Source organism: Drosophila albomicans, chromosome 2L (assembly GCF_009650485.2).
Source record: "Drosophila albomicans strain 15112-1751.03 chromosome 2L, ASM965048v2, whole genome shotgun sequence".
NCBI classification, from domain to species: domain Eukaryota; kingdom Metazoa; phylum Arthropoda; class Insecta; order Diptera; family Drosophilidae; genus Drosophila; species Drosophila albomicans.
In genome coordinates, this window is record NC_047628.2 from 6,748,130 (window position 1) to 7,013,949 (window position 265,820).

Consider the following 265,820-nt stretch of genomic DNA (forward strand, 5'->3'; position numbering starts at 1 on the left):
TATTTATAAAGCACTGCATTCAAAAAATACCATAGAGTGCAAAATATACCAGACTGTAAGGCAAAGCATCTAAGACCAGTAGTAACTAGGCGATTTTGCCCATGCAAAAGTATTTAAATTGTTAACTAATGGCAACCAAATTTACAGGAATCGTTAAAATTATTGTTTGTATTATTCGATTTTAGCTTAAAAATTAAGCTTGCTTTTCAATTTTTATCGACTTGCTGGGGCGGAAGTAGGCGTGGCAAATATTTGAAACAAATTGAATCTGCGTGCAAATATTACAAGTGCTGTCGAAAAAAATTATATCTTTATCTATTTTAGTCTCTGAGATCTAGGTGTTCATATGGACGGACAGACGGACATGGCTGTATTGTTTCGGCTGTTGAAGCTGATTAAGAATATATGTATATACATACTTTAGAGGGTCGGAGATGCCTCTTTATGCTTTTTACATACAAAGTTATACCCTTCTATCCTATGTTTAGCGGTTATAATAAAGATACCATACTAATAATTCAATTAACTTTGTTATATATTTAAAATTCCAAATGTTCTTACGTAATTAATAAAGCTATTTCAATTTGGTAGTCTATTTTTCTCCTTACTAAAAGTAGGGTATTCCCCTGTAAGTGTATTTATTCAGTGAACTGCTGTATTCCATAAGTGTTGAATGAAGTTTTGCTGGCGACTGAAAATCTAATAACAGACAACAAACATACACATCCGTAAATACAATAAGAGTCTGTTGTTCTTTTGTGTCTTTTTGTAGCGACGCTCTGTGTGGAGCACGGTTTTAATTTGTGTGTGGCATTGCATATTAAATAGATGGCTCATAGACACATCAACACCCCGCACGACCCCCGAGTCACAGCTGATAATCCGCAGTTCGCAGTCCACAGTCCACGGCTGGTGATTGAATTGGGGGGGTGGGTAAGTTGGATACTTTCCCATTCGATCAGCAAATGTATCCAAAATTGGCTTTCAATTGCCAAGAGTGGAAAGCAGTGTCTGTTTGCGGGGAGTGTCGATGTGCGATATAACTGATTAAGTCGCCTGAGCTCATAAAAAAAACATTAAATGGAAATTAGTTGATATTGTGGGCACATGCCGGTTAACCTGTCAGGACATTAGGACATTTCCCCTCTGGGCAGACACAAATTGACCAGCTCTATTTGGTATTAATTGACATCACCTACCTTATGGGAACGACGTTGCCATGAATGTAATGGTGAAGCATTTGAATTTGTAGATGATGTCATTACTTGTCAGTCCATGTTTCTTATATTTTCTATGAAGCATGCAAAATTTAATCAATTTAATTTATTTGAATAAAAATCAATCAGACAATGGATATTCTGCACCTTATATTTGAGCCGCATCTCTCTTTTTTTTCTAAACAAGCAGTTGGATATAAAGTTTTTCTAGATTTTAAAAGCTAATTACAAATCATTAATATATTGTCTCCTTTAATATTTATGAATATACATATATATTTAGAAATGTAATTAAAAGCTAAGTTAAAAATTTCAAACAGTCAACATTAAAGTATATTAAAAATGGCATCTCCTACAATTTAAAATGAATAATAATTATTTTGTATTTAGTAGTTATATATTCTTATTATTAATTTCATTTTCAGTTAAAATTCAATATAAAGTATACGCATTGTGTCTGCAACACCACCGAATTCAATTCTCTTCAAAATTTATCAAATACGAAGATGGCAATAAATTCAAGGTGTGGAAACTGATTAAGGATATTTAGAGCAGATATTCACCACTTACCATAATACTGACACATAGTGATTTATATTATATTACGTGGAAGTCTTCGAGAATTTGTGAATATTTATGACAAATAGATATATATATTGAGTCTTTGTAGAAAATATATCAACTTAATTAATATTACTTCAATTCATTAGTGTATAAATTTAATTCAATTTTTATTTTTGTAGTCTACATGAAAATAATATTATACAAGTAAGGAATTTGAATTATTTATTTCAGTTTATTGTCAACACAGTACATTTTTGTTCTTAATTCGATATTGGCCTAATCATCATTTGTGCGAATTTCATGGGTAAACGTTTCCACTTCCTCCACTCAACGCTATCAGATTCCTCGTCTGTTTTGAAAAATGCATATTTTCCATTAAGATTACTAAAATTTAACGCTTTTAAGTATAATTCCAAATTAGCAATATTTTCCAATTTTTACCAATAATAGCAAGATGCAAACCACCATCCAGATTGAAACATTTTAGCGCAAATGCCTGGTACATGTTTTATTTTATCTGCTGTTGAAAACATTTCATTTTTGTGATATTTCAATGCATCGCCAGCATTACCGAAATATATTCCTAGTTCTTTCAACCTATAAAACTCTTTCTCATTACCAATGACAAAGTTATTGTACCTGGCATATCGTGTTTCATTTGCAAAGTCCTCAAGGAGTATATACAATTCATGAGGTTGAGATTGTGTCAGCAAGTGAAGCTTTTCAAGCCCAAGGAAGAATTCGCCACTTAGATCTCCAAAACCTTCCTTGTACTCAGCCCACGTTCGATTGAAGTCCACACTGCCATCTTTACGCCGCTGAATCACAGTCCACCCAGTTCCAGCTTCAGTCAAATTCGATTGACATGAAACTATGAATGGTTTAGCTTTGGGGATTGTGATCATATGAAAGCCAGTTAATCTGCCGAGACAGCTAGATGATTGTTCGCTCTGTAGTTCCTTGGTTTTAACATTTTCAGTTTGCAAATTCGTTATTTGTTTATCTTTCGACTCGATTTGTAAATTCAGATAAGTTAATTCCAACTTATACTGATCAATTAGTTTCTGTTGAGTTTCACTTTGAATTTCCCAAGATTTATTTAATTTTGATGTAAGTTCGGATTGCATCTTATATTGATCAATTAGATTCTGTTGATTATGATTGTGGTTATCACAAGATTCACTCAATTTAATTTGCTGTAATAATTGCACATTCAAGCTCTTTATTATTTCTGCTTGCACCTTAATGGTTTGATGCAACTCGTTCTGTTCCTGTGTCATTGTTCTGATCGTATTTACATATTGTAGAAGCGGCTTTACGACTTGATAGCAATAGGTACACTGAGAGCTCAATATTAATATTTCAAAGTCATTTCAATATACATATAATATATTGTAATTAAGACTCTTACCGAGCTATTCACTTCAAATGCCATTAACAATAATAAAAATATATTCGCATGAATAATATTCATTTTTGCTTTGCACTCTGATTTGTTTTAAAAGAAAACACTAACTGAAGGCATCTGCTTGAAAGCATTTGTCGAGACTCATCATTTGTATACCCTGGCTCTATTAAATATTGGAAATGTGGTATATTGGGATAATCAAAAGCAATACCATTCCTGTAATTGCGTTGTTCTCAGAGGGTTTAAAAGAGTTGTGCAACATTTTTATGCGTAAGTTTTAGCAGAAAATTATCGTACTTGTTTCATATAAAATTATCATGTAAATTATACCTATAACTATATAAATTATAACTATAAAACGCCATGCAAGAAATGAAAGAACAATAAGAAGTGATATGTCTAGAACTAGAAAATCTTAATTTTTAATTTTGGAGATCAACATTTTCAACCGATCAAATAGATACGACAGTCATATGTATTTTCGGTTGCTGCAAAATTATAACAAGCTTCTTTCTACCTCTTAAATACGTTGTCTAATTTTTGAACTGCTCTCAGAAGATTTATTTAAACAAAGAGATATTTAAACAAAAGTAATCAGAATGCAACAAGTTATACGTGTATGTACATATGTATAGTGAGTTGAGGCGATAAGAAAGATTTTAAATTGTTCTCTCTCATCGCCGTCGCTCTCAAAACGCTTTCTTTCTCTTATCAATATTTTGGCATCGTTCAAACTTCTCAATAGCACTCTGACTCATCCAGTTGGTTTTTTTTTTTGTAACTCTGACCTTGAGGCAGTAATACTATGCTGCTCAGGAAATTTTGGTATTACCTATGTATATAGTGTGGCCCTTAAATAGAAATACCGCTAAGTAGGAAATAGGTTAACGTCAAGTATACGCATGGTTAGCCTCTCTCTAATTTTTGTCGCATTTTGACTTTCCTGACTGGTAAACATTGGACACATTAGTGATTTTGCCGTTAAATGATGTGCTGGAGCTAAATGTTTTGAATATATTTACATAAGTTTTGTCTGCTTCAGCACATCTAAGGGTAAGGTCTGCTTCAGCACATCTAACACTTTCCGCGCATAGTGGCGAATTTACCTTAAAATAAAAACAACAAATATTTAAATTGAATTACAGAATCAACTATTTATATTTGCATTTTTTTTTAAATCATCTTTTTGGAGTTTTATAACAAAACAAACTATATCAAATAATTAGGTTACCCTTCACTATGTTAGTAAGAGAAAAATATATGATTTTATTTGAAATGCAAGGTGTTCGAAAAGTAGAAATTTGTCTTTTTGATATAAGCAAAGCAAAAAAATTGTAATTACTTAACTAATAGGAGTATGGTCTAATCATCATTTGAACAAATTTTAATGGTCGAAATGTCCAATATCTCCATTCAATACTTTTTACATTCTCGCCTTCATCGGAATAGGCATATCGTCCATTAAGATTACTGAAAATAAAAGCTCATAAGTACTTTTCCTTTCGTGAATTAATACTAAATTATCACCAAAGATAGCATCCACCATTTTTAAACCACCAGCCAGAACTATAGATTTTGGAGCAAGTTTCAGACGTATGATCATTTCCACTTGCTGAAAACTTTTCGTTTATGTGGCGTTCCATTGCATCACCAGCATTACCAGAATACGATCCCAGCTCTTTCAATTCATAGAACTCAGTCTCATTTCCAATGATAAAGTGGTTGTATCTGGCGTATCGAGTCTCATTGTTAAAGTCCGTTAGGGATATAAACAACTCATGAGGTTGCGATTGTGTCAGCAAATAAATCTTCTCAAGCCCAAGAAAGAATTCGCCACGTTCATCTCCAAAGCCTTCTTTGTACTCAGACCATGATCGATTGAAGTCCACGCTGCCATCTTTACGTCGTTGGATGACGGTCCATCCAACATTATGCGTAATCATATCCACAAGTTCTTTGTTATTTACTTTATCTGATTGTATTTTTTTGTCCTTAATCTTGACTGAGGCATTGAGATCATATACTTTTAGCTCATAATTATCAACAAGATTGACAAGTTCACCCAATTTTAATTTAAGAACCGATTGCATTCTGTATTTATCAATAAGTTTTTGCTCTGTACGGTTACGACCTTCGCATGATTCAAATAGTTTTGACTTAATAAGTGTTTTTTGATTAAGAATTTGTCGTTCGAACTTTTCACTCAATTTGATCTGCTGCATAAGTTGCGTGTCCTTAGACTTGATCAATTCATTTAAAGTAGTGATATTTTCAGCTTGCAGCTTGATTGTATTCTGGAGCTCGGTATTTTCTGTAGCCATTACTTTGCTCGTATCTACAAATTGTAGAAGCGGTTTCACCAACCTGATAGCAGTAGCTACTGCATTGATCATCCAATTGCTCTGAGTCTATGGAATACTGAATATAATATAGTTTTAGTATGCATATTATCATGTTTAATTTTATTGAAATACTTACCGAGCTTCTCAGTTGCAATGCAATGAATAATATTGTAAATACACTCGAAGAGGTAAGAATATTCATTTTAATTTTTTAATCCAATTCGTCTCAAGACTCAACAGACAGTAAATTTTAATGATTAAGAAACTTAGAATGAAAGCATTTCAACTGCGTATTTCCCAAGCTCAATCTGTTATTAAATTTGTTGACCTAAAGCTCAAAATTTAATCTGCAAGTTGGTGAGCGACTAAATCATAAAAAAAGCTGTGTTTATTTTGTATGATGACAACATTCGATGAGATTACCGGTTTTTAATATAAGAGCTTTTATATTTCTTTTTGTCTTTCTTATTTTGTTTATAAGGTCATCGGCTTGTGAAATTTAAAGAATCTAAAATAATTTGATTCTTTCATTATCACTACTATAATTATTCGTTATTAACCGTCTAAACGCCTCTGCTCTATGCTAAATACTCACTCTGATTACCTGACTTCTGCTCTCAGTATTTGCGCCATCTCACGCACGCTTCTCATCGAATCTAAGTTGCATTACGCTCCTCTCTTTGCAGCGCACAGTGGCTCGTTTTCGAAAAACTCGTTGAAAAAAAAAAAAATAAATTTCGTATTGCCGAATTCGACGAAGAAGTTTAAACAGTTAATTAAAGCAGTCATCAAGTCTTTTAAAAATATATGTTTTGTTGTTTTAGTTTTTTACCGGATATTTGAACTATTTTTCTTTGTTCTGCAAGTGAAAACAAAAATCCCTAACAGCAGAAACTTTAAAACGTGTCAACAAACGCATTTCAAGCTTTTTGACTCCACCATTTTTGGTGAAAATAAGTTTTGGTGAACCACTAAGCGACATGTCAGTTCATGTCTCATCGGGACATTGTCCACTAAATTGTCTACCGCTCACTCCCTCTTAGGCGTAATAATGTTATACCTTTAGGAGGATGCTGTTTCCGAAGAAGAAACCAAGAACATTGCGCGGATTTTTGTTATCGATTATGCGGGAATTTCCCAGATTCAGGCTTTTCACTTAAGCAACGCAATCTTCGAAATCATACTGACACAACCTTGACGACAACAGCCATATGGGTCATATTTGGACGGGATTATCTTTAGAATAGATAAATTTAAATAATATTATCTAATATAAAAGTAATATTATGATTAAAATTTATAAATTTAGGTAACACTTTGAATGTTTAAGTTAAATGAATTTAAATTTTAAAGAAAAGTCGTATTTAGGTCTTATAGTTATGAACGTCTTTTTATTTCTCATATTTCAAATTTTGATTAGAATGTTTGGAAAGTTTAGCTGAACAAGGCCCAAGATTATTATAATTAAATAGCAAGAGAATGTCTGTTTGGCATGTCTAGTAGAAATGCCCCCATCGCAATTCTATGAAAATGTCAGCTGCATTGGAAAAAATATAATCGCTAAATCCTTCAAGGATATTTGAAAATTAAATCGCTAAGTCCTTAAGTTAAGCAATGTGCTATACATTCTTCTTCATCCTCAAATAAATTCTTCGTTCCTTTGCATCCACCATATAGGAAGGATTCACACTGTCGTGTAGCCTTTATAAAACGCCACATTGGAAACGCCGCCTTACACGGTCCTGTTTCACTGGGTTTAGCATCGCACTTCTCTAATATATTATGATAGTAAAATAAAAGTTAATACAAAACTATATAGTCACTTACTAGCATTATAAGCGTAGCTGGTCATCAGATATACTAAAAGTAAAGCAAACACTGGCAGCAGAGAAGTCTTCATTTTGGAAAACAGGAGAACGATTTATGGAAGAAACAATTAGATTTATACAAATTTTAAGAATCTGGCAGTTTAAAGGAAAACTACTTTGTTGGAATTATAAACATGCATAAATTCGGAGTCATTTTCTTGTGCTGAAATCTTTAAAATAAATTTATTCACATACCAGTTGTTGTCAAATGGCTAATATCGTGGGCATTTGCTAATAGAAAGCTAAATCCCCAAAAAAAATACACAATGATAGATATTTGGCTGTCTGCAAAGTTATTGTTGGCGGACAATGGATTTAAACACATTTCAATTGTCATTTAAAATGCCATCAATTACATGGCAACATACAAGTCCACATATGCTTACACTTCTTTAAGTGTGAGTGTGTATTCCCTTGTGGGGGTGGATGAGCTGATTATACTGCGAGTTATTGCGATAGCGCAAATCCCCAGAAATTAAACCACAAACACTCGGCACGGCACCACAAAAGCCACACACCCATCCATTCTTACAAAAAGCCACACAGACGGACGCACACATATACAGAGAAAAACTAGCTGTTGTGATATTTATCGATTCGCTATTATCGCATCGAAAACTGTTTTTAATGCTCGAAATCCATTTGCCCATATCGACGGCTTTTCCGGATTCATGCTGCGTATACGCAATTTTATAGCGTATGTTCATTAAGCTGCTTTTCGATTGTGAATGCCACAGTGGCGGAAAAGTATTCCCTTATTGTTGTTCATGTGTGTATGGTCCTTTGACAATTTCTTGAGTTTTTCTTGCCGCAAACAGTAGTACTTTGTTATTTTCCACCATTCTATTTAGATCATTTTAGTATTAAGTTTGTGAAGCAGGATAAATAAAACCAAATAAACAATATTATCTTGAAATAATTCATGCTACTGTCAGAATGTGAAGTCGATTGTCTTTAAATAACCTGGTTTATTGTGGAAAATTATTTTTAGCTACAGCTGTTCGTGATCTACGCCAAATTGGTCCATTAATGGCTTGTGAAATATTCAAAAAGTATTTTATTCATGCAGTTTGACAGTGACTTCAAATACGGCTCACACACGTTTCGTTTTTGGCATTTTCAGTTGCTAAGCTCATAAATACGCGGCGCATTGGTTTTCAATTTGAACACATGTTTGGGCCAAGTAAGTAAGCCGTTTGTATACAGGAACGGGTATTGCCTGCTCCTGTCTCATGTTTGCCAATAAGCCATTGATACTTTAATGTATGCACTGTTGGGTGACGGTTTACGTTGGCTCACTTCAGGATTTGTATTGGTTCCGATTATGTGAGTGTGAGTCGGTCTCGGCTTTATGATTGCGAGTACACATGACATACATACATATATTATTGGCGGTCCTATAAAGCCACTCGTCGCGTGTGTACGTTTATTTATTCGAATATTATTCAAACAATGGCGAGAGTGAGTGGGATGCAGCAAATATGCTCTCTTAAAATGCAATCGATTATCTTTTACTTCCTTATACGTACATATTATGTATATTTGTACTAATAGATGCCCCTATAAACGTGAAATTGAATCAATGTTAATTCGATCTAAAACACATTGCGAAGCAGAATCAAATCTATTTACAATGTAATTAATGAGTACCAAGTAAAGTGACAACAGTCGATGCCTCAATAAACAACACGAGGACGAGGGCTTTCAAATGACAGCCAGTGTGTAGATGAATAAATAAGCCATGACCACGCCCACAACACATACTACGCATACATGCACATAGGATACGCGTATCCGTATGTACGAGTAAGCATGCATATATTGGTTATCGGTAAGCCAAAACCCTAATACAAAGCAAATATTTATATTTGACATTTTAGACACAGATGCGATATACGAGCAGTAATATCGTATGAATGTGGAACGCCCATGGGAGGAATAAAGAACTCGTACTCGTATATTCGTCACCATTTGGTTACGCTAGCTCTGGGATCAAATCGAAAATGGTAATGAGCCCTCCAGCCTTTTGGCATTCCGATGAATAGAGCTGAGCCCCACAAGAATACCGTATACGCTTATACACATACATATCCACGTTTATAGGTATTTACATACAGACATTCGCATTCTCTCATACTAAATTTATGTATTGAATTTCAACCGCTACTGTCAGTAAGCGTCGAGAACACACATGAATAATAGCTGTTCTGGTTTCCTGATTGTCAGACCAAGCTCTAACCTCATAATGCTAATTGCGATTATAATTATAGCGACGTGATCTCATTCTCGATGATATATTACTTGCTTGCACTTGTAATAGAAAATTATCATGTGACTATTTAAGGGGGAAATATCGTTAAAACTTATAAAATATTAAAAACTAAATGAATACTTACGAATATTAAATGCGATATGAAAATGTCTTCAAAAGATAGATTATTTAGAATAAGTTGTATTTTATGCAAAACCAAAACCACAAGTGTAACAAATAGCTTACCAGCGAACAGTTGAAATCCTAATACCAACAACCTTAACTTTTGAGACTGTCAAAGCTGAAACTCTCAAGTTTTTGGCCAATGGCGGTAAATTTTTGTTTCATCAACGAAATCAAGACAAAAGTTTTGAAACCGCGCAACTTTCTTAACTTTTTGCCACAGCAGCCACAACAAAAACAATATCAACGGCAACAACAACAATGGAACTCAAGTGAAATGACAGCAGCAGCAATCGATGCGCATAAACATGAAAAGTTATGTATTAATGCACATCAAAAAATAATCAATATCGTTGCTAGTGAAGCGCTAGCTTTATTTATGATACGAATTATTATTATTTTAGCTATATTTCACAAGCATCGACCAGATGTGGTTTAAGCTCTTTTAATAAATCATCTTAATATTCAATGAAAACTAACTAACTTTTCATTCTTGTATTCAATCATGCTTTTCACTTGTCTATCACGTACAGGACATGCAAAGTCAAGATAAAAGTTTGACGTCCGTGGTAAACCCTATTTTAATCTATCGGATTTCAGGCACACAGTTTCTTATTTGTATAATTTATTCATATTTATGTATAGATTCAATTTTAAGCTTTGCGACTGAGTTTTATATACTTATCTCACCTAATATCACACATGCTTAGCAAACCAAAGATTACGTCTTCGAGATCTATTAGTAAATAGATTTTGTTTTGGGACACGTCAGTGTATTCAAAAGCAAATATATTCAAATACAAAGACAGATTAGATATAAGATGATAAGGATAGCTCTTTATATATATTTCAAATACACAGTGCAAACCATTTTAGTCGCAAAAGTCATTTCAACGATTCGTTACCTACACATAAAAAGAAAAAAGATCAATTAAATTTAAATATCATCAATATTGTAATAGTTGTGTTGCATATTAATTGATAAAGTAAAAATTAAAAATATTAAATTTCTTACAATGGTGAAAACTAAACAAAGTGATAAAACGGAAGATGAAAGGTGATTAATTTGATAAAAAAAAGTGGAATTAACGATTCCTTACAATATTTTCCTTTTGCTCCGAAGTTCGAACTATTTGCCTTTGTTCATGCAAAAGGATTATCACAATCAAAATAGTACCGAACAAGACGATGAAGAAGTGTCTGACTTTCGACGCGCCCTTCCGCAGATTATAGCTGTTAACATACAGAATTTGCTGCAATTCGGTAAAATTTGTATATAAATATCTAGTGAGTAAATTCTTGAAATTATCATTTTAATATTTAGGATATGGCATGACGCAGGGGTTTCCCACAATTGCAATTCCCGCTATACAAAGCAGCTTGGATAGCAGTGCAATTAAATTAGACAAAGAAGCAATTTCCTGGCTTAGTAAGAAATCAAATGTGCATGTTAACTGAGCAAATATATATTTTTCATATAATTTCATTAAATATTTCAGGTTCCATAAACTTAATTTGTATGCCGCTTGGTTGTCTATTCTCTGGCATGTTTGCACAGTATCTGGGCAAACGGCGAGCTATGCAGGTGTGTAATTAATTGCTCCAATATATTATTTCGATAATAATAATCAATCAATTATTTCACACATTATAGTTAATCAATCTACCCATGCTTGCTGCCTGGCTTCTCTTTCACTATGCGTCCTGCACCGAGCACATGTATGTGGCTTTGTGTTTCGTTGGCATTGGTGGAGGTTTGATGGAAGCTGCGGTTAGTTTGGTAATATCTGAAGTGTTCTGAGGAATATTCAATTATTTTGCTTCAGGTTATAACATATGTGGCTGAAATTACGGATCCGAAGTACAGGGGAATGTTCTCAGCCTTGGCAACCACTTGTGTTAGCTTGGGTGTATTTACGGAGTTCCTGCTAGGATCTCTTTTGAACTGGAGGACCGTGGCAATTGTGAGCACAGTAATTCCACTATTTTCCATGGCTATGTTATGCTTTGTGCCCGAGAGTCCAGTTTGGCTGATCAGAGAGCGTCGGTTCTTTGATGCTGTGAAGGCATTACAATGGCTACGTGGCTGGGTGCCAGAGCAGAAAGTTGAAGCGGAATTCAAACAACTTTATGATGAATTGATCACCCAAAAATCAGCTAGAAAATCGAATGACGTTCAAGAGTCTAGGCATCATGCTGAAAAAGAAATTGCATATGTGGCGCAAACGAAGTTTTATAATGCCATTTCTGCTGGTCCTACTGACATTTTTCATCTGCCACTTTTCCGGAAAAACTCCAATTCGATCCTACGCTGTTCTCATCTTTGCGACACTGAAGGCTCCCATTGATGAAAACAATGCGACCATATTGTTAGGCATCTCAGAACTCATTGCCACCATTCTAGGTGCACTATTCATTCATTCGACGGGCAAAAGACCATTGGTATTCATTAGTATGCTGGGTACAGGTGTTTGCATACTCGGCGTTGCGATTTATGCTCACTCAATGAACATACTCGAGATGACTGTCATTGGTGTGAAGAATGAAGCTATAAATTCCTCAATGAATGTGCTGGAGAAGAATATGTCGCAACTTCTGAATAGTTCGGCACTTTTGGAAGGAGAGGTTCTAAGAGCAGAGATCGCAACCACAGAAATAAATGTTGTATCTGAGATAGCTCTCGGGTTCAGTTACCTGGAATGGATACCATTAATCCTTGTGCTTTTTGCCGCATTCTTTGCAAATCTGGGAATTCGCATGATACCTTGGGTTTTGATTGGTGAGGTATTCCCAGCAGATATTCGTAGCAGCGCCTCGGGGTTTGCTGGCTGCATGGGTTACCTTTTTGGATTTATGGCGAACAAGCTGTTTTTGGTGATGATCACTGCGATGACGTTGCCGGTTACCTTCACCTTCTTTGCCAGTGTTTCCTTCATTGGAATAATCATTTTATACTTTACACTTCCGGAGACAGAGGGACGCACTTTGGGAGTAAGTTTTGGACATGATTTTCCAGTTGTACTTAATCAAATTATAATATTATTCTCTCTCAGGAAATTGAGGCACATTTTTCCAAGAAGACTGACGCTAACCTCTTTCGAAAGAGAAAGAACGAAAATGTCTCACAAGATGATTCTGAACTCATAAATATTGTCCAAATCAACTGAAAAATCGATTTGTCTATTATTAATACTTTACTAATGAATCTTAGAATAGTACGATCCAAGTTTATTATTGAAGAATTCTGAACATATTAATGTAAAACAGATTTTAAAAATATCTCCGAATAATATAGGGCATATTTAAGTTCCACGTATCGTATTCCATTATTGTATTTTCATTATACTGAATAAACTTAATACAAAATTGTCAAATATGTCAAACGTAGACTTTTAAAAGCTTTTATACTTAATCAGTTGAAAAATGTTAATCCAAACAATATTTTTCTACAACAGAATACATAAGGGTAATTCTCATTCATTCATTCATTACCAAAACATTATTTTATTTTGAGTAAAGATGAATCTTTTAGCTCTTGATTAGCACTTTAATTAAAATTATAATAATTATAATTATAATTGTATGAGTTATATAAGAAGTATATTTTGTATGGGGAAAACACCTACTTACTACGGGTCTAAGTTGCTTTGGCTATCGATCTCGTATATTTTTCACTCTGTGGTATATTTTGCATGTGGTACCATATCATAAACCAAATATAGACATTGGTATATTTCTCGCATTTTTGTGGTATATTGATTCGGTATATTTTAAATTTAATACCGCACTGTTTTGCTTATATTTAAAATGAGCAGCGAATATCTCACAGTCGAACACACTGTATTGTAGCTTTTTTACTTGTTTTTAAAATTGTTTAAGTTTGTGTTTGTCTTCCTGTAAATAATGTTAATCTAATTGAAATTCTGATTCTTCATAAATGGCTTTAAAATAAGCTTCCGAATTATCATTAAATTTGCCTATTGTAATGATACACATCAGTTTATGTTACAAGCAAGTGAAGCATAACAAAAATGAAGATAAGATATGAGATGATAACAGGCTTTTTCATCTGAAAAAATTAACTGCAGTTATAAAAGTAACGACACGATAACTTTGCTTTAAAATTCAAATAAAAATCCGTAATTAATTTTATTTAACAAGACTTAGTCTAGCAAGAGAAATTCAAATTTAATTTCGAGTGTCAATTTATTCATTCCACAAAGTGCTGAGAGACCTTTTAATTGGTTGATTGGTCCTGTAACAAGATGAACATTTGTTTATTTCGACCATGTCTAGTGAAGTGTGAAATCGACCCGAAACAAAACAATTGCACGATTTGCCAGAATGGAACTCAATCAATCAACTTTGAGCTCTAGTCTGTTTGGCTGTGACATGCCCAAGTTCAATGGTCTTAGTTGTAGTCAACAATCGTTTGTACACGTTGTTGATCAGCACAAAAACGCAAACAATTAATATTGCGTATACGACATGGAGCGCATTACTTGGAAAATGGATGACATAAAGGAGAATCGATATCCATTTTCCTAATTGTTGTCATGGAATCAATCAGTATTGATGTAGTTGTTTATGGCCTGGAAAATCATAGCAAATAAAATGTATTCAATGCTGGTTTGTAAGTCATTTTTTGACCTTCTGAACTCCTAAATTTAGCTCTTCACTTTTATTAGATTTCAAGTTGTCATTGTTTATTAATTAAAATATTTTACAAAATATATTTTTATGCATAGAACTGCAATATCCGTTCCATGCAATTTTCCACTCTCAACAAAATATTTCAACTGACCCTGTCTTCAGCTTGTTTGTGTCCATGCAAAACGCATTACACAAATTGTCTTGTCATTTTTGTCATCAGGTGCCAACTACAAGAAAAAAAGTGCTAGAAAATTGCACTTGTAGCGAGTTTTACGGGAATAAGTGGCTGCTTCACAGATCTCTACCGAAATGACAATCGCAAAGCGTCCACATTTTTTTTTTCAATAGTCGCATCTGCGAGTTGCATTCAGGAAGAATTTTTAGGATGACAAAGTGTGTGTTTGGCTCCGCCAAAGTTTCTAAACTATGACTGTTTAGATACATCCCGTTTTCCCGACCATTCCATGATACAGTTTCAATTGTTCCGCTGCTAAAATTGACATGAAAAGGCGCATTCGAAACTAGTTGAAATACAAGTACCACTTTGGCTTGCATATGCTGACATTTCAAACTTTTAAAGCATTCTATCTGATAGCCACTTTCACAAGTCATGACTGCACGTTATCCCTAAAAGAGTAAGCACTGATTTAAGTGGTAGTCTGCTTGCAAAAACTCTTCAAGGGATGAACTCAGTGCTTGGATTTAGTTGTCACAACTCATTATGAACTTATTTCTTTCCTTAATTTTCCTTAAAATACCACGCTGGACTGCACTTGAAAAAGTGAAATCGATTTATCTTATATATGCATTTTTAAATCGAATCATCCAATTGTCGTCGTTTACCCTGCATTTAAAGTAAATGTAGCCTGTTGAGTCCACTTATAACAATAATTTTAAAATTCCAATTGTTCTTTTTCTTTTTATTTTGTGTACGTGCTATGCCAATATGTCAATCTTATAGAGCCTGAGTGCTGCTAAAACAAAAACTTCAAAGTAGCCTGAAGGCCAATCAACATTAGGCAGCACCAACAAACCATGAAGCAGATGCCAAAAGAAGCAAACACATTAGCCCAGCTAGAGCCAAACTGGACTTGGCATTAAAGTTGTTTTTGGTCAACGATTTGAGTGAAAATAAATTTAAAATTACGATTCTAGGACTAAACGCAAAGCAAATGTAACAAAATTTTCTACGGCCAACCATTTAGTACCGCATAATATAACTTTCCCTAAGATACTCGCTAAGTTGGGCATCGATCCATGATATAAAAGAGGATAAATTATTGCTTGTAATGCCCATGTACTATAAGTAACTTCCCTCTTGATGGCAAATTAAATTAAATACTCCCCAGAGAATTCACAAATCGTTTACATGCAATTGTTAAGCTTGCCAGATTCTAGATTTATAGTTTCGCAAGTATTCAATTGTGGTCAACCATTGTCATTTTGTGGATTCTAAAAAAAAGAATATGTAATTTATTAACAAACAGATATTGATAGTACAAATTGTAGTTGATTTATAAATTGACTTCAGTATATATATTTACCACCGTAAACGCTTACCTTATTAAATACATGCAATTTTGCTATTCCCGCTACCACTACGCTAGAAGTGTATTTTAATTTTGAGCCTCCAGAGAATATATGTATGTATCAGGCAGAAAAAGTCGTAGCCATATTTGTCTGTCCCTATGAGAGCCTACATAGATCATAGAGACTATAAGAAATACCAAATATAATTTGTAACGCACGCAGTTAGTTTCAAATTTTGTCACCGCCCACTGCCGCTTGCCGAAAGTCGAATAACAAGCGTAATTTTGATGCTGTAGTGCGATTTTTTCTTCAGACAATAATAATAACTAGTATTTATGATTCATGTCGAAGTTATTATACCCGCTACCCATAGGGTAGAAGGGTATTATAACTTTGTGCCGGCAGGAAATGTATGTAACAGGCAGAAGGAGGCATCTCCGACCCTATAAAGTATATATATTCTTGATCAGCGTCAACAGCCGAGACGATATAGCCATGTCCGTCTGTCCGTCTGTCCGTCTGTCCGTCCGTCCGTCCGTCCGTATGAACACCTAGATCTCAGAGACTATAAGAGATAGAGCTATAATTTCTTTTCGACAGCATTTGTTATGTTTGCACGCAGATCAAGTTTGTTTCAAATTTTTGCCACGCCCACTTCCGCCCCCGCAAATCAAAAAAATCGAATAACAAGTGTAATTTTAAAGCTAGAGCTACGAATTTTGGTATATACAATAACTACTGTAATAGTTATGATTCCTGAAAATTTGGTTACGATCAGATAAAAATGGTGGAAGTTATTAAGGAAATACTTTTGTATGGGAAAAACGCCTACTTACTAGGGGTCTGAGTTGCTTTGGCCGACAATCTGGCACATTGCGACGTTTATGGTATATTTTGAATGGTGTACTATATCGATATACCAAATATACCATTTGGTATATTTATAGTATTTTTTTTAGTATTTTCGGTATATTTTGAAAATGATACCGCAATATTTTGCCTTTATTAAAAATGGGTAGCGGGTATCTCACAGTCGAGCACACTCGACTGTAACTTTCTTACTTGTTTAAGAAATACTTTTGTGCAGCAGAAAATACCTACATTAATGGGGTGCTAGTTGCTTTTGATGACAATTTGTTATATTTTGTTCTCTACAGTATACCTAGAACTTAAAATTAAATCGATAGACCAAAAATCATCTTTAGTAATTTGAAAAATTAATTTTAAATAATTTAAGAATAATACTGCGCTTTTTAGCTTTTATTTAAAATAGGCAGGGTGTATCTCACAGTCGAGCACACTCAGCTGTAAATCATAACTGACTTCATTGCAGTATTTATACATTTTTCAAAATAAATTTGTTGTTTAAATATTTGCGAATAAGATACAACTCTAGGCTCTGCTATTTCCGAGCTTTTGTTTCCAATTGTGATGACAATTTTATGACTGTGCTTTTTACAACTCAAGTTTCATTTATGACTTTTGTCTTTCGTATAACATCAACTTCCAATGATACTTTTGCATACAATTTAAACTCTGAAATATTTATCGAAAATAATATATTTATAAACACCAAGAGAAGTAGCTGATGAGCACTGTAATAAATTATACAACATTTTACAACTCTGTAATATAAAAAAAACACATCTTCACTTGAAGTTCCCCTACTCCCAATTCGATGCGCTATTATCCGATCCATTTATTTGAAAGTCAACTTGTGAGCTGTGTACTTTTACGACATTTAAGAAAATTTATGGCAACACCTTGTCTGCAGCAGGACGGGCCGGATGTCGACGAGTCGTCGCCAGCTGCAACAGCGATGGCAAGTAACCAGATTCAAGTTGGGGAAATTGCCAAAAGTCATTAAGCTTGCGCATTGGTGCAACAGCAATGAGATTTCCTCACCTGCGCCTCGAGGTTGCCAACGAGGAATGCAATTCTGTTGATGATGATTTTAAGGGCACATATTTTTTGCAATACCATTATGCATAACTATATGTATTCTTAATACTCAAGTCTAAACTAGCTAAACATCATTTACCATAAATATAATTTTAGTTTCATTTCCGCTCTGTCTTGGCAACCATTTGCATACAGCACGTAACTTCTGAGGGATGTGCGAAAGCAAAGCTATGACATGCCAGAGTGAAGTACTATAACTATTATACAACAGTATACAAATATTATACAACCAATTATAGGTTGTTGCTTCTTGGTCGCCTTAACGTTAATAACTACTTCAAAAGAGTAAATGAAAATGAGTTAAATGATTTTCCATGATTATCCAATACACTAACAGACTGCTACAATTTGTATCAGTGAAAATGCAGTTAAGATAGCTGTTGTAATTACTGATGCTGTTATTATTTGTAAACTTCTAAAAATGGCTGAGGCTACAGTTGAAATGCCATGCAGAAGATTAGATAGAAAAATTCAGAATGACGCAGTTGTAACATACTTCAACTTTTAGGCAAAATGATCGCAATAATTAAAGCAAATAAGAAAGCAACGGTCGAGTCTGAGATACTCGCTACATGTTTTAAATAAAAGCAAAACAGTGCAGTATTATTCTTAAAATATACCAATTTAATATACCGCAAAAATCCTAAAATAAACCAAAGGAAATATTTGGTACATTGATATAGTACTAAACATATGTTATACCATAGGGTATACATTATACCAGATCATCAGCCAAACTACTAAGACCCACACTTTTTATACCCGCTACCCATAGGGTAGAAGGGTATTATAACTTTGTGCCGGCAGGAAATGTATGTAACAGGTAGAAGGAGGCATCTCCGACCCTATAAGGAATATATATTCTTGATCAGCGTCAACAGCCGAGACGATATAGCCATGTCCGTCTGTCCGTCCGTCCGTATGAAACACTGGATCTCAAAGACTATAAGAGATAGAGCTATAATTTTTCTTCGACAGCATTTGTTATGTTTGCACGCAGATCAAGTTTGTTTCAAATTTTAGCCATAATCTCGGATATTCAGGTGTTCATACAGCTTGACGCTAATTAAGAGTATTTCCACTTTGTAGGGTCGGAGATCCGTTCTTCTGCTTGTTATATACATATCCTTCTACACTAAGGGTAGCGGGTGTAATATATATAGCAATATCATTATTAGCTGTTTTTGTTTACTTTAAATGCTTAATTTAAACGAACAGAAAACATTAGAAAATGACCATATTAAAAGTAGATATAAAGCGCATATTTATCCATTTAATTAGCGAGTGTTGATGTTAATTAAATTATTATTTTATATTTATTCGCACATTGCGATCACTTCAAATGCTGCTACTCCATTTATTGCAGCAATTTGAAGCCCACGTATGTGCAAATTACCATTGCACAGCATAGAATAGAATAACGCAGCTTCCCAGCATCCAGTTTGCCCTGAGAATTGCAACAAAGCATATTAAAGACACAGCGCCACAATGTTCGACGATGGTTAGTGTTAGTTGGGCTAGAAAGTAAAGCGTCGCCCACGATTATGTTTTCACCATTTCTATTGTTGAACAATTTTTCAAAGCTTTTCTCCTTGATATGATCGCCAGACTGCAAATCATCCATATAATTAAAGGTGGAAAGCAACTGCTCTGGTGTGCAATCCCCTTCATCATCAGACTCGGATAAATGAAAGTTATGCGTAGAAGTTGAAGTCCACAATCCTTCTGCTCTTTGTAACTGATTATTAGAGATAGGCTCATCGTCACTCTTTTTTGACGGTATAGGAATATTATTAGTGGAAATTGTCCGCAATCGTTCTTCTCTTCTTTGGATCTGTTTATTAGAGATGCGTTCTGTGGACACTTCTGCGCTAAGGAAATGTAAATTACTTCGGCTTTCCTCACTTTCACTTAACGAATAGTAATCGGAAGCTGCTTCCACAGAGGCATTCCAATCAATATAATCACTGCTCATGGCTTCAATCGCCCGCACCTGATTCCGAACCTCATTCCGCCATTGTTGCTTTTGTTCGTCTGTTAATTCCAAGTGATCGATTTCACTGCCAACACTTTCAACCATTTCGTCATGCTGTGACAGTGTTTCGGACTCCTCAGAATATTGCCTTAGCTCGTCAATCTGCATGAAAGGATCGACCCCGCCACGAAATCGCTGGAAATTCGGCAAACTAATTGTTTGCCTACGTTCCGAAAAGTTGCGCATTCGCTTTTGGCGATTTGAATTTGGCAGAAGATGCTGCGTTATGCTATCAATTCTATTAACTCCAAGCCAATCATTGAAATCTCTATGTCCCTTCTGGCTTCGTATTCGTTGCATTAAATCATGGGCACGCAGCATGGCGCGCTCTCCAACAATGGCCACATGCAGTCTACGCTCCAACTGTCGTCGAGTGAGGTAAGCGATGTCACGTGGTGCAAACTGATATTTGTTGCACATCAGAAACAGTTCACTATTAGACAGCTGCTGCAGCTGATCCACTGTACTGGGCATATTGGCTGATTCGTTTACTGCTCGTCTACCAGAGAGAAAGGGAGAGAGTTCCTAGACTTTTGCTTTTTTCTTTTTGTTATTTTTTATTTATATTTTCCAATTGACTGAGAGATCTCCTAGTAGTCACTTTCAACTTTGTTTGAGTCAAAGATTATTATCTATTAAATCTTTTTTATGCGATAAATAATGTTTTAACTTTTAATTTTCATTTCTACATATGATTAAATGCGAATGTACTAGGATTGCCAATTTTTATACTGAAAATTTTGATATGAGCCTAGTAGTCATTTTTCACACAAACATTTCAACTTTGTTTGAGTCAAAGATCATATTATCTATTAAATCTCTAGACATTTTATGCGATAAATAATGTTTGCACTAACTTTTAATCCTTCATTTCTACATATGACAGCTAAATGCGAATGTACTAGGATTTATGCCAATTTTTGGTATTGGGATCGTTCAGTTACATATCAAACGGATAGTTTTCCATTATATGTTTTCCACGAAATGTATGTTACAAGCAGATGGAAGCATATCCAATCACTATAAAATATATGTATATATTCTTAATCAGCAATGACCGTCTGTCTGTCTGTCCGTCCGTCCGTATGAACACCTAGATCTCAGAGACTATACGAAATAAATATATCATTTGTGTCGACAACACTTGTAATGTTTACACCCAGATCAAGTTTGTTTCAAATTTTTGCCAACTTTCTTTCATATGAGAAAAAACGCCTACTTTCTATAGGTCTTAGTTGTTTTGGCTAACAATCTGGTATATTTTGTGCTATATGGTATATTTTAGATGTAGTAATATATCAATATACCAAATACAGCCACGTATATCATAGTTTTAGTATTTTTGCGGTTTATTAATTTGGTATGTTTTAAAATGAATATCGCACTGCTTTGCCTTTATTCAAAATTGGTAACGGGTATCTCGACTGTAGATTTCTTACTTATTCTTTTTTTTTTGGAAGAGTCAAGTATAAATATTAAATTTATAACATCCTGCAGCTTTTTAAGAATTGGATAAGATTAATTTCAATTTTATATAAGTACATGTACAGATTGCAAAATTTTATTTGTCAACATTTCGACTGCACACAACTACAAACAATTTCTGTATTTGATTTATTATTCTGCTTTACTTACAATTTGTATATATAAACGCTGATGATTCATCTTAAATATGTTGAACAATATGTAATTTTAATTTTCAAAGTTTGTCTGCAATTTGTATTTGAAAAGGCTTTAAAGTCTAAGTCTTAATTAACAAATATGTAATAAATATATTACTATTATTATTTTCTTCTATTTACGTATAACCATTTCTGACATTTGTTTTGAGCTTTTCCAGCGCGTTATTATTGTCATTTAATATTCGTGTGTTTTTTCCTTTTTTTTGGTTTGATATTTGAAAATTATTACTTATTTTTGTTGTTGTATTTATGCTGACACAATTATGAAATAATTTTTAATTATACTTAAACTATTAAGTATTTACAAAGTTCAACTTCAAACAAGAACTTTAAACGGTAATTAATTTCTGTGTAAAATTTGAGCAAATATTTGTGTTTTCTTTTTTGTTCTTTTAATATTGGTTAAGTCTAATTGTTCTTAAATTGTTGTGTTGTGTTTTGTTGTCTTGGCTAATTTTGTAATTATAATATTTTGCGAAGGTTTGTATCTTTGTTAATGCAGAAACAATACGTATTCCTTTCCCTCAATCTTATATTCGTATTAATGGATATTTGTGTAACAATTCATTGTGTGTTTGGTTCGATTATTTTGTTTAATGCTAAGTATGAAAATGTAACTGAAATTTGAACTCGATCAATTTAATTAATTGTAGTTATAACCAAAATTATTTACATCATGAATTACACTAATTAATTATTCATATTATTTCATGCGTTATCGAATGCCAATCAAAGACAAACGACTCAATAAATTCGTGTTAATGTGCCGACAGCTAACATAGACAGCTAACTGTTGCCAATTACTTGAAAGTGAAATTGCGTCTTGGCCGCTTTTAGCCACAAACCAAATGATGCGGAGAGGCAAACTAACGATGACGAGAGACCACAGGCTCTATCTCCAATTGTATCTCATCGTCATTGTCATTGTGTTCGTCCTGCATCACTCATCGTTTGCGATTATAGGCGCCAAGCATAGACTGCCTTCATTCTTTCATTTCGTGTCCATTGGCCCCAAGCTCGAGCAGCTCATGTGGCTCAGCATTCAACTTAAATACAAAAGGCACATTAGAAAATCTAAAAGAAATAACCAAATTCTCTCTACTTACCCGATCGACACTTGCCAAATCGTTCTTCGAAAGATGATTGACCAAAATAGTACCCAAAGCATCGCACATCACATTGATTGTGGTACGGAATCGATCCCTGAGAGATGCAAAAGTTTAACGAATATCTACGAGTAGTTATCATCAATAATAATTACAGCAGCCAATCAACGGCAATGATCAACGACACGTCCTTTGGTTCCAAGCCCACTGTATCCAACACCATGACCATGGTAACGAGACCTGCTTGAGGAATGCCCGCTGCGCCTATGGAAGCCGCCGTTGCTGTGATGCTTACTGCCACAATGGTGCCGAAGGAGTAGCTCATCTCACGATATTGAGCGATAAAGAGAGCTGCCACAGCCTCGTACAAGGCAGTGCCATCCATGTTGATCGTGGCACCAACCGGAATTACGAAACGCGTGACACGTGGATCGATGCCCATGTTGTCCAGGCATTTGATGGTCAGTGGCATGGTGGCCGAGCTTGAGCCCGTGCCAAAGGCAGTGGCCAGCACCTGACTGAGTTTGGCTATGAAGCGATATGGCATTCGACGTGTGCCCAAAAAGAATATAACCGCAATGGTGCCTGAGAGTGCAAAATAACAAAGACTCTTAGAATAGTGAATACAAAATTCAACTGACTTTCTTACCAAAGCCGTGAAGGAAGAGACCTATCATCACGGTTATGAAATACCATCCTAAAGACTGTATTGTTGCTGCTATGGACTCCATCTCAATAATCTTGGCTGCTATCAAAAAGCCCACGCCAAGAGGTGAAATCCTAGAGAAATCAGTTTAGTCAAACATATTTCGCAATATGAATATTTTCTATGTACTCACCAAATTACCCAAGATGTGATAGTCATCATTGCTTCGCTGAGTGTGGTAAAGAAATCTTGCAGCAGCTGACCCTTCTCCCGCATCCGACCAATAGTTGTGCCCAAGATCACACTGAACATGACCAGACCAAGCACATTGGAGCCCTCTCGTTGTGCCGCCTTGAATTCCCAATTCTCCATTGGCTCTGTAAGGCACGAATGGTAAAGTTGATGAAATACTTAAAACAGCAACTACTTACGTGCCGGGCTGATTGTGGTGTTCTCAAATATCTCCGTACGATGCTGCAAGTGTATTTAAAGTGTTTCAATATCGATATGTATAATCAAATAATAAAGAACAAATAAGAGTATTCCGCTGCCCAACATATACATATTTATACCCGCTACATTGGGGTCGAAGGGTATTATAACTTTGTGCCTGCTGTAAGTGTAAATAACAGGCAGAAGGAGTCATCTACGACCCCGTAAAGTATATATATTCTTGATCATCGTCGTAAGAAAAACTCGAGCTCAGAGACTATAAGAGATAGAGCCATGACTGTTTTGACAATTCAATTGTTGTTGCACGCATATCAAGTTTGTTTCAAATGTTTTCCATAACCACTTCTGCCCCCAGATATCGAAAAATATCGAATTACAAGCCTAATTTTAAAGCTAGAGTCGATTTTTGGTACATACAAAATGAGTACAGTATTTAAGATTGGTTGCTATCAGATAAAAATTGAGAAATACTTTTGTATGGTAAAACACACATTCTGCAATCGGGTCTTAATTGATTTGGCTGACAATCTGGTATATGTATATTGTACTTTATGGTATATGTAGTCTAATATATGAAATATATTTTTTTAAATTTACACTTTGGCTTTTTGTGGGATGAGCTTTACTTTTTCATATGTGCATATAATAATACTATTAATTATATCTTTAAAAGCTTCATGAATTTTTGAATAATCACTCACTCGGATGAACTGATCATTCTGAGAATTGTTGTCAACAATTGAAAATGGTATTAATGTAATTTTGTTAAATTTACTTACATATCGCACATACAAATACATATATACGTATATATATGTATCAACATACATACATTGGTGTGCATTCAGAATTGTACGAGTTGAATACATTGATTCAATTTGTTGCATACTCGCTTTTCGCGACAGTGTCTGTGGTGATAATTGATAATAATTTCAACGTGTACGTAAATTATATATGCATATGCACACAAGCACAAAAGTATGTACACATATATGGATATATAGATGTATCTGTATGTAACAAATGCGAGATCGCAGACAGACAGTCAGTCGGTCGGTCCCCTATAATTTTCAATTTCAATTGAAACGGAAAGAACTTTGCTTTGGAGTATCCTATCATGTCAGTTTTGATTATGTGCCGCGATGTGCTGAGCTTTAATCAAATTATGTAAGCTACAGAACAATTGAATAATTGGCTCAGTTGCAATGATGAATTGAGCGTATGCGTGGACATAAATTTCGCAAGAATAGCTGAGAATACATCTACCATATATCTATAGATAGATGTGGGGGATATCAACATACCTGAAACATGGTCGATTGAATGATGTTGTCCGTGAACATGTTTCTAATTGTGTACAAAAACAAACATCACTTAATATCACATTATCATCATCATTCGAATTACTCAACCTACCTCACTAAATCCATTAAAGTATCGGGCGTCAACACCTTTGAGGCCTTGTCGATGGTCTCTGTGCGTGTTTCCACAATTTTGGCACCCTGGCCGGGTCGTATTGTTGTGACTAGACAAATACCTAATATAACTGCCGAAATTGTGGTAACGAAGTAGTAAGTTATGGCCCTGAAAATAATGCAATTCGTTAATAGAATATAGAATGGCAAAGATCTGTGATCTTACCTTGTTGCAATCTTGCTGGACATACTCAAGTCTAGTCCACCTATGGCACTTGTTATGGAGGACACAAGCAGCGGGACTATGAGACATTTCAACATGCTGTGTAAAAGAATATAGAAGTTAAGAGTGATCTGTTTTATCCACTACTTTCAAATGGGTTCCACTTACCGCAGAAATATTTCACCCGGAAATGATATATACATAATCTCACGCTTAGTCCACTCTCCGGTGCTGTTCTTGATTATAAAGCCCACAAGACCGCCCACAAAGACACCAATCACGGTGGCCATTGTGAGCACATTCTCCTGCATAAAACTTTTAAACTTGCTGGCATCCTGCTTGGGTCGCGTCATTCTGTCTGTCTCTGTGTGAATATTATCCTAGGCCCGTACGCACGGGCGGGGCGGTGTTGCCAAGGGGTGGGTAGTGGTTGACGATGTGGTGGGCAGGACTTCCCCAGGAATGTGGATCCCTTCTTCGAGATTAATACTGTAATTAAATGTAGAAATTGAAATTAGATTTTCAAATTTAAGTTCAAATTGTAAAAATATATTTTTACTATACACAATATCATTTATTTATAGAAAACATCAACGAAATTTAGCATCACCATAAATGTTTAACAAGAAATAAACGGAGATAGATGAGTAGGCACCTACATATTAGCTTAATAGATCTTTATTAAAATTTGAGTACCATTCAGAACACTTTATGTGTGTGTCAACACCTATTTGGTGTAAATTGTATTATAACTGATGTATTTATAGTATCACTTCAGCTCACTATTTATGGAGTGAGATTCGAAAAGCCAATTTGCTAAACATAAGTGAATACTTTCGGTTAGTCACATTTTTCCACTATTCGAACTTGAATGTCGTTTAGCGTCAATTGCGATTTGACACCCATTGCTGTCATTGTTTGTGTCGAAATGCACTTCCTTAGAAATGGGAATGTAGCTCAATTAATGTATCTTTGCTGATTGTAGCATTGAGCGTAATTGAAACACATTTTTTTGTTGCCATAGGCATGCCAAACAAATTAATTTGCATAGGCGTCCGATCACCGGACCACCTAATGAAAAGTAATGTGTTATTTCGCATAAACAAATTGGACATTGGCTAATCATATCCTATTGTGCATATTGAATGCCTCTGATCAATGTCAAATGATAGGGATGATCCCAATTGTCGTTATAGAGGGCACTTAATTAAACATCTAGACAGCTATGGCAATAGTATTTAATATGTAAATTGATGAATATCAATGTTTTGTAGCACTTGAATGAAATTTGAGTCAATGCATTCACAATTGAACTTAACTGCTCATAAGTATCTTGAAATCAAGACTTTATCTGAATTATGGAGATCGTTTGAAAGTATATTAAATGGCTAACTAAATATTTATTATCGTTTTGTATAATGATAATGATCAATTTGCGTAGATTAAAAAGGGTCATTCTATTCTGGTGTGTGACGGCATTTTAATTAATTCTTTCATCTCATTGAGAAAACAACCGAGTTTATCCGCCTCCGCCTACTTGATGTTATTGTTGTTTTTGTTGTTGCAATGCAAATTAATTTGCTCAAAGCATTCACTATGAGTTATTTGCATCTAGCGCTGTGATTTAAGGCAAACTACAAGTTGCATAGTATATGTTCGATGTATATGTTAATAGCTACCCGATCAACATTCAGAATACGTTATATAAGACCGTGTCTAGCAATACAATTATCATGTTCTACACAACTATTTGTCAGACATTGTTTTGTCAACGTAAATGTCCAGCGATCCAATAAAAAGAAAATGGGATCTGCAACACCTTTAGTGAATAAAATTTATTTAATGACTGTACTAATTCAATTAGAATCGTAATATTGCCATTTCATATATGCATTTTATAGCTGCTTAATCTAATGTGTCTCTGTCATAGGTCACTACTGCGAGAGAAGGTTTGCAAGATTAAATGATGATGATACAATCTAATTACAAATTTGACTCTAATAATAAATAAATGCAGAGACTAAGACGAGGAAGCAGTGAATTGTAAATGTACAAAATAATGCATTTTTGTGGATATAGTAGATACTAGAATACCAATGAGAAGAAATCGTATATTGACTATATAAAAGAGTAGGGGTATTGTCTATAATATTGCATTGTTGTGTTCCACCATTCCACCATGCAATATTAAATAATATTTGTGATGCAGACGAACTTGTCCTAGTCTATTTTTGCAGAGCATGGCAACAAAAATAGTAAACCCTACTATAAATAAAACTGCATGTAAATAAGAAAATAAACAAAACAAACTGTGAGATGCTTGCAATATGCGATGCTGCCAACCCTTAAGAAGAGTAAAGAGCCTTGGCCCTACGATATGCAGGCAAATTGCTTATCAGCAGCAGCTATCAAAATTTGCTGCGCGCTCTCTCTTAATGCAGTAAGCGAAAATCGATGCATTAACCAATTAGAGCACATTCACAGGATGTAATTAACTATGGAATACCTCGTTCAAAGGAAAGGATATGCTCAAATGATTGTTTTTTTTTATATTAGACTATCTTCTCCACTGAAGTACATATCTCGAGTTACAAGGAAACTTACCCAGTTTAATTATATTCTATATCATAAATATTAATGGCAACAAAATAATTCTAGAAATGTTTTAATAATTATTTGTTCAGATGACAAATTTGATGTTCAATATTGGTTATTCACTCATTTCACGACTACTTGAGAGTACTTTGTTATTGTCAATGAATTGTTATTCATTATTATTCATAGAGACATTTTCATGATACTAGTAATTGATTGTCTCTGCTAAACATTTTTATAGCATTCAAGTCCCATTTTATTACACTTACAAATTAGTGCATGTAACGAACGGCAGCCTCAGTTAAATTTGCATAAATTTAAACCCTTTGGTTCATTTATTTTGACATCGACTCTTTCTTTTTTATGATGCACGATATATGACGCGTTTTATTGTGTCGTATGGTGTGTGGTGTGTTGTCGAGCACGCGACGATGGCACAACTGATCGAGCTCGTGCACAGATCACCGATGGCAGGCCCACAGTTTCCACTGTTTCCACTGGCAAATGACACGAAAGAGAGAAAGAGTGCTGTGAGAACAGACGGCTCAACTTTGCTTGCCTGATTATCAAATAGTACTAAAAACTACATTAAAATCAAATTTGAAACGTAGCCAACGAGCGCGCAAAATGTTCGCGACTGCGAAGCCGACGTCGACCGCACAACGCCATCAGTGTTTATGTGTGCGTGTGTGTGGGCAAGTGTTGGATTATTTTCATTCATCAAATGTGTTTGCTTGATTTGTAGCTGCTGCTGTTGTTATTGTTGTTTCTCAGTCGCCGACACCGTCGCAGTCGCTGCTTTTCACGATACTTATCAATTGCATTCAGCGCTGTCGCACGTTAAGCATACGACGCGTTGACAGCGCCGACGTCAACGTCAACGTCGACAGCTAGGTTGACGCTCTGCCATCAACACAGTCAAATAATTAGCAGCCTTGTTCTCTGCTCAGGCAGCGTTTGCTTAGTTTCGCTTTCTATCGCCAGAGCAAATTGAAGAGAATTCGTTATTAAGCTCTTTCGCTTTTCACACATTTCCGTACACCATTCTCAAAAGTAGTTCAGTGTCGTCGTTTTCGCCCACTTCCTTGCGCCTTCTTCTCATTAGGTTCGTCATTGTAAAAGTTGCTCTGATCAGCCAGATATTGTTTGTTGTAAGTTCGAATGGACAACATGTTGCAATTAATGGAGGTTTAAGAATCTGAATGCAACTTGAGGCTTTATATATATATTATTTGGGTAATCCTATAAAAACGTAGTTGTTATTTCATCCTTAAATGCATTACAAATTTAAATTTCTGCTGGCAGAACATATGCTTACATATTTGGATTATGCTTTATAGTAATGACGTTTATATTGAGATAATGACTCTAGAGTAGTATTCGCATATTATAAATAAATATAGTTAAATAATACTCTAATAATTCATACAATAAATTTGGAAGTTCCGCAAGACATTGCCTCAACTTAAACTTAATTTTGCTCTCTTAAGAGTCACATCCGAAGACCCAACGAAACATGTAATTAGGCATTTCCGGCTTTCCTCATACTATTGGACAATATATGTATAGTAAAATAAATCAGCGAAGCTCTGCGCATCACAGCTGCTCTAGTGTCACAGCTGCCTTTGATCTGTTTCTATTCGATTTGCCTTGGGGGCCAGTTCTGGCATTCTGGTGTTCAGCTGACCGTTTGGTTGGCGACACCAACAACGGCATCAACGCACGCTGGTGGGAAAACAAAAACAAAATCGTATCAGGGTTTTGTCGCTATTTTATAACTATGGATAAGTGGCAGGGCCTAACTGCAAGTAAATACCCGTTGTTGACAGCGTTTTGTCATAGTCTCTTCCCTTGGGTGGTGAATTCATAACTAGCAGTTACCCTTGCATCAAGCAATAACATTGCCATCTCTTTTCTTCGTCCATAAACAGTGGCATGCAAAAGTTGTTTGACAAATTTTGAATTAAAATAGTTTCCGGTTTAAGTTTTGAAGTTTGTAAAAATGTTTTAAGACTGCTCTATTAATTTAAGTGCAACTGATGTACATGAAAATAATAGTTTTTATTCTAGATTTCATGACTAATAACATTAAGCCATTTAAAATATTCATACAAAGGGATTGAAATATATCATATGGTAATCACTATATTATTTTAGGATAAGTAAATCAAGTAAATGACAGCAAAGAAATTAAAAAAAAAAACTATTACTGTATTATTATTAGCTGGCATGTTTTCAAAGCTGATGCAATACTTATGGATATGACTGTGAATACAAGTGCGAGTATGTACGAATATAAATAAAGCATTTCTACCGGAACTGTCGATCTTCATTTTTGAAATTGGAAAATATAACTATATAGACACACATTCCATCTATCACACAAAACAAATGCATAGCTGAAGCGCTTGCTTTTATACCCTTCATCAAATAAATATACATAAGAAATAGTATGGTTATGTTCTGACTTGAATCGAATCAATTAATAAATGTATGAACTACGGAAAATAGAAACTTAAGCAAATATTTGATAAGATTTAATACAAAACAAAGAATTTAAATTTACTTGTGCTTCGCCTAAACAATGTATTTGATTACCATTATAATAACTATAAATATCAGCAGAATATACGCTTCATATTAGGCATTATAAAATAAGCATAACCGATTAATTTAATATTTTCATATTGTTTCTTTTTCCAGTATTTTCGTTCAATTTTTACAGAAATTTTTGTTTATTGGTAGAAACCGATCTGGAAGTAGAGAATTGTTATTGAAAAACACCATGACAATAAAACTAGTTGAGTTTGAATATTGAAAAACTTCAAGCAATCTATGCTGAAATTTTCCACATGTATTATTAGTATTTTAACTTTATATTATGTTTAAAAACATGCATTATGTATTGATAATAAATTTTCAAGATCACAAATCATATTTTCTATAACATTAATTGAAAATGTGCTGGCAATTTTCATATCGCGATGTGAGTTTGTAGTTAACATACTAAAATAATATTTGAACTTAAACTATGGCGGCATTTCAATATTGAATATATCATATGTACTAAATGGTATGCAAAACGAATGTAATTTAAAAAGATTTCTAAAATCCAAATGGCCACTAGTTAGTTGATTCATTTAAGACTATGGCAACTCTTTTTTCATATTCTTCCTTTAACAAGCTTATATTTCAATTTATTAATATATAAATCAGCTTCATTAATCCATAGAAGCAATAGTTGCTGTTGCTGGTTGTTTTATACAAAAACAAGTGTTTTGAAAAATAATATTTGAATGGAAGCAATTGTATGAGAAAGGTGTACATGAATATGTGTGTGAGTGTAGTGTGTGGTGTGTGTTTAGGAATTTCGCATCAACGCCGCCGCAACAGTTGTGCTGCTACCACCACTAGTGCGTAGTAGCAGCAGCAGCAGCAGCTGCCCCGCAAGTCAGCTGTCTCTGATCGCTTCTATGTGTGTGTATGCATGTTGAATTATGTGTATGTATAAGTGTGCAAGTGTGAATATGTGAAAGTATTTGAGAGTTAACAGTTGTTCGATCTCCTACTCCTCCGTTTTCGGACGTCGAAATAGCAAAATGTGGGGCTCCGGCTTGTGAATCATATAGTGTATCCATCCACGCGATTGCTGTACACCAATTGATCTCCACTCATTTTCCGTCATCAGATGTGTCTTTGGCACCAGCTTGACCAGCTCTTTAGGTAAGACCACATGTCTACAACAGAGAGAGCATAAAATGATCTCAATTATTGCAATTTGGGTTACAATTCGCATTACTTACCTATACTCGAATTTCTCATCATAGTATTTATCAGAGTAATAAATGTCTTTGCTCATTTTGTAATGTCAAATTCACTATCTGCGGTGATATAAATCCAAGGATGCGATAGAATGCTTCGCTAATTTATATGTTTGGCGTCGGCGTCCTTTTTTGCACGTTTATTTTGTGATCCGCTTTCTACGATTTTCAAGAGAGTTGCGCACACGATCAAAAGAATTCGGTGTTTCCTTCTTTAGTCACTACGATTTTCACTATTATTTGATTTCACGCAACTATTTATACTTCGAAATTTAAGTTATTTTAAAATACAAAAAAAGTGACGCGGCTAATGAGCTTGTTCTACTAGAGATGAAAATATCGATGAATCGATATCGTTTTAAAAATCTTAAATATCGATATGTTTTATTAATTGGAAGCATTAATGCACTTTGAAGCTAAATAAATAGCTTACTTGCAATAAATTAATTTCTTTATAATAAATTAAATTATATGCAAATCAATTTATTTAAAAATTCATACATTTTCAAATAAATAGTATGCTGTATTCTTTAACATATGTCTTGTGGTGTGACCAGAGGTCATTTATCAAATAATCTTTTTAACGCAGAGAAAATATACCAACATATTCCCGATAATATTACCTGGTTACACTTAAAAACGCCCAATTTCAAATATTTTATTGTAATATCACTAACCATAACACTTCTTCAAGCTGAAACGTATCATACGCAACAGCATTATTACGACCCCAGAAGAGCCGAACGCTGCGATTAGAAGCCCACAGTCTCTTCGGCTAATTTTGAATTTCGAAGTACGAACGCAACGCACAGCGTACGTCACCAGTGTTGCCAACTCTTGGTAGACATTTAAAGCAGAGAAGGCCAAAAGAAAATAGCCAAAAATAGCTAGATTTCTATAAAAAATATTAATTTAAAATAGCCGTTAGTTTTTAATAAAAAAAATATTATAGTTTTGTAAATCAATTGCACAGTACTTTCGAATTGTGCCAATCTCGGTAAGATACTTTTTTGGGAAGTCTTACCTAAAGCAGCATTTCTTCAGCGCGATATAAGTTGGTTAAATCTTTTTTAATGCAGTGCTTAAATTGGGAATCTTCCAACCCAGCATCGTACAAACAAACGCACCAAAAATCAGTTCAGTTGAATGTAATGATGGTATTATAGCATTGCAATAGCGAAACGATGTTGAGGAAATTTACAAATACTACAAAGGGTAAATAGTATTTTCGTATTAAAAATACACAGTTCCGTCTTGCTGGGCGATACACGTGGTATGTTTGAATTGATAGCTACACAGCTACATAGCTACATTTCTCTATTGCCAATATACGAATTGTTTGAGCATTAAATTTTAAGGTCGACTGTTGTTTGTCGAAAATATACAAAATATGTTACTTAATATACGTTTGATCGAAACAAATATGTCATCTAGTTGGTATTGAAATTAATAAAAAAAAAACTGTTCCGTCAGAGCAAAAAAGTGGCATAACGTTTCCTGAATTCTTTAGTTGTTTTTTTTTTTAAGGACTGGTAATAATTTTATAACATGATGCTCAAATAGTACCTAGAATCGCTAATCGCAGTTTTTATACCATAGAGTATACGTTAAGCCATTTTTGTGGTGTTTATTTTTATTTTTTAATATATTAATTGTAAAGCATAAAAGTATTTTTTTTTTTAATTGATTGAAATATTAATATTATTATTAAGCCTTCCCTTTGATACAGTGTAAACATCACAAATTGAAAAAATTTATCGTATGAAGTAAGTTTTCTACGCTGCTACTCCGCTATTACAATATTATTCAACTGTTACAGTTTTCACCACCCGGTAATTGTAAAAACACCCAAGTTGTTTATGCCTCAGTTATAAAGGGCGTCAGTAACATTTAAATAATGAAATGAAAGTTATTTTCCCCAAAAATATATATTTAAAAACATTAGAATTTTGAGTGATTTGAGATTGAATTTTAATAAATAAAATGAAGTCCAAGCTACTATTGTAAATCTTCATCATAACGCAATTTTTTGTTTATTTGGAATTACTTAATTCCATATCAACATAATATTTTTATTGAATTCAGTAAAATTTTTCAAACAGTTTCTCGTTTTTGTTACTCATACATGACATTATCTGTGTTTATGAAGCATTCTGTTGTTGTTGTTTTTTGTTGTTGTTCTTGTTGATGTTCAGTTGCTTTCTTTTGTAAGTTCATCGTATGCTTATTTTCCTTTTTAATTTATATTTAATCTTTGTCATTGATTTATAGTTAAACTTAAACAATACAAAAGCAGTATTTGTTTTTCTTCATTTTGTTACACATAAATATATATATTTTTATATATATATATATTTTTATTTTACCATGCTTTTATGAAGATTTTTTTATCTATAAATTATTTTCTTTTATTTTTGTTTTTCTTTTTTAAATCTAAATTAAAGCAATTCTGTTTGGTTTCACTTCATTTTATTTTCACTTGAAATAAATGTCAAAACTAGAGCAAATGAAATGTGTCTTTATTGATTCGTTTTTTTACTTAATGCAACTACCTTGCTGCAGTACGCATGCAATGAAAATTGTATCTTGAACTACAATTACAATTCGCACCAGCATATTATCATTTTGAAAAGCAACTGCAGCTCAATGGTATTTTGTGAACAAAATTAGTAATACATAATTTATGTTTGTTCAACATTTTTGGTTTATTATTGTAAATTAAAATGTTGCAGTAATCGTACTTAGATATAAATTACATGCTGCATTTGTTTTAAATCTTTATTTTTATATTTGTATTTATTTTTTTTTACCATTTATATAACATATTTATGTATACATGTTTGTATACCATAATGTTACCTGTCTTATTTCTATACATTTACCATTATATAAATAATATTATTTTATTCATTGTAATTTAGTTGTTTCAACCAAATGGGATTGCAAATTAGGCCAACAAATTTTGCAAGCTATTTTCTTTTTTACTCATTTATTTTTTTTTTTTATATATTTTTGTTTTTTTTTTTTTTTTTTTAGTTTTTCTAAAACATTGTTTTATTTTTCTATTAGTCGCTGCAATGTGCACGTGTTGTGAGAGAAGTCTCGGGCAAATAAAGATCCAAAAATTGCATACTTCACGCTCTTCACGCATTGGAAATCTTTCGAATACTTGCCAAATTTTTTAGCGTGGCAGTGTCTTTCTGTGTATTGTGAATACTCAGTCGTGCGTTTGCCACGCTTGAGTAGATTTTGCTCGGTATTAATTGATACAAACTGAATTAACCAAATACATTTTCTTATTCCATTAACATTTCATAATTCACTTTCCATTTCGAAGCTTTGAAATAGGTAATTAAATTCGTCAAATAACTTGAAATTAACATCTGCCACAATTTTGATACGAATTTGATTTGGCCAGCTTTATAAAGCCGGACATAGAAATAGCAGCAGCATCACCGTCCAGAGTGTCTCCAAAGCTGCAAACATATGATAAGTAATTGTTTGTTTTGTTGTTGGTGAAATTGTTAAATAAAGGAAAAGTTGCGTTTTGAGAATGGTTGAACATTTATTGTAGTTGCCTTGTGCTCATTACGTAAGTTGTCTGTTTACACACAAAAGAGTCACGTGAATCGTGTTTCATTTTTTTTGTTGTTGTTGTTTTGTTTTGTATTTTTTTTTTTTTTGTTTTTTTGTTTCCATACACTTGGTGTAAAAAATGGCAGTTTATACATATATATTCTTGTTAAATATGTTTTTAAGTGTGTTCTAGTAGTTGCCGCATGCTAGTAATTGTGCTACAAAGTATGCAACATTTTGGATCCGCAAGCATTTGGTGCAAATACATTTTTGTCTCATTTGCCGATACCTAATGAATCATATTGAAATTGAAAAATTCAAAATAAAAAATTTTAATACACGCGCTAGAGGGTCAAACATTTACTTGGCAGTTTTTATTTTTATATAATTATACGTTATTTACTTTTTAATTGTTATATTTTTTTTATAGCTTTTGTTACCCTATATAAACTACTAATATTTATCGGCGGTTTTGGGAACACACTTTGCCCGGTTTAAAAATAAAGATTATTTGGGTGAAATTTTGTGCGTAGTAATTCGGTTTCGGGTTGGAAATAACAAAAACAATTTAATTGAAAATAATCAACAAATATCTATGGGATTTATTTTAAATATTTGCATTTTTATAGTTTTACGGCTGCCCGCGACTGCTTGAAAAAAATTGAGTGTTCTCACAACTCGTGTTTACATAATTTGCTTATTGCAAACTGCAGCATTTTATTTTCACTACTTAACTATTTGCTTAGTTTTGCTTTTTGTAATTTCTTTTAATTTATAGGAAAACATGCACTAGAAATTTATTTGTTCGAAAACTATTTTGCATACAAGTTTATGGTTGCATGTCGAATTTATTATTACACATTTTGAAAGTCTTTAAAGTGCTAAATTTTCGGGAAACTATTTGATACTTTTGGACTAGCAACGTACTATTATTATTGACTCCAACAAATATTGAGAAATAAAACAGTTTATCTTGTTTAAATCATTTGAATTGAATTAAAGGAAAGGGTTTATAAACAACGTTGCTTTTTGCCATCCAAAAGTCCAAGTTCCTCACAAAAGAGTTATCCCGTTTTTATGGGGAAAATTCAACCAGATTTTGCCTATGACTTGATACTTTTAAATTATTTAATAAAAGTATTTTTTTAATTATAATTTTATAATATATATATTTAAGTATAACATTTTCCTTTAAACTATTATTTAGAGACTTTGCTTCATCTGTAGCAAAACTTTATAACATTTTATGTTTAATTTTATAATCATTTTGGTTTGGGTTTTCATTTGTTTCTTATACTTTAGACTAGCACTAGTTAATTGGATGGTAAAAGGGGGTAGTTATAAAGCTTAGTATGCCAGTTAAGAGATGTAGCTTTTTATTTGTTTTTTTTTTTATTATTTTTAATTTTTTTTTTTTATTTTATTTACTTTTTATGGGGTGGGGTGTCTCAATAGAGCGAGAAAGTTATTAAGTTAGTTGAGGCGTAAATATGAATTTTGCTTTACTAAGAATCAAAGTAAATTGTAACTTAAGGAAATCTGTTTTCGAAACGAATATTCAAAATATATAATAGAAAATAATTTTTCAACACACATTTCAAAAAGTTGCCTAAGCAGTGGATGGATGGGAAGGTGTATCTGTATCTGTTGTGGTGCTGCCCTCACATTCTTTCGCTGGAAGGTCGGTTATTTGGATCGCCCCTGGTTTCTGGTTCTACGTCTGCTAAGAGATGGCTGTTAAAAATGTTATATCGAAACGGTAGGGTTTTTTTTGTTGTTTAGTTAAATTAAGTTCGTTTTATTATTATTAATCTTTCTTTGGGATTCCTTGTATACATAATATATTTTAATTTTATATACTCTTTTTGTTTTATTGTAACCAGTTACTCTGTACTTTACTTTCAGCTATATTTATCGGTTTTGCCTCAATTATTATTATGTTTTATAGTTTTTTTTTTTTTTTTTTGCTTTTTTCTGTATATTTCTTTTTATTTTCATGCAATTTTCACATTAATGATCTTGTTTATTTTACTTTTACTTTTATTTATTTTTATTTTGTTTTTTTGGTTTTTCATAATAAGTGAAGAGTATTAATTTTAAATGTGTTTGTTGTGGGTTTTCCTTTTGCATTTATATGCGTTTGTTTATTTTGTGTTTATCAAATATTCTGCGTCTTAGTTTTCTTTACTTTTCTTTACTATGCTTTGCAGTTAATTTCTTATTCATTTGTTTCGGTTTCGGTTTTGTTTTGTATTTTTTAAATCTACAGTTATATTGTTTGCTTTAGAAATTTGCTGTTATACATTTCTTTATGATTTGCTCTTGCTGTTCATGGGAGTAATGCCGACAGTTTAAATTTTTCACAAATTTAAACAAATTATATACTTGATTTTTTTTTGTTTTTTTTTTTGGTTTTTTTTTTTGGGTTGGTTGGATCATGTTTCTAATGTATGCAATTATGTATGTATACATATGTTGTGTTTATATATGCGTTCCAATTTTCCATTTATTTTTTACTTTTGTTTCTTCATATATAAGTATTTATTTAAATATTATAAATATAAATAATTGTTTTTTGTTTTTATTTTTTATTTAACACGTTTCTCATTGAATTAAGAACAGTTGCTGCATTCATTTGTTTATAATTTGTTTCGCTGCGCTGTTAGTCGTTTATATCTTTATTAAATTACACCAAAAACAAAGTAGAATTTGTTAACAACAATTGGTTTTTATTAATTCATTTCTTTTCTTTTATTAATATCATATTTGCGCTAAATTATGTGTTTTGCCAATTTTAACCATTTGCTATTTTTGCCTAAATTGTTAACTAAATAAAATTCTCCTAACAAATTAAGTTATATGGTTTTGTCTGTAGGTGTGCGTGTGTCTGTGTAGATGTGTGTATGCATGTGTATGGAGCGTATTGATAGCGTTGGGTAGTTTTAGCTTTTTAGCGCTAGAGTTAATAATATTATTTTAATTTATTCGTTTTTTTGTTTTGCTTTCCTTTTGCTTTTGCTTTTCTTTTATTCTTGTAGCTCTGTTTTAGATTTTTCTTTGGTTGTTGCTGTATTTATTTCTCATTATTATTACTTTAGCTTTTTTGTTCAATTTTGTTTTTGCTTGCTGCTACTTTTTGTGTGTGTTTGTCACTGTCTTTTTTTTATTTTTTATATTTTTGTTTAACGTGACTCTGCTTTATTTTCATCTTTATCTGCTTGTTTTGTAGGCCTATTTGATGTCACGTCACTCCTGTCCGTTAGCGGATCCTTCTCACTTCTGTCACGCCCACCACTCTTCCATCCGTAACCTTCCAGTTCCTCCTGCTGCTGTTCTTCAAGCTTGTAGCCTTTTTGTGATACTATCCCATTGCGATTTGCTTAATCGACCATTAACTCAAAGTGGACGGATCCTCTCCTATCCGAGCGATCGTGATGGATGTTATGAGCCCAGGCTTTGCACTCAATGTTGATCAATACGCCAGCTAAGAAAGCAGAGAAAAAATAATCGTTATAAGATTTGTAATTTAAGACAAACATACAAGGAACTTATATTAATGTTGTGACTATTAAAACTTGTTAAGTCTCTGTCAAGTGATCCAGATATGAATTCATTTGTAAATGGAACACGATAATTTATGTTGTGAGTTAACCCATTTTGCCATTCTAAACGCTTGAAAATGCGAAATAATAACTTAGAAAACGTGCATAGCTCAGTGAATGAAATTCATCCGTTTTGAAAGCTTTATTGCGTCCCTATTATAATGCTCCTTCTCCTTTAACTTCATCCTCCTTGACGCACTCAATGCCCTGGAGCTCTCTATTAATGTTTATTGTGGCGTAAAATTGGGTCTGTTGATATTTTCCTTTGTCTTTTCACATTTCTCTTTGTTTGCATTTCTTTTGTATGGCTAAAGGAAGCTAACATATTTGAGGTAGAGTTATCATTTGGCATTTGGGATGAGTTTGATTGAAATGCTGGACACTCTTATTTCATTTATCATGCTTTACGTTTTTCTTCACATTATGATAGTAATCTATCATTAATATACAGGCTACTTTGGTAGAAGGGTATTATAACTTTGTGCGTTCAGGATCAGCGTCAATAACCGAGACGTCTAGAAATGTCCGTCTGTCCGTCCGTCCACATGAAGCTAGATCTCAAAGACTGTAAGACTGTAAGGGATATAAATTTGTTTCGACAGCATTTGTCAGATGTCTTAGATGAAGTTTGTTTCAAATTTGTGACACGCCCACTTCCACCTCCGCAAATCGAATACTATGTGTAATAATCTAGCACACACATACATATATCTGGTATATAGTATTATTTGAAAGTAGTACTATATTAATATACCAAATATAGTCTTTGGTGTATTTTAATATATTTGCTGTATATTAACACGGTATATTTTAAGAATAATACCGCACTCTTTTGCTCTTATTCAAAAATGGGTAGCAGGCATATTCTTTCTTGTGAAATCTTGATATTAACAGTATCTTCTAGCTGGCATTTACAAAGTATTTAACATAAAGCATTGTAAAAATGCAAAATTGTAATAATTTTGAGTACTTACTTTCGACGGTGAATTGAACAGCAACAATTGGCGGAATGTAGCCCTCAATATTTTTGAATGGGAAGTAGTAATGGGGGAAACCCATGCGAGGATAATAATCGCGGGCCTTAATGTTCTCAACATCAGCAGGATTTTCACCCTCACACGATACCCAAACAACACCAGTCTAAGTTAAAAGATAATAATTATTATTACACTATAATAATGCTCGATTGAATGAGTCGAGTTTACCTCATTTGGTCGAAGGCTCTGCTTTTCCTTGATGTGCTGTTTCAACTCCTCGGGCATGTCATTGGGCAAAGCTTTTGAATCGTTGTAAATTGCTGGCATCCAATTGTATATCTATATAATTACACAATTATTTATAAATGCTTTTGAATAATGCATAAGCTTTCTACGAGGTTACCTTGTTCAACTTAAGGAATATGCAGGGTCGGGCCACATGATAACCAAAGTTATTATCAGCAGTGCAGGGCGAAAAGCTTTGAATATCAATACCGCACACTTTGCCTTCAACGGGGGGATTCTCGAATGAGCAGTTCACTTGATTCTTCTTGGGCAAATCGTCGTAAGCTATGAATGTTATATTGTATGAATATTATTATTTAGTATTGTTGAAAACTTTCATCTTTCAATCACTTCACTTGGACTCCAAAATTAAATCTAGCAATCAGTTTTAGCAATAAGTACTCAGGTGTTTGTGTTTTACAAAAAAAATTGTTTCACTTACTGTGAGCTGTGTTTATTGTTTATTGACAAAAAACAAATGTGAGTATGTAAAAAATTCACAAAAATTAAAAACAAAAAACAATTCAAAAATATGCACACTGCATCTCATTGCAAAATCAGTCAAAACTCTTTGCTGTACTTACCTTTCAGAAATGATGAAGTTTCATCAACCCAATACTTATAGTTGTCCTGCTTCGATGATTCGTACCAGACAAGAGTGCTCTCAACATTCGCCTCTGGGGGCATTGGTCGGAAGCCAAGTCCTGCAAAGGCAATCAACCAGACAAAAACAAAAGTCACAAAGATCTATACAATTCTTTTTTCATATTCATATCCAATTAGTTAATTAAATTGTTATGGTTTTTTGCATATATTTTCGATTGGTTTTCGGCGTGCGTGTTTATATGCGTGACGCATTTATGAGTTACGCCTGCTCTTATATACTATATACTATACTCATTAATACTCGAAATATGCAAATTATTAGTCAACTGAATGATAATGCCATAATCATACTTAATATTCGTTCTAATTACCTGGATTCGATCCAATCAATCCATTGTCAAGCATCCATTTAGGTTTATCAGCCTCCAATGTCTGATAAAACACCGCGAATATGGCAGCAAAGAATCCGGTTAACGCCGCGTAGAATATAATATAGAAAAGTAGAATTTTTGCTGAAAGGGAAGAAGAAGGGGAAATCAATATTACGTTTTGCTTGCACATAACCAATCAGGTCAAAGCATTTAATTAAGTTGACAGCAATTAAGTCATTTTAATTTTTACCACAATGTGGCATAAATACTTCAAGGTGCCACATAATTAAACGTTGTGGCTTTAGGGCAACCCCACATTTGGACACCTCATCGATTTTAGCGTATGCATTATATATACTTTTAAAGTGCATGCATATTAAATGTATGATGCTTTTGATTATTGAGTCTTAAATGTCAAATTTCAAATACGAAGTATCAGACTCTATATGTACATTGTGCCCTTGGCTAATTGGCAGTTGCGCTATTTCTGGCACCAGCTTTCAGCTTGTCACACTTCTCCTATATTTCCTCACTCCACTCCAAGCTCGTTACACAATGCACGACTTTTGACATTTTCTTGGTTCTGGCTGCAAGTTGGGCTGGGGGATTGCAAGGGCAAGGAACTAACTTTTTTCATCGTTTTTTTTTATTAAGGGAGTGGGTGGTGGAATGTGCAAAGTAAACCCTTGTCCGTAGAGTTGACTGGCTTGTCATTCTGGCATTTGTGTTTTATAATTAAGAGTGATTAAAAGGTCGCTAAGTTCTATGTAACTGAAAGTGACTTTTCTTTCAAGATTTCATTTCCATTATATTTAATTGGAATGTATTTCAGTACTAAATAGTTAATTCTAAAGCATTATAGGTTTACAAAGATGCCTCTAGATAGCTTAAATAAATTATGTATACGCCATGCAATGCTAAACACTCGACAATTCATAAAGATAAATGTACGATTGTGTCGGAATTGACATTGGCGTTGTCGTAATTTGTAAACCCATTAATCATCAGTTGTTATCCAAGATATGTGCAAATCGTGGGAACTTAGAAACACAATATGACAAGGAGAAAAGCTTTAAGAAAATGTGTAAAGAATTTTCGAAAATTTGAATTTATAATTTACTACAAAAATATATTTTCATTTTAAATAACTGCCTAAGAGACATGAGAGGTTAGTCATCAATCAATCATCATGATAAACATATTTAAGCGAATGCAACTCGTTAATTTTCAAGTCATCTTCAAAACACTGGCAACATTAATTCTTCTCATGGTCAATTAGTTGGCAAGTTGGAAAGTATTGGCAATACAAAAAGACGCATGCGCATTGTTAATTCGACCCAACAAGCTATTTGAGATGCACTCTTCCTTTCTCTCTTTCTCTCTCTCTCTCTCTCTCTGGCAAAGCTTTCTCATGGCCATACACAAACATACTCACACATATACTCGCACTAATACCAACACACTTGCATGGACATAAGTACGCTCGTATGATACTTACAAACATGGATAGAAAGAGCCCATAACTTGCGTTACTTTATGGCATGGCAAGACAGTTAGCACAGTTATTGTCAAAAACAGGGTTACACTTCGATTTTCTATACTCTATATAGTATGCGCATACATTTCTCAGTGACAGTATTCCAAGAGCGGCAATTTTCTCTATTTGTTTTATCGCCTATCCAAAATCTTAGAATCGTTTAAGAAAATAAAAAGCATACGCAAGTTTGCAGTTAATGTTTCTCATAATTGGCAACTTAATTAAAGATGTTCAGTTCCCATGTCAATTGAGGCGTTCAAATTGAAAGCGAAGCGGAAAACAGAGCGAGACAGGGAAAATGCTTGCATAGCCTTACGTAATTTACTAACGTTATATGTAGGCAGTTAAATAAAAATCAGGTTTGCATGGCAACACTGAAGCTAACTTCGAGCACTTCTGTGCTTCATACAGAGAGCGAGAGAGAGAGAGAGAGAGAGAGAGAAAGAGTGATGAGGCGTACACAAGGAGAGAAGGAGGAACAAGGAGTTCCTTTTTGCAGTTGGTTGTGCTTTTTATTCTACATTTTCTTATTGTTGTTCCAAGTGGTATATAATATGTAGTCGTATATGTGTATGTATGTCAGCGTGTGCTTACACATCTCTATGTATATGTGTGTGTGTGTATGCTTAAGTGTATTTCTGTACTTAACGAGCTGGTTGCTCTGGTTTCTCTGGTTTCAGCGGTCGCAGTGGCTTTTGGTTCTATGATGCTCGGTTTGAGGTTTTTTGGGAGATGGAAAAGGCAATAATACTAAGAGGGAATTAGAGGATGTGCACAGTTGTTAAGTTGCTCAAATTTGTTGTTCGTCTTGGTACACAAAACAGCTGTTTAGTTTAAACAGCAGAGTACACATATCTCTGACAATATGTGTGTGTAAGTCTATCTCATCATAAATTACAAAATATTTTTGTATGAAATCAAAAATGAGTTTTATTCTGTGCTCAATTCTCATAGCAATCATTATTACAAAATTAATATTAGAAAAACTATGTTAATGTTCCTGTTTAATTAATATTTAAAATGATATACGATTTATGAAAATTATCCATGATAATTATAATCAGAGCGGCATGCTTAAAAAATTGTGCTATTTTGTTTGATTTATTTTGGTTACCAAGCGACGGATTGACGCTGCCTTCTCCAGTTTCGGTTTAGTTATGCAGGGTCTGTGTTAAAATCCGATTGATTTACCCGAGATTCTCCTTCTCTTTTCCACTCTATGCATATGACTGAGTGTGTGTGTGTGTGTGTGTATATATGTTTGTGTGCTATTGTGCCAGTGAGCACCTGGCAGGTCTCAGTGGAACATTAAGTATACGCAGCATTGTGCGCGGACTCTCTGACAGCGACAACATTTCTCTCGCTCATTTTGCCTCTCTGCCTCTGTTCCTCTCTGTCGTCCTCTATCTATCTTGTTATATCTCTTTTTCTCGTTCCTTTTGGCTTTGCAGGTCTCTCGCCTGAACTTTGGCATTTGCACAGCTGCCGCAAAATTGTAACGAGCTGGACTGGTATTGGTGAGTATCTGATTGTGAGAGACTGTTTCTGTGTGTGGGTGTGTGCGTGTGAATGCATTGCTTGCTGCACACACCATTTACATACACACGCATAGGCATACAAATGAATTGCGGCCATTTCTTCCTCTTCCCTTTTTTAATTTCAGTTTCAATTTTACCTTTCTGTGGCTGCAACGAGTGTGAAATTGGGAGCTCGGCCAGTGAGTGCTCTCCTTGGGTTCTCTGCAAATTTTGACAGTTGCAGAAAAATACAAAAATTACATGCACATTTACACACCCACGTTCATACTCACACCCACACATACACATACACTTACACCCACACAAATAATGGTAGAAAACAGCAGCTGTCACATAAAAAGAAGGGAAAAATGACCAGTAAAATGAAGCAGAAAATACAACTGTCAACATCAGGATTCACAGCACCCCGGGTTATGTTGCACAAAAGCACTTACACAAGCTTCCACATCATATAAACATAGACACTATATATGTATAACATACATACAATATACTTTGCCCTCAACTTGCGCAATAATATAAAACCCAACAAATAAATAACGGAATGATATATTGAAAAATTCTTTCTTCTTTTTTGTGTGCTAGATAAGAATGAATATAAAAGTGATTTATATTTCAAAAATGTTCAATTTTAATAATTTCTGTTTCTTAATTTTCGTAAAAAACTTTAAATGCAAACAAGACTTTCAGACTTTTAGTTCAGTTTTCAATTTAAAGTATTCAGCATGGTAGTTTTCATCATTTTCATTTACATTTTACATTTACTTTACACTTTTGAAATTTAGTTTACTCACTCAATGGAAAATATTTAAATTATTTGTTCGATTACGTAGTACTTTCATAAAATTTACTTATTATCATTTAGATAGATTGTAAGTAAACAGAATATATATAAAAAAAAGATTACGTAGATTATTAATAATTAATAATAATTACTAATATTAATATGCATAATTTGGGAAAGGAGTTTCAATTATGAATAGCTAATAAGTTTTCCCAAGGTATTCACATGTTGCGCCTTCGTAAATAAATTCCACAAGGCATTAAATAATTAATTTATATCACCCTTAAAGGGTCTATTAACATTTGTGAAAATACAATGACTGAGAATGGATTAATTTAAGCTCGTTTTATGTAATTTTCTCTGTAAATGAGAAAATAGATTGTAATAGAGCATTCCCTAGCCGGTAGCCTACAAAAGTTGTTCTTAATTGCTTTTCAATTAAGAGCATTGAATGTTTTTCAATTTGAAGCATGCAACTTTGATTGTTGCAAATTCTTTTGTATCTTCTGGTCGATGGAAAAGATGTCTGCGATTGGACAAAGAAAATCTTTAGCTCATTATAATGCACTTACGCAATCGACTTGCGAACCTCATGCTAATTGGAGTGTCGATTGAATAATAGGTTATCCAGTGCAAACTATTTAACAGACTGACAGTTTGTGGAGGTCAACCACTTCATTGAAATGGTTTGTAGTCGCATCTGTTCAATTCGTATGACTTGGATTTTGGCACATTATTTAGCACTCGGCTCAAATTGATGGGTTAGTGCAAATTGCAAGACCTCGATACAAAAGAAAAGAAACAAAAAGATGTCTAACGTCTCGAATTGAGCATATTGATGTCATGACAAATTGTCTCTCGAAATGATTGCTTTTCAATTGGTCTGCTGTCAGACAATTGAAACAGTTTTATTGAGATGTTTTCTGATTTGTTTTTTTTTTTGCATTTAAAGTCAGCATTTGTTAGCATAATCAAAGCATTGTATTAAATGGATAACATAAGAGAGATGACACCTCTCTTTCTTGAAATTTAAATTTACATATAGAAATTTGAATTTAGTTATTCTTGAAAGTAATCTTGTTATAACGATACCAAATGTATTGTTTTAGTTCTTTTGTATTCATTAGCCTCAGTTGTATTCATTAACCATTAAAAGAATATGAGGGTATTTGAAAATAATCTTATTTCTTAATTATTTTAATCAACTTCTTAGATATTTCATATTTTTAACTACTAAAATAATAATTAAAACTTGAAAATATAGAAAGCATGAAGAGAGCCACAAAACTAGCTTCTATTATATAAACGTATTTACCAACACTTGTCTGAGGCAAATACGAAAGAGAGAGAGAGTGAGAGAGAGAGAGTTCGCTGTTGATGGGGTGCTAAGTGTTTAACTGAAGAAGCAACACGCAAGTTGCAACTAAGTAGGTTAGAGACAAAGCAATCATGCAACAGCCACTGTAAATGCAACTACACAGCAGCTAAAGACGAGACACACTGTTTCGTGCCTCAGCCAGCAGGCAAAATTGTTTTTAGTCCACGCCCACATTTTGGCGCTAAGCTGATTGCGCTGCCAGCTACCAGATGCCAGTTGCCAGTGTGTACAACACGCTTTGGAATGAGGTTAGAATTGATTTTTTGTCGAGTTGCTTTTCCTTGCAGCGAATGATGATAGTGCAGGTTTCAGTTCCCACTCTTGACTCAAAACTGGGTTATAGACAATTCACAAAGAACTCTATGCTACAGCTAGACTAATAGTCAAAGGTTTATTGACACAAGCGGCTTAGCTACTAAAAGAGAGATGAGATAGTTTAACTTGTTATGTTATTTAACTAGTTACTGAAGCCCATATAGAAGCTTACCATGTATTTTATTTTTAGATTATCAAAGCACCTTTTGCAATATGATTTCGTAATTACTTCGGGCGAGGCGGTTGCGTCAAGCGAACCAACGTTTAGCAACTGACCTTTGCAATCTATCTCGGACATCGATTGACACACAGCAGAATCCATGGCATCAATATTTCAATATTGTCAAGCGATGCGACAGCATCACAAATTGAATTCCATTAAAAATTACTAACCTCCCTCCTCGCAGGAAAGTGCTAAAAATAACCGACCAACAAACAACCAGCACGTGCCTGAATCGAGCTGAGTTGAGCTGAGAGAGATTGAGTTGAGCTAAACTGATGTGAGGTAAAGCTGAGACAGCTCAAATTGACAGATGGAATAGGGATGGTCATGCTATCTACTATGTTGTGTGTATATCTCGCATCAATAAAAAGTCAAATAACACGTATGATAGAAATTGATGAAAACCGCTTAGTTTGATCGCAAAATCACAGTTATATAGTTTGAACGTGTTCGTTTTTCAGATTCGAAGAGAGGTTTAAGATTACATTGATTTGTCTTCTCTACTTCTCTTCTTTCATACTAGTTTTCTCTATACAATATCAAATTGTCTGACGTATTACAGCAGTACTATAAAAATATCTAGTATTGGAAAGAGAACTCCCAAATTTAAAGACTTCACATATTTGGGTTTCCCTGTGTCTATTTCCCTATTGTCTTTTGTCATTGACAATTTACGACTTTTTCGACATTTTGTGGTCATGGCGTTTACACACGACATCAAATGATTAGTCATGTTTGCTTGCTGCCAGTTCAGTTAGTGGCCACTTAGAATACAGTCTCAACTCTTAAAACACTCTCTTTCTCTCTTACTTCACTCGTCTGCTGAAATTGTTATGTAATTGTTAGAAGTAACTTTTAGTATTGAAAATTTGACTATTTCTGAATTGATTGACTGACTTGTTTGATTGACTGACTAACTGACCGAATGAGTAACTGATGAATTACTGACTGAGCGCATGTGCTTTAAATGTTTCCTCTAGAATATTAGCTTCTATATTTAGTGCTGGCAGCCAATTTGCTGGCCCAAAGTACGTGACTTTTTATTGTGCATGGCATACGAAATGAGCCCACTGGATCGATACGCATTAAGAGGGTAAACACGAAGGTTGAAATTAAATATATGTGTACGTATGTACATATGTATATGGTTGCATGAGCTGACAATTGTAGTAACAACAGAGCTCTCTTTTGCCTCTGCATTATCTCTAGTATCTGAATTTACACACAGATTTTAAAATATTTAAAAAGCGATCGAAACAAATCATTTAACAAATACAAATAAAATATGGGTATCAAATTACTAGTTGCCTTTAGTCTAGTCTATGTCAGTCAGCAACATGCTAGACGTGCCCTTGGATGTCCCCCAAATATATGTATATCAACTACTATGTACACCCGGGCGTATACGTCATTTGATTGATTCGATGACAGGTGACAGCAAACGCACTTGTTTAGAAGATATAAAAGTAGTGCTGAAGCTCATTTACTTACTGTTAGTAATGCTCTAGTATAGATATAGATTTTTGATGTGTACTCACCCCAACTGGATCCGGTACGTCCGAGGCATTGGCTAGTTTCACTGTTCCATAGGAATTTTTTGAAACCCTCCCATTTGCCCATCTTTGGCGGTGGGGAATAGTATTCACCAATCTTCTTGTCGGCCATTTTAGAGCTTGTTGTTTTTTTTTTTTCTTTTGGTTTTTAGTTTTTGGTTTAAGAACTGTTCGGTTTCAGTTGCACCAGGTCAAAGAAGGGTGTCTCTGTCTGTCAGTTAGACTAGTTTTAAACTATTAATGCTTAGGCTTTAATCGCTTATCGTTATAAATACTTTTGTTTTATTTTAATTTATTTTATTTGGTGTTGGTTTTTGGTTATGTATATTTATTATATTTTTGGTTTCTTGGTTTTATTTTTTTATTTTTTGTGTGTTTGTCTTAATCAACTGCGTTGGTACAACATTTTTTTATGGGTTTTTTGAATGTTCGTAGCAGTATTGTGTTAAGATTTGCGCTAAATTTATTTGGTTACTGAAATAGAAATAAGGTTAAAGGTTATGAGTAAATGATTTCAGATTTTGCATGCCTTACCACCTGTTGGGAGGTGTTAAGGTAAGCGAAAATGTATAGGTTAGGCACTTTTGTTTGTTTCTAGATTAATGAGGTGCACACATTCAATTGCATTTATTGACATAACATAATAATCATTTTTGATAAATCTTCTTAAGTATCCATAAATCCTGTTTCACACTCTGTATTTAATTAATTCTCTTTTGATTTATTTGTATTATTAGTTGATTTTATTTCCTCATCAATATTTCCATCAGTTAATTCGTGTGAGCCTTTATTTGAAACTGCATAAAGCTTAATGTTGTCGTAATTGAACTATTTTGTTTGGTGCTTATATAAACATTACAAATACATTTGGGCTTTGCGCTAATGGAAAAAATTGTTATGTGTCCTTATATGCCTGCTGTGTGTGTAAGTGTTATTGCTGTTGCGTTTTCTTTTCTTTTTCCACAAGGACACACTGGGAAAAATGCGAATAAGCTCGCTTTAGAGTCAAGTCTAACAATTGGAAAACAGTTTAACACACTTGCTGGTAATTCTTGTGAATATTTTATGAATTTTTCTTAATTAATTGTGCTAATTTGGTCAACTCTTTTGCCATTTGCGTGAAAACAAATTGCAGTCGCCTACCGATTATAGCCACACACTCTGCCAACTGTTATGTAATCTCGAACGAGGAGCGTGGAAAAGCATCCAAAGTTACCAAAGCCAAAGTGAGTTTGCGCAATGAGACTCCCCAGAGAGACAGAGAGACAAAGAGAAGAGAGAGAGAGAGAGAGAGAGAGACCAAGCGCAAGAATGCTGCGAAAGGGCAAATATAAATGCGAGAGCGAGAAATAGAGGGAGAGAGAGAGTGAGAGCTGCGAGCGCCTGGAAAGACGTTGGAAGGTTTTTTGGTGCAGCTTTGGAATTGTACAGAATAACATTTTGAGATGGGCTATGGCATAAAAGTTGACAGCTGGGCGCCAGTCCTAATGACAACCAGAACAGCCCTTAGGAGCCCTCCTCCGAAGCACTGATGCTTGTGTCAGTTGCAGATCTGGATTAACTATGCTATGATATGCTAGCTCAGCTGCTCAAATACCAATCCTCGCAGCAGGCATTGAAGTGCAACGGTTTTTATAAACGATGATGACTGGTCAAGGCGCTGTGGAATATGCAAATGTAAAATATAATTTACGCTTATCGTTGAATATGTTCACTCAGATTTCTTTAATGTTTCCTTTCTTTTCCCATTTCCGAATTTTCCTAGTCTCGTTTCATTTTCTTTTCTTTGTGCTAACACAGCTACGCAGACAGACACAGACATAGCGACGCTCTCACGCACTCGCATTGCTTGACTTACTTTTAATGCTGCCGCCGGCGACGTCGCTGCCATTTGGCAGCGAACATTGCGCAACGCGTCCGAGAAAGCGCAAAGAAGGCATGGCCTCGGCTACGTTTGCGGCTTCAGCAACAACGGCTATTATAGCTATAGCTATAGCTATAGCTAAATTTTCAACTGAATCTAGCTCTGTGCCTGTGGCTATTTGGCTATAAGACTGCTGGCCGTATGAAGATGGCGGGCAAAAAAAAAAAGGCTGGGCAAATATCTAGCAGAAGGCTGGCGCTCAAAAGTAGGCAATACAATTTAGCCCAGCAGTCGTGTGCTTGAGTGTGTGTGTGTGTGTGTGTGTGTGTGTGTGAAAGAGAGTTTAATGCAATTTTGGAATTTTTATGCTAAAACTGAAATGTTGGCATTGTGTTAGCAAAGAGGGTGGGTCAAAGCTCGAACTTGCAACGCTATTACTTGGTTTATATAAGCATATTGATTACACAAGTGGATTGCACTAGAGTTAGCTGCTTGAATAGAATTCACATTTATTCGATATTCTAATATGTAACGTCAGTATTAAGGCGTTGTCCGCTCTACAAAATGGCTTATTGTATCATTAGGTAAGTCCTTGTTACTTTTAGCGTTGTCATTTATGTAATATTTGAAACATTTTATTTTGTTAATGCATTATTATCGAAAATTTTTTTCGTGATTGTTTTATGTATTGTTCAATTTAAGAATCAAGTTATTTGGGTTTCCCTTTTTTTTTAATGGACAGCAGCAAGAAAAAAATCGAAATTCGGTATGTATATAAGTTTTACAAGGATATATTTTTGCTGCTGGTGCTGTCACAGTGTCCTCGACGCGTCGCCTTTGGCGTCGCCGTTGCCAACGCTGTTCATATAATCACAAATTAAAACAGTCTTTTATTTTATTTGCTTTTGATTTGCATATCGACGATTATGTGGAAACCAAACGAAAACTTTGCATAATCGGTTTTTTTGTTTTCCTTTACTCGTTGTGTTTTTATGTTAACATTATTATTTTATTTTTTTGTGGGTAGATAGATTTTTTTCTTTTGACACTTTTGCATCATCACCTCGAGAATTTTTCTTTTTTTATGTAACCAACGTTTTGTGCAAATACATGAAAATTTGTTGTATTTTTCGCAGCGGCGCACCAACAACAACACACATACAGATGGATTTTCTTGAACGCTGCTTTTCAGCCTCCTTTTTTCTACGCAGACATGTACATAATAACTCTCTATATATGTATATATAAATATATATATATTTGAGATATATATATATAGATATATATCTGTTTATTTCTATGTGCCGTTAATCCGCCAGCGAGTGCGAGTAGCAACCGTTCACAGTTAAAACGCCAATGATAGTGCCAGCGTTCAGCGTAAACTTCGCTAGCGCCAAAGCTGCAGCTGTGAGCGAATTGCTCGGCTTCACTTCGGCTTTGTGTTCGTCTTCTTGTCGCCGTCGTCGATTCGCATTGAGTTGCGACTCAGTGGAAGAGGTATAGAAGAGCGGGGTTAGGCAGGGATGGGCAGACAATTGCGCATGGGAAGACAGAGGCAAAGCTTTTTTTTTTTTGCCGCCGCGTAGCTTTTTCTCAGCTGGGTGCCGACACGGCCGTTGTCGTTGTCGCCGTGACTGGAACCTCAAACGAAGTCGTTTAGTCGCTTAGCTTGCTGGACTTTGTGGCTTGTGGGTGGCGTCAATGGACGAGATTTGAGCCGGTCGCTCGGGTGGCTGAAGAGCATCAAACAGTTGGGCTGCAAGCTTTCAAGGTTTCAGGCGTTCCTGCTGCTCCGATTGCTTCTTGTGCGACTAACGCTGTCGATGCCGATGCCGATGCCGCTGCTGCGGCTGAGCTGATGATGATGCTGCTGCTGCCGCTGCGATTTGTACAGTTACTGTCAAACTGTGTGCGTGCGCTGCATATCAAGTGGTTTCAGATGTTAAAACTGTATAATGACTCCTAAACTGTATTATTAAGGCACGCACAATGAACTAATCGAATTATTTTATATAAAACTTTCTTATCAAAGTTAATTTTTTTTAATTTTATTTATTCATTCAAATTCAAATAACTAACATTTTAATAAGTCCCACTGTAAAATTCGAGCGAGCCTTCCAAGGCGAATACACCAATAACTTCCAGGCAATTTGCCGCAAGCTTGCGCAATAGACTATGGCGAATGCGAGTATGAGAGTGAAGTGGGGTGAAGAGAGAGACAGAGAGAGAGAGGGAGAGAGAGAACGAGACAGGTAGAAAGAGAGTGAGAGTAAAATGAAAGATTCCTGCAGAGTTTAGTAATATAATATTTATTGATTACTTGCTGCGAAAAGTTTTCCACCGAAGAGTTAAACTCCGAGTTGCTAAAATAGAAGCCCCGCTATATTGGCAAATTACATAAAGCAAAAAAATTACCCCATTCCGACGTCATCGCCAATGCTCTGCCTAATCTCGATTGGGATTTGAGGAAAGAGAGAGGAGATGACTGCTAGTCATTATTCGTTTATTGTTTGGCCAACATTCAATTACGTCATATCTCAGCTGTTTTGAATGCGTAGCGTGCATTATACAACTGACTGTAAAAGCCGCACATCTCTCTGCGATGTCCTCTCAAATCTCACACAATCCCGTTGGCCAAGCCCTACTAGTGCTCTAGTTGTTTGTGGGGTTATTAATATACGAGGATACCTGTTTATAGGGCTGACATTTATTTAAGCTCTTGGCAACTGCTTGCCTTGTGTGTATTGCGGCTTATTGCCTTCTTATTTTAGCTTCTGCTAACTGCCATTTTTGTGTGCGCTTAATTCTTGTGGCATTCCATTGCATCCCACTACATTTAGGAAGCATAGAAAAGAATAAATGACTTCGTTTATGTGTATCATGACCACGTTGAAACTATATTTACAAATACTTCGTTGGTAGTTAATTGTTAAATTAAACTATTAGCTGTTTTATATTAAAAATTGATTCAAAGAATCTACTTGTGACATTTAAATTATAAAATCGGAAATAATTCTTATACTTTATGTAATATGTTCTGTTTGTCATTCTTTTGAACTCTTTAAATACTATGAAATACTATATACTCATATTTATATTTTATTGTATTATTTTAGATGTTTGCCTGTAATTTACACAGATTTAATTATTTTTTTTCATATGTATGTAGTAATTATAATTTAATTTATTTTTAAAAATATATAGATTAATATAAAAATAGGTTCTATTTCTATTTTTTTCATTTGATTTATTTTCAAGTTTTGCTCTTTTTCGATTATTGATACATAGTTGATGCTGAAAAGTAATATACTTAACTAAGAACACACCACCAGTAGTAAATCAGATTAAAAAAAGATGAACCCAATCTATATAAATCACACTTAACTATTACATACTGCAAACACAGAGAACAAACTCTTCAAAATGAATGTTGCATAAATTCCAGCAACTTACAACATGAAGGAAACATGTACAAGAATCGTGTTAGTGAAGGAGAGATGGCAAGTTGTGAAACAATATGAGAAAACAGACTCTTGGAGCTAAAGGGCGAAGGCGATGTAAATATGGCTGGCAAATTTGTAAGTTAAACACAGTTTCGTAGAATGTTTTTAAGTCGCAAATATATTGCGTAGACGACAAGTTGACGCCTTGGCCTCGAATTACCGAGTTAATGCAAAAGTCTTGCGACACTTTATCACATATACGCTAGAGAAATTTCAATAAATCTTTAAAGTCAATGGTTAAATCATTCACAGGCATTTAACTTACAATCCGTCGAGTTTGTAGCTTCCAGAATGTTGACCCACATTGGCTGTCAAAAGTTTTGCTTTCAAAGTTTGGTGAATAAAAAAACAAGAGGTGTCTGTATTGCTCGCGGGGATTGCGATTCTGCATGCATATTTCCTTTTGACGCTAGCGTGCAATTGCTAGACAGAATCGTGGAAAAGAACTGTTACGCTTTAAGCCAAAGCATCGAAAATTGCACTGCATTCATCATGCAAATTTCAATCATGGATTTATAGGACAAAAGGGAATTCCTTTCGCATGGCACAATAATATTTGAAAATTAATCCTAATCTTAAATATTGAATGTGGGGCATAGTCAACATTGAATAAAATTAAGCATACGTTTTTAATAGTGAGCTTATACAAAATCATTATGAATATTTTATTACGTACAGAAAATTTTCAATGAATCTTCTAATTAATTTTGTAATCATCTCAGTCTCTCTGCAAAACATCTTTGCCATCTACAATTTGTTAAACTAGTAATTTGCCAAATAAAATGTAAGCCGACCTAATGTCCGCAACAAATTTCGAACTTAATACTCAACAGTGACACACTTAGTCTTAAGATACTCATTGAGCGCCTCCTGACCCAAATCTTTGCCAAAACCACTCTGCTTGAATCCTCCAAATGGAGCGGCGACATCTGTTTTGTTATACACATTCACAAAGACTGTGCCAGCTTCAATGCGATCAGCGAAGCTCAAGGCCTTGCTAATGTCCTTAGTGAAGACACCGCTAGCTAATCCATATTCTGTGCGATTGGCTCGCTCCATTACCGAGTCCACGTCGCTTCCATTGAATTTAGATATAATCATAATAGGTCCAAAGGATTCTTCCTGTGCAATAAACATTTCATCCTTGACATCAGTAAACACAGTTGGCGCAAAGAAAAACCCCTTCATATCAGAAATGCGACATCCTCCATAAAGCAAAGTAGCTCCTTCCTCAACGCCACGTTTGCAGAAGCTTACCAGCTTATCAAGATGCGCCTTGTGATTCTGTGGTCCATGAGCCGTAGATCTGTTGAGAGGATCTCCAATAGTCATTGTGCGAAGATCTTTAAGAACCCGACGGACGAACTCATCATGAATGCGATCTTCCACGAAGAGCCGACCTGCGGCTATACAGTTTTCTCCCTTGTTGAAAAAGACTGAGGAAACGCCCTAAAACAGAAAGACACTTCGGTAGTAGGAGGATTAGCTTTTCTAGAAGATACTCACTTGCTTCACAGCCTTGTCAAGATCACAATCAGCAAATATTATCAAGGGACTCTTGCCTCCCAATTCTAATGAGCATTTTTTCAGATTTGACACTGCGCAAGATTTCATCACTTGTTTGCCAACAGCAGTCGATCCAGTAAATCCCAATTTTCTTACTTTTGGATGATCTACCACAGCTTGACCAGCCTCCGGACCATTTCCAGGCAGCACATTTATAACACCAGGAGGGAAGCCAGCCTGAACAGTGAGCTCTGCAAACTTCAATGCGGTTAACGGGCAAGTTTGAGCTGGCTTGATCAGGCAAGTGTTGCCAGCAGCGATGCAAGCTGCCATCTTCCAGGAGAGCATCATCAAGGGGTAGTTCCAAGGTGTCACCAGCCCACAGACTCCAATAGGCTCTTTCCGCGTGAAAGTGAGTACATTGTTTGGTCTAGCTGGATTCACCGGAATGGTATTTCCTTGGATCTTATCACACCAGCCGGCAAAGTAGCGCCAAGCATCGATGGACATGCCAATGTGTGTTTTCAATGCCAATGTGTAGACAGCTCCCGAGTCCACAGACTCTATGGTGGCCAAGTCCTCCTTGTGCTGCTCCATGAGATCGGCAAGCTTCAACATCAGCTGACCACGCTGTCTGGCAGAAACTTGTTTCCACGACCCGTAGAATGCCTTGTGTGCTGCCTGAACTGCCTTGTCCACATCTGCAGCACTGGCACAAGCCACCTGGCAGAGGATCTCCTCATCCGTGGGATTCACAATATCGAGAGTGCGCTTTTGCTCGGCGTCAACGAAGGCTCCATTGATGAAGAGCTGTGTCGGTACGTTAATCTTTCGCTTATTGGCCTGCAAAACGAATCCATCGTAATCCAACTTCTGAGCTCCAGAATCGCCACTGCCTTGACGCAGTGCCTTGACAAGGAGGCCAAAGAACTCTTCGAAAACAGGGGCCATAAAGACGTGCTCATTCTCAAAGGGCACATCAAAGGCATCCTTCACTTCCTCGACCAATCGGACAACGTCCATTGATCCAGCACCAGCTGCAAAGAAGTCTGTGAAATCTTCTATCGACTCCTTGAGTATGGCCTGCCAAATGGAAGCAAGCTGTGCCTTCTTGGCAAGTTCATCTTCGGTAAAGTCCGTGATGGGTTTTTGCTCTGCCTGCTTAAACCAATCGGAGGCATTGATCATCTTGGAGCCCCGTTTAATGCGCTTAATGTTCACAAATGCTCCATCTGTACCCTCAATCAGCAATCCTCCCTCATGCACCCAGGCGGGTTTTGCGAGGCCCTTTAGTTTAAGTGGCTGTCCATCCTTCACAGGTCCAGCGGAATATAAGTGAGCACCGAAGAAACGAACCTGTTCCTCACATTCTTCTGAATGAACGACAGTGGCGAGTGCTCCGGGAACTGAGTCAAGGCCTCTGATAAAGTTCCAGATTCTCTCCGCTGACTGCTGAAGGTTTAAGAATTGATTCTCTTCATTATTTAAATCTGCCTCATAAGTAGCACCTTCAACCGGTTGGGGGATCTTCAGAGCTGTGCCTTTAGTGATCATGTCGACTGCAACTCCCATCGCTTTGACTCCCTCGGGATACAGGAATCTCTTATAAATGGTGTCCAAAGTGTCGGTTGGTTCTAGATTGGTCTGCCTAGTAAGCAGTAATGGGCCAGTGTCAATACCGTCATCTGGCCAAAAAATGCTAAATGCGGCAATCTCATCGGCCTAAAAGAGACGCAGAAATTTATTTCACTAGAAAAGCTCATTGTAATATTCAAACCTCGATGAGTGTCCAAGAAATAGCACTTATACCCCGATGTCTTGGTAGAATTGATGGATGGTAACAAATGCTGCCCAGGGCGGGAGCACAAAGCACTTCCTGGGGTATAAGTTGCGAACAATAAGGCATGACATTGAGAGTAGCTCCGACTGACTCGTATTGTTCGATCACCTCTGGAATGGGTATTTTGCGGCAACGCCATGTGGGAAACTTGAAGAGGGGAATGTCGTATCTAGCCGCGGCTGTAGCCAAAGCATCTTCGCGAATTCCCTTGTCGGGAATGGTGAAAACACCAACGATTTTGACATTCGATCGTTCCATAAGCAGTTCCATGACATCGGCAGCAAAGATGCTTTGACCAATGATCGCAACTCGCAGTGTGTTCTGTAACATAAAATTGCATGAATTTAAAATTACATTTTACTTAATATTGTTTCATGCATTATTACTTGAGCGGTGCTTAAAAAACGACATTTATTCATTGTGCCGTACTTTTCTTTAATTTAGGGTACGAACCAGCGTTCGTAACAAAAACAAAAACGGAAAAAGAAATTCTAGGCCCATTTTTTACAATCTAAAAATATACATGCGAGGACTTAAAAAACGACGCATTCTTAAATTAATATACTAAAAATGTGTTTTAAAAAAACTAAGTTTTAAGAAATCTATTTAGTCCCATTTATACAAGACCTATATACAATATATAAAAGTATAATAATCGTGAGCAATAATGTGTACACAAATTTAAAGCTATATTCTAAAGCAAGATTAATGGACTTAAGAGATTTCGTCTCTATAGCACACATATTTATAACCATTAAATTTGAGTTAACCGTTTTCAAATCATACATATAGTTAGAACAACTAATGCTGTAATTTGAAAATTCTTAATAAACTTTAAGAATGAATGCAGTAATTTAACAATGAGCTATCAAATTCAAATTTGATGAACGAGTCAGAGAAAAATGAAAAACTCGAGTAACAGATCATACTTGGTAAATTTGTTTTACAATGTATAAGTTATAAATCCGCCATTGCTACGCTCTGAATTTTCATTTTCAAGGTCAAATTATCAACTGGATCAAAATGTTTAATCTTTGGCACTTCTGCCGTAAATCTACCTAAACTCAGCTTAAGGACAGACCGTCTTGAGTAGGTAGCTAATTATGGGTTGTGACCTGTAACAATTTTCGCACTATATGCGCATGATTTAAAGCCGATGCCATATGCAGTGTCATAAAATAATAAACATAACATATGCTCGGATAATTGACGCATTGAAGAATTATCCTTAGATAAAGATTTTGCTTTAAATAGCCTTGCAAAACCAAATCGCAAAAGAGAAAACGAAACACCTTCACGGGCATATGACGTGTGTCGGTTGGCAAAATTTCTAAAGTAATGAAATCTTGGTTTAAAATTGTTAACTAAAGAAACATAGTGAAAGTGGAAACATAGACTTGACAACACAGCAACGTGTAAGGTCGTGACACCTTGGTGTGTTAAGAAACCAAATAACAGAAAATGAGTAGTTATGATAATAACAGTTGTAGTGGACCACGACCACCTGTATTGGGTGAAGAGAGCCGAGCTAAAAAAATGACCGAAGAAGTTATAAACACATTGAAGAACTCACCCCCATCTTATCTAAATTGGGCCCGGACACTTAACCATCTGCTCGAGGATCGCGATGGCATGGAGTTGTTCAAGAAGTATGTCGAAGAGGACGCGCCAGCCTACAAGGATCATTTGAATTTCTACTTTGCATGCGAGGGTCTGAAGCAGCAAACCGATGGGGAAAAGGTTAAGCAAATCATCGGAGCCATATATCGATTCTTGCGCAAAAGCCAGCTGCCCGTGCCCGATGATTTGCGTACTCAAATCAAGGCCATCAAGTCCAATGAGATTCCGCTGAATTCCCACATCTACGATTCCATGCAACAGAATGTAAAATCCACCATACGCGACAATATTTATCCCAGCTTTCTCTGCTCCGAGATGTACATACAGTACATTCAGAAAATGTCAGCGATGAAGGAGCACCTCAGCAGCAGCGTCACCACTTTGGACAGCACTGATGGTGGCCCCGCCTCGTTTGCCAGTTCAGGTAATTCAGCAAGTGCTGCCAACACACTGCCACGCAGCTCAACGTTGCCAACGCTGCATGAGGACTCGACGCTTTCGCTTTGCGATAATTTAGACAATGTAAAAGCAGACAATGAACGTGCCCAAAACGATGTTCCTATGCGCCTCACGCGCGATCTTCTGATGGCCACTCAGAAAAGAAGACTGGAAATTAGACCACCTGGAGCACATGGTTATGTGTATACTGCGACCACGAACACATCCTTTGTGCCCAATTCCCGCATCGATTCGGAAAGGGCAAGTGTTAGCTCTGGCGGTTACACCGACTCTGATACCATGTCATTGTCCAGTTGTTCAATGGATGGCCGACCTTACAGTGAACGCAGAAACAAATTGCATGCTAGTAAGGCCATACGTCAGAGCGTCATAGCGAATAAGGAAACCAACTCGCTTCAGGTTATACCGCGCACGCAACGATTACATTCAAACGAGCACAGACCACTGAAGGAAACAGAGCTTGTAGCCTTGTTGATTCCCAAACTGGAGGAGGTGAAACGCAAACGTGATTTTGAGGAACGTGCGCGCATGGATCGAATGCCCGCAGCTACAAAAGATACTGATAATACATTTGCGGAGGCGTTGCGGGAGAAGCTCGCAGCCGATGAAGACAACGACCAAGACATACTGGACCAGCATGTGTCGCGAGTGTGGAATGACCAGACACCCCGTCGCTCACCTGGCACAATGTCACCCTGCCCGCCTATACCTTCGAGAAGACGCACGGTGACCCATGATTCGAGTGTGGTCAGTGATTGTGCCATAAGTCTGAGTGGTCACTCAACAAAGTCCTTGCCCGATTCCAATTCCTGTTCTAGGAAGCTAATGAACAAATGGCCTTCAATGAACACAGATAGCGGCATCAGCATGCTCTCAGCTGATGCGGCTCTAAAATGCACCGAGAGCACTCGCTCTGCTGCAAGCACAAGCTTAAAATTGGAGGACGCAAAACGGAAACTAGAAGATGAGACGCGCTCTGCTCGTCGTTCTGTTCAACAACAACCCACTCTGCATCAGCCGGCAGTCGTCAATCCACCTTCGCTACCAATAAAACCATCGGGAACCGTTGTTGTATTCCAATTTTGCGAGGAGCCAGTTCCTTACAGAATAAAAATACCATGCGCTCAGCCGACGTTGCGCCAATTTAAGGAGTACCTACCCAGAAGGGGACATTTTAGATACTTTTTCAAGACGCATTGTGATGATCCAGACAGTCCAGTGATTCAGGAAGAGATTGTTGATGACTTTCACATTCTTCCTTTGTTTGGAGATAAAGTAATGGGCCTCGTAAAACCATTTGAATAATTATTAAGCATTGTGGATATTATGTATTAAGCTATATTATGAATTAGAAATGCAATTTCAGAAGAATAAATAATAAACTCACTATGTATAATCTACCTATCTAAGGCTGTTTTTCCTTACTAATTGACTATTTCAGTAATTTTTTCTATCTGAACTATCAAGGAACAGCCCAAGGGATAAGAGCTATGAGGCTGAAATTTGTAACATACACAAGGTTATTTTAAAAATAATATGGGCAATTCTCTGATGTCGAATGCGACATTTATACGCATTCAAACTAAAAAATAAAACATGTGCCAATACATTATTTTATTTTTCTAAAACTTAGCACTATAATTGGTGATAAGATTGATTTTGGCCAATTGTTTGTTTTCAAGAAAATTACAAAAATGTTGCGCATTCCCACGCGTCACAGAAAGAATTCGCTTTTCAAAAACCAGTTCAAGCACTGATTTCAGCGAATCGTGATGAAAGAATGCAATTAATTAATTACATTCAATAATGCCAAAAATAATTTTTGTAATGAAAATGCTGTTCTAGCAGCCAAACCAATGCATCCGTCTTATACCAGGTATGCTGTGCACATCCTATCATGTGTCATCGAACTTATAATATAATATAATGTCGAACTCTCAAATAGCGCAGATGACATGCAATTTATCTTGTTTTCTGCATATAAAACGAGAATGCATGATCTACATTAAATAAAAACTATTTAACGAAAAACAAGCAAAAAACATTTTTCCTACCATGTCGCACGCTTATATTGTGCTTATATTCAACGAAATTTTATTTTATTAAATCTGGTAGTTTTTACTACCACTGCATGTTTGGGCACAATTTTGCATGATCGTTGGACAAAAACTTTAGATGTACTCATAACAAATGCTCTTTTTCAATGTCGCACGCGACAGAAGTAGAAACTGATGAACTGTTAAGAAATTTACTGTTATTAGATATTGCATCATTTCTTTTGTATATATATTTTTTATATTCTTTGGATATAAAACGATATTTAAAACAGCGAGTATCAATGCTCACTGACTCTCTTTAAGAAAATCAATCAAAACTTGCATAAGAAAAGATCAAAACATAACTTTTGCTTATCTTCGACTTTGTATTAAAATATTTCAAAATATGTTATGAGTAAATGTAAAAAACGCTTATATTAGTTAAATTTAATATTTACTGTATAAACAAATATGAAGAATACATACATATTTTTAGAGACTTTGAATTTTTTGGCGGCGGTTGCAGTTTTTTGAAGAATTACCCATATAAAAAAAACTTTGATAACCTTTATTCGATACTAATTGGTCAACATTGGCAGTTATGAAAGCACATTGCTTGCATGTCATTCTCTTGCTTTCGCATTTCAATTAGGGTGTCACATTTAATGGTGGTGGGACATCATTGGAATTTTTCTCCTATTTGTGCTTCTTTTCATCGTGTCTCATAATCTTAAAATCTATCCATCAGTAATGGTGGCGTTGATTTTGATTTTCTGATTTCCATTGATGATGATGGACTTTCATCCCTTAAAGAATATTTTAATTCGACGCTAATACCTAAGGCATTTTCTCGTTTTCAACTTGGGCTTGGGTAGCTAAAAAAAAAGTTTAAAAAGAATACCTGAAATTATAGAAATGCATTTTAGAGTATTTTAAATTGTCTAATGTTGTTTGGGCAATTCTTTTGTGACTGATCTTTATTAGCACTTGAAATTTTAAGCAACTTGAAGACTTTTTCACATCCAATTAAAAGTTTGAACCAATCCAGCTTTCTTAATGATCATCTGCCAACTTCTTAAACAACATAAAAGTTAGAGCTTGATTGTGCGACCCGTATTAGGTTTGAAGTGGAGTCCTCTATAAACTTAAACTTCAATGAAAAAATTGAAATTATGAATATGTAATTTACACAATTCAATTAAAATTCAATGAATAAAATGATATATATGAAATGCACAATATAATCTAATACAGTTTGCTTTGCCTATTGGTTGATATTTTAAATTATTAAAATATATAAAATACACCTAATTATATTAAATTTCTGTAGCCTAAACAGACCATAGGCACTTACCTATATACTAGATTATATATAAGAGATTAAATTTTCCTAAATGTTGTCAAGCCAAAGTATGTAGTCTGATAATTTAAAATAAGCACAAGAATTATCCTTATCAATGCAATAAAATGAGTCTCCTTTCTTCTCACCTCTTGTGTGTCTCTTTGTGAGTCTCTTTTTTCTTACCTCTTTTGAGTGTCAGCCTGACACTGTTACTCAGCACAAATCAAATTAAGCAATATTGATTGATTTGCGAACTAGATACTGAAATTGCAGAATGATTAAATATATACTATATACTTCATTATTAATATATTTCTCCGCAGCTGCACCGATTGAGTTGTTTTTTCGACAAGACGATAATTTCCGGTTATATAATGCTCTATCGTATTAAATTTAATTAATTAATTTAACATATTTCAGGTATATCTTAGCGGTCCAGACACATTCCCTCTTATGATTACGTATATATTATGTCTTTTTTAAAAAATTGGTAGCAAGTCTCTTACAGTCCACATCACGTTTTAATTATGTTCTCACTGAACACGTAACATATGTATGTACATCTATAATCGCAAAATGTATCAACATCCAACAAAACGATTTGTACGTCTTTTTTAGTTGTATTTTGTTTGGGTTTGTTTAATAAAAACATTTTTAAAATTGATTTAAAATTGTAATTTTTGTTTATATATTTGTTTTTACGATTTTTAGTATACCAATATTTTATTACAGTGTGAGTAGTTTTTTTAGAGAATTATTTTAATAATCTGCATATATAGTATTCAGAAACATTTCTACACTAAATGAGAATTACTTAAGTTTAATTAACAATGCAAATTGAATACGCACTAAGTCTTTTGTTTTCTATGGCTATGAAGACGCATCTAATCTACTTAATATTCAATGGTAACACATTTTGTCTTGAGATACTCATTAAGCGCCTCCTGACCCAAATCCTTGCCATATCCACTCTGCTTGAATCCTCCAAATGGAGCGGCGACATCTGTTTTGTTATACACATTCACAAAGACTGTACCAGCTTCAATGCGATCAGCGAAGCTCAAGGCCTTGCTAATGTCCTTAGTGAAGACACCGCTAGCTAATCCATATTCTGTGCGATTGGCTCGCTCCATTACCGAGTCCACGTCGCTTCCATTGAATTTGGATATAATCATAATAGGTCCAAAGGATTCTTCCTGTGCAATGTACATATCATCCTCGACATTTGTGAAGACTGTGGGAGTGAAGAAGTAGCCCTTCATGTTAGGTACTCGACAACCACCATAGACAAGAGTTGCGCCATCTTTCACACCCCGTTGGCAGAACTCTAATAGCTTATCGAAGTGTGCCTTGTGATTTTGGGGTCCATGCGCCGTGGACCTGTTCAGTGGATCGCCAATGGTCATTGTGCGGAGATCCTTTAGAACTCGACGAACGAACTCATCATGAATGCGATCTTCCACGAAGAGTCGACCCGCGGCTATGCAGTTTTCTCCCTTGTTGAAAAAGACCGAAGACATGCCCTAATAGGAAAATAAATATGATGTCAAAATGATTATATTTACATTTTCGATTAAAAATACTCACATGCTTCACAGCCTTGTCAAGATCACAATCGGCAAATATTATCAATGGACTCTTGCCTCCTAACTCCAAGGAGACTTTCTTAATATTCGCTTCAGCACAGGATTTCATGATGTGTTTGCCGATGGGTGTGGAGCCAGTGAATCCCAGCTTGCGCACCAATTTATGATCAGCCACTGCCTGGCCGGCATCTGAACCCTTTCCGGGCAGTACATTTATAACACCAGGAGGGAAGCCAGCCTGAACAGTGAGCTCTGCAAACTTCAATGCGGTTAACGGGCAAGTTTGAGCTGGCTTGATCAGGCAAGTGTTGCCAGCAGCGATGCAAGCTGCCATCTTCCAGGAGAGCATCATCAAGGGGTAGTTCCAAGGTGTCACCAGCCCACAGACTCCAATAGGCTCTTTCCGCGTGAAAGTGAGTACATTGTTTGGTCTAGCTGGATTCACCGGAATGGTATTTCCTTGGATCTTATCACACCAGCCGGCAAAGTAGCGCCAAGCATCGATGGACATGCCAATGTGTGTTTTCAATGCCAATGTGTAGACAGCTCCCGAGTCCACAGACTCTATGGTGGCCAAGTCCTCCTTGTGGTGCTCCATGAGATCGGCAAGCTTCAACATTAGCTGACCACGCTGTCTAGCAGAAACCTGTTTCCACGACCCATAGAAAGCCTTGTGTGCCGCCTGAACTGCCTTGTCAACATCTGCAGCACTGGCACAGGCCACCTGGCAGAGGATCTCCTCATCCGTGGGATTCACAATATCGAGAGTGCGCTTTTGCTCGGCGTCAACGAAGGCTCCATTGATAAAGAGCTGTGTCGGTACGTTAATCTTTCGCTTATTGGCCTGCAAAACGAATCCATCGTAATCCAACTTTTGAGCTCCAGAATCGCCGCTGCCTTGACGCAGTGCCTTGACCAGGAGTCCAAAGAACTCCTCGAAAACAGGGGCCATAAAGACGTGCTCATTCTCAAAGGGCACATCAAAGGCATCCTTCACTTCTTCGACCAATCGGACAACGTCCATTGATCCAGCACCAGCTGCAAAGAAATCTGTGGAGGCTTCTATCGACTCCTTGAGTATAGCCTGCCAAATGGAAGCAAGCTGTGCCTTCTTGGCAAGTTCATCTTCGGTAAAGTCTGTGATGGGTTTTTGCTCTGCCTGCTTAAACCAATCGGAGGCATTAATCATCTTGGAGCCCCGTTTAATGCGCTTAATGTTCACAAATGCTCCATCTGTACCCTCAATCAGCAGTCCTCCTTCATGCACCCAGGCGGGTTTTGCGAGGCCCTTTAGTTTAAGTGGCTGTCCATCCTTCACAGGTCCAGCGGAATACAAATGAGCACCGAAGAAACGAACCTGTTCCTCACTTCCATCTGGAAGAAGGACTGTAGCAATTGCTCCGGGCACTGAGTCGAGTCCTCTGACAAAGTTCCAAATTCTCTCAGCCGACTGCTGAAGATTCAGCAATTGATTTTCCGCCTTGAACATTGCTGCATCATATGTGGCACCAACAGTTGTTTGGGTGATTTTAGGAGCTGTGCCATTAGCTACCAAGTCGACGGCAACTCCCATCGCTTTGACTCCCTCGGGATACAGGAATCTCTTATAAATAGTGTCCAAGGTATCGGTAGGTTCCAGGTTGGTCTGGCGAGTAAGAAGAAGTGGGCCCGTGTCCAGACCATCGTCAGCCCAAAATATACTGAATCCAGCTATCTCGTCACCCTGAATGAAATATAATATAAATTAAGAGTCTAATATTAAGATTCTTCCTTCAGGTATACCTCGATGAGAGTCCAAGAAATGGCGCTGGCACCGCGATGTCTGGGCAAAATAGAAGGATGATAGCAAATGCTGCCCAAGGGAGCGCCATCGATTACTTCCATGGGTATAAACTGGGAACAGTAGGGCAGCACATTGAGCGTAGCTCCAACCGATTTGTACTGCTCGATCACCTCGGGAATGGCCACACCCTTGCGACGCCATCCGGAGAATTTAAAGACGGGTATTTTGTGATTGGCAGCAGTAGTGGCCAAAACATCCTCGCGGCTGCCCTTATCGGGAATGGTGAAGACACCAACGACCTTAATGTTGGAGCGCTCTAATAAAAGTTCCAGCACATCAGCCGCAAAATTGCTCTGGCCAATAACCGCAATTTTCAGATCAATCTATAAGAGTTCAATTTATAATAATTAGTATTCGTACTATTTGAAATCATAACTAGTTACTTCATTAAAGCAAAAATATACTAATGAATATATCTATATATATATTTGCGTTCATGCTTTTATTTTTAACACTTGAAAGAAAACATTTTAAAATTTATAAATCAAATAAACAACAACTTTTTCCATTCCAAGCAATTGGTAAACATTTCATTCGTAAATTGACGCTGGAACCAAATGTGATAATTGAGTGATAACAAAAATAAAACTTGTATGCATAAATATATTTTTTTTATTTACTAAGCGATTGTGCAGATTTGAAGCACGTAATTAACGATAATTGAATTTCATTTTAATCATTTGAGCTTGCACGCGAGGTATATTGTATTTAAGCGAGTGAATTCGTGTTATGTTTTTAAAACATTGGTAATAAAAGTGTTGGTCTACATGTTTCAAATATTGTTACTGTATGGCTTTGAGAAAGCAGTTCAGGGCGTGCCTGGAACACCCTGTGACGTTTATAAGCAGTGCAAATCAAGCAGTCGCACGCATTAAATTATCTATTTGAATTTCCTTGCACTGCTGACATACAAGAATTGATTCAACTGAATTTTGATATTTTGAAAAATTAATTAACAATCATAAAATCATGAAAATTAATCAAAATAAGAGTCTCATTTGATTTCCTCGCATCGCTAGCAAAAGCTTCACTTTTTAATTAATATTTTTCAAAAATTCGAAAACATTTCATTTCACAATCATTTTAATTTTTCACTCACTTAAATTATGAAATATTATTAAAGCTTAGTAAAAAAGTAAAATAAAATTGTTTGAATACTAACAGACATAATTATTTAGTTTGATCACTTTTGTTCACTGTCAAGACAAATTTCACAATTTTATGTAAATAATAATTCTAAGGGATCACTTATCCCTATGTTACTTCTTTGATGAGTTCAAGCAAGGCACTGAAGCAGCTGAACTACTTTTATTAACTGAGTCTTAATGAACGTGCCGCAGACGTATTTATACCTATCGGTTTCACTATTATCAGCTGACGCTCAGCTCGAATCAAAAAAAAAATAAATAAAAACAAACGAAAAAACTAGAAGCAAGAAGGCATCAGCCGGCAGTGTTGCTATTTCAAAACATTCATACATATACTTTTACTTTTCCAATCATTAGGTAAAATAAAAATAAAAAGCCAAGCATGTTATCAGCACAGAAAGCTTGAGCGTGGGGCAAAGCCAAACAAAAATTTTGATAAGCATGATGATTTGGCATGATCATAGAATTGTGGGCCTGTTATTTTGTTAAAACATACAGGGGGCAAATTCGAAATGGAAAATTTGGAATAAATACTATACGCCGAAATGAACTATATGTGTGCGATTCATTAAAGTTATTAAACATGTTGTATTCGGATTAGGTTTCCTTCATTTCGTAGAAGTTCGGAACATATGGTGAGCTGTAGAAACTGACCTACTAATAGATTGTTTATAAACAATGTCTATAAACTATGTCAGGTTTAAACTAGTTATGGACGTAGTAGTCTGATTACAACAAAGTGTCAATCAAGGGCAATTGAACGATAAGAACACTTGTAAATTTAACATTTTTATTCAGTAGTTTTTTATTATATTGTTTGGGGGCCAGTCTAGACATACGCCAAACTCTTAAGCTATTACACAGTACTTTTAGTGCTTCCGTTGGCTTTTTAAACTAAGTCTAGGGCTACACTTTTTTTCGTTATCTTCGCTACACTTAGATTTGTATCGTATTAAATATCCGTTCTTGAATTAAAGCGGAAGGTAAAATGAAGTGCTAAATAGTACATAAGAAAATATTATCACCAATTTCTGTTTAAATATTTAACGGCTTATCTCTTTGGACAATATAAATTAAATTGTTATTTTACAGGTATATGTACAATACTATTTGTAATTGTCGGAATACGATTCATTCTCTATGGAAAATTAACTTAGAAATTTTTACAGTTAATACTTTTCTATTCACTATCAGATTCTAGCCAATTGATTTGAATACAGAACATTTTCTTTTGACCTCGCTACTCATTAGGCTAATTATTGCATTCAATTTGTGTGCACACAATCGAGTTAAGTAATCTTTAAACTGAAGTTCAATTCACTAGTCTCCAGTTGTAATTTGCCGGATTTCGACATGCTTTACGCGTTGCAGCCTTACCTTAAATATTTTGCTGTGCTGGGTCTAGTGCCTTGGACCGAGAGGAGTTTTCAGCAAATGCTACAAAAGATTTACACCACTGCCATAATTTTATTTAATATTGGAGTGGCCTTTTACATTGTGGTTTATTCTCCCCCAGAGGGAGATCTACTGGTATCGTTGCTGGTCAGCTGCATCGTCTTTATATCCCAAATCGTCACCATGACCGGCAAGTTACTGTTTCATTTGCATTGATATTATTATGCTGATTATAATTCGCTCTTTCCGCAATAGTAATTGAACTGCAAGTGATGTGTCAATATGACAGATACTACGAATTTTGTCTTCAATTAAAGTGCTTAAGGCGACAATTTCAATGCGAGCTGCTTCAGCAAGTCCAAAGATTGCCTTGGACTCGGTATATCAAGTACTTTCTATTGGGAGCTCTTAACATTGCGAGCGTTGTACCCGGCGTTTATGTGATTCTACATTACGATTATATTGGCTACTTTTGGTATTCACTAGCCGCAGTCATAATCAATCGCTTTCAATGCCTGCTGCTACTGCTCTACGCCGAGCTTTTGGGTTTCCACGTGGAGCTATTAGGATTGCGTCTAAAAGACGTTCACAATTGTCGTCAACTAGGAGTGCATTCAGTGCTGGATGTAAAGTGCGAACAGATGTGCTCTCTGGATTACTTACTCAGTCTTAAGCGAGCCTATATGGAGCTGTATCGTTTATTTGGGCAGTATAATGGTCTATATGGTTGGTCGATTGTGTGCATATTTGTGGTCATGTTTTTGGATAGCATGATCAATATTTATTGGGCCCTGTTAGTTCTGGCCAAGATCTACAACTTTGTATTCATCTACATGACCTTCTCAACATTTGTACCGCTGCTGATTCTACTCTTCACATTCTGTCGTTGTGGCGAGTACTGCAAGCGACAGGTAAGTCAATTGACTATAGAAGTTTCATGATAACTTACTTAGCTTTACCTGTAAGTTATATTCATTTTTATTAATACTGCAGTTTTTGTTTAATATTTATTATACTGTATTTAACAGCACATGCTCATTGGCAGTCATGTGCGTGGCTTAGCTTGCACCTCTCAGCGTCAACTGGAGCCATCTTCACAGGCTTATACTGCAGTCTTGGCCGAGTTCGCAATGCAGGTGGAACAGGATGCATTAATCATCAGCGCCGAAGGCTTTATGGATATTGACTACAGTCTATTGATGTCAGTAAGTAGACCTCTAACACAACTAAACTCACCGCAATTTATGCCATAAATGTTTGTTCAGATCTTTACAGCAATGGTCACCTATTTGATTGTTCTTATGCAATTCGGCTCGTTGTAGAATGTCTGACGACCCTAAGACTCTAATTGACCGATAAGCTTTTACATCGATAGTTGTTTTTACTAATGACCTACATAAGACCTCACACCCTTTACTGTCGGAACAAAGTTTGACCAACGGAAATCGTGATTTAGATAAGATTGTCGAAAAAAAACAATCAAAATATTGGCGCAAAATATTTATAACATCCATCAAAATATTTTTTTTAACTGGTTAAAACCAGTTTCAATTATGAAAATTTGATAAGCACGTATGCACAAGCTCTACAATTATAATTATAGATTCGATTATCTTGAGCTGCACAAAACTTGGTAAGATCAACACACAAATAACAAAATTGGCATAAACACGAAATTGTTTTCAGCTGATAATTATGCAAGAGCCCCTAGATTACTGTTGTCAGCTGGGAATTATTTTGGATTGCGAATAAAAGTGCAAATACGCATACGTTTGGACCACAGAGGGATTATGCAATGTCATCTAAAGTTGCAATGATCTGAGCACGCTGCTCGCTGGTGATATTTGAGTTCAATTATTAATAAAGCCGGCAATTCTGAACCATTTGGCTGATAAGCGATAACCTGCTCGAGTGCCCCCATCTATGTCAACAAAACAAATAAATGAAACCGGTTTCGGTGATGCACCATAAATGTGGCAAACCGGTTTCAAGCAACCCAGGATGTGCCAATTTTGATAAGGTCTCGAAGTATAGCCGTAGTAACAATCAGCAAGCACATCAAGTCCTACTAATCTTTCAGACATAATTTATTTATAAATAATATATATGGCTTTACTCAAGTGTTTTCATCGTTGCCTTTTTTATTAATTGCTTTGCTTTCTAACTCGAAACACATCCGAATCGAGTTCGAACCGGTTTCGTTTCTGAACTTTGTTATCAACGAGGGGCCAACCGACGATGGCTCTACACGTGGCAAGGTGCGATGTATTATGGATTTTGAAAATGTTCAGCAATTAACTTTGCATATACAAATAAATTAATCACTCAAACTGTTTTGAAATAATTGACTAAATTCGAAATACTAAATATACATATACTATTGAAATTCGTAGGTAACTTGTGCGTTAACATTTATCTCCTTTACGACAGCGTTTCCATCATCGTTGAGGATCTCCAGATTACATTCGATCTCCTCTGTCTTTAGTTCACCAGTGTCATCAAACTCGGCCGATTGCTTATCTGGCTCGACGGCCTCAAAATATTCCAGTCTTATAGTGGGTTTCGCATTAGAAGGTTGCTCCGATTGTGAATTATTTGTTTCCTTGGCGTTGTTTTCATCAGCAGTCTCGGTGCTTACTTTGGGCTTTAATTCTATTGGTAATTGCGGTTCACCTTCGTCTTTGGTCCCCAATTGATCATCCTCAGTAGAAGAATTATTAATAATGGTATTTTGCATAACATCCATGTGTTTACATTCTGTTTCATATTGGGAATTATCCAATTGAGATACACATTCTTCAAAAATATCTTCGTCATATTCGTGTAGAGTGGCCAAGTCTTCAATCAGTTCATCCTCATCGTCGTCATTGCTATCATTGCTATCATCATCAAACTCTTTATCATTCAGCAATTTCATATCATCAGAATCGATAAAACTACTCAATCTCTTCGATATCTTAGCCCACTGTACCTTGGCATTGTGTGCGAGCTCTCCGAAAGCGCCTTCTGTCTCAGTATCTGAATCCGATGGGCTTTGATCATCTTTAGTCTCTGCACACTGTTTATCCGGCATAATGGTCGCTTCATTTGTATTCTGTTTCCCAGTATCAGGCTCTTCTGTAGTCTTGCTCACATTGAGATCTTTTTCTCGAGATGCCCAAGCCCTGAGGGGAAGACTAAAAAGTTCCTTACGTAAAGCCTCCTCGGACTCACGCTCGCGCTTCAAGCCGTCTTCGAATTGTGTGGTAATTAACTCATTCAGAGCACCCTCCGGTAACTTGGGGGGCTCCACGACAGGTATTTCTTCTCCAGATTCATAGTCAGTTGAAGTATCCGAAAGAATATCATCATCAATGCTGGCGCTGAGAAAGTGAGTCGTAATTTCTTCTGAATTACCCTGGGCTTTCTCGTCAGGTTTACCTCCATTTATATCCGCAGTATAATTTTCTTTATTTATTTTGATTTCGTCCTTAACATCAGTTTCTAAATCATTCTTGAGAATGGTTTGCTCTAGAGCTTCACCCTCGTTATCCTCGACCGGCGGATCTTTTATTTGACTTTTGCGTTCGTATAAGGTGCACGATCCTAGTGTTAACTTGATTGGACCCATATCATCTGGATTTGAAAGCTCTCGCAACTGATATTGTCGTTTCTCCTGCTCCCATTTAAGTTCCCTAGAGTCTATCGGGTTCTTATCGACTTCACCACTCAATTCAACATTGGATGCACCTTTCATCTGGGGTTCCTGTGTGTGTTGTCCCATCAATGTCTCAAACTTGGTCAGCAACTGATGTTCCAGTTTGTAGGGTTCATTTAGATCAGACAAATTATTGTCTTCACCTATCTTGAATTTTAGCCTCTTATTCAAATCCGATGCATTCTCCAACTCTTGTAATTTACGCTCCCGTTCCTCTTGCGCCTTTTTGCGATCGATCAAATTTCGCAACATTTCATCCTCTTTTTCTAAAGTCAATGGGGTTTCCCTTAGCGGAGGATCTGACAATTTCTGCATGTTCATGTAATCATTCATTCCTTCCACAGTTATTTCTCCATCGCTTCCAATCACTTTATTTAAATCCAGTTTTTCCAAAAACTCCGAGTCCAATGAATTAAATGCAGACCTAGCTTCGAGGGAGTAAAATTGATCCAAAGATTGCTCAGGCTCATCATCTTTTGCATCTTCTACTGAAAATTCACTATTCTCTTCTTGATGTTCCCTTGGCTCAAACAGGCACGGCTTTGCCCAATTTCTTCGAGAATTGGCATCCTCATTCTGACCAATTTGAAGGGGCTCATCGTCAGCAGTATCATAGACGTCCTCATTGTCGGATGCATCACTCTCGGATTCACTGTCGCTGATTAGAGCCGGAGGTGGCGGCAGCTCTTGCATTTCTCCCGTATCCTTCTTCACAATCATTAGGCGATTATCGATAACCTCGAGAGTATCCTCATAGCTGTCACGTTTGGCGTAGCAACGCGATGCCATTTCCGAAACGCGACGCTTTGTTTTCTCCTCCTGTTTCGCGAGGACAGCGTCCAATTCTTCAGGGGTCACATCAGGTAACATCCTCGACTTTAAAAGCTTTTTTGCAGCTTGGACTTTTTCAGAGCTTTGAGTTGCTTTGATATGCTTGCGCTCTTTCACTGAGCTGAGAAAGTCTCCAAATGCGTCTACGCATTCTCTTAAAGATTTGCCAGAGGCCGGATCTTGCAAATCAATCGGTACTATCGGCTCCACTTTGGGATCCGCAGAATAGCTGTACTCCTCATCCGATTCAATAAGTCCAAAATCAATGCATTTGAAATTTTGCCCATTGATTATTTCACGATACTGCAGTTCATCAATTAATTCATCCAGCAGCGCTCGGCAAACTACAGAGTTTTCAGGTTCTGGCAGTTTGGCAAAATTAATGTCATTTCCTAGAGTGTCATCAATATCATGACAAACATCAATCTCATCCTCCAACTGTTCCAGTAGCTCTCGAAGTGATTCTTCATCAGCAGCCAGTTTCTTGGTCATCTCTTCACAAATTCTCTCAGCCTCCTCAGCACTTGTGCGATTGGTTAGAGGTTTTACCTGATAGATATCTTCATCAACCAATTCCGTGTGCACTTCTCTAATTTTCAATTGACGCATACATTCCTCACGTTGCCATTTATAACTTGGCGCATCACAGCCAGCACCAAAGACACGTTTGGGCACATCATCTGAAGCATCATCCAGAGCCTTGGCGAAAGCATAGTCTAGCTCATCTAACTCATTACTAACTTGTTCATTCGATTCTGCAACTTGTTCCAGCTCTTCAGCCCTTGCCTCTTCCATGGCGTATTTTAGCTCCGTGGTGGTTTGATGCTTTTTCTGATCTTCAGAAATTCGCTCTCGACGTACTGAGAACTCTTCGATAATACGTAACGAGCGTACCACAGTTGTCAACTCTACACATTTGTTTGGATCCATCGTCGTCTCCTCCTCTGCTTCTCCACCATCTTCATCATAAATGAACTCCGCTCTCAGGTCTTCATGTTCCGCATGCAATTGTTTTATGGACTGAATTATTTCATTCAAGTCTTCATCTAGATTATCACTTAGCTCTTGCATATCGTGTTCAACCTTTTCATTCGCCTCTGCACACTCTTCCTCATAATCTAATTGTTGTTGTGTTTTAGGAATGATAATATCCTCATCCTCGTCCTCTTCGGTGTTTTTGACCTTCCGTGGCTCCACGCAGCAAACTTTTAGATCCATTTCATAGTCAAATGTTTCCCCTTCCAGCATTTCGTCAATAGATTCAGGTTGATTTACAAATATCTCAGAGCCATAGTGTTCATACATTTGATCAACACATTTTTGTTTGATTTCCATAGGTGTTGGAGAGCCTCTATTATTGACTACATCGGCTAGTGCTTGGGTCGATTGTTCCATATCTGTAGCGTATCCCAATTCAGAGTCAGTATCTTGTTCTGGTAATTGTTTAAGTTGCAAACTTTCATTTGCAGTTTCCTCTCCCTTAATTGTAACCCGCTCTTTCTCATCTAGAATCTTATTCTCTGTCTCTACCACAATCTGCCCACTATCATTTTCAGGAATAAACTCTGGCAACATTTCATGAGGAGATTCTTTTATAGCATCGTCGTTGTTAAATTGTATGTCCTGTTCAATGTCTTGTTCTTGAATTAATTCTGGTAATTCCTTAATTGTAGCGATATTCTTGTCATCCTCGACCTCCTTAAGCTTCTCCTCATTCGATATCAAATCATTGGTTTGTATAACTTCTTGAACAAAGTCCTTACTATCATCATCTTTACTCTGAATGTCCTCATTAATTTCTTTCACTTGAATTAATTCTGGTATTTTCTGAATTACAATCATATTTTTGTCATCTTCGACCTTCGACTGATCATCCATAACGCCAGAAATTACAACATTTTCATGTATAGCCTTCTGCGGACAGTCATTTACCTGCTGTATTTCTTGATCTTTAATTAATTCTGGCAATTTCTTGAAAGAAACCTCCATATCATTGGAAAACACCACATTGCCGGGTTGTAAAGACTCTTCATTCTGGATAAATTTCTTAGAAATAAGTTCTGGTAACTCTTGAAGTAGAGTCTTAGAAACATCGTCTTTAACCTTAAACTCGTCTACTTTATCATTAAGAGTCTCTTCATCTTTATCGTCTGCATTAATTTCCATTTCAACACTCTTTGCTTCAATATTCAGACTTTCTAGCTTCATTTCCTCTATGAGAACCCGCCTGCCTCTCTGTTGATCCAACTCCTTTTCATCTTTCTCTTGATTTTCTGGCAGTTGTGATTCGTCAAGAATTTTGGGACGCCCCTCCAAGGGTCTACGTTTGCTGTTTGGTTTATCTATAGCGTCAGACTGTGGGTCGTCTTCAAGACTGGAGTTACCGGAGCTCTCATTACCCTCCACTTCGCGCCAAACTTCATCGACAGATCCATTCTCTACATCTGCTTTAATTCGCGAAATCTCAGCTCGTTTGTCTGCTTCCTGCTCCGATTCTGAATATGTTGAGGTAATCAGAGCATCCTGCTGGTCTGGTGGGCGATGACGATTACGTAACGCAATTGTGTCTAAATAGAGAATTCAATGTAGGCAAAATGTTGATAACAAAAATTCAAATCAACTTACAGTTAACGCTGTCTCGCATTTTTTTACGCTCTGCGCGAATCCATCGAGTTTGCTCCCGACGCTCGCCTTCGTAACCATCTTTTTTCCTAAAACAAAATATTAACTATAATCATACAGTTTACGTGTTGCATATCTTTAAAGCCTTACCAAGCCTCAGCACAAGCTCGATCTCGTGGAAAAACGGGTCGACTATCCAAATAGGTTAGCAATTTCTGTGGGAAATTGAAATGAAATGCAAACACTAGAATGTTGAGTTATTGATTTAAAAATATCACTCACGCAAGCCAAAATCAAGGTTTTACGATACTGCGGTAAGCGCGAAACTACCGGATTCCCTTGCAATACCAAGACTTTAAGGCAAGGCATCTGCTCGAATATCTTGACCACCAGAATATCTTCTATGCGATTGTTAGACAGATCCAATACAGCCAGAGTCTTGCATTGCACCAAGTGAGCTAGACTATCGCTATCCTTCAAATAGTTTGATGATATATTAAGAGTATTCAACACCGGCAAGATATCCGAACCAATATTCTCAATCTTACGAATATGGTTGGAGCTAAGATTGAGAGTATCCAGCTCCGGGCATGAGCGTAAATTATCAATGCGTTTAACGAGATTATTCTGCAGAAATAGGCATTTAAGCTTCGACTGGTTTTCGAGGCCTTCAATCTCAGATATAGCATTACATTCAAGCCATAGGCACTTGAGTTCCGTATACTCCTCCAAGCACTCAATATATTGATAGCCTAGCAAATTGAACAGCACATATCGTTTAAAATATCTAGACAGTGTTCAAATTTATTAGTTACCTTGATAATGCAAGTAAAGCACATCGTTGAGACGAGGTGTCTGATATAGCTTGTCCTTCTTGCACAGATCTCGCAATCCTTTCTGAGTCATGCGATGCAGTCCAGTCACTTCCTTGCGTGGTTCAGTTGCTCCAACAGTTTGCGCCATTTTCTTCAATTTATATTTGATATAAAATATTTATATGCAAATATATATGTATATCGTACTTTCTTCTTGATATTGAAATATAATTATTGCTGTTGATAGAAATATTCACGTTTCTTATAATTATTTTTATAGGATTTTACGCTGTACTCTAAGTTACTCGATTTCAAATTATTACTACACTAAGTCTATCGAATTGGCTGCCATAGCTGTCGGCGCTTGTTACGTTTGTTTATTATTATTATTATCGAACAAACAAACCAGATATTGTTAGGGACAACCTAACAACACCTGCCAACTGATTCGAATTCTTATATTAAAATCCGCCCTTAAGCATTTCTAAATAAACGAATATACTACTTACATTTTAATTAGTTATATTTGATTCGTGTGGTTAATTCCCCAACTATACCAGTCAAATTCGTTCAATTTTATCTAAATTTATCTTAAGTAACCAGATTACAAATAAACTCCAAAACTTAAAAAAATTATTGGATTCCATTGCCAAACTAAAATGCACTGTTATAATACGTGAAAGTTTCACAAGTTTAACAAGAAATTAAAATAAACAAATTTGTATCTATGTTTTCAATAGTTTATTTATTTATTGTAAGTTTTTTTCAGTGCTGCACAATCGCTTCAACTCAGATCTTAAAAAAGTACAATCTAATTAAAATATACGATTTATTCGTATATGATACAATTAATCGTGCTGAGTCTTGCATTTTAGACATTTAAGTGCTTACTTATTACGTATTTGCGTGTTGCAATTATTAAATCTAACATCGAATAATTAAATGTTGATCTGTGGTCGCATTTATTAGAGCCGAAATATGCAATATGCATGGTCCTAAATTAATTTCCAATTTTCAATTTGAAGTTAATTTAATTGTAGTATTTCGATTTGTTAGAAAACTGTAAATTCGAGTTGCCAAGTAATGTAAAATTCATCCAAATTGATTTACACAATAAATTCTACAGTCACATAAATTTTCATTGTATAAATATGCTTATATATATATAATATTTGTATGTGTGTTACTAAATTATGTACGAGTATTTGTGTAAAATGCAGTTTTCTGATATATAACATATTACCAATCGAATGCTTCTAATCCATAAAGGGATATCTAAAACAAGTATTTGTAGATGGGATATGGTGGGTTTCTTTTGAGGGGCTAAACCGCATACACGCACACACACACACACTGAATCAGTTATATCGACTGTAAACATTCTAAATGCATTTTTAGTACCACATACATTTGTTTGCAAGGCCACTTTTTAAAGCGATGTAAAGCGTGGCATAATATTATCATATGTGTACATTATTATTATTATAATAATTATATTTGATATGCATATGGGAATGTGTGGTGTGGCGAAAAGGGCGAATGTGTTGGCAAATGGGATAGACAAATCAAAATTCAATTAACAATATGCAATTCACTTTTAATGAAAGTACAATGAATGTACACTAGATGCAGAAATAAATTTGAGCAAGTGTACAAAATTTCAAATGTTTAAGAGAAATGTTTGAGTATTTAAGTATGTAAGTATGTAGTAATAGCTTAGGGTGAATACTTTATATGCTGCTCAGCACATCTAAGCTCGGAATAACATTAACAAGTTTTAAAATATCAATAGTAATAACAAATTAAAAGTGGGAATGTTTGGACAACAGTTAGGATTGACAAAATGTAACTTAATGCTTGTTGTTGTGATGATTGTTTCAAGTTTGTTTTCTTCTTGTTTTGAGTATTCCTTCTTACTTATTAACGAGCTTCGTAGAGACGGCAACGAATTAAATCTCATGCATTTGACCAAACTAAAAACTACAAAAAAGGCTCCCTTTAAAATCGGTATGTGGGATCCTCACTACGCATCCTAAACGTGATCGTAGCTCCGGCGAAACGAACGATACAAGCAGCAGGCAAAGAGGATAGTGAGCAGCTGAAATACCAAATTTTGATCAGTTAAATCTGTCCAATTTGAAACAATTCTCAAATAATAGTCACCTGTATACCCGCCACAGCAAGAACGACACCAGCCAATACCAAAGTCTTTGAATCCAGAATGCCCAACAGCTTATTTAAACAACCCTGATCGATGGCATGCAATGTTGTGCACTCCTTAGCCTCGCTTAAATTGATCAGCTTACAGCATGCTGGCGAGAGAGTCTTGTTGGGGAAGATGCCATCCCAATCGTTGGGACCATAAGTGCCACAGCAGTCCAGCTCAGTTTGCAATAGATTCCAGGCATCGCGATAGTCATCTCGTTCTTTGTAATGTTTCATTGTGGTATTAAATTGTGTTTCCATTAACTGCTGCAAGCCCGAATGCTTCACATAGCCAGCAATTCCCAGTCCGATCTCCAAAGCAAATATAACTACAGCCAATATAGCAAAACTGAGAATCATGCAACTATTCTCCTTCAGTGCGCCACAGCAGCCCAGAAAACAGATGAACGCCACGGCTGCGCCCACAATCATCAAGATAATCGGCGCAGTCCAAATGTGATCACTGACAAAGTTTGAATAATGCGCATAGTTCAGTTGCACCATGGCGCCCACCATCAAGATGAGTAGACCACTCAGCTGTTTTGGGAGTTAAATATAAATTAGTATTTCCCAATGTGTTTATTAATTATTTACTTACCGCAAACAGAAGATTGCAGAAAAATGTTATGTATTTGACACATGTCAAGCCTCCGGATGCCATTTTGCGCCAACAAATTGGTTAGAACGTCAAGCACTGAATTCCGTTTCGTTACTGTAAGGATATGAGAAATATTAATGAAATGAACAGGACATACGAGAACAGAACATGGCAGTAACCAGTCATACAATAATCAATAAACGGTCAAACGCAAAAAACGGATAAGCAGAGGGAAAGTTAAGGTGCCAACCCCCAAATCACTGACAGACACGCAACCACTGCGACCCAACGATGTCCGGACGGTGTCTATTTTGCCACCGTACAAACCATGCCACACCTGTCTAACACTGTCTGCCTGCGGATTAACCCCACAACGAACCCCATCCCACTTCTCGTCTGCGTTGAATGTAGTCAAGTCCATATAGAAATGAGCCGTCTGCATTTGACCATTTTCACTTGAGTTCGTTCCATTGTCGATGGCCTAGTTCTGGGGCATTATTATTTGTTATTATATTGAATGGTGGGCCTCCGGTTTGACTAAATGGAAAGTGGTTAGTGCATATTTTTGGTGACAAGGACGTGAGGTCTGTTCCCGATTTTATTGCAAGCGGACGAAGAGTGCAAATGCCATAAAAATCAATACAACTTGATGGAAATGCAGACATTTGTGGGTCGTTGATAGTACATAATGAAAAACGTTACAGTTACAGTGAAAATAAAGAAAACGAACAAAAAAGTAAACACATTTGATTGTTCGGGTCCAATTTACCTAGTCTTAAACTCTTTATTCGTACAAATGCTGATTTGAATTGCCGAAAGAATAAATGCAATTTTGGTGTCAATGATACTTCTGAGATTGGTTTGTCGTGACCAACAATTGAAACAAGTATTTAAGTTAAAGTTTTTTAGTGTGGTTAATTTTATAATGTGGTTGTTAAATGCGATACTCAAAACTAAAGAACATTCTCATGAACTATATTTCTTGATGATCTTTATATTGATTAATTTTGTTTATTGATATTGTTTTAAGACGAAATAACAATATATATATATATGAAAAGTGTTCTTGAAGTAATATAAACCAAATGTTTTTGTATTAACTATACATAAAAATGTTTGAACATCTTTTAGTCTTGTTAGATCTATTTATGTAAATCAAATTATTAGGAAATTAATTTTTTAACTTTATTCTTAGCTTCGATAGCTTTACTTGCTGGGCTTATTTTATAGCTAACAAATTATGAAAGAGAAACCTGATCACTTAAACTCTTCAATTGACAAAGGTCACTGTACCAATTAGATGAGCAGCACATAATTTCCCACTGTGAAACATGAACAAACAACAAGAGCACCAAATATCTAAAATACTCCATGGAACTCGCAATTTACGTATGTAGCAACCCGCCCATAAAATCGATCGTACCACGAATGCGTGTCAGCGGTGGCAAACTGGTTAATAAAGCTCTCCAAATAGATTGATTAAATTAGTTCAAATAAAAAAGAATGTATTGACGTGAAAAGGTTCAGCTGTTCACCTGTCGAACCTGACGCAGGTAAACAGGACAATACATGCAGAAAGAGAGAGGGAGAGAGAGAAAGAGAGACTGCCCTTACCCATTGGAGAGAGAGAAAGAGAGACTGCCCTTACCCATTGGGTATGGTGGCACAGTGGTCTAGATAAGTCAAGAACAAAAGAATTTGCGTAATAGGTGCAATTATGAACATGTGTTTATTAATAAGCCTTTAAGTAAAGCGGATAATTAAAATAATTACTAAAGAAACTTTGACATTTGAGTGAGAGTACGACGTACTATTTATTATTAAGTAGGACAATAAAAATGTTACATCATATTGACACACTGTCCAAAGTATCGTATTTGGTGGCATTCTTGTTGCGCCTGGGCTTCTGTTTGTAGCGGGTTTGAATCGAATTGGACATGATGATGGGGGTCAGTGGGACTCTCATGGAAATGTATGCAGTAGGTTTGTATTTCCATTAATGCATACATGTGTGTGTATATACATATGTACATGTGCAGCAACAACAGAAACTTTGCGTGACAACAACTAATTCCGGAAATTTACCTATAAGCATGGCTAACGGGCATTAACAAGGAGGAGCACGATTGACCGATGTGCTCTGTTTGTATGTGTGCGTACATACACATTTATACAATGCGCCTGTTGGAGTTTCTTTAGAGAGGGTTTTAGTGAGATTTAAAATTGAATCGCAATAGAGGAAAGTGTTAACATGCCAACAAAAAAAGAAGAGAATTGGAGCAGCCAAAATGCAGCGACAGCGTCTACTTAGAGGTTAACAAACTGTAACGAACTCAAGCAGCAAGTGCACGTAACCCATACAAACATATAATCACACAGCCATATGTACATACTATATGCATATGCATGTGTGTTTGTATGTATTTGCGAGACTAGCGGAATTTTCATAGACAAAAAAATGCAGCAAAGTGCAGCGATTGGACGCAATGTTTTTGTTTAATTCGAACAGTTCTAATGTTTCTATACCTATAACTTGTTTTCCACATGAATGCAGTTAAGTGTTCGTGTGTATGTGTGTTAGTTTAGCCCCAAATGATGTTCACACAGCATTCTTGAGAAGAAGAAAAAGAACATCAAACAAAAGACCAGCTAAGTAGAACGGAAGCAGGCAGTGAACCTGAAAAGAGATGCTCACAGACACACATATACACTCATAAATGCACACACACACACTCACAAACATAAAGATAATCTCAGCCGATTCACTTATTTTTTGTTTTGTATCACTACAAATCATTAAATAATTTGTATTCCATCTGTATCTTATTTTTTCTAATACTCACTTTGACTTGCAAATAATTAATAACAATACTGCGGCGATTTACACTTTTCAAACACTTTTCTGCCGCCTTCTCTGGATTCTATTCTATCCGTTGGATTACCTTGTGATGTTTATGTCGCAAGGCGCAAAAACACAATGCAAAGACAAAATCTTGTTTTGGTTCTTGTTGTTGAGAGAAAGCATTGCGCAGGTCCGTTAGTCGGCATTCGTGTGAGAAGTAAGAGAGCGCAACTTTAATACTGTGACGTCACAAATTTGCGGTACAAAATGAAATTAAATGTATAATATTGTCACTAATACATGTACAACAATTATTGTTAAATATTCATTATATTAAAGATTTAATTTTCAAAACCATCTAAAATAAAATCTTAGGGCAAATTGAAAAAATGTTTAAAATCTCACGAGCTAATGAGATGGTTCACTCTTTTCTAACTATGTGGCAACTCTACATCTTTTCGATTGTAGCATTGTGAAATTATAATAATTATGCTAAACATATAATTTTATTCATGATTGATTTTGTGCAAAAATAAATAAAAATAATAAAATGTACAAAGAATTTCAATGATTATTACAATTTAGCTTAATTTGCATCGATATATCGGCATATGAGCAATAATCGAATAGTCTTTAGCGCGAGGTTTGAAATAGGTATCGAAATACAACCAAAATACAACTTTTAAAATATATAGGAAATATAAATTGAACTAATAATATAATATGAATATTAATCCATTTATTAATAAAATCAAATTTTTTTTTTTGTATTTTTTTTTTATTTGCTTTATTCAATCAACTTTGTTTTTCTATTAGTAGATATCATCAATGCTCTATACACTTTTCGTTACATAAATGTTCCAATGTATGGAATACTACAAATGTATATATTTTCTTATATATACAAAAGAGTACTTTCTTTGCTTGTACACACCAAATGCTCATTATGTTTAGACCAGACCTAACTTTATGTACAATGAGACTAGCAGTTTGTATTTTACAATATATAATAATATATTTTAATAGACATGGATTGTATGGATACATACAAGAATAAGAATTAACTATACAACTAAATTACACGCCTATATTGCAATTTTCAAAGATTTTAAGTATGTCGCATAACTGAATATATTGACTAGAATAACTCGTTTTGAGAACTTATCCGTTCCGATCATTGAGAAATTTATTGGATGTGATTTCATTGCATTCTCATTTAAAGTACGACTCTTGCCTAGCAATGGCTAGAAGCTCTAGAATTGTTAACCCCGCCTTAAGTTGCTAAATCTTGACTAATCAAACATAATCAACAAGCTTAAGTTGACACCCACTGCTGGACAAAACCGTCACCCTAACTACTATTTTTCACTTAATTATTGCTAAGACCAATCCACACACACACACACATAATCACACTATCAAGCGACGACGCCACCCAAATGCACACATGCACGCACACTCTTTCTCATACCAACCACCCACTGAGCATCGTTATTTTATTAGTGTTTACCATACACACACACACGCACACACAAACATACAGCACACGTTCCACATTCCACACGTTCAGTTTCTCTTGCTGTCTCTTTTTGCTCAAGAGGAGGAGAGTGACAAAGGTCGATATACATACATAACGGAAGTGTGCCAGTTTCAATGTGCCTTTCAACGGTTTTGTGTGTTAATTGTTTTGTTGCCCTCTCCCCTGACCCCCCCTGCCCCCTTTCGCCTCTTGGACCCCAAAACCCCTGACCAAGTGCTAGCCATTACAACGAGAGTAAATTTCAAGTGCATTAAAAAGATCATGGGTGGTAAATTAACTTAGCGACGCGTCACTTTCTGTTGTTCCTGGTGACGCGTTGGGTCGCCATTTTAGCCATCAGCATCTATACTTAAGTCCTGTACTATTATTTTACGTTAATTGATGCTGCGTCTTTGTTGCTTGCTATTGCTGACAATTGTGTACAAACTACGTTCATAGGTCTAAACAAATTCTCATATACTTAATCGTACTCGTTCTCGTTCTATATTTGTTCGTTTACACCAAGATTTGAATTTCCTGATTATTAGCTTCCTTTTCCTGACTTCATCTCATTAACCACTTGTTACCATTTTCTGATTATATATGAAAAAAAGAATAAGTTTTTGTCAGAATAAAAAATACAAATCTCTTCTTTTTTAAATTAAAAAAAGAAAACCAAATTCAAATTCATTCCAAAATCGAAATGAGGACGTAAGTATAAAAATTATAAAATAAATAATTTCACATATGATTTACCATAAATAAATAAATAAAAAAATTGCAAAAATTATCAAAAGTAAGCAGTAAGAAATAATACAATACAAAATAGATGTGATAATCTTCCCAAATGACAATCTGCTGCTTTCAACTTTGGTATATCTTAATTCGTTAGGATGAGAACATTTCTAAGATTTTCTTAAGATTACGTATAAATATTGATGTATATTAACAACTTTTGGTTAATTGCATACTTTAAATTTGCACCACAATGGTCGGCTTTTGTTTTTTTTTTTTCATTTAATTTACAAGTAATTCATTAAGTTAATTTGGTATTTGGAAGCTAAGCTGTTTTTTTTTTTTTTTGTAATGAGTGTGATATATACATATTTTGGAAATTCGCTTAGATTTTACGTATTAATATTATAATTAAATCTTTCGTTTTCGTATGGAAGTTGAATGCATGATAATGGATTAGTTTTGCTTTCGACAAGTATTTCAATAAAAGTAATTAATATTATGTATATTCCCAATTTGAAGTATAGATCGCACGACAAATGCTATAAATTCTACATATCGATTTACCACAGACCATCAGGGTTGCCCAACGCTTAGAGGAACTCTCGAAAGGGTTCATCGAAATTATCATTGACATCTGGAAAGACACCGCCCCCCACACCTACGCCCACGCCCACGTTAACACCTACGCCCACGCCCACTCCTACAGACACTCCGCCCACTGTGACTGTGGAGCCGCCATTGAGTATCAGCGTTGGTTGCTGTTGCGATTGCTGCTGCTGTTGTTGTTGTTGTTGTTGTTGGGGCAGCAACATTGTGGCGCCCAGGTGTCCGTGTGAATGCAACAGTTGCTGCTGTGAAAGCGGTTGCGCCTGCGATTGAGACTGCGTTTGCTGCTGCTGCTGTTGCTGCTGGTGATGATGATGTGTGAGATGTTGCTGCTGCGACTGTGGTTGCTGCTCCACCTGGGACTGTGGCAACATGTGCATGGCTGGCGCTTGCAAGTTCTGCATTGAAGGCTGTGTTGCCGACACTGTTGCCGTACTCAACAGGCTGCCATCGGTGGCAGCCAACAAAGCACAGTCGTAGGCACCACCACTGGCCAGAGCATCCTCGAAGCAGAGGCCATTGGTGGTGGCGCCACCGTTGGTTGTGCCACCATTGCTGTCGCTGGTCAGGCCGGAGAGTAAGACGCCACCGACGGCGCCACCATTGAGCTCCATGGCGGCTGCCTCCTCGTTGCGCTTCGAGAGTATGATGTGCGTCAGATTGATGATGTAATTCTTGGCCAGCGTCAATGTCTCAATCTTCGACAGACGTCGCTCCATCTCCACGTGCGGAATGACCTCACGCAGCGATTGAAACGCATCATTCAGACTGTGCATCCGCATGCGTTCCCGTTCATTCGACTCCAAACGCCGCAAGTTACGCTCCTTCGCATTCAGAGCGCCCTTGCGTCGTCGATTCGCATTGGAGTTGTTAGCGCTGTTGGGCGTTAAACTCGAGCCACCGCCACCGCCACCGCCATTCTGCTGACGACCACGACTCGACGGTCGCTGACTGCCATGGACGTTGCCCTGTTGGTTGCTATTGTTGTTTGTGCTGCTGCCGCCGCCATTGCTGCTGCCTCCGCCGCCGCTTGTGTCGTCACTCTGCGAACTAGAATCCGTCATTTCCAGGTCGTAGGTGTTATTGCTTAGCTGTAAACAAAGGGAATCGAATCGAAAGGAATGGATATCGTATGGTGAGTGCTGGATAGATGTCCACTCACCTGTGAGGTGCGGCGTGTGGCACGTCGCACTGGCCGAGAGCTTCTTTCAGCCGATTCCGGTGATAGTCCATTGTGACCATCCGTGTTGTAGTTGTTGTTGTTGTGCTGGAGCTGTTGCTGTAGCTGCATGAAATCATGACTCCCCATGAGCTCTGTGAGTTGCGTTGCATCCATATTGCCAAAGGAGTACTGAAAGAATTGAACGAGTAAATCGAGTTTTTATTGGTGCTAAGCAACGAAAGTGTGAAATGCAAAAATTGTTGAAAGTATATTAAAAATATTTCGCAAACAAATGTTCAACCCGAGAACTCAATTTTCAATTTATAAATTTAAGTTTTCACAAATTCAAAATATATATTCAGTGAATGAATCTCTTAGAAAGCATTTCGAATGATACAGAATGCTATTTTTAAAAAGATATTATATCCTTATGCCAATAAAGACCCACACAATCAATATCTAAATGAGTGATGAGAAGAACTTAGTTGTTGACAATACATTTATAATATATATAACAACAATCAGTAATAGCGTATATATGAATATACTGTATATTTTTATCAGTTGGACGATAAGATATCTGGGTACGCAATCAACAAATAAATATTTCGTTGGGAATGCTGCGAGTTTAGCAATTATGAATCTCAAACTATTATATCACATGTCATAAATCAAATGGTTCAACTCAAATACTTTCTGATTTTGTACTCTACATGATATGTTTATATAACAAGCTCACTTTATAATTGTTCCCTTTTATTAATCGAGTATAATTCGCATTCCAATCGTATTCCTTATCAGATATTGAGACTATCTGATTCTAAACGATTTTGAAAATGAATAATTCTGATATGGCTTTTAATTGCGATCAAAATAATCCACAAAAATTCATATTTTGTAAAATAATATAAAATTAGCAGCATCATACAAATTTTTATGTTTTGGAGCTATTCAAACTATTAAATTTCTTAAGTGCATATTTTTCAATATTTCAATAAAAATTATGATTTCATTTTAAATTTGAGTATTCATAAATAAATCATAATTTTAAAATTTTTGGATTCTATTTTTAAATCGTCTGTCAGTAATTGCTTAATAAACACAATTGGAACAATAATACTTGAAGCAGACAGTCCGTTTCCGGTGTTTTATCTGTGAGTTTTATATTGGTATTGGTTTTTCTTTTGTAGATAAACTTGCGTCATATTGGCATTTCGTTATCTCCAATCAATATTAACTGTATTACACGTGACTATATATAGTTAATATCTCCATCAACGGATTAGTCAAATTATTTCAGTCTCTCTAATTCATATCAAGCTCTGCGGAATATTTTTTTTGTTTTCATGACTAAAACAGAATTGAATATTATGAAATAATACTAAAAATTTCATAAGGCAAACTAAAAATTAACAACTAAATACATATTTTTCAGAAAACTTTTGCATCGCTTCGTATTAGTGTCTTTTAATGCAGATATGTTAAGTTATAATTTGTCCAATATAGTCGAGTAAAAAATAATTTCAAAAGTTCTTCATTGTCATTACATTAACAAAAATTTAAGATAATTCACATATTTTACAAGCTGTGATATTAAATACATCAATTGCCAATGGAATATCGAATAGTGCATTATGCATATTATGTTAAACTTCAGCTTCTAAGGAACTCTGAAGACAGCGCGGATAACACACCACTCAATAAGTTCCCGGCCTGAGAGGGAAAAACACATTTTTTTCTAAAAATTTACTTTTATTCATCAATTTAGTTTCCATCTAAGGCTATTTCTTAAAATATTCTTACATCAGAAAATACAAAAATTTAGTGAATGCTTTAATGATATATTTATATACCACCAAAATCAGAATAAATTATATGCTTCTGACTGATAAAGCAATTAAGATCCAACTGAATCAACTGTTTTTTGTCATATTAAAATATTTCTTAAATTAATTTTACAAATTTTCAGATTGGCAGACGGACATGGCCATATCGTCTCGTCTGTTGACCCTGATCAGTAATATATATACCTAATAGGATCGGAGATGCTTCATTCATTTTTAATTGAAAAAGAATATTTATTGAATTGATACTAAATATTTAATCACTCTGTATTTCAGAAATATCTTTTCTTTTGCAATAGTTTTGCATTCGATTCTAGATTGCATTGTTCTTGATTTCTGAATGTGTGTGCGTTGAGAGCAAACAATTTGACCTTTTGAACAGCGTTGAGTCATGATGGCGTTGTTATGGTTATGCCCCACGGCAATGGAACATTTGACCGGAACAGCGTGGAGCATTTAAAGCGTTGACTTGTGGACATGGACATGGATACGAAGACGGACACAGAGACGGATACGGACTTGTTGTAAGTAATACAAAACGCGCACTTTGCGGCGCGTTTCTTTTGTGGCAGCGCCTGCTTGCCGCTGAGCGAAACCAAAGTGTCGCTATTATTTAACTGCATGTTGCGGCAAAGCTCCTTGGACTCAGGCTCTTTAAAAGGAATGCTACGAGGAATTACAACGCATAGCACAAAACATAACACAGCGGCGCCCGTAATGGGAATAAGGTTATACGGTTACACTGATGGCGATAGTGATGATGTTACATAATGGATTTCCGCTTTATTTATTTAAGAATATGAAAAAAAGAGAAACAACCTAACTCAAACTCAAATGCCATTCAACGACTCAAGATCCGTTACGAGTGCAAGTCGAGCTCAGTTTAACGCAACTTGTATGTACTTTGTTCCATTATCCGACAATGAGTGGCAGATTTGTCGGCGACTCTTTGAATGTAGCAACATGTTGCATCTACCAGTTGCTTCTGCTGCTGCTACTGCTGCCTGCCACTGCTGTTGACACTGAAAATCCTGTTCAATTTCTGTGGCTTTGTCTGACAAACGCCTTTAAGAACCATCCAGCCAGCCAGCCACCTGCGCTTGTGCAATATTTATTGCGCTCTCTATTAAATAACTACTGCATACTTCTGTGCGTTTTGTTGACATCAACTTTAACTCAGCTGAAGAATAAAGCTAATGATAATAATAAGATATCTCTCTTTTAAATACATGTCTTTCCTATGCATAAGTCAATTTTTTGTTTCTTTTTTTGCTGGAATTCTCGCTTCGACTTCGACAAAAAAGGCATTTCCTTTTTTTATATAAATAGTCTAAATTCGGTTTCCGTGATCACTTTAATCAAAGATTCAACATGCTTTGTGTCCTTCAAAACTTTAATTTTTGCAAAGAAACCACTTTTGAAGCACTAAATAATCATATATCATTCGCCATTTAAATTGAATTTTAAACAAATTCTTAAAATGACGAAATGTATTTAATAGAAATCTTTTGAAAAACGCAATCGCCATTTCCGAATTTCAAAGTTTTTAGTAGAACTAAAGCTCTGTTTTGATACACATGAAAAACAATGTTGTAGATTAACCAAATGGGAAAAATATTTAGAATATTTTAATTATGGTATGTATCCAAAAAATTTTATATCACCTTCGTTATATTCAAAACAACAGTTTGATCAATTTTAAATTATTTTCGAATTTTGAAGACTGGCTCTGCAAATTTTGAATCAACGTTATATTGTGTAAACTTACATTCGATAGAATTTCAATATTGCTGTTGGTATATGGTTATAATTTATCGCAGCACAGATATTTGTGGAGCATTCACTTTTTTATTAATTATAAGATATATTTTTTATCAAAAATTTGCATTAGCATTTTTGGCATATTCACGAACTTGTTTCACTTGGCACGCAGGCATTTTTTTTTTTAGAATTTTTGTTGGCCAACAAATTGTTGCCGTAATATATGTACTATATACAATATTTATTTTGTAATACCACCAAACCGATATTTCAGATAACGTTTTCAGATCAAAAACAACGAACGACGACGACCAATTTGCGTTGGACCAAGTAACCAAACTGAGCACCGGAAACGCGGTGACTGCGACTGCGACTGCCACTTGTGGAATGGCCGCAACAACGACGACATCGCACAAGCCGAGCAGCGATTGACAGGCCAAAAGGCGAATCACGAGCCTGCCGGACCCGAGCGGCGAAAGCCGAACGAACTTCTTGCAGTCGTGTGCGCTGCGAACTCGTGTGCGTGGGTAAGGGAGACTCCCACACACGATTGCCGATGGCTGGCGAATCGAGAGCTTACAAATACGCTCAAGTTTTGAGCGCAAATTTCGCACTTTGAGTCTCTTTTGGTCTGTGCAATTGAGTGATGGTCGATGGTAAGCTGAGGGTAAACTCAAAGCGCTGGCATGCAGTGCACCCCCTGTTGCTGTGGGTTGTGGGTGCTGCTGCACCCCCCTCTGCATGTGTGGAAGCGTTGCCCTTATCACGTTACTCACCCACACACACACAGATGTTTATTAAGAGAACCCACAGTTACGGAGTAGTTGAGCACACCCAACGGGGTGGCTTATGTTTTGGAGTTGTTGCCGTGCACACCACGTGCTGCCCCAACTCCATTTTGGTTTGAATTAGGGGTCTGTTTCTGGGGTTTCATTTTGGGTTTAACTGTGGAACGCGGAAAGTAGAAAGTGGGGCATTGACGCTCTGATTAGCATCATTGACGTACGAGCTTGCTCATGAGTTGTTCGGCCTGCATTCGACTGACTTCCTCCTTTTAGTCAACTCTTTGCCTTTGTGCCCCAAACTGGCTGACTGACTGAGCGAGTGAGTGACTCGCTTTTACTACTACACTGTTATTATGTATTATTATCGTTTGTTTGTCTCTGCTGTCTTTTTGTTGTCTGTTATTGTTGCTGTTGTTATTGCCTGTTGCTACGAGTTTTGCCGGCGCTTATCACTGTGCTTAAATCCTTATCGCAGGGGTTTTATCGTTGCGCCTGCCCTGATAAACTATTGTGAAGATAATAAGAAAATGGTGCTAGAGTTTTTGAAAATTGAGAGCTTGTCTTTTCATCAAATTATTTTTCATAATTACTGATACTAAATTTGAGGAAATGCAAGAAGTTCTAACTAATCATTTAATTTGATATTATGTAATTCTTGTTTGAAATGCTACAATCATTCTTGATCAAGAAATCAATGTCAATCAGAAAATGTATGTTTTATTAACTAGGAAATGAATGCAATAGGTGGAAGGGGACATCTCCGACCACGTAAAGTATATATATTCATGAACAGCGTCAAAAGTCGAGACGATATAACCATGTCTGCCGCTGTGAACACCTGTCCGTAAGATTTGTCTCATAGCGCGGGTATCTCACAGTCGAGCACTCTCGACTGTCGCTTTCTTACTTGTTTTTGATTGAAAGGAAGAAAAAAAATTTCGATTTACAATAGATTATTAATACCTCTTATAGGCTTGAAAATAATGTCTAATTGTGGATGTTAATGAACAAACTATCTATCTACTAGCATTTACATTACACTCCATTATATTGTCTGTTTTAAGATTTACTTTAGCACAATTCATTAAGCACTCTTTGGTTACAGGGTATTGAGAACCAGCTTTAATATGAAGTGTTCTCTCAGGCCCTTTTTGCGCCCTTGCTCCCTGGCTCGACTTCTACTTGGTAGTTTGGTCTGCTCGCAAATGCCTCTTCAGGCAAGTGTTGCCAAATACAAATTGACAGTTAATATTTTTAAACTAGCGAAGAGCGGGGTAGAGGATGGCAGTCGAGGGGTGATGTTGCTGTCGACAAGGACATTATGTAAATCACATACAGCGGCAATGCGTTGGCGTCTACCATCCCCACCGTCTCCCTCTCTATCGTTATCTGAGCAGCCTCTGCGATGTGGAAATAATAAACAGGAAAAAGATGCTGAGCAAACGAAGGCCAAGCTATGAGCTTTGAGAGAGTCGAGACTCGGGACTTGGAACAGCGTGGGCGTTGCTTTCCCATCCGGGTAGCCGTTTGATTATGCCCCAGCAGTTTGTTGTTGAGGTTGAATGCAGTTGCTGTCTCGCTGCTTTGTTGGTCGTCATCAACTGGTCTAGTCCTTAACATATTAAACCGATCATTGTACTTGACGTCCGTCGCCGCTCTCAAACAAAAGCCAAACAAACAAACAAATACAATAATATTAACTAACAACTATATTTTTCGCCCCCCTTTTTGGATGCATACGAGTTGATGCGAGGCTAGACAGTGTTTGCCAGTTTTGTGGGTTATATAAGGATATTAAATATTGAGTTTCGAGTCAGAATCAGGCACAGATTCTCCGCTCTTTTGACCCAACATCCTAGTAACCGCAACGACCGCCAGTCAATCATCTCGGGGCAGTGCCAAGTCGTCAGTCAGTAGCTGCCTTTAATGCAATCAAAAAGCAGAACGCTCTCTACCCGAGCAGCATATTTAAGCAGGCATCAAACATCATCATTATCGAGCAGACAGCTTAAAAACGCTTAACACACAAATTTAATCATGACAGGACTTCGCAGACTTCCCCTGAATCCTCCATCCTTCTCCACCTACTGCAGCCCGGCGGGATTTCCGTCGCTTAGCTCTGGTAAAAATCACACCCGCGGTTATTTAAAATGCTAAAAAACAAGAGAAAATATTATGAAGCAATAATAGAAAAAAGGCAAGCAGGCAGCACAATAAGAAGACTTACGGCTAGACCTCTCCGCATGCTATGTTCCAACTCACCCAACCATTGCCTCGAGGCATGTAACCCACGCGTCCCTGTCAAATGTCAATAGCAAACGCAAGCGATGATTTTTTGTTGTGCTCCCCTTCTACTACATTTCGTATGCTGCTGCTGATCACCGCAACAAGGCAGTTGACACGCCCACATTTACTTCACGCTCCCTTGGCCCATTTGGGGTCAGGCAATCGGCATATTTACATTTATTACTTACACTTCGACCCACGAACTGATTCCGATTTTATCCCACACATAATCGGTCGATGTAATATTGACTTTACTGACTGAGGGTTGTCCCCGAAGTGTCTGTGTCTCTATCTGAATACTTGAATATTGAGGTCAAATGGATTTTGCATTTTTAGGATTTACATTTGATTTGGAGATTACACACTTTACACTGTTTTGATTGTTTTCTTTTATGATGAATCAATCGCCAAAAAACAGCATATTTCGATAACAATCAAAATAAACTTAAGGAGTTTGACCAATTCAGTATTTAGATTACCTTGGTTTCAATATTTTTATTTATTGTATAAAGGTTTTGAAATGTTAAGTTTAACTTCCTCTTTTGGCGATATATTGAATATTTGGCAGGATTGTGACTTTTCTAACAAGAAGAAGAAAAACTTAACAATCTGTGAACTAATAAATTCAATGTGTTATACATTTCTTTATTCAAAATATCGCTTATCGATAACAAATTAATTCATTTTTTGATTATCTTTAGTTAACAGCTTTAAGCCAAATTACAGTAGTTGAAGTAGTGGATGTGTATTAAGTTTATAAAGTAGTTTTAGCAAAATGAGTTAAGCCATAATTATGAACTAAAAATACAGTACGCTTGAACGCTTTTAATTTTTTCAAATTCAAACAGTCGTTAAATGAATCCAAGAAGTTTTCTTCAAGTATGTAAGCCAAATTCAAGTAGGCCAAGTAATTGTTATATGCTTAAAACTAATTTAAATGTTGATATATCATAGAAACATGTAGAAAGCAGATTGTGTCCATGGCAACGGACTTAACTCTACTTCGGTTTGTATTTCAAAAGCTCGAGTGTCTCTTGGGCCTCCAAATTATATTTTTCGAGAATTTCAATTTCCTTGATAGTCGCTTTATACTTTGCCACGTATTCCTTTTGCTTTGCGATGCGTTTTTGGCGCAACGCTTCGGTATTTTTTTTTAGTTCAAGATGTTTGCGCTGTAGTTGAGCAATGCGATCTTCCAAAACTGCGTGGGGCATCATGGTGAATTCATCAAATTTAGCTTTCGACTCAGTGATCTTGTTTTTCAAAGCCTCGGCGCAGTGTTGGTCATAACCACGCACAGAATCGTCCACCGAGTCAAACAATTTTTTAAATTGCTGCTGAATATCGCCATGGACCTTCTCAATTTGCTGTAGTGTAGTCATTTTTGGGTCAAAATGCGGTTTATTTAAGCCGCACAACAGGCGCATCTTCTCCTCAAGCATCTGCTTGAATTCTTTTTTGTCTTCAGCCACTTCGCTGCTTATGCGACGATTTTGCGTTTCCACCATTTTTAATGTTTGCTCGCCAAATTGTTTCATCAGATTTTTGATTTCCTCGCTCAGATCAATATCACCAGCTGCTTCGATTTTCAGAACAGAGCCGCAGGCATTATCATTCGTGTCCGACATATTGTGTTGTATTTAATTTCTTTCCTTTTTGATTGCAAAACGGGACTAAATATCACACGTACTGAATTATGTTCAATATTAACTGTTTTTTAAACAGACTCGTTCGCTACTGGCGTCGATAATTTTAATTACAGAGTTGTACTCGATTACAGAGTTGCATATGATTACAAATTTGCATATTACTAAAAGTGTTTACATGGTCTTTAACTTAAGCCTAAGGTTTACATTTTACAATTATATTATATTTAACGTGCGTGCGACTTAGTTTTTTTTTTTTAATTATTGGCAAATTGAAGAATTCAGACGTATTCACTGTTTCTAATTTGAATTTAGTTTTTTATTACATATTGGGTAATAATTTATATTACTATCACTAATCATAAAATATACAGGTATTCCATTGTCTTAAGGCAAAAACGCATCATTTGCAACAGCATTACTATGGCCCCACAAGAGCTGCGACTAGAGCCTTTCGGCTCATTTCGAAATATAAGCTAGATATTTGAAAAAAAAAAAAACTAGAATAAGCTAAATTTTAAAAAAATAATGCAGAAAAATAAGCTACACCCAAATGAGAGAAAACATGAAACCTTGTGGGTGGTAAATAAGCTATATTTCAAGCTATAAGCTAGATGCAAATTTTACAAGCTTTTCCATTTTCAAATATGCGAGAACTAGCTTATAATAAGCTAAACTGGCAACACTGGTCGCAGATCGCATGCGGAACGATGAGAATGAGTGTACTTTGTGGCACTGTGCTTTCAATTGTATGTATGCGTCTATGTACATATCTCTACATGCTTGCCTCTATTAATATGTGTATGCATGTGAAATTTGCAACGTACAGTTGCCTCGGAGACTAGCAGCTGGCGCACGTCAATTTTGTGTCTTAGATGTTTGCAGTTAAATGGTGCCGGGACGAGGAGTACATTGGCTTTGCTGATACTTCTTTGGGCCAACATATTGTGGTGTGCGAGTTCGTTTCCTGATAGGTTAGGTTAGGTGGGACCGGCTGCCCCTGTACGGGGCAAAGCATAGACCAGTAGAGGTCCGTAGCTGTACCGGTAGCTTATCTACGTCTCAGAAGTCGCGCAGTATGGACGCCTTCTTAGCAGAAGCCAGTAGCATCCTAGGAGGTAGCCGTGAAACGTCCCGAAGATCGTTGTGACACGGCGAATTAACGTATTTCAACCGGAGTCGGGATAACGCTGGGCATCTACAGAGAAGATGCTCGAGTGTTTCCTTAACTCCGGGCTCGTTGCATTTCCTGCACTGATCACTGTTCGTGATACCCAGCTTTACAGCATGGACAGCCGACAGACAGTGACCGGTTAAAATGCCTAGCATTAGCCTGCAGTCTTTCCTTGAAAGCTGCATGACGAAATTGGTTAAGTTTTTATTGGTAGAGGCACACATCAGCCTTGCAGTTTTGCACGAGTTGGCATTGCGCCAGCTAGCGTCCCACTGAAGTCTGGAGCGCACCTCAATTTCCCTGCCTAGAGTTCGCAGGGATATCGGAACATTGCACATGTTACCGACATCGAGCCCCACTCCCTCTTTGGCGAGAGAGTCTGCGATCTCGTTGCCATCGATGCCCTGGTGGCTTGGGATCCAATAGATACGCACGACCGCAGATCCGTTCAGCGACTCTATTGCTCTTCTGCTGTCCAGGACAACTTTGGACTTGACCACATCAGAGTATATTGATCTTATTGCAGCCTGGCTGTCAACAAAGATGTTAATAGAGTTATGATTACACTGTAAACCCCGAGCCAATTTGGCAGCCTTGCCAATGGCGAAAACTTCCGCCTGGAAGATGCTGCAGTTGTCTGGGAGTTTATAGGAATGTTTGGAGACCGGGTCCGGGCAGTATACGGCCGCTCCGACACCATCATCCATCTTCGACCCGTCGGTGAAGAGGTTGAGGGCTTCGGGAATGCATCACCCTTCCCGCCAGAAGTCCGGTTCCAAGAATATTGTTTTAATATGGTCAGTACTGGTAAGGGGGATAGTATAGTCCAGGTCTCTACTAGTCTCCCTACCAATGGCGCTGTGACCATAGCCTAGCAGACCCAGATTGCCTGTTGCGGCAATCCTTAGGGACGATTTTGCGGCTATGGATCGTTTCCTGATCAATACATACAAATTTATATTTCTTAAAAATACGAATTACCTTTTTCTATTGTTTCATTAATTCTTTATTACTTTAACTTATTACGCCTAGATTTTTTATGTTTTAAAATTTTTTACATTTAAATATTAAAATTAAGCCCTAATTCTTTTTTGCACGTTAAGTGAGTCAGCGTTTTAATACAAAAGTATTAAATAAATAACTTTTACAATTTTTATCTGATCGCAACCCAATTTTCAGGAATCATAAAGACTATAGCTTCAAAATTACACTTCTTATTCGATTTTTATTGATTTACGGGAAAGTGACGAAAGTGGGTGGGGGAAAATGTTGTGTAAATACTTCTGTTGGAAACAAAACGCGTGTAAATACTTTTGAAAACTAATAAGCATCTGCTTATTAGCTAGAACAGTTATTTCTTAAATTTATTCTTTAATCTGGCCTTGCATAGGTTTGACTTTGCAACATTAAAAGATTTCAGACACTTCTCCCCACTCGCACTAAAACTCACCTTGTGTAAATAATTTTGACTAGCTGTGTATATAATAGCTTAAAGTAAAATAAAATGTTATTGCATTGGTACTCCTGTCACAAATATTTTCTTCTCGACTGTTTACAATCAACAATTGTTGTCAAAATCGAATCACATATTTGTGAGTATAATTTTCTTATTTTATAAAATTAGATTTACATATTTTGCACCATTTTGTAGTAGAAAGTAACGTTCTATTAGGCATCAAGATGTTGTTAGATAAAATACCCGAAGTTGATATGGTCACCGTAGCCCAGAGATCCAATGTCGAGCGGCGTGGAGTATTGGGATTTGTTCCACGCATTGGACTGCCGATTGTGGACTATGCAGAAGTGGATAGGATTGATGCATTTTATCTGGAATGCCAGAACTTTCGTGATTACTATCGCGATCCATACGATAGAGTTCACAAGCCACTAATGTTTACCAAGCACATGGGAAAATGCGGAATTAAAATGGATCAAAGCGTGGAGGAGCTACGACAGCCGATAAGTTGGGTCCAAAGGAAGAAACCATTAACAGAGCCTGTTAACTATAAGACGCACATGAATTTGGGTGTTGACATAAACACAATGATCAGGGGTCGTTATGGAAAACAGAGTTGCATACGATACAAACGTTAATAATTAATATACACTCGAGACAATACCTTGACACAAGAGCGAGGGCGGCTTTATTTGACGTTTATATAAGGTCGCAATATTGTGCATACGAAATTTGGGCGTTATATGACCGGCAGATATAAGCTTGACTTGTATACAAAATTGTCAGATATTTATCAGAGTTCTCGTAACTAAATTATATTCACTTTAATGTCATTGCGTTTGCGTAGATATAAATATAAAGTCTTGATATTTACTCAAACCCCTTCAAGCATATCGTTGCGACTGAAAAGCTTACAGAAATAATTATTATTTACACAGTGGCAACGGGCGAATTTATAGCCCACATTTGACTTAAGCCAAAAAGGCAACCAAGGCAAAGAGAACGAGCAGCTTATGGACAGCAATTCGAGCTCGATGTATATGGCAAGAGCTGCTAATTGGTGTCATTAAAAAGTTGTTGCGAGTTGTTTAAAAATATGTTATACATATACTCGTATGTATGCCATGAGCAAATAATACGCATACGCCATGTTGTACCCCTTGCAAATGAACATGCCTCGCGACTCGACTGCTTTACAATGTAAATGTAATCAAAGTTTTTATTTGACACCTTCCGCTTGATTTGTGATTATGAAAATGTTAGTAGAAAAATTCATTGCAGCTCGCACCTTGAAAAGGTCTTCAGAAATTAGCATTTAAATTACGCCGCCCGACTCGTGGCTCTCTTCGTCTCCCACTCGCGGATTTAGTTTTGCTACTGCGTTCAATGAAGCAGCATTAATTGGAATATCCTGGCTTGGACACTCTGACGTCGAAAAGGCTGCCTTTGATGGCTCGCCTATAATTGTTATTGATGGCGCATTATCCAGTTGCCACCTGGCCTGCACCTGATTGTTGCTGTTATGTAAATGAGTCGCAGTTCTTCGTGCTGTCAATACTTAGGCCTGTTTCTGAAACCTTTTCCCGTAGGAGGTCTGACGATGGCATAGATTACGGCTTGTTCTAATCTTTCCACAACTTGCAGAGGGTCATAAGTAGTAAACAGTTTTCGAAATGTGCAAATAATCTGCTTAAAAATAGCAGAAGATTTAGTGGCACCTGCATATTGACATTTATGATTAAATTATATAATTGATAAAATATTCCGCCAGATTGCTTACAACTTTTAAGATAAAATATTACATTTATCTTTCAATAGTTCTTTTTCTTTTTATGGAACGGAATCAATAGGGAACTTTACATTTTAACTAACTTTGCTCTGATATATGTACAATGTTGCTTTCATTGAAGCTTCAAGGCCATTCCTCATTGTAATCACGCCCTTCAGAAGAACAGCTAGTAAAAGGATCATTAGTCGAATTGATAGATATAAGAGATATCCATTGTTGGGACTTTACAAAAACTTAAAATAAAAGATGAACGTTACTTATGAAAAATAGGATTTTTAATTCAAGACAAACAATTTTTTATTTTTCTTCTTTCTACGCTTTCTGATGCACGCTGCGATTACCCAATGCGCATTCTTATTGCTGGGTATAGCAAACACCAATGCATATTTTAATTTGTGCTTTTTGGGATGAGACACACAGGCAGCTGAGGCTTGAGCATTGGGTTGCTTGGCGGCTGACTGGCGCCGCTTCGACCAGCCCGCAAAAACCGACGCCCCAAACGAGCGACGCCGCTGCTGGAATACAGAAGAAGACGCAGACTTACAGCCCCGGCCAAGCCACCCGTTAATCACCCGGCACACTTATGCACACACTCATACAAAGGCATACACACATACACACACACACACGCGTATAGACAAATCCAGCAACAATCTATTTACATTTGCACCAAATGTACAAATTTAGTTATCGTTAGGTTGATCGATGACAGGAGAAGGTGAGTGGAAAGTAGGGCGTGTTCAAGGGGGAAGCAGAGATAGAGAGCGGATGATGAGCTGAGTGAGGAAAGAGGGGTTAGGGGAGGAACGTCAGACGTCACGCAAAAAGTTGTTTGCGTTGGCGAGCGCACAAAAGTAGGCAACGTTATCTTTCCCTGTGGTTCTATCGCGTAAGAGGAGAAGAAAGGGGACAAGGGACATGTTTACACACATGTTGGAATGTCTGATGCAGTGAGTGTGTGTGTGTGAGAGAGAGTGTGCGCTGAATGAGTTTTGTTTTTCTTGAACAAACTTTAATTGTTTTTGATTTTTCTAAGGATTCAAGTGACGCTCGTTCGCTTGATGATACATGATCTGGATGAAGAGGATGTTATAGATGATGAGCCGGATGACGACGATGATGGGGTGTGTGTGTGTGTGTTGAAGCCTTTGAATGTCAAGCGACAACAAATCAACAAATCAGCGAAATGAAAAATGAATCCACGCACTTGCTAATTAAATGCACATTTGTCAAGCTTCGCCTACGGCAGCTCCTAACTTGTCAGCGTCCTTTCCCTCTCTATCTCTCTCTCTCTCTCTCTCTTTACTGCCAACCACTTGAAAACAATTGTACAGGCAATTGCCCAAATGTCACGTACAACATGTAAATGTCAAAGGGATGTGCATGCTAAGCGAAAGAGAATGCTAGTCGAGCTGAGGCAACAGCAACAACCGCTAATTGTTGCATCTAGCGCATGTTGCATGCTGCATACTTCACGGCGTTGAATGCACGGCCCAGGACTTTTGTGTATGCACTTAAGGCTTAAAAAGGACATTGCACATTGCACATTGCACATTTCATGCGGCGCATGCAACGCTGGTGAAAACTGGAATTCTATGGGAAATGAGAGACGCCTTTCCCGGTTTTGTGCCTCAGCTGGTTTTCAAATTGAAAATTGCGCTCATTTATTGCATTATTCGCAATCGCAACTTTTTTTTTGTCAAGCTCCCGTTCAAATAGCCGTGAAATTGCATTCGATTTTGTGTCTGATAAAGTCTACCACTACAAATAAGAGCAATATAGATAGATATAAATATAAATTGAGAGCGTGCGAGTGAAAATTGCAGGCAGTTAAAGAATCTCATTGCTTTTCAATTGAAGCAGCTTTAGTATCATCGAAAACTCTGAATTTAAATTAATTTCTGTGAACAATTTGTAACTACAAGTCGATCAATATATATTTTTTTAATTGTAAATACATCACTTTAATAATATAATCAAATAAAATACATTTAAATAGTCATTTACATTTTATTTTAAAACTCTTAATATACTCATTCTTATCATCAAACTGATCTGTTTAAGTTAAATTCACGCTACGTTTCTACAACTTTTTGTTTGATTTGGAGAAACTGAATATTATATTAGGAAACGAAATTGAACAGTCACATATTATTCGTTCTCGAATTCATTACAATTTTCATCATCTATCCACTGGGAGTTCATTCGATTGCTCTCACACCGACATGTAAAATGAAGCCTCTTGCACCATGGGCACATTCTCAATTTGTAGTTGGTCTGCCTTTAAGATAGGCAAAAAATCTAGACGTGATCCATTTATTTGTAGAGTAACTAATGATTTTATCATAGAAGTTACTTATCTATCCTTATGTGGTTGAATGAACATTCTTCATTTCAAAGTGAAAAAGTGAAAACAAGTTTTTTTCTGCTTATTTTGGATAATATTCATGTATTTTCCTACAAAGTCTCTATGTGATCGAAAGATCATTCCCATGTTCTTATGCTAAATATCATAGTTGCTGAAGATGTTTAATTTTTTTCTTCAAAATCATCCAAAACAATGCAATATAAAATATATAGTGTAAGGTGTTATAAAATAGAGTTCTCTTCGTAAATAAAAAAAATTTAGAATTGGATTTGTTATAAATAAAAATTAAAGTATATATAATTTATTTAAATAGTGTCAGACCAATTAAACCACATTAAGAAATATAGTAATTAATAATAACTAAGAAAATTAAAGCATTCAGCCCATAGTACAGTGGAACGGGTGTTGAGATTAAAAGCGTAGAAGAAATCAACGTCATCGTTAAATTTAATTAGGCATCAAATGACCAAGCGGCCGAGCTAAATCAAATGCCAAATGGCCTGTAAGTGAACCAAGCGTGGTAGTCAAAGGATGACCCCCGCCCACCCCGCATCACTCAGCCATTCCCCAGATAATGCCTGGGCAGTAGCACAAGCAGCATTTGGAACACTTTAAAACACAATTAGAAGTCAGCGATGAAGCTGTTGGCGGTGCCTGTAAATGGACGCCAGTGGGCAACCCTCGGTGGACTTAATTTGCAAGTCACCAAAGTCAGCAGCGACGCCAAGGAGGCGGCAATACATCCAAGGAATCATCAATGTGTTGGGGAAATATGAGCTGAATTGTGGGAGGGGTTCGAAAAAAAAAACATGACACTCTTTTCATAACATTTAACAATGTCATAATGAGAACGACATGAAGTTAACCCTTGGCATGTTAATGAGGAACAATCGGATTTGCATTTTCTGATGCCAGATACGACAAAGATAAACACATGAGCCACAGTCGCTCTGCGGCTTTTCCAATTGTTAATGGCTCGGGTGGAGTGGAGTGGAGTGGAGTGATGAAGAGTCGTAACAAGTACACTTGAGTTCAGTATGAGTCATAGCTGGAGATCTCTTAGCTAAATGTATTATGCGTCCATTAGTGTAAATTTTATTACCGCAAAATATGACGGAAGTGCGGAAAAGAACTATAGATACACGCATGTATCTCAAAGATGCGAAACATACTTATATAATTACAGACCACACAAATTGGTTTAGCACCACATGAGGCAACATTTCAGCGTCAGATCTTCTAATTATCGCAGACCACAAAAGCAAAGAGAGTCCATAAACGGTCAAACGAGAAGGAGGAGAAGAAGAAAGAGGAGTAGAAGAATAGAGTGGGGAACGAAGCCAAAGTGGCGAATTCAATTCATTTAACCAAAAATGGAAGTGCACAAAACAAATTTCCATTACACACGATTTTTATGCTCGCTGCTTTTTTCCCTCGACAAAAATAAAAGCCAACTGTTTGATTTTTTGCTTATCTTATCACACACACATATGTACACCCGTCATGACCCATTCTTTATCTTGGCCCGCAGGCCAAACAGTTTTCACATACATTTCCATTTGCACTTTTCGACCGACTAATAAAAATAAACTTAAATAATATGTAAACAACATGAATAAACGGGGTACACTTGCCTTCTCCTCCTCTTGAGTCAATGCGGGCCGATTTCAATTCAATTGAAAAACTTTACACCTCGCAAATGAAACCCAAACTCGACCTGTTAAACCTAAGGGTTGATTCCACAACATGCCACGTACATTCGACTATCGATATATACGTACATATAATATTTGCGAATATATGCAGACGGGGCAGCTAAGTAGGATTAGACATTATTTTCGTTTGCTATTTATAGAGATTGGCAAATACTCCTGGCAAAGCACAGCGGGGATCTCAACAATAGACAGCAGAAAAACAAAAATTAAAAATAGAAGTTGAATTTAAAATTAAACGCATTGAAGTCTACAAAAGAAATCTGTTGAAATCAATACTATTTTTTTATAAATGATAAAATGATTATTTGGAGCAGCATTTGGAACATTTCTATAAAAGTTTAGCCTTAACTTACTTTTTTTAACTACTTTTGTGTTAAACTTATTTAAGATAATACGAAAATTCTATTCAAAACTATCCTTTAATATAGTTTAAATATAGTTTTAAATGAACTTATTTAAAAGAAAAATCTTTTAGGCTAATTTCTAATCTATCCTAAAATTTTAATTTGAGTATGAAAAATAATAATGATAAAATGAGTAATAAATTGCAAATTTGAAATATTTAAAAAACATATTCACATTAATTTTTTTGAGTTTCTATCTACTTTAGTATATTTGTAGACTTAAATGAAATTAGATGCTTATTGTGGTGTGTGTTATTGTTTCTAGTTAAAGTTTTTGTGATTAACAGTCATATTTGAGAGATAGACAAAAACGTTGTTGTTAATTAGCATATTGGATTAAATACTATAATTAATACATATCTACTATTAAATGAAAGACCATACATATCTACTATTAAATGAAAGACCAACAAATTATTATTTACTAATAAAAATATAGAAAACCATTTAATTTTCTTATCAATAGGGTATCGAAAAGTCAAGGATACTCCGCAGTTAATCAAATGAATAATCACGATCTGCAGCTGCTTCAGGTGCAGATATCGTAACAATCTCTCAATAGATTCTAATTTATTCAGCGCCTAGGCGAAAAGCCTTTCAGTTTACTTTGCGTGTGCTTAAGCGTGATTGAAGTACTTGAAATGAAAGTTCGCTAGTCGATCGATGCGGCGTTTAAGAATGGACGAAAAAAGGATTGGCGTGCGTTGACGACGAGGCGGGCTAATAACAGGATTAACACAATGGAGGCAAATTGAATTTGATGCCAATACATGCTTAAAGTCGCAGTCTCACACACACACTCACACAGTCACAGTCTAGAGAGCCCTCCTGTTCCGGGCGGCCAGAGAGAAAGCCAAGCAAGCGCCAAGCGAAGAGCCGCGGCGAGGTCGATGAGCAAACACAAAGTCCCAAACGTAATTTTCACAAATTCATTGAACTGCGTGAGTGTGAAAAATAACAATTTAGATAAACATTGCGACGGCGACGCGGCGACCTCCATGGGTGTCGTGTCGCTCGGTGTGTGTAGCTCTTTCTGAAGCTGCAGCAGCCCTCGGTGAGACACACACACACACGCACACACGGCGGGAGAGCGTCAAACGAGAGGAAGCGAGAAAGAGAATGAATAGAGGAAGGACGAGGACGAGAACGCGAACGCTGCTAGACATGGGCGGCAGCGCGTCGACCGTTGACACAGAAATCATATTAATATAAATTAACGATGTGGAAAATTTAGTTTAGTAGTGAAAATGGCGACCGAAGCGACGTCGATGTCGCAGTCGCAGTCGCAGCCGCAGTCACTGCCAAAGGCCAAAAGCATCTGGGAAACAACAAGAAGTCAACTTGTGGCTCACGTCGCCATCTCATCAGTCAAATGCGCCTTGGCGCGCAAATCCCAAAGTCAGGCACACCAAGAATACCAGAATCCAACATTGAGAAATTGTCTTGCTGTTGTTTTGGCCACCGTAATTCAGTTTCGGATTCGAATTCGCTTTTGGCACTGACTGACTGCATCAATCTCCATCGCCTCCGACCCTTGGCATGATGTCGACCCTCAATTTTTTCAATTAATTGACGCTCTCTCGATGCACCTTGTGACGCACATACTTCTGGTGATGAACACAAGTTTTCAGTGTCTCTGTATACTAACAAGGCATCCATGGCTAATAACTTCCTCATAGACATAATCATAATCCGATTATAAATCCCCAACGTCACAGCGACGCGTGTGCTTGTCGTTGGGCGGAAGTGAGCTGCTTGAAAACGTTGTTGACTGCAAATTGATTAAGCAAACTTTTTTACACTCATATGGGAAAGTGCTTAAACATATTCTCAATGAATGTATGAATGCTCTACAATACTTTAATATTAACTTTCTAAAGATAAACTTCCTTTTACTCACTCAAATTGTAATTTCCACTATCAAACTATTAATGAAAACTCGCATTGTCAGTGAGTATTCAAATTTTAAAACTATTTGTAATTTTTTCTTCTTTAACATAATTTTAACGATACAAACTGACATTTTGCGAAGGGTATTTTAAATAATGACACACTCGAAGACAACAACGCATCTTTGTTTTACAACTACTTAACTGCTCTATTAGTAATTATTACTTTCATTGTTAAAAAGTTTAGATACAAAAAATACAGTAAACAAGTAAGAAAGCTACAGTCGAGTGTGCTGGACTGTGAGATACCCGCAAACCATTCTAAATAAAAGTGCAGTATTATTTTTAAATTATACCGAAAATACTATTCAACTAGATTTAAAATATACCATAAAGTACAAAATATACCAGATTGTCAGTCAAAAGCAACTTAAACCTGTAGTAAGCGTTTTTCCCCATACAAAGGGTCGGAGATGCAAATTTATAATACTTTTCTACCCGATGGGTAGCGAGTATAAAAATATTTTAACACATATTATAATCTGGTAATTGTAGTATGGTAATACTTCAATTCAAAGGACAGATTTTGCTATTGGCAAACATTTTATATTATGCTTCTATCCAAAACTAGTCAACTCAACTTTTTCGAATTACTAAAACTCAAAACATTCAGAATTCCTCTATTTTTGTTAATAATGTTCCCCCTTTTTAAAAAATAAAAAAAAGCAATTGCATTTTTGAAAACCCTTTAAGTTTATTACTGATACATTGATAATAAGTATGCTGTATAACGTTTATTGTTAATATAAAATTCATTAATTTACAATTGTCAAAAGATCTGCAGCAAATGCTAATAAAAATTCTTTAAAAACAGCAGTCACCGCACAGGGTTTTGTTTCATGCTGATGATATGATTTAAAAAGGTTTTCGTATATATTTTTTTTATTGATAAAATCTGGTACCCAATGGGTGACCATTGGCCTGTGCGGCATGGAATGATGTTGGGTTGTCCTCGGCCAGCACTGGCAAAAGAGGAGTCGAAGTTGCTTGTGGGGCAACTTGTCATAAGTGCCAAAATGCTGGCCAGGACAGACTGCTGTTGGCTGGATGTTGTTTGGTTTTGCATTTGTGCAGATTGTTGGGCAAAAAATAAAGAGTATGTATAGTTGGGAAGGGTGGAAGGGATTTACAACGTGACGATAACGATAACGATAACTTTGCAAAAGGCATTAAACTAAGGTGAAATTTTGAACTTAAAGGTTTAAAGCAGACGGCAGCAGCTTTTTTCTATTTCTATTTCTTGCGGCCCTCGTAAAACTCGCGTATCAACTGACGCAAATATCGCGATTCATTGCGACGCTCGGAGAGTGTGCGACGCAACTCCTCATTGGCCTGCACCAGTTCCTGCTCTTCGCCCAGCACGTGCTCCATTTCGATCTTCTTCTTCTGGCGATAACGCGTAGCGGCGTTCTTGTTCTGCTCCTTTTTTCTAATCTTACGATCCTCCACTCCGCGTCCGTAGGTGCGAGTTCGTTTCTTGGCACTGCCCGAGCTGCTGCTGGGTGATGCAGATGGTGATTGCTCCTCCTCGATGGTATGCGCCGGCGAGTTGCTGCTCATCTCTGGCAGCCACTCTTCATCCGCATCCGCAACGCTGCTGCCAGTGACGCTGGTGTCACTGTTGCTGCTGCTGCTGCCCATCGATGACGACGCTTGTGATTCGCAGTCATCGTTGTACAGCTGCCAGTTGGTGGGCAGCTCCAGCTCCTTGGCCCGCATGTTGACAATGTCGTCGACAAGCTGAGCTTCGCGAACGTTGTCGTTCACTGGCGTCCAGTTGTTGGTGAAACTATAGGCCGGAGCGACCACTGCCGTTGGGGCTGCAGCGACATCCGCGACATAGGGCTGCTAATGTTGAGAAGAACAAATATATATAGAAGACAACTTTTGGCAAGTAAATCTCCAATGTTGACTTACCACCTTCTGCTCCTCTTTGACGAGTTCCTGCTGTTGCTGTTGTTGTTGGTACGCATTAAATTGAGGCGGCGACTGAGGCGGGGTCAGCTGCTGCAAAGTGAACGAAGCATCGCAGTGTTGGAATTCCGCGACCTGTCCTTTAGTTATGGGAAGTAGAGCCTGCGACACCACATCAAGGTGCTGTGGGAAGCTTGCTGTCTCATACTCGATGTAGTGCGGCGCCTTTTGGTCTAGTAGGCACTCTGAAAAAAGGCAAAGGTTTTCAATTAATTATTATAGAAATGGGTAAAGGGAATTTCTCTTAGTAAACTTGAATTACTATTCTATCGCATATGTAAGTAAATTCATAACAAACTTGAAGCTATCTAAAAAGATTCCACTACTATTTATGGTAAGATTGAAAGTTATATAATAACAATTTCTATTGCAAAACCTTATCATTTACGTAAGTAAATGCGTTACAATGCTAAAGTTATCATAAACGATTTATTGTTTCTATGATTGGCATATCGATGTTAATTTACTACAGACTTCCACTTGTTTTCAATTCTTCTGCTACATCTGTTGCATGGCTGTACCAGCAAAAGCAACAGCAACGGCAACAGCACTAACAATGACAACAACTACGTCGTACATATGATTAGAACTGTTGTTGTTCTATATATTATCAATTCAAACTGATTTCCATTGAAGTGAAGGACGCCTGGACCAGCAAAACAGCGGCAGCATATAGTAAACATTTGCATATTGATTGTGGCACATTTTCAGCTGTGATTGTTTTGCTTCAATTCAATTTATTGATTCTAAATTTTAAGAGAGACGACAAATATTGAAATCAGTCGCTGCCATGTCGCCGATTTGATTATTTGGTTGCCTCTTCTCAATTGAATAGCAGCAGCAGCAGCAACGTCAAGCAAAAAAAAAAAAGCGCACACACAACGCTAACGGTTGTCAAAGGTTATCAGCAATATCCCCAGAGCCAGTTACCAAGTGCAGTTCCAGTTCCAGTCCGCAGAGTGAGAGAGAGCAATGATGACCTTCGTCTGCACACCTGCTGGACTCAACAGTTGGCACATTAAACACCTTGGGCTGGGTCGCATTCTCCTAAGCACTTTGGTCTCCATTAACATAACACGTTCCCCTCCGATATACAATATATATTAGGTGTATAAACAGAGCAATTGCAACGACACTCTCAATTGATTTACATAAAAATCTAGTTTCAATTTATAATACAATTCAATAGACACTCGCAAGCGTTTCAATTGGGCGCGCCCACAATATATAGACATATTGCAAGTATAATGCAAATGGGTGTCGAAGTGTGTTTCTCGCTAGACATTTGGAAAGCTGTAAGATACTTTACTTTGTTGTCAATAAATTTACATAGATGCAGAACAGTTAAGGGCACACTTTGGATTGGTCTTGTTGCCAATTGAATGTGGGCAAATGTCTTGTCAGCATAGCTAAAGAATGACAGTTATATATGTATAGTTGATTATTAATTGATTTGTTGCTAAGGGCGCACTCCGGTTTAACGACCTGTTCAGGGTGTTGATTAGATATGCAGTCAATAGTTTTACTCTACAACAGACGTAATCAAAGTATTTAAAACAAATGAAAATAAATTACAATAGCTATTCAGCATCTTGGATAACATGTCATTAAAAATGTTTTACAATAATTATATTTACATGTAAAATATTCATTTGTACTAATGTCAGTTGAATTTAGAATTTGTGGACTCAACATTTCTGATTTAATTAAGCACAGAAGTATGTTACCATGAAATTTTACTTTCAAAAATTAAATTTCGGATATTGCGGAAGGCTTTCAGTAATTGTACCATGTGGCAGAAAAGTGACTACAAAGTGGTACAAAGATTGCAAAGAGGATCGGGAATGTGTTGATGACTTGGAACGCTCCATCAACGTCAACAAATAACTAACACATCAAAAAGTGAAGGATTTAGTGCTCAAAAATCGTCGGTTGAAACCTTAATGAAATGATCGGAATATTAGCAGAATTTGTGAAAACAATTTGAGCCTACTTAAAGCCAAATCGTTCCAAACGTTCCATTTCTTGAAAAAAAAAGTCCTGATAATTTTGGCACAAATTCGTCGAATATAGTTTCGCAATCACGGTATTCTCAATTTTTGGCTTCCCAAAACTCAAGAGAACACTCCAGGTTTTTATCATATGATTGATATTGCTTAGATGGCTAAGGGATTGTTTCATACAAAAAACAGTAGCAATACCAAAAATAATCGTTAATTTGTTAAAGTTTAAACAGTTTGGTCAATTACAATTATTTTATACTAATTGTCATTTCAACCCAATGATCACAAACTTTCATTGATTTGACGTAAATCAGACAACGTGCAATTAAGTGAAGTCAACTCTTATGAACTCCTACTTAGAATCAATAAATATATTTGTAAAGTACTCTGATAGTTATTTGATATTGATGAAGCGAGCAGCAATCATTAATATACTAAGTTACGTGCTGTCTCTAGGCAGTTTGTCCTACATTTTTTTTTTCTGCATACAACGCAATTTGCAGTTGCAGTTGAAAGTCAGCTGCAGCGTGGAAAGCTAGACAAACAATTCAGAGATTAATGCAAACAAAGTTGCCATTGTGAATAACAAATAGAACGGCTGCTGAGAGAGGGAAGCGAAGCAATGCCATTCGACACTATCGTTCGGAATACTTTTTTTTTTTGTAAAGTAATATATTAATATTTAATGGGGGCATGATTAAAAACAACCTTGGTGGTTCTAATAAGTATGCTTAGAAAATGCTAACAACACAACAGATCAGCAGTTTGCCTAGAAAAACAACAGTAGCTTAAATAAGAAATTGTTGTGATTTTTACATTTACAAATTTCCCATAAATCCCCACGTAAGAAAAGAGAAGGGGTTTTCCATCACATCGTTTATTTATGAGTAAATAAACAAACTGCGTTTCTCGGTTGAAACTGTCTGCATATTTTTAGTAGGTCAAGGTCATAGAAAGTATTTAAAAAAAAAAAACGATTGTAAACTCTTATCGCAGCTTGGAAAAATTGAGACGCCGAATAAATCCGAAATAGCCAAAACTTATCAGTAGACAGACAAATATAATATTTATTTGGCTTTGCATTGTTCGCAGCAATTTGCAAATATTTGGAAAGGGCGCGTCCAATCGGAGAGACAGAGTCACTCATAAAATGCAAATGAATTTTATAAATACTAAACAGAAAGCGAGCCAATCGCTGCAAATGGAAATCAATAAAAAACAAAAACAACAAAATAAAATAAAGAGAAGTACGCAGCATGCTAAACCCGCCCGACCGGAAAGTCATCTTTAATACCCAGCCAGACTTTGCTCAGTTACGAAGAAACTTTAAGAAAATATTGAAGACTCCAAGTGTGTAAGAAATATCCAATCCATATGATGAAGAATATCATGTCATATCTATATTTGATAATTGAATTGTAACTACTTCTGATACATATATTATTCATCTTTTGAATTCTTATTCAAGTTAAGATGAAACGGATGTTTTAAGATCGATATATCATATTTATAGTTCCCTTTCCTGCTTTGGGTTCTTATTGACATAACAATAAACTAGTTATCCAACTAATGCATATTTAAATATACTAACCATAGGCTTGTTGCATAAATATATTATAACTGCTCATAGTTGCGGCAGCAGCGACTCAGATTCAGAAAAATGATATCAAATTTCAATGAAAAATGCGTAAAAAACAAGTGGCAATAACGGAAAAAGGGGGAGTGGAAATATTAACCCTATAAATTAAGTGTAAATAAACGCTGAAAGCGTAAAAGGCAAACTAAACATATAACGTGGAAAAACGTTAAAACTAAAACTTTAAGTGTCTAAATATCTAAAACTGCTAGATTAACGAGATGCGACTTTAAAGATATGTATTTAAAAAATTATACAAAGAAAAAGAGAGATTATGACAGGCGCGATAACCTGTTAAAATTAAAAATCACAGCGAATTTTGAACGGGTATCAAAAACAAAAAATAAATTGGTAACGGCTGTGGCAAAACACGCGTTTTTTGCCAAGTTAATAACAATAATAATAATAATAAGCGCAAAAAGGCACAAAGTAAAAGTTTTTCAATTGAATGTGCTTATTATTATATGTGTAGGTGCTGTTTTTATGTGGGCGGGGGGGAATTGAAATTGCAATTGGATGTAGTTTTGTATATGGGTATGTTTCTGGTCAACTGCTGCCGCAAATACTTTGGGAGTCGTGGTTAGCAGAGGCAGCTGCGATGAGACGATTAAGCCGTTTAACGTCGCTTCACCAACTTTTGCGAATTGATCACAATTTCACGGTTCCACATGTAACGGTATCCACAGTGTGGTATCATGCTCACAAAGTCCTGTGCGCTCACTATCGAATTCTGGCCGAAATTTTGAAACCGATGCTCCAGCTTAGATACAGTTTAGTAACAGGACGTGGACGAGAGGCCCGGGGGAGAAAATAGTCGAGAGAAAAGGGAGAGAGAGATGCGATGTGGTTCCGTTGATCAGCTACATATAGTTAGATCGAAATGATCGCCTCAAACGCACGCGTTTCGTTTTGTTTGGCGCCGTTGCGAATTGCGAATGGCAAAATGCAGGCTCGAGTACAGTTTGGCGGTCACTGTTCAAGTTACAGTTCGGCAAGCACTAGTGCACGCTTGCACCTTGCCTTGATTTGCTTGCTCGCTCTTTCTCTTTCTCTCTGGTATTAAACACCAAATCAATTCCGATTCAATTATTTTTCAGCGTTATTTTCCGTTTAACGTTTTTGCGCGTTTCAAAACGCAAAGACGTGGGTCTTGCTTGTTGTAGTTGTTTTGGTTTTTTTCTTTTTGCTTTTTGTCTTTTTCGTTTTATTTGTTATTTATTTTTCGCTTGAAGGCAGTTTCTTTGTCTTCCAGTTTTAGCTGTTATTATAGTAGTTGTTGTTGTTGTTGGACAAGCTGAAACCAAAGCCGAGTTTTTAGTCGAGCACACGCGTCAGAGTAACAATTTGTACTGAGCATTGTTCACAGAGCGCGCACGGTTTTTGCTCTGAACAAGTCAACGAACACCACCGCGAAAAAGAGCACGCGTGAGGAGAGAGAGAGCAGTTGTGACTGTGTGAGTTTGTGTGTGGGAGAGGAGACAACAAGCCCTGCAATAAGATCAATCTCTACAGCATGTGACGATATCAGCGGCAGCAATCGCTTGCAAACCCGAACCCAAACCCGAAGCTGAAGCCGGAGCCGAATCCGACACCGAAGCTCCAAAGCCAACGGACTTGGCACAGTGGATGACAGACAGTCGACACCATTCACAATTTGACAGGCGCCATTGTATTGGTGCTATACAATTGGAAAAATAAACAAGAGTGAAAGCGATCTTCCAATGATATACTGTAGATATATAGCTAAAATTAAATGTATACTGTCCCAATGACATCGAAAATAACTTGGAATCTTGCGTAATAAAATATAAGTATTATTGTTTGTGATACTATTAACAAAGCAATTTGTTTTACCGTATTCTTCATAACGCGAACATTTAAAATCAAATGAACGATTTAGGAAATTGTTTTAAATCAACTGCAGTTCCACTGTCCAACCGATCAGAGAGCATGAGCTTTAATCTCTACTATTGAGCAACTGAGCATTATCAATAATTTTAATAAATACATGTGAAAAGTAACCCAACAGGTCTGTGAATATTCTTTCCATCACTCCCAAAATGTTGATAGGCCTTTAAATGATTATTTATAACAAATAAACATCGTTGATCGCCGCGGGGAGAGACCCCAATGAAACGACACGACGATGACGTTCATTGAACTCGCCTCACCTCACCTCGCAAGCAATTTAAATATATACAATTGACCTGTCGTCCATAGCAAAAGGTTAAATCAAGCAGATATTGTATTGTAGTATTCCATTATTAGTAGAGTTGATTTTTCCTTCGCTCACGATCAGCTGCACTTCATAACAAGCGACAAGCTGCGGAGTTCAATGACAGCGCCCTATATAAAGCTTCGGTCTCTCAATCTTTTCAGAGATGAAAGCTGTATGCACCAGCTGCTCCCCATATACTTGTTATGAGGAGCCTGCAATGATGACAACAGACCAAGCCCAAAAAGAAGTCAGACAAGCGCTGTTTTTTGTTGTTGATGTTGATGCGAAAATGGGGGGCACGTCCCAAAAGAAAGAGTTAAATTTAAAACAAAGAAATTACAAATTGCAATTTCCTGTCAATTTAAATCCGAGCCCAAAAATTATTTAATTATTGCTCAAAGATCACATAAAATTTCCATATGCAAATCAGATTGTGATCGTCAAACAAAGATCAACTGGTTCATTGATCTGACCAACTGATAAATCCTTGAACCTTTGCTCTGTCTTTCTCTCTGAAGCGGAACTCTAAAGGTTTCTCCTCGGGTTAAATGATAGTTTCTGGTTTACAACGACCTTCAACTTAATTTGTTAGTTCCGAATTCTTAGAGAGAGGCTCAATAGTTTTGACTCTCTAATTGTGATCGTAGATTTGTCGGCTTGGAGAGCTGCAGATCGATACGTGATCAGTTCCACAGTGAAAAAGCAGAAAAACCAGAGTATAATTTTTAAGAGCCGCTCTACAACATTGTGAACATTATGTAGTGACTGCTGACCACGTTTATAAGCCATAATTACGCTTTTGACAATGCCAGACACAATAAGCGAAACAAGCACACTAAATTCCACAACAAAATATATATATAAAAAAAAAACAAAAACAAACAAACCGGTTTGTCAACTGCACTCTGACACTCAGCTGTCGAACAAAAAACAAAAACCTGCAGACTGTTCATGATTTTGATAACTAATCAGTTAAGAGAGCAGATAAACAACAAAAAGGTCTGGCTAAAAAAGTTTGCATTTTGTGAAATTCAAAATTAATTTAAATTCAATTTCATACCACCCTTGAGAAATGATAATTATATAATAATCCAGTTTTTCAAAATATATCATTGAATTTCTATAACTTTTAAGTTTTTTTCATTCGATATTAAAGAATTCAAATTTTTCCTACAAAGTTACGCGCACAAGACCTAAACAGGTTATAGCTAAGTTGGAAGTAGTATACAGTAAATTCATAAAAATTTAAACATTCAAATGTTTTTCAGCGTGAATCAATAAACAAGATCAGGCTAAGCATCAGTTCGTATTGTTTGTCTGCGTTTTTCAGACGTTCAAAGTTCAGAGTTTACAAATTGAACTTGGTAGACAATATAATCAAAGATTCGTCTTTAAGCGCGTATTATATCTTTTAATACGTTATTTCTTTCAAATCAATCGATGTATTCAAATTTAATAATTGAATTTTTATAGTGACTACCGAAAGTTGTAAAGCTGTGCTGTAAGCTATTTTAAATCTATTAGCAAAATTAGTTATTTTGTAATATAGGCATAACCAATCACTGAATCAGTTTAGTACTTATAATTTAAACAATTTACAACTGATATTTCATTGCTTGCTACTTTTGTTTGCCCTTCTATCATGCCTACACGCTTCAATTATGCCAATATTTATGATACATTTAATCTTATCTATGAATGTGCTATGTCACCATTAACTTGCCTTCATCCTTCAGGTCAAGAAACTCCACAACCAAATCTTCGCCACTAAGCAACTCCATGGAGACAGCTTCTTGCAAGCTCTCCGCCTCATCGTCGCTCATTATAGAAATGCCTGCAATAAATAGACATTCATTTAGTATATAAATATAAATTGATAATTTTATTAACTTACCATGTGCAAAGTTATCGTCATACAGAAAAGTGGCGACTGTTGGCTCATCAAGCGAGAAGAGCTCGCTGGCCACAGTTGTTGGTGGCGAAGCCGGCTCCAGCTTGAGATCCCAATACAATTCCTTGGGTAAATCTAAACTTTCCATTGTCAATGTTCTTGTTGTTGTATTGTTCAAAATCGGAATCTAAACTTGATGTGCAATATATTGAATCCGGTGCGAAATATGTGATGAACGCTGGTTGTTCTTGCTGTGTATGTTGTTGTGAGGACGCCATGGTGGCACTAAATAAACAAATAAAAAAAGAAAAATACATAAGTATATATTATAAATGTCTTCTATTAGCGACGATTACAAGGCACTATTTGATTGACCTGCACTGTACCTGTAACTGGCGGCAAATGATTAATAATTTTACAATTCATTCAAATAACTGCACTTTTGAGTGACGCAGGCTGCTGATAATAGATTCTTTCCCCTCTTAACATTTTATTAAACACTTTCCACATAAAAATGTTGAATAAAAAGAGGCAATGCGATAATATTAATATTTTGGACATGTGCGCAGTAGTGTTGACAAAATTAGCTCGTTTCACGCCACATTTAGCTATTTTTTTTTTAAATATTATTTTCTTTTCATTTCTGTATTCTGTATTTATAACGTAATTTCAGCTACTGATAAATTGAAACTTCAAATGAAATGAAAAAAAAAAACTTTTAACGATTCCCAATTCAAGAATAGAATTAAACATTTAAAGATGCCAAAAGAAGTATTTTTCACTTAAAAGGTTTCTATTTTTTAGATAATTGATAAAAAAGCTAGACATTTTTTAGCTTGTTTTCTTGGAAGTTAAAGTAAGCAACACTGATGTTCAAATAAACAATTCTAGACTTTTGCTCTGCTCTCAGTTTACGTCAATTTCGATCTTGATTTAAGAGAGAGACAGCAGAAAAGAGAAGAATGATTCACTTGACGTTGCACGTGTTGCAGCCTGTGGCAAGCAGAAGCCAACAAGAGGTTACTCAATTCGCAAGGCGATTGCATCAGCCAATTTAGTTTCTCCAGTTAACTGTTTTGGTGGTTGTTGCATGCCCCAAATGGTTGCCACTGTCTTTCTGCCACGTTACCATGAATTGCCAATTCAACTGAGTGTCTCACTCACACACACAATGACAATAAATCCCAATATGCAACGCGCGTTTGCAGTGTATGTGAATGCGCCATTGCGAAATACACACACGCATATACGAACTGGTGAACCGTTGAAATTGTTAAATAGTACTTACAATTTTGTTTTAAACATTTTCATAACTTTTGTGTGTTGGGGCACTGTAAGTGCTTGTTGTTTTGCTTGCGCGCAAACTATAGAGCCATTTTTATGTCCATATAAATGCAAAAAACTTTATTGAAAAAAATAATTGGACCTTTTTGCGTTTCATTTGGAACGATAATGAAGTATGAGCAGCGTGACCACTCGCCAAGTTTCATTTAATACCAAAAATATACCAACAAATACTATAATTGATTGATTTTATTTTGTCGCTTTAAAGACAGTTTATTATTTATATGTTATGTTCTAAACGTGACATGTTTATTGTAGTTTGCATGTATTAGCAATAACTTAATTAAAAACATAATTGTCATATGCAAGCCCAGGGCTGAATTGCAAACAGCTGATCCGTGTTTACGTATGTTTCGTTAAGTTCGTAACAAGTAGCTTTTGTTTGGCAAATGTACCCACATCTGGCTGTCACGCACTTGGGTCATTTTTAGTACATTTCACTGTTTGTGGTCGCAAAGACAAATTAATTAATATGAGTGCTTAAACTACATTTAATCTTCGTACAAAACGTACGCTTGCGCGATAATATCGTGTATGTGTCGTCGTGTGCTGAAAACAGACGCGCCCCTTTAATTTGACTATGTGGGTGCATGTGTGTGTATGCGATGTGTCTAAAAAAACAGAGGTCAAAAGTGCACGCAGGCCAAAGAAGGCCAAACCTAATGGTCAACAAATGCAGCATATGACGTAAATTGAGCTCTCGGCTCTACAATAAGAAAAAAAGAAATGAAAAACAATGTCTTTCTAATTGTATTCAATTCCGCGTAAAAGTAATCACGACTGGCAATTGTTTTTGTTATGCACTGAGTATATATGTATGTATATCTCAACGCTTGTACATATCCATACGTATTCAATCGTGGGTAGGTGTGTGTATGTGTATGTAAATATTATGTGCAGGCGCAGCCAACGCTGACGTCTCTGCCTAATGTTGTTGCTTCTTCTTCAACACCCTGCCATTCACATTGACTGTTGACCAACCAACGCGGCGCTAGCGCCAGAAAATTCCTATGCTGATAAGACGCCCGTGTATAAGTGGAATAGAGAACGAGAAGTCACTGAGAGAGCGTTAACTGCTGGTATCGCGAGAGTGAGCGTAAGCAAGAGAGAGCGACACGACGACGTGTGCTATCGTCAGCTGTTTTATGTTTTGATTGTGTGCTTGGGAAATAATAATCGCAATCCCACAGGTTTTCAGCTTTGTTCTTGACGTTGACGTCGCACGGCGAACGCTCGAGCTCGATCAGTACCGTTTGTGAAATTGAAAAGCTATCAACGGGTGTCGTCGCGTTCTATTCAAAAAGGCGCACAAAGTTTCTTTCTGACTTTTTATTATCAGCACTTCTCACTGACTGACGTCGCAACTTGTTGTCAAACCGAATAGTTGCGCTTTATATTAGTGTATGTGTGTGTGTATATGAATTGTGAGTGTGAATGTTTAGTGTAGTGAATTGTGATTACTGCGCTTTAGCGTAAAAAGCGGGCGTGTTTGCCGTTAGAAAAAGTGAAGAAGAAGAAGCAGAAAAACAAGACCAATGGCAAATAACAAGAGCAAAAAGTAAAGCGGAAAAAAAGTTGAAAAAATTAACGAAATACAATTCGCAAAAATGCTGCGATTTCAATTCCGATAATTAATAAATATCAACAAAAAGTAGAAATTTCTAGCATACACAAATGCGTATCAATAAAAGTGCAAATTGAAAAAGAAATCAAATTCATAAATACAAAAAAATAGAAGTGTTAATTGAAGTTTTCAACAGTGAAATAATTAGATTGATAATCTTTAAAAATAAGATATAACCATACAGCTTTTATGCAAAATGTGTAAATAAAAGGAATCCTTGTGTTAACTTAATTAACATCTTGCAGAGTTCAATTGTGAATAATGGTGAAAAGCCAACTAGAGAAACAGAAAACGGTTAGAAAACAATAAGCTCAAAAGCAATAACAGCACCTGGTCACACTACAAAACCAAAGCAACGACAACAGCAACAACAACAAGAATAATAACAGTAAAAAATGATGTTGAACAAATACGAAAGCTACCAACGCACAAACAACATGTTCCCACATCACCATCAACAACAACAACCCCCACAACACCAACAGCAGCTCTCGCAGTCGCTCTCACAGCATCAACTGCAGTTACAGTCGCTGCCTCTTTCACTCTCTCAGCTGCAATATGCCGGCGGCAGCACAGACGCCATTGGCGCTGGCAGCAACAGCGCGGCAGAGCTGGCAACAGCTGAGATGCTGGCATCGAAGGCGGAACGCGAATCGATCCATTCGGGTCAATTTATGGTGTCGCACTTTGAGGCTGAGGAAGCCCAAGATGATCTCGAGGACGATGGCGAGGTAAAAATGCTCGATCCCGAGGATCCCAGCCTAGATAAAGCTGGAGAAGAGACAAACACCTGTCGTGACGTTCAGCTCTACGTGCCTCAGACTGTGGTGCACTTTCCGCGCATGGACTTGGATCGTGACTGCGATGAGAACAGCATGGGCATCACTTCCCATCTGGAGATCGAGACGTCGCTGACCAAGCTCTTTAAATGCATGAATTTGGCCTACAGGTGAGTTGCTGTCACTGTTGCTCTTAGTGTTAGCCTTAACTTCACTATTACATTTTCTGTTACTGTTACTGTTATTGTTAGCATTAGTGTTTCTGTTAGTGTCACCGTTGTCTTTGCAGTTTTTTCTTTTACAACTACAGCTATTTTGCATTGTTTACTATAAAGTAGAATATAAATTTCATTTTCTGTCATCTGGAATGATGTTACATAAGCTTAGCATTGCATCCAATCTGTACAAATGAATGGTTTGTTTTCTATTTTTATCAGATATCAGTTGACAGATATCTCTTCTTTTTATCTTTTTTCTAACTGATTAGTTTACTAAATACAGAGCGATTGTTAAGAGTTAACCAAGGAGAAACCAGTTTATTTATTAGCTTGATTTATTAATCTGTTCGCAAAGTGTAACCAGAGAGTAATTGGAGAATCCGATCTGCATCTTTTTCACTGCAGCTTTTACTGTTTCTGTCACTCCGAATGTTAATGCTACTGTTATTGCTTCGTTTAATGTTACTGATATTGCTGTTACTCTTACTTTTGACGTTCAGTTATAGTTTATGTTATTAATTTAATTATTACTGCTGTTACCATTCCATTTTCTGAAAACGTGACTCTTTCTGCAGCTGCCACTGTTTCTGTTATTGCTATGGTTTCTGTTACTGATCCTCCTCACATTAATGTTAGTGTTTATAACGCTGTTAATATTACAAATACTGTAATTGTTAGTGTTAGCGCTCCTGTTACTCTTTCTGTAAGCGCTGCTCTTACTGCTACTGTTACGGTCACTGTCACCCCACAAAATTTTGTGCACGCGCCCCGCGCGTGATACTAATCTGGGGCTGTCAGACGTTTTTTCTGGGAGCGCAGACTGGCCGAAAAGTCTTGTCCGCATAATCGGGGCACATGTTAACGACGCAGCCAGCGACGGTAACAGCGACGCTGATACCAACGTCGCTGCTCGGATTACCTGTGGGCAACTTCGTTTTAAGCGCTCGCTCGCTTGTTTCTGCTTCTGCTTACGATTCGCGCGGTTCGCTGTCCAATTACCGCTGTCTTCATATTCTTCTATTTTTGCCGTGTCTCATTTCTGCGGACGTTCGCAAATGCATTTGCTCAAAATAATATTCGAATCTGAATTATATATCACACTTGAAGTCGTACTTATCGCCGCTATTCTGTCTTTCGGCAATTCGTTAAACTTCACTTTTTTATAGGGAAATATATGAAACGTTTCTATAACATCCATATAAGATGAAACTATTTTAAAATGTATTGTATCACGAATATTATATTGCTCTTACGCATTTTAGAACACCTGAGAAAAATGATTTTAAAGTTTAAGAAAAAGGCACTTGTATTTAAGCTATCAATGTTTTCTTAAAGTTTGGTATAAGAAAGACGCCCAAAATACGGGATATGAAGTTTTTTTTTAAACCATCTCTATACAGCCTATAAATAGATTCAATGCTTGCAATCCCAATAGAGAATCGCTATATATAATCTGGTAATACTGTTTGTTTGTTTGTGTAAGATTAGAAATATTCTAGGAATGCATTTAACAGCTTTATTACAAATCCACAAAGCGAATACACAAATCTTGATGAAATTATTTTGCAATTAATTTCTTTTGAGCGCGAAACGTATGAATATATACATTTTCAGTGTGTGTGCAAATAGTTCTATATAAAAGATGGCCGACATATGAACTACGTAGATAGTGACAGTAATTTCTTTTGTTTTGTTTTTTGTTTACGCTTCCATACATACATATATATAGGTTTATAATGACAGTGAGGGAGGCCATTACACCTTTCGGACATGTGCTTAAATACGACTTTTCTTATAACTCATATATGTTCATATGTAATTTGCTATAAATATATTCATACGTAAGTACAAATTGGACTTTATGCCGCGTCTCTAATTCGCATTGAGCACGTACACGGCTTTGTTTATTTGGCTCCCTATCATGGTGATAGAGTTCAGAGTTTTGGGTTCATTCAGGCTTTTAGTCATCGAAGATCGTATGTTACGCGTATTTTGTTGTTTTTTTTTGTTTGTCGGTTTGCCGAATCGATCTATATTTAGCATCATGTGGTGCGCTCTTTTTATGGTCAAGCTCTTTTTTGGTTTGTTTTTGGCGGTTTAGCATACTCGTATATTAGTGGTATGCCTTATCAGTTAGATAGGGCTTTATTTATGTTATTGTTGTCTTATCAGCTTGTTCACTTTTGCAGGACTCCCATTCAGTTTTGTGTTGCGCATTTCGCGCGAAAAATACTTCGCAGTGGGGTCGCTGCTATAGATAATGTAATATAAACTTCCCCGTGGGTCGAATGTACAGTTATAGAAAATAGAATTCGAAACGTTTACGTTTACCTAATAACATTCTAGTTCGGTTCAAACGAATTTATAAATATTTTTAGAAATACAATATTTTTTGCCTCTCTCGTTGTATTCGAATGCTAAAGTAATTAGCAGAATCGGAGTAATTAACTCAGCCAGAACGTGGAACGTGGTGTTAATAGTGCCAACAAAGCTAGGGCCGATGATGACGAGATTGTAAACCTGTTTCAAATTCCAACAGCTGATTCGATATTCTGGTGAGGGAAATGTGTCTATAATACGACATAGACTGGGAATATGCAGACTTCCATTCAATTAAATATGAATATTTAGTTGTCATGGTCGTTGGCCAACCAAAATAAACTTGTTTGGCCAAAATGAGATGCAGACAAATGATGACGCAGCATCGTTAGAGGTGTAAGGTATTTCCCCCATAGAATTCTCGCAAAATGCGATAGGTGAGAGAAGTTCATCGAAGTGTCTAAACAAACAGTTTCATTTACTAGCAAGTATAAAAGTGTGGCCGACTCTCGAGTAGTTTTGTTATGCAATTTCTGTTTAGAGGGCGTGCACTCTGTAAAACGAGCGGAGCAACAACACGACTAAATGCACCTGTGTGTTAAATATTTGCTGAGAATTTGCCTATGAATCACCGACCATCCAGTGGCGATAACAACAACAGATCGTGTATCGCCTACGTATTGATTAGTCAAGTTATTGTTTATAACGTATGCGAATTGATATTGATACGACGTATAACGAGTAGGTGTGTATTTTGTTATTAAGAGTAATTGATTTGGACCCCCCTCAGAACGTTTGTCGTAAACCTCAACTGCATTTACCCCATGTCAATCGTTGTTGGATATCAGTTTTGATAGCACGTCCGATTAACGAGTATCTCTCTCATTTCTCTCTAATCAATCGACACATCGACAGTTGGCAGTTTTACCAGCTGCGCAACTCAAACAATATAAACAAAAACATAACAAATGCGCGCAAAAAAAAAAAAAAAATTATTCAGATTTTATTTTGAGATTGTCGCCCAGGCGGGTTATGGGGCAAGCTAAATATAGCACAAAAAATCTGTCCATTTGTATACTTTATATTATTTATAAACAAGACAAGATGCATTCTCTATTATTGTAAGCTACAAATATTGGACAAACTATTAGCGCGCGACGTATTTCGGTATTTTAAATAGTGTATAGTATATTTACATACCTAACATACTATAACTAATGCAATAAACATATACACATTCTGAAACTTTTCTTTCCTTTCAGTCAAAAACTCACCTCCCCCAAGTGGAACCATTTCAAAGGTGTGCGATTGCGTTGGAAGGACAAAATACGTCTAAATAATGTCATTTGGCGATGTTGGCACATGCAATGTGAGTATTAATGTTTAAACTAGATTGCTCCACAGAATTATGCAATGCAAATTTAGATTCCGTCATCAAAATGAACATCCGCGCATTGTATGAAGATACAACATTTCTATCATATTATTTATATTTCAACTTTCTAGATTTTTGGTACTCTAAGCCAAAGCAAGATGATTTTTTAAAAAACGAGAGATTTTAATGTATTTTAAATTTTTTGCAAAGCATAGAATTTACAAATGTTAAACATTTCATATTTTTATCCGCACAAAAATACTATTAAATAAAAATGACATTTAATTGAGCGTGAAGAATACTTTTATTATTGTGTAATTAAAATTTTTTACAATGAGGCAATAGACGAAATAAAAATATGAACTGAAAAAGTCAAATATGTAGAATGTAAAAATATAAAACGCCAAAATATCAGAATGATTTATCAACGATTTCCGAAACATGTTCGAGGTTGTACTGTATCGTAAAAATAGTGCCGATTACGCAGAAGAGTAATGTGTTCTATAAAGTAGAAAATGTTCATGTTAATTTTGTTTGCTTTTCGAAACTTGACGTGATCGAATAAAACTGAGATCCGGTTAGAAGAAGTTTCCGTGACACATTGATTATGACATTAAAAATGAAGCTTGCAGCGTTTCAGCGAATATCAATAATTTAAGCGCTTTGTAACACACATAATAGTAGTATTCCATAATTTTGTTGTTATAATTTGTAATCAATGTCCCAACAGATTTACAAACAAAAAATTTTCCATATGTTTGTCCCCGTATCGCACGTGGCAATTGGGCAACGAGGGTCGTTGATAAAGTATGCCACCAAAAAAATTAAAAAAAAAACCAAAATCAATGCTTCAAATGCTTAATGAATGTTTCCTTGAGCGTTCAGCGCTACACGTGCAAATTTAATAACAAACACAAATTGGGTGCGACGTCTGTCAAAACGAACAACACGGAAAAAAAGCTAAAAGCTAAATGAAAGCTTTCAAAGCACAGTGTCGCGATCACAATCGCTCAAATATTGCTGTTGTTTTTGTTGTTGTTGTTGTTGGTGGAGAGATGAGTCGCATTTGTTGGTAATTTGTCAACTGGTTTTCGGTTCGTGGTTTCCCTCTCTGCCCATGGCCTTTTGCTTAGTCGCTGGGCAGAGAAGTGCTCTAGTATTCGCAGTCGGTCGTTGTCATGCGTCTGGTCACTTCCCATACACTTGCGACGCACTTTTCCTACGCTGCTGCTGCTGCTGCTGCTTATCAGCGAGCCAGCGTCGCTGGTCTTATCAACAAAAAAGATGCCTGTCTGGTCTGGCGTCTTGATCGCTCGCCGTTCGCTTTCTGTCACTTTGTCGAATGCGATTTAAATTATTGTTGTTACCACAACTCGCATCTGTACTATGTATTAATATATACAACGTAACCTGAGCAACAGATCGTGTATAGCCCAAAGATCTCAAAATTGTTGCTGAAAGCAAAGTTCTTCAAATTTTTTTGTGGTTTGTTTATTTCTCGATTAACACCATTAACCGAACCGGAAAAATCAAATGTTTAATCAATTAAAAAGCCATACGAATCACCGAGCGAATACTTATTTGAGTTTATGTGTCATTTATGTCTATTTTAGTTCAGTTTTGTTTCACGTTTTTTTTTTATTTTTGAAAAATTTTCCATCTGCTTGTTACATCATTTGTGTGAGCGAGATAGTTGCAGAGACGTTACAAACTCGCAGTCTAGATTATCTCTATAAAATGACGACGACATCGTCAACTGCGACAAAGGCAAACGGAAAATTTTAGGTCTATTTATAAAGTATCGTACTTATAAATCTACAACTTCTTGTCTCACATTTAGCACTTTATACTTAACTAAGTACGCATATATGCTAAATGTTTATCGCACTAGATAACCCCCAGAATGTGAGGAGTAATGCCTCCGATTATTTGCCTCCGAAAAGATGCTACGATATTGCATCCCATTCTCAAGTAAAAACTTAAGATAATACCCCTAGAGTATAACATATAACATTAATAGTAAAAACATTTGTACAATGCTCGGTCAGAATCTTTTTATATGACATCAAATAGGAAGAGTATTTCAGTATCATCCTGCCTCAATACTAGTACCATTTTTTATCTTATTGTTTAGACGTACTCTAAAGTATATATGATCATTAACTCATAGTTCGTATATCTTCCCGACGTATTGTGAAATGGTTTGTGAAACGTCACTCAACCAAAAAAAAAGTACGAGTCCGATTTAAACACGTGTGGGTCGTTGTCATTGTCATCACCCCATGGGAGAGGAGGAAGCCATTGGCATCTCTCCCTCTCCAGAGTTATCTATCATGGTGATAGAACAGCGCTATCGCCAGGCAAAATCTTATCTTCGTTTTGTATTGTATTTAATTTGTGTCTTGTTTTTGTTTTTGGCGCGTTCTCTATGCATAGTATCATCTGGCTAACCTGTGTGTATGTTTTTCTCCCTTTTGCAGTTATACAAAAGCGCAGAACGCCGGTGTGTCAATTCGCATCGCCACTGGACGTTGACATACATAGTAATCCTCAAGTAAGTAGTAACAACAGGCAACTGTTTCACGACTAGTTAGATAACATAAAACATACAATAGATAATATCTGCAAAAAACGATCGGTGATGAAATATCAAACAGTTTTGTGGTTGAACAGAGTGTCCTTTTACTTGAGTATTCAACAGAAATGATCATTTCATTGTGAAGTTCCATTCACTAATGATTGAACTTAAACGAATTCGAGATAATCGTTACTTACTATTAAATTGTCATCCTAATTTAGTGTTTCTTATAAAGTAATGAAATACTTTATCTTACATTTTATATTACCTTAGCGAGGACACTTAACGCATATTTCCTCTTAACCCTTCGAAAAGAATTGAATCTTGGGTGCTTGACTCTCCTTTAATTTCGCATTTCTATAACCTAAACTTTTATTTAAAATAATGACATTTAATCACAGACTAGGAAGACGAATCAAGCATACGTCCTTGACTCTCTGTGATTTCCGTTCTGAAGTTTGAAAGTCAAACACATTCTATTGCTGCTAATCACCATTGGCACTTAAGTTTTCGATGGTAATTTGCGCTATTGTAAAATAATCGAATGACTACCCCACATGGTGCAGCAACAACATCCACTTGCCGATTATGAGTCGAAATGTTGGCGTCCAAAATCATTCAGCGAACGCGTGATCAATCGACGCGCGCCATCGACTCATGGAGAGATAGGAGATGTAGTCCCCATTTCTATATAGAGGGCTCTCCTTTGCTCCGCTCCGACTTGCAGCACGTGATAAGAACGGGCGTTTATATTTGGCTATCGATCATCTATAGTATGCCTGTATTTATAGAACGAGATTAATCGCATGTCCGAAATCAATTTGACTTTCCCATTGTGTAGTACTTGTCTTCAGATTTTGCGAACCTTGGAATAGAATTAAATATACATTTTATGATAACTTAACGTATATTTAAAAAGCAAGATATATGACGGGAAATTCACGTGACTTATTTATGAGTGAAAGAAGGTTTCTGAAAGACTTTTATATTGGGAAATTCTGATGTTTACTACGAGTTCCTTTCCCGACAGTTAGTCAATAGCTGAACCGTCTCTATTAGATTTGATGCTTCCTGATTAATTAGCATATTTCGCACTCTGTTAAACGTTTCACAATGAATACAATATGCACTAAGCAAACTGGCAAACACACCACCCACACCTCTTACAATATCTGCTAATTGGCTTATCAAAACAACCGACCAGGTCTACTGCATAGATCGACACCCAGCCTCTGTCGAGCAACGCACAGTGGTTAGGCTTGTATGGAGCCGCGGCCATAAATACTTTCCCTTGAGATATCAATGTGAAATTTTTTCCAAAATTCTAAAAAAATATTTGAAATGCATAGTAAAAAAATTGGCCATATCGTACGTCTATATCATATAGCTACCATAGGAACGATAGGATAGAAATAAGTATGTAGTATGAAAAACTTTTTTGTTTTTCAAGATATGTAAACCAAACTTACAGATTGTATGCTTGGACCAGTTTTATATATGCTTGCCAAATATAGTCCAAATCGGAAAACTATATCATACAGCTACCATAGCAAAAATTGTAAACACTAATAAGTACTAGTTTTAAGTAATATTCAAATACTTAAATAATTAGACAATTTTGTAAAAAAATTAGGAGCCATAACAAAAAAATTAAAAAAAAATAAGAAAACATCAAAGAAATCAAAAAACATAGAAAAACAAAACAGTCAATCAAATTCTTCTAGCAAATCTAACGTTTATATCATTAAATTGGATTTAAATTTGCAAGGTAATTTCCTTACTCCTGTATTAAAAGGATCAGAAGACAAAAGTAGTCTATTAATTAAATCCGTATTTGTGGCAATTCGAGATATTTTTCGTGAGGTCTGCTTTCTATATAGTTTCTTTGTTTCGCGACTCTACTGCTTCTTCCGATAATTCTCCAATTGAAACAAGAGCAAGATTAACTAAAAAGTGAATTTCTATGAAATAAATAAATACAAATATTTAAAAAAACATTACAAACACGAGCGACGAGGACAAAACAAAAGCACAATAAAGAAAAACTTTCCCTTGGCAAACGCTAGATGGCGTCAGTATTTTTGCGATTCTATTAACCTCTGCAAATTACTGCATCTGATTTTAGGCATACAGTACCCTAAAAGTCAGACGAACAAATTAACATACATATTATTTGTGGCATTTTGTGGCATCACAATTAAAACTTTAACTAAACATGAAAAAGACGTTCACAAAATAGACAAAAAAAGGTTAATCGCTATAAAATACACAAATAAAATTTGATTAGTCAGATAAATTTCATAAAACCAAATTATTAAAGTTAATACCTTCAACTTTAAAATGCATTTTAAATAATTAAATTTGGTGAATATTTGCGAACGTCCGACCACTTTAAACTTCACTTTTGTTTTGACGAAAAGCTCACTAAACGCAGCTGCAGCAGCAAAATTGAAGACGTGTTCACACTTTGCATTCTATTTTTAGAATGTTCCGTTAGAATTCCGGAAAAAAATAGTTTGCAATGACAAAATTTGGACAATTTAGAGACAAATTCTTTACATTTTGACTAATTATTTTCAAGTCGAATTTTCGATTTATGGCCTATGGGCGCAACCACTGTGCAACGAGCACTTGAGTTGTGAGGAGGCACAACTTCTATGCCACACCCATATTGTAGTTTATTTGTTTAGCAACCGCAAGTCAGTCAGAGAGATCCCAAAGTCAGACACACATATTCCGCAGTTCTCAAGTAGGTGCTTATCTTACCTTTTCAGGTCTGGGTCTGGGTCTGGGTCTGAAAAAAGAACTATGTACCCAGTAAAAAAGAATTGGTGGAAAGATTAATCTTATCGAGAGAGTGTAAAATTTGTTTTCATTTGCTCTGTGTGCGAAATAATTATTCAGTGTTCTAAAATTCTATAAATTTTGATTACCGTAATGCTTAGTTATTGACTTTGCTTTGTTCTGGGATATTAAATCAGTTCACAAAAGGCCACAACCAGCTCTAGAGTCTAAACCTTAGAATCGACAAAACAGATCAAAAATGTGCAAGGTATTCTTTTTTTTTTTTTTTTAAATAATTAAACATCTTTTTAATTTCGATACACACTTATATTTCCCTTTTATTTTCCCACAGACCGTTGTGCTTGAGGGAAAATACTGGAAACGTCATGCAGCTGTCATTAAAGCGGAATACAGAAAATGGCGCAAAAATTATAAATCAAAAGCAACTGGCTGCTTGACTTATGATTCGGTAAGTTAATCAACATTTTAGGTGTCAGCAAAATTGAGCTGTGCTTTCTGCAACGATTTTGTAGAATTTTCCATTTCCTTGAATTGCACCAATATGACCATATAAGTGAAGATCGCTGTAAAGAGCTGTCAAACAGCAGATTAGACTAGAAAAATATTTGAACAAGATACCGCATACAATTAGATACCTTGAATAGGGTGCTCTTATCCAAAGCAAAAAATCCATAGGCTGTCAATATGGGTTGCTGACGTAGGTTCTTCAGCAGAAACTTTTCGACCTATCATTTGTAATACACATGATAAATTAAGGGAGTCCAACGAGCGACTGTCACTTCGACCACTTACCATTTTATCTAAGCCCGAACCAGTTCGAGGTATTTTTGCAAGAATCTTGGCAGTTTTATTGGCCTGCAATAAATTGAAAGAATTTTAGTTTGTATCTGATTGAAGGGGAATTAAATTGAAAACCGGGAAATCCGAAATATTTGGTATTTATGATACTAGCTAGATAAGTTGTAATGATCCAAGCGCAAAGTAAAAATTTCTTTAATTACTTAAAGATGTTACATTTTTTTGTTTGACTAACTAATTCATTGATTGCTCACCTCGACTGTGATGAAGTTCGAGCGCATCAACAACGTCATCACTGCCAGCCAAGGCACATTCCACAGGCTGGCCGTGATGCTAACAATGGAAATTTGAAAGAAGGTATGAAATTTGCCCTCCATTGCGGTGCTTAGTAGATAGAGAGGTCCAGTTGGGGCCATTAACAGAATAAGTGGCACAATGGGAAGCATGAGGAGTCCAAAGCAATTGTTAAGCTCCCCCGTTATAAGACTTAATAAACGCTGTCGCTCAACCAGAACACCCCTACAATTAGTGCTTGAATCATTTGCATCTAGCTTCTGATTGTAATAGGCTAGGCCAGCGGCAATGATTCTTTGCAAGCAGACGAAGAACACAACCAGGAGACTCATGGACAGAAATCCATAAGTATATATTGCGACATAAATTAACATGGCAACTTGCTCTAAGCCCGTCTGCGCATATCCATTGGCATAGTTGAAGAAGCTGACTACAAATAGGACACTATACGTGATGAAGATGCGCATAAAGTATCGATCAGTTCGTTCACTTGAGCAGAGTCTGTTAAGCTTCAGCAGCGTTTCCACTAGTAATATGTGACGACGTCGTCGCCAATAGAGGCAGATGTGAAGCAGACAAAGCACCACACAAAATCGTAACAGATTCATGCGCTCATAGAAATTGCCAGTCTTCGTGTAAACATTCATGAACAACTCGTCCGGATTGAAATATGCATACGAGAAACACCCGAGTATTCCGGCTAGTATGCTGAGCGTATAGATCAGTGCATAAGTTTCACTGTTTGCTGATATCTGTAGCAGACAGTTTTCCTCATCGAGGCGAGCACATATCATTCCCAGCGCATATAGAAAGCGGAGATACAAACGCATGTCCCGACACGGTGACATGTTGACAGTGACTGTCCAACTGAGTCGGACGAACCCATCAGCTAAGTGTATTTGTGGTTGATCGGAGATACATTTCATAAATGCATTAAAGTAATTAATTGGATAATACGCAGGACTTGGTTATCTGCGTTGACGTTGCTATAATGCTAAGCAGAATTCAGTTGGGGGGCATTAAAATTGCAGTATTATTGTTTTGTGCACTTAACCATTAATAAATGATTTAAATGAAACTATTTCTGAAAGAGTCCTATGAAAAATAATAGCTCTGACGGCATATCATAGTAACTGTTTCAATATGTGACTGTTGTTAATACCTGATATCCCTATGTATACATAGTAAAAGGGTACTTATAATTACTTTAAAAAACGAAACATAGTATTTCGCTTAGAGAATACCAAAAATATTAATGTGGTCAAATAAAAAATTTAAGATATACGTATATACAAAATAGTATATGTATAACAAAAATTAGCTGCAGCAGTCAGACTTTAATTTTTTTGGTATATTTTTAATGCATCAGTTTACCGTTATACTACATATAATATTTTTTCGGTATATTCGCCATCGTACTCTTTTATTTTCATTGAAAATGGATAGCGGGTCTCCTACAGTCGAGCAGACTCGACTTTTGGTTTATTATAGAATTATTTCCAAACCAACCAGACAAAAAGTGTATTTTAAATTATTTCTAAGCAACGAACTGCCGTTTTAGAGAAAACAAATGTTTAAATTATTTGCATACTATACAATTGCATAAATTTGATCTTTATGTCATAAAAGTGCACAAAATACGAGGTAATATTTATTATAATCGCGCAAAATTCACATATCTGATATCGAGCATTGCTATTGAAGAGATACGCACCTCGATCCGAACCATATCCCTTTGAAATATAGTGCCCATTGCAAACAACCAAGGTAGGTTCCAAAGCATATTTGCGAATAGCAAGCGAATAAGAAAATATTGATCCTTACGATTGCTATCCATCTCGAAGACAATCGTAACCATAAAGAATGTAGCCGATGGAGCCGATAATAGGACAAATGCCGTAATTAAAACCATGACTAGACCGAAGGCAGAGTTCAGTTGTTCATGGCAAACGATGAGCATTTGATTGCGATGCCACAAATTCAATCGCCACATTGTTGTCATTGTGGTTTTTGCTGTTGCTGTTATTGTTGTTGCTGCTTCCCGCAAGTCGCGATTATAAAGGTGCAAAAGGGCAGCCAAGACCTGTGCCAGGCAGCTGTAGAGAACTATGATAAGCCCTATCAGCACGTAGCTATAGGTGAAAACGGCGCATAAGAGCACCCTGGGCAGTAGCTCAATATTTTGAATAAAAGCCCGTACGTATAATCCGAGGCAGAGCATCGACAAGCACGCCTGGATGCAGAAGCGACGAAAGAATTGCTTCGCATAACAATTGTGCAGATCCTTGTGATTGTGGTGAATTAACAGAGCAAGTAGAGCCAGAAAACGGCGACGTTTAAGAAAGAATGCAAGATATATGAAGGATATGACTAGGCAAGCAAAGCAATAACTGATAACTATGTATGAATTGCCCACTAGGTTATATACTGGTATCATAAATCCTTCGGGCACCATCACTAAATATGCGATTGCGACCCACGATCCAACTTGAGCCACAATAAACGCAATCAGTCCTTGTAGCTCGTTATGTTGGCTCATAGATATCATTGGAATGCTCTCAGTTTTGAGTGTAACACAAAGTAAACCCAAGCACTTTAAACTAATTAGGTAAACTCGTAGCTCAGCTCCGTAAAACATGACTGAGAAGCAACGACTGACTAGCAGAACAGTAATGAATTCTTGTGTAATGCCTACTTTAATCAATTACAAATTACACATGGGGCGGAGAGTGAAACTACTCATAAAAGCAATTAAAGCAATTGGCTTTGACGATACACTTGAATGATAGGCCCACGAATACCTAAATTCCCAAACCTAAAGGAAATCTATATGAAGTAGAGCTACAAATAGTTTAAATACTCTTGAAAAGAAATAATAGTTAGGAAGAAATATATGAGATAATAATTGTATGTTAAAAACATTTCTTTTGCTTGAACCAGCAAACAAAATTAAATTCGCGATGTTATGGAATCAAAATACTTCTATGTGTAATATGTGAAATAAACAACGTACTATATAGTTAGTGAAAAGAATTGAGTTAATGGAGGATAAAACTTAGTTTACTTTTTTGACTCATTACTTAAATAAAATTAATACGAAAATGAATTGAAAGTTTGGTTGGCTCTGAATCAGCATCAGCAAACACACTATGAACAGCTTGGCAATGCTTAGTAGTTTAATAAAGGGTATATTACAGTTCAGCTTTCTTATTTGTTTCTTTTCATACGATCAGCAATCAATTTAAAATTGTACTCTATCACATGTGTGCAATTGTAATAATTTCAACATACCTGTAAGCGAACTGAGTTGCTCACTATAGCTGTCGCTGAGGTTAATAACGTAGGTGAAAGCCATATTAGGGTTAAAAATACATCCTGCATTGGCGTGGTCTTTGTTTTACTGACTGTTAGCATGTAAATGATGCTAGTTGCATCAAGCGAGGAAAAGAGCAGGCACAGGTAAATATTAAAGCCATAAACGACACTGATCTGATCGCTGCACAGAACCAGCAGTCGATCATGAAGATCGAGGCAAGCGCGCAATCGAAGAATATCGCTGCAATTACGCTTCGGCAGTTGCAACTGTCGGACGAGATTCTTTAGTTGCCCCTGATTCCAGCGAAGCACATGCCGCACCAGATGAATGAGGCACACATAGGTGCCGAGTATGAAGCTGCTGATGATGGCGCGCAAAGGAAAGCCGAGTGTACTGAACTTGAATAACATCGTAGTTCTTGTCAGCCAATGCAGCATGACGGCCCTTAGAAAGTTGACCATGTACATGGTGTTCATGAAAATAATAATCCATAGGAGGTATTTGGGCAACGTTAGGCGAACTCCCGTCAAGTATTTGCACCTGTACAATTCCAGTTGGCGAACGATGCGCACATTGGAGCCCTGAAGCCAAATGAGCCAGGCATTCTGCACAAACTGTATAACGAGGGCAGAGAAGAGGACGAGGCGTTCAAAATGATTTCCAGTGGCGGTCATTTCTCGCTTGAAGCACATTGTCCAAAAGTAAATGAGAATTATCATGCAACCAATGAGATACAATTGCAGTCCTAAGTGCACCACATAGCAGATGAGGCTGCGACGCAACCGAAACCGATCACTATTCGGATTGTAATGGATGCAGAATATGCCCAGATAACGGCAGATGCAATAGAATGGGTAGAGTTCACTTTGCTGATACTTGATCATTGTACAGCTTCGATAATCACCAATTAGATACTGATAGCTGCTTTAACGAGGACATTAGTATTTATGGAACCCAGATACATTAGTCGAGTTCCATTACTATGTACTTATTATTAAGTAGGACGTTAAGAAAACATTTCACACTTGAGCAATTAAATAAATAAGCAGAGGATATACGACTAATATAGTTAACTTACCTGCTTGGTCACCTCGTTACCATTCAGTGGCAGTATCATATAGAAGCAGGTGGGGAACATCCAAGTGATGACCCTCGCCACCTCGGAATATGAGAAACGTTCTTCTAACGCCGATAAGTAGGCAATGCATGTTGCCTTCAGCACATAGTAAAGAAACGGGAATATCAAAGCTGCGCCATAGACCTGAACCATTTCTTCCTGGCACAACGATATCAGCTCATCATGGATGCTCAGGCAATCATTCAATATGCCGGGAGTTATTACTGCATCACTTTTCAGCTTTTCCAAGCTATTTGCCTGAGCTTCAAGCAATTTGCGCATAACATGCACCAATGATGTGTAGCATGTTATAATATAGTTTTTGCGCACAAATTGCAGCACAAGTCCAATGTAGGAGAACAAATGTGCTGCTTGCTGACTCAAATGCCAGGTGCCAATCACATAGTTAACGACAAGATATAAATACATTAAGCATAGGATAATCCATATCCGATTTAGCCATCGTGGCCAACTCAATGCCTTTAGGTCAACTTTTAGGCGAACTGACAATAGACTTAAGCGGTTTAAAAGATGCTGATGGATTTCTTGCGTCATCAGAAGCCATACATTGAAAAGCAATCCACTTATCGGAGATATCACGTCCACTAAATGAAAAAACAATTTACCCGTCGATGACTCAACGCCCAAATAATCCACGCTCAACTGGACGAGCAATTGGAAAAGTTCGGCGATTATCAAACATAGCATCAGCAATTGTGTGGCGAGTGTCGACCATGTTCTATGCACCACATAACGTTGCAAGTTTTTTGAGTACTGCAAATCTGTCAGACCCAAATAACGTTGGTATTGCAAAAACGTTAGCATTATTTACGTCTGCTATGCCGCAAGTTGCCCCGAGTACTGAAATACCATGTTGTTGTTTGACTATACTGCCCGATATCAGATTATCTAACATATATGCATAGGAAATGAGTTCGTCTGATGATGATATGCCAATCAATTTAACCCACAAGTGGTCTTCAGCAATTAAGTTGTCCTAGCTGGATCTCAACAAGGACTCTCGCCTTGAAAATACTCAATCACTTAGACCATATATAGCAACACCATTAACATATTTAGTATACATGTAGACTCACCTTTGTGATTAAATCATTGTCCATTAATGGCATTGTCACATACACAAGGATCATGAACATCCATGTGACTATGCTGCACCCTTCTACATAGGTGAAACGATTTTCTGAGGTCGCCAGATAAGTGACATATACGGAATTTTGTCCAAGATATAAAAACATTAGCAGCATTGCACCGCCAAAGGAATCTAAGAGTTCCTCGACACAAAGCAATAGCAGCTTGTCATGAATTTCCAAATTGTTTGCCAGGCTCTCCACGGATATGGATGCAGTTGATAGTGCGAATTGGAGTTCATCCTGTTGCTTTTGCAAGAGACTCAACACTATGCTCACCAAGGACGAGTAGCAGGTGATTACAAAATTGGTGCGTAAAGATTAACCAAGAGGCACACAAGGTAGATAGACTGTTCAACGTGTGGGCAGTAATTCCAATATTGGATAATCCCCATGACAACGTTGAGTGTATAGACAATGCAAGTTATCACCCAAATGCGATAAAGGCAAATCGGACGTGGTAGCGTTAAAGTATCCAATTTAAGGTTCATTGCCAAAAGTGAGAGTTTTTGGAGTAGATTGCTTTGGGATTTTTGGAAAATAAATAACCAAGTATTAACCAAGAACTGAGTGATTGGGGCTTCTAAGATAATTATATAATAGAATGCATATCCCTCCTTAGAATCCATATCCACATTGTAGATGCATTTACCAGTTAGTGTGGAGTAAAGAGATTGAATCATGACATACAGAATTATTAACTTCATGACAAAAGTTCCCACACTTGGGTTTAAAACATATCCTTGACGGTCGCGTGAATAGTCGATATCGTTCAGTCCAAAATAACGCTGATAATGGACAAATGAACACAATTTCTGATGTTCCTGTTCCATCACCATATTGTCCCGATAAATTGTTGCGTTTTGCTAAACTCTACACTCTTAACTGAAAGTCGAAAAATTCTGTAATGAACGTAATGAGCTTGAATCCGATAAAATGAATGCAAGAAAAGCACTTTAGACTAATTGAAATTGTGTTGAAGGTTACACTCATCAATTCAAGTTCGTGTTCAATTAATTATAATTGCATTCTTGCTAGTTATAACATACACACTGTAAATATATATTATCTAAATTCTATAAGAATACAGCAATAAGAGTTGTGTACAGTTATTTTAACATAGACTAAAGCAATTATTGCATTTGCTTGACAAATGGTATTAGTTTTTTCTAACTCATTTCGGTAAAACAAAATGTTGTTTAATCTGTTAATTTTTATTTATATGTATGTATGAAACAAGCAAGAGAACCAGATTAGAGTCTGCTACCCATACTCAAAATATACCATAGAGTACAAAATATACCAGATTTTCAACCAAAGCAAATAAAAAATTTCTTAACAATTTTTATCTGAACGCAATCACATTTTTAGGAATCATAAACGCTGTAGTTGTGAATCACATCTAGTGATTTCACTTACCATGTACCGTGTAGTTATGATTCCATTTATATTGCTTATTTTATTTTTTCGATTTGCGGGGGTGAAAGTGGGGGTGCCAAAAATCTAAAGCAAATTCCATAGAATTAGAAATTCCATTAGAAGTGCTGTTGGAAAATTTTTATATCTATGTCTTTTAGTATCGCAAATCTAGGTGTTCATACGGACGGACAGACAGACGGACGGATAGGGTTGAATCGTTTCGGCCACTGACGCCGATTAGAAATATAACTGAATGGGGCCGCACTCCTTCTGCCTATTACATACATATCATACATTTGCTGGCTGCTAAAAGTTATAATACCGTTCTAGCATATGAGTGTAAAAACACCAAATAGAGGGTCGCTCGAAAATTTACCTATGGGAAATTTCGTTATATATTATTTAAGTAAAATGTTGATTTAATAAGAACAGTTTTCATAAGAAATTGAAATGAATTAGAAAATTAGCTTAGATTTCCTAGTTTGATAATTGTAATTCACGTCTAATTCTCTGAGTTATGCAACTCTGGTGCTTTAATATTTCCCACATTTGTATCTTATCGGGTTTTGTGAATTGAAACTAAATGTGTTACAAATTTTGTGACCTTGAATGAAAATGATCATTTGCAATAAACATTTGTTGAAATATATTGGCAAAACTTACCTGTTCACCCAAGTTATTGATTATCATTGGCATAGAAAGGTACGAACACAAAGGTATGGCCCAGAGTAACACGTGTATAACTTCCCAAATTGAGAAGCGCTCTTCCAAAGTAGAAACATAAAGTATACAAACAGCATCAGGAATATTAAAAATCATAAGAAATACAAATGAGGTGCCAAAGACCTCCACCATCTCCTGTTGGCATACCAACAACAGCTCATCGAAGAGCCGCAAACTCTGAGCCAATTTCTCTTTTGATTTGCTTTCCATTATGATATCCTTTAATTGTTCCGCATGTGCTTTCATCAGCACGATAATCACGTGCACTAAGCTAGTGTAACAAGTTACAATAAAATTAGAACGTATCAGAAGGATAAAAAAACATAGAAATGAAATGACGAAGAAATCATTTCGTTTCGGATTCCAGTAGAATTGGGCGAATATTGCAATCGTAATGGCGTAGTATAAACAAATTCCCATCCAGAGATGATATAGACTCTGTGGGCGTGGTAGCTTCAATGTATCCACTTCAAGACGTCTGGCAATATCAGATAATATTTGCAGAAGAATCTGCTGTGTTTGTTGTTGATAGCGAAGCCAGAAATTGACTAATATCTGGCTGCACGGCATAGATAGAACAACCAATTCATGAAACAAGTTTCCCGATTGTGACAGCATGTCAACATAGGAAACTCTTCTGTCGGCGAACACTAATCTAAGCGCTACGAAAAAGATGACGTGCATAATTAACTGAATGCCATAAGAACACCAACTGGGATGGATCACATATCCTTTCGTAATCTTTGAGTAGTCGATATCGTTGAGTCCAATATAGCGCTGATAGTGTAAAAATTTTAAAAGTTTTCCTTGTTCTCCTGCCATTATTTTTAACCGTACGCTCACTAATGTGTTTTCATCGAATAAGCCCGAGCAACTAAATATACTATCCATTCGAAAAGTGCTTGGCGAATAAATTAATTATTGGTGACAGCTAGTAAAATCGATTGGCAATTTAGTTAATTTGTTGTCCAATATAACATATGTTAGTTAAATTTTAGGAATAAAGTAAAACTATTTGTGCGAGTGTAAAAGATTACGACTTGAGGAACATTAAAATGATTCAGTATTAACTACTTTATACAGTTGACTGATAGCTTATCAGCTGTAATCAATTGAAAGGCAATTACTAAATAAGTTCTATATCAACGACAGAAGGCGTGTCCTATAATGTAATAGGTATATTTAGCTATCTTATTACGTGTAAAAGTGTTTAAAATGTTAGTTTACATAATTAAAGTAAATTATGAAAGTTTATTCATTGAATTACTTTTATTTTTAAATTTCAGAAAAGTGAATTGGACTTTTTGGAATGGTCACCACTGAACGATAGAAACTTGATGCCAGACGACTGGACAACAGATACACTGTTCTCGGCAATAAATGGACCTTTTCCCTTTCCCGATTCTCGAGAAATTGGTAAGTAAAAAAAAACAGTTACATCAGTAAAGAACTAATACAATTTTTTTCTATATTTGGGTAGCGCGAGGAGCTGGCATTGCGGATTTTATACAGCCAAGTCTAGGACCGCTGCAACCGAATTTAGATGACATCGACATTACGTTCTCAGGTATTTTAGTCACTATAATCCACTGTTTAATTAGAAAACTGAATATAATGTTGGTTCTGTTGCACAGATTTGCTCACCACGAACTCTTCACGCTTGCCACCCGTGCCCGAGGAGGGCACCGATGCAGATATGCTTAAGAACGATGATTATTGCCTGCCAGCAATTGTTGGCGCCCCACACACATTGTACAGTCACGACAGTATGATGACTGTGGATACGAATATGCTGGAGCTCAATACACCCATCAGTAACATGCCCTTTACCGATATCGAGCAACAGTTTGCGGCTGCCCGACAAGTTCAGCAATCGGCCAATGAAGCTCAACAGCAACAACAGCAGCAATTACTGGGCGAGAGTACCACAGGGCGTGGCCATGTGACGAAGCACTTTGGTGCCATCAACAGCAGTGCCAGCGATAGTTTCTCGATTAAGAGCGTCATCAATGGGCGCATTGCCAAGAATACACAGAGGCCGTTCCGACGCGAACCTCATAACTATGATAAGGCTCAACCGACGCCGCATCAGACGAACATATATCAGCAGATGCTTGCCGATCAGCAAAAGAATCAGCAACAGCATATGATCGGTGGTGCGGTGTTACAATCATTTCAACCGGCTCAGCAGCAACAATTGCAACAGCAGCAGCAACAGCACCAACAACAACAGCAGCAGCAGCAAACACGTCTGCATTTTCCCACACAGCAGCAGCAAAGTTCTTATAATACGCAGAGTTTTCTCAGCACCTATGCCGACAGCTATCAGCAGCAGCAGCAACAGTTGTCTACGCAGCAGCAACAACAACAACAGCAACAGCATAATGTCAAAGTTGAGCCACACAATACAGATATGTTATCGTTATTAAATGACACCAGCTACAACTCAATCAGTTACAAGCCGTATCCTCAGTTTAAGAAATCTGCATCAACGGGTGCATTTATCAATATGCCACGCGTATCACCGCAGCAGCAGCAGCAAGCGCAACAACAACAGAGTTATCTACAGCAAGATCAACAGCAGCAGCAGCTCCAGATGCAGCAATCTCTGCCCCTTGGAATATCTTTGAGCACACAGCAAATCTTACAACTGACGCGCCAACAGTCAACCAACTCACAGCAACAACAGCAACAACAGCAGCAGCAGCAGCAACAACAACAGCAACATGTGCAGCTGCAGCAGCAGACTGTGGCAAGTCTGCTGCTACCACAGCAGCAGCAACAACAACAGCAGCAACAGCAACCAGCTGTCAGTGTTGCTCCATGGGCTACGCCCAATACAACCATATTGCCCAAGGAAATGCATCGATCAAACAGTCTGCCGCTTAACGTGTCGCTACCTAAACTCATTCATCACGAGCAGCAACAGTTTGCCGTGCCAAAATACCATGCAAAGGGCAAGTCCAGAGTGCGCAGCAACTCAATGCACCAACAGCACACGGTGGTTGCAGCAGGCGGCGGTTCGCCAATCAACAATGGTCATGGCAGCGTCAGCAACAGCACCGGCAACCTGCTAGTTGCACAGCAAATGCATCAGGCAACTAGCGATCCTATGCTCAACAGCACACTAGCTCAATTGCTGACTAAAAGTGAGTACAAATATCCAAAGATTCGTGTAATATGATTTACTTAATTCTTTTGAGGGGCATGAATTCAATGTAAATAAGTAAGAAAGCTACTGTCGAGAGTGCTCGACTCTGAGATACACGCTACCCATTTTCTATAAAACCGTATTCCACCAAAATATGCCACAAAAATACTAAAATATACCGAGGGCTCTATTTTGTATATCGATGTTGTACTAAATTCAAAATATACAGTACAAAAAGAAACTAGATTGTCAGCCAACTAAGATCCTTAGTAATTAGGCGTATTTTGCAACTAAACAAATATTTCTTAAATAACTTCTATAACACTTTTTATTTGATTCTAACCAAATATTCAGGAATCATAAATACTGTAGTTATTATTACGCTTGGTATTATAAATTATCCGATTTGCAGGGGCTACCCCTTTCTATAGCGAGTATAAAAATATAAAAAACAATAGTTATAACAAAAAAAAGCGAATTTGACTTATATAAAAAAACTAAATCAAATACATTTCAATAAGGTTGTTGTTTGAATTGGGAAAATAGATAGAATATAACATATTTCAATCATTTAATTACTAGCAATTAGTCTGATTTCTAAAGTAGTGGCCGGATTATTCTGAAACTTTAACAGCAATTTAAAGATTTAAATTAAAAGATTTTTAAAAGATTGCAAATTTAGCAATGACAAGGGTTTTGGGCTACATGCATCGGAAGTGTGTCAGACCACAAACTTATCATTTTATAGTTGTTTCAAATCATTATTCATTAATGTTAATTGCTTTGTCTCGCTGGCGATTTGAATTTTTGTAGCAAGCAATTCACATAAAATTGAGTACATTCCCACCAATAAATGATATTATAGAAACATTTAAGTACACATATCAAGTATTCTAATTGATTTGTACTTTCTTTATAGGTACACGCCTGCAGGCAGCTGTGGCAAATAAAACGCAGCCAAGTACCTCCACCAATGCCATAGCCAACAGTCATAGCAGCAGCAATGTATCGCAGTCGGTTTACATCAGCAATGCTGCCACATCGCCGCTGTCTGTGCCGGTGCCGGCGCAGCAACATTCACCAAAGAAGACCGCCTCATTGCCCGTGACCATTGCCACACCCTCGCTGCACAGTCCGCCCGGCAGTAAGATGCTTAGTTTTAGTCAGGGCACGACAGCGAACATGGGCAGCAGCCTCAGTCTGTCGCCAGACTCACCGTTCCACGACTCTCAGGATTCACCTTTGTCGCCAACGACCAGCCTCAAGTATCAGCCACGGGACACTCAACGGCGTGCCGGGCACATTCATGCGGAACAGAAGCGACGATATAATATCAAAAATGGATTCGATACGCTGCACTCGCTTATACCGCAGCTGCAGCAGAACCCAAATGCCAAGCTAAGCAAGGCGGCAATGTTGCAAAAGGGTGCCGATCACATCAAACAATTGCGACAGGAGCGCAATGTGCTCAAGGACAAGATCGAAGCACTGCGCATGGAGCGAGATGCACTCAACAACTCTCTTACGTAAGTACATACTATCGATTGTGTACTTTCAATGCCAATTAACTTTAACATCAACATCTACACAGGCATCTGCATTCGATACTACCCGCAAATGGCGCTCCGGTGACACGCCAGGGAACAGAGCACGTGCGTCAATTGTATGAGGTCTACGTACGTTACAATACGATGAACGATTGGAAGTTTTGGATTGTAAGTGATCAAGTGAAATGAATCAATCTCAATAAGCTCACTAATTCATTTTCAATTTATAGCTCGGTTTAATTTTGGAGCCCTTGCTGGCCTCATACACCTCGACAGTGTCCAGCGCCAGCTTAGATGAGCTGCGTCGCACCGCTTTCCTATGGGTCGATCAGCATTGTTCGCTTATTGATTTGCGACCCGGTTAGTTAAATATTTCTTATCTTTTATTCTTCAAGAAAAACTAATTTGATTTATGTTTATTTTGCAGCTGTTACGAACAAATTAAAGTACCTATCCATGCACACGGATATCGTATCGGAGCCACCGAGCACATTGCAGGAGGAGGTGAACAAGGCTGTACAGAATACCAACGGTCAGCATCCTAATCTGCATGGCTCCTAACCTATCTTGCTGCTCGTGATATGAATTTATTTCAACAATTTTCAAACACCATTGCTACAATTTGTTAACAATTTGGTCAATGTCAAACCGTTCGCCTTGCTGTCTGACCATAGCTCAGCAGTAAAAAGAATTGTACAAATCGCCTTTTAGGCTAAAATTTATTATATATTTTGCAACGGATGCAATTGATTAATGTCTAACGCTAAACGCTCTAAAAGCCGACAGCTGTGAGCCCTCAGCAGCTCCCGCTGCAGTTGAAGTAGCGCAATGCAGCAAATAGTGCCTACAATCTTTGACTTAAGTGTAAAATAAACAAAGCGATTTTACAATTTTTTCATACACTTTGTCTATTTTATTAATCAACGCTAACTAATAGTTTGAACTATTGAATGGAGTGGTTTTCTTTAAGTGAAACACATGAATTTCTTTAAGATTACGGCAACTGGGAATTATTTTAAGCGTCATTCATATTTTTAGATATCGAGGAGATTCATAACTGAACTGAGTCGCCTTGATAACAGAAGTGTCGTAGAATATTATAATCTTGAGGTACTTAAAGTCATTTTTAGTTTTTCCAATTAATAAGCAAACTATTTGATATTTTATTTATAAAAATAAAGTAAAAATGTGACTCACCTCTTCCTCTAAGTTAATTAGCAAAGGCAAGCTCACATAAATAGTGAGCGGCAGCATCCATCTAATAAGAAGCAGCAAGTCCTTATAGCATAGTGTATCTTTAGGTAGAGCCATGTAACCAATTTGCACAGCATCAACAATTAAGTTGAAATATATAAACAGTAAAGGGATACCATAAATTTGCACCATCCCATCCTGGCAAATCGAGTGCAGTTTATCACTAATGTAGAGTCTTTTCCCCAGCTCATGGAGGGACAAAGAGCCACATTGAAGATGGTATTTAATTCGAGCTCTTTGTGCTTGCATCAAATGATTTATAGCATAAGCTAAGGCACTATAGCAGCTAATTATATAAAATTCATAATTCTCACGTATTAAATAGTTGAAAAACAAAATTGAATACTTCAATTTGAACTGAATATCGTAAATTGCCAAAACTGCAGTATCAAATATTTTGTAAATGCAGAAGATGACCCAAAGTCGAAAAAGCCAACGCGAAAACCGTGTATTCAGGCTGTGAATACGCATTTCTCGTGCGGCATTGGATATTTGGCGTAGCAGGATAACTTGGGAGTTCTGATAAATATATAGCCATAGGATAGCAATCAATTGGCTAAAGCAGCTTACCAAGATCTCTAAGTAATTCATGGCATTAATGGTTATTAAAATAGCATGTTGATGATCATGAAACCACAGATGCGGTACGCACATTATACCGGAAACAAGAATTCCAATTAGTAGAAAACGTACGAAGTAGCACGTCCAAGACTGCTTAAGTACGTAACATTCCTTATAATCTGAATAACCCAGATCTGAAATTCCCAAGTAACGTTGATATAGCACAAAACTAAAGAGTCGCATTTTTCTAGAGTGGCACGTGCGTGAACTGATGAAACACTCACTCACAACTGACTTCATACTGAGTGAAAGAACAATAAATAACAATATGGTATACTATATTTTGGGAACACGAGTAGAATAACTTTGTGGGGTAGGACATTTGCAATTGGCACAGTTTGTACTGAAATTTGTATAACCTTTTTGATTAATTAGAACCTTGTAATGATTGAGAAGCAGAAGGTTTTAATTTCTTTAAAAGTAGTATACAAAATTAATGTTACGACACATTCAGTGTAGCTTAATTATTGTTTTCTTTAACCCTAAGAAAAGGTTAGAGCATATTTCACAGCCGATCACTTCTCGTACTAGTTTTCACTTCCATTGCATTAATATTTCATTTTTCATATTGAATGGATTAACTAAACTACCAATGTGGGAAATCGAAATACTTGTTGCCATTGAAATAGTCAGGAATTAATAATTAATCCCCACTGTGTGCCAGATCCAACAGTCTCTTAATAAATTACTTTAAGCTGATGAGTTGCTCATAGAAATTTTAGTAAGTTAAATGGCCAAAAACATAATAATAATGCTGCTTAAATTATCTAATATGTTTTACATACAATATTCTAAAATTCAATTTAATGAAACTGAGCGAACTTAAAGCAAAATGCTCTTACATTAATATAATAAAGATATAAGGATTACGTACCTCGTCGCCAAGTTGACTACATGAAAATGGTAAAGCCGCATAAAAACCATTTGTTAATACCCAGGGAAATGGTCTTATAGATAAATGCTGCGATAGGTAGTACAAACTCGACGGAAGGGCAAGTGTGGAAAATATCAGGTGTAATATGATTAGAGGTCCATAGATGATGTTTACATGCTGCTCGGCAAGAGACAAAATCTCGTCATGTACTTTAATGTTACGCAATACAATCTTCTTTAATTGTTTTAATGGTTGTTTTTCCTTCATTGCTGATTCAAGCTTTAGCCTATATTTGTGCAAAATCTGTGCCATGACAGTGATCAATGCGGCATAGAACGTCATCAAATAGTTGCAGTAGTAGGTATGCAAAATGGAACTCGAAAATAGTCGGATATAGGAAAGATCCGTAAAAATGAGAGATCCATATTGAAATAGTGTATTCAGAGGGTACATTAAACAGAAGCTTAGCCAGCACCACAACATCCAACGGGGCACTTTAAGTTCATCACAATCCTTCGACAATCTCTGAAGGCGTCGCAAAAGATTCAGTTGACGTCGCTGCTGCATCAGCGACCATAGAAGTTGAATCATCAAGGATATTGATTCACTGGCGTAGGCCATATGTACGAAGAAATCAACCACAATGAAGGTAGTTAAGTCGAACATAATTTCCCATTCCTTTATCGAGTAGTAAGCACACCAGAATAACACAGTTTGCAGCACACTGTACTTGATGTAGAACTTCATACTTTGCTTAAGTCGATAACACTTTCGGTTTGAATCGTAAATAATTCTTGTATATAGCATTCCATACAGGAATTCCAAGTAAATTTGCAGCGTTTCTTCCATTCTAAGGCTTCTAAACTGGCACTGACAATACTCATGAATAAAGTATTGTCTATGTCATGAAATGAAAAAGATGTGGTTGAATACTCCGTTCCAACTGTGGGCTCAGAAAAAGTGTATACTTTTATTACACAACTCAACTTATCACCTAAGTTTATTAATAAATGTGAGTTCTTAAAGATTGAATTTTTAATTAAGTTGCAAAAATCTATTTTTTATGATTTGCTAATATATGATTTTTATACCTCAATCATCTTAAAAGACTCTTTTAGGGTATTGGTGTTTCATCATTACATGAATCCTTTTATACTAATTTAATGAATTCCTAACTTCTGCTGGCGATTTTCAACGTTTATAAGTCAATTACATACCTAAGTCTCTTAGGATTTAATTTGTATGCAATTAAACCAACCAGCACTGAAAATTTTCTGAATATTACTTTAATTTGTTAAAGTGTACATGATAAGCGACTGCAAGTGATTAAAATTGATATGCGCAATGCCTATTTTTGGGAAACGCAGTTCATTTTTCCAAATTAGTGGAACATGGCTAGATCGTCTCGGCTGTTGGCGCTGATCAAGAATATACTATATATAGTATATACTTTATACGGTCGGAGATGCCTCCCTCTACCTGATACATACATTTCCTGTCGGCACAAAGTTATAATACCCTTCTACCCTATGGGTAGCGGGTATAAAAATGACCTGCGGATGTCAAGGATGTTATCTAAAAAATGTAAAAATTGCGTGCGTCTGTCAAGGATATGAAACCGTATAATAGCACAAGCGGCAAAACGGCGTCATGGCAGGTAGATGTAAACCTAGATAATTTTAAGATAATATTACTTTAAAAATAAATTAACTGAGGCTCTGGGATCAGTCTGATTTTGAAATCCGTCTAGTGCAGATCGTTTCTGTTTTCAAAGCCCTCAAAAGTTAAAAAATAAGAAAAAAACATAAACCATTTATTATCATGCAAAACCAAAGTTATTGCAATCTCTGTAATGTTGTGTTGTCCTCAAAAGGAATGGGATACCATCATCATTTGCGTTCAGAGCAGCATAAGATGAGAGTAATAGAACCGATTAATAGCCGGTTAAAGAAGATTTCGGCAGCATTCACTGGCCGCTTACTTCGATATAAGTATTTAAATGAGTGGACTGGAGTAAAAATGCCACCAGAGTTCTTAAATGAAGCAGGCGAAGCTTACGTTCCTCATTTATCAAATGTATTGAATAGTTATATGTCGGCCAAAGTCAATTTTGAATTGTTTGCTCAGTATACACTTTTGAAGGACGAAGTGGAATACACGGATATTAAATCATTTCAATCAAATATGACAATTGAAATCATGTGCTGCAACTTACAACAATCATTTAAAGAACATGCAGAAACAATAATTACCAAAATTGATGAGTTTCAGGAGAGTGATAGTGGTTGGCGGCTAAATTGGATTCTTCGTTTGGAAATGAATTTTAACAAGTACATGCCAATAAGAGGTGCAGCATTTATTGAATTACCATATAAGCTTAGGCACAAGAAAGCAGTTATCAATGTGCAGAACAAAGATGTATTCTGTTTTAAGTGGACTGTTATTGCTGCTTTATCGAGGAAGCGAATGCCTTATAGATGTTCATCATACAATGTACGAATTTTTGATGATTTTATCAAAATAAACGATGAAATAACACTAAATTTTAGTGGCTTAACATTTCCATTAAGTCCTCGAGACATTCAAATGTTTTTGGATTTGAATCCGACAATAAGCATTACGCTTTTCGGGTACGACTCAGAGAATGAAAACGTGTTTGGACCCATTTTTTATACAAACGAAATAAAGGACCATCACATAAATATGTTGTTGGTGGAGGACGAGAACAAATATCATTATACATGGATCCATAAATTGTCAGCGTAAGTTCTGTGCATTTTTATTTTCTGTGCATGATTTTGAAATTAAGTGCATTTTTTATTTCTAGTTTATTTGCATCACAAACTGGGAGATCTAGGCAGAAGAAATGGTATTGTGACATATGTCTCAACTCTAAAATGAGTGAACAGGACTTCTTGAAGCACAAGGAGATGTGCAATGGAAAACTTTGTTCATTGCCCAGTCCTCTGAATGCGTTGTTAAAGTTTAACAACTTTCAAAAAACATTACCAGTGCCGTTTGTAGCTTATGCAGATTTTCTTCAACCAAGAAATTCAGAAGTAAATTCGAAATTCCCAATGTGCAATGGAAATATACCACAAGCATATGCATACTATATAAAGTGTGAATATGATAATAGTTTAGATAAGTTTGTTGTTCAAACGAGAAGTAATGGTATATATTTTCTTATGAGTCTGATTCATGATTTAACAAATATTTATATTAAGTATATAAGTAGGAAAGAATCCCCAATTATGAGTTCAGAAGAAGAGGAGAAGTTTCAGCAATCAATTAATTGCCATATTTGTGAGGGAGCTTTGGATTTACATAAGATTAGGGATCATTGCAATATGACAGGTAAATACAGGGGTGCTGCACATATGGCATGCAAATTGAAATATAGAATTGAACCCTTTATACCAGTATATTTGCATAATTTCTCTAAATATGATTTTAAATTACTTATTAATGATCTTTTATCCTGTTCCGGTGAAGTTAAATTACTCCCCACCAATAAGGAAGAGTACATTTCAATTTCAAAAATAATGAAAATTTGTTATAAAAGGGATCTGGAAATTCGTTTTCTAGACTCACATCGATTTATGCCATCTGGCTTGGATACTCTTGCAAATAATCTAAATGAAGAGCAATTGATTACAGTTAAAACTCATTTCAAATGTGAATCTCAATTCAAATTGATGCGTAGACAAGTGACATTGCCTTATCAAGATACACATATTAAACTTGAAGAAACTTCTTTACCACCAAGAGAAGCATTCAACAGATTGTCAAACCAAACCGAATTATCAGAGAATTTAGAGGAAAATTATACTCATGCACTTAACATTTGGAATGATTTTTCATGCAAAACTCTTGAAGACTATTTGGAGTTGTATTTGAAAAGTAATGTGTTCTTATTGGTAGATGTGTTTGAATATTTTCGAAAGCTTTGTCTACGAATATTTTCTCTTGATCCAGCTCATTTTTACACAATACCTAGTTTATCGTGGGAGGCAATGTTAAAGACCACAAAAATAGAATTAGATATCTTCACAGATATAGATCTGCACACATTTGTTCAATCAGGTATTCGTGGAGGCTTAGTACAGTGCTGTCATCGTTATTCACTGGCTAATAATAAGTATATTTCCACATATGATCCATCCAAAGAATCTTCATTTTTAATGTATTTAGAGGCGAATAATTTGAATGATTGGGCAATGTCTCAACCTCTTCCATATGCGGGATTTGAATGGTTATTAGAAAGTGAACTTCAAAATGTTGATGTTTTAAAGATCCCAATTGATTTAGAGTATGGCTATATTTTTGAAGTGGACTTGGTATATCCATATAATATTCACGATTATCATAACGATCTTCCATTTTGCCCGAGTAAAAGATTACCCGTGCAATCGGCAAAAGTTAAAAAATTAATTGCCGACTTGTGTGATAAAAAAAAATATATTATTCACTATAAAAATTTACAGCAATGTCTGAGTTATGGCTTAAAATTAAAGAAAATTCATAGGGGCGTTCGTTTCCTTCAGAAGCCATGGCTTAAAACATACATAGATCTGAACAAATCGCACAAAGCAAATGCTAAAAATAATTTTGAAAAAGATTTTTTCCAATTGTTAAATAATTCCGTGTTTGAGAAATCAATAGAAAATGTTGATGAAAGGGTTGATGTTAAATTGATTTCTGAGTGGGAATCTGCTTCAATGGATGATGGCAGTGGTCGGAAAAGAATATGTGCTAGATATTTAATTGCTAAAAGTAATTTTCACAGTTGTCAACCATTGAGTGAGAATTTTTGTGCTATACAAATGAAGAGAGTGAATGTTTTGTATAATAAGCCCTTATATTTAGGGTTTGTTCTATTGGAATTATCAAAGTGGAAAATGTACGATTTTCACTATAATTATATGAAACCTAAATTCTGTGAAAATGTAAAATTAAATTACATCGATAACGATTCATTTATATATACTATAAAAACAAATGATTTTTATAATAATATTCGTGGTGATATTGATACACCGGATTATTCTGATGAAGCTGCAGAGAAATTTAAAATTAAAGGCTTTAAAGATAAACTTAACGGAAAACCAATACTTGAGTTTGTTGGTCTTCGATCAAAAATGTTTGCGTATAAAATTGATGGAGATGATAAAAAAACAATTGAAAAATCCAAAGTTCTCAAACGAAGTGCTGTGGATAAGTTAGATTTTGATAATTGTAAAAAATGTTTAATATCAGAACAAACACATTTATATAGTGATGACGATAAACGTATCATTGAAAGTAACCACTTTGATACAATAGCTCATGGACATATTTATCTAGCGCTTAATGTACATAGAGGAATGAGGGATTAGTTGCAGATATTGAGAGGTAAAAAATTTAACAATTAGAAGCTCTTTATCTTTAACTATAAATGTATTAACATTAAGAAAATTATGAAAAGAGACAATTTTAATTAATAAAATAGAATATAAACTGATTACATTAATTTATGACATTGCTCATATAGAAAGTACATATGTATATCCAACTAGCATTTCTTATTACGTTATTGAAAACATGAAAACAATCATTGTACTCCTTTATAACCATCTAGCATCGAACAATAGTGCCATTTTATACCAACATTAAAAGTCGCTTTAATTTAAAATTTAAATAATAACATAACAACATTTGAATACCAAAAATATAAAATGTATGTGTAGATATATGTATTAGTGATCTAAATATTATAATATATTTAAAGTAATTGTTAATTTAAGTAAGATATACTGTAAACTGTATTAAATAAAAATGCCAAAATATCTGGTAAACCCACTTTTTTTAAGGATGCTCAAGGATCTTAGAAACTGTAAGACATTTTATGACATTAGTTATTGATGTGCGCATATATTTTAATGCGGAATTGAGAAATTGCCAGAAGTAAACTTAACTCCAATTTTGGAAAACAATATGTTTCGACTTTTGTAAAGAAAAATAATATTTTGGCAAATGCAAGAAAAGTTCAAGAAATGTCATTGAAAAAGTACCGCTTCAATCAAATTTTTAAAAATAGAACAATACGAAATCCAAAATCTTACACAGAACTACAGGAAATTATTTTAAGCATCATTCATATTTTTAAATATTGACGTGATTCATAATTGGACTGTGTTGCCTTGATAACAGAAGTATCGTTTGTAGAATATTGTAAACTTAAGGTTGGTTATTGAGGTTCTTAAGGTCTCTTTAAGTTTTTCCAATTAATAAGCACGCAATTTGATATTTAATTTATAAAAGTATACGAAGTATGACTCACCTCTTCCTCTAAGTTTATTAGCAAAGGCAAGCTCAAATAAATAGTGAGCGGCAGCATCCATCTAATAAGAAGCAGCAAGTCCTTATAGCATAGTGTATCTTTAGGTAGAGCCATGTAAACAATTTGCACAGCATCAACAATTAAGTTGAAATATATAAACAGTAAAGGGATACCATAAATTTGCACCATCCCATCCTGGCAAATCGAGTGTAGTTTATCACTAATGTAGAGTCTCTTCGTCAGCTCATGGAGGGACAAAGAGCCACATTGAAGATGGTATTTGATTCGAGCTGTTTGTGCTTGCATTAAATGATTTATAGCATAAGCTAAGGCACTATAGCAGCTAATTATATAATATTCGTAATTCTCACGTATTAAATAGTTGAATAACAAAATTGAATACTTCAATTTGAACTGAATATCGTAAGTTGCCAAAGCTGCAGTATCAAACGTTTTGTAAATACAGAAGATGACCCAAAGTCGAAAAAGCCAACGCGAAAACCGTGTATTCAGGCTGTAAATACGCATTTCTTGTGCGGCATTGGATATTTGGCGTAGCAGCATGACTTGGGAGTTCTGATAAATATATAGCCATAGGATGGCAATCAATTGGCTAAAGCAGCCTACCAAGATCACTATATAATCCATGGCATTGCCGGTTATTGAAATAGCATGTTGATGATCATAAAACCATAGATGCGGTGCGCATATTATACCAGAAACAAGACTTCCAATTAGTAGAAAACGTACGAAGTAGCACGTCCAAGACTGCTTAAGTACGTAACATTCCTTATAATCTGAATAACCCAGATCTGAAATTCCCAAGTAACGTTGATATAGCACAAAACTAAAGAGTCGCATTTTTCTAGAGTGGCACGTGCGTGAACTGATGAAACACTTACTCACAACTGAACTTCATACTGAGGGAAAGAACAATAAATAACAATATGGTATACTATATTTTGGGAACACGAGTAGAATAACTTTGTGGGGTAGGACATTGGTAATTTGCACAGTTTGTACAGAAATTTTTATAAACTTTTTTGATTAATTAGAACTTTGTAATGATTGGAAAGCAGAAGGTTTTAATTTCTTTAACAGTAGAGTGCAAAATTAATTTAACGACACTCTACAAGTTTTTGTTTTTTTTTAATTCAGTGTAGCTTAATTATTGTTTTCTTTAACCCTAAGAAATGTTAGAGCATATTTCACAGCCGATCACTTCTCGTACTAGTTTTCACATCCATTGCATTAATATTTAATTTTAGACAAATCGAATTGTCCGACTATTGATGAAGGGAACGAATTAACTAAACTACCAATTTGGGAAATCGAAATACTTGTAGCTATTGAAATAGTTAGGAATTTATAATTAATCCCCTTTGTGTGCCAAACTAAATAGTCTCTTAATAAATACTTTAAACTGATGAGTTGGCCATACAAAATTTCTATTAAGTTAAATGTGAGTAAGACCAAAAATGAATAATTATACTGCTTAAATGATCTAATATGTTTTACATACAATATTCTAAAATTCAATTTGATGAAACTGAACGAACTTTAAGCAAAATGCTCTGACATACATAAATATAATACAGTTATAAGCATTACCTACCTCGTCGCTAAGTTGATTATATGAAAATGGTAAGGCCGCATAAAAACCATTTGTTAATACCCAGGGGAATGGTCTTATAGAAAAATGCTGCGATAGGTAGTACAAACTCGACGAAAGGGCAAGGGTGGAAAATATCAGGTGTAATATGATTAGAGGTCCATAGATGATGTTTACATGCTTGGCTCTACTCCCGCAAGCAGACGAAGTGACATATCTAGGAGTACACCTTGACAGAAGACTCACATGGCGCCGGCACATTGAAGCCAAAAGAACACATCTAAAGCTAAAAGCCAGCAGCCTTCATTGGCTTATCAACGCTCGGTCTCCCCTTAGCCTTGAATATAAAGTCCTGCTGTATAACTCGGTACTAAAACCTATATGGATGTACGGCTCCCAGTTATGGGGGAATGCCAGCAATAGTAATATAGACATAGTCCAGCGAGCTCAGTCAAAGATCTTGAGAACCATCACCGGGGCACCGTGGTACGTTTGCAACGAAAACATACAACGCGACTTACCAGTCAAAGAAGTGATCGCAGAACAGAAAGAAAAGTACTTTACCAAGCTACTGTTGCACCCTAACCACCTGGCGAGAGGTCTAACAAGGTTGAGCAACCAATCACGTCTTCGTCGCAATGACTTACCTACCCAGCGACCGACTTGACGCGCAACCAGAATGCAGTTTTAACACACTGTTAGATAAATTTTAATGTTAAGATTCGTAAACTTATTGTTAGTCTCAAAATTTAGGAGAAGATTCAATAAATAAAAGCGAAGCCCCCAAAAAAAAAAAAAAAAAAAAAAAAAAAATGCTGCTCGGCAAGAGACAAAATCTCGTCATGTACTTTTATGTTACGCAATACAATCTTCTCTAACTGCTTTAATGATTGTTTTTCCTTCAGAGCCGATTCAAGCTTTTGCCTATATTGGTGCAAAATCTGTGACATGACAGTGATCAATGCGGCATAGAAGGTCATCAAATAGTTGCAGTAATAGGTATGCAATATGGTACATTAAACAGAAGCTTAGCCAGCACCACAACATCCAATGGGGCACTTTAAGTTCATTACAATCCTTCGACAATCTCTGAAGGCGTCGCAAAAGGTTCAGTTGACGTCGCTGCTGCATCAGCGACCATAGAAGTTGAATCATCAAGGATATCGATTCACTGGCGTAGGCTATATGTATGAAGACATCGACCACAATGAAGGTAGTTAAGTCGAACATAATTTCCCATTCCTTTATCGAGTAGTAAGCACACCAGAATAACAAAGTTTGGAGCACACAGTACTTGATGTAGAACTTTATACTTTGCCTAAGTCGATAACACTTTCGGTTTGAATCGTAAATAATTCTTGTATATAGCATTCCATACAGGAATTCCAAGTAAATTTGCAGCGTTTCTTCCATTCTTAGGCTTCTAAACTGGCACTGACAATACACATGAATAAAGTATTGTCTATAGTATGGCATGAAATGAAAAAGATGTGGTTGAATACTCCGTTCCAACTGTCGGCTCAGAAAAAGTGTATACTTTTATTACACAACACAACGTAACACCTAAGTTTATTAATAAATGTAATTTCTTAAAGATTTTATTTTTAATTAAGTTACAAAAATACATTTTATTTATGATTTCCTAACATAATAGACGATTTTTATACCTTAATCATCTTAAAAGACTCTTTTAGGGTATTGGTGTTTCATCATTACATGAATCCTTTTATACTAATTTAATGAATTCCTAACTTCTGCTGGCGATTTTCAACGTTTATAAGTCAATTACATACCTATGATAAGTCCCTTAGGATTAAATATGTATGCAATTAAACCAACCAGCACTGAAAATTTACTGAATATTACTTTAATTTGTTAAAGTGTACATGATAAAGAACTGCAAGTGATTAAAATTGATAAACGTAATGCCTATTTTGGGAAACGCAGTTCATACTTCCAAATTAGTGGTTTTGTGCTGTCAGCATCCTGAGGATAAATGAAACAAATCTTAAAAAACCAAAAATACGGAAACTTAAATATACAAATATTAACGAAACAAGTAAGAAAGCTACAGTCGAGTGTGCTCGACTGTGAGATACTCGCTACCCATTTTGAATAAAAGCAAAATATTCTGGTATTATTTTCTAAATATTCCGAAAATGCTCCAAAAATACTACAAATATATACCTAACGGTATATTTGTTATATCGATATAGCACCACATTCAAAATATACCATAGACGGCACAATGTACCAGATTCTCGGCCAATTCAGACTCACACCCCTAGTAAGTAGGCGTTTTTGCCCATACAAAATTCTTCAATAACTTCCACAATTTTTATCTGATCGCATCAATTTTCAGAAATCATAAATACTATAAGTTTTATTGTATATAGTACATCAAAATTTGCTCTAGCTTTAAAATTACGCTTGGTATTCGATTTTTTGATTTGCGTGGCGGAAGTGGGCGTAGCAAAAATTTGAAACAAACTTGATCTGCGTGCAAACATAACAAATGCTGTCTGAGGGACAGACGGACGGTATTTCCTGCCGCCATGGGTAGCGGGTATGAATACCAGATGGTTTCTGAATCTTTTTTAAAATTCTCAATAATCACCCTTAAGAAGGCAAAAGAAGATTTTAGAAGAACTGACCTACGCACAGTACCTAAAAACTGTAAAAAAAAAAAATTACCTGCGGATGTTAACTAAAAAATGTAAAAATTGCGTGCGTCTGTCAAGGATACGAGTATGAAACCGTAATAGCACAAGCGACAAAACGGCGTCATGGCAGGTAGATGTAAACCTAGATAATTTTAAGATAATATTACTTAAAAAATAAATGAGCTGAGGCTCTGGGATCAGTCTGATTTTGAATTCCGTTTAGTGCAGATCGTTTCTGTTTTTAAAACCCTTAAAAATTAAACAAAAAAAAATTTAATATCATGCAAAACCCAAATTATTGCAATCTCTGTAATGGTATGTTGTTCTTAAACGAAATGGGATACCGTCAACATGTGCGTTCAGAGCAGCATATAATAAGAGTAATAGAACCGATTAATAGCCGGATAAAGAAGATTTCGGCGGCATTCACTTGCAGCGTGCTTCATTATAAGTATTTAAATGAGGGGCCTGAAGTAAGGATGGCTGTGGATTTCTTAAATGAAGCATTCGAAGCTTTCGCCCTTCATGGTGAGAATTTATTAAATAGTTATGCTTCGGCCAAAGTCAATTTTGAAGTGTTTGCTGAGTACATACTTTTGAAGGACGGTGTGGAATATGCGGATATTAAATCATTTCAATCAAATATGACAATTGAAACCATGTGCTGCGACTTGGAACAATCATTTATGGAACATGGAAAAACAATAATTTCCAAAATGGATGAGTTTCAGGAGAGCGATAGTGGTTGGCAGCTACTTTGGATTCCTCGTTTGGAAATGAATTTTAACAAGTACATGCCAATTGAATTACCACATAAGCTAAGGTACGAAACGGCTGTTGTAAATGTACAAAACAAAGATGTATTCTGTTTTAAGTGGACAGTTATTGCTGCTTTATCAACGAAGCTAAAGCTTAGAACATCATCATACGATGTACGAATATTTGATGATTTTATCGAAATAAACGATGAAATAACACTAAATTTTAGTGGCTTACCGTTTCCTCTAAGTCCTCGAGACATTAAAATGTTTTTGAATTTGAACCCAACAATAAGCATTACGCTTTTCGGGTACGATTCAGAGAACGAAAACGTGTATGGACTCATTTTTTATACAAAAGAAATAAAAGAGCATCACATAAATATGTTGTTGGTTGAGGAGAGAAACAAATATCATTACACATGGATCAACAATTTGTCAGAGTAAGTACTGAAAATGTTTATTACGTATGCATTATTTTCTTATTAAGTGAATTTTATATTTCTAGTTTATTCTCATCACAAACTGGGCAAAAGAAATGGTATTGTGACATATGTCTCAACTTTAAAATGAGTGAACAGGACTTCTTGAAGCACAAGGAGATGTGCAATGGAAAAGTTTGTACATTGCCCAATCCTCTGAATGCGGTGGTAAAGTTCCAGAATTATCAAAAATCATTACCTCTGCCGTTTGTAGCTTATGCAGATTTTCTTAAACCAAGAAATTCAGAAGTAAGTTCGAAATTCACAATGTGTAATAGGAATATACCAGAAGCATATGCATACTATATTAAGTGTGAATATGATAATGGTTTGGATAAGTTTGTTTTACAAACGAGAAATCATGGTATAAATTTTCTTAGGAGTCTAATTGATGATTTAACAAATATTTATCTAAGATATTTGAGTAAGAAAGTATCACCAACTATGAGCTCAGAAGAAGAGGAGGAGTTTCAGCAATCAATTACTTGTCATATTTGTGAAGGAGCTTTGGATTTAGATAGGGTTAAAGATCATTGTGATATAACAGGAAAATTCAGAGGTGCTGCACATAAGGAATGCAAATTGAAATATAAAATTGAACCCTTTATACCAGTATATTTGCACAATTTCTCTAAATATGATTATAAATTTCTAATTAAAGTTCTTGCATCCTCCTCCGGTGAAGTTAAATTGCTCCCTATCAATAAGGAAAAGTACATTTCAATTTCAAAAATAATCAAAGTTTGTTATAAAAGAGATCTGCAAATTCGTTTTCTCGACTCACATCGATTTATGCCATCTAGCTTGGATATTCTTGCAAATAATCTAAATGAAGAGCAATTGATTACAGTTAAAACTCATTTTAAATGTGAATCTCAATTCAAATTGATGCGTAGAAAAGTGACATTGCCTTATCAAAATACACTAATTAATCTTGAAGAAACTTCTTTACCACCAAGAGAAGCATTCAAGAGCTTGTCAAATGAAACCGATTTATCAGAAAATTCAGAAGAAAATTATACTCATGCACTTAACATTTGGAATGATTTTTCATGCACAACTCTTGAAGACTATTTAGAGTTGTATTTGAAAAGTAATGTGTTTTTATTGGTTGATGTTTTTGAATATTTTCGAAAGCTATGTCTACGAATATTTTCTCTTGATCCAGCTCATTTTTACACAATACCTAGTTTATCGTGGGAGGCAATGTTAAAGACCACGAAAATTGAACTAGATATCTTCACAAATATAGATCTACACACATTTGTTCAGTCAGGTATTCGTTATGGTTTAGTACAGTGCTGTCATCGTTATTCACTGGCTAATAATAAGTACATCTCCACATATGATCCATCTAAAGAATCTTCGTTTTTAATGTATTTGGAGGCGAATAATTTGAATGATTGGGCAATGTCTCAACCTCTTCCATATGCTGGGTTTAAATGGTTATTACAAAGTGAACTTCAAAATGTTGATGTTTTAAAGATCCCAATTGATTTAGAGTATGGCTATATTTTTGAAGTGGACTTGGTATATCCATATAATATTCACGATTATCATAACGACCTTCCATTTTGCCCGAGCAACATATTACCCACACAATCGGCAAAAGTTAAACAATTAATTGCCGACTTGGGTGATAAAAAAAATTATATTATACACTACAAAAATTTACAGCAATGTCTCAGTTATGGCTTACAATTAAAGAAAATTCATAGGGGCGTTCGCTTCCTTCAGAAGCCATGGCTGAAAACATACATAGATCTGAACAAATCGCACAGAGCAAGTGCAAAAATACTTTTGAAAAAGATTTTTTCCGATTGTTAAATAATTCCGTGTTTGAGAAAACAATTGAAAATGTTGAAAAAAGGGTTGATGTTAAATTGATTTCTGAGTGGCAATCTCATTCAAAGGACGATGGCGGTGGTCAAGAAAGAATATGTGCTAGATATTTAATTGCTAAAAATAATTTTCATAGTTGCCAAATATTGAGTGAGAATTCTTGTGCTATCCAAATGAAGAGATTCAATATTTTGTATAATAAACCTTCATATTTGGGGTTTGTTCTAATGGAATTATCAAGGTGGAAAGTTTACGATTTTCATTATAATTATGTGAAACCTAAATTCGGTGAAAATGTAAAATTAAATCACATCGATAATGATTCGATTATATATACTATAAAAACAAATCATTTTTATAATGATATTCGAGATGATGTTGATGTCAAATTTGATGCATCGTATTATTCTGATGAAGCTGCTAAGAAATTTGAAATTAAGGGCTTTAAAGATAAACTTAACGGACAGCCAATACTTGAGTTTTTTGGTCTTCGATCAAAAATGTTTGCGTTAAAAATTGATGAGGTTGATAAAAAAACAGTTTAAAAATGCAAAGCTCTTAAGCGAAGTGGATAAGTTAGAGTTCAATAATTATAACAAATGTTTATTATCAGGACAAGAACTTTTATGTAGTATTATTGAAAGCAACCACAATGATACAATAGCTAATAGACACTTTTATCTAGTGTTTAATGTACGTATTAGTTGCATATATTAAGAGAGTTAAAAAATTTTAACAATTAAGAGCTTTTTATTTTCAAATCTAAATGTATTAACATAAAAAAATTACAAGATGAGACTATTTTAATTAATAAACAAAATTTTTAACTTATGATATTTGTATACCCATTTTTAATATAGGAAGTACATATCATACATATGTCATTGAAAACGTCAAACCAATTATTGTACTCCTTCATACCTTTAGTTTTACGTACATATGTATAATGCATTTTTTCCGATACTTAAAATTATTTCTGTTAAAATTATTAAGCTAAACCTTGTAACTCTGAAACTATACAAATACATACAAATGATAAAATAACTGATGAACCTTTTCTTTAATTGTTGAATGACAAAAATCGACTCTTTATCAAAAAAAACAAAGAAGAAATTCAGTCTTTAGAGCTGTATGTTGACAGAAAATGTATTTATGAATAGGATAAGTAGCCGGAGTCGACTGTCCCACTGACTGACTCTTAATCTCTTTGCGCTGAAGGATCTTAGAAACTAAAAGACATTTTATTACATTATTATTGACTTAACACTAATAGTGGTGCTAATCACAAACAATATGTCAATATGTTTCGCCTTTGGTACAATCAAAATAATGTTGGAAAAGTAAGAAAAAGTAAGAAAAGTCCAAGGAAAATCATTGGAAAAGATCTGCTCCAATCCTATTTTTCAAAATGGAATATGAAATTCAAAAACCTACATAGAACTACCGGGCGACGGTCTCTCCTCTTTCAATATCAGTATCAGCACATCTTACGCCAAACACATAAATCACACAAAAAAATATTACTCATACGCAGCTTGGACTCCAAGTTAAGTTCTACCGCAACACAAATGTAGAATATACATATATGTATGTATATGTATGTACACATAAGTTTTGCCTCTCTCTCCTCCTCTATCACAATGACGTACTTTGCGACTTCCTGCCTGTATTAAGATAACCTCAATAGTTCAACTCAGCTGCCAACATGAATGAGATGGAGCCTGAGCATTAGACGTGCATTGTTAAGTATTATTAGTTTTATGTGATACTTGTTTGTTGCTTTTTGGCATTGATCATAATTCATTTGTCAATAGAAGCAAATGTCAGAATAACCATAGATACGCAAATAAACATATTACATTTGCTTACATTTTAAATTTCCTTTTGCATGTTTTGAACAAGACGGCTTTATCGTCTTTAAATTCTGTTAAATCGACTAACAATATTCTAAATTAAGAATCAAATCTTATCTGACAGTTTAAAAACAATTTCAATCCAAAAAGGGTGGTCTCATTTCTTCGAGTTTGATTTGTGTATGAAATGTGTTAAAAACTACAGTAGCTTTGTATTGATAATTTAAAGTGATTTTTATTTAATAAAATGTTAGTTTATTAATATATTAGGCGGCCTGCACCGATTGCTTTTGTGAGGAGCTGATCTTATCGCCCAGGCTAAGGGCCATGCCCTGAAAGAATGGTCATATTAAAATTATTATTAGTAAACATAATAACAGAAATTCCCAAAACAAACTAACCTGACTCTTGGCACGAATTCGTATGTGACCGGTGACTTTTGAGTCTGGATCATCGACGGGCTTCTCAATGCTGAGATTAGCTAAAGCGTTCTCTCCGAAGATGGATCTGTTAAGATCGAAATGTGTCATTATTAAAGATCCTAGAGCAATAAGTTTAGGTACTCACTTGGCGTACATGTTGGCGGCCATAAAGCCGCATTGACCCGATAATGCTTTCTCGGGCGTCAGGCATTTCATGTTTGTGCTCTTCAGCAGATGCTTGAGATACTCGTGCAGATCTGTGAAGGTGGTGTTTACGGTGACCTTGTTTTCCCACTCAAAGTCTTGCCACATCTGACGGAACTCGGTGTCGGTGCAGCTGGCCGGGATAATGTAATCCATGATATCAATGTGTATGGTATTGAGTACCACAACATTTGTATTCAGCGCTGTATCATAAACTGTAAAAGTACATAATTTTTACAATAACTGATTAGTTAATATTGAAGTAATCAAGATTTACCAATGTTGCCAAAAATGATGCCGTTCTCGGTGGATGAGACCTTCACATTGGCTTTAATATTGCAGAAATCATGCGGCGCCAACACAACGGGTTGCGGACGTTCCACTAGCTTCAGATCACCTAATGTGGCCAATTCCAGTGTGCAGTTTTGCAGTGTGTCATCTATGAATATAAGTATGGACAATCAATTAATTCAGGGGCATTTTAATTGATTGATGTCACTCACTTGTCTGGTTCACAATTAGCACATCCAAGACAATGTCATATTGATTTACATTGACGTAGGCCTCGGCATAGACAGGATCTGAGAAGCCCGTCAGCTGTGTGACCTTGTTGAGCTTATTGTTGGGCGACGATACGTCACTGATCTGGGCATTTTTGGTGCCAGCTAAAGCCTGATTCAGACTCGACTCGAACACATTCTCGCCTAGCTGATTGTCGCGTCCATTTGAGAGCTGAGCAAAACAGACTGGCGAATCTGGTTGTACCTTGGCTGTGGCACGTTGCTTCTCCTTTAGCATGCGTTGATCCTCCTCATGCTGTGCGTCCAACATCTTGCCCAGGGCATCACGACAATCGTGCATAAATACAGCAACAGCTTCGGGTGTGCGCTCGCTCAAAGTGCGCAAGCAAATCATGATGCGATCGGAATCATCGTATGTTATGGGCTTGGTGGGGAAACCAGATTTGCCAAGATGCAAAATGGAGCTCATGATAAGCATCACCTGTGTTGTGACACGATTCTGTGTGCGTGCATCCGGTTGCAGTTCAGCATAGCGTAGGGCCAACTTGGTCAAGGTGGCTGAGAGGGCGGCACCAATGAAGAAGTCGCCATCCATTAAATACTGTCGCAATGGCGGACGTTTCTCCTTCTTAGCAACACTGTAAGAATAAAGGGAGATATGATAGTAAATTGCTGGCAAGTATTTTCTTGGTTTGTCGTTACTTACGGAGCCAAGCTGTAGGCGCTCTGTGTAGCATAAGTGCCATCGGATGTGACCTTGTTGCTGCTGTTTGTGGTGTTGTTGGCATCGCTGCCAGACTGTTGCTGCTGTTGCAGCTGTTCCTCGCTCTGATCACCGGCCAAATGACGCTGCTCCGCATCCACCATGGGAATGTCGCCCAGCGTTTGCTGTATGGCCGCAATCACTTCCAAGATCTGTGCACCCTCCACATACTCGCCCAATATCCAGACAGCAGCACGATGTATCTTCGACGACTTGATTTGTGGGAAGGCCTCAATCAAATGCTTAATGATCAGCGCTCGCAATGCCGGGAACTTCTGGATGGCTTCGCGTATAAAGATCAGCACATCAACGGCAGCCAATTCATTGGTATCCGACAAGAACTCAACCAGTACGGGGATCACACTGCCGGCCACGTCGGGGAACTTGATTGAGCACGTGTGCAGGGTGCGCACCAACAGCTGGCGATATTTGCCCGTATCCTCGTGCTCCACATTGTGGGTCTTGGCCACCTCCTTCTGGAGGACCTGCACCATCTCATTGATGTTGCGCGAATACACCAAATCCATGGCTAGAGCCAAGGTCTTGCGACGCACCTCAATGTCGGGTGCGGCCAGCACACGTAGCACATCCATAACCAGATCCTGCATCACTTTCTCCATGTGCTCGTTCTCCTTCATTGCAATCAAACGATCCAGCACAATCAGTTTCACATTATTGTCGCTCTCCTTCACAATTAACTCAATGTAACATCCAGCGGCTGCTTTGATCGCTGTGGGTGCCAGCGAGAGTGTGATGAGTGTGCCGGCGGCTTCGTAGCGCACGGCATTCGATGAGGAGTTCAGCAGATTGTAGATGCAGCGTATAAAGCGGGAACGCTCAGCTGGATTTGCATGACACACCTTATAGATGAGCTCCACGATCACCAGCTGCAATATGTCACCAAAGCTCTGCACCTGATCGATACACGACGCCAAATAGTTGAGAGCACGCTCCTGATCGGCATGCAGGAGCATGAGGAATGCATTGCGCTTGCACGACATGTCCTGCTGTGTGTCCAGGAATGTGGCAATCAATTCGGGTCCATCGGGAACCAGCCAATCAAAGTTCTTGTAGATGGTAAAGATCGCAAGTACCGCATTGCGACGTACATACGAGTGACGATGATCGAGGCAGGCGCGTATGGCCGGCATCAGAGGCTCGAGTAGCTCGGGCTCCTTCAGCTTGCAGAGGAAACGCAGTGTGGAGCCCCGTAGAAACTCATTGGGATGTTGTAGATCCTAAACAATAAGTCGATGAGTAATGAGTTAAACAGTTAATCGATATCTGCGTTGTTGATTCGATAACTCACCTTGCGATAGGCGTCGCACACTAGTATCATCTCTTGCAGCAATTTGCCATCGGAAGATGTTTTGGGTACAATCTCCCAGAAGATGAGCAGTAGCTTCTTGATCGTATGATTCTGCACGGGCAGCACGAAGCGTATGATGGTCATAATGAGACCTGGATACCGTTCGCCATTTAGCAGCAGCTTGATCACCTTTTTGAGTGTCTCAATTTTTACATTCGTGTCGCCTTTTTCGAGGTCTTGCTTCAGCTGCATCTCGTTCGGCACCTCGAGATCCGGCGAGTTAATGATGGTGTAACACGGCACTTGGCTCATTTTGACAATTGGTGTTAACCAGCAATGCTGTCCACGAATTTAATTCAGTTTCTGACAGTTATCTTTATAATTTCAAGGCGTTTTAGTTCACTGTTTGCCTGAGACCGACATACAATTCACTTGACGTGTCATTTGTTTCGGACCAAAGTAACTGTGTGACCAGATGGCCAACTGCTTTCTGTGTGAGCCAAGTGCGGCCAGATATGCGCAATCAAGGCTGGTCACACTGAATCAGTCAGCTGTAAGCAATGCTCAAAATATCAAACAGTTTTTCGGGAGATGGCGCCACCCGCCATCGTGCTAGGTCGCAGCGTTGCCATTTGCCGGGTTAAATTTGAAATTTGATCAAAATCGTGAAGATTGAATGCAATAGGTATTTTTATCATTAAATGATAAAGCTATGAATTTAAAAGTTTAGTCAACATTGTTTATATATTAAATTTTTTAAATTCTGAAAATAATAATGTGTAGCCACTAATCTGTAGAACACTTATTTGGTTTGTTTTTTGGTTTTCAAGATACATAGAAAGTTTAAGAACTGTCATAAAGTCTTTTCAGATATGTGAAACATATTTTTGTTAAATCTGAAAGTAATACAAAAAAAAATATATATATCAAATTCTCCGTAAGATTTTTATATATTGGTAAATCATAATGTCTCATACCGCGAAAGACAACATTAGAAAGGGTTCTACGCAACTTGGTCATTTATGCGAACTGAACGTGAAGAAAACATCTACGCAACGTCGCCTGGTTTCGATTATTGCAACTATATCTCGAGCATCCCGAAATGTGGAAACTATTTACAATATGCTAATGAAGGGAGTCAATATATTTCGATTGAATTTTGCGCATGAATCGCATGAAGCACACACGGAAACCATTGAGTTGGTTAACACTGCTCTTCATCGCATTAAAACCGAGACTGGACAATCAATTTCCGTGGCTTTTGGTGTTGACACTCGAGGTCCGCAAATTCGCACTGGCTTATTAGAGGGTGGCAATGAGATTTTACTCCGCAATGGAGAAAGTATACGGTTATCCATAAATCGAGATCTTTACGACAAGGGCAGCAGAGAAGCTGTGTATGTCGACTATCCAAACATTATAAATATGGCCAAGCCAGAAGATCGAGTCTTCGTCGATGATGGCAAGCTCTATTTAACCATACTTGAGGTGGGCGTGGATGGTCTTCTCTGTGAGGTAATTCAAGGCGGCTGGCTCGGCAATAATTGCAACGTTATATTGCCAGAGGTTGAGATTGATTTACCAGCTGTCTCTGAAAAAGATATGGACGACTTGCAATTCAGCGTGAGGGCTAATATTGACATCCTATTTGCATCGGGCGTACGATGTGCCAAGAACATTAAGGAGTTACGAGCTGTACTCGGTGATAAGGGCAAACACATCAAAGTGATTGCCAAAATAGACAGTAAAATTTCATTGAGTCGTGTACCGGAAATAATGAATGCAGCTGATGGATTGCTGTTGAGTCGAGCCGATCTGGGCACACAAATACCAATTGAAAAGCTTTTCATTACCCAGAAATCGGTATTGGGGCAGTGCAACAAAGCTGGCAAACCCGTAATTGTGGCATCCAATGTACTTGAGTCAATGCGTGTCAATCCATATCCGACCAGAGCAGAGTGCTTTGATCTGGCCAATGCTGTCATTGATGGCGTCGACTGCATTTTGCTCTCCTCCGAGGTGGCAATAGGTCTGTATCCCATGGAAACGGTGAGCATGTGCGATACTCTCTGCCGTGAAGCTGAAAAGGTTGTTTGGTATCGCAATCTCTTCGATGATCTGGTTCACGAAACACACGGCGAACTCGACGCCTCTCATTCGGTGGCCATAACTGCTATTGAGACAGCCCGACGCACAAAGGCCACATTGATCATTGTACTTACAACATCGGGACGCTCAGCTGCCCTACTGAGCAAGTTTCGACCACGTTGTCCAGTTCTGGCGGTTACTCGATGTGAGAGGGCATCTCGATGGGTCAATTTACACTGTGGTGTATTGCCATTACTGTATACCGCCGATTGTGCGGAGAACTATTCAAGTGATGTCGATGCGAGAGTTAAATTTGCTCTAACAACTGCTAAGAAGTTGGAATTAATAAATGATGGCGATCCCATTGTCATTGTAAGTGCTTGGAAGGATGGCGGAGGTTTCACCAACAATGTCCGTGTGGTTTACGCATTTTTCGAGGCCGATCAAATGGATTGTCTTTTCCGTGCAGATCAGAATAATGCTCGAAAGAATACAGTGCTGCAGGCTGAACCCACGAAATTGGGTTCTTCAATTTTAAAAGTATCAACCAAAGGCTCGGCCAAGTATGTCTAATTACTTGATACGATTTGCAGTTTCTTCGAGATTGTGTTGCGCCGAACCCTGCTAAACGGTTGACTATCAAATTCTGTCAGGTGAAATATTATGAAATATTAGGAAGTCGTTAAAATTTTTTGTATCATTGTTTAGTGCTGTGCATAATATTTAGAAATAAACACCAAATACTACCTTTCAGTCTTGGGTGATACGTGATAAACATGCATTTCTTAATTGGTTTTACATAAGTCACTTTGTTTGATGCTGGTCTTACACTAGTCGGCACAATTATTTTGACGAAACTCTTTTTGACTATTGAACTTAGCTTTGCTTGAATTCGTCAAATAACGGTGCGAAAATGAGGCGCAAAACAAAGAATCTATTTTTAGCTATGTGCATGCCAAATTTTATTTCGTTTACCTTTTGCATTCTCTTTCTACTGATAAGAATGCATGCAGACAACGGCTTTTTGCGTGGCACAAGTATTTTGACAGCATCTTTATGGAAATATTTTTACACTTTTAAGCACGCGAAATTTAAAGAACTTCTGTGTTTAACTTTGAGCAATATTAAACCTTGTTATTAAAATAGAAAGTTATTAACAATTATTAAATAACATGGGTAAAACAGCTGAGCTAAGTTTGGTTACCAGATCTTCAATGGTAGCAAAGTTTAACGCTGGAATATCAGTCAAAGACATTGCCAATGAGTATAATGTGTCGCGTCAAACTGTGCACTACCAAATCAAAAAAGTTTAAAAAGCATAATGACATGCGTAATTTAAGAAGATCAGGTGCTAAGCGCAAAACAGATCTCAGCGATGACCGAGTTCTATTACGGGAATTTAAAAAAAATGTTTTACTAAAGCCCCAATCCGCAGCAGATCAATTTAATTTGTCAGCTAAGACACCAATTAGTGAGCGCACAGTTCGTAGACGATTAAAAGAATATGATTTTAAGACTTATAAAGTCAAAGAAGTCCCATATATAACAAAAGCAAACAAGCTCAAAAGACTGTCATTTGCAAAGGAATATGTCAATAAGCCAAAGGAGTTCTGGAGGAGCGTTCTATGGACAGATGAAAGCTCCTTTGAGTATAATTCATCAAAAAATAAAATTTTTGTAAGATTACCAAGGGCACAAAGGCAGAAAAGGCGGCCCGTTTGCCAAAAAGTAAGCCATGGTGGAGGCACTGTGATGTTCTGGGGATGTGTAGCGTTTAATGGACTGGGTGACTTCGTTCCTGTCACTGGTTCGATGAACCAAGGCCAATATTTACGGATTTTAAATGATAATGCATTTACTTCTGGAGACAGGCTTATTGGTCAATCCTTCATTCTGCAACAGGATAACGCCCCATGCCACAAAGCTAAGATGATTACAACATTTTTGAAAGATGTTGGTGTTACCACTTTGGACTGGCCACCTCAAAGTCCAGATTTAAATATAATTGAAAACATCTGGTCTCTTATGAAACGTAAAAGAACAGTATCGTTAAATAAAACCAGAGAGGAGACAATTTCTGAGGTCACTTCCCTTTGGGAAGAGATATCTCCAGAGATCATCCGAAATTTAATCGATTCAGTACCGGATCGCCTGGAAAAAGTTATTGAAACTAAAGGAAATTATATATTTTACTAAATACCTTTTTCCCGTTTAGTTTTGTTTAAGTTTAAACTTTGTTATTCATATTAAAATACACTTGTCAAAATACTTATGCCACCGCTTGAAAATTACATAAGCTTATATTTTTTCAAGTTCATATGATAAAATGTTGAATTCATTATTTTTAAGTTTGTATTAGCACTAAGTAAAGCAGCAAAAAAATTCATTAAGTTATATTAAACCATTGCAAAGTTACTTAAAAATTTGAATCATTTTTTTTTCGTCAAAATAATTATGCCGACTAGTGTATAAAGGCTCTGCGACTCTTATTCGATTTGTTATTGTTACAAATTGAAAAATACATTTACAATTTTATAAATGTAAGTCCATAGTTTATTATATTTCAAATGGAATAAAATATATTTGAGAAATTAAAAATTAAGCTTACCTAAAATAATCCGTTTGCAAGACTTAACTAAAGTAATTTTTTTTAACTACAAATTTCTTCAAAAATTTAAATTCGTATTTTACTAAGACTCAAAATTCAGAGAATTTGCAAAATATTTTAAAAATGTATCAGCTGTTCATATCCGGTATTCTGCATTACGGGTTTCTCCTTATCTGGCCACTCTGTCAAACCCTTGTTTAAGGGGGATGAATGTAATTATGTTCTGCGCATAGAACGTGCAACCCTCTAGATTAAATGTACATACGAATGTCAAGTTGAGTTAGAGTCAATGAAGTTATGTACATTCATACATCAGCACATCTAATGAAATTAAAACGTGATTGAATTTTCAATAAAAAACAAAAACAAAATAAATTACCATTCACACATTCATAATAACAAAGGAGAAAATGAATATTCCACTTCGTCACTTCATTATTTACTTCATCGCTTTAACTGCTTTAAGAGGAAATTTTGTATGGTCAAAGAACACAAAAATTGAAAACTATGGGTATGTAGAAAACAATCATAAAGATATTTACAATTGGACGCAAGCAATATCGTAAAATGCCTGCAATATCATAATTATTGTTTTAACATAATCAAATGTCATGATAGCACATTTGAATCCAGCTATTTACAAATAAATACATGGTTTCATTACAAAAGTGGGAGCCCCAAATATGTAATGCAAACCAATTAATTAAGACTGGTGGACTGGGAATATGTTGACAGCAGTTGACGCTAGATGGCGACAGCTTTGACTACGGTTTACTAATGCATTTAATATTAGACTTAAATGGTTTGTATTAATTCATTTTAGAATTCAACAATCCACTGGAATCTGTCAACTATATAATGGAACGATTTGTCGCGAATATCTGGCAAATTGCTATGTGTTTATAGCACCAAATGTTACAATGAATGACTTAGAGGAGCGACTTAAAGCGGCCCATGGCGTAATAAAAGAATCAAAGTGAGTATTTCAAAAATGAAAAATATATATAAAAAAAAATGTATTTAATCTATTATTTTCAGAGACATGAATTCCAACTGCCGAAAATATGCGCTGCCAAGTTTATGCTTGAGTTCGCTGCCAATTTGTAGAACTCCTGAGCGAACCAATTTGTTGTATTTTGCCAATTTGGCTGTTTATACAAATCTGTACACTGGAAATGACACAAGAAAAAAGCGATTCGTTTCAAGAGATCACAAGAGTACTAATTTTTTTCTTAAAAAGAAATCAATCTTCTACGATGATGTCTTCAGCAAGGATGTGTCCAGCAAATACCCACCGACAAAAGAATCAGAGAATTTAAAACGCATTTGTCGCGAAGAATGCGAACTATTGGAAAATGAGTTATGCCAAAAGGAATACGCAATAGCAAAACGGCATCCGGTAATTGGCATGGTTGGAGTTGAAGAGTGCCAAAAACTGCCGCAACACAAAGATTGCTCCTCCCTGGGCATAACTATTGAAGTGGACGAAACGGATGATTGCTATTGGCAAGATGGCTCAAGGTACAGAGGCATTCAAAATGTCAGCGTCTCAGGAAAAGCCTGCTTACGGTGGTCCTGGTTGATGAAGGAAATTTCCGACTTTCCAGAACTTATAGGACATAACTATTGCAGGTATGGAGCGTTTGTATATAAGGGATTTACTAGATATATTATTTAAATATTCATTTATTTCACAGAAATCCGGGAAGTTCTCAAAATTCACCTTGGTGCTTTGTTGATGACAAATCATTAGATCGCATCATAGAGCCTTGTCAAGTTCAAAAATGTGCCATAAAACTGTGGTTAAGCACAGCATCAATAATATTACTGATTGTTGTGCTTATTGTTGCTACCTACTTTATTATAACTTGCAAAAGAAAAAATTCCGATGGAATGAAAAATATACAAAATGTAAGTACTAAACAAGCTTGGAAGTACTACGATCTAATAATTACTTTCTTGCGTGATAGATTAACACACCAAATGCCGGAAACAATATATATGGAAATTCGCAGTTAAACTCAAATCAAGATATGGGAAGAATTCCTTTGAATAGTTCCATGGAACACGTGGGAATGCCATCCAAGAGCATGGAGAAGAGTTCACTGCTGAGAATACCACACTTCACATTACAAGATGTTGAATTTTTCGAAGAGTTAGGCGAGGGAGCATTCGGTAAGTCTTTTCTAGTATTTAAACAGGTGTACATTAGTCGAATACATAATATATACATATATATTTTTTTAGGAAAAGTATACAAAGGTCAACTGAAGCAAGCTAATAAGAAAATCGTAAATGTTGCAATTAAGGCTTTGAAAGAAAATGCATCGGTTAAAACGCAACAGGACTTTAGACGTGAGATTGAATTAATATCGGACCTCAAGCATCAAAATATTGTGTGCATATTAGGCGTCATATTAAATAAGGAACCTTACTGCATGCTTTTTGAGTACATGGCAAACGGCGACTTACACGAGTTCTTAATCTCAAATTCGCCAATGGAAAAGAAACAATTATTGCAATTGGAGTTCCTACAAATTGCGATGCAGATCAGTGAAGGCATGGAGTATTTATCGGGCCATCATTATGTTCATCGTGATTTGGCAGCTCGAAACTGTTTGGTCAACGAGGGATTAGTTGTGAAAATTTCCGATTTTGGATTGTCCCGCGACATTTACAGTTCCGACTACTATAGGTATTTATGAAAATAACTATACAAGAAAGTATATTATAACTTTTTCTTATCATTTGTGTAGAGTACAATCAAAGTCTTTGCTTCCTGTTCGTTGGATGCCATCCGAGTCGATTTTGTATGGAAAATTTACAACAGAGAGTGACATCTGGTCGTTCGGAGTCGTTCTTTGGGAAATCTATAGTTATGGCATGCAGGTAAATATCTTTTTTTATACCCGATACGCATAGCGTAGAAGGGTATTATAACTTTGTGGTTGCAGGAAATGTATGTAACAGGCAGAACTGGTCATTTCCTATCCCATAAAGTAATTAAATTCAGCATCAACAGCCGAGACGATATAGCCATGTTTGTCTGTTCGTCTGTCCGTCCGTATGAACACCTAGATCTCAGAGACTGAAAGAATATAATAATATTTTTTTTTCGTTTGCACACAGATCAAGTTTGTTTAAAAATGTTGCTACGCCCACTTTCACCCCCGGAAATCGATAACATTTGAATAACAAGCGTAATTTTAATGCTAGTTTTTTTGTACATACAATAATAATTATAGTATTATACTCATGATACATAAAAATTTGGTTGCAATCACAGTTTTTTAAGCTATTTCAGAAATACTTTTGTATGGGCAAAAACGCCTACTTATTACGGGTCTTGGTTGTTTTGGCTGACGATCTAATATGTGTAATACTATATGGTATATTTAAAATACCAAATATAGTTTTCGGTATATTTAAAGAATAATACCGCACCGTTTTGCTCTTATAGTGGCGGTTATTTCACAGTCGAGATCACTCGACTTTTTTTAACATAACATACTATATAAGAACATGAATATAAGTAACGTAAACATTTGAATTTTACAGCCTTACAGTGGCTACAGCAATCCAGAAGTCATCCATTTAATACGATCAAGACAATTACTCTCATGTCCGGAGAATTGTCCGACTGCAGTGTATTCACTAATGATTGAATGCTGGCATGAACAGGCCGTAAAACGTCCAACGTTTGCTGACATTTCTCATCGATTGAGAACTTGGTATGAGGGCCATATCAAAATTGACAACAATAAAGCATAAATTTAGAAACTGCCATATGAGGAATTAAGAGAAATACATATATTGAATAACTGGTCTGAGTTTTTACCTTAACAAATAGTATCTTAAGTGTACCATAAAGACTTTAACAAAACGAAATAAAATGTGCATTTATAACTGGTTTTATTTTTAACATTATTTGGCAACTGTCACATTTGAAATTTTTTAATTTCCACTAATTGCATATCTAGATTAAATAACATCAAGAAATATTGTAATTATATCTTCCGTTTTAAATGACGTAGTGTTGTATTGTACTCAAAATAATAATCGGTGTGGTTTTGACTCCCTGTGACTTTCAGGCAATCTTGACCTATACATGCATGTAAATATTTACAGTACGTCACTTGAATATTATACACAAATTCTAATGAATACCTAACTTATAGAACAAAATAAAACAAAACTTTTTTAACACAATTTTCATAAAATATCTCTCATTGGGGCTTAAATATTGGGTGAAAGAGCGAAAAATAAAGAACGTATATTTCATACATATAGTCTTTATGTTTCCTGAAAGGTTAGTTGCGATCAGATATGTATATATTGTAGAAGCTATTTAATAAAGACTTTTTTATGCCAATAAACGTTTACTGCAATCGGATCTTACTTGCTTTGGCAAATGAAAGAACCCTTTGCCAGAAAATATTTTTTAACATCTTTGTAGTAATGTAGTAGATTTATATAATATTATATTATTTTGTATGAATGAGCCGATCTTTCTTGACAAAACCAAATAAAATTCTTTTGTTAACTCGTAAAATTATATCAATTGATCTAATGTTAAAATAAAATATTGTCTGTATTAAAGCTGAATCTAAAAATATTTTAATATTTAGAATTCGTATACATTAATGTACATACTGCATGCGTGCTTCGCTTAAGCGTGCAATTTTTAATAGCTCAAATGTCCTGCCAAATGTCCTGTTTGGCGACTTTATGGCTCCGCAGCATAATACATAATTGTAAATCAGACCCTTTGCCAGAGCAAAATAAAATGAATATGAAGAGATGCGGCACAAAGTGGGGCAGATACTAAAATGTGCCTTTCTATGGCGGAAATGGTCAACAAACCTTAACGGATAATTGGTTGCAATTCAGGAAAAGACTTGAAGCACAAAATGTCATAATCAGAAAAATAGCGAATTATGATGATATAAGGCACAGCAAGTGGAACAACACAGTTGCAGTTCATTAGCCTGCCACGCCCACATGTGAGTGAAGTTATATTCCACACACTCACACACACATAGACATATAGAGCAGCGTGGTTTGTTGGCCGTCAGATTCTTGGCAAGCGTCGAAAGTCTGCGCTAAAAATAATTCAAATTATGCAGACTACTGGAGACCATAAAGTCATTAGCATCATAGGCCAACAAGGATAAGCATGAGAAAGACCAAGGATAACTAGGAAACTGTCTCTAGTTCGGCGACTCAAATGTGGAACAAAATGCCAGTCATGATATCATCAAGATTTATCGCTAAACTTCGTTTAAATGAGGCAAGCCAAAATTAAATTGTTCTTTAGAAATGTGCAAACCAGCAAACAAAATGTTATTGAACGATTTTTAAAAATTTGGTTGATTGAGAGATTGGATAAGTCAAAGCTAATAATCTCCAATATGAAAATATTTTTTAGTCTTTTTTAAAAATGCATACTTTTAAAAAAAACAATTCGTATTCTGGAGTTCAGACCAAGTGCTGTGAGATACAGCAAGCAGTTGTTAATGGTAAGCAGTAAGTGGGGGAAAGGTGTGGTGTCTGTGTACAGGAGAAATGTGGTGAATAAAGCATGCGTAGGGGAAGGTCTGGTAACTATACCGGATTTATTTAAGGGTGTATATGAGAAAGCAAGCAGTGCAGATAATGAATAAAATTGAAAACATGGTAATTAAAAAACTAATTTAATATATAAAACTAATTTAACTTCAATTCGAAAACTATTTCTATTTCTTTTCCCCTTAGCAATTTGACGTTATAACTAAGGCACAGGCAACATATTCATAAAGTGAACTTTCCAATAAGTGTCTTTAAGTAACCTTATTCTAATTATTTTTTCCTCAAATTTCTAATTATTTTTTATTATGATTAGTTCATTAAGTCGCTATATTATTATCAGAAAACTAGTTTAATAAAATATTTATAAGAAAAATAAACATTAAAGCTTTAAAAATAGATAAATGAAAATTAAAGCTTTAAAAATAATTCCACTATTTCAAAATGCTCATAATGCTTAATGTTTATCAAACAACAGAAAAAGGTTTTTAGTGATTTTATTTCAAATCTAACGTATCGAATTCAGAAGCGATGTTAATCAGCTGCATTGCATTCACCATACGAATTTCACCACTCTTATGACTCCTTCACTTGTTGCCCCTTTAAGCAGTTGACACAGTTCTTAAATCGACACACACACATAAACTCTCTCTCTCTCCCCATTTGCCGTGTGTGCTCGTTTGCTGCGTTTGGTTGAATAAAAGCCGACAGCAGCTTCGTGTCGAATTTCGTGCTTAAAGCCGAAGGCAGTGGATCATTCGGTTGGTGCTCGCAATGAAAAATCTGTGCAAGGGATTCGATGCGACACGACGAGACGCGATGCGATGAGACGCGACGCAACTCGTCTGAGTTGTCGCGAGTTCTTGGTTCAGTTTTCATTGCGTTGCCTTTGCGTGAGGACTGCTTTGCTCTTTGACTTCCTTGCAAATTTTGTGTCGTGCGTAAAAAATAGAAAACAAAAACAAGCCAACGAAACTGCAGCAGCAACAATTAAGAGAATTGAACCTTCCGTTGCAGCTGTTTGCAGTGTGCGATGTCTCCTCTCAGTGTGTGAGTGTGTCTGAGTGCTTGTGCATATTCTGCAAGTCGTGTGCAGAATTATGTGTTTTTGACACTGCTCCTTAGGAACAAACTAAAGGAGCACCATCTCTCTAGCACCAACGAGAACGAGCACAATCAGGAGCAGACGTAAAAACAGTTTGTGGAGCAGGACCAAAAGCAAAGCACAGCAAAGCAAAGCAAAAAACAAACCGGCGATCGACCTAACGGCACATTTTGTTTTTGCTGCCATCATAAATTGCCGTGTCCTCCACTACTGTTGTGACGACGGTGACTGTGTGTGTGTGTGTGTGTAACGCTGTTGCTTCATAACTTTGTGCAGTGTGCGTGTTTCGTCTGTGTGTGAGTGTGTGTGCTTCGCTGCATGTGAGTGACGTGCAGTCACGTGTTCTAAGGTGATTTTAACGAGTTCCGTGATACGCGAAATGAGATAAGAAATAACAACAACAACAAAAGAAATACGTAGCAACGTTAACGTTACGACAAAAGCCACAAGAAAACGAAACAAAGGCAAAACAAAAACCGCAAGCAATACAAAACCAAAAAATAAAAAGCACTCAGTGCTCGTTGCCCGTTTGTCTGCTTTGAGTGCATTTGTTGCACAAAGGATCTGAGCATAAATCATCCATAAATTTGATTTAAATTGTTTGCCAAATTGTGCAAAGCAGCCAAAAGAATACAAAAATCTACATACAGAATGAAAAATAATACCAAATAATGCTCGCATAAATTCATGAGTAAAATGTGTGAAAACTTTTGCAATTCATAATACGTCGAAATATTTGGAATCTATAAAATAAAGAAGCGTTCAAATAAAGTGACTTTTACTTGGAATTATAAACAGTAAGTTACGAGTTGAAAATAATCTTTTAGTTTAAGTATGGTTTACTCATTTAAGATTTTTATATAAAATGTTTTTATTTTCTGCCCACTAAATGAAAGATGAATGAATTATAATAATATTTACATATATAATATTATATTTGAGCTATCGGCGAACTTTGAAATTAGCCTTTGGTTTATTGCTAATTCCCAAGTGAATTTTTCAATTTGTAGATCTAGTTTAAACATAAACAACATGATGTAGGTTTTCAATATAAATTATAAGTAAATTTCTTAGTGTAGCGTGAACATGGGAAAATATTTGTAGGGTATATAATATTTTAAGTTATAATTTTGAATTTAAAATGGAATAAATTAGTTTTCTAATAAGTGACGATAATATTCGAATTCTATACATAGCATTTAACAAATATTTATCTTGGATTATAAACGAGTCCAAGCGGATTTTAAAACAGTTCATGGATGCATATATTTTGTATTTTATCCAGAACAACCGCAAAACAGATGACATTTTGATCAATAGTTTCTTCAGGGTTCAATTATCTCATTGCTTATCGTTAAATACCTTTCAATCAGACATTTAGTCAATTTGCCCTCATGTGGGCGGGACAGCAGAAGAATGAATGAGGCAAGGAAAATTCGTCTGGCAAACAAAACTTGTCAACTGCACAACATTTGCTCTCATGAACTGAGAACTGAGAAAGTTAAGGCATGTGGCACTCACTCTCCATAAGTTGCTACGAGAGTATGCAACAATGTTTTACTGGGTTTTTGCTTTGCCTTTGTCATGTGTCCCTTCACATTTCATGCAGTATTTTGTTGGTGCTTTTCATTTTTTGTGTGCTGCTTTTGGCTGCTTGTATCATTGACGAAAAATGTCATATGCATGGTATAGTTTTTCTTTGAGAAAACTGCTGAGTCAGGCATAATTTGTTGTTGTTGTTCTAGTTGGTGTTTTTGCAGTGCACAATCAATATGTAGACAAGTTTCTGGGACACTTTTGATTGACTGATTGATATGTGCCATGATTTATTATTGCCAGGCAAAGGCCAAGAACCTTCAACAGCTTTAAGCAACAGCTTTTGCGGGGCAACTTCAATTTTTCGCATTTCGCATTGGATTAAACCAGACGTAATGCTATTTCATTCGTTTTCTCTCTCATTCTCTATGGGTTTTGCTATCGCTTTCGTTGCATTTTCTGCTGTTGGCCATAAAAATGGTAAAAGTTTTTGTACGTTTTATGCGAAAATAAAGTAAATAATGAAAGCTATTTAGCACGGTCAAGGGGCGTATTAAGTTGTTCTCGGATTATCCTGGCCCAAAAACGAGTCTAAAAAACAACAACAACAACAACAACAACAACAGCAACAGCAACAATAAAAATGGGCAACTGGTGACAAGCGTTTAATGAGCTGTGAGCAGCAAAGAGGAGCTGCGTCCAACTCCGCAGCTGGCGAAGAATTTCAACAATTTTTTACTGCCACCTGCAAGGACATAGCATTCTTCTTCTTCTTCGTCTTCTTCTGCTCCGGTTCCGTTGGTACAATTTCTCTGGATGCTTTTATCTTTCACTTTTTGTGGGGTTAACGCGCCAAGCTTCGCTCGGCTGTGGTTTATGCCCAAGATTTTTCAAAAATGCGAGCAGTACTCGCAATTCTCGGCGGCAGCGTCGTTAATTAGCTTAAGGTGCGATGTTGTGGGAATTTTCCAGAATTATTGCAAAGCTTTTTTGCAATAATTTTTCTTATATTTTCTCCTGTCCTCTCTCTTTCTGTTTTCGTGTCTGCCTTGATAAAGTTTTGTAATTAATTTGCATTTAATTAAAACGAAATTTAATGCTGATAAAGCGATGCGAATTCGAGTAGAGGCTACTAAAGGTGCATTTTTTTGATGCTCAACTTTCCGAAGCAGCGCAAAAGTAAAAGAAAATCTTTAAAATTACGCACGAACAATTTCTAGTAGTTAGTTTTTTTTAAATATGTTTAAAAGTTGTCGAAAATGTATAATTTTAACTTGGTATATTTCAAATTTATTGATAATTTTTGTCTTATTATTAATAGTATAATATTATTTTTTCTACTGAAAGTGTTTTACAATAATAGAAAATACCACAGAGTTCTAAATAGATTCAAAGTTTACATGTAATTATTTGCTTTTTATCTAATAACTCACGTCACAAATATCATTTATCAATTTCACAATGAAAGAAGTTAAATTCTTTCTGTAGAATTTATATCTCATTTTTGCTCTTGCCCTCTGGGCTACATATTCAGTAAGATTTCCATGTGCTTGTGAGACAGAATTTGTTGTCCATTGGTTTTGTGGCATTTCACAAATATCCCAATTAGAAAATATGTAAAGGAAAACACAAGTTCGGCCTTCACAGACACTTTGCAGGCAGTAAAGAACGCTAAATCAAAATGTTGGCCGAGTGTTATTAAACCGCTTTAGCATTGAGAGCAAACAAGGTCTTGCACAGACACAGACACACACAACTACATATTTGAGAAGAAGAAGCAACTTGTGAAAATTGGTAAACAATTTATGTGGTCAAATAAAATTGCTGCAGAGTAGAGAAAAAAGGACGATAAGGAAGTAGCCGCAACAGAAGCAAATTTATGGATGCTCCCAAGTAGCAAAGGGTGCAGCTCCGATTTCTGCCCCTTCAAGTGTGCAATACAATAACTGCATAGATGGAGTGCGAGTCAGAAGAAGCAGAAAGAGAAAGAGAGAGAAAGAGAGAGAGTGAGACAGCAAGGAGCGCAGCGTTCAAGGATATAAATTACATGCTTAGCTACTCGTGGTTCTCATATGCAAAAGTTCTTTTTTTCTTTTTTTTTTTGCCATGCCTTGGTTGTTGCAGTCACTCGTCGTGTTGTTGCTGTTGCTGTAGAGATTATGAAATAAATTTTCACAGAATTTTTCGCAGACGACGGCGCTGCCAACCGCAGCTAACAATCCAGCAACAATTCTATGCTATGCTAGTTTCTAGGTAGACTTCTGTGCATTTTGCCACTCAACGATGCCTGGCGCACTTCTTTCTTGCTGTTGTTATTGTTGTTGCACTTGAGATGCACCAGCGCCTGAAAATAGGCAACACATATCGATGCACACAATGCATGCAAGTGTGTGTGTGTGTGTGCTTTGGCTGCTGGTCACATAAACACATGCAGAAGAAAGAAACAACAAGAATTCGTTCGGTAAATTTACATATGAAAATATTTTTCAATCGCCCAAAGGGCTGCCTCTTGTTATATTTGCCCAAAGAACTTTTGATACGTGAACTTTCTGGCATCGAAAAAGTTCCTCCACATTTTGTTCTATTTATTTCATTTCTTTTCACTTTACAAATTCGTTAAGTTTTATTCTGCTACGACGTAAGCTGCTCAGCAGCTCAGCGCTATTAAAGTTCATGGAATTCATTGTAAACATTTGTTTGGAAATACAAAAAAAAAATTATATGCAGAGGAATGCACAAAAAATTAGATAAATACGAAATTGAAATATTGCAAAATAAATACACTGGGTTGGATTTCAAAAGATTTGCATAAAGAATAAGCAAATCATTATAAAATGTTATATTAAAGTAGTATTATTTTTCAATATTTATACATGATGAATTTTTAAGAAATCTATTATTTGCGGTACATCAAGTAAATAAATTATGATGAATATGTTAAGTGGAAATATAGATGTATTATTGATAGATGTATTCTTATAGATTATTATGATTATTTAAATGTACTTCAAGAAAAATAAGTTAACATTTTGATGATTCTATTATTGTCAAGAATTTAAATTATATTTCCACTATAATTACTATCAGTAGCATGAGCGATAACAGAATACAGTTCTATAAATAATTTAAACAAGTCCAACAAATTTGGACTGTAACCTCAACTTATCAGTTCATTCCTTACTACAGTAGATTTTGGTTATAAAGAATTGTAAAAAAGTTTTGAAAACGATTAAGATAGGTTAACATATATTTAAATAAAAAATATATAGAAATTAATTGTAATTGGAATATGTTGAATTTTCCGTTAAAACTTTTTATATTTATATTTTAATATCTAATTATTTTTATATCACAAATATTAAGAATTAGATATCAATTTTAAAAAGGAATGAGGAAGTCATTCTGTGACTACTTTAACTTATATTAAAGTTGTCGATATATGAATTGTATTTTTGATTGTTTGAATAGGGCTATTTGAACAGGAGTAATTACTGTACGCAAATACATGATTTTTATATTAAGTATTTCAATTATTTGTATAATACAATTTGGGATCAAGTTAAAAATTGATTAAATCATTGTTTAGTATAAAATTGTTTGTAGTGCTGAAGAGTCATAAGAGTAAAAGTAATGAATTGATTTGTTTTGTGTTGAACTTAAAATATGGAATTCTTCTTTGCCTAAAAGTGATTTGAAAGCTTTCTCAATATTAGTTAGTTAGTACATTTTTAAAAATGATTACAATTTATAACAAAGCTTATCGCAATTGCCTTGAATTAGTGTAATTTTGCAACTGATTGTATATAGTATTTGTTTAAAGTCTAAAAGGAGGTGAAAAAACAGATTGAAAACATTTCCTAAGACGAACACTTTCGAGAATTGTAAGACAAGCGAAATCTCTTGAAATAGCCCAGTTCCAGTTCCAGTTTCTGTTGATGTTGCTGTTAATGGGAAATCCAACTCAAAGAATCGCTTTAAAAGCTGTTTTCACCATTCTTTTTTGTTTTTGTTGTGTGTTTTTTTTTTGCCTTGTTTGAACGAAAACCAATTAAAAGGATGCTGCGCCTTTGCCCTCTGTGCAATTTTTGTTCCCTTTTCGACTGGGAATTGCTTTCATTGCCCCCTCCCCCCCTTAAACTTGTATGCACCCTTCACGTGGCGTGTCTCACTGAGCGGGGACTTTCTTGTGTCTGGTCTGGTCCGGGGCTGAACTGCAGTTTGCGGCTTATCGCATTTTGGCCAGACGTTGTTTTTGTTGTCTTACCCCATCGACCTCTTGGCTTTGAATGGGCTACCGAGCATAGAAGAAAGAGGGAGATACAGAGAGAGAGAGAGAGAGAGAGAGAGAGATTGCGGGGTAGTTGCGCGCTGCGCTTAAGTTTGTCAATGCATAAATTAAAAAGTTTCTTTTGCTCATTCTTTTTGGATGCTGTTAATGAAGCTAAAGCAATTAAGAGAAGGCACTACAAACTTAATGGGCCAAATATTCTCAGCTCTAGATAGGCAGTTAGAAATAGACAGAGAAGAAGAGAGAGAGAGAGAGAGAGAGAGAGAGAGAGAGAGAGAGAGAGAGAGAGCGGTAGAGAGTGCATTCCATTTGTGGACAGCACATGAGGTTTTTAGCTTGTCTTTTCTATAATACGATTTGGGGCCCATAAAAGATTACAGCTTGTCAAGAATCACCCAAAGGATACGGTAGGGAACTCTCCTGCCCGAATGCTTCTCTCGTTTTTTCGACTGGGCTAAGGGGATTATTATAATCCGATTTCCAACTTTAAATGTGCACAACATTTTGGAATATTTCTCATATGAACATTTGGATTTTTCTTCTTTTTTTTTTTGTGTTTTTTTTTTTGTGTTTTGCACATTGTTGGCAACAGTTTGTGGTTCGTTCTATCTGTGGCTTTGTAATGGCCAAGTTTACACCCAAAATGGATGCGTAAGTGTATGTGTGTATGTGTGTGTGTGGAGGGGGTTGGAAAATCGCTGCAGTTTTCTTTATAGTTATTACTTTATAAAGCTTTCTTCTTGTTCGTTTTCTTTTTGATTACAAAATTGCTTTCAATATGTATTTTGCGGCTAACGGGTCTTGGCAACAATAACAAACTCGCTTTCGCCTCGCCAGCTGTCCAGCTGTTGCCGACTCCACTCCTTGGTATCCAGGTAACTTCAACTGCAGCCTAACTTGAGTTACGTATTGCAGCAAAAGTTTGAACGCATTAAGCAACTCATTTTGTTGCTCTTCTTGTTGCTGTTGTTGTCGGCTCTTTATTGGTCTTTACACAAAGTTATACTTGTAAAGGCTGTCGGATATTTTTGGTCGACTTGCTGGACTCAAGTTTCTGCTAATAATATCTGGTCATATTATAAATTGGTTATCATACTACGCTCAATAGCTAAACATTTGAAATATTACTCAATATTTATTTAAATTGCATTTAATTTGATTTGGATTTTAATGTATATAATAAACTTATATTTTCGTAACCACAATGAATGTATGGACGAAGATATTTAAACCTAAAGATGAAGTATGGCCAGATATTTAAACCTAAATACGATTACGTTTGTTATGCTAATTATAAAATATATAATATGGTCACATTTACAACACATTTTATAAAGTTATATAGTATAAAATTTAACCTAAAGTATGACTTCTTTTCTTTTCACAGCATTCCATAATACAACTACAAACATGAGGTTTCTACACATTTTGTGTCAAACAGCATTCCTTCTTATATTTGTGGGTAAGTGTAATTTCCATGTCTCACTAGAAAAGTAAAAGATTTTCATCGGTTGTGTGTTTATATAGCTATCTCAAAGTTAAGCGAGAGGAAATTAAATCATACATGAAATTATCAATTCAATAAGACATATTAATGAAATGTTATGTCACACATAAATTGAAAATTAATCCAGTCAATAAACAGCAAAAATAGTCTGTAAAAAAATAGTTGCAAGCGAGAATTATGATCAAGCATAAAAACAATATTTATGCGCATTAATTGTAATCAATTTTATTCAGAACCAAAATGCTAATTAGCGATAATTAAACTTTATGTCATAGAATTGCCGTGCGATTAATATTTATTCGATTTGGCAAATGCAAATTTAAGGAAATATAAAAAAATTGAACTTTTAAAAACTTGATAAATAATGCAAAAATGATTTAAAATGATTGCTGTAAAAAGTCATAATGCGTAATAATTAAATTTAATCATATTTTGAATTACGCTTATTGAGGATTTGCAATTGTTGCTGCCATAAAAATCAATTCAACGATTTGTTGATTGTGTTTAATTGGTTGGCAGTGCGAAATAAATTATGGTCGCAAGTGGGAATCGAAATGTAAAGTTAGGAATTTAAGTGGAAACACGAGGACGAGTGTTGATTTAAGCCTGCTGACAAGTGTGTGCAAAACTTTTATTTTTTTTTTCTGGCTTTTACAATTTTATCTTGAATGTTTTACACACGTTTTCAAGTTTTTTATTGCTTCTCGCTCGTCTTGCGGCTTTCAGCAGCCGTCGGAGGCTCATTTTATTTACCAGCGCACATAAATTTCAAAACCACACGCACAAACTCAAGCGAGGAGGGAGAGAGAGAGAGAGAGAGAGAGAAAGTCGGGCGAACACACTGATAAATATTTGAGCAACACCCCCACTGATTTATTCAATAAATCACAAGTTGCTGCCACACTCGCAGGTAACACAGATTCACCTCTGAGCATGCGACGCAGATTTAAATTTTATCTGCATCTTACTCACACATCTATAATCGACTTCCATTGAGTTCCGACAGCCTCGTCTGTGCTCGCCAGGACACATGTCAATAAAGCAACTTACTCGCAGCCTGCGACAAGCTGCCTTGGCACTTAAATGCATTTAACTTGCAGGTTCTTCAGCTATATTAATATACATACAGATATATACATGTATGTAGAAAGATATTTGGAACTGAAAGCGTTTCGTTGTTGTAGTTTTATTGGCAGATCGATTGAATTCAATATAAGCCCGAATGGCCACGTATGTATGTATGTATGTATGTCTGTATATGGGAGCATTCGCTTACATATCTATCAGTCACTCTATCAGCAGAAACTTAAATGACAGTGAATACATCAAATGACTTTCAATCCTTTCGCGTGACTGAAATTTTCGACTCTTTGTCACTTGCGACAGCCTCATCTATGCCAGTCTTTGTATGTCTTTGTGTGTGTGGATGTGTGTGTGGCTGTAGTTGGTGTGAAGGTGTGACACATGCTGTTGTTCTTGTTAGCACATGACATCTGTGTGTGCATACCCGAGTGTGTGCGAGTGTCTCTGGTCTTGATAAATGCTAGCAACGTGCTTGGTCTAAGGTTTTTCTTTATTTTTTGCTATTTTTATTGTATGTGCCGGATTTATTTAGTGCTGCATACTTTTAGGGGCTTTTCTTGTAGGCCTTGACAAGTGGTTTCAACATACATAAGCCAAAGAAAACTTTAGAATGTCACTAGACTTAAGTCATGTTGAAGACAACAGATTAAAGACATGTTCCCAAAAAGCTGAGAATCATCTTGATATTCCATCAACACTTATCGTAAACCTAAAGAGGCCACTTTCAGTTCAATTTAAATCTGATTTGAATATTCATTTTTGTATACATATTTGCTGAGTCAACACACTAGACAAATATTATTGTATTGTTGTTTATTTAATATCTACAGAGAGTGTTTATTCGTAATGCGAGCTTTAATCAATTGTCTGCTAGATTTTATTCTCACCTTTTACCACTACGACCTGTGGGTACGCCTTTAAAGAGTCCCATAGTATGTCATTAATAGAAAGCAACTCACTGTCAAAGATAACTAAACAAAAGTGATGGATTTTTTGGGGCGAAAAATCGATGAATTATCTACGACTCTCTTGCAATTTAATACACATTTAGAGAAATACTCGAAATCAAAGCACTTATCGCTTAATATAATGGACTACTCGTATGATATTATTTATGCATGGGTTAGGCACTAATTTCATTCGACTTGAAGCACAGGCAAATTGTAATTAAATGTCAATTTACAGGTCAACCAAAAAATATGAACACATTAAGACATTAACAATAGGGCGTAATACAATCCAGTCAAATGAAACAAAACCAGAAGTAAGGCATAAAAATCATTTTGTTTAATAATAAAAGAGAATGGAATATAAGAGAGAAATAAATGTGGGGGAATCTTGAGTTCCCAACGCAAAATTGGCAAGAGCGTCAAGGTTGCTTATTAAAATAAAATCAAGTATACGACCGATTTTCGACACTTGGCAGACTGTGAAAATCCAGAGGCCAGAGCACACTGCGACAGCGAGTCAAGCCCCAGACTAATTAGGGATTTTGTTTAGTTGTTTGTGGAAATCGGCGCAATGTTTACCATACCAAACAGGTGTTCACGTCGGTTCGTTTGGTGGCTCGATGGGGCCTTACGTGTGTGCGCTTAGGTCGGGGGGCAAAGGGGACAATGCAAATACAAATTACGTTTTGTTGTGGTGCGTGCTGAAGATTTTTATCGGGCGTGTAAATTGTGCAGCTACCAGACGCTTTGCCTGACATCGCAGGCGAGGCAAGGACAACCCAGCGCACAACACCAAAAACAGCACAACGACAACGGTTACTGTGAGTGCATTGGGTCTGCTCGATAATGGCAGGTTAATAAACGTTATGAAGCGACATTTGCACGCACACCCACACACATACGTGAACACAACGAGGAGCCAGGACATTGCCCGGCTGCCATTTAGCTCAGCTAAATATTTGGTAGCATACTTTCAGGCGGCAATTCGAGAAACACGTGTCACACTTCATGCTCTCCCGCACTGCATAATTTTTAATGGCACGTCTTCTAATTGACTTCATTTACACAAATCCGTAGCAGACCCCAAATTTTCAAATTAACTTGTTTGGCATAATATAGCAGATGAATTTCTTATCATATTTTAGGAAAAACTACACGAAACTTTTCAAATCTGAATGGAGGAAAAAATTCAATTTTGTACAATGCTAAAGTATTTAAATTAGAAATATCAATTGAGTCTGATTTTTCAAATACTATTCTAAATAAAATTAGGTTAGTCGTTGATATATTCTTGATATTATATAAAAAAGAGACCATAACACTTTTCCGATTTGAACGAACAAAAGATTCACGATAAAAATGCTTAAAATCTATCACAATATTTATTGATTTTATATTGTTAATAAGTTGTATTATTAAATATGATATTAGTCGTAAAACAATGTGGCAAATATTGAGATATGGATTTGCGTAAACCATATTTCTTTGTAATATACTTTTTTGGGTAAAACTCAGGTAAGCGAAGCAATTTTCTGAGCTTTTTTACATTTGTATTCAGTTGACCGATCAGTAATTGCGTTTTTCAATTTATGCGGCATTTTGTCAAACAAACACATGATTTTCCGGTGCATGCCCGTAGACGCTGGGCCCAGGCATGTGCAATGGCAAAGCTTTGGTGACTTTGATGCTTTCATCACGCACTATGAAACACAAAATGTGCATAGAAATTGTTTCCTGTTATTATGTAAATTTCGCTGTTAGTTCAACAACAGCTGTTGCGTTGATTTCACTTCAAAGTGGAGACTGCAAATATGCAATGAAAATGAAAACCAATTTTTTGTTTTTTTTTTTTGTTTTTTTGCTGTACAGTTTTCCCCCACTGACCTCAGCAGCAATTAAGCCGCTTAACCTCCATGGCCTAAAACCGAGCGTTTCCTCCATGCCCGTTCTATTCGGCTGTTCTGTTCTGTTCTGCTTTCGCCCTTAACCCGCAGAAAAATTGATAAGCTTCTCCATCCACTTGACAAATGGAAAAATGGCTTCAAAACTTCCGGCTGTTATAGCTGCAGTTTGTCAGCGCTAAAGCTTCAATTTGTTTTTTGTTTTCATTTTTTAGCTTTTAGTTCTGTGCGAGATTTTCATGAATTTTATGTAACGATCTTAGTGCGCAAACCCAGCTCCCAACAGTCACACACAACTGTATTTACCCGGTGTTTTTTTTGGGTGTCACACTTTACAAACAAAAAACGAAAAAACTGCATCGAATTGCAAATTCAATAATAGTTGCTCACTGGTTGGATGTTATGATTTTACTCAACAGTCGAATTGCAATCCAAATCTTCTGCTTTTTCCATCCGGCTTCACACACACGGTTATTCTCACTCACACACAACATACATAGAAAAGTGGTTTATTCATATTTCTCTGTTTACCATTGATTCGCCCGTTAGTTTTAAGTATGCCAAACGAATGCCAAGTCGAGTCAAGCGCCCCACCGTAGCTGGGACTTGCAACAAGAGGGTAGGCAACATGGTTGGAATATGTATCGAGTGTGTTGCGGGGCAGGAGGCGAAGAGTGCTGGCGCACTCAGTAATTGGTTCAATAATAAATACAACGATTGATTTTTTTTTCACTCACAGCTCTGACGATTGAGATTTAATTAAAGGCAAAGGTGTGTTGCAATCCCAAGAGGGTTGGCTTGGCATAAGAAATCACGGGGAAAGTGATAAGGAAAATGGCATTTAAGTGACGATTGAAGATTGGTGGTGACCCCTTTTACTGTGGTCGTTGCCTTTCTGTCGTTGATGATTGAGGTTGTTTGAGTTTGAAAGGGAATCAACTTATTGAAAAGCAAAATAGTAAACGTGTTTGTATTACTTAATTAATGTAAAATACAGGGAAAACAAGCAAAAGCAAGATATTTAGAAATTTACTTTCATAAATAAATTTCTAAATTCATTTGTACTTTAATAATAACATTCATAGGTAATAACTTTTTGTCTGCAGGAAATGTATGTTTTAAAGTATATATTCTCTTATGATTCCTAAAAATTTGCGGTGTGATAAAAGTTATCGAAGTTATTTGAGAAATGCTTTCAAATGGCAAAAAACGCATACTGCAAAAGAGTCTTAAAGAATTGGCTGAAAATTTAGTATATTTTGTTCTCTAGTATTTTATATGTTAACTTGTTATTAATAATAATACGTCACTGTTTTGCTTTTAATTCCAAATTGGTAGCGTGTATCTTACATCTCCCTTTTTTAATAACTCAGTTTAATCCAATTTAGACATAATTTCTGCTCACAATTACAAAATTATTTAATTAATTAGTTATGTTAATATATTTCAGTTTAAATAACTATGTAATTGAAAATTCAATATAAACTTAATTGTTTAAGCGAATTAATTTGAATTAAACTAGTTTTAAAAATGCTAAATATAAAAGTGCACCTCTCAGCTTGTGAATTCAAAGGATATGCTATTGTGTAGAGCACTTCCTCCAGTAGCACTAGTCGTGATTAATAAACATTATTAACAATTTACGTGCCAAACAAAACGTTGCATACACTTCATGCTGTAGAACATACAGACAGGATACTCACTAATAATAATATATATTAGCTTATACATGGACAGACAATAATAATTCCGGTTTCATGCTTCACATGCAATGTTTTTGCCAGGCATTTTGAAAGTTCTACGCATAAATGTGTGAAAGAAATTTAATAAATTGATTATGATAATGCAAACAATTTGTTAAAATAGTAATTAAAGTATAATTTATCTAAATAACACATTTATCTTCGGTATTGAAAGCATAATAACTTGAAATCGAGCATAAAATTAAAATTATTGTTATTTGAAAATTCTGTTTGCAATTAATGGCTATTAATGCAGTGTTTCATTAAGCTATTAAAGTGTATTACAAACTAATAAATAAAAAAATGTCACGACCTGAAAAGCATATTAGCTCAAAGCCGTATCACATCAAGCATTCATACACACATGCTATAAATAAAAGCACTTAAAATTAAATGAAAATTGTGACGTGCACGAAAATGATTTCGTATTTTAAATGAAAATGTGAAATGAGGCTCTTATCATGTTACCAGCATATCCACGCTGGCAACTTGCACTTCTATTGCATTTATTTTTCATTTTTATTATTCAATACAATTTTTGCTGTATGTGTACTTTGAGCGCATGTTTAATAAGTGTCAAAAGTTGAAATTTTAATTAAAATGAATTAATCGAGACACATTGTACATACAATTTATAGTATTAATTCTTTTATTAAATGACAATAAAAGTTAAATACGATTCAACATTGATTTAAATATTATTTTAACATACTTAAATGTTTTATATTTCAAAAGCATCTTAATGTGTGATTTATTTCATTTGAAACAATTAAATACAAATAAAATAAGACATATTTTAATTTTGGTACTATATTAATATACTAAATATAGACTTAAGTTAATTATGAGTATTTTCCGGTATATAGGTATTAATTTAGTAAGTTGTCAGAATACCGCACTGGTTTGATTTTATTCAAGAACTGTAGCGGGTATTTCACAGTCAATCATATTCGACTGTAGCCTTCTCCTTTGGTAAGCATTTTGCTTGATTAATTCAGTGAATCAACGGACTTGATTGTTAATTAAAATTTATAAATGATATTTTGAATGTTGCAGTTTTTAACCACAGCACTTTTCAAGCGTTGTTATTTCTGGAATTAAATGTGTTGCAATTAAAAAAATCTGTTCTGTGATATCATCAGAATTAACACATATGGCTTGCTGATATTTTCAGATTTCGCAGCAAGCGAACATAATTGAAGTATTTATATTTTATATTTATATTTCTGAAAGACTGTAGGTGGAAACGAATAAACATTAATCCAGGAAAAATAAATGCAATGCATTTATATACAGATGGGAAATGGTTAAAGTTGTTGGTAATTTTCACTTAAACTTTGTTTCGAAATCTTCAATTTGAAAATTTCTCAATATTAATCAAGTAATAAATTCTTTTCTTGCTCGTGCAACTAAATAAAACTTTGACGTCCCCTTCTGCAAAATAAAGTTTTTGTACCAGAGAGAAATACTGCAGACACATTTCACATTTCTCTTTCGTTGTGTGACCTCAAAATGGAGAATGGAGAGAATGAGCCAAAGTTGCCAATAAACACGTTCGTATCGAAAGACAGTAATGGGTCAGACAGAGACTTTTGGGGTTTGGCATTGGCTTCGCCATTGATTGGCTGTGCAGGTAAAAGCAACGGCCAATGTGTGCTGGGACTCCTGCATATATAAAATACGAGCAAAGTCTAGGTTCTCTAATCAAAATTAATTGTTTGAGGTATTGAAGGAAGTAAAACACTAATATTAATGTGAACTAATATAATATTAATATAATCTTTTCATCCATCAGTAATTATTCACTCGACATGAGATTAATCGATTAAAAGTCCATTGGCTTTTGACATCGATTAGCAAACACTTATTGCTATCGGTTGTTTATTTATACTACTGTTGTGTATTTGTTGACTTGTTAGGCTTTAGTAATTGACAGATTGAGATCTTTAAGAATGACCATCACAATGCCCATTGAAGGCCAGTTGAAAGCACAAGGAAAGTCAAACGCACAATTCATTGTATAGACAGAAGTGCACACAAAACTCAATTTTCGACAACTTTTCCGCATTCTAAACACATTTTTCTAGCAACGTGGAAAACGTGGACAACAACGTCGACAGCAACAACAACAACAACAACAGCAGCAACAGAAACAGCAATTCGAATGGTGTTTAAGGCGACAATGTGGCAAGTGCTTGAGAACGAAATTAAGGCCAAGACGTCATGATAAAAACTTTTCGCGCCCTCGTGCTACACTTGGGTGTTGTTGTTTCTTTTTCTGTTTCTGTTGTTGTTGCCGCTGTTGAACTTGAGGCATGTTTGTTGGCAAACAAACGTAAGCCCCGCCCTTATCCACGCCCCCGCCTGAGTCGCTGCTCCAGAGCATTTGGCTCATTAAAATGCGAGGCGTTAAGTCCCGTTGGTTTGGCATCAGCAAAAGTTGGAGCCTGACCTGTTCACCCACACAGTCGCATCTTGAATGGCAGCCAAACAAATCTTATTTAATTTGGCTTTGGCGCTTTTCACGCGGCTGCTGCCAACAAGTTAACACACACACACACACACACACACCCTAACACAGCCATACACACACAGATGCGCTGACACATACATTAGAGGCAACTCGTTTAGCAGGTCGCAGCTGTTGCTTCAAGAATTTCAAGTGCATTTGAATGGCCTCATGGAATGGCGTCACTGCCTGTTTGCCAAAGTGTTAAATGTCAGGCCAGGACGTAAAGGGCTATCCAGGATGCGAGGAGGCCAGGATGCCAGGCTGCCAGGCTGGGGGCAATTCACACAGCTGGGCCTTTGAATTTATGGAAGTTTCAGTGCGCATTTACATTTACTACATGCCATATTTATTATTTATGCGTAAGCACTAGCTTTCTATGGCCGACTGTCAACTGTCGCTGGTTTGCCAATAAAACTGAAATAACTGCCAACAAGACGCATTTCCGCCTCAACCTCGACCTGCCTGTCTGCCAGCTCTTTGCCGGAAGTGAGCGCGATACGATTTCCGGTTAATATTAGCCCTTTTCAATGGGCACGAGAATGGGAATGGGAAATGGCAATAGCAATAGCTGTGCTTCCCTTTTTCAATATTTCATGCTCACTGCACTTTTCCCCACTTCAATTTTATTTATCCATCAACCAAACATAAAAAGGTCGCGGGGTATGGAAACGGGAGACACAGAAATTAATATGCGCGTTTGCAACTCGACGACATTTTATTTTATCACTTGTTGAAAAAGTCTAAATTGAATTTACGCCAAAAATTATGCAGCACATTTTTTGCGGCCAACTTTTTTCTGCAAAGGGTCGAAACACGAGAGCGCACAACTCTGGCATATTAATTCCATTTAAACTGATTTCGCTGAGTGCTTCACGTGGATTTGCAGCCGTTGAGTTGAGTCGAGTTGAGTTGAGTTGTCGGATCTGGGATCTGAGTTGTGGCCTATTGAGGTCTGAAGTGGATTGTTACATCAGTTTGTATGCCTTCAATTAATGCTCATGTTGTGCGTTGATTGATGGCGACGTTTGGTTGGACGCGATGTTCACAGACAGCTGTCATTGGTTCAGTATAATATTTTACTAAAGCAGAGTAATTGTTGTTAATGCTGGCTTAAAGCCTATTATGAACACAGCTGAACACATGTTTCAAATTAATCGACTTGCTTTTGGTAAATATTAATTAATCACTGCTGGCGGTTTTTAGTTAAACTTTTCCACTTCAAGCAATAATTATTCGATAATTCACATTTTCTGATTTAATTGTGCTTTCATCTATTCTTGATAAAAATCACAATTCAAATTTATTGTGTCGTAACGAATATAATAATTGTTAAACTGTTGAGTACTTGTGGTGCCAAAGACGCCTTGTCTGCTTAGTCGCCTGTCGTCTCAAGTTCTAGCTTAGTCCTTTCGCTTTGCGTTTTCCTTTCCTCCTTGCTTAGCTGGCTCCCATTTCGGTTAGCTGCGTGCCGCTAATGGTGCAAATTTCAAGCGCAATTGAAGCCAGTTTAAATGTCCAAAGCTCGCCTGTCTGGCATCCTTGACAGGAGCCAAGCGAAAGACAAGCCGCAAAAAAGCGGACACCTTCACCATTCCGACCAGCTTGGGGTTTCTCTCTGCTGTGCTGTGCTGTGCTTTGCTTTGCCGTGGACTAGACGACAGGCAAGGACATTTTTCATGCCCATCTTGAGGCCAAGAAAATAGAATGTGATGGGCAGAGCAGAGCAGAACAGAACAGAACAGAACAACGCGGAAGAGCAGGCCAAATTAAGTTGAAATTAGCAGCGTTTAAAGTATAATGAGCGTATAAATGATTAATTTGGTTTTTGGAAATTGATATAGGTAGCCGAGGTAGACAGTCAGGTAGGAGTCACTTAATTAACTGGGCTTTATTGGCTGATAGAATTAAGCTAATTGGTCGCTTGACGCGTCCCGAGTGACACCTGAGCGCGACGTTCTTTTTTTCCTCTGACCATTCTCTGTCCTTTATTCGCAGTTTGTATAATAAATTATGTCTTTGATCCGCTCGCATGTCTCTCAATGCGAACTCTATAATAATCTTAACTGAAATTCCCCAATGTGAATTTGTTGACAATGCAAGCGACTCAAGATGGAGATGAATGAAAGTAATGTTTGCAGATTTATGCTTAGGTTCATACTTATAATAATGTGAGTCACAAGAGGCAAAGAGCCAGACGACAATCGAGCAGACAAAACTAATTTTTCTATTCTCTATTTACTCGATTGTCAAGACTGCCAGAGTCTGGAATAGGATTTCTCCAGAGAACCAACACAAAGTTTCAATTACTTTAACTAATTTATTAATCTGGCTTAAAGACTTGGGGGCTTTTACAAATACTTGAAGCTCAAGCATTTTGTGTTTTGCAATTAAGAAATTGGGGCTTAATAGCCAAATTACAGCTTATGAATTCAAGTTTGAAATAGTTTTGCATTTTAGGAATTAACCAATTCTTAGCATACTTGGTGAAATGTTACGTTAAGCTTTTTTTGATGTAGGATCTTTAATTAATCCACACAACAAAACTGAGGAATTCATTGTGAAATGAGGTTTTCACATTCTAAAGGACAAGTAAAAAAATATTTTTCTCCTACTCCAATTTTAGTGATGACAACACTATCTCTCGACACTGTCTGAACATTATTAAGTTGCCTTTTAACAATTGCATTTTGCTTAGTTCTCGTTTATCTAACCAAGCAGACAATCACAATCCGAGCTCAGCTTTTGTTCTCTCACACAATTACCGCCATTAACATTTATGGTGTCGACCTCAAAAGTAGAAACCAACCAAATTGGGCAGCCGAGCTAAACAAGCTGGGAGGAAATTAAGTAGAAAATTGCAAAAATTAACAGCAGCCAGCAAAACAAAACAAGCAAAAGGAAAACCGCCAAAAAAAAGCAGCAGAGAAAAAAAGGAAAATGCACAAATTCCAGATGTGTTTGTTGTTGTTTTTTTGTTATCGTAGTAGCCCGAAAGGTCTTTTTCTGGCTGTCTTGGCTGCGGGGCTTAGACTGCTTAAGGAAAATTAATTAAAAATAAACATGGCACACGCTTGTACTTTAGGAATGCCAACCAAAATAGACCTGTGGCAAAAAAAAGGAAAGAGAGATGGTGAGAAAAAACACAAGAGAGCGAATAAGCGGGGGAAAAGGAGAACAAAGGCAAAAAAAAAGTGAAACCGAAGCGAGGCAGACAAATAAGGAAAATAAAACCTAGTCGAGCCAAATTCCAACAAAAGCACACGAACATTTGCGGCCACAAATCCGAGACGATAAGAAAATAAGTAACAGCACAAAGAGAGCGAGAGAGGAGAGAGAAAGAGAAACGAGAAACGAGAGAGAATGAAACACACGTAAAGACAAAAGAAATAGCTGAGCTGGAATCATTCGAGGAGCGAGTCTGGACAGCGTAAGCGCCAAAAGTATTTAGTAATTACGTCAAGCACAGAGCTGTTTGGAAACTGAAGGGTCTGCTGGCCTGGTGAGGGGAGTGGAAGGAAGTGTAGGGAGCTTGTGGTCAGGTGAAAATTGCATTAGGAACATTTGGGTTTCCCGTGACGATGTTGCTCTAAGTTGTAATATCGTGAGCATGCGAAGCTATAACACAAAATTCCGTGCCCCACATATAATACACGTTGGTCTTAGCGCATTACGCGAACGTTGGAACGGAGGAGGCGAGGTCATGAGTTGGTTAAAGACACACTATATTACATTGAACAGCGATAGAGATGAGGAAAAAATTATTGGCGTGTGCAGGAAGTAACATTACTTGGATAAAATATGATATACAAGAGATGCAGTCTCTTAGCTTTGATTAAAAGTGATAGTATTGGTTAATTGTTTAATAAGGTGTCATTATCATAACTCATTTAAAATTCTTAATTTGAAGTTCCTTTAATTTAGAAACATTTTTTGAAAGACAAGATATGCCGTTTTTTAATCTTTATTATTAAAAAAAAAAATGTTGATTAATGAATCAATTAGTTATCAGTATTACAACATATTTCAAATACTTAAATCTCTTGTGAACATTCAATACTTTCACAGGGTATTAAAGCCAAAAAGCATGCTTATTCATGTATTATTCTTGAATTTGTAAAAGCTAAATTCTATTTCGACTAGAACGTTTGTATTATGCAACTTATTTGCTAAGAATTATGTAAGCCCTTGGAGCATCAGCCATAAAAGTTATCCCTATGTGCAGCACCACTCCACTCCACTCCGCTCCGCTCCAATCCACATAGCTTCCCTATCCCATGATTCATGATCCCCATGTCCCGCTCTCCGCTTTATATGAGAAAAGTAATTTTATTAAAACAATAAAGCAAGCACAGTAAACTGATAAGCAGCTCATATGGTTGTTTTTAGCTCGCTCACATGCACAAGCATACACACTCACACCAACACTCACATACACAGGATACTGGGTGGAAGTCCTTTGTGTACTTGTGTAATATTTTGTGCGGAACATCGGAGAGCATGCTTATCCCTATGAATCTCTGAACATTTTCTTTTTTTTTTTTGCCTGAAAATTCGTTTTGTTTTTGGTTTTGTTTTTTGAGGTTTCCTTTTTCTGTACTATTTTAATATTTCATGATTCTTTTCGTTTGACGCAAAATGCATTTAGTCTCTCATATTTGTTGTTGTTTTTGTTTATTTTCATTTTTCAGTAATAATGGGAAATCTTTGATGTGCTTATTATTAGGCCAAAAAATGCCATGGAAAAAATATGTTTTTCCTCAATATGATTGCAATTTGTCCTATAAATAAATTCAAATGGTTTAAATGTTGAATTTATTCATATTTTGCTCACTTGAATAGTTCTGGAATAGTTCAGGTTGTTTTACAGAGTTGATAATACCAAATGAGCTGTTAATAAAATCAATGTGCTGTTTACTATAATAATGAAATTCGCATAAAGAACAGATGCAAATTGAAAATATTTTAACGCAGGAGAAACATAAATATTATCAATTATTTCGTTATTTGTAAAATTATTAAATGATGTAGTAAATATGTTTAGAGATTGTTAGAATTAAGCACCGATTTGGTTTGAATCAATTGATTATTGATGCGTTTTGATTGCCAGCAAATTACATAAAAAACGCTGATAGAAATGTGGTTCTAACACGCGATGACACAGGTTAAAGGTAAAATAACATTGCCTAAATTATTCCTCAATAGATGAAATTGAATTTGGAGGTGAACTGGTTTTATTTAATATATTAATGCTCGACATGCACTCGACTATACTTTATTGTTGAATAATCAGCGGTATTGTAGCAAATTAGCAACAAGATTTTTCAGATATTAACCAACTGTTTTCTATAGTTATTCAGAATTTCTTTCGAAATTGAGTTGATTAACGAAATTCTAATTATTAAATCATAAAAGCAAATAAAGAATTGCCAAAACTTTATTTAAAGTTGAATACTCGGCATTTAATGTGAGTTTAAAAATAAAAATTGAAGTAATTTCAAGGTGAATTTACGAGAAACGTTCCATATTTCATAACAAACATGAATTTATGGAGATAACAACTATTAGAAAGACAAAGATTGGCAGTACTTGCCTCCCCCATTGTGTTTGCATTACCCAATTTCGTGCATTATTTTGCCCCGACTCTGAGCAACAACCAAGACGAGACAAGAGTAACCCCTGGCATACCATTAAGGGAGAAGGCAGGACGCGTAATTTTTAATTTACCATGACATAAATCGTATAAAACTGTCACAGTCACTAAAAGCAAGAAGCAACAGACTGTCCCAGGGCAGGTCCCGAGCACAAATTATGTCGGAAAACACAGAAGGGTGTCGAAAGTCAATGGGGAACCCAGAAGAAGACAGCCAAGAGACCCTAAATCCGCCCCAGCAAACCAAAGAAACTTCAAAACAAAACAAACTCTCACAGCGGGTGGTAATTGTGTATGTGTGCATGTGTGGGTGTGGGTGTGTGTGTGTGTGTGCGTGTGCCTGTCTCTCTGTCTGACTGCCTCTCAGACTCAATGTCTGTTTGTCCTTTTGGCAGGATGCCATTCAGGCTTGGCATTAATAAGTAAATCTTCAGCATGTGACGGCTATCAGTGGCACTTCCGCACCATTCTCTCCCTTCTTCTCCACCCCTCTTCACCAACAATTTAAGCTATTTATATTTTATCTTGTCGTCGTCGGTTTGCTCGAGAACTTCTCTAAAGTTCCGCTGCGTTCTCAAATGAAGTTGCCGGAGAATGTAACTGTAACTTTGCCATGTCTGCAAATGCCTTCAGCAGTATCTTTGTGTGCGTGTCTCTCTATCAGTTTCACTGTAGGAGTGTGTGTGTGTGTGTGTGTATGTTTGCCTGAGTGTATTGGGCATGTGTTGTCACTGCCGGAAGTTGCAATTCCTGGCTCAATGCCTATAAATTTAACTTAGACTTCTGTAGGACTTCTTGTTGTTATTGTTGCCATTTGTGGCTTGTCTTTACAGGACATACACCAAATTCTTTGGCCAAGTACTCGACATGTAGTCGTAAGAATTGGCTTCAAGTATTACATTAGTTTAATTAGGCTGAACTTGCTCTAATAAAAGTAAAAATTGAAACAATTCTTATCCAATTGAAACGTATTTTTAAAATTCTTTACTAAATGTAATTAATACAGACAAAATTCATAGTTCATATCAATATATAAGTTAAACCAAAACAAGTTCGCGTTGAATCCATATTAGATGTTAAAAATAACAAATCTGCGATAAATCCACCGAATATAATCAGAAGCGGTGTCGGATTTTAACCCACATACTGAATTGATAAGTAGATTAAAATTTCTCATATTTACTCTAGCATCGATCATACACTGTTCTCTCGTTGTGTAGTGTATAAATTTTAACAGATAGTAAGTGAAACAACTCTGAAATTGTATATAGGATCTTTTATTCTGATATATTTTGTTAATTAATTTAAATACTAAAATTTCAACAATAGAATTACAAAACTATCTCCCCTAGGCAAAATATCAAGTTGAAATTCTAAGCAAGCGCTCAGCTCGGAAAGCCGCCGTGCAACGTTGTGGCAAATTGTGTAATATTATAACTAAAAAAAAAAGAGAAAGGAACTGCACAAATTTAACAAATCCGCAAATAATTTGAACGTAGGACATCTCGCAAGTGGTCGTGGAGGAAGGGTAAACGGGGGGCCAGTAAAGTTGGGCGTGCGCTAACAGTCCAACAATGCATTGGAGGTGAAGGGTATAAATTTTCACCTGTGCACACGGATTGCCAGCCGAAAACACGTTGCTGCCATTGCAATTTTCGCCGAAAGGAATGCAAAAGAGTGTAAAATCCAAAAAGCATTGCATACACAAAGGCGTCTATGCTGGTGCCGTGTGTGTGTGTGTGTGTGCAAGTGAACCTGTTTTTTTTTTTTTTTTTTTTTTTTTTTTTTTTTTTTTTGTGTGTGTGTGTGTGTGTGTAGGTGTGAGAGCATGTGGGTTGAAAATGGATAATAAAAAGCTCATTGCAACAAATTCTTGCGCAATTTTCAGTGTTAGATTAGAAATGGTTCACACGGTGGAGAAGGTGGGGTAAGGTAAATCGGTGGGTGGGGTGGTAAATGCAACACGAAACGATGTTCACTTTTTACAGCTTTCCCTTGCTCTAACTCCTTTTACCTTCCATTCTTTCTTTTTTGTTTTTTGGTCATGCTGAGTGTCTCTTGCTTTCAGTTGTTTGATCCCTTGCACTTTTTCATAGCATTTCACCCTGGCACTATTTGAGTTGGTTCTTTTTTTTCGTGCATTTTTAGTTTTCCCTTAGCTTTTTTACTTTTTCACTTTGCCTTAACATTTCCAACGTTGCTTTACACTTGCTGGCACTTGTTCGTGGGGTTTTATGAGCTTAGTTGGCGATTTAGCGATGCTTGTCTTATTTAGTTTTAAATAAATGGCCAAGGTTGCCCCCTGAGCATTTTGCAGATATATAGTACTACTCTATATGTATGTATTCCGTGTAAATGAGCGTGGAAACGAGACTCACCGCAGAGCCATCGACAAGCAATGGGGAAGAATGTGCTAATGAATTGTTAAATGTGCAAAGTACCTTCCACAGAAAATATCAAATAGTCAAAGGAGACATTCGGCAAACGACTCCACAAAATATCCCTTAAAGATCTATTCTCCTAGCATAGAGCGCAGCAGATGTCTGAAATCTGTCCGCAATTAAAAGAAAATGCATTAAATTTAATGAAAAACCAACAAGCATCTGACAATGCGACTCTATGACTGCCGTTGAGGGAAACCGGAAAATGTGCCATTAAATGGCAAACACCAGGGAACAAAGCAGAGACATAGTCACAGTCAGTAACTGCTGTAGCTACAGACAAAAGCAGTGGGAGCACAATTAGACGAGCTGCACTCTCTTTAAGAGTCAGACAAAAGGCATGAGGAGGTTTTTGTGCTTAAATTTCATAATCCATACAAAGCAATGAGTCAGGACATCAATGTCCTGCCGCCGTTGCAACTCCGACTCCACTCCAACTCCAATCCCATCTTCAACTTCAGTTGAAGCTAAAGCTGAAGCAGTGGCAGCATCTAGTGTTACGGAGGCTGCCGCTTTGAATAGCTCCAACGAGGCGGCAAAGGCAACCCCTAAAGGGGAGAAAGACTCATCAACTTGGTCGCCATATCCAGTTGGCAGTGCTAAAAATGCATGAAATGAATGAAAAGTGCGCATACATATGACACTCGCTGTGCGAATATACTTCGGATGTGAATGTGCGGCGTTGCATGTGTTTGTGAGGCACAAACAAACTGCCGGAGAAGCGAATGAATCGAGCACTGCACTCGTGGTCGTAGTCGCAGTCGCAGTCGTAGTCACAGTCGTTTTAGGAGTCACCGAAAAAACTGACATCCAAATGCATTAAGCAAAAATTGTCAACAATTTTTCAGTCACATTCACATTCACTCTTTCTCTTTCTCTTTCTCTTTCTCTTCGTCCTCGCCCACGCCCTCGCTCTTCCACAGCAGCATCCCCGACGAGACGGCGTCAAGTCTGCCAGAATAACAAGTCACCAGGGAAGGGTGAATGCGCAGTCAGTGAGTCAGCGCCATCTCTGTTTTTGGGGTGAATAGAGATGATACATGAAACTGTTTATAGTTTCATATTATGACTCATATTTCAACATTTTAATCAAATAATTAAAACAAAAATACTGAAAAGTTATGTAAAATAGTTTCACATTGTAGTTTTTTAAATAATCATTTTTACGAATTAGATTCAAATTGCAAACTTTCATTTAATCTTTATAAAATTTTGCAAGAAATAATGTTGTTGATAAACAACTAATGAATTGTGTGTAGCTATGAATTCTATATTGAATAAATAAGTTTTTTCAATATATAATATTTTACGAGTACACCTTTATAAAAAAATATTTTTAGTTTTCTAAGGAAGTTTCAAGTTTTCTTGTGAATAATGTAAGTTGATTATTTCAAAAACTTTATTGAATATTATGTTAAACCGTTATTAGTATAATTTTATTAGCTAATAAGTCCTTAAATGTGGTGTCTTTTTATATTTCATCTATTTTGAACTCTATTTTTAAATATTTAAGCAATTTAATCGCATTTCATGAAACTCTAAAGTTTGCTTTTGCAATTATAAATAAATAAAATAGATCTAACTATGACTTCACTACTCAGGATACTCGCTCAACTCTACTGATGGCAGAGATGGTCGATCGGATTGAAAAATGACTGCAGAAAGTATGCGGTTGCCTGCCAGTTGACACTAATGGTGTACGAAATCCCGCAGTTATCTTCTGCACCCGCATCGAGTTACACTTTGATTTTACATTTTACATTTTTAATGGCGGCAATGTCACGACAAATTATGATGTATTTGGCGCCAGTTGGGCTTGGACCCACCCTTGGAGTCGAGAAGCTGTGAAATGACAGCCGCCGATAAGCAAAAATATCATCCCAGACAACATCCAAAAACCTAATATTCACAGCGTCACACTTTCCCTGTGGCATGCTACAGCAACAGTTTCTTGAATCGCACCTGCTCTGGTGCAGCTCTAGTTGAGAAGCTGCCAGCTAATAGAAAATTTAAATGCCATGTTCTGGCAGCAACTGTTGCCCAAGTGAAACTTGATGTTGCGCAACATTCTAAGCCAAGTTCATAAACTTGTCCAACGAAAACTTTTGGAAAAGAGCTCCGCCTCGAAAACTTATAGTTTCCCCCTGTATTTTTTTTTTATTTTAGCTTTTTTATATTTTCTATTTCTTTTTTTTATGCGCTTCGTGTAAACTGTGTGGTCAGTGAGGCAAATGTTGCTTCTAAGGAGTTCATGTGAAACGAAATTTGGGTGGCTGCCTGGGGCAGGCCCAATACAAGGACAGAGTTGGGGTCAGAGGATGAGAAATGGAGCGTCTTGGGGCTGACTGTAGCAAGTTTTCTTTGAGGTTGTGTTGTTTGTTTATTTCTGGTATTTAAACTTTCAATTAACTGACTCTAGAAATCATTAGGAAATGTGTCATGTTTTCAAAATCCAATAGTTGAAAAGCTTCTTGCCGCAGTTTGCGGATCAAATTGGCCAGCATTGGAATTGCATAAAAGTTTATTCAGATTATGTAATGTTTGCTTAATTTGCAGCTAGACAGACAACTAGACTGTACTCAAACTAATAATAATTACTGTTGGAGTTGCACTTGAAATCATTTCCATTTTTGATTGCAAGTTTAATTCTTAGTTAAAATTTGTTACTGTTGTAAATTTCTTGAACATCGATGTTACAAATGTGATTAAGGCACTTGAGATCCTAATTATGTACCCAGTTTAGTGCAAAGGCTCGATCATAAATACCTGGTCAATCTTTTAGCCCATGCAGCCAATCGATAAGCACAGATTCAGAATGTTAATCAGAGTATTAGCGCTGGACATTTGTGTAACGCATGGGCGGCAGCTTGTCGCTTTGGTTGTTGCTTAAAATATGTCATGCATGTTGCATAAACAAGGATTAAACAAAAGAAGTCACAGGGACCCAGAGCTATGCTCAGCCCCTCAATCGCTATACGAGGTAAATATTTGCAGCCGTGTGTCGTGTGCGCCAAGGACGTCAACTAAGGGACGCACTGTTAGCTTCGACTGGAAGCTGCCATTTTGCAGCCTGCCCTAGGCACAGATTCATTTACAGGTGTGTATGGGTGCGAGTGTGTGTGTGTGTGTGTGTAGGCCCCACTGTACTTTGTGTGCCACTCACGTTGCGCTCGTTATTCATATTTATTGCACACGTTGCCAGCGCCACAACTACGAGAATCATGCCTCCAAGAGCCGCCTTCGTGGCAGCCAGGTCCTGGCAATAGGGAGTTGTACTCGTAGACAAATGAACGGGTTGCATGTACATTGTCCTAGCTGTTGCTGCTGCTCCTTCTGCTTTGCCATGTATTTTGTTTTTTGCCTTGCTGTTGCAGTTGCAGTTGTTGTAGGCGTGAGTTTGTGTCTAGCAGCAAAAACTTTGCAATTACAGTTATTTGATGGGATTTACAAGGGTTACACCCACCAGTCCTTTTGACTGGCGTCTATGATGCGGGCGTTGCCTGTTTGGACATTCATTTGCTGCCGCATTTTTACAGCCTTGACGATGCAGTGTGGCACGATAGCAATGGGAAGCAACAAGAAAGCGATAAGTGTTGTTTAATGGAACGAGTTATGACAAGGATAAACTTATAAACTTGTTATTAAACTCCTTCTCTCAAGATTGCTGGCAGAAACAAAGCAAATTAATTAATATGGATTCGAGTAGTTAATGTAGCTCATTTATTAGCGAGTATAAAAGTAAAGAATATCTTAATTTTAAATAAATAAATTAAATATTGGATAAACATATTGTTAAACTGTTGTGAAACTCGTGCAATAATTTTATTGTTGTTTCGAATTAAATTATGTGCGTTATGCGAATGCAGCGCTGACAATCATTTTTATGTATATGAACACTTTTTATGAAACTCACCAGAGGCGTGTATTATTTTTAATCCCATCACACTTTATCAGACGCAAATCAGAAATTATTATTTGTTGTATATTTTATTACGCACAGGCAATAAAAATGGCAGGTATTGCTGAGGCGAAAGGGGAAGAAGGATTCCTTGTTGTTTATAATGCACAACGACAGGCTGTTAAATTGATGGCCTAAAAGTGCGCTGACAATAAACCAGTGCCGACAAGCGTATAAATGTCCGTGATGGACAATCGGCTTATATAAACATATTATAAATAAACAATACAATGATTATTTATTCTATAAATATACTTAGAAGTTTGTTGTCAATGCTCAGTTCAATACGTAAAAAAAGGATTTTTTATGTGAATGAATTATTTTTATTCCACACGATAAAGAAGGCTAATAAATTAACAAATCCTTCTTATATATAATTATGTATATGTCGGCACTTTTTTACTGACCTTTTTTCTGTGTTTTCGGCCAATTCCCTAACCTCATCAACACACAATTTAAAAAAAAGGGCATAAAGTTGGCAGCAGCAAAAGCTAAACGTGCTTTGGGAATTGTCGAGTCAATAAAGTCCTGTTGGGATTTATTTAATATCGCACAAAAATATAACATAAAATGCCTATCATAAATAATTCGCAAGGCCGTAAAAAAATCAAAATTGATAATAAAGTGAAAATCGTAAATTAAAATCAGAAAAAATATAAAAATGAAATGAAAGCGTATCTCTCGCATTTGTTTTTGTCAGAAAGGTGCGCTTATTGGTGAAATGCCCAAAGGATTTGTTTGCTTAGGTCAATTTTGTTTGCTGACAGCAAATAGATTTAAATAATTAATAATTCATATGAATATTAATAAATTTTATTTTTTTATTATGTATTTCAGAGCTCTCGAGCGCCCTGCGGGATGTGCGAGTGCGAGTGCCTCATGCAGTAAAAAGAGGTGAAAAAGCAATATTGAAATGCTTCTACGACATCGAGGATGACAGTTTGTACTCGGTTAAATGGTACAAGGGTAGGCGAGAATTCTACAGATATACACCAAAGGAAACGCCACCAATGAAAGTCTTTCATTTTCCGGGCGTGAAAGTTCGGGTAAGTTTAAAAACAAGTAAGAAAGTTACAGTCGAGTGTGCTCGACTGTGAGATACCCGCTACCCATTTTTAATAAAGGCAAAATATTGCGGTATCATTTTCAAAATATACCGAAAATACTAAAAAAATACTAAAAATATACCAAATGGTATATGTGGTATATCGATATAGTACCGCATTCAAAATATACCATAGACGGCACAATGTACCAGATTGTCGGCCAAAGCAACTCAGACCCCTAGTAAGTAGGAGTTTTTGCCCATACAAAAGTATTTCTTTAATAACTTCCACAATTTTTATCTGATCGCAACCAAATTTTCAGGAATCATAACTATTACAGTAATTATTGCATATACCAAATTCGTAACTGTAGCTTTAAAATTACGCTTGTTATTCGATTTTTTTGATTTGCGGGGGCGGAAGTGGGCGTGGCAAAAATTTGAAACAAACTTGATCTGCGTGCAAACATAACAAATGCTGTCAAAATTATAGCTCTATCTCTTATAGTCTCTGAGATCCAGTGTTTCATACGGACGGACGGACAGACGGACAGACACACAGACGGACAGACGGACATGGCTATATCGACTCGGCTGTTGACGCTGATCAAGAATATATATACTTTATAGGGTCGGAGATGCCTCCTTCTACCTGTTACATACATTTCCTGCCGGCACAAAGTTATAATACCCTTCTACCCTATGGGTAGCGGGTATAACAAGACAGAAAGCTACTTAAAGATACCTGTTATCCTTTTTTTTAATATAAGCAAAATAGCGCTAATACTGAAATATACTTTAAAGTATATGAATTAGGAATTTAGCTAGATACTGGGAGATATGCGATAACTGTTTTCAATAAAAACAATACAGTGTTGTGCTATTATTAAAAGACAATAGCAAATTAATATACCGAAAAAAAAACTGAAATACTGAAAGTATATGGAAATCTACTGCGAGACACCCGATCCTTATTTTTAATAAAAGCAAACCTGTGTTGTATTATTGTAAAAATATACCGAACAAATACTGAAATATACTAAAAGGTACATTTGGTATCAGCATACTCATTCCACTGAGATATAGATTATAGATAAGGTCATTGCTATTCCAAATAGTTAGCATGCATAGTTTAAATAACTCTAACCCTAATGAGAATTAAATAAATCAACAATTTTTCAAATAGTCCATGAATATATCAAATATGTCATGTCAAACGTGTGTTTATTATTACAATTTGAGACGCAATATTCACATTTGAAAAATTGTTAAAAATGTTGAAATGGGAAATTAAATTTGTTTTTATGCAGATTTTTCGCTACTTGTGGAATTTGGCATAGATCATAGAAAATCGAAATAAGTTTAAATAAATGCAGTACGAACTCGGCAATGTGCAACATTTGCATTGCGTGCACTCTGCAACCAGCGAAATGCTTCAGTTAAATGTATAGAGTAGGAGAAGGAGGTGGAAATAGGGGCATAGTTCAGCAAACACAAAATATTTCAATGCACAATCAAATCAAAACACGGTTTTTAACTTCCGCTTGATGGCAGTTACGAGCCGGAAAAAACACACATCGTTTTCTTTTATTCTTTTTTTCATGGCTATTGAATTTAGTTTTTTGTTGTGCGCTTCGGTTTGCTGCATTGGCGGCTGGGCAATATTTTTTTTCAATAAATATTGGCATTTTTAACTTGTTTCACAATTTTCAAAATTATTCAGGCATGTAGAGAAATATATTGGCGTTTTATTTATTTTTTACTTTTATTTACATTTCTATTTCATGCGACAGTGCCAAAAACAACAATGAATTGGAAAATATCTTGCAGTTCATAGAAAAACTGAAAATAGAAAATATTTGTTTTCAAATTGCAAATGAAATAGAATGCCAATATTTACAAAAATATTATGAATCACGCTCGAATTGCCATACCATTTATACTATGTGCTGTAAACTGTGAATATTTTATCGAATCCACATAAGCATTTTTTATATGATTTTTAAGTGCTTAATAAAGATTTGATTTACTTTAGTTTATGCTGTGGTGAGTTCTATGTAATTAAAAAATATATTGACAGCGTCATCAGCTGGGTTAAAATATTTATTAATGTTCAATTCTTTGTAGATTCACATGCCAAAAGATAGTCAATAAAATCTACCACCGGGATTGCAATATTGTCATAAAAGACTTAACTTTTTTATGGCCGAATATTTTAAATAAAAGAAATTAATATTGTTCGACACCTCTCGGCATATTCCTCATACGCCATGTTTTTTATTGTTGCCAAAAGCAAAAAATGTATTAAAAAACCATTTGACAAACAGGACACACGGACTATTTTATTATTTAACTCAATGATGATTTTGAACTCACACACACACTCACACATTGAGAAATAAATATGAAATTCAAACAGCAGTCAGATCCATAAACTTATGGCTTATGAAATACGTTGAAAATAAAAACAAGCAGGAAAAAATAGAGGGACAAAATTCATTGAGATTCGTATAACGTTGACCAGTTTCAACGATTTTGCAGTCAAACTCAGGGAGAATTTTGTGTTATTTATTTTTTTTTTTTGTACTCTCAATTATTGAGGAAGCTCTACACGAACCCGTCGGCAATTCACGAGATATATGCATGTATATTTGCTGTTCAGTTTTTGGCATAACAAGCAGACAAACACACAGACACCACACAATGTGTATATTTATTTTTAAACAAATTTATTTCGCTTTTATGTCGGCCACTTCCCCATACTCATGCTGCATTTTTCTCTGTCTGTGTCTTCCTCCTTTCGCAGCGCCAAGCCTCGAACGAAAGCCAAGTGGTGCTCGATGCGGTAACAATGCCAACATCCGGTAAATACAGTTGCGAAGTATCTGCGGATGCGCCCTCATTTCATACATTAATAGCAGCTGCCGAATTGGAGGTTATTGGTAAGTAAAAATGTCAGGCAAAAGGACAACCGCGTATGGAAATTGGGCCACAGGAAAATATTTAACATGGTGCACCCAATTGTGGATCGCGAAAGGAAAAACAATTCACTATTAAGTTTCATAAATAAACTACGAGTTGAAAATAGATGCAATCAAACTTTTATATTGAATTGAATGAATTCGTTGTCAACTTGAAGTTTCAGAGAATCGAAATCGTCGATTTTAAATAATGGGTTAAAGGGTTCTATAATTTAATTGTGAAACTACAGATATAGTTTTATGGCTATTTAAATAACTTGTATTTCATTCGTTTAAGAATGTATTCAAACATACAAATGGACTCGACGTAACTTTACTCCCAAACGAATATAAGAAGTTAGCCACATACAAGAAAACAATTACACAGTCTTACACATGGATAAAAGTTTATTGACTGTCTCAAGCATTTCACACAAGTTTTTTTCTCTGGTCTCCTTCTCTTTTGGCTGCTTAAATATCTTCATCTTTATCCGGGGCCAGCAAATTTGTTTGTATTTTATCCAATTGACTGACGTACATACGAATTTACAGTTTATTTTCAAGTTACGTTCACCCACACATACATCCAGTTTACCCACGTCTGGCGTCAGCTTTTTGCTGTCTGGCAGTTGCTTGGCCACTTGGTCTCTAACCTCTGAGTCATGGCTCTTTGGCCTGCTCAATTGAACTTGGTGAAGCGTGTCTCCTTCGCCATATGACAGCCATGGATGGAATTAGACAGTTGGTCGTCGCTCTCGAATTTCTATTTGACTTACTGCAACTTTATGGATGCTGAGAGTCTAAATAGTTGTGCATGTTTTTGTTTGTCTCTATTATAACTTGCAATATGAGAGTTTCAGTTTCGGTTAATTTACAAGTAGAGACATCAAACACAATGTGTAATCCTCATGATGAGCAAATGAAATTGCGGGTTTACAAATGCATTTCAATTATAGACTGTGTAACCACAGACATCAGAAGTTTGCCTGTCATTATGCAAAATGTCAAAATGTCGACAGAAAAACAACAGCGAAATGGAACCCTTCATTTTGCCAGACATGTCAGCCTTGGGGGCGCTGCGATGCGATGCGATGCGATGTGAGGCCGCAGGCAGGAGTGTATATCATAACTATAGTGACAATCGATGGCCAGATACACCAGGCTGATGATGTTGCAACATACACAAAACAAAAAAAAAGAATACAAATGAAGTCAACGAGTCTACAGTCCCCAGTTGTAACCAGCCCCCACTAACACCCACACACATTCCCAATTCTGTTGCATTTACAGAGACGCCACACAATGCACCATTCATAACCGGAATCCGGCCACGATATCGGGTAGGCGACATATTGCGGGGCAATTGCACATCGCGACACTCACGGCCGGCGGCGAATCTCACATGGAATGTGAATAATGAAGAGGTGAGTCCAACGCAAATTATGCAAACACAATTTTCTTGTTTTTAAGCGGCATCTGTGCGTAATTTATGCGTGAGTGTGCGGCGGTGTATCTCTCTATGTGTGTGTGTGTTCGAGAGAGTTGTGGCATGAGCCATGTAATTACCACAGAAGCCAAAACACACGCATACACTGCGCTTAGATAGGCGTCTGTTTTGCCACGCCCAATGCATTAGGCCCTTGCCTGTAATAATTTAGAGCAGTTTTATGCACGCACTGGGCATGAAAATGCTGGGGAATATGCTATTGGAGAAAATGCTGTTGGAAAACTTCTCTTCTCAGTGGCGCAAACATTTTCGCAGTTTTCATTCAACATTTTTGGGGGCAACTCCCCCCGTCAGTCTCTTGGGCAGGGTTATAGGCAAAATCATGACTCTGCAAATCCACGGTAAAGTGTCTAACACTCTCTGTGTTTTTGTTTTTGGTTTGCTTAACTAATTTGCCATTTGTGCTCTGCGCCGAAATGTATGCAACGCTTTATTTGCATGCGAGTTTGCATTTCTGTTTTGCCGCGATCTTTTGCTGGGATATGTTGATAAGTCCACAGTCTGTGCATAATGAAGTGTCTGTTTGTTGCATATCGCGTATACTTAACTTGACTAGTCGAACATCATTTTGCACCAATGAAGAATGTACTTTAATTTATTCCTTGATTTTTTAAAGACTAAATTTGACTAAATAAAGGGTTTTAATATTAAACTTTCAATTAGTTAATTTCATGTTTTTAACTTAATGTAACATTTTTCTTTTCGAAAGAGGATTTATTTCTTTAATCTATCTGTGCATTATAGGATGTCTGTTTGTTGCACATCGCGTATACTTAATATTGGCTATACTTTTTAAACACAATTTTGGATGTGTCAAAAACGTAGTATTTTATATTAAAATAGTGGTAATAACTAAGTTAATGTTATTGCATTTTTAATTTAATGAGAATTAATTAATTTATTTAATATGCGAATTTATTTCACAGCAGATTATTTATTCAATTTGATTTCTTGTACTTCATTTAATGTATAATTGTTCACTTCCATAGAAAAAATTGTTAAATAAAAATAAATGACAAATACTTAACATTTAGATAACAAAATTAAACTAATTAACATGTAAATTTGCTTTACTGGATTTAATATTAAATTGTTAATAAATTTGATTTTTTTTTTAGTGCAAAATTGTACTCTTCGACAGTTTACTTACTTACTTACTACTTACTGCTTACTGCTTACTTAACTTTATTTAATGTAAGATTCTCGAAATATGTTTTAATTTTGTTTTAATTGTTCCTTGTTTAAAAGTTTGTTGTTTTTTTGTTTAAGCACATCTTGAAGTGTTGCAACAAGCTATGAACTAAGCGAAACAAACTCAGTCAGTTGTTGTGATTGAAGTGCAGATGAAGTGTGCACATATTTTCGACATTTTCAATCAATCGACAAGGCATCGACATCGACATCAACATCGCCAGATGCAGCTCAATTGCAATTCCAGCCAACTCAATCCAAACCGAAGCAATTGCAACTTGAGCGCCTTTTCAGCTACTAGCGCAGAATTGCGGTTTACCTCTGCATCTGTGTGAATATGTGTCTGTGTCTGTGTCTACATTTGTGTGTGTAAATGCACATATGTGTATTCCCTTTGTTTTGCTGCTGCTTTTTCATGCTTTCTTGTTGTTTCCGCTATTATGCGCCATCAATGAACAATGTTTGCCATACAGAGAGTGAGTGTGCGGGAGAGAGAGAAATTGCAACAACACGCAGCAGTGTTTGTGGCTGTGAATGTGTTCGTCTATGTGTGTGATAGCTAATTATTTAGCTGACTGCGTTTATTATGTGATTAAGCATCCACAACGGAACCACTATGGAGCTTCATGTCAAATTGAACAAAGCGTGAACAGCTAATCTTTTACTTGTTTTTTGAGATGAATTCAGTCGCTTTAAAGTGAATTATTAATTGTGTTATTAATAAGAATAATACTATTCTATAAGAATTCTATTTGAATTCTATTTTTAGTAATCGATGTTTGGTGGCCTAATAAATTCATCAAGTTGGATTTAGCTATTTAAATTTGCATACATTTTGAAAGTTTAATGAATGATTGAACAATTCTCAAAGTAAAAAGTATTTAGTATTTAAAATAATATGAGTTAAACCTGATGAAAGATGAACTAAGTTTATAATTTAAAATATATTTTACGATTCTATTACAAATATCCTCAAATACAATTTGAATTACTTTCATCGCAGGTAAATCCTTCGCATGTCCGACATCACAAGATACTACGAGATACTCGCAACGAAATGGAAACTGCGATTGTGGGCATACATTTTGTGGTCACCGATCAGCACTTTGAGAATGGCAAATTAAAGGTGACATTAAATGTGTTTTGTGCTAATGATTGGGAATTGTGTTTTATGAGTATTCTTTCATACGCAGTTACGTTGCAATGCACAGCTGCATGATGTGTACTGGAAGACCACGGAAAAGACCATTTTGGAGGCGGATCTGTCGAGCAAGTATGGTGGGGGTGCCAATGGCAATCGTGTGAGTGCCGATGAAGTATACGACCAGTATACGCTGCATGAGGATGAGCAATTCCATAGCAAGAAGAACAGTTACCTGACGCAGCTGCAGGGTAAGTTGTGCAGCCCAATTAGCTTTCACACACTACACAAAGTTCTCGCTGTAGAAGCAGAGACAAAAGACAACAACAGCAACAGCAACAAACGAGTACATGGCCTGCATTTTTCTATTTCTCGCTAGACTTTCTTTTTCATTTTGTACCCTCAGGCGAAGAAGACGATGGCGTCGATGGTTTAGAGGATGGCGGAGCTGCCTGGCGAGGTGTTGGCTCGGGCAGCAGCAGCATCAGCGTGAGCAGCATCCAATCTGTGGCATTCAGTGGGGCAACAGCAACGGCAACACTGCTGGCCCTACTCAGTTGGTCGCTGGCCAGGCAATTAGTGTCGCATCTGGTGGCGATTACAAAGCCCGGCCAGCTACCGATGCGGGATGAAGCCCTACAAAAGGAGCAACAGCATTGTCAGAGACAAAGCCTGCGGGTGACCAGCTGCAGCAGCGACAGCGACAGCGGCAGCTTCAGTAACTGCAACTGCAACAGCGATAGTAGCAAAGGATGTAGCAGATGTATCAGGCAATTAACATGATTCAATTGTCACGCAACTCTTGTGCCACACTTCAGGGAGGGTAAGGCGGAGCGAGAACCAGCCGAAGAAAAATAGGCAGCATGTTGAAGATGTGAAAGTTCAGCCCAAGGCGACTAGCAACTGCAACAACTGCAAATGCAACTGCAGCAGCAATTGCAAACTGCAAAATGTATCTAAAATATTTACACCAACACTCATACACACACACACTAACAAATACAAACACAAGTTTCAGCTAGCTCAAAGTAACTTCGAATGCATTTAACAGATACAAAAACATGTGCATAACAACAACTAACCAAGCAAAGAATGCAGCAAAATTTCATTTATTTTTCTTGTCAAACATGAAGAGAGGCTGCGAAAATGGGTTCTAAACGAAAACTGCAGTATATCGAAAGGTTTCGATTACCAATACAACAAAAACCAAATACAAAATACAAAAATCCAGAACAGAACAGAACAAATTTCGTTGCATTGCCGAGCCAAAAGAAAACAAAAACAAAATATTCCTGCACGTCAAGCTTATCCAACTACGAAGTGAACCATTTCAGCTCGATTCGCAAATGCAGTTTTGATCATTCATTCGAAATACAAAAGAAATGTGCTAAGCTTTTCACTTTGGTTCTCTAAAATATATATATACACACATACATACAATATATATTTATACATAAATAAATATATATCGCAGTCTAAATTATATATTATATGATTGACATTTATATGTACCATATAAAGTTATATATGTATGAGCATACATGCATATACTCGTATATGTATTATATCTAATTGTAATTCCAGCATCCCCCAGAAAGCAAATCGAAGTGAAGCAATTAATTGATAAGTCTAAATACGCCTATATATGTGAAAGTATATATGTATTTGTATATAATATAAAAGGGAAATCGAAAATTGTATAATATAAGTATTTACGGTAGATAATCAAAAATAAAACGAGCGAAGTAAAAACATACAAGTTGTTTCATTTATTTATACTTGAAAAGGTTAAAGAGTAGGTTAAAGAAAATAAATTTGTGATTTATATGTTACTACGTTCAATTACAATTCCATCATTTTAGATTTCCATAGCAAACTTTTAGATTTGACAAGCAATACTCAGACTGGCAATTTGGATGTTCGAATTAAAATATACCAAGAATATTGTGCTTGTGCTGCCCTCAAAGAATTATTTAATTAATTATTCCAAGAGCTCACAACTCACGCCCCAATGGCGTCTTCTTAATGATCATGAGTTGCCTGCTGCCTGCCTGCTTGCTTCACACTAAAAATGCTCATAAGAAATGACAACCATAAACTTGAGTTTTTCCGGACATTCGGGGAAAGTGAATAACAAACAAAAACAATTTGAGTTTGCTTGATGGACAGACAGGTCGAGGGATGAGCCTCCTACAATTAGCATAACTAAAACGCTCAATTAGGCGCCTAAAATGCTTTTGCAGTAGGACCTCGACCTCAGCAAGGACACCCGCAGAGGGTGCAATGCAATTTTCACCTTTTATTACATTTCTCTGTCTCTGTTTTATATTTATACGTTTCTTTTTTTTCGTCGTTTTCTTTTTGTCTGTCGCTGCGTAATGTTTATTTTTAATTATATTTTTTCTTTGCACATTGTTTTGCTTTTCTTAATTTTTTTTTTTTTTTTTTTTTTTTTTTGGTTTTGCAAGTGTTGCTCTTTGCTTTTTGTTGTGCGTCCTCATTGTTGGCGATTTGTGGGTGTAATAAACGTTAATGGCGGTTGACCACAAAGAGAAATTGCGGCACTTCTTTTGTCGCATTTTCCTCGGCGCATTTTCCTGATTAGCGCACTTTTCTTCTTCCATATTATTTGAAGCTTTCGCATTGCTTAGAGGCGGCATCATTTCGTTTAATTGGTTCTATTTAATTGATGATTTGTTATCAGCTGTTTAGTACTTAATTATTTGCATTACTTATGACATTATATCAGTAAAGAAAATAAAGGAAAAGTAGCGAAAAAAGAATCTCGGAGCGCTTCAAGCGTATCAGCCAAGTTTCTGACAAAGCGGCTAAAAGCATTTAAAAGAAAAAGAAAGCAGAAAGAGAATTTTCGTCTTTCAATTCGACTTTTCGTCTACTTCTTTCGCTGTGATTCTTTTTTTTTTTTTTTTTGGTTTCTCATCCAGCACACTGTCGGCGAAAAGTTTTCGTCCAAACGAAAGTTGAGTATTTACAAAAGTAAAGCGGCTTTTAAAAATGTTCAGGCAACTTGGCTTGGCTTTTCACTTAGCGACAAACTGACGCCCCGCAGCAACAGCAACAACAACAACAGGAGCAACAGGAGCAACTACTATGATAATAACAGCAGCAGCAACAACCGAGAGCGAGGCACACATCAAGTTAAGTTGATGTAGCTACATATTCATAATGCTGATTGTCGTTGTTGTCAACGCTGTCATCCAACAGATTGAAAATTTATTCAAAAGTCTGGCAAGTCTGCAAGTGGCTGCTGCTTGTCGACCACCGTAGACTGAACTGCCTTCCCTTTCCCCTCCTCCATTCCCCTCCCGTGTCCACTGTGGCCCTGCAGGATAATAACTTTAACTTGAAAAGTAGCTCACAAGCAGCTTTGCTCTGTAGTTTCTCACTTGTCTCCAGAGTTTTTTCCGCGAGACATTTCAGGAATTACAAAATGAAAGTAAGAAACTGGTCCTAAATAATTGATAAAATCCCATGAAAAAGCGAAAATTAACCTTATGAATATTGCAAAGATAATGAGTGTGTGAATTCATGAGTTACTGTATCTCATCAATAGGCCACGTGCAACGCATTTTAATTAAATTATTATTAAATTAAGTAAGCACTCAAGTGTAGATAATACGTGCGCGGCTGTTCAAACACTTTTTATAAAGTGCGAAATATGAATACATAATTTTTATTTTAACACAGCACCGACAGGCTGAATGTGGCACCTCCGATTTCTGGAAGTATATAAATACATATAAATTCTTAGTCCGTGTAAAAATCTAATATACTCATTTTCATTTAACTGGCCATTAAGGAGCATATAATTTAAGAACTTGAGAAACCAAACATAAAATATAACTCTATTATGACCCTGACCAAAAATATATATATATGTATGTATAAGGTCGGAGATGCCTTCCCAGCATTTTTTTTAAGCTATATATAGTATAAGCAATAATAATTATAGTATTTATGATTCCTGAAAATTTGGTTCCAATCAGATGAAAATTATAGAAATTTTATACGAAATACTTTTGTTTGGCAGGAAACGTGTTTTGCAATTGTTTTAATTGCTTTAGCTTAAAATATGGTATATTTTTACATACTGTAAGTATATTTTGAATGTAGAACAATATCGATATATCAAATAGCTCTGTACATTTTATTATTTTTGCTGAATATTTTCGATATATTTGCAGATTATGGTTTTATGAAAAATGCGGATATCTCACAGTCGAGCACACTCAACTGTAACCTTCCTTCTTGTTTAGTTTGTAAGGATTTTTGATTGTTTTCAGACAGAATATTTTCAATTCGATGGTTCTTTGATGGACAGTTCAAAAGCATGCTCGATCAAAGTGTTCTGGGAAATGCTGAAAACCCAGATTTGTTGAGGTTTGTGTATCGATTTTGAAAGCGTTGTTTTGCTGATTTTGCATCTTTATTTATGTATAAAGAGTGCATTGGTGAATTATGTTGCTCCCACATCACTTAGTATGTATTCAGAGATATCAACGTATCTGAAAATCTGAAAATCACGCACAAGTTTCATCTGTCGCATTTTCAAACCGTTGGCCACTTTTAAAAATTGTCCCATCTGTCTGAAATGGCAACTTTGGCTAACCACAAACAAAAAAAAAAGAACAAAATACAAAGAATACAAACAAACAAGCAGCAGGAATAACAACAACAACATCAGCAGCAGCAAAGAGAATAGAAAGCAGAACAGTAACAAACAAGTGCAAATAAAGTGGTATTTTTACAAACGTACCAAAGCCAAACCAACTGACTTGTGGGTCTACCACATATACAAACACACATACACACAACCGCAAAAAACTCAAACATACACCCACCACATACATACACGTGCAGACTCACACACACATACTCACAAATGTGTGCAGCAATCACATACACAACCACACGCATGTGTTCGCATTTAAAGTCATAAATTTTTATTTGTATGATGATGACTTAAGTTCTACGTGCGTTACAGCAACTCAACTTACACCTGCACCCCCCAAAACTTATATAGCCCCCATCCCATGCTCTCTCTCTCACACACACACACACACATTACTTTCCAGATAGCTTTAGTTAAGTGCATGATTATGCTTTTAGTGGCATGTTGAGGTTTTGTCAGTCAGTTGTTGCTGCCTTCTCACCTAACTGAGACTCACTTCTTCCCATTCTGTTTTTAGTGCAATACTTGAAACTGACTATGTGTGGAACATCTGGTTACCTATCATTGCCCTCCCTCCCTCCAACCCAACCCTTCGTGGCAGCCACGCTCTGTGCATACGTGCGTTATTAGCAAATTCTCTTTGAGGTTCTGTCTTTTGGAAACGTGAAATTTTCATATGTCTATTTCAAATATTGTTTTAAAAAAATTTTAAAAAAATTCGTAAGTGCATCTTAATTTTTGAAATATGTTTACCTTTTTTCGAAAATACTTCTCAAATAAGATTAACTGCTGTGTGATCAAACAATTAGTCATAGTGCCACTTAAAAGAAAGTCTTCAAAACATGTTGCAATTATATTGATTTTATTAATAAAAGCATATATTATAAATAATATATGTAAATATTTCTTTATGCTTTTTACACAATCTTAAAACAACCTACATACAACTAGCTATGATAAATGTAGTCATGGAAATCAACTCATTTCATTATTATTGACTCGTTAATAGTTACATCGAAATCCGGCAGGAAATGTATGTAACAAACAGAAGGAGGCATCTCCGACCCCCGTTCTTGATCAGCGTCAATAGCCGATGAGATATAGCCATGTCCGTCTGTCTGTATAAACACCTATAAGCACATGTCTGTATAAATATACCTAAGATAGCCTTTGGTATTTGAGTCTTGTCAATTTATGGGGGTGGTAGTGGACGTGGCAAAAATTTGAAACAAACTTGATCTGACTATGAACATAACAAGCGATGACGAAAAAATTGTGTAGCTCTATCTCTTACAGTCTCTGAGATCTAGGTGTTCATACGGACAAACGGACATGGCTAGATCGGCTTGCTCGGCCTGTTGACCCTCATCAAGAATATATTTACTTTATAGGGTCGGAAATGCCTCCTCATGCCTGTTACTTACCCTAGCGGGTAGCGGGTATAAATATTAAGCGCACATTAAGATGATAATTCAATTTTATTAAAAAATTATTTTATAATACTTTTTACTATATCAATATACCTAAAATTGGCTTTGTTATTCTTAATTATTTTAGTTAAATATTGTTAGGTAGGTTAGACTTTTACCCGCTATCCGGTATCTCACAGTCGAGCATATTGAACTGTAGCTTCTTTACTTGTTTTTTTTTTCTTTGTTCTTTAAGTTAACATAATTAAAAGATTATTATTTATAAAATATATTCGCATATCGAGTCTTGTATCTAAAATTTTCAATGCTGAAAAAGTTAACATTAAAGCTCTATTAAATGAATATATTTTTTCATTGTCATTATTGAGTATACACAAACAAATACTGTGCTGACCCTATTTTAGAGGTTTCGGTGAAGTTTCATTATCGATATTATTCAATGACCATGCCTTTAAAAAAATATAAAACAGACCTAAGATGCTAAAAATAACAAAATAATCTATTGCCACATTGGCCGAATCATAAAAGAAGAGAAATATAATTATGAGTGGAATACAAAACTGCAGTCAAGATTTAAGTACAAAGTTTGCGGGTGCGTTGAACGCATAAAAATTCGAAGACCGAAAAAAATGCTATAAATTTTGATAGGCATATGCTAAAACTACAGAATGAAAGCACCAAGCTAACTAGATACATTGTTACTAAAGCGAAGTCTCTATAGAGCTATAAAAAATACAAGTAATAATGAATCGCAAACATAAAAAGTGCTCGTCAATGCATATAAATTTTAACAAGCTATATAAAAGAAAAGATGCCAACTACTTATATAAAATGTATGTAGCATATAAACATAATTATGTGGCTGGAAGGCAAGTTAAACATGGATTTTATGGCTGAGCAAGCCGCAGGGAAGATGCCTGTGAATTATTGTGCCTGGCAAGTGAATTAGTAGTGTAAAATTTACGTATGTATGTATGTATATGTATGTGTGTGTGTGTTTTCTGTATTTGGCAAGGAATTAAAACATTTTTAAATGGCGAGACAAACTGGCAGACCGGCTGAGTTGAGTCTGTCTGTCGCTGCTCATGACTCATGCGACGAAGTCTGCGAGGCGTTGCCAAAAAACACACAGCGAGAAAGATGGAGAAGAAAAAAGGAACCGAAAATGCAGCCGACAAAAGCAAAAGCAAAAGAAACATCAACATAAATTTTAGTCAAACAAAGCGTAACGCTCATGTTTTTTTATACGCCAAGTGTGAGTTACGTGGCAGCATCCACAACGCGTCGCGACGCGTCGCCTCGCAACACGACTGTGGGGCAGGGGTAATAGCAAGTTTGTGGCATTGCCAAATGCCAGCCTGGCAGCGATTCTAATGTCGTTGTCGCTGCATGGCTGAAAATGTTGCGTTTTATAAGGCGTAAACACTCACAATATGAATGTGAATGTGTAAACTCGCTCGCACTCATACTCACACTCAAACTCACACTCTAACTCACATTCCAACTTGCAACACGGCTTGGTTTTCGAGTGCCACCACAATTATGTGAGAAAGAGCAAGAAGGAAGTGCTCACAGCTTTTTGGCTTGCCGCTTGAAAGTATGCAGCAAAAAAATCACAGCCCCATGAAAGGAGCTGCAGAAGCAACAGCAACGAGAAGGACTTCACAGCATGCTTTGGAATGCGTTGCCTGGTCCGGGTTCTGGGGTTAGAAGGTTAGCGGCGGCTTCGAGCGGAGTCGTCGAGGTTGAAGTTGAGTTTGGAGTTGGGTCTCGCTCTTGTCGCTGTGTTTGTCTGTCTGTGTGTGTTGTGGTGAAATGATGCGACAAAGTATCAAATGAGGTTGCCCCTAAGCAACTGCTACTGCTGCTGCTGTTGCCGTCGCTGCTGCTGCTGTTTACTGCAACATAAATCAAAATCAAGACAAACAGAAAATCTACACATTCTAGTTCGTTTCGGGGATTCTTTCGGTTAGCCCAGTGCCAAGAGCGGAACGGAAATGCAGCCATGTAAGTAAGATAGTTTAGATATGTTGAAATAAACAAATTTGGGCTGCTCTACAAAGGAGGTGGACAGCTTGAGACATGCGATAAAGATAGATACGAGTAAGTAAGTGTGCCAACGCGGCTGTCAAAAGTCTGAGATAGAAAAGAGAAGCAAAACTAGAGCAACTCACTTGAATAAAATGAGAAGTAAGGGAAAGACTAGTCGATTATGTAGAGCAGCACATCCAAAATTATAAAATGCAAATACTTATTAACAGATAAGAGCCGCACGTGGCACACACACTGTGCCAGCTTATTAATGAAGCAGCTCTGAGGCGTGTCACGGTTTTTAGCTTGAAAATCATTGCACACTTAGGTGCTCAATTTAGGCAAAATGAAAAGTATACAGAGAATGCCACAAAAAAACTCCCGAGGCTGGCAGTGTGAAAAAATTTGAAATAAACGAATGAACGAAAAAACACTGCGAGCATTGCCAGAAATGTGGCAAATAAAAATAAATAAATAAATGAGATGCCTTTGGATGTGTGTCTGTGTGTGTGTGTACACTTTGCTCATTTGAAATTTCGCACCTGCTTTTGTTTTACATAAATAAATAAATATTTTATTAAACATACCCCACAATGAGCCATGCTGCAAAATGAGTTTTATTTCGCCCGATGTTGTCAACGCATTTTCAACAAACACATTTCCAACCAAATGTAATCCAATATACAGCCGACTATTGCCATTGCCGCCCTCCATGATAAGTGCTGCTCCTGGCTACCTGGCCATTGCACTGGTTGCCTTTCGCCTAAGCCGCAAAAGTGCTCGGCGTGTGTGTGCATAGACTGACATTGCCAACTCCCGATAACGGGGCGTATGTGAAATGCGATGCTTGAGTGAATGCCGCCTAATGAATGGACGCAGCAACAAAACGTGAGTGCACAACTGCTGCTGCTGCTGTGTGTGGGTTTTCATTTTCATTTCAGCATACAAAGCAGCATCACACAAAAGTAACAAAAAAATACACAATGGGGTTCGAGTATTGGACACCTTTTTTAGGCTAAAGTTTTGTGTATACCACTTACTCACGATACTTTTCTAAACGAGTGTATGAATGTTGAAGGAGTTGTGCAGAGTAAAACAAAACTGATTCTTAGCAAGATTATCACACATGATGAAAATCTTTTAAGTACAATATATTCACAAAATGTACAACAAATTAATCCATTCAAATCAACAAAATTTTGCATATTATTTTATTCTAACATGATGAAAACATTTTAAACACAATAATCACTGATATTACAAAAATTAAATCCATTTAAGTCAATGGAATTTTAAACATTTCAATCTAACACGACAAAAACTTTTTAAGCACAAACTCAATGAATTTACAAAAATGAAATCCATTTAAATCAATGGAATTTGAAATATTTAAATATACAATGACATGGTAAAAACCTTTTAAGCACAATAGTCACAGAATTTACAAGAATTAAATCTATTAAAATCAACAAATTTTGAAAGATTGTAATGTAATTATTTAATTTATATCCATTTCCAAATAAAATACGCAACATCCAATATATATAATGAACCTTTATTGTCCTTACACGCTGCACATCCAACCATACCGAATGTATTATACCGACAAATAGACATTAAAGATCAAGTGTTAAGATCAACAAAGTGAACGATATTTCCAACTAAATACGGTCACGATTATGCTAATTATGATATGTATAGTATGATGTGGGCACTTTTTCAAAAATAATTTATACAGAATTTTATCTAAAATAAAGTTAATATTTCAATTAAATAAATTATAAAGTTAAGTAAGTGATTTCATGAAAACTAGTATAATCATTTTGAGGGAATCTCGTAGTGTGATATTCTTTAAAAAAAAACCTATGGCTACTTGTTTATTTTCTTTTTGGAAACGTTTGCGTTTGGCCATTCGTCTATTATCAGTCTGTCTAAACGTAGACACAGATTGCTATTCAATTTCAATGTTTGTTTTCGACTTGCATTCTGCATTTTTGTGGGCAGAATGGCTGAGAATTTGTTTACAAATTGAATTAGAAATCAGCTGTGCCATATAGTAAAAAAGTGAATTCAAATGAAAAAATTCCTTAGCAGAATGGAACCATTGATTTTCGTTAGCAATAGGGAATCAATTCGAGTGAATAGTGAAACACAAAAATATACAAATTTAAAACATTTTTGAATTTAGATAATTATTAATTTTCTGTAAATAAAGTAAAAGGGAGAAAGCTAAGATGACTGCATTTTACAAATTTTAGCTTCTAATTGAGAATCATTAATAGTCAGACTATGCTTATGGTACTTGATATCTTTGCTTTGTATTTTTAAAAAGTCGACATTTATAATTCCCCCAAATTTGACATAACTTTTTATTATTCTCGAGCATATTTTGAACAGAAAAATTCAATAAGTTTGTGTATTGCCCAGTGGTCAAATTCATGGAAAATATTTACTATGCAAATCGAATGACAAGAGCCAGGGGGCAACTGAGGCAACATCATTTCATTTTTTTTCTTTTCATTTTTGGGTTTTTGTTTTAAACGCACAGAGGGCGAAAGAGAATCCGAAAGCATTAATTAATATTCAAGTGCGCTTCTGTGTTTTTGCTCTCATTTCTTTTTCTCGGTTCTCCCTATTGTTATTTAATTTCATGCAGGCGACATAGCAGAAACCAGACGGAGAGCGGGAGCTTCAGCTTGAGAGTAAAGTCTGAAACGACATCCCGAGGGGAACTTATCAGTGTCAACGTTGTGCCAATAAAAACTATACTAGTATGCAAATATTTCCACAATCAAACAAATAGCTGCTAACAGCAGTAGTAGCAGTAGCAGAAGTAGCAGCAGTTGCTGTAGCTGTAGTTGTAGATGTAGAAGAGGCAACAGCAAACACAATACAAACAAGCGAAAGCACGAGATGTGGGCCAACAAAAGCTAAAGGAATCCCGCAGGACGCAGGGCACAGTACAATAACAACAGCAGCAGCGGCAGCGGCAGCAACATCAAGAGCAACAACTAGAGCGGCATGCATAAGGCATGCAGAAATAATGGTAAAAAGCAAAGGCAACCAAAAAGAAAAGACACTGCATGAAAGTGAAGTGCTCGAAGTGAAGCAGCTGCCTCACGTTTTCCTGTTACGCCACAGGACAACAAGACAACAGGAGAGCCAGGACATGCTCTGCTTCTAGTTTTCTATATCTGTTCTGTTCTGTTCTGTTTTTGCTTTTGCTTTCGCTTCACCGCTATTCACAATTTTGCAATTTGCCATTCGCCACTCTCCATTCGCAATTCGGCATTGCGTTGTTGCCAGTTCCGATTCGTTCACTTTCTGCTTTCACTGCAGCGGCAACTTGAACATTGGCTTTGATTTTAGCCTTAGCTTCAGACATGGCTAAAAAGCACAACAACAGATTTGCATAGCGCAGAGCCATTTCACATTCTTTGTTTATTTCAATAGAATAACAACAACACGCAGAGCAACTTCAAGAAAGAACAACAATAACAATAACAACAAGAATAATAATAATAACAATTCCCTTGTCTAGCGTGTGCATGGCTTTATTTCACTTTTTTTTAAGCGGGAGTCGCGCACAACTTGCACAACTTTCATACGCCATGTGGGACGCACTTTGCTCTAACTGAATTCGGGAGAGAGACGGGGGATCAGACAAGAAGGCAAGTTCCTTTTTAAGCTGATAACATTATGGCATTCTCTTACTTGCTTTTATTCCCTTGATGCAACTCAAAAGTTGCAGCTAGCAACTTTTTAATATTTGCGTCTTTTGTCGAATAAATAGCTCAAGGCCATTTCGCATTAATTTCTAATTAGTTATATTGGCAGCATTGATAAACAAAAATAGGTTCTTAACTATTTAAATGTAATAACATGAACCTTTAGAATGCTTAATACTATATAACTGAAGTGATCTTTTGCATAAACATATTTATTTCTGCATATTTTTTGATTAGAAATTCTATTTGCTCGCAATATTTCAAATGCATTCACTTGCATCCACTTTTAATTAAAATTGTTTGCCTGCATTTGAATTTCATTTAGATTTTAATGTCTTTGTCAGCTATGGTTTGCCATTGGCGAGTTTGAATATCAAAATAATAATATTGCCAGAGAAGCAAATAATTTTTCGCAATAGAACAGACAGCAGTAAAACTATTTGTTATTTCAATGCAAACATCAATAAACAATACGTAATTCTTGAAAGTGTTTTTTTTTTTCTAATAATTTAAATCTGTTCTTTGAAATTTCATTATCAAGTGATTTTAGGAGCTTCAAAATCAGTTTGTGGTAATCCTTTAATAAGCAAAACTAAATAGATTAAATTCAAGCAGCTGTTTGGTAATTCAATTTATTAAAATAATTCTCGTACAGAGGCAGAGGTAAATAGATATTTCATACTCAGAAATGTTTCGAAATATTGAATAATTAATCGAATAATTTATCAAGCTACTTATTAAGAGAAATTGTTTTTATTTGTTGAAAGTAAATTAACATGGTTAGTAATTTGAGTTGTGCATTCAAGCCAATAAATCTATTTGCAAAACATCCTTTTTGGGCTAACTTTAGCCATTCCCTATTTCGTAGCTATTGGGAGAGAGTCGTAAAACAACTTAATTTCACTTAACCTAGACAAAAATGCCGCTTGACGCGCTTCGCAACTTAAAAGCCATAAAAGCCGCAACAAAGGCAACAATGCCCCTCCGCTTCCCGCCCCTCTCTCCAGAATCTTTTTACCTACGCAGTTTATGCAAACTTACGCATTGGAGTTGAGTAACTGGAGAAGCGAGTTGGGCTTGATAAACTATAAGCCACAAATTTGCATGAGGCTGCCGCCCACGACTACAAATTGCCATTAAATGCAGCAGGCGGTTAGGGGGTGTGGCAAAGTATAGTAAACGTGGTAGAGGTGGGGGAATTGAACGTAAACGCATCTACTGTCTGCAGTTCATACCTGAGCTATCCCAACAATAACTGACACCAGTTGCTGGCTGAAGCGACGCTTCTACTTTCCACTTTCTACTTTCCACTTTGTTGCAACAATTTGCGCGCGCCCGAGGCGCCAGCCAGGACGATGATGTGTGCAGGAGCAGAGAAGGAGAGCAGGAGCGACAAGTAGGACGAAGCGTAGCTGCTTCATTGCATTTAATTCATTTTTATTGCAAAAGCTTACATACAGATAGAGCTACCGGATAGCAAAGGACAGGAAGCCACTTGCCATGGCCTGCTCTTTAAAATTATATTGGCGAAATTTTATGCAGTTGCAGCCAATGCTGCTGCTAAGCCAAGACCCAACACTAGGGCCAAAACCAGCTGACGTCCTGCCACCGCCATCGCTTGCTCGCTCCATGGCATACAAAAGTTTTTACAAAGTAGCTGTGGCAGCAGATGCTGCAAGTTTAAACAGAAAGGACTCCGAATAGTGGCAGCAATTCTGCACAAAAGCCAACACTAGCACCAGCATCAGCAACAGCTACAGCGAGTCTCGGCGCCGGAACTAAGGACAGCTGAAGCATTTTGATGAAGCTGCTCCATATTGGTCGGGTAGTCGGGTCCTGGCTGCCAACATAATTTAAATAGCATGTAAATTAGACGGAAGTCTAAAATGACTGCATAATGTCTGCTAAAACTGCTCTAAGTGATTGTAATTTAGGAAAAGTTCTCAGCTCTCAGCTCTCGCTCAGCAGCTATGTCCATTTTGAACTTGAGCACAAACTTAAGCCCAATTGCTTAACTGAGCTCCTGCTAAGACGGGCAAATTATTACCAAGATTAATGACCCAACACTTTGTGATATACTGAATAACTCAAGTATTTTGCGATAAAGTGCAAAGAATGCTAATCAGTTAGTGATCATCTAAAAAGCAACACAGGCTGCGAAAGTAATAGAAATCTGAGCTATTGCAAGTAGTTGATTCAAATCGTAAATTAAAAAAGATTTTTATATTTTACTAAATTTCCTCAATTTTCAATAAATAGATTAAAAAATTTGTAATAATATTTGCATTGGAAGATAAAATCATTTAATTTCTGCGAAAAATTAACTGCACTTTATCAAATGCCTTGAAATATGGTGAGTTCCATGCTGAAATAAATTCTAAATTTAAGTAATTAAAAATGATTAATTATATTTTGGAATTAAGCAATTTATATTTCATAATCTTGTTTATATTTTTGAATTAATCCAATTGGATTTTAATATAAATACAATAGGAATCGGTTTAATGAAGATTTATACAGACCAGTAATACTCGCTTAAGTAGAATATATAATGGAAGAAACTAAGGTGTGATCGCCCTGATGCACTAAAAAATTTAACCAAAAAATATTAGAATTCTAAAACATTTAAAATATTATCTTTTCTTGAATTCCGAATTAGGTTTATATATATCTTAAAATATATAATATAACAGTGATTATTAAGCTCCTAGGAATTTACGTTAAAATTAAACATATTTAGTCTGTGTAGCAATAAAAAAAAGATATTAATGAACTTGGCAAAAATGTATTCAAATAATAGGAAACAATATATTATTTATATGTAAATACTATTTTGAAAGCAAACTTGAGAATATTTATTAATGGGTGGATCCGTATGTAATATATCATAGCTAAAGCGTTTAGTTTTTCCACCAAAATTGTTTCTTGAAGGTCTTTCCACCTTATAATGCAATGATTAAACCTGTTAGCACACAATTAAAATATCTTAAACCCGATTAGCTACGCGTGTATCAGGTATCAAATTCATTCTCTGATTTGCAGCAAAAAGTAAGCAATTGCTTTTTAAAGAACACACAAAAAAATGTGAAAAAAGGGAAAAGGAAAGACATTTTAATTCATGACCTCAATGCCATGTATGCCTCACATCCTCAGCTTGTGGTGTGTTCGCATCAAGCCAAAAATAAGAGAAGAAAGAAACAAAACGCAAAAGGCAAACGGAAGTGAAAGGTGCTAATGCCTTAGCAAATCCACAGCGGAACACCAATGCCATAGACTTTGAGCCGAGTCTTAGTTAAGGCAACGCCTGGCTGTCTGTTGGCAATTTGGAGTTCGTTTATTTTTTCCGATTGCTGTGCAAGAAAATCGGACCAGACAGCTCGAGAGTGTGATCTGCGAAAGGGTTGACAAAAGAAATTGCAAAAGAAAATGTACTTGAGGCTTTTTTTTTAGTCGACTAACTAGAAATTGGTTTGCCGAAATGGTGAAATGAAGTTTTCAAGCCTAATCTTGAGCATTTCTTTTTTTTTGCCTCTGCACTACACTTTTTGCTTCCGTCCATTAGCAGTTTATGTATAAGCACTTGCATATTCTATAGGCAACGCCACTAGTAGGACATGGCATAAGAGTCATAACTGCACTTGGCCTGCTGAGAGAACCCCCAAGACGCACTCTAATCTATCAATAATATTATTACTTGTAGCTGCAGCCAAGTGCTTGACAGTAACTTAACTAGCTAGTTGCCTCTACCGAACTCTGGCCTCCTGCTGGAAAGTTTATGCAGCCACCTGCACTGCACTGCTCCTGCACAACTCCTTCAACTGCACTCGACGAGCTTGCGTAATTCCTTAGGTAAATTTATAATTACTGTAAGCAACTTGAACTAGTTACGCTTGGCAATTGAAGTTCTCCTTTTTGTTGCCCCAACGGGCAGTAGTTGATGAAAAAAAAAGATGACTCAAATAAAAATAAAAGAGAAAACTTGTATCAAGTTTTGTCTAGTAAACTGGCGCCGGGGCAATCTAATTTCCATTTGCACTAGTCAAGCAACCAACCAGCCTCATTAGTTTCCATTTTGAAGCACCTGGTTGGCTGGCTGTAAAAGTTCTTTGGCGCAATGAAGTGCCATTTTTGGGGGCGTCAGTTGTATGAAGTGCACTTTGCTGCTGCTTGCCATTTTTTTTTTGTGTTTTTGTGTTTTTAGTGCCTTTCTGGTGTTCACATTTTATTGATTTTAATGAAAATGCAATTAAAAATTTAGCATTTGCAGTGGTGTACATGGTGCTTCATAGCACGCTACGGTGAGTGCATTAACCAATATGATTTATACCATGTTTGACATTTTAATTATGCTTATCGAGTGCGTAACACAAACATGCAAATAACAATGAAAATGCCATTATTATTTTTAACCAACTTTCGCCAGACAAAAATTCATTTGTTTTTAATGAATTATAAAGATATTTGTTTTCATTTGTTTCACTCGTGCATTTTGCAATTAAATTTTTAATGTCAAATTAATTGCATTAAATTAAGTGTAAATCACAAAATGAAAACACTTTCGTTCTATCTATACAATATTCAAGTGAATGCAAATTTTTTGTGTCTCATATTAGTTCTTTATGTAGTAAAATGTATGAAAATTGTTGACACTTTAATTTACTATACATCAATCTGTAGAACTTTCCTTTAAGTGGGCGAAATCCAATTAATTTTTATATCAGCCTCGTGTCACTTTTTGCCAATATCCTGGTCAAGTTCAATCCCGGACACACGCAATTAGTCAACGTATTTAGCACAGTTCATTGAGCAAATTTCAACATGGCAACCTAATGGCATAATTTGCTATTGACTGAGCTGGATTGAGCTTTCCATCCTCTTTATGCGTGTGTGTTCATGTTGTGTTTATGGTCAATACATTTGATTGTAATTGTAATTGTTATGGACTGGACAATCTGCTCCTCATGGTGGAAGATTAATGATAAGAAAATCGCTAATGAAGCAGTGAAATGGATCAACATGTAGGGATTATGATAGCAGAGTAAGTAAATTTACTAAACGCATGTGTATTCTTCCCACTTGGGGTGCTCTCTTATTTATGAGATGTTTAAATTTCTGTCCTTTTGCATCTTTACCTTGTTATTTTATTGTGTGGCGGAAATGAACACAACGGAATAAAATATACTTATACATGTACAATACAATAAAAAACAAAAAAAAAAAGGAAAAAAAAACACAAAATGAAAGTGAATCTCCCACATAAACAGCGTGAAAACATTGTCACAGCATGAAGTCAAAATGTTTTTTATATGCAAAAATATTTCATTTCCTACAGCGACAAAATAAAACGAAATGTTAAATAATAAAAAATGCTCCATGCCAAGCGACGGCATCAAAATGAGCGACAAAGTAAATTTCTTATATAAAAAGAAAACCAAAAAAAAAAAAAAAAAAGAAACAGAATATGGCTGAACAAGAAAGGTATCGGGAGCGAGAGCAAGAGCAAGAAATGCAAATAAAAAACTGCAATAAAAATCTGTTTAACATGAAGTTGGGGCGACGCACAAAAGTATGCTGCGAAATCTACAGCCGCAGTCAGTTGATGCCGTGTGCTCTTGGGTCTTCGCCGTTGTCTCCATGCCATCATACACTTTACAACTTATGAGTGCTAATAAAATTCACTCGCCATATCCCTGACAATTCACAAAAAGTGCGTCAAGGTGCGAGCCATGGATAAAGCCAAACAGCGCACTATGAGAGCCACTCGCCTTATGGACAGCATAAAATGCGATTTCATTTCAAATTTCACAATTTCCACTCAGAGTGCATAGAATGAGAACAAAGTGAAGCAGTTTCTTCTATATGCTTTGTGCGCTCTTTGTGATAATTTTGCAAAAAAGACGATAGCTATTCGCAATAAGCTGATGAACACTTACAACTGCAATTTAATACGAGTATCTCAGAAGAAAAGGATTGCAAATGTACATTGAATTGATATGGACTGCACCTACAGCTTAGCTTCTAAGGTATTTATTATATGTACACTTGAATAAATAATTTTAATTTAATAGAAACGTATATGTATGTATGTATGAGTTGCTAACAGTTCAAATTTATATAATTGTCCTTAAAACTAAGTTTTCTATTTCCTATACACACTTTCAAAAATCAGTTGCCGCGGTTAATAGTTTAGAAAGTATTACTATATGAATATACCAAATATGTATATATTTGTTGTATTATTTTTTGGTATATTCATTTGCTATATTTAAAGAATAATATCGCACAGTTTTTTTTACAGTCAAGAAAACTCAACTTTCTTTCTTACTTGTTAGCTATTTAAAAATGGATAAACAAAAATTCAAAAAACATGTATTATAATTTGTATTAAAATAAAACCTATCGGTTTTAAAATATTCAACTTAAATGATCGAAAGTGAATAACAAACAATGTTGGAGGCAAAGTGGAACCAACTAGTTCAGTGAGCACATGATTTCATAACTATATTTTGCAATCTACTTTGAACTTTAAATAAATATCGAGTATTTTATATTTGAATAATCTAAAATCGGAAACATAGTGCACGTGGCGACAAGTGCTCTATGAAAATTCTTCACTCAGTAATACTCTGTAAAGCCTTGGCCATGTCTATCAGTTGGACAATCACTTCATTTCTGCTGCTGCTGATACTCGTTCAGCTGGAGACATCGCGGGCCATCTGGTTTCCATGGTATTTTCATCGTTATGGCTTTGAGCCGCATAGCAGTCGACATAGCGGAGCCATAAATGCAGCTCCAGCTGCTGGGCCGGGCAAAGGACAAAGTTCAAAATCGAATAAAGGCAGCTCGGCAACATGTCCGCCTGGTTACGAGCTCAAGGGCTCAAAGTCACATTCTCCAAGCGTTCGTCTATGCGATGATAATCCCGTGGTCATGCAGTTGGCGCGTCTATATGTGGTTAGTCCGGAGCGTATTGTTTTGCTACTGGCACAGCCGCTGCTCGCCGAGTCCTGTGATGAGATTGCCGATGTGCTGGAGCACATACGCGGGGCCACCAGCAACTGCATACTGGCTGACGATAACATTTACGGCAAGTTGACCAATGGCCTCAGATACTACAAGTCCGAAGTCTGTGACGGTGGCAGCGAGAGCAGCGGCAATCGGAAACGTTGTGCCAGCCTCAATGATGCCCACAACTGCCTCAAGGAGCTCCGCACGGACATGATCGAGTGCGAGGCGCCAGCGGATTGGTATGAGAAACGTAATGAATCCAAAGTGTGTCAAACCTTCAACAATGTCCTCGACTGTTACTACACAAGAGGTGCGATGTTGTGTGGCTTGGAGGCGGCCAAGCAACTGAGATCCTTTGCTGGAGATAGCATGAAGCGTGCCATGATCCAATCATGTGAAGTCAACAAGCGCTTGCCGAAAGTTAATGATCCCATGCTCATATCGGCCACCTCATCTAAGCAAAGTTCTGGGTTGCTTTGGGGTTTTCTATGTGCATATTATTTGCTTCGAGTTTTGTAATATTTTTGCTGCATATATATCTTGATACATTTCTGTTATGCTGACACTCTGGCCCCATTTGGGGCGTGCAAATCATTTATCAACTGCTCGACAACATGTTTTGGGCCTAATGCTATCTTAAGTGTTTTGCCATTTCGAGTAAATTTCAATAAATACCCATGAGACTTAAACTGTCGACAAAATAAGCCAATTTACCGACCGAAGTCTAACACCCATACATTACGGTGTGTTCACGAGTGTGTGTTTGTGTGCATGTGTGTGTATGCGTCGCAACCGCAGGACACAAATAGGACACTCTGGTTTTGCTTTGAAGGTTCCCTACAAGTAAAACTCATCAATTATGTTGACGCGACTTCGAATCTATGGCTTGCGGGTCCACCACACTGTGAGTGTCTGAGAGTGCGCGTGTGTGTATATATGTGTGCATGTATATGTATACGTATCAGTAGTTCTTGTTAATGACCCTTTCAACAATCAGGGGGAGTGAACTGAATGACAGGTGTAACTATTGGTGGCATCTGAAGCATTTGCTTGCGAAACTACGGAAACTAATTTATGCCCTTACATTAAAAAATATTAAAATATAAAGTATAATAAATATATATTTGTGTATATATATATATATATTATTATATATATTATTATATATATATAATTACAATTATTTTATAGTGTTGTCAAATTATACTTTCGACTCGTATTCAAACATTATGTATACGAACATATGTAATAATTATGGTTGGTTTGATACCCGAAGAATCGAGTGCACTCGATTGTGAGATATCCAATTACTAAAAGCAAGACAGCTCAGTATTATTCTTAAAAATATACCGATAATATACTAAACAATTACTAAAAATACCAAACGATTTATTTCGTACACTGATGTAGTACTATATTCAATATATAAACCAAAATGTCATACATTTTATGTTAAAATTTATGTATAATTTCAATTTATGTATATACCGAAATGTACCAAAAAATACAAAAATATACAGAAAGCAATGTATGTATATAGAAAAGCAATTAAGACCCAAAGCAATAGATGTTTTTATCATATAATATTATTTTATATATAACATAACTTGTAAAATGTTTCTCTGATCGCAAGCGATTTTTCAGGAATCATAAAGAAGGTATATTTGAGTTCCGTTTTAGTGCTAAGCGTTTTCTTTATTAAGACAAATAATTGCAAATTATTGTAATACTCCTATTTTGTATCATGTAAATTTCGGTAATACGTTAATTATAAGCGTATTATTTTAAATTATTTTCACAATTGCGGCAATAAACTGAAGGTGGCGGAAGCAGCTAGCAAAAGTTATGAGCGCAATTCTGAAATTTAATGGCATAATTAACTACACACTCAAATAGACACAGACGCACATACACACTGACGTACACTTGAGCATAGTTTACAGAGTTAGAGACAATGGAGAGTGCACACACCCACAGCAGAAGCTCGTAAAACGAACGCATAGAATAAGATAGGAGACGCTGACAGGACTCCAGAATGAAAAGGGACGAGATCAAGCTGGCGCCCCTTTGTGTCGCCAATGGTGTTTTCCTCATCCTGTTCGTAGTCCTTGTTCTTGTTCTTGTTGTTGCAGTTGTTGTTGCCAACTCCATTAAAATGGGAGCTGTGGGGTTGTGTGGCGCCAACGAGACGCTCAAAATAAAAAGCAGATTGTTCGCAAACAAAACACGGGCGCATTTCAATGCTTTTTACCTGTTACCTGTAAATACGTGGCAACAACAAAACAGACAACTGGGCAACCAGACGCCTGCTGTCGCCTCACGCAGATAAAATATCTTTTTGTTTTTCGCTTTATTTGCTCTTTTTTCGCAACATAAAAATAAGTGCTTGCAGAACATTCGCAGCATTTTTTCTCCTCTTTATTGTGTCCAGCTACAATTGATAATGAACACACGTTGACCGAAAGGATGACCCCAAAATGATTGCCAGTTGGTCAGGTAAATGTCATTTGCCATGGCAATAAGTGTTGCATGCAGCTTGTGGGAGTTTATGTTAAGTGTACCAGTGCGTATGCGTAATGTTTGCGTGCACAGCGCAGAACGCAGAGCACTCAGTTCGTGCAATTGCATATTATTATTGAGCATTCATTGCTAATTTGGCATAAATGCATCAATAGTAAATAAATTACAGTCAAATTAATGCCAATTAAAATTATTAACTGCCTGCATTGAAATTCGGAAATAATCACAGCTGAATGCCTCTTCCATATTTAACAGCCAACAGTGCGTATACGCAATGCAATTAATCATTTGCACGTTGCTAAAGATTATGCATATTCATGATATTCAATACTCGAAATTCTTTAATAAATTCTATTAAGATATACAAGTTAGAACCTTGCACTTAAATTTACAAAGACATTCTAAGGCAACCGCAGCTCATAATTTAACCATCTATTCAAGCGATGTTCAAAGCGTCAATTCGTTGTATTTCATTCAAATGCCACAGCACGTACTCAGCCAATAGCTTTGGAAGTCAACAAAAAGAGGGGCGCAAAAGATGAAGAACAAGAAAATTGAGCATATTTAATAAGTTGACAAAACATATTTCACACGCACCAATGTGTCGGCTGCCTTCTTATGCCTTGGGTCTACATATGTCAAGCATCATTATTAACAGATTTTGGGTGCGACACGCACACGAAACCCAACCAAGTAAATCCTCAGCATATACCCGAAAGCTCCCAACAACACCTCACAGCATATGGCTGTGGCAGCATGGAAAAAGGCTAAAGAGGCGAAGACACAAAGCAAAAAAAAGCAGAGTGTGTGAAATGTTATTGACGTCTATTTCAATATTTATAAACACAAAAGGTATTATGCATGTAAAATAAAATAAATGTGCGAGAACGCAGAGGGAGAATTTCAGTTATTATGCTGGGCGTCAGTTGGACAGGACGTGCAGAGCTTTAAAACTTAGGCAGCTGGATAAAACCAGAGGACAACTGTAGCGTGTACCTTGTATTCAATTTATCAGCATCTAAAGGGTGTGCGTGTGTTGATGCTTTGACTGATTTTGGCTCATTGCAATTTTTGCCACTAAAGCGTGTAAGTCTCATGAAATATGCATCATTTAGCATTTACGATGGCAGACAGCAGACAGCAGCAAGGGAGTCGCATTGCAACTGACAGTGCGGCAAAGGATAGTTATGGTTACGGCTGACTGTTATGGCCACAACATAAATGCCACAGCATTGGTCCTGACACTAATACGCAAAGCCTGGTTGGGCAACTAATAAGCGTGTGCCGAGGTGTGTGCCCAAGTGACCAATGCAAGGACAAGCAGCTTTGCCTCAACAACAGCTGAGCATCCAGTTGTTGTTCGCCTCTTGCAGCAAGCTCTTCAACTTGGCAAGCATCTTAAGTAGACGAAAGCCAACTTTGTCTCTGTCCCCATCTCGGTCTGCTCCTGCTCCTGTGTCTCTGCCTTTCTTTGCCGCATTTCTCTGGCAATCTGGCAAGCGGCAAGCAAATTAAACCCATATCAAACTAAAAGCATTGAACAGTTATAAGCCAGACTAGACAGCGTCAATGTTGTTATTCCATATACAAGATGGCAAAACAAAAACTAAATGTAAAAATAAATGTGCAACCAATGTGACAGAACAGTGGGCTTCCACTCGTATATTGATTCAATATCGAAATGTATAAACCTATAATTTTGAAAAAAAAAAACTTTATCAAAGGAAACTAAACGAAAAGCGATTATTATTATATGAATTTTAATACTTGCAATGGAAAAAAATAAAGTATTTTTACCTAGGATAACAAATAGTATAAAAATATATTATATTCTACTGTGCAGACGATGGCAAAAACCTTTTAGAAATTTAAATCAAGGCACCTACCTAAAAGCCACGTCTCAGACATGCAAAAAATATGTATGTAAGCTCAAATACAGCCATTGGACAAAAGGCTAGCGAAATACGTAGCAACCATATCAATGGCATATTTATGCAACGCATGAAAAGCTAGCTAGCTAGAGTTCAATGCATTGATATACAGATTACGCATACGCAGCGTGTGCGCGCGCTCTACGAAGTTTGAGTAAAATTTTCGGCATAAAATTAAATTAAAGTTTGCTACGCTGGTCAGGGCCAAGTTCAATAAATTATTGATTGGACCCAGCAGGGCTGTGAGGGAGCGAGTGAACTAATGGAACAAACTGGCAAAACTTTAAGAAAATGAAAGGCGGACAAGGAGAGCAGACAGCCATCGGGGCGGGGGAGTGCTATGGTTTGTGGTTCACTTGTTGGCGCTGCCATGGTACTTATTTAATTTATAATCAAATCAAAAAGCGGCCAAGGCAAGTCAATAAAAGTCAGGCCAAAGTGCGAGGCACAAAACTTGAGGCATTTCTGATTATTGGACATTCAAATTGCCTCAAGCATGAATTATGTGCGGCCAGCTAGAGAGAAATTTGTTCTTGTTATTGTTTGCTATAGAAATTCGAAGGAAATGAAAGTAAATAAGCGTAAAGATTTGCTTAGTGACTTTCCCTCCGACGTTGACGCTGACTCTGACGCTGACTCTGCCACTGACTTGGAAGCTGTCGCTCTGCAGCTGAGTTCGACCTCATTTTAATTCTGTATCTGATTCTGTCTAAGATGCTAAATGCGAAAATTGTGAAATGATAAGTAAATTCAACTTTTGTTTAGTTATTTTCAAGTTTACAATTTTCTGTTTGCCCTGGCAGCAATTCAGTTTTCGTCTACCAAATTTTCAATAAAAGAATGTTGCGGTTGCGGAATTTGGAGGAAAACTATTTGCGTTTTTCTCTGCGGGATTTCTCTTCTATAAATTACAATTGTGGTTGTTTTGGAAATTATATAATAATTTGAATGTTAACTTACAAAATTCAGTAAATTAAAATTGCTTATTCGAGCTCAAACTACAGCAGTTTTACTTTTAATTTCTGTTTAATATGAATAATCTGTGGAATTTAATATACTGACCGGGAATTTAAAGTTTAATTTCAACACATTTCCTATAATTACAATAATGGATGGGCTTAAATAATAAACCTACTTTAATGGGTTTGTCCAATTTAGCCATCTCGATGTGGACAACAATAAGTAAAATAAGCCACAGTCGAGTAAACAGATACCCGATACCCACAAAGATATAATACTCTTCTTCCCTATGGGTAGCAGTTATGAAAATACTGAATTATAAAGTTTTCATTATTATTCATGTTATTCATTATTGTGTCCATAAATATTGAATAATAAATGCGCGAGTTATGCATTTATCATATGGGCATTTCCAAAATCGCGCACGGGACATTCGTACGCGTTCAAAGTAAAAACACGGTAAAAAGGAAATGTTTTTTTTTCCAACTGAAACGCTTAATGTATAGCATTTTATTAGCTCTTTCATTGGTGCAAAGATTGATGTTGGGTATTTTTTCATTCAGAAGATAATTGCAGAAGTCAAGTGATTCGCACGGGACACAAAACGGAAGTGGTTTAAGAGGTCAACCAATTCAAACGCAAACATTTTTTACCGCCACTATTTATATATTCATGATCAGCGTCAACAGCCGAGACGATCTAGCCATGTCCGTCTGTGTGTCTGTGTGTCTGTCCGTATGAACACCTAGATCTCAGAGACTATAAGAGATAGAGCTATAATTTTTTTTTCGACAGCATTTGTTATGTTTGCACACAGATCAGATTTGTTTCAAATTTTTGCCACGCCCACTTCCGCCCCCGCAAATAAACAAAATTGAATAACATTCGTATATATAGCTAGAGTTGCGTATTTTGGTATATAGAATAATAACTATAATAGTTATGATTCCTAAAAATTTGGTTGCGATCAGACTAAAATTGTGGAAGTTATTAAGGAAATACTTTTGTATGTGCAAATACACCTACTTACTAGGGGTCTGAGTTGCTTTGGCCGACAATCTGGTATATTGTGCAGTCTATGGTATATTTTGAATGCGGTACTATATCGATATACCATATATACCAGTTGGTATATATTTTTAGTATTTTTGTAGTATATTTGGTATATTTTGAGAATAATACCGCAAAATATATTGCTTTTTTTCAAAATGGGTAGCGGGTATCTCACAGTCGAGCACACTCGACTGTAGCTTTCTTACTTGTTAATTTTGCGCCAATGCTGCCAACTTACTCCATCATTCATATTGTGTAAATAAGAGAGAGGAATAAGTTGGTACTTATGTTGTGTACTTACGGTCGCGCACGGGACAAACTTTAAATGATCACCAAAAATACAAATATTTTTTTTTCTCCAAATTTTTTTTTATATATTTACTGCACGCATAAACTCCGTTTGCAAAAAAATTTGATGCAATTCGAGCAAGTGATTTGGATTTACTGATAGGAAATGTTGTTTTTCGGTCGCGCACGGGACATTAAAATAAGTGATAAAGCAAATCAAAATTTTTACCGTTATTGGTGATCCCATGTTACTTTTTGCATTCTCTTTCGTTTCTTGCAATCTCCAAATGATTTTACAAAGTAAAAGATAAAGCATAACGCATTTATTTTAGAAGTTGTTTTCAAAACAAAATATGCCCTACAAACATCATAACCACAACAGGTGCGTTTGCGGGACTTTGCATTCGAATATTTTGAAATCTATAAATGATAAATGCAAAATTCTTTCAAGTTTATTAAATTTGAATATTTCTTTATGTAACCATGTTGCAAAAAATCATTTTCAAGAACTTTTAATTTTTTGGTCGCGGTGGACCTTTCTGTGGAAATGCCCATATATATAATTGGGATGCACCACAAACTGATATCAATTTCCACTGAACTATGTAGGCTGTTATTAATCAAAGTAAATATTGAATATGCAATTGTAAATTAGTCATTAACCTTAGTCTCTGCAAATCGATTTGAGAAAGTGGCATAAGATTAGTGTATTGTCTCGTTGATTGCAAATCATAAAGAACACGTAATAGAAATGGCAGAAGCAGCAGAAAACTAGTTTAAGATTACATTGATCGCTATTAGTCTTATATCGTAGTATTTGCAAACTTGAGAAATTCAACCATTTTGTTTGGCAGTAAATATAAATATGTAAATTCTACAATTTGTTATGCTACTGTTTTTAATGAAGACAAATTAACCAAAGTTATGCACACGGGTGTGAAATCAATAATGAACACCTTAAAAAAAGGCAGCTGAAAAATGTACAACAAGCTCTTTGGTCGTCTCATTAAAACTCAGTCGCCCCATAAAACCTCAAAGGCCACATGTAAAGTGAGACCAAGCAGTCACTTGTTGCAGGTCTTCAGATGTGAACTCAGACTAAGAGATAGAGAAATACCAAGGAGGTGGAGAAAGAAGCTGACGAACACTTGTCGACGCGTCTTTTTTTGTCCTAATGATGTGCAATTCCAAGATATTTAAGCTGTGTTTATTTGCTATGCATGTGGCTATGAATGTGAATGTGAATGTGTATGTGAGTTGTCGCCTAAAAGTATGCCACATTTTGCAGACGGACTGCATATGCGGTAATATGTCAATGTCATGCATTATGCAAGAAAAGTCGCCGACTTGTGGCATGGCCTCGGCAGTAGTGGCAGTTGCAGTTGCCATTGCCGTTGCCGTTGCTCTTCCAGCTGCTGTTGCTATTACATTTGCTCATTTCTCTGTGCCGCACAATGCAAACAATACAAACAGCTATAAATGCATAAAGAACTAAATGTTTTATGTATGTCTGCGCTTCGTTGCATTTGCATGCATGCATATGTGTAGGTGAAATATTTGTGTGTGCACGTGCGTGTGCGTGTGTGTGTGAATGTGAGAATTTGTAAAACACTTTTTATGCTCCAATTTTCAATCAAGACACGCACCAGAAATTCATTGCCATCTGAAGCATACGGAGTTGCACACGGCATTCACATTGAAGCCTACCGCTTTTGTTGCACAATTCTTGCGGCTTTCAACACAAATTGTTTTGTGTATAGGATAAGCATTTAAATATGTTTCAATTTTAGCATTTGCATTTGCGATTCATCAATAAAATATTCCAAGAAGTTTAATTAAGAGGAGCCGATTTTGAAGCACCATGTTTGTTTAATTTCATTTTCATTCGATCTTTGTAAAAAGCGACAATACATATAAAACATATTTTCTTTGTTAAAGACCAAAAAGAAATATAATATTTGCGTATTAAAACGAAATAAAAGTTGCTGACACAGTTTACGGGTGACATTTTTAACTTTTCCATTTCTCTTTGGCCGCGTATGTTATCTGACTTGACTCGCGTTTTTCATGCAAATTTAATTAAAGAATTTCCCAATGTTTTTGCAAGCCAAATACAAAAAAATAAGATACTGAAAAAAAGAAAATCCTCATCCAGAAGCAGATGCAAAAGCAACAGTGAAATCAAAAAGATTTATTTACCAAGTGTAAATTTATTTTCATTTCCCCTACTTAATGACTTTATACAGCGAGCCCGTGGGAGGTGCACAGCAAACTCCGTTGGAGACAAAACATAACATGAGTCGTGCCCCATTCTGCTAACCTTCACCTGCCACCAGCGAACTGCATCCCATGGGCTTCTCTTAAAAGCGCATGCAACAGCTTAAGCTCGAAGTTGTCGCGTTGAAATAAAGGTGCTGTCTTCACTTTCATTCACAATTAAAGCAGAGTAAGTAGAAGATAATAGTTGTTACATACTGACAACTTTTGACTTAAATGAGTTTCTAGGGATATACTTAAGAGTTGGTTTAATCATCGCACCCAAGATTCGATATAAGAATTAATTAGTTTAGCTAAGCTAAACTAAGCTAAAAACAAATTATATTATTAAGTTACATAGAAAATTTATGAGACATGTAAGAAATAAAATATAGATATAGATAAACAAAATTGATTGCTGAATCATATGAGGTAAGAAAAACTCCATAGAAATGGTATATAATATTATAAATAAATACAATATTTACTCTTAATTCAAGTTTGTCTTTTTCTGCGACTTGCTTAGTTTGAACATAACAACAATACGAACAAGATGCATAATTTCCTTTTCTTTGCATTACGAACAATAAGTTTTCAAGTTTTCGCTAAATGCCTTTTCACTTCCCCGGCAACTTCGCCATGCTGGCAGATAACTTGGTATCTTAAACAACAAGTTCGTATAAATATCTTAAGCTCGAATACAGTACACGTATCAGCTAGAGATACTTAAGCAGCATGTAATACGTGTAGTTTCCATGCTCACAGGCAAGCCTTCTGCTTCCCTTTGCTTTGGTAAAATGCAATTTTCACCTCGCATTGTCTTACGTGCTGTGTAATTATTTCCCTTTTTGTTAAATTTTTTTCGTTTCGAGAACTTTTTTTGTTGCTCATTTTCCGTTCGCAATTCGATTTTTGTACAGCTTTTCTCTCTCTCTTCCCCATCTCGTATTTTATTTTTAATTAATTTGCTACGAGTCGGAAATAAAATAAAAGATCTACACGTGACATGGAATGCAGTATGAGCTGCTCTCGCTCTCAGTTAACTAAAGGCTAAAGGCACGCTTTGCTTGCACAATTTATTGCGAAGAGCTTAGAAGTGAAATGCTGAATAAATAATTAAATATGGATTCCTTAAAAGGTATTTCAATATTTGAAAGCTATCAAGTCATGTTTATTTAAATATTATTAAAGCTCAACACATATGTGTTTTATGGCCAACTTTTGATGATTTACACTTGCCTCCGCAATCGACCTTGTTCGAGTTTTATAAGCAGAGTCGGCGCATAACAAAAGCACATATGTTGAGTAACATAAACTCTCATCACCGGCAAACAGAAAATGCGTAAACATTTCACGTAATCGCTCCACACCTAATCAACATTCAGGCAAACTCTTCAAAACAGCTCGCACACACATAATGCAACAAAGTTTGAGCAGAACTAATAGCGGGTTAGTGCCACGCCCACATCAGCCACAAAACTTGATGCAATGGAGGACGCAAAAGGAAACGAGCTGAACGTTTATCGCACTGGAACTCAGTCTGAGTTTGGTAAGCATATGAGCATATGAGCATAAAGGATATACGCTGTAAATTTTCATTTTTATGAAGTTCCACATAGTACGAGTACGAGAATGTGGTTACATTTTGGATTAAAGTCGCATTGTTGTTGTTGCTCTTGTTGTTGTTGTTGTTGCTGGCCAAAAGTAGTTTATTTTGTAGCAACAAACGAGCCGAGCGAATGTCAAGCGAAGAAAAGCGAAAAGTGTTTTTGCATATTCTTAGAAGAAGTTGTATAAAAAATGCGAAACACACAGATAGCTGACGACAGGTGCATCACATTTTCCAAGGCTAATGGCAACAGCAATTCAAATGTAATATATACAAAATACTGTGAATAAGCAGTATTATGTATTTAAGTGGGCATTATTTATGAGATTTTTGCAAGTACTTTTGCCACATTAAATTGCATATTTTGTTTCTTATAGTATTTTTGATCGTCAAGTTAATCTGTACACTTTTTGCAGCTCTTCAATCACGTGCACTTTCAAATATTCCTTAGTATTATTTGCTTATTCATAATAGTTATATATACATGAAATTAAGACTAATTTAGCACTGCCTGCAGGGCATTTCGGATTTATATTCCTTCACATATTCTAACAAAGTGCTAAAAAATTATATTTTATATCCGCTACCTATAGCTATGGGTACCCTATGCATAGGGTAAAAAGGTATTATAACTTTGCGCTTGCAGAAAAAGTATGTACAAGGTAGAAGGAGTCATCTCCAAACCCCATAATGTACTTTTGATCGGCGTCAACAGACGAGTCGATGTCATGTCTGTCTGTTCGTCTGTCCGTATGAACATACTATATAGATTTTAGAGATAGAGATATAATTATTTTTGATAGAACTTGTTGTATTTGCAGGCTAATCAAGTACCAAGTATAGTCTTCACTAAATTTTGTAGTATTTTTTGGTATATTTATTTAGTATGTTTTAGGAATAATACCGCTTGTTTGTTTTTATTCAAAACTCGCTTGTTTGTTGTAATTCTGAAATTTCTTGTGTGCAGCTAGGAATCTTGTAGAATACCACGAAACCATAATTTCATCTTTAACAATTCTAGCTAAATTCACCAACAATTCAAACAACCATCTGAGCCATCAACCATTCCAATTTGGTTGTCAATCAGTGCCTCAAGAGCGAAAGAGAGAGAGAGAGAGAGAGAGAAGCAGAAGAACTGCCAACTGGTGCTCTTGTCATGCATGCGCTTGTGTGTGTTTCTCTGTGTTCCTGTGTCCCCCCCTTCGTCTTTCACCCTTCGTTTATCCTCTATGCATGAAAACCTCAACTAGTCTGCGTTTTCTTTTCACACAGCTGAGCCAAAGCACTCCGCGCGTGTGTGTGTGTGTGTTTGTGTGGAGATGGAGAACGTTCCATGGTTGATTTATTTTACATGTCACGACATAAGAGCACTTCCATGGGCCACACCCAATGCCATAGTCGCCTTTCTGCTGTTGTTGTGGCCCCCGTCACCTATCTGCTGCAGATGACTGCAAATGCGACACGTTTGTGTGTTTTCGTGCGTGTAATAAATTTTTTATATGCATTGCGTACGAGCAAAAATAATGCTAAATTCTTAATCGACACCTGTCAATAAAGCATTTTTTTTCGTTTTCATTCCTCTTCGGTTTTGCTTCTCGATTGATGGACTGACTATTGCGTCTCGGTCTGGCTGGCACTCTTTTTAATATGCCTCCCATGTGCGTTAGGCACAGCGCTTGTTTAATTCACAATGCTTTGCATACTTTCGAAGCCAAGGGCCAAGGGCTATGGGCGGTACAGCTCGGTTGTGACACGCCACAATGGATTCAGCCAGGCACTTCTGATTAATATCTGGTTGTATTGACAGCTGAGATTTGGCCAAACCCCCCGTTGAGTTAATAAAACGTCGAGTGACATGTTTTAGTCTTGGAACGTGCGTGAAATTCTAAAATGGGGAAATGAGCAAAGCCTTCTTTTATCCCTCCGCGCATGTGTGTGTGTGTTTGTCGAACTTGTGCCTTTGAATTATTGTCAGGTTTTTATTAAACGCGCTGCGCTGTGCTGTTCTGTGCTGCGTTGTGTGTTTTCCTCGCACCAACAACACAGGCAATATAACTCATATGCCATGAACGTCGCAGTAACCGCAGAGACTTGCACTCGACCCCAGCTTGACCTACCTAACGCCGCATTCAGGCAGAGGTGACCAAGGGTGGACGATGTAGGAGGCGATGGAGGTGGCTGAGGGAACGACTGGCCAACAAACAAAGTCTAATGACAGAGATTTATGCTGTAATTGCATTTACTCGTGCCAGCCACTCTGACAGCGAGACACCGTATAAACTGTATGCAAAACAACGACGACTCAATGCGCTTACCAAAGGATTAGACAGGATAAGCGAACAGGTATTGCACATAAAAGGGTGCAATGTGTAAGAGATGGTGTTAAATATACTTGGTCTCAGAGAATTGGATAGTGTCTCTGATGCAATCACCTCCGAAATGATTTAGAAATTACAAACTTAACTTAATTAAAATTTTGATTGCGTAATTTTTTTGAATATTTACATACAATTACAATTAATTTGTAATTATTGTAATCTTTACTGCCATTCTAATATTACTGGGTATGCAGCCAATTAATCCCAAGTCTCTCTAGGATTGCAGCAAACTCTTTAGATGGTTAAGAGTATTGGCAAAAGAAATGCGGCATAAATAAGCAGTAAAACCAATTATAAGTTTTGTTTTGCTGCCTGCAATTGCACATTGCTCGGTGACATCCGGCAAATGGGCAGGTAAAAAGTTTAATGAAATTGAAAATAAATGAGAAAACATTTTACACACTTTCCTCACCCTGTCCAGAAACTTGGGGGATTTGTGTTACAAACGCTTCCGTTTCACTGTTTTAATTGCACGCAATGCAAGTTAAGCACTCGCTTAAGACGGGCAAGGCGACGAACTCAAAGCAAGTGGCATTTGCAAACGCATTCGCATTCGCATTACCATTCTCATTCTCATTTTCGTTCCCACTACCATTCTCATCAGATGCAACAGCAGTCAAACAAATGGACAAATTAGCATGTAACCATACGGCAATCTCCGCTTTTGCGGAATCCCTTCTCAGGCAAAACAGACGCGCTCACACACTTGCCCACGTGCCCACTTGACTTGGACTTCATTGCACTCTCGGAGCACGTGGAGCATACTTGTGGAGTTTATGGGTCAAGTGTTTATTACGCCCACGGGCGTGGCCCGAGAGCACTGCTAAATTGTAGCACATTGTTTCGACTTGGGCATGAGAGAGTAAGAGAGTGAGTAAGCGCACTGTACTGTGTGCGCAAAGTGTTTGTTTACTTATGTAATTGTGACATTTCATGTGCCCCTAAAAGTAGGCAAGCATTTTTCAAGCAACTGCCAGCGACAGCAAGACAGTCACACAAAGAGTCGCCTTTAATTGAAAGCTAATTGCACGGAAATGTGAGAGCCGCAATTGTGCTAACGAAACCCAGGTTCGATGTCAATCAATCTATCCATCTATCAGTGCAGGCGGCGTTCGTCTCATTTCGGCCAACAACTATTTATTGAATATTGTAGTTTCATTTGCCATGCGACTAATTAAGTGCAGCCAAGCGATGCTGTTCATGGCAATTTCTCTATTAGCATCTCGCTCACTCATTCGGCATCTCCCACTCACGACCTTTTAATTGCAGTTAATTGAACCAAATTGTTGTTTGCCATATGAACAGGATATATTTACAAAATATCTCTCCAACTGGCTCTCCTACATGTACGTTTCTATATATAGTATAGTATGTGTGCCTCTATACTCGTGTATGTATTCGAATGCTTGTGCGTTCACATGGGCGTCTGTGTTTTGCTATATATACTATATATTGTCTTGTGCTCGGGCAGTAGAAGAAAAATATTTGTAATGAATTGATGGCACACAAATTGCTTCAACGGTAATTGAATTCTGCTTTGTGGTAACAAACAAAAAGCAATTCGGCTCTGTCTATGAAGCTACTTAATTGATAGTTGAATACGATAGTTGAATCTGACAAGGGTCGATTAAAGTGTCCTTAAATGAAATGAAATGCGCTTAAGTTCACTTAAGCGACCAAAATTCTTGATATATAGTTGCTAATCAATGCATGATGTCGTTAAATCACTTGAAAGCCGCTTATTTAACCTGCTCTGACTCCTCCTCTCTTAAGCTTTTATTTCATTATGCTTTAACACTTGCCATTCTTACTGCTAGCTGGGCTTTTTTATTACCTTGTAAATAATTTACGCTACAAACACAATTAACCAATTAATTAACAGCATGATTAACGTCAGGGCAGAGCGTGCAAATCAATTTTGAACGCCTTTCTGCGCTGCTCTCCACGCAGCCTTTCAATTTGATAATTAAACTGTGCGACTTTCAAGTTCAAACAGCCATGAAATGACTAAACCGATTCCCACGTCCTGCATCCTGTCGCGTGTTTTGAGGCAGCGAAGCGAATAAGTACAAAATCCTCTCAACACAGGTAAACCAAATAAAAGTGTTCACCTTTTTTTTTATGATATTGTGAATTATGAGTTTCAGAGAATTTAATAATACTTCTCGTAGCTAACATTAAAGTCTTGGGTAAACTGCAAATGAACTCAATCATTGAGTTGTTTATGTTTGATATTAGCAAAACTTTCGAGTAGATGATTTTCCAGAGAGAGAGAGATACAGGCTCCCCTGACAGTCTCCGGCCAAATTGGCTAATTAACTAGCCCAGCAAACTCCGACACACAGATATAGCTACAGACGCACACGTACCTGCCCCTAGGCCATTCTCTCTTTGTAACAAGTACAACACAAGTTGTGTAGCATGTGTAGTGGTGTTGTGTGGGACTTGGCTCATTCAGCAACTAATGACAATAATTTGGCAAACTCTCGACGCTATTTGGTGTCCAATAAAATAAATATACTTTAGCAATTGCCACTTTAGTCATTGAAACGACTCATTGGAACTTTTGAAATTGGTATCTGACATTGTCTACATGTCGATTGCCACTAAGCAAGATTAGCTAAAGTTTACGCGACCCCTGATAAACTTGGCAGCAAAGGCCGCCAACTAACATCATAACAACAACTCACGTATGTATGTAGGCGCATTTGGCTGGCATTATGGTAAATTGCTGTTGGGGGAAATGAACTCTTTCGCAGCTGGCACTATCAATGAAAATAAGTGTATGCAAATTTTGCATTATTTGTCACGTGCAAAGCATACTAGGCAAATACACAGAGTTCGCGCTACAATTGGCCAATGTGGCGTATACGTGATATTATTTTGTTTGCATATCAACAGTCAACGGAAGCCGCCGCGGAAGCGACGTCATTGAGCTTTATTGTTTCACAAATCGAATTCATTTGTATTATTCACACACATCGACAATCTACTCTTCCTTGTTTTTTTTTTTTTTTTTTTGATTTTTGCTTTCATTTTTGTAGCTTGTACATGACCAATAGCTTAATTTATGCAATTTTCATAAACAATACCAAAATGTTAATGAACTTTGCGATTGTGATTGCTATCGCTGTGATATTCTATGTACTATCAAAAATTAGTTTTGACTTTTGATGGAAAAAACAGCACGAATTCGCTGATAGTTGGAGTTTTACTATTTTAAAACAAGTAAGAAATCTACAGTCGAATGAACTCGACTATGAGATACCCACGACTCATTCTCAACAAAAGTAAAAGAGTGCCGAATTTTTGTTAAAATATTCCTTTTTAATATAGCAAAATTATATAATATAATGTATATACCATTATTATATTAAATATATTGCATGAATGACTATCTATATTTCAAGAAAATCTCAGTCCAAGTATTAGATTCAGTTAATGTTTCCTTAAATTCATATTACTTTCCTCCTGTATATACCTTTCAATTTATACATACCCAAACATTTTCAAATACATATGTTACGTTCAGATTTAGAGATATACGTGACTGTTAGACAACGTAATTAATACTCGACAGCTAAAGGTGCATGCCATTGTTTTAGTATACTCTCAACCTATTTTAGATTAAAAAAAAAAACGTTAATTGTGAAAATTTCTAAAAATTAAATAACATTTTTAAACAAAACACAAAATTAAGTCTTGTATTTCCTGACAGCAAAAACAAAAAAAGACGTTTACTTATTAGCACAAGAATTTAATTGTGCCCCTGGGCATTATTCATTTACTTTTCATACTACGTAAGCTGATATTATCAAATTTCATTTCCGGACAGAGTTTGAAGCCAACTTGTAAGCAAAAATGGTGCATTGTTACATTGATTGATTAACCTACCCATAATCTATTATATAGCCAAGGGCATTTGCTGTTCAAAAGCTAATATACCACAACCTCATGTCCCTGATAACAGACCTAATATGCCATTCTTATTTCCCCCCTAAAATCAGTTCAAATTTCTGCTAAAAAAATGAAGGAAAGTACATTAAAATAATGGAAGAAAGGGAAAAAGGCTGTGTGTGTGTGTGTGTGTGTGCTTGGGTGCGAGTGAGAGAAAGCACTCGCATGTCCTTTGACTCAGTTAGTCTTCGTTACAGTAGCCCTAATTGGTTGACTGGCGTCCATCTTTTGCGCGTGGCCTTTTGTCCATGTCGTCGTTGCCCACATTGCCATCGTCGACTGGCCAGTTGGCATTGTGGAGCCTTTGCTTTGCTTTGCTTTTGGTCTTTATTTTTGCTGCAGCTTCAATGGAATATTGAATTACGTCTAATGGCTAGTCGCTGCACAATGGACGGCCACAAAGGTCTACATAATAACTGTAGCAGTCAAATAGATGGGAGCAAGAAAAAATTGTATTAAAAAATTGAGAAATATTTTAAATATTTGTCGACCTTAAATATTTTTTATACGAGCGTAGAGTGCGAGATATTAAAGCGCTTCCATACACTCTTCGATGCTATTGTGGACTGTTTGAACTGCGAACTAGACCGCATTAAATCCTCTCGAAATGTATTTACATTACTCAACCACACAATGCTGATAGCTAGTTTGATGCTCATGGCAAAGTTTAGATACTTTACAATCAAAATTGAGCTCTAAAATATATTTTTTATTTAATGCACACTTTTATCGAAAGACTTATATTTTTTATACTCCGAACATTTAATAACTTTAAGAATAAATAATTGTTCACATTAAATTAAACAAAACATATATTAAAAAGCTTAATAATTTTTAATAACTAGAAGATATTAAAAAGTTTTTAATAGTGATTTTCAAGTGACAGCTAAATTAGGAGTATCCTTTCAAGGTGAAGGTGTCGCAATTTATGCGAAAGGATGCAGTAAGCTGAGCTCGGTGTGTGCCGTACTTTGATCAACGAGAAAGGACAATGCTCATTGAGTGAAGCGCATGCCTTTTGCTTGATGGCATAATAAATATTTCGCCTGCCCTGGGTAAATAGCGAAGACAATGAGGACTAAACCAGAAACCAAAGACCAAAGCCAAATGCCCAAAACCGCCCACACAAGCGGAAGTTCAATATGTTTGCATAGGTTCGACCGAGGGACTAGACAAAGACCAAAGGCCAGAGGCCAGCGGAAGGTGGAGCGATTTGTGGCACATTTTCCGGTCCCCTTTTTTTTTGTCAAAGGAACTTGAAGAGATCTTGAAATCGGTTTTTTATGTGGCAGTTCAGAGTTTTCTTTCGGTTGTTTGCCCTCGTATTCTATTGTCCAGTAAACTATTGGTGTTTGGCGCAGGATTGCTGATAAGGAGAGCAAAGCTGCTTAGAGTGAAAAAATCAACCACTTAATGGCAATCAATTAGCAAAGATTCAGTTGCAACTTATTCAAGCCGCATGCTGGACCATAAATAGCCTCGACGTCCTTCCGCTCTCAACGCCCCTCCAATGAGCCATATCATTGGGCCACATTGAGTGTTTAGCCTTAAGGGGCGTTCATGTTTTGCCGTTCTCAAAATGCCACATTGTAAATACACCTGCCACGCCTCAGCGCAGCGCAGTGGCAGCGACAGCGTAAAAAGGTGCAAAAGCTAAATAACAAACTTGTTTAGGTATTTCTTTTTTGTGCTCCACAAAGATTCAATGACAATACCGAATACTAAGGATAAGGAAAAGGAAAAGGCCACGCACACGGAAGTTGCCTTTCATCAGCATTTTTTCCCTCTTCGATGTTCCTTTATTTTCCTTTTTGCTTGGAGTTTTCTTCGCCTTACAATTTTTTCAGTTATTTAGTGTTGAAAAGTAAATGAAGCCGTATTTGTTGAAGGGCTTAGGTCATAATAAAGATAAATGATAAGCAAGTGATAAGACTTTTTTTTTTTAAATAACAAACAATAAAGGTACAAAAAGAGCTGTGAAATTGCAGACACAGTGGGAAGAAAAACAATTTCTAAGCAGTTCACGTCTTTATAGAGCAACTTTTATTACTTTATCAATTTCTACAAGTCTGCGAAACAGAACTATTAATACAGAAATGAAAAACAATTAATCAAATCAAATTCGTGCTATATTTTTCTTAACATATATCAAATTATTATCCAAAATTTACAGAAAGCTAGTTTGGTTATATCAATATTCTTATAGGTTAAAAATATATTCGTAAATAACTTGTACCATTTTGATCTGAGCGCTTTTGACGTTGAATAAGAATATGGAAAAAGAGAATAGGATATTCATAGACTCTTTTCGCCTGTTATATACATTTTCTGAAGTCACAAAGTTATAATAGCCTTCTGTCCTGTGGGTACCGGGTATAACAAGTAAGAAAGCTAAAGTCGAGTATACTCGACAGGGAGAGACCCGTTACTCAAATTTAATAAAAACATAACTGTACATTATTTTTCTTAAATATACCAAAATATACCGACAGCTACATTTGTTATCGATATACCCTTACGTTATAAATATACAATAGATTACAAAATTCGCTAGATTTTTAACCAAAGCACCTAAGATCCCCAACAGATATTTTTGCATTAAACAATTATTCCTTGAATAACTTATACAATTTTAATCTGGTTGTATACGTATGTATGGAATGATTCCTTCTGTCTCTCACATATCTATATTTGTTTGAGTTAAATCTAATACCCTTTTTCCCTATGGGTAGCGGTTAAAAAAGAATTTGCATGAGTGCTCCCACTGTGCAGGGAGGACTGTACAAATATTTGGCTCAACAGGCATTAATTCTTTGGTCCTTTTAACCATAAACTTGTCAGTTTGCGCAGCTCGACAGTAAACAAAAATTCGATTGTGAAAAGCGCGGATATGTACCATAAAAAAGACCGGAAAGGTGCGTCGTGTAAAGGAATGCAAATTGATATAAATGTTGAAAAAAAGCGCCGACCTCAAAAATGCCAAAATGAAAAGCCAAATGGAATTGTTTAATAAAGAAAATGTTTTAAACACTGCCGCTGCCCGAGCAATTAAATGCGAAGAGCTGAAGCCGTAAAATCTGCTTGATCGGAAAGAGGGATGGGAACGAAAGGGAAGTATAGAATTACGAGTGAGGCAGACGGCATTGCAGACTAAGCCAATATCCGGGGCATGAAACAATGTCCCATGACCGACTTACTGACAGCCAAATATTTGCCAAATAAATATCAAGGATTGCTTCAAACTCCCCCACAGCGTGTTGTATAAATCAATTGATTGTCGTCGTTACGATTTAACTTTCTTGAGCCATGCGTCAGCCAAGAAGTGAGGGGCCAAATTGGTCATGAGGGTGAGCCATCCACCCCCGTCTCCGTCACCCCGCTCTCGCCCCCCAAACCACCACGCTGAGTTGGCACGCGTCGATGTCGTAGTCGATGTGGATGCCAAAATACTTTGAGCTAAATTATGTGCAACTTTCGACCTCGTCATGCTCACCATTTGCCCGTTGGGCAGGGTGGAAATATCTAATGTATTAATTCCGTACATGCATTTAGAGCAGGGCTTCGTATGGAGCTACAAGGGGTGGTGGCTAAAGAAGGGGATGCGGCTTTATGCTCCCAATAAAATTGCAAATTTTCGTCTATATATGTATGTATGTTACTTTAAGAAATTTTCGAAACTTGTGCCGAATCGTTGGCCAAATGTCAAAATTTGCGACTATCGATTTGAGCCAACATTCCCCGAGGGGTGGTTTGTATTCATGTATTGATTTGCTGTTGAAATACATGCATAAGGGTCGAGGAGATTAGAGGGTGCGTCTCTGTGTGACCTCAGTTTAATGCTTATGAAGACATATCTTGTCTATTGACAAATTAGGGCAACGTATTTGTCATTTTTCTGTATATAGTTCTGTACATCTGTGTGTGCGTGCATAAAATGCATTTTAATTTCGGAACAGACAATACACAAGGGTGGCGATGAATGGGGAATGTCGAACGAGGGTGCTAATGGCTAAAGACTGAGTGTCCGATGCATTAGGTTTAAAATAAATTGCACGGAAGTAAGAAAAAGTTGTGCGAATGACAGAGAGCATTATTAAAATAGACAGACGGCGCTAAAACGTATTTCTGACTGAATACGCATTGCGGAAATTAATTTAAAAGGTCATTAAATAATGTATATCCACACATTTACAAACAAATTCGTTATCTTATTAAAAGCTTTATTTGCAAAAAGAACCGTACTGAAAATCATTGAAGATGGCTTTGCTATTAAAGAATTTTTAAACATTGAAGCACAAATCCAAGGGTTGTATTTTGGTGGCAGTTCAGGTTAAAAAATTTGCTTGAAAATGGCAAATAAAACACAAGTTAATATTTGTTATTGTTTGTAAATAGAAAAATCAATTAAAAATATTTAACTTGATGATTGAAAATGCAGTATAAAAGTTGAGTGCACTGAACAAAACTTTTCCTTTTCAGAATTTAATTAATTAATTTTTGATTTATTTTTACACACAAAATGTTAGTCTCGTATTTTGCTATGGCTGTAGTGCAAATATATTCTTTCAACAACAACTATTTTTGGACGACACTTTTCGCCAAATTTGTATTGTTCTGCTATTTTTGTTGTCGATCCATTTGGAATAGACCTTCAAACTGTCAACTACTCTACGGATTTAATCTATTTGCGAGCGTTTCACCATTTTGGCAGCGAGTATAAATCAATGAAACTACGTTAAGCGTTGTCCTGGACTGCCGCCTAAAAAAAAGAAATCATCGCGTTGCGAGAACACTTTAAAATTCAAAGTGAATGGTCAAATCAAGTCATGGCAATGGGAGGAGATCGACGAGATAGGGGAGGGGCAAAGGGAAATCGAGAGGAGGGACACTCACAAAGTAAACACTTTAAATGCGATTGCTGTCACACTTGATGACTGGCATGGACGGTAAACAACAGCTGAGAGAGCGGAAAGGTGGACGAAGGGAGGGAGTGGTCAAACTTTCAGACTTGAACCTGCACGTGTCTCTATCCCGCGGTGGGAGGTATGGGGATATCCCCATCGCCTTTCCCCCAGTTCCCTCACCACGCAGCAATGTCACCAATGCGATTTACGACCATTATTCAATCAGTATGACTGTTTGTCACTTTGTGTGCAACATGCCACCTTTTGCGTCTGTTTCTCCTTCTTTTTTCTCTTCTTCTCTTTTTTCCGCCGTTGTGCAATTCCCTTCCCAAATGGGGCGTCAGTCTGGTGTCGGCTGTGGTGGAGACGGGGGCAATGAGTCTGCTGCAAGTTTGGGTTGAAGTCAACTTGACGCCGTCGCGTCTGTTGCATTGTAGCAAAAGCATTTGCGAGTCAGCAAGGACAGCAGTCGACGTTGGTGGGTGGTCGGCAGTTGTTGCTCCTGCTGCAGATGAAGAGGAGTAGGGAGCAAGGAGTGAGGAGCGAGGACTACTCTAGCCGGCGTCGCAGTCAGTCAACGTTGACGCGCGCGGTTTTAATGCATTCTTATGTCATTTTTTGCGCTGTGCTGCACTCGAATGTCATTTCTTTTATGTGTGTGCAGTGTATATGTGTATGTGTGTGCGCGTGTCAGTGTGAGTGAGTTCTGGCCAACATCATTTTTCTACACTCGTGTTTGCACTGCTACTTGCTGTTGTTGTTGCTGTTGGTGTTGGTGTTGCTCTTGCTATTTCGCTTTTCATTCATTTTATTCTTTTAGACCCTCAACATAAGGAGGAGGAGACGTGAAGGAGTCTCGGGCTTGAATGCGTCGGCATAGAGCCATGAGCAGTGACCAGGCGCTGGAGCAGGGGGAATGCGTCGTCAAACTTGAAATTGTGGGCGCATTTCATTTATGTTGACAATAGGGTTTTTTGTGCTCCCCAATTTGGAAGAGTTGTCGCTGCTGTTGTTGTTGTTGTTGGTGGTTCTCTTATTGCCATCGTTGCTGTTGTTGCTATTCCTGTTGCTTTCTGACTCTGACTCTGACTCTGCCTCCCTCCCCCCTTTTGGTATTTTCTTACTCTCTTTTCTACTTTTCATTTGGTTTCATTTTGAAGAGTTGATGCTTGCGCTTTTGTTGCCAGCCATTGTTCGTGGGCAACAACAACATATGACACGATATACACAAGTGGGAGAGTTCCCCTGTAACTACGGCTTTAACCATTTGAGTATGAGTGTTGTCGAAGCGTCTGTGTGTGTGTGTGTTTGCAGATGTGTGTGAGTTGAGAGTATAGCAAATGAAATGGCAACAGCTTTGGCTTAACTTGAAGCATTAATTCACTTTGATTGGCATGAGAATGTGTGTCTACATATATGAGAGGATATGCATAAGGATGCCAAGACTTATACTAAAATAACAAATGCCATACCCAATGATTTTTAACAGCACATCATTCATATTTATTTATGAGGGTGTTTTTACACACTTTAAAAATTGCAATGTGTTTCATTCAATGATTTGCCTTTATTTACGTCCATCAGCTTGTTTGTTTAACGCATAAAAATGCATTTGCCAGTAAATGATGTGAGACATTTTAATTAGCTGCGTAGCGAGCCAAACTAATTGAATTTGCACTCATACAGCTAATGCAGAGTGAAACGAAGTAAAGTCTGCGAAACGGGTGCAAACTTCAAAGACGACTTTTTGATTTGAAGACTGGCTGAGAGACGCACGAACAGCGACTTCTGCTTGCTGCCTGGCATACAAATTAGTTTTGGCACTGAGCAAATTTGACAGAGAGATGCAGAGAGCTAAAAGATGTCGTCGAAAATTTGCTGCAAACTTTGGTTAACCGAAAAAATTAAAACATCATCATTTCGTGCACTGAGCCACAAAAGGCAAACTCGACGAGTTGACTTCGGTCTTGGGTCTCAAAATCCTTCTCTGACCCCCGTGTTCGTCTCGCCTAGTTATGCCAGTCTATGTCTGTTGAATTTCAATTTGCTCTTTGGCTTTTTCGCCTGTCACTTTAAGGCCCGCCAACAAGTTCATATGAAAAACATTACGCATACGCACGGTTGCACAATTTTAAATGGCACGCGTAAGAGTCGCCGCCGCTTGCTCCGGTTTGCTGATGCTGATGCTGATGGGACAAACTGTGGCAAGGCAACATTTTTGACTAACCAGCCGTGTATTCAGCTAGACAACTTCGTGCGTATTAGGCGCCTCCTTGACATCTTCTCTTTGACCCAAAGTTTGCACAAGCCATTTGCCCAAAGGGAAAGCCAGAGTCTCTGTTGACTTTGTTTTTAAAATACGGAAGCCAATTGACTTGTTGTTCTTTTTGTTATTGTTGTTGTTCTTGGTCCTTCCCATTTCCTTTCGACCTCTCCATCTCCTTGTGCTTTGGGTAATTCACAAATAATCAAGAAAGTTTTCGTATTAATTTGTGCGGCGCTTTTCTCTCACCTCAATTTATGCAGACCACGTCAGGCTTTCTGCCTTTTGCTGGCTTTTCAGAATGAAGATACTTCTACCGAAAAGGTGAATAAACGTGCTGGATAAATTCATTTTAATATCCTGGCATTTAACTGCGATTGAATACGATTCTCAAACATTGCAATTATTTAAGCATTGTTATTTGCCCGAAATTTCTATTTAACATACAAATCTAGATGGGCTTGTTTACTACATAATTATTAAATTATTCGAGAAATTGTATGAAATTTCACAAATCTATGGAAGGCAATGAAAACGAATTTATTAATTATTAAATTCAATGGGAAATTCTTGAACATTTCATGGAATCAAATATGTATAAAGACTACGTTCTTGTCTAGATCTTGTTCTCATATTTGAAGTCAATTTAAATTATGCAAATAATTTGAAAACTCAAATGACTAAGTATTCAAATCAGACGGTAATAAATAATTTATTCGACATGCTTTTGGCAATTAGCATGAAAGAAGTGACGAAAAAAAATTATATTTCATCTACCTGCAGGCAATGCAAAATTACAAGTAAAAAAAAGGTGCCATAAAAAGGAATTCGCAACCGGAAAGCAACAAATTTTATTACAGCTCAATTTTTATTGCTGGCTATGCAGAAATCAAAGCCCATTTCCCATTTCCCAGCTCCCAGCTCATGTTTCCCAGTGGCTTCTCAATCTGTGGCCCCAATTTGTACCGTCATCATCCAATCTGGCAATACTTACTGACGAGTGTATATGTATGTACACAAATGCCTTGCGTGTCCTTTGCAATTTTCTCATACATCAATTTTCATATGCTCGCACAGTCAAACACACACACGCACACACTCAAACTCATACTTATTGTGCAATATTCTCTGCCATATTTGCAACGATTTCCTTTTGTGCGCATTTTACGCACGATTTCATTTACATTTGTTCGGCTTACGTTGTCTTTTTTGTTTTTTGTTTCTTATACATTTTTTTTTGTTATATATTGTGTTCTCCTTTTGGAGTCCTCTTCATTCCACCAGTTTTATCAGTTTTAATAAAAACGAATTAAATCTCGGCTGCAAGATTCTTATTGTGCTCTGCATTTATGGATTGATTGACAAATGGTTAGACTACGGCTTTGGGCTGGGTTATTGAGCAAAGGTCGCAGTGAGGAGTATATCCCATAAGTCAACAAATGTATGAAAATAAAGGGTATAAATTAAAGCTTAATATTTAACATACTATTGAACAGAATATTATATTTCATACGTTGTTGAAAATGTTTGTTTCAGTTGCAAATATTTTTATTCTGCAACTACATTTTTAAATTACATTTCCATATTCTAATTCCTATTCATCAGACTTTCTGTCTCCAAAAGAGCATCGCAAATGCGTTCTTAGATTTCAATTTGCAGCCATCTTCATTCACTTGTTTTCTGTATTATTTATGACACGAGTATCAGTGCCACATGCTGTGCTTCAAGTATATCTGTCTGTGAACAGTTGGTGGCACTTCTCAAGCTGGTCCTTGAGCACGTGTTTGCAGGCAAAGCATAAGGGGTAAGGAGTAATTTTTTATTAAAACGCCTTTGGGCTGACGTGATATTAAATCTGTCTATATATCGCTGTGTGAGTGTGTGGGTGCGAATATTGTTATTAAGAGAACACTCAGCACTCAGAGTTGTGATTTGAAATTCAACACCGAATGAACTCAGCGAAAAAGCCGATAACAACTCACATATTGCAACAGGCCATGCAAATTATTCAATTAGCTTGTAATTATGCATCAATAAAATTCCATTTGTCCCAGCTATAAATAATATTTTGCCAAAAATTTCCAACTTAATTTGGGCCCAACGCCATGTCAGATTATTGGACGAGGATGTACGTGGATTGTGGGTAGCGGGTTGAGTTGTTTATTAGTTTGGGGCTGTGGTAAACATTTTAAAATGATTGGAAAATATTATTCCATCATTGACAGCTGCAAAATTGCATATTAATTTGCATATATGGATCATATAGTAGAACATGGAATTCGCAAACAATTGACCACATTCAGGTTTGGAATTATTATACGAGTATCCTCATGTGTGTGCGTACTTATTGATGTAACTATAACTATAACTGTCGAATGGTTTATTGTTCAAATTGATAGCGAGCATTTCTCTAATTTAGTTATGCGGTAAACGAAAACGCATTTAACTTTATTTATTATAGTTAAATTGACAAAATGCAAAACAACTACTTTATGTTTTCATGTTTGAATTTATTGAGCGAAATTTTACCTTCTCATTTTGGCCATATTCGATATTATATGTTTTTTTTTTTTTTTTTTTTTTTAATAAAAGCAAAATAGCGCGGCATTATATACTAATAAATCTTCCAAATGGTCTATTTGGCCAGGCCAAATTTTCAGACATCTTAAATACTATAATTATTATTGTATGTATTTGAGGGGTTGAAGGTGGGCGTCGTAAACATTTAATGTTAGTCCACAAAAAAATTATATCTCAATCTCTTATAATCTCTGAGTTCTAGGTGTTTATACGGACGGACGGACAGACGGACATAGCTATATCATCTCGGCTGTTGACGCGAATCAAGAATATATATTTTATAGTGACATATCTACTATCGCACTCACTACTTGAACGTGACACATTCACGTAATTATTCCCTTAACTCCCAAATGCGCTCTCATAAAGAACATATTTAAACATAAACACTGTTACTTATATTTCCTGCCGGCAAAAAGTTATAATACCCTTCTACCCCATGGGTAGCGGGTATAAATACGTTATAGAATATATAAAAATGAATTTATTATTACTATTATTATATTCTCTAAAATATTAAAATATTAAATTCTTTTTTTAGTAAAGAGAAATTAGATTTTGAAGTTGTATCAATTTAAATTAAGGATTAAAAAGGATCAGAACGTGAGATAAAAGTATTAATAGTTAAAGTTATAAAGTTTTACAACATCTAAAAAAAGATTTTCCTATATTTTCATTAACTTTTTATCGCAACTTGTGTTTTATTCAAATTTACAACAGTGTTCGCATTGTATTATTATCTACTCAGAATAACAACAACTATTATCAGCACCTGTAGTTATGGAGCATTCTGAGTGTGGCATCAATTACCTTGCTGTTAGCGACAATTATAATGGGGCTAGAAAAAAAACACATAGAATGGAGAAACAACTAAAAAGTGCTTACAATCAGTAAATGGCATCCCACAAAACCGAGCATAAACCCCAGGAGCATGGCCAGACATTCGGGCAATCACAATGGCTGACAACAATATCCAAACGCGTTCAACTCGATGACCCCAATAGAAATAAAACGCATCCTTTTGCAACATTTTCAACCTCCTCCGTTTCTCCACTGCTCCATTCCTAGAACAATTGTTGGCCGCTGCTAAAAGGACATTCGTTGCAAGTGTCGCACGCTGCATTTATTTTGGTCCTTTGGCTTTGTTCTGTCCCGCTTGGAAAGCGTGGACAGCGTATTGCTTCGCATCATCATCATTGTTGTTGCCTTCGCGTTTTATTGTTGTTGGTTATCCTTTTGACTATGTTGTTTTCATGGCCTTTTATTGCTGCCGCTGCCGCTGCTGCTGCTGTTGTTGCTGCTGCTGCTGTTGTTGCTGCCACAAAGTCCCCTCCTCAATGCGCTGCTTCTTCATTGCTTTGATGTCATTGTTTGGCATTGTTTTAGTTGTTGCAGCTTCATTGATTGTGCGGTTTGGTTTGGCTTTGCCCTTCAGCTGCCACAACAGCTTCAAACTTGGCTTTGCATTCACTATGCACAAATGTCTATAAATTTAACACTCCACACACCAATACACTAATATACACATACATATTTATGCACATACATACATTGAGAATTCAATTTGGATACCCGAGACAATTGCATTTGTGTCTGGGCCCCACAATCTGAGCTGTAATTCTAGGCAACAAATTGGCCAGGCTATAAATTATAAGCCTAGCTGCTTCGCATTCAACCAACCACTTGGCCTGCCTTCACACAGTTCAGGTCAGAGACAACGCTCGAGAATTGTCATATCAAAGGCTACGGCAATCGAATGCAATACACACACACACAGAGTGAGGCCCTTAGGCCTCTCAGCTTGCAGCTCATGGCTCTCAGCTGTGCAGTTGTCCAGCTCGATGCCGCCTTACGTTAATTGCATCAAATGGAGGCCAGGTCGAATGACTTCTCTCTGCCCAACCCGCTGTCTAATATGCTAATTACACTGCAGGCATTTCCCATACGTCTGCCTCTATCTGTGTGTATGCCTATGTGTGTATACGTGTGACTGCAATGCGTTAGCTCGTTCATTTTTGTTTAGATGGATTTTGGGGCTGGTTGCAGCCGGCATTCGCATACGGCAGACGGTAGTTGGACAGTCGGGGGGTCGGGGAGTCGGTAGGCGTCACGTCTATGTTTGTCCCTAAGCCGCTTTAGTGAACTGCCTTCCTGTCCTTCTAGCCTCCCACTCACGCCATTGCGCCTGTGGCTGCGTCTATCTAATTAATTATACTTTTCAATTGTATCGCAAACAATGACAATGACATTTGCACCTTGCCAAACACTCATACACACACCCTCAGACACAAATACTCACCCATTTCACTTTGAGCTCGGTTATCGCTGTGGCATACATTTAGAGGCATTTCGTGCTTAGTATTTTCGTATATTCGACGCTGCAGACAAAAAGTTTTAGCCGATAAAACGAAGTAGTCGAATTTGCATGCGCCTCAGATAAATATTTGTCAAGCCTGGTTATCGCTCTTCTCGCAAAATTGGCTTCATTTTTTATTTCAAGTAAATCTTAAGTCTTAAGTTCTTTAAACTTAATTTGAAATGCTTTCAAACCGCCTGATCACGCACATAAGTTTTTTAGTGTTTGAAGTAACCAGTTAACCACTTTAATGTTATAATATTAACCTGCAACTTTTCCCGCGTTATATCTTAAAATATCTTATGAGGTCTTTGAAATACACGATTGAAATCATAACGTTACTTTTAGATGATGAATACACCGAAGTTTTCGCTCCTACACCAACTTGAATTGAGAAATGTAAATTGTTAAAGTTAGGGACCTCTTCTTTTTGCGACATTAAAATTGTAATTTATGTTCTGTTTGAATTGGATCCTCGTAGAAAATTCTTCAGTATAATACCTGAATTCTATAATACAATAATACTACAATTATATAATATAATGCGAGTAATACTATAATACTATAATACTGTATTATTATGATACTGTAATACTATACTACTACAATACTAAAACACTATGATACTTAAATACCATAATACTAAATAAACTAAAAATACTATATAATAATACTATAATAATATACTACTATAAATCATAATAGAACATTTATAGAATGACCTAACGATGAAAATAACTACAAAGTTAAACTCTCAGAACAAAGCACATCTAATCACAAGGCATCGCCCACAGCTAATAATTCCAGACAACGGCAAATAATGAAATACGGACTTGCCTAATTAAGCAAAGATCTCAACGCACAAAAGCAATAAATATTATATTGACAAATCAAGATGTTTTTATCTGTTATTGAGCTGCCTTTGGCATTCGCTGGGCACTAACAAGGCGTCACACCCACAGACAAATATTTGTAGGTCGCCACAGCTCCCGCAACACAATGAATGTGGTGTAACAAAGGGAATTAGTGACCAAAAGCAAAAGCAAAATCACTTCATTATGGAGGTTTCTTTGATATCATTAATCTTTGAGTAAACAAAAAAATTCCATTCACAGCCAAGAAATGTTTTTTGGTCATTGACCAATTGCAAATTAATAACGAGCATGGAAACATAATTGAGATTTACCGTAAGTATGAAGCCTATTTATTTTCATTAGCTAAAAGCGTGACTTTCAGTTTCTTAAATCAAATTGTGAGCAATTGTTTGCCACCATAATAAATTTGATATGGCGCTGATGACGTCAGCTATCCCTTAAGCAACCAAACAAGTAGGTAAGTGGCTCTTACTTCCAGCAAAGAGTCGATCTTTCTTTTCCCTCGCTAAAAAGCGAAACCTGTTGGTCGCTAAGAAGACGGAAAATGCATTTCAGAATGTTTCCTTTAAAAGCTTAATGCACATTTTATGGCACACTTCACCCTACACCACGAATAAGAGTTAATGAAAGAACAACGAAGGCTCGCAATACATCATTCTCAGCATATCAAATAGGTAGGCAAAAAATATAAATCGTTTTTAACTTTAATGACTTTTACCAAACAGAATGAAAAATTCCCTTTTTCACTTTATTCCCTTCCGTAAGAAACTCACTCCTAAATTGAGATGCTCGTTACGCGTACTTTGCAGTCTTTATATGCGTGAAATTCACAGTGATTTATGCAGTAGATGCATCTTAAAGATGGAGAAGAAGAACGGCAACCGAGAGCTCTCGGAGACCTAATCGGAATAAATGTGTTGCTGCAAAATGCAACAAGTGCACTTAACTTAATTCAATAAAACTTCAGATCATTAAAGGAAACAATAACTTTAAATGAAGTTTATATATTTTGTGAACTCCAATATCGCAAACTCTGAGTTGGAATTAAACAACTTTTAAGGAATATACATCTTTTTATATATTTTACATTTTTATACTGCTTTGGAATTAGTAATAACAAGTCAAGTGTGCAACAGAAAAATTATTGTATACTCAAAAAATTACTTAGTTGCAAACGATATTTCAATTTATTTTAAATCTTTCAGTTAGTCTCAATCATTCATACATACTTGCAAGCATCCATCCCTTTTTCATGTTCAAAATAGAAAATTAAATTGCTTCTACCGTTGACTGCTTTGGGAAGGAAGTCAGTGTAGAAAATAACCCCTCAGTCAATGGCGAAACTATTAAAAATTATTCATTAAATGCAGCACAACAAGAAATGTGAAATGTGAAATGTGCAGACTGAATAAAAATGAAAAACGCCTGGGCAACAATTGTGATGTAGCCGCCTTTCAAAGAGCTGCGCGCGAAGCAGCTCACAAAAGTATGCAACGAAATTACAAAATGTACAAGGGTGCAAGCAGTTAAGGGTAGAGTGGAAGTTGAAGGGTCGTGGTTTGGAATGGTTTGGAGGATTGCTGGATTGCAGTATTGAAGCAGTCAACGTGAGCCGAACGGAGTCAGGCTGAAAAGAAGGCGGCCAAAACTAACTAGACTTTCACTTTATTATTCATGAAAAGTGAAAAGCGCACAGCAGCAACATCAACAGCAGCAGCAGCAAGAGCAACAGCAACAGCAACTGTAGTTTGGGATTGTCGAAATGACTAGCGGGAAATGATGTGATGTGGGCTTGGGCTCGGGCTGGGGCTCTGGATGAAAATTAAATGAAATTAAATGCAGCGAACGGTAGCTTGCCTCGACAACAGTTCTGAAATGATATTCAAATGAAATTGCATTCACCACACGCAACTCGCAGGCCACAAACAAAAGAAATGTCTTTACTATACGCCAGCGAATATATAACCGGGCACATGGCTTTAATAAATTTTAATTAATTTGCCACAGAATGGCATATAATTTTTATAAATAAGCAACACTAATCGTTTGCAGTTTCGCCCACACACATACACAGTAACTCTGGCAGCATTTCACACACACACGCGCATAAAAACAATTTGTTTCTATTAACGAAGCTGCGCCTACAAATGGTGATTCATTTATCAAGCTGCAAAGCAGCGGACACACCTGAGCAATTGATGATGGTAGGCGTTATTCACTATAACGAAAACAACTGGAATATAGAGTAAGCAGTATAGACTACTGAATACCCTAGAGAAGACTGAAGTGAGAATTTATTTTAAATAAAAAATTAGCTTTTGTTATAGAGAAGTTATTATTGAAAGAGTATTTATTTTTATTCAAAAATGATTTTAAAGCATACTCACTCATTAAAGTGAAAATGGAATATATTCGTTAGCTGCAAACTCCCAACCTAGCACAACCTTTGCATCTACATACATAGTTGAAACCAACATGATATCAAAAACACAGGCATATGCGTTGTGCGTTGTGCTTTTGAGACACACACACATGTTCTGCCATTGTAAACGGTACATCAAATACACGTAGCGTCCGTCATCAACGACGGCCAATTTGAAGTCATCACTCAGGACTGACAAACAAGCAGCCAAAGGCGAGACCCAAGCATAGTCTAAGGACCCAAACCTAGACCAGAGGCGCAACCATAAACGGTCGTAGTGATAAGCGCGATAGAACACTTGAAACCTGGGATGGGGGAATGGGGGATTGGGTGGGTTGCAGGATCTACTCTCGGCAAGGACCATAAAGTCGGTTGTTGGCTGGCCAAAGTTGGCAAGTCAGCGAGTGGTGCCCCCAAAAAAGAGCTCAACATTACTCACAAAAACACATCAATTATGCGCTACTACATCAGTGTGTGCGTGTGTGTGTACGTAAGTGTGTGTGTATGCGTGTGTATGTGCCAGCAGCTCTTTATTAATGACAGTTAAACTGTCAGAGGTATGTGCGTGCCATTGCAGGTGGCAAAAGCAACGGCTACGTTTCCATATTCGTATTCAGTGGTGTTTCCTTCTTCCTCATTCCTCCTGTGTGTCTCTTCATGTGGTCCCCAGTAGCAAAAGCCAGCTCACAATTTGAGTAATGCTTGCTTGTCAAATTTGACCAAAACGGACAGCCATAAGTCAAGTATTGGCCGCAATCGCAACGAGAACGAGAATGAGAACGAGTGTGTTGCACTAGCTGAAGTGGCAGGCCAATTCGGGGCAGGTCACTTCTCAATATGTTTGTCCGTTTACCAAGCAGATTGAAGTTTAGTGCTCTTTGCATATGATTGCCAATTGCAATTTGAATTGAGATACTGATAATGTGAGGTAATGCCAAACACCTATTTAAACCTGACTAATTTCCAGGTCATAACGAAGTTGATTACGCCAATGAACTAAAATGGTTTAAGAGACAACCAACAATATCATTGATATTGCATTATGATAAATATAAGATTAAGTTGATGGTATTGACAGTTATTATTATTTATTTATTTATATTTCTTTACAAAACTATAAACTTATCTCTATATTTTAAAACTAACTCTACATGATTTAACTATGATTTAACCTATGAATTAACATGAGACAAAAAACCAATAAAAAGATCATTGACATTGATCTAATCAATATAAAATTAGCAGATTCATAGGAAAAAGTTAACATTATTATTTATTTTATTAATTTTTTTTCTTTGTTTTTCTTTTAAAATTGTATACTCTAAAACTAATTCCAGAGTTATTCCAAACCCACAATGAACTTCATTCATTCACTTCCAATGAAATTACAAGTATTACGTATAATTGTTTATTAAATACATTTTTATACCCGCTACCCATAGGGTAGAAGGGTATTATAACTTTGTGCCGGCAGGAAATGTATGTAACAGGTAGAAGGAGGCATCTCCGACCCTATAAAGTATATATATTCTTGATCAGCGTCAACAGCCGAGACGATATAGCCATGTCCGTCTGTCCGTCTGTGTGTCTGTGTGTCTGTGTGTCTGTCCGTCCGTCCGTATGAACACCTAGATCTCAGAGACTATAAGAGATAGAGCTATAATTTTTTTTCGACAGCATTTGTTATGTTTGCACGCAGATCAAGTTTGTTTCAAATTTTGGCCACGCCCACTTCCGCCCCCGCAAATCAAAAAATCGAATAACAAGTGTAATTTTAAAGTTAGAGCTACGAATTTTGGTATATACAATAATTACTGTAGTAGTTATGATTCCTGAAAATTTGGTTGTGATCAGTTAAAAATTGTGGAAGTTATTAAAGAAATACTTTTGTATGGGCAAAAACGCCTACTTACTAGGGGTCTGAGTTGCTTTGGGTGACAATCTGGTACATTGTGTCGTCTATGGTATATTTTGAATGGTGTGCTGTATCGATATACCAAACATACCATTTGGTATATTTTTAGTATTTTTTTTAGTATTTTCGGTATATTTTGAAAATGATACCGCAATATTTTGCCTTTATTAAAAATGGGTAGCGGGTATCTCACAGTCGAGCACACTCGACTGTAACTTTCTTACTTGTTTTTTTTTAATTTTAAACTATTTTCAAACAAATACCGACTCCATAACGGAACTGATTACGCTAGTGAATTAAAAAAGAGAACTCAAAATATCATTGATATTAATTTTTGATTTATATAAAATTACTTTCATGTGGCATACCATTATTATTTGTTTCTTTACCCTTTCTCTAAAATTATAGGCTTTCCTTTAAAATTAATTTAAGATTCATTCATTGAATAATTCCGAATCTAACATATAACGATACAGCAATAAATTCAAATAAGGCAAGAGAATACGAAAAATTTATTGATTAATTTCATTTTATTATTATCATTTTAGATGATTGTTTTTTCATTTTATTATTTTCTACATATTTTCTTAATTCTTAAAGCTATTTCACATTTAATCGTTATTTCTCACTTCAACGCAATGCCATTCACATTAATTGCTATCGATGGCACATAACACCAGCTCACACACGCACACGCACACACACATCAACATTGTCGCGGAATGCCTTCGAGGAAAGTGTGCTATAAATTTGATGCCTAGCAACCGAGAGCTAAGAATGGGCTCAAGTGAAAACCGAACGTATGAATGACTTTCATTACTATTTTGATATAAGATGCTTTAGCATATCCTTAGTAGGATCTATAGTTGTTGTTGCCGATGGTTTATTTCTGTTGTTGTTGTTGTTCTTACTGTTTGCCATTGTTCGTTATTCATGGGTGGGAAAACAACAACAGCAGCATGTTTATCTATTCTGCTCTATAGTAATCAATAGCTAAAAGTGAGGCTGTCGTAACGGATTGATGCGCATTGAATGGAAAACAGAGAGAGGGAAGAGAGAGAGAGAGAGAGAGAGAGAGAGACAGTGTTTACCGAGCCTGGTTTGCATGTCTTCCTGCAATTTCCCAGTAAAAGCAGCGAGGAACTTCATTGAAAATAAATGATGGCATTATTTTGATTTGATGTTTGCTTTGATTGCTTCACCCAAATGATGTTGAGGTAGTGCACTAGGATACGGAACTAGACAAGCCCAAGCATAAAAGAACCAAACCCAAACCCAAAGTGCCATTTGACGTTTGTTTTGGTTGGTTGACTGATTCGGCTTGTCATTCAATTTCATGGTCAGTGGTTTTCACTTGAAAAATGAAATGTTCTTTGCGCCGCAAGCATTGTCCGGGCAAATGCGACAAATTGATTTAAATGCCAATCCAAATGCAGCTGGGAATACTTGATTTTCCCACGCTGCATGCCACATTCACGCCTATGCAACTAACTCGTATGCAACAGTTATCAAGCTCGCATAAATGCCAACAATTCCCCATACTCACAAAAATAACAAAAATATCATCAACAACAAAAACGAAGCGCAACCGCTCCGCGCTAACGTGTACGCAAATCCTTGGTGTAAACAATGAGTAACCACTTTACCCACAACACCACTAACTACGCCAACAAAATGGCCGACAAACGAATTCCCCTCCCTACACTCTCCACTCTTCCACACCCACAGTACAACTGTTGTGAAGGGGGCGGCACGAGTAACTAATTTGAAGAGTTTACGGTTGGCTGAAGGGCTTCATGAAATGTTTCAACATCATTTTGATGAATAAAGCATAGAAAGGATAGACAAAAACATAAAACTCTCAAAGTTTTGCTGCTTTAAATAGAATATAAACTTTTATGATACTAATATACCGATAGAATACTCGCCGGTGTTAATAATAAAATGTTTCTATATTGTATTTGTAGATAGAAATCGTATTCATCGGTGACAGATACAAAACAAATAATTTAACTTTAAAAGCGAATAGATCCCTAGAAGTAGCACAATCGCTTATTATACGTCTGCGTTGATTACTTCAAACTGTTACTTATGAACTGAACCTCGAAAAATTCTTAAGACTCCACTTAACAAAAATTGCAGTTTGTTTATATTCAGTAATCTATAATTGTCGTAGGAAACCTACAGTCAATTGTGTTCGACTAGCTATTATTATTAATAAAACTATATTCATAAAATATTCCACAAATGTACCATAAAAATATTAAAACATATACATTCAAAATATACCAAGGAGTACAGAAAAATTTTTTTAAAGAGTATTTAATATTATAGATATCAAATTTAATATTTAAACATTCAAGGCATACAAACATTGCACTTAACGCTTGCTAGCATTAAAAAAGCATGTTTATACATGGCACTTAGTTAAATGTTTGCCACATTTAAAGTAACC

The 265,820-nt window shown here is 36.4% G+C and overlaps 24 protein-coding genes and 2 long non-coding RNA genes across 40 annotated transcripts; 10 read left to right on the forward strand and 16 right to left on the reverse strand.

Annotated features, from left to right (window-relative positions):
- Positions 1-2,035: 2,035 nt before the first annotated feature.
- LOC117565778 (ficolin-2-like) lies at positions 2,036-3,114 on the reverse strand. Its single transcript, XM_034245054.2, has 2 exons — positions 2,223-3,114; positions 2,036-2,165 (listed from the first exon to the last, which is right to left on the reverse strand). The coding sequence occupies exons 1-2, from the start codon at positions 3,059-3,061 to the stop codon at positions 2,042-2,044; spliced, it is 963 nt and encodes a 320-aa protein (XP_034100945.2). The 5' UTR covers positions 3,062-3,114; the 3' UTR covers positions 2,036-2,041.
- An 826-nt stretch (positions 3,115-3,940) lies between these two features.
- On the reverse strand, positions 3,941-6,003 carry LOC117565777 (fibrinogen C domain-containing protein 1-like). Its single transcript, XM_034245053.2, has 4 exons — positions 5,668-6,003; positions 4,717-5,607; positions 4,212-4,659; positions 3,941-4,136 (listed from the first exon to the last, which is right to left on the reverse strand). Exons 2-3 carry the CDS (start codon positions 5,580-5,582, stop codon positions 4,536-4,538), a joined length of 990 nt encoding a protein of 329 aa, XP_034100944.2. The 5' UTR covers positions 5,583-5,607; positions 5,668-6,003; the 3' UTR covers positions 3,941-4,136; positions 4,212-4,535.
- A 1,106-nt stretch (positions 6,004-7,109) lies between these two features.
- On the reverse strand, positions 7,110-7,484 carry LOC117564708 (proteinase inhibitor-like). Its single transcript, XM_034243588.2, has 2 exons — positions 7,359-7,484; positions 7,110-7,303 (listed from the first exon to the last, which is right to left on the reverse strand). Exons 1-2 carry the CDS (start codon positions 7,429-7,431, stop codon positions 7,134-7,136), a joined length of 243 nt encoding a protein of 80 aa, XP_034099479.1. The 5' UTR covers positions 7,432-7,484; the 3' UTR covers positions 7,110-7,133.
- Positions 7,485-8,205: 721 nt separating this feature from the next.
- LOC117565059 (uncharacterized) lies at positions 8,206-9,851 on the forward strand. 4 transcript variants are annotated; one of them, XR_004571808.2, is made up of 5 exons: positions 8,206-8,451; positions 8,523-8,582; positions 8,704-8,860; positions 8,954-9,205; positions 9,280-9,850. It is a non-coding gene; the product is annotated as an uncharacterized LOC117565059 (long non-coding RNA). The 4 variants fall into 4 exon arrangements; XR_007954542.1 differs by having other exon boundaries at positions 8,206-8,582; positions 8,954-9,230; positions 9,280-9,851; XR_007954541.1 differs by having other exon boundaries at positions 8,206-8,582; positions 9,280-9,849.
- A 922-nt stretch (positions 9,852-10,773) lies between these two features.
- On the forward strand, positions 10,774-13,041 carry LOC117564217 (solute carrier family 2, facilitated glucose transporter member 6-like). Its single transcript, XM_034242905.2, is given in 8 exon segments — positions 10,774-10,890; positions 10,957-11,096; positions 11,158-11,262; positions 11,333-11,418; positions 11,488-11,604; positions 11,660-12,023; positions 12,025-12,824; positions 12,887-13,041. Coding segments are annotated over 8 exon segments (1,767 nt in total). The 5' UTR covers positions 10,774-10,849; the 3' UTR covers positions 13,001-13,041.
- Positions 13,042-21,344: 8,303 nt separating this feature from the next.
- LOC117564529 (excitatory amino acid transporter 1) lies at positions 21,345-29,514 on the reverse strand. Its single transcript, XM_034243349.2, has 12 exons — positions 29,452-29,514; positions 28,403-29,375; positions 25,707-26,027; positions 25,542-25,637; positions 25,317-25,484; positions 25,205-25,247; positions 23,879-23,921; positions 23,641-23,824; positions 23,451-23,581; positions 22,957-23,386; positions 22,802-22,898; positions 21,345-22,741 (listed from the first exon to the last, which is right to left on the reverse strand). Exons 3-12 carry the CDS (start codon positions 25,889-25,891, stop codon positions 22,679-22,681), a joined length of 1,440 nt encoding a protein of 479 aa, XP_034099240.1. The 5' UTR covers positions 25,892-26,027; positions 28,403-29,375; positions 29,452-29,514; the 3' UTR covers positions 21,345-22,678.
- A 1,425-nt stretch (positions 29,515-30,939) lies between these two features.
- Positions 30,940-32,290, reverse strand: LOC117564530 (cyclin-dependent kinases regulatory subunit). The gene is made up of 2 exons (XM_034243350.2): positions 31,937-32,290; positions 30,940-31,870 (listed from the first exon to the last, which is right to left on the reverse strand). Exons 1-2 carry the CDS (start codon positions 31,990-31,992, stop codon positions 31,699-31,701), a joined length of 228 nt encoding a protein of 75 aa, XP_034099241.1. The 5' UTR covers positions 31,993-32,290; the 3' UTR covers positions 30,940-31,698.
- A 4,553-nt stretch (positions 32,291-36,843) lies between these two features.
- On the reverse strand, positions 36,844-51,876 carry LOC117563963 (sodium/potassium-transporting ATPase subunit beta-2). 3 transcript variants are annotated; one of them, XM_052002457.1, is made up of 8 exons: positions 51,726-51,876; positions 48,685-49,173; positions 41,372-41,512; positions 40,979-41,098; positions 40,513-40,679; positions 40,338-40,448; positions 40,107-40,272; positions 36,844-39,014 (listed from the first exon to the last, which is right to left on the reverse strand). In XM_052002457.1, exons 2-8 carry the CDS (start codon positions 48,809-48,811, stop codon positions 38,911-38,913), a joined length of 936 nt encoding a protein of 311 aa, XP_051858417.1. In that variant the 5' UTR covers positions 48,812-49,173; positions 51,726-51,876; the 3' UTR covers positions 36,844-38,910. The 3 variants fall into 3 exon arrangements, with proteins under 3 accessions (XP_051858417.1, XP_051858416.1, XP_051858418.1); XM_052002456.1 differs by having other exon boundaries at positions 51,627-51,876; XM_052002458.1 differs by lacking the exon at positions 51,726-51,876 and adding an exon at positions 49,843-49,860.
- Positions 51,877-54,702: 2,826 nt separating this feature from the next.
- On the reverse strand, positions 54,703-57,944 carry LOC117564260 (cytosolic 10-formyltetrahydrofolate dehydrogenase-like). The gene is made up of 4 exons (XM_034242964.2): positions 57,799-57,944; positions 57,350-57,733; positions 55,573-57,294; positions 54,703-55,515 (listed from the first exon to the last, which is right to left on the reverse strand). The coding sequence occupies exons 1-4, from the start codon at positions 57,829-57,831 to the stop codon at positions 54,886-54,888; spliced, it is 2,769 nt and encodes a 922-aa protein (XP_034098855.1). The 5' UTR covers positions 57,832-57,944; the 3' UTR covers positions 54,703-54,885.
- A 929-nt stretch (positions 57,945-58,873) lies between these two features.
- On the forward strand, positions 58,874-60,796 carry LOC117563663 (axin-like). Its single transcript, XM_034242079.1, has one exon. The coding sequence runs from the start codon at positions 58,874-58,876 to the stop codon at positions 60,794-60,796; it is 1,923 nt and encodes a 640-aa protein (XP_034097970.1).
- Positions 60,797-63,590: 2,794 nt separating this feature from the next.
- On the reverse strand, positions 63,591-67,602 carry LOC117564261 (cytosolic 10-formyltetrahydrofolate dehydrogenase-like). The gene is made up of 4 exons (XM_034242965.2): positions 67,461-67,602; positions 66,238-66,621; positions 64,457-66,178; positions 63,591-64,392 (listed from the first exon to the last, which is right to left on the reverse strand). The coding sequence occupies exons 1-4, from the start codon at positions 67,464-67,466 to the stop codon at positions 63,763-63,765; spliced, it is 2,742 nt and encodes a 913-aa protein (XP_034098856.1). The 5' UTR covers positions 67,467-67,602; the 3' UTR covers positions 63,591-63,762.
- A 1,144-nt stretch (positions 67,603-68,746) lies between these two features.
- On the forward strand, positions 68,747-70,910 carry LOC117564796 (putative gustatory receptor 39b). Its single transcript, XM_034243717.2, has 5 exons — positions 68,747-69,031; positions 69,097-69,752; positions 69,870-70,046; positions 70,107-70,474; positions 70,528-70,910. Exons 1-4 carry the CDS (start codon positions 68,800-68,802, stop codon positions 70,161-70,163), a joined length of 1,122 nt encoding a protein of 373 aa, XP_034099608.1. The 5' UTR covers positions 68,747-68,799; the 3' UTR covers positions 70,164-70,474; positions 70,528-70,910.
- LOC117564691 (dynein axonemal assembly factor 1 homolog) lies at positions 70,911-77,151 on the reverse strand. Of its 2 annotated transcripts, XM_052002449.1 has the most exons (6): positions 77,014-77,151; positions 76,807-76,957; positions 76,274-76,743; positions 76,142-76,206; positions 75,995-76,080; positions 70,911-75,936 (listed from the first exon to the last, which is right to left on the reverse strand). In XM_052002449.1, exons 2-6 carry the CDS (start codon positions 76,952-76,954, stop codon positions 71,219-71,221), a joined length of 5,487 nt encoding a protein of 1,828 aa, XP_051858409.1. In that variant the 5' UTR covers positions 76,955-76,957; positions 77,014-77,151; the 3' UTR covers positions 70,911-71,218. The 2 variants fall into 2 exon arrangements, with proteins under 2 accessions (XP_051858409.1, XP_034099457.2); XM_034243566.2 differs by having other exon boundaries at positions 76,807-77,151.
- A 410-nt stretch (positions 77,152-77,561) lies between these two features.
- On the reverse strand, positions 77,562-82,592 carry LOC117565257 (CD63 antigen). The gene is made up of 4 exons (XM_034244276.2): positions 82,453-82,592; positions 79,610-79,723; positions 78,970-79,548; positions 77,562-78,904 (listed from the first exon to the last, which is right to left on the reverse strand). Exons 2-4 carry the CDS (start codon positions 79,670-79,672, stop codon positions 78,839-78,841), a joined length of 708 nt encoding a protein of 235 aa, XP_034100167.1. The 5' UTR covers positions 79,673-79,723; positions 82,453-82,592; the 3' UTR covers positions 77,562-78,838.
- A 2,571-nt stretch (positions 82,593-85,163) lies between these two features.
- LOC117565609 (protein dimmed) lies at positions 85,164-93,401 on the reverse strand. Of its 2 annotated transcripts, none has more exons than XM_034244814.2 (3): positions 93,341-93,401; positions 86,477-86,665; positions 85,164-86,405 (listed from the first exon to the last, which is right to left on the reverse strand). In XM_034244814.2, the coding sequence occupies exons 2-3, from the start codon at positions 86,648-86,650 to the stop codon at positions 85,299-85,301; spliced, it is 1,281 nt and encodes a 426-aa protein (XP_034100705.1). In that variant the 5' UTR covers positions 86,651-86,665; positions 93,341-93,401; the 3' UTR covers positions 85,164-85,298. The 2 variants fall into 2 exon arrangements, with proteins under 2 accessions (XP_034100705.1, XP_034100704.1); XM_034244813.2 differs by lacking the exon at positions 93,341-93,401 and adding an exon at positions 90,089-90,152.
- Positions 93,402-97,456: 4,055 nt separating this feature from the next.
- On the forward strand, positions 97,457-98,311 carry LOC117564551 (uncharacterized). Of its 2 annotated transcripts, none has more exons than XM_034243377.2 (2): positions 97,457-97,564; positions 97,624-98,311. In XM_034243377.2, exons 1-2 carry the CDS (start codon positions 97,477-97,479, stop codon positions 98,064-98,066), a joined length of 531 nt encoding a protein of 176 aa, XP_034099268.2. In that variant the 5' UTR covers positions 97,457-97,476; the 3' UTR covers positions 98,067-98,311. The 2 variants fall into 2 exon arrangements, with proteins under 2 accessions (XP_034099268.2, XP_051858112.1); XM_052002152.1 differs by having other exon boundaries at positions 97,472-97,564; positions 97,627-98,311.
- Positions 98,312-106,322: 8,011 nt separating this feature from the next.
- On the reverse strand, positions 106,323-116,833 carry LOC117564755 (activating transcription factor of chaperone). 3 transcript variants are annotated; one of them, XM_052003210.1, is made up of 5 exons: positions 116,664-116,833; positions 115,379-115,660; positions 115,208-115,318; positions 107,571-107,812; positions 106,323-107,498 (listed from the first exon to the last, which is right to left on the reverse strand). In XM_052003210.1, exons 2-5 carry the CDS (start codon positions 115,521-115,523, stop codon positions 106,887-106,889), a joined length of 1,110 nt encoding a protein of 369 aa, XP_051859170.1. In that variant the 5' UTR covers positions 115,524-115,660; positions 116,664-116,833; the 3' UTR covers positions 106,323-106,886. The 3 variants fall into 3 exon arrangements, with proteins under 3 accessions (XP_051859170.1, XP_051859169.1, XP_051859171.1); XM_052003209.1 differs by having other exon boundaries at positions 106,323-107,501; positions 116,664-116,832; XM_052003211.1 differs by lacking the exons at positions 115,208-115,318; positions 115,379-115,660; positions 116,664-116,833 and adding an exon at positions 111,222-111,446 and having other exon boundaries at positions 106,323-107,501.
- A 327-nt stretch (positions 116,834-117,160) lies between these two features.
- LOC127565289 (protein WBSCR14 homolog) lies at positions 117,161-142,832 on the forward strand. Of its 3 annotated transcripts, none has more exons than XM_052003206.1 (12): positions 117,161-117,406; positions 118,589-119,292; positions 122,922-123,028; positions 125,515-125,588; positions 128,749-128,865; positions 138,519-138,648; positions 138,713-138,799; positions 138,867-140,381; positions 141,303-141,909; positions 141,975-142,098; positions 142,161-142,290; positions 142,358-142,832. In XM_052003206.1, the coding sequence occupies exons 2-12, from the start codon at positions 118,739-118,741 to the stop codon at positions 142,489-142,491; spliced, it is 3,579 nt and encodes a 1,192-aa protein (XP_051859166.1). In that variant the 5' UTR covers positions 117,161-117,406; positions 118,589-118,738; the 3' UTR covers positions 142,492-142,832. The 3 variants fall into 3 exon arrangements, with proteins under 3 accessions (XP_051859166.1, XP_051859167.1, XP_051859165.1); XM_052003207.1 differs by having other exon boundaries at positions 117,161-117,301; XM_052003205.1 differs by lacking the exon at positions 117,161-117,406 and having other exon boundaries at positions 117,642-119,292.
- On the reverse strand, positions 128,858-130,357 carry LOC127565290 (gustatory and pheromone receptor 39a-like). Its single transcript, XM_052003208.1, has 4 exons — positions 129,470-130,357; positions 129,210-129,272; positions 129,053-129,142; positions 128,858-128,990 (listed from the first exon to the last, which is right to left on the reverse strand). The coding sequence occupies exons 1-4, from the start codon at positions 130,355-130,357 to the stop codon at positions 128,883-128,885; spliced, it is 1,149 nt and encodes a 382-aa protein (XP_051859168.1). The 3' UTR covers positions 128,858-128,882.
- A 7,257-nt stretch (positions 142,833-150,089) lies between the features above and the next one.
- LOC127565103 (gustatory and pheromone receptor 39a-like) lies at positions 150,090-151,649 on the reverse strand. Its single transcript, XM_052002229.1, has 3 exons — positions 151,526-151,649; positions 151,002-151,291; positions 150,090-150,110 (listed from the first exon to the last, which is right to left on the reverse strand). Exons 1-3 carry the CDS (start codon positions 151,647-151,649, stop codon positions 150,090-150,092), a joined length of 435 nt encoding a protein of 144 aa, XP_051858189.1.
- An 8,771-nt stretch (positions 151,650-160,420) lies between these two features.
- Positions 160,421-164,146, reverse strand: LOC117564172 (coatomer subunit beta). The gene is made up of 7 exons (XM_034242839.2): positions 163,431-164,146; positions 162,065-163,359; positions 161,341-161,996; positions 161,115-161,276; positions 160,779-161,052; positions 160,613-160,718; positions 160,421-160,543 (listed from the first exon to the last, which is right to left on the reverse strand). Exons 1-7 carry the CDS (start codon positions 163,740-163,742, stop codon positions 160,478-160,480), a joined length of 2,871 nt encoding a protein of 956 aa, XP_034098730.2. The 5' UTR covers positions 163,743-164,146; the 3' UTR covers positions 160,421-160,477.
- A 137-nt stretch (positions 164,147-164,283) lies between these two features.
- LOC117564173 (pyruvate kinase) lies at positions 164,284-166,289 on the forward strand. Its single transcript, XM_034242841.2, has one exon. The coding sequence runs from the start codon at positions 164,397-164,399 to the stop codon at positions 166,089-166,091; it is 1,695 nt and encodes a 564-aa protein (XP_034098732.1). The 5' UTR covers positions 164,284-164,396; the 3' UTR covers positions 166,092-166,289.
- Positions 166,290-168,372: 2,083 nt separating this feature from the next.
- LOC117565590 (tyrosine-protein kinase transmembrane receptor Ror) lies at positions 168,373-172,325 on the forward strand. Its single transcript, XM_034244789.2, has 8 exons — positions 168,373-168,637; positions 168,950-169,102; positions 169,165-169,758; positions 169,824-170,037; positions 170,097-170,301; positions 170,374-170,821; positions 170,883-171,015; positions 171,685-172,325. The coding sequence occupies exons 1-8, from the start codon at positions 168,537-168,539 to the stop codon at positions 171,895-171,897; spliced, it is 2,061 nt and encodes a 686-aa protein (XP_034100680.2). The 5' UTR covers positions 168,373-168,536; the 3' UTR covers positions 171,898-172,325.
- Positions 172,326-174,593: 2,268 nt separating this feature from the next.
- LOC117565092 (uncharacterized) lies at positions 174,594-211,950 on the forward strand. 3 transcript variants are annotated; one of them, XM_034244046.2, is made up of 8 exons: positions 174,594-175,593; positions 182,008-182,082; positions 203,202-203,410; positions 206,216-206,351; positions 207,660-207,793; positions 210,071-210,193; positions 210,261-210,459; positions 210,588-211,950. In XM_034244046.2, exons 2-8 carry the CDS (start codon positions 182,031-182,033, stop codon positions 210,989-210,991), a joined length of 1,257 nt encoding a protein of 418 aa, XP_034099937.2. In that variant the 5' UTR covers positions 174,594-175,593; positions 182,008-182,030; the 3' UTR covers positions 210,992-211,950. The 3 variants fall into 3 exon arrangements, with proteins under 3 accessions (XP_034099937.2, XP_034099941.2, XP_034099940.2); XM_034244050.2 differs by having other exon boundaries at positions 210,615-211,950; XM_034244049.2 differs by lacking the exon at positions 174,594-175,593 and adding an exon at positions 181,443-181,495.
- Positions 194,399-194,953, reverse strand: LOC127565183 (uncharacterized). Its single transcript, XR_007954576.1, has 2 exons — positions 194,733-194,953; positions 194,399-194,620 (listed from the first exon to the last, which is right to left on the reverse strand). It is a non-coding gene; the product is annotated as an uncharacterized LOC127565183 (long non-coding RNA).
- A 16,692-nt stretch (positions 211,951-228,642) lies between the features above and the next one.
- LOC117564464 (uncharacterized) lies at positions 228,643-229,663 on the forward strand. Its single transcript, XM_034243251.2, has one exon. The coding sequence runs from the start codon at positions 228,691-228,693 to the stop codon at positions 229,615-229,617; it is 927 nt and encodes a 308-aa protein (XP_034099142.2). The 5' UTR covers positions 228,643-228,690; the 3' UTR covers positions 229,618-229,663.
- The last annotated feature ends 36,157 nt before the right edge of the window (positions 229,664-265,820 follow it).

Excerpts from the sequence above, each read along its gene's own strand:
- LOC117565778 (XM_034245054.2), bottom strand. The coding sequence starts at position 3,061 with ATGACACAGGAACAGAACGAGTTGCATCAAACCATTAAGGTGCAAGCA. Across the intron at positions 2,166-2,222 it reads TTTGCATCTTGCTATTATTG|TAATCTTAATGGAAAATATG; the intron begins GTAAAAATTGGA and ends GTTAAATTTTAG.
- LOC117565777 (XM_034245053.2), bottom strand. The coding sequence starts at position 5,582 with ATGATCAATGCAGTAGCTACTGCTATCAGGTTGGTGAAACCGCTTCTA. Across the intron at positions 4,660-4,716 it reads AATGGTGGATGCTATCTTTG|TAATCTTAATGGACGATATG; the intron begins GTGATAATTTAG and ends TTTTATTTTCAG.
- LOC117564708 (XM_034243588.2), bottom strand. The coding sequence starts at position 7,431 with ATGAAGACTTCTCTGCTGCCAGTGTTTGCTTTACTTTTAGTATATCTG. Across the intron at positions 7,304-7,358 it reads CAGCTACGCTTATAATGCTA|AGAAGTGCGATGCTAAACCC; the intron begins GTAAGTGACTAT and ends ATAATATATTAG.
- LOC117564529 (XM_034243349.2), bottom strand. The coding sequence starts at position 25,891 with ATGACGCGACCCAAGCAGGATGCCAGCAAGTTTAAAAGTTTTATGCAG. Across the intron at positions 25,248-25,316 it reads ACTTTAATGGATTTAGTGAG|AAACATGTTCACGGACAACA; the intron begins GTAGGTTGAGTA and ends GTACACAATTAG. Across the intron at positions 23,582-23,640 it reads ATCACATCTTGGGTAATTTG|GATTTCACCTCTTGGCGTGG; the intron begins GTGAGTACATAG and ends TGATTTCTCTAG.
- LOC117564530 (XM_034243350.2), bottom strand. The coding sequence starts at position 31,992 with ATGAGCAAAGACATTTATTACTCTGATAAATACTATGATGAGAAATTC. Across the intron at positions 31,871-31,936 it reads GATGAGAAATTCGAGTATAG|ACATGTGGTCTTACCTAAAG; the intron begins GTAAGTAATGCG and ends TCTCTGTTGTAG.
- LOC117563963 (XM_052002457.1), bottom strand. The coding sequence starts at position 48,811 with ATGGCCGACAAGAAGATTGGTGAATACTATTCCCCACCGCCAAAGATG. Across the intron at positions 40,449-40,512 it reads TATTCCTTAAGTTGAACAAG|ATATACAATTGGATGCCAGC; the intron begins GTAACCTCGTAG and ends GTAATTATATAG. Across the intron at positions 40,273-40,337 it reads AGAGCCTTCGACCAAATGAG|ACTGGTGTTGTTTGGGTATC; the intron begins GTAAACTCGACT and ends CTTTTAACTTAG.
- LOC117564260 (XM_034242964.2), bottom strand. The coding sequence starts at position 57,831 with ATGAATAAATGTCGTTTTTTAAGCACCGCTCAA. Across the intron at positions 57,734-57,798 it reads GTTTTTTAAGCACCGCTCAA|AACACACTGCGAGTTGCGAT; the intron begins GTAATAATGCAT and ends TTTATGTTACAG. Across the intron at positions 57,295-57,349 it reads TTTCTTGGACACTCATCGAG|GCCGATGAGATTGCCGCATT; the intron begins GTTTGAATATTA and ends CGTCTCTTTTAG.
- LOC117563663 (XM_034242079.1), top strand. The coding sequence starts at position 58,874 with ATGAGTAGTTATGATAATAACAGTTGTAGTGGACCACGACCACCTGTA.
- LOC117564261 (XM_034242965.2), bottom strand. Across the intron at positions 66,179-66,237 it reads TTTCTTGGACTCTCATCGAG|GGTGACGAGATAGCTGGATT; the intron begins GTATACCTGAAG and ends TATTTCATTCAG. Across the intron at positions 64,393-64,456 it reads TTGACAAGGCTGTGAAGCAT|GGCATGTCTTCGGTCTTTTT; the intron begins GTGAGTATTTTT and ends TTTTCCTATTAG.
- LOC117564796 (XM_034243717.2), top strand. The coding sequence starts at position 68,800 with ATGCTTTACGCGTTGCAGCCTTACCTTAAATATTTTGCTGTGCTGGGT. Across the intron at positions 69,032-69,096 it reads CCAAATCGTCACCATGACCG|TAATTGAACTGCAAGTGATG; the intron begins GCAAGTTACTGT and ends TTTCCGCAATAG. Across the intron at positions 69,753-69,869 it reads GCGAGTACTGCAAGCGACAG|CACATGCTCATTGGCAGTCA; the intron begins GTAAGTCAATTG and ends TGTATTTAACAG.
- LOC117564691 (XM_052002449.1), bottom strand. The coding sequence starts at position 76,954 with ATGGCGCAAACTGTTGGAGCAACTGAACCACGCAAGGAAGTGACTGGA. Across the intron at positions 76,744-76,806 it reads GCTTTACTTGCATTATCAAG|GCTATCAATATATTGAGTGC; the intron begins GTAACTAATAAA and ends TCAATTTGCTAG. Across the intron at positions 76,081-76,141 it reads CGAGCTTGTGCTGAGGCTTG|GAAAAAAGATGGTTACGAAG; the intron begins GTAAGGCTTTAA and ends ATTTTGTTTTAG.
- LOC117565257 (XM_034244276.2), bottom strand. The coding sequence starts at position 79,672 with ATGGCATCCGGAGGCTTGACATGTGTCAAATACATAACATTTTTCTGC. Across the intron at positions 79,549-79,609 it reads TCTGCAATCTTCTGTTTGCG|CTGAGTGGTCTACTCATCTT; the intron begins GTAAGTAAATAA and ends CTCCCAAAACAG. Across the intron at positions 78,905-78,969 it reads TTGCTGTGGCGGGTATACAG|CTGCTCACTATCCTCTTTGC; the intron begins GTGACTATTATT and ends TTGGTATTTCAG.
- LOC117565609 (XM_034244814.2), bottom strand. The coding sequence starts at position 86,650 with ATGGATGCAACGCAACTCACAGAGCTCATGGGGAGTCATGATTTCATG. Across the intron at positions 86,406-86,476 it reads CCACACGCCGCACCTCACAG|CTAAGCAATAACACCTACGA; the intron begins GTGAGTGGACAT and ends CTTTGTTTACAG.
- LOC117564551 (XM_034243377.2), top strand. The coding sequence starts at position 97,477 with ATGTTATTGCATTGGTACTCCTGTCACAAATATTTTCTTCTCGACTGT. Across the intron at positions 97,565-97,623 it reads CAAAATCGAATCACATATTT|TAGAAAGTAACGTTCTATTA; the intron begins GTGAGTATAATT and ends ACCATTTTGTAG.
- LOC117564755 (XM_052003209.1), bottom strand. The coding sequence starts at position 115,523 with ATGGAAAGTTTAGATTTACCCAAGGAATTGTATTGGGATCTCAAGCTG. Across the intron at positions 115,319-115,378 it reads TGACGATAACTTTGCACATG|GCATTTCTATAATGAGCGAC; the intron begins GTAAGTTAATAA and ends TATTTATTGCAG. Across the intron at positions 107,502-107,570 it reads TCAAAGAGGAGCAGAAGGTG|CAGCCCTATGTCGCGGATGT; the intron begins GTAAGTCAACAT and ends TCTCAACATTAG.
- LOC127565289 (XM_052003206.1), top strand. The coding sequence starts at position 118,739 with ATGATGTTGAACAAATACGAAAGCTACCAACGCACAAACAACATGTTC. Across the intron at positions 119,293-122,921 it reads TGCATGAATTTGGCCTACAG|TCAAAAACTCACCTCCCCCA; the intron begins GTGAGTTGCTGT and ends CTTTCCTTTCAG. Across the intron at positions 125,589-128,748 it reads ACATACATAGTAATCCTCAA|ACCGTTGTGCTTGAGGGAAA; the intron begins GTAAGTAGTAAC and ends ATTTTCCCACAG.
- LOC127565290 (XM_052003208.1), bottom strand. The coding sequence starts at position 130,357 with ATGTCACCGTGTCGGGACATGCGTTTGTATCTCCGCTTTCTATATGCG. Across the intron at positions 129,273-129,469 it reads CGAACTTCATCACAGTCGAG|GCCAATAAAACTGCCAAGAT; the intron begins GTGAGCAATCAA and ends AATTTATTGCAG. Across the intron at positions 128,991-129,052 it reads ATAAGAGCACCCTATTCAAG|CTCTTTACAGCGATCTTCAC; the intron begins GTATCTAATTGT and ends GCTGTTTGACAG.
- LOC127565103 (XM_052002229.1), bottom strand. The coding sequence starts at position 151,649 with ATGGATTATATAGTGATCTTGGTAGGCTGCTTTAGCCAATTGATTGCC. Across the intron at positions 151,292-151,525 it reads CAATGCCGCACAAGAAATGC|CTCGAATCAAATACCATCTT; the intron begins GTATTTACAGCC and ends AAGCACAAACAG. Across the intron at positions 150,111-151,001 it reads TAATAAACTTAGAGGAAGAG|TTAAAGATAAAGAGCTTCTA; the intron begins GTGAGTCATACT and ends ATACATTTATAG.
- LOC117564172 (XM_034242839.2), bottom strand. The coding sequence starts at position 163,742 with ATGAGCCAAGTGCCGTGTTACACCATCATTAACTCGCCGGATCTCGAG. Across the intron at positions 163,360-163,430 it reads TGTGCGACGCCTATCGCAAG|GATCTACAACATCCCAATGA; the intron begins GTGAGTTATCGA and ends CTTATTGTTTAG. Across the intron at positions 160,719-160,778 it reads GCCGCCAACATGTACGCCAA|ATCCATCTTCGGAGAGAACG; the intron begins GTGAGTACCTAA and ends CGATCTTAACAG.
- LOC117564173 (XM_034242841.2), top strand. The coding sequence starts at position 164,397 with ATGTCTCATACCGCGAAAGACAACATTAGAAAGGGTTCTACGCAACTT.
- LOC117565590 (XM_034244789.2), top strand. The coding sequence starts at position 168,537 with ATGAATATTCCACTTCGTCACTTCATTATTTACTTCATCGCTTTAACT. Across the intron at positions 169,103-169,164 it reads GGCGTAATAAAAGAATCAAA|AGACATGAATTCCAACTGCC; the intron begins GTGAGTATTTCA and ends TATTATTTTCAG. Across the intron at positions 170,822-170,882 it reads TACAGTTCCGACTACTATAG|AGTACAATCAAAGTCTTTGC; the intron begins GTATTTATGAAA and ends TCATTTGTGTAG.
- LOC117565092 (XM_034244046.2), top strand. The coding sequence starts at position 182,031 with ATGAGGTTTCTACACATTTTGTGTCAAACAGCATTCCTTCTTATATTT. Across the intron at positions 210,194-210,260 it reads TTGAGAATGGCAAATTAAAG|TTACGTTGCAATGCACAGCT; the intron begins GTGACATTAAAT and ends TTTCATACGCAG. Across the intron at positions 210,460-210,587 it reads TTACCTGACGCAGCTGCAGG|ACTTTCTTTTTCATTTTGTA; the intron begins GTAAGTTGTGCA and ends ATTTCTCGCTAG.
- LOC117564464 (XM_034243251.2), top strand. The coding sequence starts at position 228,691 with ATGAAAATTCTTCACTCAGTAATACTCTGTAAAGCCTTGGCCATGTCT.